Source organism: Balaenoptera borealis (assembly GCF_965194805.1).
Source record: "Balaenoptera borealis genome assembly, chromosome: 7".
Classification (NCBI taxonomy): domain Eukaryota; kingdom Metazoa; phylum Chordata; class Mammalia; order Artiodactyla; family Balaenopteridae; genus Balaenoptera; species Balaenoptera borealis.
Genome location: NC_138864.1, coordinates 87,349,039 through 87,637,396, shown reverse-complemented (window position 1 = coordinate 87,637,396; position 288,358 = coordinate 87,349,039). Strand labels below are relative to the sequence as shown.

At 37.7% G+C, this 288,358-nt stretch overlaps 2 protein-coding genes across 2 annotated transcripts; both read left to right on the top strand.

Moving 5' to 3' along the window:
• Positions 1-119,698: 119,698 nt before the first annotated feature.
• Positions 119,699-176,335, top strand: TBX20 (T-box transcription factor 20). The gene is made up of 9 exons (XM_082399528.1): positions 119,699-120,308; positions 123,683-123,941; positions 124,953-125,117; positions 129,512-129,620; positions 133,287-133,445; positions 140,933-141,009; positions 166,966-167,078; positions 169,412-175,105; positions 175,138-176,335. Exons 1-8 carry the CDS (start codon positions 120,182-120,184, stop codon positions 169,750-169,752), a joined length of 1,350 nt encoding a protein of 449 aa, XP_082255654.1. The 5' UTR covers positions 119,699-120,181; the 3' UTR covers positions 169,753-175,105; positions 175,138-176,335.
• A 9,638-nt stretch (positions 176,336-185,973) lies between these two features.
• On the top strand, positions 185,974-277,417 carry DPY19L2 (dpy-19 like 2). Its single transcript, XM_082399503.1, has 22 exons — positions 185,974-186,516; positions 189,777-189,801; positions 191,157-191,244; positions 195,217-195,354; positions 202,251-202,371; positions 205,030-205,123; positions 209,200-209,257; positions 210,507-210,598; positions 211,678-211,777; positions 224,954-225,031; positions 225,872-225,958; positions 231,255-231,314; positions 234,920-235,000; positions 237,043-237,144; positions 238,207-238,278; positions 240,760-240,806; positions 252,428-252,452; positions 258,895-259,014; positions 259,929-260,103; positions 263,505-263,604; positions 264,904-265,029; positions 270,092-277,417. Exons 1-22 carry the CDS (start codon positions 186,135-186,137, stop codon positions 270,246-270,248), a joined length of 2,328 nt encoding a protein of 775 aa, XP_082255629.1. The 5' UTR covers positions 185,974-186,134; the 3' UTR covers positions 270,249-277,417.
• The last annotated feature ends 10,941 nt before the right edge of the window (positions 277,418-288,358 follow it).

The following is a 288,358-nucleotide window of genomic DNA, read 5'->3' as shown; positions in this document are numbered from 1 at the left end:
TTACTACTCATTCTACAAACACTTATTAAACGTCAGGTTGTTCTATACCCTGTATGAGCTGGAAGGGATGTAAAGGTGAATATGACCTAGTCAGACCCTTGTGGAACTCAGGATTGACTAGAACCTGGTCCCACACTTCTGTGAAGGGAGGAATGTGTTTCCACCACTCTGGCCCCCACATCTCTTCTGACCCGGGAGAAGTAGAGGTCTCCAGCCTCTCACTGCAGTAGGATGCCTGCCTGGTTCTCTGGATGGGCCTGGAGGGGTTAAGCCCGTGAATGCTGTCCAATCTCTGTGCATCAAAATTCAGCTGCTATTGATTCCCAGTAAGCACTGATGCCCTTCCCAGGTCAGAAGAGAAGCCCAAACCATTGTTGAGTAAATACAGTATTCTGTTCACTACATCAATTAGGTTGACCCTAGGGGCTCTGGGAGCCCCCTCCTTCCCCATTTGCAATGACAGCTGCCATGCTAATGAATCCACATTGACATGATAATTAAACAATTACACAAAGTGGGGCTTGCCCAGTGCCCTAAGCTTTAGCGGGGGAGCCGGTGTGGCCACGGGCTGGACGAGGCCTGGGGGTTGTTCCAGGGCCATGAGGTGACATGCAGCGCCTGGGTCATTCCCAGACTGCAGCTGCTGCCTCTGGCGCTGATGGCTGGGGTGGGGCAGATGGGACCAGGGTGAGGATTGGGCCCCAAACTGCTCTTCCTCTCTCTTTATCCTCCGGAAATCCTTAATTGGGTAATACCTGAAAGGAATCCCCCATCCCTTTAAGCAGGTGGTGGGGTACCCCAACAACTCCTGATTGGCCTAGCTAGTCTTCTCTCTGGAAGACTTAGAGATATCCAGGGGCGATGGGCAAATAGGGATAGCAAAGGCCAGGGAGCCATGACTTCCTGGCATCAGAGGGAAGAGCTGGGTGATCATCCTCCTCACCAGCCCTGGGGAAAAATTACTCTTTCTGTAAGCAGATGATCACAAATGCAGAAATCCTTGACTTCTTGGTGCAACTGCCCGGTCTACCATGGCTTCTGTGACGCCAACCAGCCATAGCCCCCTTTGCAAAAGCACAGACTGTGAGTCAGGCAGACAAAGCTCACAGCCTACTCTGCAACTTAACCGTGTCATCCTGGGCAAATCAAATGAACTTTCTGAGCCTCCATTTCCTCCACTATAATATGGACTCATAATAACTGCCTTGTGCAACTGTGCTTGAGATTAAACAAGACAGTTTATGTAAAAGATCTAAGATAGCATTTTACATAAATAGTAAAAGACAGAACTTTACTGACAATAGTTAAGTTTCTCCATAAAGACCAGTTCCATCCACAGAAACAAGCTAGTTGATTGAATGGAGTCTAGAATGCACAGATTAAAACGCGCCTAGAAATGCCTTACAACCAAGTGAGTGCTGCCCTTGGGGACCCCTTGCAGATGAGGCTGTGTGCAGAGTGTGCTCAGTATAAACAAGGGAAGAAAGAGAAACAGAAAATGATCTATCTGGGGCTTAGAAAGAGGCAGAAGAAGAGTGTCCTTGCTAAGGACTACCAGGCATCACTCTATGAGAGGTGACTGATCAAGCATTTATCCTCCCATCCATCATTCATGCAAGAATAAACACATATATTAGGCCCTTATGATACAGAGGTGAACACAGGCCAAACCAATGCCTGGTCTTATAAATATTTGGTCAATAAATGAATGAATGAACAAGATGCAATCCCTCTTCTCATGATACTCTGCACAATGAAGTGTGAGCCTCTCTCATCCATGTGTGTGCTGCCTCTCTTACCTTGAACTCAAGACAGTTCAGCCTGAGCTGTGATTTGTAGGGGGCAAAGGGACACTGGGTTACAGTTTTACAAGAGAATTACAAAGCAGGTGATAACTTGGCAAGTACATGCTCAGATGGGCATGCGCAGAAGCATAAGGGTTCACCGGTGGGCAGGTGAAGAAACCCAATGTTGGATTTAAACCCTAGGTTTCTGAAGTCACATCTACATTTATCAGGGACAGTACCATGATTGATTAGTGCTGTCTGCCATGGGCACAGGAATGCAGAGAGATGACTCTCTTTTCCTGCCAGGTATTTGTCATTTTAGGATTAGGCAAGGTCTAAGATATCTTCTAGTTTTAGAATTTTGTGATTTTTAAAATAGGCTAATCCAATCCTGTTCACCTCACACTGTGAGCAACTAGTATTACAGTTTGTTCCAGAAACCACAGTTTTGGTTCTTTTCTTCTCCTTACCTTCAGTAAAACCACTCGAGCTCACAAAACCTGTGCTGTCATGCAAAAGAAATTTGACTGCCTTAAGAAAATCTAATTTGATTAGTCCAAGTAGTAAAAAAAATAGTCAAGCTTTTTGTTAATTAGTTCAACATTTACCAAGTACCTACTATGTTAAAAGCTTTGGGAATAAAGAAATAACGCAGTTTCCTCAGGTGCTCAATGTCTAGTGGTTATGGGTGTTGGGGTAAAGGAGGGTAGAAAGAGGCAGAAATACCTGCAGACATGCTCTTATATCACCTATCTAGAAGGGAGAATAGACAGTGAAATTAAATTCCATATGGCTTAAGCACTCTTTGAAGGAAGCCCAAGCATGACATTTTATGGCTGCCCTCATCTATGCTGCGGGAGCTGATGTGGTTCTGGGGATCAAGCTAGAGGTTTAAAATTGAGCTCTTGGAATTTCTAATCCCCCTTCAGCCTAGGCTGCCTGGAGGAGGCTGCCCCATGCCAGGGAGTGTCCAGGCAAAGGCTGTAAGATGAGAGGAGGTGGGGAGAGACCAGAGAATCCCTTTGGACACTAGGATGTTCAGAGCTCTTCAGTTTCTGTTAGGGTGGCCTGTTCACATCTTTTAAAAGATGAGATAGAACATGCTGGGAAGACTTTTCAGTGCTTTTTGCACTAAGCTCTTGGTATCCAGAGTGTGATTCCTGGACCAGCAGCACCAGCATCACCTGGGAGCTTGTTAGAAGTACAGCATCTCAGGCCCAACCCCAGATCTACCAAAGCAGAAGCTGAATTTTGACAAAATCCCCAGCTAACTCCTGTGCATGCTGCATCGAGAAGCACTGGTTTATCTGTCAGAAATGCTGTTCATCCTCTCTGCCTTGCTGGGTGGTCACAGCAGGCCCTCCATAGTAATACCTCTTCTCTCTCTTTTTAAACTTTCCTAAATGCTCTCTGTAAGTTGGCTCTACCCTTCGTTTCTAGGCTTGCATGTTCTTCTGTCCCACTCTGCTACTCTGTTTTGTTGGCATGAGGAAGGGCTATCCATTCCATAGCCAAATGGATCCGATTGGCCATGGCTCAGTGATAGGAGAACAGTGCATTTACCCTGCTGTGTTAACCATGTCCAGTGGATTCCATCCCTTTCACATTCCCTCTGTAGGTTTTCTAAGGGAAAGGAGACAAAGAGATATCCATTCTATCATGGGAAAGTGAGAGATGGGAGAGAGGCGGAGGAAAGAGACACGAAGGGTATGGTGGGAGGGAAGGGACAAGGTGAGGGAGCCAGGAAAGAAGATGTTGATCTGGATCTTAAAGAATAAGCAGCGGTTATTGTTGAAAAATGGGATTACTTTTTTCTCCCCTCATTGTTTTTCTATCATTCAGTCTTTGACCACTCATTCAGCAGACATTCACTGAGGTGCCCGTGTAATGCCAGGTCCTGTTCTTAGGTGCTGAGAATACCGAGTGAAGTGAACCACACCTGAAGCATAAGCGGGTGGGGAAGACATTCACGGACAAGCAGGCTGCAAAGGCCCTGGCCATATGCTGGCACGGCAGGCCTGCCATATGCCATGACTGAACTGGGCCTCCCTCCCCTGACTGTGCTATCTAAATTCTAAAGAGACCTAATACATAAAAACACTCTATATAAAGCAGATAAAGTGGCTGGAGGGTCCTCTGCTTTACCAGTTATTTTCGTTAGGATTAATTTAATGAGGTGCATGCATTCCTGGATGCTTTATGCACAATCTCATTTAATCATCACAAGCCTGTGAAATTGGTAGCAGAATGAAGAAAAAATGGGCTCAGAGCTGCTGAGTCAGCCTCTGAACACAGATCTTTGCTGGCTAAGCCTATGTTCCCAACCACTTAATGAACAGATGACTAAAGGGCAGCTGGTGGTTAGAGGGATACCAATGAGACATTTCCGTTTTGAGTTGAATTTCTGAAACTGGATTAAATTCATTTGAAGTGAAAATATTTTGCTGGCCTCAAAAGAGGAAAACCACCTGGACCCACCTCTCATGGTAGGTACTCTATAAACACTGGCTGAAATGAATGGTGAGCCTGGAGACAGCCAGGATACTGAAGGGTTACCCAAGCTTGGGGGCCCCCAGAACATCCAACTCCACACTTGAGGCTATCGGCAACATTCCGTTGGGGGCTTGGCTTTATTTGTCCCTCCCCCTGTGTGAAATCCTGGGGACTGTCAAATAAATGACAAGACTCATTTTACAAGTAGACCAGAAGTCTGCAGTGGCGAGTCCGAGCTGATTGCCTATCTTATCTGAAGTCATCAGTCTCATTCAGGCTTCCACAAACAATTCTCAGCCCTGTGCTTGGGAGCACGGGCCTGATGGAGTGGGCATTTCCCAGGGCCCTGTTCTATTGTGAGCCGTGTGCTGAGGGGAACTTGGCTAAGCAGAGGCTGTGTGGCCAGAGCAGCAAGAAGGCTTGGGAGTTGAGGTTCTGGGGATGGCTTCTAGGTTCTGAGAATGATGATGATGTGACCATGATGACAATGATGATGACGGGTAAAACATAATTTGGGTTTACCATATGCCAAATTCTGAGTCATGCACGATTCATGCATTACCTCATTTAACCCTGACAACCCTTTTTTGGGGATAAAGAAACTGAGGTCCAGAGATGCTGAATAACTTTCCTGAGTTCATACATCTACCAAATGGAAGAGATGAGACTTGAATCTCAGGGTGTTGGATTCTAGACTTTCTTACCCTCTTGTTTGGGGAAGGAAATCAGTTACAAAACCAAATCACAAAGCCTTCAAGGATTAGCTCCAGAAGCATTCCCTGTAGGAGGATGGAGCACCCACCTTTTACCTCTGTCTCATATTCCCCTTGAGATCCTTTCACTTGTTTCTTTCTGCCACCCCTATGCTGGTTAGCACCAAAGCCACTGTCTGCAACTTAAAAAAACTAGATGATGCAGAACAGAATATAAGAAACATTGAATCAGCCAAGTTTTCACAGAGCTGTACTGTTTTCCTATCTTAGCAGACACAGTTCTTTATTCCTAGGGAGCAAGGGGGTGTCAAGAGGCAGGGCTCCAGGACCCCACCCCACTTAAATGAGAGAGGTTTTACAGTGGGGTGGAGATCTTAGTTCTGGAGCCAGGCATTCCTGGGCTACAAACCTGACTCCAGGACTTCCTGGTTCTCTGATCCTGAACAGAGAACCTCAGTCTTGCATGGTGTTCTCATATGTAAAACAGGAATTCTGGTAATCCTTGCTTTGCTGGGTTATTAGAGGATTAACTGGGACAATGTGCATGAAGCGCTTTGCGGGGTGTCTGGCATAAATACGTGCTTGATAAATGGAGTCTGTTATCTGTTTGTGCAACAAATATTAGCATCTATTTTATATGTCAGGCTTCAGCCTGAGATTTCATTTTGACCATCTTCTTTTAAGCTCCTCAGTAGGTGTTCTGGTTTTCCTCATAGAGATCTTACACTTAGCTTATAAAGATTATTACTGGCTTTTGAAGTTTTGAGTTGTTATTTAAAATTGGAGCTTTTCTGTTATAGCTCCTTTAAAGCTTTTTCAATTTTGAAATGTTTCAAATATACTGAAAAACTTTAAAAATCAGCATTTTAGCCCCAACTAAATTGGTTCACTCCAGTCTTTTCTCCATGAAGAGCACCTCTCCTAGGCAAAAGGACCCCTCTGTCAAACCAAGGGAGTTGTTCTCTCTCTGCAACTGATTGAAGGGCAGTCCCTGCCACTTCCTTGTCTGGAGGACATAGGTGCCCCCTTCACTGTGCTGAGCCGACTGTTACATTTGTCACCCTAAAGTTCTTATCCTCCAGTGAAGACCCTACCCTACACACACAAACACAGGCACCCACCACAAGTACACAAACTGGCAATATACTGATTACTGTCTTGTATGCTTCCTTTTAAAAAATAGAAATAAATGTATTGAGAGCCATAAATATCAATACTGAATAGTTTTCCATTCTAGAATACACCAGTACTTATTTAGATAAAAATATACTAACCATTTAAAGTTGTTTCTGATTAGTTTGCATTGACAACTTCACGGTTATTATGAACATGGTTGATTAAATCTTTGAGTTATTTTATTATTTTAAGATATATTCATATTATAAGACAAAAATGTTTCCACATTTTAATAGTTTTTAATACTGTAAAACTGTCCTTCAAATAAGTTGATCTCACATTTCACTGGCATTGATTAATATCTAATCTTTGAATACTTAATATTTTTTTTTTTTGCCATCTTTTTTTTTTTTTTTTTTAATTTATTTTATTTATGGCTGTGTTGGGTCTTCGTTTCTGTGCGAGGGCTTTCTCCAGTTGTGGCAAGCGGGGGCCACTCTTCATCGCGGTGCGCGGGCCTCTCGCTATCGCGGCCTCTCTTGTTGCGGAGCACAGGCTCCAGACGCGCAGGCTCAGCAATTGTGGCTCACGGGCCCAGCCGCTCCGCGGCATGTGGGATCTTCCCAGACCAGGGCTCGAACCCGTGTCCCCTGCATTGGCAGGCGGATTCTCAACCACTGCGCCACCAGGGAAGCCCTGAATACTTAATATTTTGTAATACCCTATATGGGAAAAGAATCTGATGCGTATAAATGTATATATATATAACTAAATCACTTTCCTGTACACCTGAAACTAACACAACATTGTAAAACAACCATTCTTCAATAAAAAATAAATTAATTTAAAAAAAAATACAAAAAAATAAAGTTAATAGATCATTGCCATTTCAGTGAGCTATTTCTGGGCTATTTCTGCTTTATTCAGTGAATAAATATTTTTTAAGTGGTTTTTGTCAAAGTAATGCACATAGTTCAAGAAGTCAAACAGTATGCGACTACAAATGAGGCTTCTAAGAAAAGAAGCACTTCTTTGTTCTCCCTCTTTGCAATTTAGTGGCTTTTTCCCCACAGAAGTTTCAACTATATTAGTTGTTTCTCTTGGTATTTACTACAACCATATTTCTTGGCTCCTTGTTATGATAAATGACTTGACTTGGACTTCCTATTATGATAGATGTGGATTTAGCTCTATAAACCTTCCTTTTCACACCTTTGTAGTAAAAAGTTATTAAATTTCTATAAAGTTTTATAAAAAATCTAATCTTTGCAAAGTTATTTAAATCTTTTTGGTTTCTCATAAGATTGCATTTCTTTGTTCTTAGTGACACTGAATTTTTTTTCTACATTTATTTGTTATTTGCATTTTTCTTGAAAGCACTGCTGTGTCTTGTCCCTTTTGTATGGCAGTATTTATCTTTTTCTCATTGTTATAAGGCCTCTTTATAATATAAAGAATAAAAACTCGTTGCTGTCTTATTTCACAAATACTTTTTCTCAGTTTGTCACTTGTATTTTATTTTGTTTTAAAATTTTATTTAAAAATATGTTTGGATGTGAACTTTAAAAATTTTACTTATTTTAATCCCTGTTGAGATGTTACTAGTTCATCATTATTCTGAAGTAGAGTTTTCTACTGTGTTAATTCACTTTATGTACTTATTTTCTTATTGATGAATATTGATGAATATCCAATATTTCATTATTACAGTGCTTCATTCTTAAATGTAACTTCTGGTACACTCCTGTGAGAGTTTCTGTAGATATATACCTATACAGGGAATTGCTGAGTCATAGGTGGATTAGTTTGCTAGGGCTGTCATAAGTGAGTACTACACACTGGGTGGCTTAAACAACAGAAATTTATTGTCTCACAGTTCTGGAAGCTGGAATTCCAAAATTAAGGTGTTGGCAGAGTTGGTTCCTTCTGAGGGTTGTGAGGGAAGCATCTGTCCCAGGTCTTCTCCTTGCCTTGTAGATGGCTGTCTTCTCATTGTGTCTCTTCACGTCATCTCCCTCTATTCATGTCCATATTTGTGTCTAAATTTCCCCATTAGACACCAGCCAAGTGACTAATGGGGAAATTAGACACCAGTCACATTGGATTAGGGCCCACCCTAAAGACCTCATTTTAACTTAACTAGTCATTTCTGCCATGACTTTATTTTCAAACAAGCTTGCATTCTGAGGTACTGGGGCTTAGGACTTCTACATATGGATTTGGGGGGTGATTTAATAACAAGATTTATGTGTCAAGATGCCGCCAAATGGCCCTCCAAAGTAGTACACCAACCTATAATCCCACCTGAAGTACATGAAACTTTGGCTTTTTTTACTTTTTTCCCAACAATAGTATTCTATTTTAGGATGTTTTAATAAATAAATAATATTTATTTAAGTAATAATATACAAATAGACTTTTAGGTTTATTTCTGACTTTTGTTTTTGTTACTGTTGCTATTAAAAACTGCATTGCCATTCAAGTTTCATTTCAATCTCTTATTCCTGTCTACAGTAGTTGGGATATAAGTAAAACTGGTATAACAAAGACCTCCACATTCAGGGGCTCAAATAGCAAAGAAATTCATTCTTCTCTTGCATAATAACACAGAGGTAGGTGGGCAGACCAGGATGGGTAGGCAGCTCTGCTCCAGAAAGTAATCTAGGGATCCAAATTCCTTCTGCTTTGTTACCATGCCATCCGCTAGGGTATGGTCTTAGTCCACCAGCTGACTCATCGACTTCAATTAAGTTTGCATTCTAGCCTACAAAAAACAGAGATGGGGCAGAAGTGGACTGCAAACAATGGCTTTCCTAAAACATATGACTCGAATGGACACATTGCTTCCATTAACATCTGATTGGCCCAGATGTAGTCATCTGGACATACCTAGCTGCAAGGAAGCTAGAAAATGTAGCCCAGCCAATAGCAGCACAGCCAATTATATAGCTAAACTCCAGACATCCTATTATTATATGGAATAGGGGAAAAGGACACTAGGGGAAATTAATATTCTTTGCCTATTTTTCTATTGAGTTGTATGTCTTGCAATTATTAATTTTAGGAGTTCTTTATATGATTTATATACTAATCTTCTGAAGGTTGTATACATACAAGTATCATTTCTCATTCCTATTTCCCTATATAAATATAATATCTTTTAGTTATATTTATGGTGTATTTCTCCATACAGAAATATTTTAATCAGTGAAATTTAACAAACTTTAAAAAATAGTTTCTGCGGGCTTCCCTGGTGGCGCAGTGGTTGGGAGTCTGCCTGCCAATGCGGAGGACACGGGTTCGTGCCCCGGTCTGGGAAGATCCCACATGCCGCGGAGTGGCTGGGCCCGTGAGCCACAATTGCTGAGCCTGCGCGTCTGGAGCCTGTGCTCCGCAACAAGAGAGGCCGCAATAGTGAGAGGCCTGCGCACCGCGATGAAGAGTGGTCCCCACTTGCCACAACTAGAGAAAGCCCTTGCACAGAAATGAAGACCCAACACAACCAAAATAAATAAAATAAATTAATATTAAAAAAAAAATAGTTTCTGCTTATTGCATTTTAAGAAATTCTTTTCTATAACTATGTCAAAATTTTTTCTTCATTTTTCTAAATGTTTCACTATTTGCATTTAGTTCTTTAATACACCTAGAATCTATTTTTGTGTATTATTTAAGGTAAGGATCCAATTTCTTTTTGTATGGATAATTAACTGGCCCAGCAATATTCATTGAAAAGAATATCTTTTCTCCAGTGACTCATAATGCTACATCTTTCATAGACAATGTTTACAGGAATTTGTGGGTGTCTGTTTATGGCTTGCTAGTATAATCTATACAAATACCATGCTGTCTTAATTATGATAGCTTTATAATAAGCCTTGATATCTCTTTCGGGAAAATTCCCACATTTTCTTCTTCTTCAAAAATGCCTGGATATTCTAGGCCTTTATTTTTAATACTTTTAGGCTCTACTGGCATGTTATAGGAAAATATATATACACTGAGCGTTCTGTTCGGAATTTTGTTGAAGTAATATCAATACATTAACTTGAGGGAAAATTTACATTTTTATGATATTGTTTCTTCTTGCCCATAAAGACTGCATACATTTCCATTTATTTGAGTTATTTTTCATGCCATCCAATGTTTTATATTTTCTTTAAGATGTTCATATCTTTTGTTAGATTTACTTCTGGCCACCTTATAATTTTGTTGCTATAATATTACATTTTATAGTATATGTTCTAATTTGTTGTTTCCAGTATATAGGGATATTGTTGATTGTTACATGTTCATCTTGTATCAAGTGATTTTGTTGAAAGCTTAGTTGTAATTGTTTGTAACCCTCTTCTGTTTTCTTCTTCTTTTTTTTTTTAAACGTCTTATTGGAGTATAATTGCTTTACAATGGTGTGTTAGTTTCTGCTGTATAACAAAGTGAATCAGCTACACATATACATATATCCCCATATCTCCTCCCTCTTGCGTCTCCCTCCCACCCTCCCTATCCCACCCCTCTAGGTGGTCACAAAGCACCAAGGTGATCTCCCTGTGCTATGCGGCTGCTTCCCACTATCTATCTATTTTACATTTCGTAGTATATATTAGTCCATGACACTCTCTCACTTCATCCCATTCTTCTTTTTTTAAATTTTATTGAAGTATAGTTGATTTACAATGCTGTCTTAATTTCTGCTGAACAGCAAAGTGACTCAGTTATAGGTATATATATTCTTTTTCACATTCTTTTCCATTATGGTTTATCACAGGATACTGAATATAGCTCCCTGTGCTATACAGTAGGACCTTGTTGTTTATCCATCCTATATATACTAGTTTGCATCTTCTAATCCCAAACTCCCAATCCTTCCCTCCCCCACCCCCGTCACCCTTGGAAACCACAAGTCTGTTCTCTGTGTCTGTGAGTCTGTTTCTGTTTCGTAGATATATTCATTTGTGTCGTATTTCAGATTCCACATACAAGTGATATCATATGGTATTTGTCTTTCCTTTTCTGACTTACTTTGCTTAGTATGATAATCTGTAGGGCCATCCATGTTGCTGCAAACGGCCTTAGTTCATTCTTCCTTACGGCTGAGTAATACCCCATTGTATATATATATACACACCACATTTTCTCTACCCATTCATCTGTTGATGGACATTTAGGCTGTTTCCATGTCTTGGCTATTGTAAATAGCGCTGCTATGAACATAGGGGTGCATGTATCTTTTTGAATTATAGTTTTGTTTGGGTATAGGCCCAGGAGTGGGATTGCTGGATCATATGGCAACTCTATTTTTAGTTTTTTGAGTATCTCCATACTGTTTTCCATAGTGGCTGCCCCAATTTAAATTCCCACCAACAGTGTAGGAGGGTTCCCTTTTCTCCACACCCTCTCCAACATTTATTATTTGTAGACTTTTTAATGATGGCTATTCTGACTGGTGGAGGTGGTATGTCATTGTAATTTTGATTTGCATTTCTCTAATAATTAGCGATGATGAGCATCTTTTCATACGCCTATTGGCCATCTGTATGTCTTCTTTGGAGAAATGTCTGTTTAGATCTTCTGCCCATTTGTTTTCTATTTAATCTACAAATAACGGTAATTTGTCTCTTTCTTGCATTTCTTATATCTTTAATTTTTCCCCCTTGTCCTATTGCATTGGCTAGAACACCCAGTACAATGTGGACTAGGAGAGGTAATAATAAGGCCTCCTTGTTTGTGCTTGACTTTACATGAATATGTCTAATGTTTCACCATCAAGTATAATATTTCTCCTTGGTTTTTGACAGGTTAAAGAAGTTCTCTTTAATTCATGGTTTGCTAAGGGTTTCATAGCATTAGTGGCTGTTAAATTTTATCATACATTTTCCTGAATTTAGGGAGGAAATTATATGGTTTGTCTTCATGAGTTGGAAGAATATCAGTTTGTATAAAATAAGAGTTATTTGTTCCTTGTAAGTTTTGTAAAACTTTCCAGCCACACCATCTTATGTCCTTTTTGCCAAGGAGGTTTTTGTCTATTGATTTAGTTTTTTTAAGAGTTCATACTGTATCCAGATTTTCTATTTGTTTGTCCATGTTCTTAATTTACATTTTCTAGAAAGTTGAGGACTTCATTTAAGTTTCTCTTAAGATTTTTAAAGTCTTTACTTTTTCTGTAGTTATGGCCCCTTTTCATTCCTACAGCTGTTTAGTTGTCCATTACTTGTTTAAGCCTGTTTGAGTTGGGTTTTGTACAACTAGAAACTAAAGGCATTCTGAGTGACACAAAGAGAGAAATAGGAAAACTTAATGTACACTGGTACAGCAGCAGTTGACTCAAAATTATTTTCCATCCACATGACTTTGTTCCTGCTGCCCTTTGCTTTTCATCTATTGTCCTTCAAGACTCAACTAAGCTGTTAAATCCTCCAAGAAGCCTTCCTTGACTGTCGCCACCCCTGGTGAGCATGGATGTTTTCTTATGCTTTTTTCTCTATAAGAGCATTAATCAGTCTGAGCAAAAATTATCTGTTTCTCCCATTAAATTGAGTGCTCATCCAGGGCAAGGAAATCATATTCATCAATGCATCCCCAGAGGCAGGCAAGTGCCTTGCACGTAACAAGCACTCAACAAATACTTTCTGAATCAAGCTGCAAAGAGAGCAGTGTGGCATACATCAGGAAGAGTAAACTGAGACCAGAGGTGCTCCAGAGGCAGCACTTTGCCCAGAACGCATCAGCCTCAAGCTATGAAAATACAGCAGCTACTCACCCACTTGGCCAGGCAGCTTTCCCTCTGCCTATCCTTTGGCTCTTAACCTGTGAGTATCAGGCTGAGGCTGGGGACATGGCAGAGTGCCTCATGGCAACAAGTCCTTGGCTGGCACAGCAAGAATGACCTCTTCTTACTCTAGTTTCTACCCCAACACACTCCCCTCCCCCTTCTCCTCTCTACTCCTACCCCTGCCAAGAGGCAGAGAAATAAGGGAAACAGTGGAGAAGGCTGGGCTTTGGAGCCAAATAGTCTTCAGTTTAAGCCATGCTTTTATTCCTTCCAGGCCATGCAATCTGGGCAGTTTTCTTCTCCTCTCTGCACCTTGGTTTCTTCCTTTATAATAATAATACTCAGCTGCCAGATTTGTGAAATTCCTGCCACATAGTGAATGCTCAACAACTTTACTATGCAACACTTCAAGCCCTTCTGATGTTCTAAACTAAAAGTATTTCCCTCTCTGTTCCCCATGCTCAGTCCTCAGATGTGGACGTTTGAGTGCCCAGGAAGCTACATGCACCCATTCCTGCGTCTCCTGTAGTTGAATACAGTTCTGTATTCAGCAGTGGGATATAGGTCTCTGCTATTCAGGGCTTGTTATCTTTTCTGCTCTTTGCATCTCCCTCCACAATCTTACCTGCCATTCTCATTCTCTCTCTCTCTCTTCATTTTCTTTTGACTAGGTAGAGGAGGCCCTTGGTTAGGAACAGCCCAGAAGCAATTTCATGGTACCCTTAATCCTTTTGTTGTTTTCTAACCCTTAGAGGGCAAGAAAGCCAGGTGCTACCCTTGGTCTTCATGGGTAACTTGATTTTAAGAATTAAAAGGCTTTGGTTACATTATTTATTTTGAAGCTGTGTGCCTCTCATCCAGTAAGGATCCAAGAGAGCCTCGAATGCAGATGGTGTGTAGACACTCTACCTCCTGGACAATCACACATGAGATAATCTTTAGAACTCCTTGCCCATTTCCCTGGCACTTCCAGGACCCTCACAGGACTCTCAAGAAACTTTCACAACAACCTTGTGAAGTGAGAAGGGCAGGTTCCTTTTATGCTTTGGGTGCTCTCCCAGGGCACTGGGATCTCAGGGGCTCACTTAGGTAAGTGACTTGCCCAAGGTCACAGCCAGGTAGTTTAGTGGTACAGCAGAAACTAGAAAAGAGCCCTGCAGACATTTAGGCTGGGTTCTTTCCACTACACTATGCAGCATGAACAGCAACATTTGGGTTGGCACTACACTGCATGGGCCTGCTTTCCAAAAACGACCACAACATTCCATCCTTCTCCACATTCACGTCTCTTCTCCAATGTGCCCCACAGCAAGTGGTTAATTACCCTCCCCTTGCATCTGGGCTGCTCTTAGTGACTTGCTTATAACCAGGAGAAGGTGGCAGAGTAAAGCTGCATTACTCTTGAGGCTAGTCAGGGAAGGCCATGCAGTTTCTCCCTGGGTTCTCTTCATTCAATTGTTCTCCCCATGCCCTCTTGGAATGTTCTCTCTCTGTATCCAGCTGCCATGATGTGAGAATCCCAACCCACATGGAGTGTGATACCAGTTGACAGTCCCGGCTGAGCATAGTTTTCAACTCTGACCAGCCACCAGACATGTGCATGAAGAAGCCTCCAGATAATTCCAACCCCCCAGCCATGTCAAGTTTTCCCAGCTGAGGCCCTAGACACTTTGGAGCAGAAAAAAGCCATTGCCACATTGGGAGACAACTCTCCATGGGTCTTTCACATTTCTGCATGTCTTGTAAGGAAAAGCACAGACTGCCTTTGTTCCAGACCATCTTTTACCAAAGAAGAAAGAGATTGTACCTCCCTCTGAATCAAAGGGCAGATTTGCTTACAGCCTTGGAAAACAGAGTGGCCTGTATTATAAAGGTAATGTCTTCCTCTGGAGTTTAATGCAGGCATGCTTACTTCCCATTATAAAAGATTCAGCTTCCCTAAGCTTCAGGCTCCTCTCATATAATGTTACCCACTATGTGCAGGTGTCACCTGTTCTTGTCCCATCACCCCATGGCAACTAGGTTTCAGGGAACTGACACATGGAAATACTGATAGTCAAACTACTGTTATTGCTGTGAGCAATAAAGTCATTTGTCTCTGACCCAGGAGTCTCATGCTTTCTACACGCATCACAAAACTGTGGCAGGCTAGTTTGCTAGCTTGCAAGTAAGTAGGGTTCTTTTTTTTTTTTTTTTTTTTTTAACTAGGATTATTACTTATAACATTATACCAGAACATATAAGATTTTTAGAAATTTCATGTAATGTCTGAAACATTTATATTAACATATTTCCATACATATTTCCATACAAGTACAAATATAAGATTTTTAGAAATTTCATGTAATGTCTGAAACATTTATATTAACATATTTCTATACATATTTCCATACAAATACAAATATGATTTTTAGAAATATGTTAATATAATTGTTTCAGACATTACATGAAATTTGTAAGTAGGGTTCTTAATATCCTAGTGTGTCATTTGAATTCATGATCTCCAGAATCCATGAGCATAATAAAATGGTTTTTGTTTTCCACCACTTAGTTTGAGGTGGCTTGTCATGCAGCAAGAGATAACCAGACAGATGCAAACGTAATCAAGACCTATTTCTTTCCTTCAGGGAGCCTACAGTCTATGAGGAAGAATTAGACCAATGTATTGATATATAGAAACTATATGCAAGGCCACCACATACAGGGTGCCCTGGATGGGCCAGCACAGGCACTCAGATGCTCTCTCCATGTCCATTTGTGTCTACTGATTCTTAATGGCAGCTGAGGAGACTTCAGGGAAAAAGATCTTTGTGGTTTGACACGTATAACATGTCTGCAGAGTGGCGATGGCCCTGATGGAGGCTGAGAACATGGAACACAGCATGGAAGAAGTGACCCACCAGCTTGATGTGTCTGCATCTGGAGGAAGGAGTTGCATGCATGAATCCAAAGAGTTTTATCTCTAAATGCTATCATCCTTTGGTGCTCAAGAACTTCTGCTTCTGGGGCACAGTTAACTAAGGTAACGCAGAGACAGGGAGCATCGGTCCCACTTTACAGAAACACTGTTGACTGAGGTGAAAGGCCAAGAATGAGTACCCAGGGACTATAGCACAGCGGGCTCAGGATACCAGGGCTCAGTAAGAGCATGATCTACAGAGTTGCCAGGACTGTGGCTACCGATGATACCAAAAGCATCAGCAGATTTCCAGCTCCACTGATGATGAACAGGCAGCAATAATGGCCAAGGAGGAGACTTCCAGCATGGAGGAACAGCTTGCCAGACAATCAGGGCCTGGATCTGTAGCCTTGGTGGCCAGTGTAAGATCTTTGTCCCTTAATCAGTCAGAATAGGCTGGCCTATGTTTTAATCTCAAAGGACTGCAGTCACAGTGGCTTAAAACAACACAAATGCTCTTGTGAGTCAGTAGAGAACTAGGATCGTGGGGGGCTTTGCTGTATTACAGTGGTCACTCAGGGACCCAGGCTGATGGAGGCTCCACCACCTTATCTCTCTGCTGTCTCCACAAGAGGTCCCAGGATTCACTGCAGCAGAGGAAGAGAGAGTGTGCACCAGCTCTTAAATGCTTCCATCAGGAACTGACACACACCATTTCCTCCCACACTTCATTGGCCAAAGCAAGTCAAATGGCCATGGCTTTTGTCAAAGTGTGTGGGGTGGAGCATGGTCCTCCATGCGCCTGAAGGGAGAGGCAGGCTGGATGTGTGGTCACAAACTGCTACCACAAGACTACTTGGATGCTTTGGAGCTTGGACCACTTTGCTGGGGATCCCTCTGGACTGGATAAAGATGATGTCCTCGCCACCTCCCTTTGCAAGATCACCACATAGATCACCTAAGCTGAGGACCACCAGAGCCAAAGAAGCCTCACCACCCACCTAGGGCTCTTTAAGCTTCCGAGCTCCAGCATTCTACCGTGCTGTTTCAGTTTTGTGATGTAGGAGAAAGACCTGAGAAATGGGCAATGCAGCGGTTCCTGAAGTGCAATCATAAGCAAGGCATTTCCTGCTCTGTTCTCTTTCAATACTTCTGATTATGTCCAGGAGGAAAATTATGGACGGAGTCTAATAGGTCTCTAACATGCCTATAACACTCGTTAACCTTTCTTTTTAACAAGGAGAAATCAGGTCTATGCCTCAGACTCAGGTAATAATCTTTTCCTTATATTTATTTTTATCATTATCTTCTAGTTAAGAGATATTAGTTTTTGACCTACCTTCTGATATGTTTCCTTTTTAGACAGACTGATTTAAACCTCCAAAAAAAAAAATGTTGGTTCACAAAATGTTCTAAGAAAATAATAGTACTGATTGTATGAGAACTGGCCAAAAAGTTTGAAGGTGTTAAGAAAATGACTGAGGTTTGGCAAAGAGGAATCTAAGAGCACTCTCTCATTTTCCCAGTAAGAAAACCACGGCAGGGCAGGATTTCAGCTTAGGCAGTTTGGGTCCAGAATCTGCCTTCTACATGTTTAACTGTCACCTGCTAGCTGTGCAACTTTAAGCACAAATCATGTGAAGTTTCTGGGCCTCGGTTTTATCACCTATAAAATGGGGATAATAATGGTGCTTATCTCCATAGGGTTAAGGTGAACACTAAATGAGTTAGAACATGCACAATAACTTGACCAATATCAGCATCAATAACTTGATATTGGTTGTTACTGTTATCACTCTTGCTGTCACTCGTGCTCACCCAAGTCCACACTTCCCCAGCTGTCTCCCTTTTGCAAATCTGACCTGTGACTGAAGTTCCCTGAAAGGAGGCATTTCAGTCACATAGTTTATTCTGTTTTTATTTACTGGAGACAAACATTTTCTTTGAAAATTAAGTAATTGAGTTAGTGATCACCAAACTAGGCCAAACTGAGTCTGGCCTTTCCTGCAATCAATTATTCAACTGCAGTTGCTGTTTAAAAACAGACAACTTAGCTGGTGCCCCTCCCCCTCCTCAGCCCCCCAATTCTCTCTATTCATTTCTTTGCTCAATAATCTATTTTACTTGGTGACGTTCGGTGGGGGTGGCTGGCTGCCTGGCTGTGGCAGCTTCTTTCTATTAATCTGAAGGGTGGGGGAAATCCAGGGGGAAGATGAAGTATAGGAGACGGATTGTTGGGTGTGATGTACCAGACCCCAGAGCAGCCCCTGCAGGAGCGCAGGCAGACACCCGAAGCTGGTGCTGAGCACGTCAATCATGAGGGATTGGCAACCTGGAACAACAGCTCCCAGTTGGCTCCTGGCGCCGGCACCCTTTCCTCAGGACTCCAGGCTGAGATCAGACACAGTCCCCCAGAGGCCCAGGCTTCCCACTGTGTTTTCTGTGCCAAACTATGTAAAGGTTAAAGAGTCTGAGCTTCTGAGTCACCAAATGTGGTGTTGAAATCCTGCTCACCAGCTGTGTGACCCTTGGCAAATGTTCAAATATTTCTGAGCCTCAGTTTCTTCGCTTGTAAAATGGGATCCAATACGTACCTTACAGTGTTGTTGTAAACATTAAATGAGATCAGGTATGTGATACAAAATAGGCCCTGATCCCATTTCATAATGCTTCCCATTGTGTGGAAGGCTATGATGTAGAAAACTGCAATAATTTAATGAAACAAATATCTATGCTTTCATCCATTTTTCCCTTGGTCAAACATACCTGCCCACATCAACTTGCTACCCATTTTTTCTCACAGATGGCTCTTGTTTTCCCTTCCTTGAGTAACTTTTTTTTTTCTTTTCATTTTCCTATACTGGTGCCCTTAAAATGGTAGTGCTAGCATCACCTGAAGGTAATGTAAATAGTTGGTTACCAGATCAATCTTTGATGGCTATTTCTTTAAACTATTTTTTACTACACACATACAAGCAGTTATGGCTTTATCCAGACTTATTCTGTGGCAGCATGTCTCAAACTGTTTTGTTAAACGGTAAATCCATGGGATATTAATACATGTTACTCATACAAAGAGTCCATGAACAAACAGATTTGGAAAATACTGGGCTAAGCAAAGTTAAATAAATTTACTTTAGGACTTTCCTAAGCCTTTAGTAGGCTAATACATAAAAAGAACAGGATAGGATTCAGTGTTTCCCAAACTTTTTTTGCCTATAGAATCCTTTTTGCCATGGCAGAGCATTTGAAAGGACTAGTGTCTTGTAGAGCAGTGCTTCTCAAACTTTACTGTGCACATGAATAAGCTAGGGGTCTTGTTAAGAAGCAGATTCTGACTCAGGAGGTCTTGGGTAGGGCCAGCGATTCTGCATGTGCGATGAGCTCCCAGTAGATACTGGTATCACAAATCTGTACAACAGACTTGGAGAATCAAGACTCTAAAGGAATATCACCTGAAATATAGCTTGAGGAAAATTCTCTTTACTAGGGACCTCAGCAGAAGAATGTGGTCTCAAATCAAGTTATACTTTGGAACAGTAAAAAATACACTGACCAGCAGTCAGAATTGTCCAGTTCTAAGTGAAACAAGAGAGTTGGTCCCAGCTGGTTGAACTTGAAGATGACATTTTACATTTTCAGGTCTCAATTCTCTCATCTATAAAATTCATCGAGTTTGCACTAGCCCCATAGAGTTGCTATGAGGATGAAATTAAACTTTGTGAAAGACCCCTTTGTAAAATCCCCATCACCTCTACCTTCTACTGGTGAGAAGGTTAAGGCATCTTCACACTGAAGCTAGAACTCTGTGTTGGAGTCACGCTTATTATTGCCACAGCCCTTTTAGTTTTCCACAAAATGCATGAACCAGCCATGTTTGGCCCAGACTCACCTGCTTCCCCCTGCCAGCCATTGCCTACGTCAGGGTGACCAACACTGCTCATCATATGAACTAACGAATTGACAGGCTGTCTGGAGCTCTCCACTGATAAGGACTCTCTTGGCTCTATGAAAAATAGCTCCTTGGTCAATTAGCGATTTCTGCTATGGGTGTTAGTGGAATAGCACATGTAGCCCACTCTTGCCCTCCCTGTCCTGGGGCCTAGCTCTCCACTTTCCTTATAATCACTCAGCCTTTATAAACGGAAGGCAGCCCAGGGATGGCTAACAGCTCCTTGTTCTCCAAAGCACAAAGCCAACAGGTAGCATGTGAGTAGCCAGAGTAGCCATAGACCCTGCCCTGCCCAGACACTCCAGTCTGTTCTAGGCATCAGGCCTATGTTCTGGGGCCAAAGGGTCACTCTACTCTAGGAAGATCCTAGGAAGTCCCCTAAGCCTCAGGTTTTCCTTAATCTCACAGATGCCTGATTGCCCCCAAACTGTCCTTGTCTATATTCAAACTTCTACTTCACTGGGATTGAAAGGATCTCCAGATCACTTCAAACATGGGTGAAGTCATAAATGCCATGGTCAATGATAGCAATATTTGGCTGCTTCTCCTCAGCTCATATTGCTCTATATTAAAAATGTTCACAGTTCAGTAAGTTGTAGGAACCTTAACCTCCCATCCAGAGAAATGGTGCTACATTCTCTCAGTCACTTAGACCAGGAGCCGCACTGTCAACACTGACGGTCCCTCTGCCTTTCCAACTCACCCCTGGCCAGTCCACGTCCAGTGGCACCAAGTTTGGAGAGGACAGACACCCACTAGGCTAATGCACTTCACAATTCCCCTTCCCAGATCCAGAGGGGAACCTGGCACATGTGGACTCCCCCGATTTCCCTCCCCCTGGGGTCATGATTGATTGGCTCAGCGGTGAGCATACACCCCAGCTGGGCCAAGCAGAGTCCCCTCGATGGGAATTTAAAATGGGAGAGGAAGAGAGAGGGCCATATTAACTCAGAAGCTGTCAGTGGCCTTGTTTTCTTCCCTGGAACACAGGAATGCAGAGGAAGCCAATATTTAGATACAAAAGGAGGATGACGAATTTGAGGGGAAGGAAAGGAAGAGGAGAGACAGAGAGCACTGACTCTAATCTCTTCTGAGCCCCAGTTCCCTTGCCCTGGGTTCTGTCAGATACCACTGTGCCCTTATAATAAAGCCCCATTTTCCTTAAGTGAGAACCTGGGTATTTCTAAGTACAAGAATTCTAATCATAGGATTCCACCAATTCTTCCCTAGGAACATGTCTCAAGTGATAGTTTATTTCCATCTTAATTCATCCCCTTCCAGAATATCACCTCTCCATATGTGGATGGTTGCAATAATTGCCTAGCTGGATATTCATCTAGTTTGTCACTTTATTAGATGATTGTTTTCTAAAATAAATATAAAGAAAACAAATATAAGATATTCGTAATTCATCCTCCTACTCAAAGAGTGTCCTAATTCTCCACAGTTAAACTCTGAACTCCTTTACCTGATAATTCAGGCTCTTCAAGATTTCTAAAAAGTGATCAATATTCACTAATTGATGCATAAGTTTCAAGTAACATAAAACCCAATATAAACTGGCTTGAAAGTAGCACAAGTAATACAGCAGATGCTGAAAACTGACTCACTCAATACTCATTCCAATCTTCTTCTTGGTCTTTCCAATACTGGAGAGGCTGGAAAATCAAAGGCTGCATTTCCCAGTGTTCTGAGTGCTGGGAAGGAAAAGCATGGCCTTTCTGGAAGCACCTTATGCTTCAGCCTTTCCCTCTGTACCTCACCATTCACTTCCTTGGCCCTGCCTGCCCCCTCATACATATCTACCTCGGGCATCATCTCTTAGGCCGCATGGCCAAGGCCATAAATCTGTGCCCTTGTTTAGTGTGGCATGTCCTCTACCTCTAATCCAATCTCCCCTCTGTGCGTTCTCGGCGCTTGCTCATTCAGTTTGACAGCTATTTAATAAACCTATTTGCTTTCCTTTGACATGAGGCAGAAGTGGTGGGTGTTGAAGAGCCGTGAGGCCCTCGTGGACAATGAAACCCTTTCCCACTCAACACTCTTCCAGCTCAGTACAGATAAATTGTGGAGAACTTGAAATTAACCCAAGCTATCTTCTTTTCTTAAGAAAAAAAAAAAATCACTGGAGACTCAAGAAGCAGAGCAAGTGCAGTAAGTGAAAGGAATGGCAGAAGAAATCACATTTCCTGGCTCCAAGGGCAGGGGTGAGCCCAGATCATGGGCCTGTGAGTCTTCCCTCAATCTAGCTTTTATCACTTCAAAGCAGAAGGTCTTAAAAAAATGCCCTTTATGACTGATTCTGTCTTCAAAAACATGAAAGAAAAAGCATATTTTCTTAAGCCCACTAGCTGGGAGCCAAGTGATTTCTCCAAGGTGCTTGGGCCACAAATCTTTGCAACCAGGATACAATTTGGTGTGACAGAACCAGTACTGGTTCCACAGTCAGCAGACTAGGCTGGAATTCTGACTCCCCCTCTCACAAGATTCATGACGTTGGATCATTCATCTCATATCTCTGAGCCTTGGTTTCCTTCTCTATGAAATGGGCATGCCATTCACTTCACAGGGTTGTCATTAGGATTAAATGAGAGAGTAAAGGTGAACATTCTTGGTACATAGTAGTTGCTCAATGAATTGTAGCTAATATTATTATTTATTACTAGTAGTAATAACATGCAAATCTACTATCTAGTCCATCTTCGAATAACTGTGCATTCCTGCTTTTTATTGGTGTATTACATAGAACGTATTTGTTTGGTTTCCACTCGCATTGGTGGGTCCCAGGAACTATTTCCTCTATGTTTTCAGCCTTAACCCTTGGGTACAATATCATTTCTCATATTCTAGTATCTCTTTAAGCAAAGACAAAAGATATGTATGCTAGCTGTGGGTTGTCTTTGAATAGGAAGGTTGGACTATTGGGCTGAAGAGTGTACAGTCTCCCCTAGGGGCAGCTGAGTCCAGCTGGGTGGGCTAGGGTCAGGGTTAGGGTCTCAGGTCCACAGCCAGATGGGCTGAGCAATTACTCAAAACAGCTAAGGCTGGGAATAGTCAATGGGTTTGAATCCAAGCTGTTTTTCATGGAACAACAAAGATCCAAGTTGGGAAGTGAAGTTTGGGTGGCTACACCCAGGAGCAAGAGTTATGCCAACTACTAAGAATGATAATTCCAATTACACAGTCAGGGACTAGGGAAATAATAATGGTGGCTTTGTAGGACCAAGAAGCCCAGTGTTAGCTGGACTAGGTTCAGGGCTCCAATTATTACCTGGCCACTATATGCCCCAATTCTAACAGGTGAGCTATACTTGCTTTTGAGCCCTTGGGCATCAATGTCAACTCCTTTGTCAAGACTCTAGGGTGTCCAACAATTCCTGAAAAGTGTGTAAATATTCCCCTTTGCTCAATGCATGGTTATCTGAATAAATGGCCATAGGGAAGGACTAGGGAAATTGCTACTGAGTATACATGCTGTGGGCTTGCAAAATTGCTCCTCCTGGGGACCTGACTTGTACTTCAGTCAGTGGGTTAGAAGTCTGAGAACAGTCAGGAATCCTGAATTTTTCTGTGGCTGCTGTCCACAGGCTCCTGACCATGCATCCTTAATTTCTTTTGGTTGTGCATATTAAGCAATGCTTTTGTTGATTGCCCAACCTTCTTAGCCTAAGGAACAATGTATTCTATCAACCATCTCCATCTCTCTGTTGGTACATCCTCCTCGGTCAGGTTTCTGCTCTGACCTTGCTGCTTGTTGCAGTAATTGTGCCCACCTGGCATCCATTATTTCAGGTCTCTATCATACCTACCGCTATCAGAAGCCCAGTTCTGTAGTGGCATCTCCTGCCGGCAGCCCTGGTTTATGAAGACAGCCACCAGTGAGCTGCTAAATAATTCTAGTGCACGCTCACTAGCACATTCTCTGGGCCCTCCTGCAAAACTTGCCCAGTTGATGGGTTTCCTGGCCTTATGAAATATCTGCTCTAGCATGCCCACTTCTCAGAGCCTTTTGATTCCTTCCTTCTTGTTTGCCATGGCAGTTCTGCCATTTCTGCTTCACTTAGTGGAGGGCCATCACTTTTCTCAAGCTTCTAATAGCCATTCTTGCAGCATATTAGCCCCATCTCCAGGAACCCTGTCATGGTGTTAAATCCTAGATTACTAGAGAGTTTCTCATATCAATAGATGCTCCTTTATCCAACTTTATGTTCCTCTCTCTTGATCCTGCATGCTCAGGGCCCAGACCCATGCAGGTACTCTGGGATCTGTGGTACTTATTAGCTAGATCCTGTAGCTCCTTGATGTAGTAGATACTTGGCAAATAGTCCCTCTCAGACCTTAGCAGGCCCAGAACCTTTGCAGTCAGGCTGTGCTGGGCTTTCACCCTTATTATTGGTTTTGTTGACAGTAAGGGGTATGGTAAGGTGGGGGGAGATCCTGAGTGGGGACAAACATTGTCTTGTAAGGTACTTATTTCTCTTGTGATTTCTGCATAAGCTTCAAGCAAGGGAGAGGGCACTATTTTTGAAATAAGCAAGGGTTGGCCATTTATAGCCCAGCAGGTTTAGAGTGATTTAAGAGTTCAAGATTCTCAGTAGCATCTACTCAGGTATCCTAGACCCAATTCTCAGGGTCCCCTTGCTTCTGAACTAGAGTTCCAGACTCTGTGAAATCAACCTTCCTTGAAGCTCCACTATTCTTTGATTAAGTTCTGTTACCTGATCCTTCACACTGTTTTTGTTTTGACTATAGATTAGTGTTTCCTTAAATGTTGCCTAGGATGTCCTCTGAGCTTCATAGTTTGCCTTGAAATGGTGGCTAATCACCATGAGACAGTCGTTATCTTTGTTTAATGAATCTACGTGTTCAGTAACAGCCACTCAAGCCCACAATCCTTGTGGTTACTACTTCCTTCATTCCATCTCAGTGCACCACCTAACACTTCCCCTTCCATTGATAGCCCAACCATGTCCACGTTTTAACAACCACACCATACAGCATGCTAAGGACTCTTCATGGAGTTCTCATTGCCAGCCAGTTGGCCACTTATCCAGCCCCCAAATCCTATTTTAGAATCCATTCCTAGGACCATTTTTGGTTCCATTTTCTGGAAACAGATGCTGAAGTGGAAAATTGGTGCATAATGTTTACTGGTACATACTCTCAAATGATAAAGTAAGCAAGGCAGAGCTAGGAAGAGAGAGGAGCTGACCGACAATGTTGTTGCAACTGAAGCCTTGGCTAATGCTATGGGGAGGCTTGGAGAAGGAGTGGGCCTTTAGAGTGTCCCAAGGTGAGGCAAGGGGTCAGGCCTTTGAATCCCTGCATTGGACAGTCATTAGTCACATCCACTCCCAGCAAGGAAGATAACTGGGCAAGGCAGTTCTCTGCAGCCAAGGGCAATGCCCAGTAAGGAATGCAGATGTGGGTTATCCTGGCTGATATTCCCAGCACTAGGGCATGGGTCTGTCAGTCCTAAAGAGGGTATCTGGGTAGAGTACCACAGTATCCTCTACATCATGTAACCAACATCCCACTTAAGATATTAAAACATTTCCATCACCCCAGAAAGTTCCTAGTACCCTTTGCAATCAACCTCCTTACCCCACTCCCAAAAGAAAACCATTGCTCTGATTTCTATCACTACAGATTATTTTTGTGAGTTCTACAAATTCATATAAATGGAATCACAAAGAAAGTAGTCTGTTGTGTCTAGCACCCACAAGAGTTTTTAGATTTAATCACATTTTTGTGTATATCAGAAATGTTTTTATTGTTACTAATATTCCATTATATGAATATACCACAGATTGTTTATACATTAACCTACTGGTGGGCATTTTTGCTGTTTTCAGTTTCTCGCTATTAAGAATAAAACCGTTATGAACATTCTTTTTTTTGCTTTCATTTCTCTTCCATAAATACTTAGAAATGAAATGGTGGTCACGGGATAGGTGTACTCTTAACAGTAAAAGAATAAGTGCTAAACAGTTGCCCAAAGTGGTTATACCATTTGCCCTACAATCAGTAACATCTGTGAGTTCCATTTTTCCACGTCCAGTTGATACACTGTTGGTGCTGTCAGCCTTTTTAATTACAATTATTTGAGTGGCTATGAAGTGATAACACCTTGTGGTTCCTAAATTGCATTTTCCTGCTGAGTAATAATGTTGAGCACTCTGCATGCGTTTAAAGAGCATTTGTACATTTAGAAAGGGTCTGTTCAAGTCTTTAGCTTATTTTTTATTGGGTTATCTTTTTATTACTGATTTGTAGGTGTGCTTTATATATTCTAGATGCAAGTTAGATATACATATTGTAAATATTTCTCTCAGTCTTTGGCTTTCTTTTCATTTTCTTTATTTTTTAAATAAAATTATTTATTTATTTATTTATTTTTGGCTGCGTTGGGTTTTCGTTGCTGGGCACGGGCTTTCTCTAGTGGCGAGCGGGGGCTACTCTTCGTTGCGGTGCGTGGGCTTCTCATTGCAGTGGCTTCTCTTGTTGCGGAGCATGGGCTCTAGGTGCGTGGGCTTCAGCAGTTGTGGCACGGGCTTCAGTAGTTGTGGCTCCTGGGCTCTAGAGCGCAGGCTCAGTAGTTGTGGTGCACGGGCTTAGTTGCTCTGTGGCACGTGGGATCTTCCTGGACTAGGGCTCGAACCCGTGTCCCCTGCATTGGCAGGCAGATTCTTAACCACTGTGCCACAAGCGAAGCCCCTCATTTTCCTGATAGTGTCTTTTGATGAGCAGAAATTTTTAATTTTGACAAGCCCAATTTGCTTATTTTTTTATGGTTAGTGCTTTTTGTATACTAAGAAATCTTTTACCTATCCCCAGGTATGAAGGTGTGAAGGCATTCTTAATTTTCTTCCAGAAGCTTTATTGCATTATTTTAAAAGTCAAGTCACTTTTGATGCCACATTGTGCCGTTCAAACATAAGAAATCTTTAGTAACAGTGAGTAGTGCAGAAAGTGGGAAGGAGGTGGCAATGGAGCAGGGAGCTGAGGCCAGTAGAAACAAAGTGGACGCCCGACCCAGACAATCAAAGTCTCCTGAGTGCCAGGGAAACCTGCTCCTCTCTGGCTGTAATCTCGAGGCTGCTTCTCTCCATTAGAGCTGGGGAGGTCAGCTCTGCCTTTTAAAAAGGGGACCTGCAAATGGAATTAACACAGTGCCATGACCCCTGATGTGCAGCATGGTAGGCTCGGCCCGATTCGCCTCCAAGTGCACATCACACATTCACAGCTGAGAGCTTGCCTTTCCTGCCCTCTCACACCCATCACTTCCCGGCAATTCTGCAGCCTGCTCTCCCTGACAATGTTTTGATATGTTGGGCTCAACCTCTACAAGGGCTCTAGCTCACTTTTGGTTCCTGAACACACTTATTTCAAGAAGGTCAATTCTCGGTGACTTTGACTTCACCTCTTCTCGACTTTGAAGACTGAAACCAGGAGGTGCTGGTACTTACTATATTGCTGTGACCCCCCAGTCCCCTGAGTCTCCACACTGGCCTTTTATATCTAAAGCCCTTTCAGAGGAAGATAAGGGAAGCATGTACCCTGGAAACCAGGTCGTCGCTAGCCCTGCCCAAACCCTCTTCACAGCAAATCTGCCCGGCACCCAGTCCTCTGCTGCCTGGACCATGGTTTGTGTTCTGTGATACCTGAGCCACAGCCAATTTGGTCAATTCGAGTCACATGACCCAGGACCACATGATCTGGGAGCACCAATCAGAGGCTGGCCAACAATCTCACAGTGGCCTCATGAAAAGATAAGATCCTCCTATGATCAGATTCTTTCTCTTAAGAATTTGAACTCAAACACATGGGAAGAAATTTCCAATATGCAGTCAAAGGTGAAGCAAGATGCAGCAAGAAAAAGGTCACAGGGAGCAGTTATGTAGACAGAGCCAGAGGTACCACGAAAGGACACCAGGCCTAGACACACATCTGGTCCAGATTCCACAAACAGGTTCCTGCTCAGGAATCTGCCAACCTACCATCAACTCCCACAGCTATGAGGTATCTTGTGAGGGTCTTTACTTTCATCACCAAACAAGTTTGGCCAAAACAGTGAGGGGAAGAGAGGAGTGGTGAGGGAGTGAGGTCAAGCAAAAGGAATAGAAGGAAAGTAAGGAAGGTGGTTACCATTCACTCTTCAGTGTAAATATTTCCCATATAAATTGGGTGGGGGGCATGTTTAACAGTTACCTTACTCCATTTCCAGTGACACCCTCCCATCTCAACTTTCCTGTGAAGGTCAGTAAGGAGACATCTGCTACTCCTGGGATGAAGGTAAACACATTTTCGACAGGCTGGAGAATTTGTGCCAGTGAACAGCAGCTCCTGCCTTATCAGGCTTTTTTAAAGCCAACTCTTAAGTGCTTACTTCTAGAAGTGTGTTTGGGCAATAAGAACTCAGAGGAACTGAAATGTGACTTTTGAAAATGGCCGTCCTACTGGGATTATGGGACACCTATAGCATTTTTGCAAAATTCTACAGTGTCAATCCTAGGAGTAAAGTGCTTTTTGTAAAAACCACTTATTAAGGGAGTGACATCCTGATAAAGGCAGTGGACATTTATGCCCACAGAGCAACACCCACACAGAATGGGTATTTTCCAGATTGTGATAAGGGAACATAAATCACAGTTGCAGGCTTTGGACAGTCAGACTTCACACTCAGTTATGTGCACGAGCTGACCACAGGGACGTGGTCAGTGAAGTCTATTCACACACACACCCTCCCCTGAAAATGGAGGCTATATTAGAGAGGCTCAGCAACAATTCGTTCATGGGAATTAGCTCTTCAGAACATAGCTCAGAACTCACTGGGGATGGAAGTGGGGGAGCGAGGCGTCAGCTGATCAGTGAGAAAACCACAGCAGCAATGGGCAAAGGAGTGTTCTATCACTTTCCTTTACGTTGCAGAGAATTGGGACATTTTGTGCCCTGGTATAGGGCAGAATGAGGAGAAAGGCCAAACACTGAAAGTAAAGGTTGGTGTACGAAGGCCAAGGTAGACACTGGGACCCCACAGAGTCTTCTGTCTGTGTGGGGAAAGCATCCCATACTCACAGAAAGTTCGAGCTGGATAAAACTTGAGCAACACTAGCCCAAGTCCATCCTTTAATATGTGAGGAAGATGAGGCACAGAGACCTTTATGCAAAATGACTGATTCTAGGTTCACCGGACAGAGATCATGAATAATGACATTCTATATACAGCACTGAACACGTTAGGACAAATACGAATGACTTTTGTGGGTTCAGAGTGTGATGCGCAGACAGCAACATCTGTGTCACAGGAAGCATCTTAGAAATGCAGAATTTTGGGCCCCAGCCCCGCGGCTGTCTCACAGCCTGCCTCACAACAGGGTCTCCAGGTGGTGCATGTGCACATAGTGCGAGAAGTGAGAAGTGCTGCCAACGTGCCACTGACATGGCTCTTTCTCATGAAAACAAAGTGCCAATTCCACCAGCTACAATTCAGCAATGAAGGAGACCGCCATGCTGGTTTTAAGTGTTGGCATTTGTATTCATTTTCTAGAGATGCTGTAACAAATTTAATGGCTTAAAACAACAGGAATTTATTCTCTCATAGCTCTGGAGACCAGAAGTCTGAAATGAAGGTGCCATCAGGGCTGCACTCCCTCCAAAGGCTCTACAGGGAGAATCCTTCCTTGCCTCTTCCAGCAATTCCTTGGTTTGTGGCTGCATCCCTCCAATCTCTGTCTCTGTCTTCACATGGCCTCGCCTCTGTGTCTCAAATCTCCCTCTGCCTTTGTGTAATGACACTTGTCATTGGACTTAGGGCCCACATGGATAATCCAGGATGGTCTTTTCTCCAAATCCCTAATTACAACTTTGAAGACCCTTTTCCCAAATATGATGATATTCACAGGTTCTGGGTGAACATATGTTTGGGGGTCACCATTCAACTCATTACTGCATTATGGAGTTTAGTGAGGGGGGCAGTCTACAAGATGTGAGGGCCTGTCCCAGGGGAAGAGAAAGGGCAGGATGCCACATTGTTGGAGGTGACCTTCAGCTCTTAGGGTCCCCCGATTTGTTTTAAATCATTCATCAAGGGTCCTCGTGGGTTATAATTATCAGAGAGAAGCATAAAGAGAGAAGAGAGACACTCTTTTGCAGTCTCCCTGGGTCCTCATTTGAGGAAGAGCACAGAAGACACTAATTCAGGTTATCCTGAGAGCACTGTGCTCTGGCAATGAGAGTAGGCATCACTGGCATTAGAAGTCAGTCTAAAATATATCTCTTTTCTGTCAGCAAAACATTCCCCTCTTGCCCTCTCCATCTATGGGCCTCCTCTTCCTTCCAGCCCCTGCCTCTTGTCTGCTGGGTGCTCATCCACTCCCAAGTGGGTCGGCTCCAGCCTCCAAGCAGGTCCTGCAGACAGCCCTACTCCCCCCTCCCTCCCCAGCCCAGCAGCCAAGGGCCCAGCCTGTTAGGCTGTCCAGACCCGCAGGTCTCCTCGCTAATTAGGAGCATTATCACTTTGTCAAGAAAAAACACGGACCCAGGAAAAGGCCTCTGTTAAGTGTCCTAGACATCAGGGATCCTGACTGCAGGCAACTGAACTCTGGCATCTGCTAGACAGAACTGAAAGCTTCAGAGCTGTCCCCAGTGCTGTGGAGAGAGAGCTGCATCTTCACTCTCCATTCAAAACCTCCCAAACCATGGCCAAGGGATGGCAATACCCACAGGACACGATTTTTTAAAATTGTGGTAACATATACATAACATAAACTTTAACCATGTTTTATGGGACAGTTCAGTGGCATTAAGTACTTTCACATTATTGTGCAACACAATCCCCAACCATCTCCAGAACTCTTGTGACAGATAAAAGAGACTTTAATATAGAAAGGGAACAACTGATGCCTTTCATTTAAAAAAATAAAATTACATATTGTATTTATTTTTCCAATGGACAATTTCTTTTTTCTATTTTACCAGTAAAAATATGTGAGAAGGAAGACTCATAAATGTTGGGACATGTAGTAACTCAAGTAATAGGGATTCCCCAGGGGGCGATTCACGCATTCCTTCTTGGTGAGACAGAGACCTCTGGAGTAATGTTGCACCATAAGCAAGAGAGGTGTGACATCCACGTGGCCAGTGTTAGTGGTCAAGAGAGGGTATTGAGTCACAGACTTCGGGCCCTGGGGATACTAAAACCAGCTCCTTAGTGTCCCCATGAGGCAGACTTCCCAGATTAGAGCACAAAGCTGGAAAATACAGCCCCTCCTGCTAGTCTGTCATGCTGTGTTAAGTGCACAACCAGACAAACCCAGGCATTTTGCTCTCTGGGATCCAGAACCTTCCAGGAGTTAGATTCTCAGAGTCAGTGTAACCTTCTGCCTTCTTCTATTTCCTCATCTATAAAATAGACATACATGTGCTCACCACCCACCCTGTCCTGGCCTTGTTATTATTCCAAATGAATCCAGAACACTAAAGTTTCTAATCATTCTCCCAGCACTGTACTGAAAAGTAAAACCACTGACGTTATGAAATGATTCTTGAAGCACCTTTAGTGGCAGAGCCTGTCCCCAGAGTTCAAAAGGTAGAGAGACTCATGGGGTCTCCAAGCAATAGTGTGACCATTTCAGGCTGACTCCAAACTGTATCTTTAGAAGAGAGCTGCCTGCTTTGGGCAGCATCCAGTGGCCAACAGTGCTAACACCATGAGCTGTGGTTGCTGGCACCTACTTTACTCCTTCAAAGTAAACTCCAAATCCAAGTTCCAGTGTGGAATTTTACCTAGAGGGTGAGTAGTTGGTGGTCTCACTGGTGGTTGCCTTGAGTTATCAAGTTCCAGAAAAAAAAGGAAGCTGTGCAGGAAGGTCAATATTAGGCTTGGGAATCTCCTCTGCAAACCACTAATTAGTTCTTTCTTCCTGGGGGATCACAAAGGCATTTCCACCTGTCTGTCTCCCCAAGGCTCAGGTTTCTTCGGATAAACAGAAACCAGAAAGAAGAGGGTCCAAACTTTAGCCATGGAGGAATAAGACTGCTGCCCTGCAACTTTACTTAAAAAGTGGTCCCACAGGCTACGAGCACTTTTTCCTCTGTGACTGTTTGGGAGCCTTAAATGAAGTCCCATCATTTGTATTTTCCATTTGTACTGTGCTTATGCATTTCTCGTTGCAGTGAAGAACCCAGTCTGTTCTCACACCATTGCTGCTCACTGGAAAAAATAATGACCATAATGACAATTATGGCTATCACTTATTGTCCATTTTCTGTGCGGCCATCACTGTACTGCAGGCAGTACAGGCATCATCTCACCCAAGAACATGAGGCTGGACCCAAACTGCCTGCCCTGCACCGTGGTATCTGAGACAAAATTTGTGAGATTATGATGTGAGTTGACAGTGGGAAAAACTTAACAGTGTGTTTGAAAGCACTGATAATGGTCTGTGTGTTACCACTTGGAAAACCTGAATCAAGAAAGGGAGCAGTCTTTGGATGGCATGCTGTAAAATAACTCTACTCCAGGGATTCCCTGGTAGCGCAGTGGTTGAGAATCTGCCTGCCAATGCAGGGGACACGGGTTCGAGCCCTGGACCGGGAAGATCCCACATGCCGCGGAGCAACTGGGCCCGTGAGCCACACCTACTGAGCCTGCACGTCTGGAGCCTGTGCTCTGCAACAAGAGAGGCCACGACAGTGAGAGGCCCGCGCACCGCGATGAAGAGTGGCCCCCGCTCGCCGCAACTAGAGAAAAAGCCCTCGCACAGAAACGAAGACCCAACACAGCCAAAAATAAATAAATAAATACATAAATACATAAATAAATAAATAAAATAACTCTACTCCAGAGTAGCCAACCTTGTGTTATGGCCACCCACCTGCTCCCCTCCACATCGGCCAATACACACACTGCTGTACCATCACTAAACCTCATGTTTTACTCCTCAGTTGACCCTGGAAGGCTACATTCTGTTTTGGTTTGCGCTTTGGAGGAATGACCAGAACAAAACTAACCATTAAAAAACAGAAAGCAGCATGAAACGGAAGAAAGAGATAACTCATTGAAATCTCTCCCTGCCTCTGCTAGTTATGTGACTCTGGGCATGTGGCTTAACTCCCTGGACCTCAGGTCTTCATTGGAAAATAGTGATAAGAAAAATTAAATGAGACAATGCAATGGATAGGCACTTAACAAATAACTTAAAACACTCCATTTTAAAAATGGATTGTACTTCCATTTTCTTTGTAGAGCCTACAACACATACTTACTTGTCCAAACAAGAAAACAAGATGATGCATTTTCTAAACACGATGGGAAGCCCTCATTTAACTTTTCGTGAATACTGTGAATCAGCAGTACACCCATTCATTTCTACCTCCTAAGAAAGTCTCCAAAGAGAAGACAGATTTTCTGGATCCCAGGAAAATGAACATGTCTTGCTTTTCAGTCAAGCACGGGCTAATCTCTTCGTGCTTTCCTCTGGCCTTGCCCGAACACTTGGCAGGGAGACTGTCAAGGGGTTGGTTTGTGTAGATTCTATAAACATATCTCCTGTAACCTGACTGCTCTGAAATGCTGGGCTTCACATCAGGCTTTTCTGTGGCAACCGTGCTGCCCCTATGGCCACAGCCCTCCTGCCTGGCAGCTGCAGAAAGAACATTCCCCATAGTTAAGGCCCAACAAGATTCAACTTTTACCATCAGGGTCTGGGCCTACCCTGTCTGATTGCTTTGGAGCCAGCCTCAAAGGTTTGCTTGGCTGGCTAGGGAGGAATTTTTACAATTAAAAAGAAAAAAAGTTGTCCAAGACAAATTGTGTAGGGTCCTGAGGGAGTCCCGAGGGTAGCTAATTGGAAAAACCATTTGCCCCCTTCACTGTCCCTCCCCCCACGGCCTCCCCAGCCTTATCCAGAGCAGCCACCCTATCTGGAAATGGCGACCATGGAAAATGTACCCTGGCGACTTGGTGTGAAAGATAGGCAAGGCTCCTAAAAAATCTTCTCGGAGGCTTATCACCTTCTTCTGGCTCCACAGCAGGCTCAGGCTCTGGGGCTGGAGGAAACTGCCTGTCTGTGAGCCTAGACAGGGTCTCATCAACAACTGATAAGGCTCTCTGTGAACGAGCAGGCGCTGTGGGGCTCGCTCGCCTCTCAAATGCCAGAGACATTTGTAGGAAAATATACAGGGTCCAATGACCTCCCGTGAAGGAGGCTGGGCAAGCCTGCCATGTCAGCCGTGAAGCAGTGTTGCCCTACCCCCATCTGGGAAAGGAGAAAACCTAGAGGTCACTCCACAGGCCAGGGGACAAACGTTTGGTGGTCAGCTGGGACATCCGGGCACCGGCAACACTGATATACCTGATGAATTTATCACAAAATAAGCTCCAATCTAGTCAGAGTCTGAACAACCAAAGAGCTCCTATAATTAGAATTTCTGCAACCCTGTATATGAAGACAAAGAACATTAAAATGATGCCCTCTCATATTGTAAGACCTGAGGTCCCTTCCAAATGGAACCACTGAGTTCAACAAGGCACAGCACTGGAAAGGAAGAAATCAGATTTTACACCCCAACTCTGCCCTCTAACTATCCATGTAACACTAGATAAATCAGGTTCCCCAGGAAAATGCAAATATTTACTCAGACTGGTTCTCATTATGTGAAAGACATTTATAAATAAATGGTACAACACTATATAAATAAAGGGTTACTCCATTAAATATGAAATACTTAGACTATTTTCAGCGGTGAGTGCACTTGTACAATCGGATCCTTTGAAAACTGCCAATTCCTATGCAGCATGGTGAATTCAGTTAATCAAATGCATACTAAGTTCTTTGCACTGTGGAAAATAACACGGTAGAAGAAAAGACACAGCTCTCATACAAAGAACTGTAATGTCAGGCATATGCTATAATGAAAGAGTGAACATACTGTAATGGCAGAAAGATTACTGAAAAAGTCTTTCAGACAAAGTATAATCTGAGCAGAACCAAATGATGGCATGGCTTTGACCAGACACAGCAGTTGAGGAGAAATCAACAGCAAAAACCAAACAACAGGACAGACGCACTGGGAGAGGGTGATAGCAGGAAGCGGGCTGGTGGGGCTGCACTGAGAGGGGTAATGAAGATACTGGGGTGGGCGGCGGTGGGCAGGGGCTGTAGGGAGGGGTGTTCAACTCCAGGCTGAGGAGCTCCGATTGTATTATGTAGGCATGGAGAGCAACAGTAGGTATGTGAGGAGGAGAGTCATGCTGAGGAAGCGGACTGTGGCAGGAGACACAGGACAGACGGGAGGTGGGAAGAACCACAGGCGCTAGATGGAGAGTGGCAGCTGGGGGGAAGGCAGGGGCTGCTCAGAAGAGGCTTTTGCTGTGTGTTGAGTCTCTGATAATCCAAACATGTGCCATTCTCCTTCCTTTCTGGATAAGTAGGGGGTCACTCTACTGAATGGGCATTTTTTGCCTATGCACTTCCTCAGGCTCAGCTGCAGTGTTAGGTCTCTCTCTCCTGTTCCAGGTCAAATTGATTTCCTAGCCCCTGATTCCGCACCAAAGCTTCACACTGGGCAGAGGGGGGAAATAGGTCAAAGTATATACAAGGAAAAGAAGAATAAAAATGGAGAACGATAAACAACTGTTTATGATTTTTATTATCACAAACAAAGTTTAGAAAACAATTCAAGTAGAAAAATGAAAACCACATGTATCTAGAGATATCTACTCTGGTAGATAACCTTCCAGTACTTTCTATATGTGTGTGTGGAGGGGGGGGGAGGACCATTATAGTACTGTTTATATACTATTACCATTACAATTACTAATATAATTACTGTACTATTGCTTGTACTATTTAGCACTACCTAGAGAATGGCACGTATTGAGACTTAATATATATTAAAGTAATAAATGACCATGAATGACTTAAGACATTGTTTTATAAACTGATTTTTCATTATTTACATTGTATATTGTGAACACCTTCCCATGTATTAAAACAATCTTTTGATGACTACATGATATTCTTCAATATATATATAATGCTGTACTTCACCAAACCTCATATGGGTGGGCACTTATTTTAAACAAAGCTGCAATGAACATTCTTACAGTTAAAGATGGACATTCATCATAATACCTTAGGAAAAAATTGCTGGATCAAAGAGTGTGCTTATTTTCAAGACTTTTGATATACACTGCTGCCTTTGGATATCCCCTAATGAATTACCCTGTAAACACCTTATGTCAGTTCACGCCCCCGTCTGCAGTAGATGCAGATTCATTTCCCCAACCAGGTAGTCTGACCATTGATGTTATCTTTCCCTTCATGTTTGCCCATTTGATGGGGGAAAAGTTATCCCATCCTAACTTTCCATTTCTTTACTTAATGACTATGAATTTATTTTACTTTTTTTGCCTTTAGTTATACTTTGGGGTGGGGGAGGGATTTCTTGCTCATATCTTTTAACTCTTCTTCGAAGTTCGTCTTTATTTGTAAAGAATTATAGACATTAAGAATATTAACCCTTTGTGGGAAATACTGCAAATGCTTTCAGTTTGTCATTTTGTGTGTGTGTGTGTTTTCAGCTGTACCATTTAAAATACTTATAAAGTGAATCCATTATCTTTCCTTTATGATTTCTGTCCATAGCATCATGTTTTAAAAAGCCTTTGCTGGGCTTCCCTGGTGGTGCAGTGGTTAAGAATCCGCCTGACAATGCAGGGGACAAGGGTTTGAGTCCTGGTCCGGGAAGATCCCACATGCCGCAGAACAACTAAGCCCGTGCACCACAACTAATGAGCCTGCGCTCTAGAGCCCGCAAGCCACAACTACTGAGCCCACATGGCTGCAACTACTGAAGCCCGCGCGCCTAGAGCCCATGCTCTGCAACAAGAGAAGCCACTGCAATAAGCCTGTGCATCGCAACAAAGAGTAGCACCCGCCCGCCGCAACTACAACTAGAGAAAGCCCACGCGTAGCAACGAAGACCCAATGCAGACAAAAATAAATAAATAAATAAATTTTAAAAAAAGAAAAAAAGTCTTCTCCACTCCAAGATTAAATATACTCGTAATCATGATATTTGTCTATATTTTCTGATATTTCACAGCTCAAAGCCATCTGAAAATTATTTTGGTTAGATTTCTTTTGAGCTCCAGCTTCATTTTTTCCAGCTAGTTAGGTATTTGCCCCAATATCATTTATTAAATAATCTATCCTTTATCTCTTGATTTGAAATGTCATTTTTATCAAACCTCAGTATTTAATTCCAGTAATTGGTGTGACTGTCTCTTTAGGTACCAGTATTGTATTGTCTTATTTATTGTAACTTTACAACATTTCTTCACATCTCTTAAAGCAAGTCCTCCTTCGTTATTCTTCTTTTTCTAAATTTTCTTTGTTAGTCTCCCTTGTTTATTCTTCCACATGAATTTTAAAATAATTTTGATGTGTTCTCAAAAAATAATGCTATTGGAATTTTTACTGGAATTGTACCTCATTTACAAATTAAATAAAGAATTGACATCACTACAATACCGAGTTTCCGCGAGAGAACTTGGCTTACATTTCCATTTACCCAAATTTGCTTTTATGTTCCTGAGTAACGCAGTGAAATGTGTTACACACAGATACCACCCAGTTCTTGTTCATGTTATTCCTAAGTGTTTTATGTTTTCAGTTGCCAAATGGGACTTTTCCTACTATATTTTCCAACTCATTATCACTGTTATATAGGAAAGCCATTATTTTATCTCCCTGTTACCTGATAAATTCTATTATTAATTCGAATAACTTTTCAATAGATTCCTCTGGATTTCCTCAGTATGACAATTTGTACTGCATCAAGTTGGTTAAGCAGGAACCGTGTTGTCCACGAGCCTCTTCTCTGCATTGCTCTGAGTTAGAGTTAGTCAAAAGGGGAATATGGACAACGTTTGGACATGGAGGTGAAGCAGCAGCTGTTATTCTCTGAAGGTCGTTCACAGTGAGTGTCAGGCAGATACGGGATCACCACGAACCCCAAAGCCCCACAGACACTTAGCAGCAGGTGCTAAGAGGTAATAGCTACACAGAGACAGCTTTCCATAGACCTCCCTGTGCTTCACTTTGGTGGCTGGAAGTGCTCGGCCTCTTGGATTGACTGGTTTGTTGACTCTTTGATCCTTCAACTTCCCTCCTGAGCTTTCACTTCCCCAATTCCTTCCACAATTGTGTAAGGTGCAATTCTTGTAATAAATCTCTTCTATAACTCAGTGGTTCTGCTTTCCTGATTGAATCATAACTGATACAGCACAAAAATAATCTTGGAATCTTAGTGCTAAGAAGGATCTTGTAGTAGGGTTGCCTGACAGACTACAGGACACCCAGCTACATTTGAATTACAGAGAAAAAATTTTTAGCATAAGTATGTTCCAAATATTGAATGGGATGTACTTACACAAAAAATTGTTTGTTTCTCTGAAATTTAACACATGTACACTTCTTTCCCCTTTTAAATTTGTCAGTCTTACCTTAAAGTTTACCTAGTTCCGTCTCTTCAATTTACAGAGAGCAAAACTTCAACCCAAGGCTGGTAATAGAACTTGGCTAAGGTTACCCATCCTGTAGTGGCAGAACCTTGGAAGAGTCCAAGAGGCCTGACCTCTAGCCTGCGATGTTTTTTTGTTTGTTTTCCCCATTGCATTGATGAGAAAGCTGATATCAGAACTGGAAATTTGCTGTCCTCATCACAACTGCACAATTGGCAACAGAGAATTTGTTTAGTGGACTTAATAGCATATTTGGAGATGGTTCTCACATAGGCAATCTGTGTGGCAATCCAGAGTAAGTTTGTTGGACAAAGAGTTTGAACTTTGGTTTTATATGTGTATCAACTATATTTGCTTGGGACCTCAACTGCCAGAATCTCTGACTGAGACTAGAAGTTTGGCCACAAGCTCCTTGTCCTAACAAAGGGTCGCCAAAGGGAACTGTGAGAGTGCAGAGCAGCCCTCTCTTGAAGGCATGAGTGTTTTGATTAAGCCTTGTATTTCTGTTAGCATTGGTTACCTGCAGGAGAATGAGACTCTAGGATAAGGAAGGAAGGAAAGAGGGGAGGGGAAGAAGGGAAAAGTGGGTTACTAAATGGGATAGTAGATGAAGAGCTGAATTTACTAAGATGCAAATAACAAATGCAGGTTTCCCCAGCTATCCAAAAGTAGAGTGTTCCTAAGAAACTTTCGTAAAGCAGAAATGACATAAAGCGAAGAAGCACTTTTCTTTTTTATGAAAGAGAAAATTTCTTCCGGGTAGCAAAAACAGGTACTGATGAAGGTCTTTCATAAGAGCAAAGGGGCATATAGCTAACTTTCAAATAGCAGGGGATCCCTGTGTAAGGTTCTTTTTTTGATAGTAGCCTCTTAAGAGAAGTGAGATTTGCTGTCCTCATCACAACTGCACAATTGGTGACAGAGAATTAATTAAGGATCAAGCAACAGGGGTAAATAAAAATAAGGATTCTGGTGCTAAGACCCTCCTTGTGGAGCTGAGGCTGAGCAGGTCACTTTGCACGCTTCCCTCCCACACAGATGCACACATACATCCTACCCTTATATAGTTGAAACTATTTTATTTTTTTAACATCTTTATTGGAGTATAATTGCTTTACAATTGTGTGTTAGTTTCTGCTGAATAACAAAGTGAGTCAGCTATATGTATACGTATATCTCCATATCCACTCCCTTTTATGTCTCCCTCCCGCCCTCCCTATCCCACCCCTCTAGGTGGTCACAAAGCATCAAGCTGATCTCCCTGTGCTATGTGGCTGCTTCCCACTAGCATCTATTTTACATTTGGTAGTGTATATATGTCCATGCCACTCTCTCACTTCGTCCCAGCTTACCATTCCTCCTCCCCGTGTCCTCAAGTCCATTCTCTACATCTACGTCTTTATTCCTGTCCTGCCCCTAGGTTCTTCAGAAGCTTTTTTTTTTTTATTTTTAGATTCCATATATATGTGTTAGCATATGGTATTTGTTTTTCTCTTTCTGACTTACTTCACTCTGTATGACAGACTCTAGGTCCATCCACCTCACTACAAATAACTCAGTTTCCTTTCTTTTTATGGCTGAGTAATATTCCATTGTATATATGTGCCACATCTTTTTGAAACTATTTTAAAATAGTAAGAGTAATCATGAAAAGGAAGTATGAATTATAAGGTATATGTGGAAAAGAGGGTTGCTGTCTCATATCCCACTTTATGAAATACTAAGAATAATAACAACAATAATTATTATTAACTAGGCATCAGGAACTCTGACATACATCAACCCAGCTATGGAACACTGCCTTTGTTCCTTGATTTCTCCTAAATGAACACAATGGGAAGTGGTATAAAGTAAGCATTTACTGATACTAACACTTTGGGGGTCACCATGAGGAAAGGTTATATCAAAATAAAGTTGGTCCTCTTTTGATGTTTCCACATTTGTGAATTCACTTACTTGATAAAATTTTTTTGCAACCCCCCAAATCAATACTCACAGTGCTTTCATGGTTATTCATGGACATGAGCAGAGTTGAAAAATATTTGACTTACCCGACATGCACAGTGTCAGCTGAGGTGAGAACAAGGCAACACTCTGTCTTCTGGTTTCAACTCATACTGTAAACGAGAGTCCTTTGTGCAGACTATTTATTGCCACTTTTTCACATTTGTGTGCTTTTTGTTGGTGGTTTCACTGTTTAAAATGCCCCTCAAGCATAGTGTTGAAGTGCTGTCTAGTGTTCCTAAGTGCAAGAGACTCTGATGTGCCTTACAGAGGCAATGTGTGTGTTAGATGAGCTTCTTTCAACCACAAGTTATAGTGCTATTGGCCATGAGTTCAATGTTAATGAATCAAAAATATATTAAAAGGTGCCTTTAAACAGAAACACATGAAATAAGGTTATGTACTGACAGTTGATGAAAATGTTGTGGCCAGAGGCTCACAGGAACCTAACCTTGTACCTTCCCTAGGAACAATGAATGGTTCAGAATTCATTAATTCAAGGTTTGCAGCAAGACTAAGACAGAATCGACTGTATGAGAACTTAAGAGTAGCTTTTAAACAATTCAGTTGTTAAAAGTATCTCCATCATAACTACCATGGGAAACTTCTGCGTGACTGTCTTTTCTCTTGAGCTTTCAACCTCCAGCTATTTTCTTAGGCTGTCTTTCTCCAGTCTTTTGTCATCTTACCCCCCATTCCCTATTCTGGGACCTGCTATCCTCCTTCTGGAGATTGCTCTGGAAGCCCAACCCTGGACTTAGGAGGCAGAGCAGCTTGTTTCTCTCTGCCTAACTTCAACCTCAGGCCATGCTCTATGGGGTCTTTTTACAACAAGATGGTCCATTAAGGCATTGCACAGAACAAAAACAGATTTCCCCCTGACAAATTCTGCCAATTTTGAAATTAACTTTTTTTCCCTCCGAAACACACACACGCTTATGTATATTTTCTGATGCTTATTTGATGAGCCAATTGATGGTATTGTAGGCACAACTGTATCTGGGGTTTAGCTTGGAAATAAACTTTCAAGAGACACATTGGGCCACCTTTGTATTTCTGCCAGTGAGGAGAGTAAAGGCAGTGCTGGTGGTAAGAACCAGAGAGTCTTTTAATTTTCACATCAACACCTATTTTTAAAGGAGGCAGATGGAGGTGATTTAGACAAGTTTCAACTCCATTTTGCCCTGAGCAAGCCAGGGAGGAGCTGACTGGATAATTTTTTTGTTCTTCTGAACTAGTCTTGTCATCTAAGAAAAAGTTGACAGTCCCCTATCAGTGCCCCTTTATGTCATCACCAAATCACTCCTGCCTCCATAAGAAAAACTTAAGCAGGAGTCCAATCTGCTGTACAGACATGACCTCACAGGGTCTCAGATATAGGGCCTCATTTTATGTTAAGTGATATTTTTTTCCTTTTTTGTCTTGCCACATGAGAAATCTGCTTTTAGAATGCATGGGAGAGGACTGTCTGCTACTTCTTATTAGTGTAACTTCTAAGAGACCTGAGAAAACATGATTACAGCCATTGTTCAAACAAAGAAAAACATCAGACTTAAAAACAGTAAATGCAATGACTTAGACCATGTTAACTGCTTTAAAGAAAGGGTCAAAAGAGGGTGAGGAGAATTGATCGGTAAGCTGGCTGCTAAAACATTTTAAATGAAAAACGTACCTATTTATCTATCTAGCCTATGGCTTCCTGATTTTTATTTTAGTTGAGCATTTCTCTACCTTTGGTTCTGTAGCTTATGGAGTTTCCCCAACTATTTATTCTCAGTTATGAAGGGGAAAAGTTTGGGACTGGTTAAGGTCAATGTGTAAAACAGGATTAGTGTAGATGATAAATCAAAAGTCTGAGTTTTTCCAACATTTTGAAGTAATCTTTCTTGGGAAGAAAATACACATTTTTCTACAACTTGTTTATCAGTTTTTATTTTGAAAATAAATTCTCTGCCATTTAAGAATTGCAAAAAATTCCTACGGGAAGAACCAGACTAGAAATAGATTGTGCTGGACTTGGAGCTCAGCAAGCACTGTGAAAGATAGTGTAATAGGATACATAAGGGTTTGCTAATTGGACTGGGAATTCATGAGGGAGAGCAGTTGATAACTCTGAAGTGATCTGGGATAGAATAACATGTCAGCATTAGAATAAAATGAAAAAATGAGTCAGCATAAAATGATTTTGGAGATCATCTGTTGTGAATATACTTAGATGGGATGCTATTTTTGGCAACAGTTGCTATTATTTTACTTTAATAAATATTTATAAATTGTTTCAAAATCCTTTATCAACTGTCTGTAGTGAGTGCACAGTGTGAGTATTTAGTTTTGGCATATTTATGTATAAGAGTGTGTAGAAGGAGGTGAATATGATAAGAAAAAACAGCAATGTGTATTCATTCAAAATAAATGTCCTAGATTCTGGCTGGATTTTAAAATAAATTCTAATACTTTAAAAATATACTAGAAATGGAGTTCTAGCTCAAAATGGCATTGGCTGGTAGCTCTGTGTTTAATAGTGTCCAACTCCTCAATAAATTAAATAGGAATACCAAAAAAGTGATGAAATATAAAATGATACTGCATTTTTTACCACCACTGATTCAGACTCCAGTATGTACCACCCAGAAAATTGGGCATAAGTTTTTCCTTCAATGACTGAACACATCTGCCTACAAACCTCTCTGCTCTGTTTCACATCTTCGTACAGTCAAAGAGCAAAAGCCAGATATCAATTGGGTGGAAAATACAGGTAGGAAGCTTTCATTTGAGCATTGTACATGGGACAGGTAACCACCATGAGAAACCATTAAAGATATGCACAGACATAGGATGAAAGTTGACAGACATGGGAATGATGCCTGTTCACGCATTCCATCAGTACCAGACAAGTGAACGTCAGACACAGGGAAAGATGTCATCTGAATGGAAAAGAGACACATTAGTTTTAAGCTAGGAATTAGACTGGAAACTATGCACATCAATTAGCCTGCAGTTGTAGATCTGAAAAGGGACTTAGACCATCACATAAACAGGGTAAGAGCAGGGCCAAGGTTAAATTCACATACCCAATGTCTAGAAAGATTTCACTTTCCTCACGATTAATTCATTAAACAAATGTCCATTGAATCCCTATCGTATGCCAGGCCCTGTTCTAGACAGTGACTAAGAGAAGAAAACCAACAGAAGTTTACTTTTTTTAAAGTACCGCAAAACTGAGGAAAAAGAATAATGTAATAAAGATTCAGAACAAAAGCATAAACGTAGGAAATGTCTACTGTAAGATTCAGAATAAAATTTCAGAAAAAAAATTGGTATTTACAGAAGAGTACAACAGGAAATAACCTTAATAAATATGAGTAAATCTATTCAAAAAAATCTAAAATCAAGAGAATAAGAGGTAACAAAATAAGAAGGTATTACATTGCAGAGAAATAATTAAAAAACAATATCTTTTGGAAGTCAATAGAAATACAGAATAAGGAATGGCAAATCACCATTTGAATAACAAATAGTATTTACAATGGAGAGACCAGAATTATTACTTAACCAAAAAAGCTACATAAAGCAATAATCATCTAATAACTTTTCTGAGCTGAAGAAAGACCTGGAGGTTAAATGAACTGACTAAACTCCAGGTAAAAATTATTAGAAATTGGCCCACTTCTTGGAAAAATTTAAACTACAAAAATAAATTTAAAATGTCATTAGCAGGAGGGAAAATCCGTTTCTTATAACAGAACACAAACAAGGGTAGCCTCAGATACCTCTATATTTCTACTTCTAGATGACAGTGAAGCCACATCTATAGATTTTGAAGAGAAAATGTTATTACCTAAGAATTTTATACCTAGGTAAGCTGGCTTTCATGTATGACCAACAGAGAGAAATTTTCAGGGAGGCAGGGCTTTAAAAGTTTTATGACATATGTGTTATTTTCTTTGAAAATAATTGGTTGAAGACATACTACAACCATTTGAATTGAAACAAAATTAAGTGATTAAGTACTGAGATGTGCTAGTATAAAAATTAAAATACAGATGTCCGAGTAGAGGAAAGGAAACAATAAACACAAGAGCACAAATTAATAAAACTGAAAAGAGAAAAGCAATAGAGAACATTAATAAAACCAAAAGCTGATTCATTGTAAAAATAATTATAAAGGTAAAACTATGAACAGATTGACAGAAAGGAAAAAATACAGAAGACAATAATTACTAACATCAGAAATGAAAGAGGGAATATCAATACAGACTCCACAGACATTAAAAGAATAATATGGAAATATTACAAGAACCCTATGAATAAAAGTTCAACAGCTTAGATGAAATGGTCAAATTCCTTAAAAGCCACAAACTACCAAAATTCATCCACAAAGAAATAGAGAATCTTACTAGTCCTATGTCTCTTGAAGAAATTGAAAATTTAGTTTAAACCCTCCCCAAAAAGAAAGCTCCCAGTCCACATGGTTTCATTGGTAAATTCTAACAAACATTTAAATAAATAACAGCAGAAATTCTACACAATATCTTCTAGAAGATAGAAGAGGGGAAAGCACTTTCCAAGTCCTCTCATGCAGCCAGCATTAACCTGATACCAAACAAGACAAAGATAGCACAAGAAAAGAAAACTAAGGCCATACATATATCCTTACAAATAGAGATAAAAGTCCTTAAGAAAACATTATCAAATCAATTCCAGCAATCAATAAAAGAACCAATACATCACCAAAAAATGGGTTTTATTGCAGAAACACTAGGCTGTCTCAACATTTAAAAATAAATCAATATAATCTACCATATTAACTGACTAAAGCAAAAAACCACATGATCATATATTAACTGCTGCAGGAAAAGCATTTGACGAAGTTCAACGCAAAAAAGATCCTAGGACTAATAAGTGAGTTTATCAGCAAGATCACAGGATACAAGGTCAACGTACAAGAATCAATTGTATTTCTATATATTAGCAATCAACAACAATTGGAAACTGAAAAAAATTAAATACTATTTAAAGCTTGAAAAAAAGAGAAAACTTAGGCATAAAACCAAAACAAACAAACAAAAAAACCCAACTAAAACCATGTTTAGGATCTGTATCTTGAAAACTACAAAATCTGATGAAATATCAAGGAAGACCTAAATAAGTGAAGATACATTCTGTATTCATGAATTGGAACACTCAACACAGTTAAGATATAAATTTTCCCCAAATTGATCTATAGATTTAACTCAATTGCAATCAAAATCCCAGCAGGATTTTTGAAGATATAGACAGGCTGACTCTAAAATTTATATGGAAAAGCAAATGAACTAGAATAGCCAAAACAATTTTGAAAAAGAAGAGTAAAGTTGGAGGACTCAAACAGAAAGAGACCCACATAAATATGGTCAACCTATTTTTGATAACTAACAGTCCGTTAAAAAATGCTGTTGAAACAACTGAACAGTCATATGCAAAAAAAAAGAAGAGAAAAAAAAAAGAAACTCAAATTTTACCTCACATCTTATAACATTAACTCAACTAATCACAGCTCTAAATATAAAATTTTGTAAAACCATAGAACTTTTAGAAGAAAACACAGGGGGAAATTTTTGTGACTTTGGGTTAAGCAAAGAGTTCTTGCATATAATACCAACAGCATGATATGGAAAAAATATTTTAATGATAAACTGGACTTAATTAAGATTAAAAGATTTTCTTCTGCATAAAACACTCAATAGAATTAAAATAAATACTTGCAAAATATTTGCAAACCATATTTCTGACATAGGACTTGTATCCAGAATATATAAAGAACTCTCAGAACTCAACACTAAGAAAATAACAATTCAATTTTTAAAAAATGGTCCAAAGATTTGAACAGACATTTCACCGAAGATATTTGGATGGCAAATAAACACATTAAGATACTTAACATCATTAGCCATTAGAAACATGCAAATTAAAACCACAATGAGACACTTCTATACACCTATTAGAATAGCTAAAAAAAATTCTGACAATACCAAATGCTGACAGTCAGAGAGTAACAGGAACTCTCATTCTTTGCTGGTGGGTCATCCAACTTTTTCAGTAAAGAGCCAGATAGGAAATATTGTACACTTTGCCTGCCAAGAGGCAACACAGAGGATATTATGTAGGTACTTATAGATCAACCATTTAGAAATGTAAAAACCAGTTTTAGTTCATGGGTCATACAAAAATAGATGGTGGCCAGGTTAGGGCTATGGACCATAGTTTGCCAACCCCTGTTCTACAACATAGCCAGTGCAAGAAGAAAACACACACACACACACACACACACATTGAAAGAAGGAGGACAAATTATAATTATTTCTGATGATATAATTGTCTTTCAGGCAAACTCAAGGCGTTAACTATTCAACTTTGAGAATTCAGGAAAACGGATAATTACAAAATGCCCACAAATTATAAAATACCAATAAACATGGGCCTAGATCCATTTAAAGCCAGTGGTTCTCATCTGGTAAAGTAGATCTTCTGGGAGGATTTTTAAATGCAGATTTTGGGGCTCCCACCCCAGATTTTCTAATTCAAGAGTCCTGAGTCGAGGTCCAAGGATCTATATTAAAAACAAGCTCTCCAGTTGATCCTAACATAAGTCGTCCATGAACCATACTTTAAGTTCTGTTTTAATTCTTCACATTAATCTCTTCTAAATTGATGTTTGTTAACCTTTTGGGACTCTCAAATACCTGTGAGAATTTTATAAAGATTCATACAGGGTCTTCCCTGGTGGCACAGTGGTTAAGAATCCACCTGCCAATTCAGGGCACACGGGTTCGAGCCCTGGTCTGGGAAGATCCCACATGCCGCTGAGCAGCTAAGCCCGTGCGCCACAACTACTGAGCCTGTGCTCTAGAGCCCGCGAGCCACAACTACTGAAGCCCGCGTGCCTAGAGCCCGTGCTCCTCAACAAGAGAAGCCACCGCAATGAGAAGCCCGCGCACCGCAATGAAGAGTAGCCCCTGCTCGCCGCAACTAGAGAAAGCCCACATGCAGCAACAAACACCCAACACAGCCAAAAATAAATAAATAAATAAATAAATATTAAAAAAAAAAAGATTCATACAATATAAAATGGACACTGCCCCACCTCACCCCCACACTCCCCTTGCAAATCCACATATATACCAAGGAGTGAAAGAAAAGTCTCCTATTGCAATGGGACGGGGGACAGATAGGTTTTAGTATGGCTTCACTTGAATAAGGGACTTGGGCTACAATACTGGGTTACACTTGCTTGAATTTTGAGAAACAATTAGGAGAAATATTGGAGGGCAGTGAAGTGTAAACAGAGAACTAGCCCACAGGAGTAGATTTTAAGTCTTTTTGTGCAGACCATTTTGGGTCTTCAAAGGCAGCTTTCTCCACCTTCCCTCAATACCCATCCCCTCCTACCACCACTACCACCATTCACAACCACAGTATATCTGTACATCTCGTATCTCGCAGTTATTATCCCCAGCTTTATGTACCTAAGGGCATGTTCAGCCTTGAGCAGAAGGTCCAAGAAGAGGAGGAAGTGACAAATACAACTGGAAATCTTACTTGGGGGCAGAAAGTCAGGGAAAAGGTTTAGAACTTTATCCTAAAAATAATGGGTAACAGTTAAATGATGGGGAAATTGGGGAGAGTAAAATGACAAAAGGAGAGTTTTCATGTCAATATAATGTCTTTTTAAATGAGTAAAGGGACATTTGCATGTTTTTTATTATTATCACTTAAGACTTCATTCATATAATCTCACAGTTGACTGAACACTCCCCTCTGACCTCTTCCTCCTCAGGGACCAACTCAGGTTTAATAGAAGCTTTTGTCTCTATCTCTGCTTTTGACAGCTGGGAGATTAGCAGGGACTTGGCTAATTAGTATTTAACTGTTTGCTAATGTTCCAGTGGGTCTGTCGATCACAATCTAGTTTAAAATGGATTCAAAGTTTTCAAAATCTTGAAAAAGGATGCTGTGTCAGAACTGATTCAATTTCTTGAAAGGATTCAAGCAAGAATCAGATCTACATTTATGATCTTTTCAGTCACATTCCCTAACAAAACCATGTTTTGAATTGGAAATATGCCACAATCCTCTTTAGGTACAGGGGCTATGGAATGAGAGTAAAGAATGAATTGAAGGGTCTCCATGGAGACATGAGCTCTCATGGGTCTCCAGCGAAAGCAGTCCTGCAATGACATGCTCTCATATGCTTCCCAGGGGGCTTAGGAGACACATGAGGAGATAAGCCTCAGTATGTGATATTCAGCCCCTGAAGTTTACTAAAAGGTACCATTCAACTTGATGCCTACTTTTATTCATTCGGGCAGTCAGTCATTCAAAAAAAATTTCCTTCTTATGTGCTAGGCAGTGAACTAATGGTGAGGATACAGAGATGGAAAGATCTGACCTCTAAAGAAGCTGGCATTTTAGAAGGGAGACAGGCGTGTAGACAATTACCACGCTATATGCAACACGATGTCTTAATAAGGCATAACATGGAGCAATAGGGGCACAGAAGAAGGAAGACCTATGTCATGAGACAGCTGCTTAGGAAAGACTTCAGAGGAGGTAGCACTTTGACTAGGTCTTAAAGGATGAGTAGGAGATTCCCAGAGAAGAGTAGGGGCAGAGAATTCTAGGCAGAGGGAACAGCATTTTTAAAAGCATAAAACAAAATGTAAGACAAGAGAAAAGGCAATGGTTAGATCACGGGCATTTCATATGCCACGTTAAGGAATTTAGACTTTAGTCTTTAGAGCAATATGCTCTAAAGTCAAGACATGCCACTTGACTAGCTGTGTGAGCTTAAGTTAATTACTCTAACTTTCTGGAACCTAGGGTCTTCATCCGAAATGGGGGCAACCAAATGTCCAAGTGCCAACACAGTGTTTCACATATAGGAGGTGCTTGAATCGTACTGCATATAAAAGTAGCTCAAACAAAACAGGTGTTTATATCTCTTCACATAAGAGTGCAGAGGCAGGCATTTCAGAACTGATATGGCGGCACTGCTACCTTCAGGGACCCAGGCTCCCCTACCCTAGAATGTGGATTCCACCTTTAGGATCTCCTCATGTACAAGGTGGTTATCAGAGCTCCATTCTGAGCAAGAAGAAGAGCAAAGGGGAGAACCTCCCAGCTGGATCAACTTGAAGCTTTAAGCAGCCTTCCTAGAAGCTCCACACAACCCTTCGACTTTCATCATATCGGCTTTCACATGCCTATGCCTTGGCTGCAGGAAGCCTAGACTATAGAGTTTTTTAGGGGAGCATATTTCCATACCAAATAAAACCAGGGCTTTGCTATGAAGAAGGAAGCGGAGAATGGACGTTGGACGGTCATTAAAGGGTGCTACCAGAGTACTCGACTAAGACTCGTTTTATCCCCTCTTTGGCAAGTCAGCACAGTTTAAAAGGAAAACATGTTTTGAAGTCAAACACATTTGGGTTCACACCCCAGATCTGCCATTCATTCACTACATAAACTCATTCACCTTTAACACTCTGAGCTTCAGGTTTATCACGTATAGAACGAAGGCAGTAATGCTGACCGAACAGGCTGTATAATACCTGACACGTGTACTCAGTAGATAAAGATCACCCCCCGACCCCTTCCAGTCCTCTCTCACCAACCTGGCATAAGTGTAGAGCATCAGGTCTAAGTCCAGCTTGTCAGTCAGCTGTGCTCTTCCATCCTTGGGAGAGAGACATCAGAGTCAGGATCTTCTGAGTGAGTCAAAATCAAAGTCAGACAGAGTCCAGGTCTGGCATCTGAAGAAGGAAGGCAGAGAAGGGGGATCAAGGTGTAAGTCAAGAGAATGCAAGCCAGAGAAACAAGAACATAGCAAGAGGTTGTAAGAGACAGAGTCTAGAGACATTCCTGCCACTGGAGAAGCAGGATGTGACATCCTGGGTGGGGGAACTCTAATTTTGAAATATCAAGGGGGCACTATTAAGTAATAGATTATATTAAATAAAGCCTGGACTCTGTGTGAAATGGACCTGATGTTAAATACAATTCTTTGGTTCATGATCTGTCCAATACAAAAGCTCCCTGGTAGAGGGTTGAGGGGTCCAAACACAAAAGCATCTAATAGTGGTATCTAGGGGCTGGTAACCTTGAAGTCTGCAAACAGCATGAAAAATAAGCAATTAACTTCATGAATATCTTAGTCCCTGATATTTGATTGCAAGGAACAGAAACTCATACAAAGCAATTCAAATAAAAGAGAAGTTTATGGAAAGGATACAACTGGCAATTTCACGGCCACTTGAAACCAGAATGGACTTGAATGGTCTCTTTGGGAGCCCATGAGGCCTGGACCTTGTCAGCTAGGAAGGAGGCTGCTGCCTGGTCTTTCATTTCTGCTTCTCTCTGCCCCCCCTGCTTCATTTCCTGCCTCTATCGGCACATTGCCCTTTTCTGTTTACTCATAACTTGTGAACCCTTTCTTAACCTTAACGGTACACAGCATTTCATTGCAATGGTGATGACTCAGGCTCTTACTCCACAAGTCTCTTCCATTCAAGTGTCTACATCTGATAGCTACAATTTCCTAGTCTCTTAGTTAAACTCAACCTCTAGGTTGAAAATCATCTTAGCTCAACCAGCCTAAATTGTTTCCCGAGGCAGATGTCCAGTTCTAGTCTAAACAGCTGTGGCTAAAGGGTAGGGCAGGGTCACATAGCTCTGTGGACAACCAAGCCTTCTCCTGTTCTCCTAAATTCATGATGTGAGTAGACAAGAGTAAATTCAAGACTTAAAGTTATAGTTGCATAGCTAAGATGTGCCATCTACTACCACACCCTACCACAGTCACCAGGACATGACCTTTGCTGTTATTTCCACTGCTATGACTCCCTCCATCACTATAATAACCCACACCACAATCACTTCTACTATCACTCCATCCTCATCACCACCATTATCACCACCACCATCCTCACCACCACAGTCCCTACCATAATCACTTGCCATGACCACCATCATACCACCCCCTCCCCATCATTAAAGCCATCTGCACCTTCACCACTCTCATCACACAACCACTACTACCACTACTTCCATTACCACCATCACCACCACTTCTATCACCACCACCACCACCACTTCTATCACCACCACCATCACCATCCCCCTCCAAAATTCCCACCAGCACCATTCCATTACCACCATTATTGCTGCCACTAACACCACCTCCATCACTACTGTCACTACCACCTACACGATTGCACCCAACCCCTACCACAATTATCACCACTATCACATTACTACCACCACTACCACTGCCTTCAACATTGTCATCACCACCATCATCACTATTTCTGCCACTGCCTCCATCACCATCACTACTATCTCTACCATCATCACTACCACTACCACCACTGCTATCGCCATCTGTAAAAACCTAGGCTGGAAACAAGGATTATACTGTGGGTGACCTACTCTTAGCAGAGAGAGGAGGTGTAAATAGTCTAGGTGCCTATGACTTTTCCAACTACATCAATGCCAGTAGTTCTCCATAGTCATTAGTCCTGAAAACTGACAGGTGTCTTATCCTCCATAGCCAATCAGTCATTAAGTAATATAGATTCTTATTTCTAATTTGCCATCTCTTCCTTATTTTCCTTTCTGCTGCCATCATCCCTCATTTCACAAATGGATGATTACACCTGTTTCCTAACTGGCTCTCTGCCTACAGTCTATCTCCCTCCAAAGCATATTTCACATCCTGCCAAATAAATCTTTTTAAAATATTGATTTCATTGCTTTTCTGCTCTGCTCAAAAAGCCAAATTTTCCCATCTAGAACTAAAAACTCTAAATCCATATTACTTTTCAAGTCTTATTTCCCATGACTCTCCCCCTGGAACTCTGGGATCCTGCTAGGCTGACACACTCATTATTCTTCAAACCTAACGTGGTCAATGCACATCTCCACACTATTGTTCAAACCTGTCCTCTCTTTGGTCTGTCTTCTACAATCCTCTGTTTCTATGTAAATTCTACTTATTTCTCAAAACTGGGCTTAAACCAAACATCTTCCATGGAATTTAAGTGATTCCTCTTAAGTAGATTAAAGGATTCGGCTTCAGGATGACAGACTAAATTCCCATGATAGACTCTCCATCTCCTGAGTCCTCAGAAAAATGATGGTAAAGCAACAGAAAGGTATAAAACTATAACAGCAAGTGAATAGAAGGATACTCATCAACAGACAAGAGATTTTAACAAATTTCCAGATGATAGAAAGTAAATGCAGGGGCATCAGTGGCTTGAAGCAGAGCAGGGGAAATAGCAACCTTGAGGAAGCTGCAGGAATCCAAAAGCAGCAGAACCACAGAACCTCTGGACTCAGAGGGAACACACACGAGAGTGGAAATAAGAAGCAGAGCTGAAAACCAGGGAATGAGTGACGGACTATAAACAAAATAGCAAATACCTGCCTCCTTGCACAAATCTCAAGCAGGCAGGCATTTATCCATAGCCAAAAAAAGGAGGGGGTAATTTTCTTTAAAAATAAAAAATTACAGTATATCTGGAGTGAACTAAGGCAACTATTGGAGGTGTTAGTGCCTAAAAGTAAAGCAGTCATCATCCTGGCTTTTGGAAGCAGAATAATTAGCTTCCCAACTGCTCGCCTGAAAGACATGTCTGCCAGTAACAAGCCCATGCCCATGTACAGAGATTTGCCTGCCTAGTCCATACTCTTAAATATCAACAAACATTCAAAGGTATCCAGACATTTTAGGGGAAAAAAGCAGTTTGAAAGAGAAAGAGCAAGGGAAACTGAACATGAACATAATTCAAGTTCAGTGATTTTAAAAAATAAATCTAATCAGCAGGCTCAGTGAGATTTGAAAAGCTATTTAATCCACAAATCAAGAATCGGGGGGCTTCCCTGGTGGCGCAGTGGTTGAGAATCTGCCTGCCAATGCAGGGGACACAGGTTCGAGCCCTGGTCTGAGAAGATCCCACATGCCGCAGAGCAACTAGGCCCATGAGCCACAACTACTGAGCCTGCGTGTCTGGAGCCTGTGCTCCACAACAAGAGAGGCCGCGATAGTGAGAGGCCCGTGCACCGCGATGAAGAGTGGCCTCCGCTTGCTGCAACTAGAGAAAGCCCTCGCACAGAAACGAAGACCCAACACAGCCAAAAATAAAAAAATAAAATAAATAAATTAAAAAAAAAAAAGAATAGGGGAAGGAATGATCAGGGTATAAGTAGTTTTGGAAATTAAAAATATGATTTTGAAATAAAAATTCAATAAAAGCACTGGGGAAAAAGTCTAGAAAATCTCTCAGAGCATAAAAGTAAAAAGGCAAAGGGATGAAAAATATGAGCAATAAAGATTAGAGACACAGAGCATCAAACCAGGAGGTCTAACATCCACTAAGAGAAGAGTGAAATGAACAAGAATAAGTGCAGAGGAGATAATTATCAAAGAAATAACCAAAGAAATTTTCCAGACCTAAAGAGGAAAGTGAATTTCAAATTGAAAAGATCTACAAAATACAAAATGGAATGAATCAGAAAAAACTCACACTTAACCTATCATTGTCAAAAATAGCTATTTTTCATTTATAAAACCAGATAGGACCATATAACGTTTGGTAAAATCTATGTATACATACATATACAACACTTAATATTTGTAGTCAAATATATCTTTAATAAAAATGAAAATATACATAATACATGCCATTAATAAAAATAAAAACAAAGGTAATGGGGAAAGAAATGGAGGCTTAATATAATTTAATACTAATACAAATTATGCCTACAAATAACTCCATATTGGCTGTTCTGATATCTGGTAGAGTAAGTCCTCCAGCTTTGTTCTTCTTCAAGATTGTTTTGGCTATCTTTAGTTTTTTTCATTTTTTTATAAACTTTAAAATTAGCTTATAATTAAAGAAAGAATAAAAACACTGAGATTTTGCTTGGGATTGCACTGAATCTATAGATCGGTTTGGTAGGGAAAGAATACACATCTTCTAAAAATATTTAGTTTTCCAATCCATGAACATAGTACAGTTCCATTTACTTAGGTCTTCTCTAATTTCTTTCAATAATATTTTATAGTTTTCTGGGTAATAGCCTTGAATATCTCACATTAGACATACTTGTAGGTATTTGATGTTATTTTTATCCTATTGTAAATGATATATTTTTAAAATTTCATTTTCTAACAATCTATACAATTGATTTTCATAATAGTTTGAATATTGACATGTATATGCAGCCACCTTACTACGTTCACTGATTAATCCAAATCTATAGATTCTTTTGCATTTTCTATGCACAGCAGTACAGCATCTGCTACTAATGATGCTCAGAATTGGGATTACTGTGTCAAAGGGTATGAATACATTTAAGGCTTTTGATTAATATTGTCAACATACTGTCCAAAAATGTTGTTTATTATTCTTCAATCAGCAATAAATAAAAGTGCTGATTTCATCATTTTCCCATTAGTATCAAGAATTAACTTTAAAGGTTTTTTTTAATTAATTAATTTATTTATTTTTGGCTGAGTTGGGTCTTTGTTGCTGTGCACAGGTTTTCTCTAGTTACGGTGAGCGGAGGCTACTCTTCCTTGCAGTGCACGGGCTTCTCATTGTGGTGGCTTCTCTTGTTGTGCAGCACGGGCTCTAGACACGCGGGCTCAGCAGTTGTGGCTCACAGGCTCTAGAGCACAGGCTCAGTAGTTGTGGCACACAGGCTTAGTTGCTCCACGGCATGTGTGATCTTCCTGGACCAGGGCTTGAACCCGTGTCCCCTGCACTGGCAGGCGGATTCTTAACCACTGTGCCACCAGGGAAGTCCCGAGAATTATCTTTAAAAAACAATATAAAATCAGAGGATATTTTAAAATGAGACTTTTTCCTAGTGTGATCAGTGTTGGTCCTCAATTTTCGAAATTCCAAAGATCCAAGGGGTCAGATGTGTGTAACACACGAATATTTCCAAAGAGCTGGAAATTCAAAGACAATGTTATCAATTGGCTGTTTATATATACTGTTTATATAAGTTTTGTGCACTGCTATTTTCTGATAATATTAGTATATTAGCATTTTCCCAGATTATTATAGGCATTTTGTAAAGAAAAGTCATTGGCACTAATGGTATAATATTCCGACAGGTGAATATATCATATTGTACTTTGTCATTCCCATGTTGTTAGTCATTAAAGTTTACCCATTTTTTTTGTTATTATAAATAATGCTGCAATATACATCTTTGTGCATAAAGCTCTTCCATTAATCTAGTTAATTTTCTTAGACTAGATTGCCAAAAGGAGAATTACTGGGATAAAACGTGAATATTTTTAGGCTATTGATACATTGTCAAATTGTGCAAAAATCACTTGAAAAGCATTTTTAGAAACATAAAGTAATATGGTTTGGGGGACAAGAAGGATGTGTTTTCATTTTTTTAAGAGGAAAACATTCCTACAGAGGCAAGTTTACAATGAAGCTAATGAAGCATGGACTGCAGGCCTCCTCACTTGCACAGGCTCCTTCCTAGGCCTTGGATGACCACCCGTAATGTGCTCACATGGTCACATGTTGTTTGTTTTTTAAGTCGCTGAAGTAAGACATTTTAACCCGATTTGCAAGACTGCTGTCTCTTTCCACTCTATCTGCTACTTCACCACACCTCCCATCAGGTTGGTGGTTTCAAAATGTCATGTGCAAGCTTTCAAGCCTCACAAAACCTGCATCTACCCCTAAATTTCTACTTAAGATCGGCAAGTTGAAAAATGCCGGTATCCATGTACTAAACCCTATGGAGTTCATGTTCCCAAACAGAGCTGGTTTTGAGAAAAGCCAAGAGCTATGCTCTGGGCCAGCTCTTGGATGCAAGAGCAGGATAAAAGCTCTTAAAACTCTATTTGTTGAAAGATGGCTTTCCTGGACAGATGGAAAAGAAGACTGCCAGAGGCTCAGCCTTCGAGAGGAAGAAAAAGTCTCCATCAGGATCCTTGCTCTGGATTCCAGGAAAAGGATGCAGTTCCTTTCGTCTGTGTGACTGTGCTCACAGCCCTCGGCACCATTCCAATGATCAGCCTGAAGGAAGGGCTCTCCAAAGCACCACACCAGGGCCAGGCTTCAGAGGCACTGAGGGTGCCAAACAGAGATCAGAGAACTGCCCAAGAAGTGGCTGAGATACTCAAGACCAGGATATGGTCTCCTGGTGCCCACCAACTTCATCCTTAGGGCCTTCATTAGGGAAAGAATGAAGAGCGACAAAAAATTGTATTCTCGGGCTTCCCTGGTGGCGCAGTGGTTGAGAATCTGCCTGCCAATGCAGGTGACACGGGTTCGAGCCCTGGTCTGGGAAGATCCCACATGCCGCGGAGCAACTAGGCCCGTGAGCCACAATTACTGAGCCTGCGCGTCTGGAGCCTGTGCTCCGCAACAAGAGAGGCCGCGATAGTGAGAGGCCCATGCACCGCGATGAAGAGTGGCCCCCACTTGCCACAACTAGAGAAAGCCCTCGCACGGAAACGAAGACCCAACACAGCCATAAATAAATAAATAAATAAATAAAATTAAAAATCTTTAAAAAAAAAAAAAATTGTATTCTCACACACAAAACTCTATTCCCCCATCCAAAATCCTTTTGTTTTTCCCTTTACTCTTACAGGAAAGTAGGAATAGGGATTGAATGATCGAGGTTTCTTACAGGAAAGACTGACTGAGGAAGAAAAATAGATGATGGTAGGGACATTTAAGGCCCCTTAGAAGTGGAAGGCGGGGAGAGGCACTTCAAGCTGACCAAAGGGCAAGCATATGTCCTTGATTGGAGGGGGAGAGTCTCAGTTCTTAATATTCCCTTCTGTTGTTTTGGTTTGTCATCTGTATTGATGGGATAAGTCTCTCTCCTTCACAGAGTCCCATCTTTGCTATTGGAAATAAGGGCCATAAAAGAGAGAGGAAAGGGGACTTCCCTTGTGGTCCAGTGGTTAAGACTCCATGCTTCCAACACAGGGAGTCCAGGTTCAATCCCTGGTCAGGGAGCTAGATCCTGCATGCCATAACTAACAGCCCACATGCCGCAACTAAAGATACTGAACGTGGCAACGAAGATCCCGTGTGCCACAACTAAAACCCGGTGCAGCCAAATAAATAAATAAATAAATAAATAAATAAATAAATAAATAAATAAATATTTTAAAAAACAGAGAGGAGAGGATCTGAGTTTGAGAGGGAAGAGGAGTGAGGGGAAATAGAGGAGGCTTGGGAAAGAGATCAACAGGGTGCAGTGAGAAACTCACGACTTCTAGTTCTTGAATTTTGATTCATATATTAAAGCAAAAAGACACTTTGAGTCTTTTAAGTCAGAATTTTGCATATACAACAATAATCAATACACAAATTAAAGCTTTCCGGGGGCTGATTTCAAAACTCCATCTGAGCGCAGTCTCCCTTGTTTCCTGCAGTCCGCTCTGCCTGTGCTCCCAAGAGCTGGACTACAACACTCCAATGCCATGTCTGAGGGAGAATCTAACCCCAGACTTGAAGGATGCTAAATCTCTCCTAGTCCTTGGAATGTCATTACCATTACGGTTGAAAAACGAGGGCGATGAACAGTAGTGGCAGGTTTTTTCAAGTTTACATAAACACTGGCTGCAGGGAGAGGGCTGGAACATTGGAATCAAAGTATCCTTGTCACATCAGTGCTTTAAATCTCTAAGCAACTCCTTGAAGATCATCTGGCCTCTGTGAACACAGAAGCTGATAAAAGGCCCCTCTAAGCTCACTTATCTGCTCCCACAAGCACAGACTGTCCTAAAGTGGCATCCTGGGGAACCCAGCCACCCAGTGGTGCCTGGGAGGTGAGTTGGTCCCACAAGACAGAGGCGGGCTTCTGGGACGTTCCTGCAGGTGTACTGGGCTCAGAAAAGACTCCAGACCGTGGTGTTCTTCCAGGTAAATTACACTTTAATCCCCTCCTAAGCCATATTTGTTACATCTGGTCAAATGAACTCCCAGGGCTACCAAAGGGCTGCAGGCTGCCTGTGGAGAGCAAGGAGAACGAGGGGGAAACGGTCTGTGTCCTTTGGCTAAAAGATCAGGAATCTATGACTTGAACAAAAGAAAAAGCTGGACCAAAGAGGTCTTCCCCAGGTCTTGCCCACCAGGGCACTCCCTGAAGCACTTTCAGTTTTGAAAAGTAAATACTGATGTGAGCCCAGTATCCCCTGAGGGCCTTGCTTGGTCTCTAGCACTGCTCTTGAGCATGATGTTAAATCACGAAGACAAACGTTAAAGAGGAGAAAAAGTTCCTTAGCCTCAAATCAGCAAGCAGCCAATGACCAGTAGCCATGTAGACAGTTCAACTGAGTGATTTCAGCCAGCTAATCCAATTTCCCCTCCATTGGAGGCCACTTTAGACAAAAATAACCAATGTAAACTGCCTAGTACAGTGCCAAGCACATCATATTTCATCAAAAAATGTTGGTTCCTATTAAATGCATGCCCTGCGTTTCTTTGTGGGGCTGGCTCTTGAATCACGTAAGCTCAAAGGAAGTCATGACATACAGAGGATATGGGTCAAGATGCAAGGTTTTATTCCCACTACTGAGATGGGAATTGTTAGACCAGTTACTAAAATTAATCTAGGGAAAATTTCTAAAAATAGAAAAAGTAAACATCATACGCAACTTCTTTACAATGGTATGATGTGTGTTATTCTCAATGAAAAAACTGTGACTAATTTCTTTTTCTTTAATTTAATTTTTTTAATACAGCAGGTTATTAGTTATCTATTTTATACATATTAGTGTATATATGTCAATCCCAATCTCCCAGTTCATCCCACCACCACCCCCCCCAGCCCGCTTTCCCCCCCATGGTGTCCATAAGTTTGTTCTCTACATCTGTGTCTCTATTTCTGCCTTGCAAACTGGTTCATCTGTACCATTTTTCTAGATTCCACATGTATGCGTTAATATACGACATTTGTTTTTCTCTTTCTGACTGACTTCACTCTGTATGACAGTCTCTAGGTCCATCCATGTCTCTACAAATAACCCAATTTCGTTCCTTTTTATGGCTGAGTAATATTCCATTGTATATTTGTACCACAACTTCTTTATCCATTCGTCTGTCGATGGGCATTTAGGTTGCCTTCCATGATCTGGCTATTGTAAATAGTGCTGCAATGAACATTGGGGTGCATGTGTCTTTTTGAATTATGGTTTTCTCTGGGTATATGCCCAGGAGTGGGATTGCTGGGTCATATGGTAATTCTATTTTTAGTTTTCAAAGGAACCTCCATACTATTCTCCATAGTGGCTGTATCAATTTACATTCCCACCAACAGTGCAAGAGGCTTTCCTTTTCTCCACACCCTCTCCAGCATTTGTTGTTTGTAGATTTTCTGATGATGCCTATTCTAACCGGTGTGAGGTGATACCTCATTGTAGTTTTGATTTGCATTTCTCTAATAATTAGTGATGCTGAGCAGCTTTTCATGTCCCTCTTGGCCATCTGTATGTCTTCATTGGAGAAATGTCTGTTACGCTTTCTGCCCATTTTTTGATTGGGTTGTTTGTTTTCTTAATATTGAACTGCAGGAGCTGTTTATATACTTTGGAGATTAATCCTTTGTCCGTTGATTTGTTTGTAGATATTTTCTCCCATTCTGAGGGTTATCTTTTCGTCTTGTTTATAGCTTCCTTTGCTGTGCAAAAGCTTTTTTTTTTTTAAAGCACATTGGTTGGGAAGGCTTTTTTTTTTTTTAATAAATGTATTTATTTATTTATTTATTATTTTTAGCTGTGTTGGGTCTTCGTTTCTGTGCGAGGGCATTCTCTAGTTGCAGCGAGCGGGGGGCACTCTTCATTGCGGTGTGCGGGCCTCTCACTATCGCGGCCTCTCTTGTTGCAGAGCACAGGCTCCAGACGCGCAGGCTCAGTAGTTGTGGCTCACGGGCCCAGCTGCTCCGCGGCATGCGGGATCTTCCCAGACCAGGGCTCAAACCCGTGTCCCCTGAATTGGCAGGCAGATTCTCAAACACTGCACCACCAGGGAAGCCCCCTGTGCAAAAACTTTTAAGTTTCATTAGGTCCCATTTGTTTACTTTTGCTTTTATTTCCATTACTCTAGGAGGTGGGTCAAAAAAGATCTTGCTGTGATTTATGTCAAAGAGTGTTCTTCCTATGTTTTCCTCTAAGAGTTTTATAGTGTCTGGTCTTACATTTAGGTGTTTAATCCATTTTGAGTTTATTTTTGTGTATGGTGTTAGGGAGTGTTCTAATTTCATTCTTTTACATGTAGCTTTTACAGGTACCAGTTTTCCCAGTACTACTTATTGAAGACACTGTCTTTTCTCCATTGTATATCCTTGCCTCCTTTGTCATAGATTAGTTGACCATAGGTGCGTGGGTTTACCTCTGGGCTTTCTATCCTATTGATCTATATTTTCGTTTTTGTGCCAGTACCATATTGTCTTGATTACTGTAGCTTTGTAGTATAGTCTGAAGTCTGGGAGTCTGATTCCTCCAGATCCATTTTTTTCCCTCAAGATTGCTTTGGCTATTCAAGGTCTTTTGTGTCTCCATACAAATTTTAAGATTTTTTGTTCTAGTTCTGTAAAAAAATGCTATGGGTAATTTGATAGGGACTGCACTGAATCTGTAGATTGCTTTGGATAGTACAGTCATTTTCACAATATTAATTCTTCCAATCTAAGAACATGGTATATCTCTCGATCTGTTTGTGTCATCTTTGATTTCTTTCATCAGTGTCTTACAGTCTTCTGAGTATAGGTCTTTTACCTCCTTAGGTAGGTTTATTCCTAGGTGTTTTATTCTTTTTGTTGCAATGATGAATGGGATTGTTTCCTTAATTTCTCTTTCTGATCTTTCATTGTTAGTGTATAGGAATGCAAGACATTTCTGTGCATTAATTTTGTATCCTGCAATTTTACCACATTCATTGATTAGCTCTAGTAGTTTTCTGGAGGCATCTTTAGGATTCTCTATGTATAGTATCATGTCATCTACAATCAGCAACAGTTTTATTTTTTCTTTTCCAATTTGTGTTCCTTTTATTTCTTTTTCTTCTCTGATTGCCGTGGCTAGGACTTCCGAAACTATGCTGAATAATAGTGGTGAGAGTGGACATCCTTGTCTTGTTCCTGATCTTAGAGGAAATGCTTTCCATTTTTCACCATTGAGAATGATGTCTGCTGTGGGTTTGTCATATATGGCCTTTATTATGTTGAGGTAGTTTCCCTCTATGCCAACTTTCTGGAGAGTTTTTATCATAAATGGGTGTTGAATTTTGTCAAAAGCTTTTTCTGCATCTATTGAGATGATCATATGGTTTTTCTTCTTCAATTTGTTAATATGGTGTTTCACACTGATTGATTTGCATATATTGAAGAATCCTCGCATCCCTGGGATAAATCCCACTTGATCATGGTGTATGATCCTTTTAATGTGTTGTTGGATTCTGTTTGCTAGTATTTTGTTGAGGATTTTTGCATCTGTATTCATCATTGGTATTGGTCTGTAATTTTCTTTTTTTGTAGTATCTCTGTCGGGTTTTGGTATCAGGGTGATGGTGGCCTCATAGAATGAGTTGGGGAGTGTTCCTTCCTCTCCAGTTTTTTGGAGGAGTTTGAGAAGAATGGTTGTTAGCTCTTCTCTAAATGTTTGATAGGATTCACCTGTGAAACCATCTGGTCATGGACTTTTGTTTGTTGGAAGATTTTTAATCACAGTTTCAATGTCATTACTTGTGATTGGTCTGTTCATATCTTCTATTTTGCCCTGGTTCAGTCTCAGAAGGTTATACCTTTCTAAGAATTTGTCCATTTCTTCCAGGTTGTCCATTTATTGGCACAGAGTTACTTGTAGTAGTCTCTTAGGATGCTTTGTATTTCTGTGGTGTTTGTTGTAACTTCTCCTTTTTCATTTCTAATTTTATTGATTTGAGTCCTCGCCCTCTTTTTCTTGAAGAGTCTGGCTAAAGGTTTATCAATTTTGTTTATCTTCTCAAAGAACCAGCTTTTAGTTTTATTGATCTTTGCTATTGTTTTCTTTGTTTCTATTTCATTTATTTCTGCTCTGATCTTTATGATTTCCTTCCTTCTACTAACTTTGGGTTTTACTTGTTCTTCTTTCTCTAGTTCCTTTAGGTGTAAGGTTAGATTGTTTATTTGGGATTTTTCTTGTTTTTGAGGTAGGATTGTATTGCTATAAACTTCCCTCTTAGAACTGCTTTTGCTGCATCCCATAGGTTTTGGATCATCGTGTTTTCATTGTCATTTGTCTCTAGGTATTTTCTGATTTCCTCTTTGATTTCTTCAGTGATCTCTTGGTTATTTAGTAACGTATTGTTTAGCCTCCATGTGTTTGTGTTTTTTACGTTTTTTTCCCTGTAATTGATTTCTAATCTCATAGTGTTGTGGTCAGAAAAGATGCTTGATATGATTTCAATTTTCTTAAATTTACCAAGGCTTGATTTGTAACCCAAGATGTGATCTTTCCTGGAGAATGTTCCATGTGCACTTGAGAAGAAAGTGTAATCTGCTGTTTTTGGATGGAATGTCATATTAATATCAATTAAATCTATCTGGCCTATTGTGTCATTTAAGGCTAGTGTTTCCTTATTAACTTTCTGTTTGGGTGATCTGTCCATTGTTGTAAGTGAGGTGTTAAAGTCCCCTACTATTATTGTGTTACTGTCGATTTTCTCTTTTATAGCTGTTAGCAGTTGCCTTATGTATTGAGGTGCTCCTATGTTGGGTGCATTTATGTTTATAATTGTTATATCTTCTTCTTGGAGTGACCCCTTGATCATTATGTAGTGTCCTTCCTTGTCTCTTGTAACAGTCTTTATTTTAAGTCTATTTTATCTGATATGAGCATTGTTACTCCAGCTTTCTTTTGATTTCCATTTGCATGGAATATCTTTTTCCATCCCTTCACTTACAGTCTGTATGTGTCCCTAGGTCTGAAGTGGGTCTCTTGTAGACAGCTTATATATGGTTCTTGTTTTTGTATCCATTCAGCAAGCCTGTGTCTTTTGGTTGAAGCATTTAATCCATTCACATTTAAGGTAATTATCGATATGTATGTTCCTATTACCATTTTCTTAATTGTTTTGGGTTTGCTTTTGTAGGTCCTTTTCTTCTCTTGTGTTTCCCACTTAGAGAAGTTCCTTTAGCATTTGTTGTAGAGCTGGTTTGGTGGTACTGAATTCTCTTAGCTTTTTCTTGTCTGTAAAGCTTTTGATTTCTCCATCGAACCTGAATGAGATTCTTGCCGGGTAGAGCAGTCTTGGTTGTAGGTTCTTCCCTTTCATCACTTTAAATATATCATGCCACTCCCTTCTGGCTTGTAGAGTTTCTGCTGAGAAATCAGCTGTTAACCTTACGGGGGTTCCCTTGTATGTTATTTGTCGTTTTTCCCTTGTTGCTTTTAATAATTTTTCTTTCTCTTTAATTTTTGTCAGTTTGATGACTATGTGTCTTGGCATGTTTCTCCTTGGTTTTATCCTGTATGGGACTCTCTGTGCTTCCTGGACTTGGGTGGCTATTTCCTTTCCCATGTTAGGGAAGTTTTCAACTATAATCTCTTCAAATATTTTCTTGGGTCCTTTCTCTCTCTCTTCTTTCTGGGACCCCTAAAATGCAAATGTTGTTGCATTTAATGTTCTCCCAGAAGTCTCTTAGGCTGTCTTCATTTCATTTCATTCTTTTTTCTTTATTCTGTTCTGCAGCAGTGAATTCCACCATTCTGTCTTCCAGGTCACTTATCCGTTCTTCTGCCTCAGTTATTCTGCTATTGATTCCTTCTAGAGTATTTCTCATTTCAGGTACTGTATTGCTCATCTCTGTTTGTTTGTTCTTTAATTCTTCTAGGTGTTTGTTAAACATTTCTCGCATCTTCTCGAACTTTGCCTCCATTCCTTTTCTGAGGTCCTGGATCATCTTCACTATCATTATTCTTAATTCTTTTTCTGGAATGTTGCCTATCTCCACTTCATTTAGTTGTTTTTCTGGGTTTTTAGCTTGTTCCTTCATCTGGTACACAGTCCTCTTCCTTTTTATTTTGTCTGTCTTTCTGTGAATGTGGTTTTCGTTCCACAGGCTGCAGGATTGTAGTTCTTCTTGCTTCTGCTGTCTGCCCTCTGGTCTCATCTTTGTACATTTCTTGACCAAATCCAGAATCAGCCATTACTCAGAGAGCTTTGATTCCTGTCGAAGATCATCTGCAAATCCAAATGATAACTATAATGTGAGGTTAAGAGCTCAGGCTCTGGATTTGAATGCCAGGTCTACCATTTACTTGCTGTGTGATCTTGGGCAAGTGACTTCACCTCTCTGAGCGTGGTTTCTCATGTAGGACTTGACAAAACTGTAGCTGGTGTGATGAGCAGCGGTCAGAAGCACAGGCTTTGAGGACAGACAGATCTGGAGCCCCGTGTTCTGGTTTCTTTCCAGATCTCTGAGAAATTCCTCAGGTCAAAGAGCAATCAGGGCAGCACCGCCTGCTGGCGAGAAAACCCATGTGCGAGGATGCCCTGTGAGATGGCGCCATGGCATGCTATTGCACATGTGCACCACCCAGGGTCCACCCATGCCTGTGACGAGTTTCTGATGACACTAACAAAGCAGAATAAAGATGACATTAGGTTTGTCCAGGAATCGGAGATTATAACTTGACAGATTCCATTTTTGCACAGTGATACCTACTCTTGACTTTGAGTCTAGAACGATGTAAGGAGGCTTACTTTGACCATCTTCTCATCTACTTTAAGAACTACACCAAACCATATCGATCACGTGGATTGCAAATACTCTTAAGCAAAGCAATCATTCTCGTTTAACCTGATAAACTAATAAAAAAAGCAATGATCATAAAAACAATTTTGAACTGATTTGTCTAGTCAAAGTGGGCAAGCACTGACTCATTTGCTCACCAACTGATTTATTCATTTAGTATGTTCTAGGAACTGTTTCAACTCTTGAACAGAGATGAACAAGACCCAGTCTCTAACCCACTGTCCCCCACAACCATAAACACACACAGGCATACACATATAGGATCCTATAGTCAAGGGGGGAGACACTCATATAAAGGAAGAATCACAATACCAATCTGATAAATAGCAGAGACCTGCCAAAATGATCCAAGATCACAGGAGAACAGATTGTCAACCCATTCAATTAAAGAAGTCTTTGCAGAAAAGGTAAGCTTTCTGTTGGTCCTTAAAGCAGCCAATCTGGTTTGCATGTCTAAACACCCACCCGATTAGCCAACCAAGCAGACAAGAACATTACATACAGAGAGAAACTCACCTATTAGTGTCATGAGAATATGATGACAAAAAGAGAGAAAGGAAATGAGAGGAAGGACAATCAGGGAAAAATGTACTGTTATTTTAAAAGTACCTTTTAAAGTGCACTAATGGCTGCCACTTCCTTGGAGATTCATCAAAAAGGAAAGAAGAATTTACTGATGGATAGAGAAATGGATAGATCTGAGATAAAGCAAACAGAGTTAACTGTAATTGTCCAAACTAAGTGAGTATATAGGTGTTTCCTGTACAGTTCTTTCAACTTTTCTGTATGTTAAATTTTCTCATAATATAATGTTGGGGAAATGTTACCTTATATAAAGTTTTCCTGAAATGTGCAGTTTTAGATTTTATTTATCTTTCATTAATTGTCCATTGCCATTTTAAGTAGCCCATGAAAAAATATTTTCGAAGGGCTTTATTCTAGTTTTTTCTCCTATAATCCCCTAGAGATTATTTAGGAGCACAGGGGCTAATTGATCTCTAAGGATCCATGAATCCTAGGATAAAATTCCCGCTTGAGGGATTTCATTTAGAAACTAAAAGATAATTTAAACTAGCATCTACATACTGGTGACGGATTACATTTGATTAGCCTGTAGAACCTTAACTGTGGATCAAAAATAGGTGAAGACTTCCATTTTAATATGGCAGGCTAAGTACACACATGTACCTCCTCTCTCTGCCAAAGTCTATTTGAAATGACACAAAATATGTAATTGAAAAATAAATTTATAACAACCTGGGGAACAGGAAATGATATCACCAGTAGACCATACATTTCGGAGAATTTCTAGAAGTTAGAAAACTAATAAGATCAGATTGATAGAGAAAGCAGAGTACAATACACTATGCACAAAACAGGAAGGGGAAAAGGCTGCTGAGGAGAAGAGAGTTGTTCACCCCAAGAGTTTTAGAATCTTCAAATGCAGAGAATACAAATCAAAACTGGAGGAGATCCTGGCCATGGGGCAATGCTCAGGACAATTAAGGGACTGCTTGATGAGCAGCTTGGTCTGTAGTCCCCATCCACTCCTGGAGACAAGCACCAGGACAAAGCCTTGAGAATACTTTCCATGGTGGGAAGTCTGCCTTTAGGGGCTGTGGGAAGAGGGTGTCCTAACAGTTTTTGAGTTTGGAAAGAGAGAAAAGTAGAACAGAGCTCCGGGAAATTCTCATCCTAGATAATGATCATGCAGGGAAGGTAAGTAGGAAAAAAAGAGTTTTTCTAGGAATGAAAACACTAAAGTATTCTAGTATCAAGGTAAAAATCTTCCTTATTTTGATAACTGTGTGGAACCCCAACTTGCCTCCCTCATCCACTCTAAAAAGAAACATACCTGTCAGCAGGCCCATCTACTCCTCATTCCTTCCAATCAGGGGAGAAACCTATTATGAAAACAGATACGCACAAAAAAGGAAATCCATGCCAACCTCAAACACTCATCATCCAAGTCTTTCATTTATAAATTTAAATGAGCAATGAAAGATCACCAAACATCTGAGAAAAACCAAGGGTAGCAAAGAAAAAGCCAAGATGAACAGGCAGAAAGAACAATTCTGAAGAAAACGAAAGATATTATATTTGAAAGTGAAATTTAAAAATTCTAATTAGCAACCTCCAAAATTTTCAGGAGGATGTTTTGCTCCTGAAGAACAAGGTACTGTAAGGTGCTATTTTTAAAGAAGAAATCAAAGAATAAGGAAACAACTGCTCAAAAGAAATGCTTGAAATTGAAGTAATTAAAAAGGACCACCCAAAGGCCAAATTAGAGATATGGAATACAAAGCAAAGAAATTTTCCATAAAATAGAACAATAAACAAAGAAATAAAAATATGACAAAGAAAGACTTAGAGGATATATTTAGAAGATCCGTTTAATATAAAAAGAAGAAAGAGATAACAGACTGGAGAAGGGGAAACAATAAAAGAAACAATACAGGATAATTGAGATGAATAAAGACTTGGGACTTCACTATTGACTGCTGAGCAAAAATATTGAAAAAATATGTTTATCTAGACATATCCCCCCAAATTTCTTAACTCATCCTGAAAATAAAGGAATGAATTATTTACGAAGGAACTACCTTTTGAACACTGTCCAACTTTATTTCTTCAACACAGGATGCTAGAAGATAATGACATTGCCATTTAATGTGTATGGTAAAATAAATGTACCTTCAATTTTCAAAAAAAAAAATGCAAGGAAATTCTTCAGCAAAACAAACAAAATGAACAAAGAGGAAGACTTGAGATAAAAGGGTTGGTGATAAGCAAAGATAACTGAAAAACAAAGGCTGAAGGATTGTAATATGGTTGTGAACTTGAGGCAATTGTTAGGAAATATTGAGGCAAAATATGAAATCAAAAGTAAACAGTCAAACTAAAATTAAATATGATTTTAACTAAACAAAAATTTGTGGTGGTAGAGAGGAAAAGCAAAATAAACTTAAATATATTATTCCATATGTACAGTATAGTCCATATGTACAGTATAGTCATATTTGTACAGAAAATCACACTTATTTATGCATCAATAAATCTGAAAGTGTAATATTCATTAAGAACTTTTCCAGGGGTTGTAATGGACTTTCACTTTTACTGTTTAGACTTCCATGCTACTGTAACTTTATAACAATTTGTGTTGCTTTTATAATTTAAGAAATTAATACATTTCCACAGATGTTCATAAAAGTTTAAGAACAGTCATTAGAGTAATAAAATAGTGCTCACCAAAGAAGATATACAGATGACCAAAAAAAGCATATGAAAAGATAATCCATATCATATGTCATTAGGGAAATGCAAATTAAAACAATAATGAGATACCAATACACACCTATTAGATGGCCAAAATCCAAAACACTGACAACACCAAACGTTGGCAAAGATGTGGAGTATCAGGAACTCTCCTTCATTGCTGATAGGAATGCAAAATGGCACAGCCACTTTGGAAAACAGTCTGGCAGTTTCTTACAAAACTAGGCATACTCCTATATGATCCAGCAGTTGTGCTTATTGGTATCTAAGCAGATGATGAAAACTGTTCACACAAAAACCCACATAAGAATATATAGCAGCTTTATTCATAATTGCCTAAATGTGATAAAAACCAAGATGTCCTTCAGTAGGTGAATGGACGAATAAACTGGTACATCCAGACAATGGATTATTATTCAGTGCTAAGAAGAAATGAACTATCAAGTCATGAAAAGACATGGAGGAAGCTTAAATGCATATTACTAAGTAAAAGAAGCCAATCTGAAAAGGCTGCATACTGAACGATCTCAACTATATAACATTCTGGAAAAGGCGAAACTATGGAAACAGTACAAAGATCAGTGGTTGGCAGGGGTTAGAAGCAAGAAGAAAACAAAACTGAAATGATAGCTCTTCCCTCCGCCGTCACTGAACTGCCCTGGAGCCCAAGGGGAGGGCGGGCTCACTGAGGCTGCCGGCTCTGGAGGGGCCCCAGCAGCCAAAGCTGTGACAGTCCTGGGGACCGCAGGCCGGATCACTCATCCTGGGGTAAGCCAGCTGCCATGTCATGAGGATACTCAAGCAGCCCTAAGGAGAAATCCATGTGGCAAGGAACTGAGGCCTCCTAGCTACAGCCACATGACCAGGTGTCAGGGCTGTGCCTCTGAGGTTGGAGAGCCAAGTTCAGGACACTGGTCCACAAGAGACCTCCCAGCTCTACATAATATCAAATGGCGAAAATCTCCCACAGATCTCCATCTCAACACCAAGACCCAGCTCCACTCAACGACCAGCAAGCTACAGCGCTGGACACCCTATGCCAAACAACTAGCAAGACAGAAACACAACCCCATCCATTAGCAGAGAGGCTGTCTAAAATCATAAAAAGGCCACAGACACCCCAAAACACACCACCAGATGTGGACCTGCCCACCAGAAAGAGAAGATCCAGCCTCATCCACCAGAACACAGGCACTAGTCCCCTGCACCAGGAAGCCTACACAACCCACTGAACCAAACTTAGCCACTGGGGACAGACACCAAAAACAACGGAAACTACGAACCTGCAGCCTGCGAAAAGGAGACCCCAAACACAGTAAGATAAGCAAAATGAGAAGACAGAGAAACACACAGTGGATGAAGGAGCAAGGCAAAACCCACCAGACCTAACAAATGAAGAGGAAATAGGCAGTCTGCTGAAAAAAGAATTCAGATTAATGATAGTAAAGATATCCAAAATCTTGGAAATAGAATGGAGAAAATACAAGAAACGTTTAACAAGGACCTAGAAGAACTAAACAGCAAACAAACAGTGATAAACAACACAATAAATGAAATTAAAAATTCTCTAGAAGGGATCAAGAGCAGAATAACTGAGGCAGAAGAACGGATAAGTGACCTGGAAGATAAAATAGTGGAAATAACTACTGCAGAGCAGAATAAAGAAAAAAGAATGAAAAGAATTGAGGACAGTCTCAGAGACCTCTGGGACAACATTAAACACACCAACATTCAAATTATAGGGGTCCCAGAAGAAGAAGAGAAAAGGAAAGGGACTGAGAAAATATTTGAAGAGATTATAGTTGAAAACTTCCCTACTATGGGAAAGGAAATAGTTAATCAAGTCCTGCAAGCACAGAGAGTCCCATACAGGATAACTCCAAGGAGAAACACGCCAAGACACATATTAATCAAACTATCAAAAATTAAATACAAAGAAAAAATATTAAAAGCAGCAAGGGAAAAACAACAAATAACACACAAGGGAATCCCCATAAAGTTAACAGCTGATCTTTCAGCAGAAACTCTGCAAGCCAGAAAGGAGTGGCAGGACATATTTAAAGTGATGAAGGAGAAAAATCTACAACCAAGATTACTCTACCCAGCAAGGACCTCATTCACATTTGATGGAGAAACTAAAACCTTTACAGACAAACAAAAGCTAAGAGAATTCAGTACCACCAAACCAGCTTTACAACAAATGCTAAAGGAACTTCTCTAGGCAGGAAACACAAGAGAAGGAAAAGACCTACAATAACAAACCCAAAACAATTAAGAAAATGGGAATAGGAACATACATATCGATAATTACCTTAAATGTAAATGGATTAAATGCTCCAAACAAAAGACATAGACTGGCTGAATGGATGCAAAAACAAGACCTGTATATATGCTGTCTATAAGAGACCCACTTCAGACCTAGGGACACATACAGACTGAAAGTGAGGGGATGGAAAAAGATATTCCATGCAAATGGAAATCAAAAGAAAGCTGGAGGAGCAATTCTCATATCACACAAAATAGACGTTAAAACAAAGACTATTACAAGAGACAAAGAAGGACACTACATAATGATCAAGGGATCAATCCAAGAAGAAGATATAACAATTGTAAATATTTATGCACCCAACATAGGAGCACCTCAATACATAAGGCAAATACTAACAGCCATAAAAGGGGAAATCAGCAGTAACACAGTCAGAGCAGGGGACTTTAACACCCCACTTTCACCAATGGACAGATCATCCAAAATGAAAATAAATAAGGAAACACAAGCTTTAAATGATACATTAAACAAGATGGACTTAATTGATATTTATAGGACATTCCATCCAAAAACAACAGAATACACAATCTTCTCAAGTGCTCATGGAACATTCTCCAGGATAGATCATATCTTGGGTCACAAATCAAGCCTTGGTAAATTTAAGAAAACTGAAATCGTATCAAGTATCTTTTCCTACCACAACGCTATGAGATTAGATATCAATTACAGGAAAAAAATCTGTAAAAAATGCAAACACATGGAGGCTAAACAATACAGTACTTAATAAGAGATCACTGAAGAAATCAAAGAGGAAATCAAAAAATACCTAGAAACAAATGACAATGAAAACACGATGGCCCAAAACCTATGGGATGCAGCAAAAGCAGTTCTAAGAGGGAAGTTTATAAGCAATACAATCCTACCTCAAGAAACAAGAAACATCTCAAATAAACAACCTAACCTTACACCTAAAGCAATTAGAGAAAGAAGAACAAAAAAACCCCAAAGCTAGCAGAGGAAAGAAATCATAAAGATCAGATCAGAAATAAATGAAAAAGAAATGAAGGAAACTACAGCAAAGATCAATAAAACTAAAAGCTGGTTCTTTGAGAAGATAAATAAAATTGATAAACCATTAGCCAGACTCATCAAGAAAAAAAGGAAGAAGACTCAAATCAATAGAATTAGAAATGAAAAAGGAGAAGTAACAACTGACGCTGCAGAAATACAAAGGATCATGAGAGACTGCTACAAGCAATTATATGCCAACAAAATGGACAACCTGGAAGAAATGGACAAATTCTTAGAAATGCACAACCTTCCGAGAATGAACCAGGAAGAAATAGAAAATATGAACAGACCAATCACAAGCACTGAAATTGAAACTGTGATTAAAAATCATCCAACAAACAAAAGCCCAGGACCAGATGGCTTCACAGGCGAATTCTATCAAACATTTAGAGAAGAGCTAACACCTATCTTTCTCAAACTCTTCCAAAATATAGCAGAGGGAGGAACACTCCCAAACTCATTCTACGAGGCCACCGTCACCCTGATACCAAAACCAGACAAAGATGTCACAAAAAAAGAAAAGTATAGGCCAATATCACTGATGAACATAGATGCAAAAATCCTCAACAAAATACTAGCAAACAGAATCCAACAGCACATTAAAAGGATCATACACCATGATCAAGTGGGGTTTATCCCAGGAATGCAAGGATTCTTCAATATACGCAAATCAATCAATGGGATACACCAGATTAACAAACTGAAGGAGAAAAATCATATGATCATCTCAATAGATGCAGAGAAAGCTTTCGACAAATTCAACACCCATTTATGATAAAAAACCCTGCAGAAAGTAGGCATAGAGGGAACTTTCCTCAACATAATAAAGGTCATATATGACAAACCCACAGCCAACATCGTCCTCAATGGTGAAAAACTGAAACCATTCCCACTAAGATCAGGAACAAGACAAGGTTGCCCACTCTCACCACTATTATTCAACATAGTTTTGGAAGTTTTAGTCACAGCAATCAGAGAAGAAAAAGAAATAAAAGGAATCCAAATCGGAAAATAAGAAATAAAGCTGTCACTGTTTGCAGATGACATGATACTATACATAGAGAATCCTAAAGATGCTACCAGAAAACTACTAGAGCTAATCAATGAATTGGTAAAGTAGCAGGACACAAAATAATGCATAGAAATCTCTAGCATTCCTATACACTAATGATGAAAAATCTCAAAGTGAAATTGAGAAAACACTCCCATTTACCATTGCAACAAAAAGAATAAAATATCTAAGAATAAACCTACCTAAGGAGACAAAAGACCTGTATGCAGAAAACTGTAAGACACTGATGAAAGAAGAGGGAAGAGATATGGGGACATACGTATATGTATAACTGATTCACTTTGTTATAAAGCAGAAACTAACACACCATTGTAAAGCAATTATACTCTAATAAAGATGTTAAAAAAATTGAAATGATAAACTATTTAGCAATAAATGATAATGAAAACACTACATTTTGATATCTATGAAATGTGACCAAAGAGTACTCAAAAAAAATTAACAGCCTGAAAATAAATAAACCAAGTGTTCAATGAATGAAGCTAAAAAACAAAATAAGGAAGAGATTAATTAATAATAACATAAATTAATAAAATAGAAAACAAAATACCAAAAAGAGTAGATAATTATAAAATCAAAGGCTGTTATTCTAAAGGTCAACTTAAGAGTTAAGGTTCTCAAAGAAAGACAAATAGTGTGATATATAGACAAATACAAATGATTTAACTTAATGTGAAGTCTAAAAAATCCTGAACTTATAAATACAAGAACAGATTGGTGGTTGCCAGAGGTGGGAGTGGGAGGTATGCAAATGGGTGAAGGTGATCAAAAGGTACAAATTTGCAGTTATAAGATAAATAAGCCCTGGGGATGTAATGTACAGCATGGTGACTATAGTTAATGATAACGTATTGTATATTTGAAAGTTGCTAAGAGAATAAATTTTAAAAGTTCTCAACACAAGAAAAAAATTGTAACTATGTATGATGACAGATGTTAACTATTGTGGTAATCATTTCACAATATAGACATATATCAAATCATTATGTTATACATCTAAAACTAATATGATGTTATATGTCATCTATATCTCAATTTTAAAGAAAAGAATAAATGGAAAAAACGTTGAAGTTCTGATGTGTCTGATTAGTATGGAGAAAGAGAGAGAGGGAGAACATGTAAAAAATTAGGAATGAAAAAAGAAATATCACTACAGATAGGAAGGAGGTTAAATTTATTAGTAAATACTATGTACAGATACAATGTGAAATGTTATCTTTATAAAAATATAAATTACTAAAATTGTTGCAGGGGTTGCAGAGGCACTAGATAATGCACATATACAAGAACAACTGAAAACTATCAATTTGGGAGAGAGGGAGAGACCAAAGTGTTTTTTTAAATAGAAGTTACAATTGTCTACCTAGAATATAAAAGAAAAAAATTAAAAAGTTATTAGAATTGAAACAAAATTTCAAGTACATGGCTGGATATAACAACGAAGTGGAAAAATAAATAGCTTTCCCACATACCAGCTCAAAAATATAATATTAAAATTTTTATCTCTATAACAAAACCAGACAAAAACATTATGAGCAATATCTCCCATGACCATAGATGCAAAAATTGTCCACAAAATATTAACAAATCAAATCTAGTAATATATAAACAGAATGATACAGTATGACCAAGTGGAATTCTTCCCAGGAATGCAAGGCTGGTTCAACATTTAGATACCAATCATTATAATAACAGGCTAAATAAGAGAAAACATATTATCGTATCAATAAGGTAGAAAAAAGCACTGGAGAAAATTCAACATCCATTTATAATAAAAACTCTCAGCAAACTCCAAATAGAGGAGAATTTCCTCAACTTGATAAAAAGAGTCTATAAAACTCCTATAACTCACAGTAGACTTACTGATGAAAAACCGAACGTTTTCTCCCCAATATTTGAAACAAAGCATAATGTTGGCCATCACCACTTTTATTCAACATAATACTGGAAGTCTTAGCCAGTATAATAGGCAAGAAAAGGAAATTAAAAGGCATACAGGTTGGAAAGGGAAAAAATAAGACATTCCCTATTCACAGATAACATGATTGCCTACATAGAAAATCCTAAGGATTGTCTGAAGAAAAATAATAGAACTAATTGAGTTCAGCAACATTGCAGAATACAAATAAAAAAACAAAAATCAACCATATTTCTATAGCAGTGAACATGTGAGAAATGACATTAAAAACACAATACCATATACAATCACTCCCCAAAATGAAATACTTATATATAAATCTAACAAAACATGAACAGTCTCTGTATGCTGAAAATTACAAAAAGTTGATGAAAGAAATCAAACATCTAAATAAACAGATGTACAATTTTCATGGATTAGGAGACTCAGTATAGTAAATATGTCATTTCTCCCCAAATTGATTCATAGGTTTAATGCAATTCTTGCCAAAATCCCAGCAAGGTTTTTATAGGTATAGATAAGCTTATTCTAAAATTTATATGACAAGACAAAGGAATTAAAACAGCTAAAATAATTTTGAAAAAGAATAAAAAAGTAGAAGAAATTCCACTTTATAGACTTACTACGTAGCTACAGTAATCAACAATATCTCCCTATTAAGGCTATTTTGAGGATTATAAAAATAAAATATGTTAAGAATTTAGACAAGTATCTTGCACACAGTAAATGCTTAACATATGTGATCTATTAAATAAACATTTTACAGCTCAGGAAGTGACGTTTAAGAAGCGTAAAGTTAAATGCCCACATTCATATAGATAATAAGTTTAGGAATCAGAATTTGAGCAAAGTCCTGCTGGTTCCAAGTCCCAGGCAACTTACCACCATAATATAAACATAACTGAAAATAAGTTACCTTTCCAAGGCCACTCCAATTTTCTCATTCACAGAGTTTTATTTGCCTGTGGATGATAAACTCTGAGGTCTCTTCAAAATATCCCAGTTCACAAATGTCAGAATCATTTGTGGCCCCAATGGGTCTGCCTATTCAAGTTGTTTTATTTTTATTAGTATTTTTCCTTGCCAGGAGGTCAATCCAATGGTTATCCTTGACTCCTTCAGTAATGGGACTCTGATAGATATTTAAGGATCCAAAAGTCCCACTCTGTAAAACATAAGATGCCTTGTCCCCTTCCTATAAATGATTCATCACAAGTATTAACCCAACAAGCCTATGATCGATAGGAACATCTTCATTTGTGTGTAAATGACACCCGTCTTCAAGGGCCAGTGCTTTCTCTCACTCCTACACCTGCAGAGACTAAAAGAGATTAAGTGGGTCTTCTCAATACATCCCATGAAATATTGATTAAAGGTCTAGTTGAAATAAGTGTATTAATGTAGACTTAAAGCACTCAAGTGAGTAAGAACACCCCAAGGGGAAACGTCTCTACAGAGCAAGTGAGACAAAAAATGGATACTTTGTAAATAGTGAGAATGTTCCTGGGTACACAGATCCTTTTTGCAATGTCACACGGCAAAGTAGGACTTTTATCAAATGATCCCAGTGATAAAAGCCTAGCCCTTGGAGGAAGGGAAAAGGTGGGAGAGAGGAGGGGAAGTTAAAAATGAAATAAACAGGAGGCAAGCAATGACTTTATAAATTAGTATTTCTCATCAAATTCACTTAAAATCACGAAGCTTTTTACTCTCCTTTTTTATTTGATCTCCTTCCCATTTCCACCCAGTACAAGTAGAAATGAGCCACAGTTTTATGGGGAAAATGAATAAGAAGGAAGAAGATTCTCATCAGTCCTAGAAGACCTGCAATGCCTGCAATTCACTGCCTGTGTTTAGTTTCTTTGGGGAAAATTATCTCAGACTTAGCTTTTTCCTGTGGCTTCTGGGGTATACTTAGTCTCTTTTGTAGAATCCAAGGAGACCATTCATTCTTTTTTTTTTTAATGTAGAAATTACAGATTTCTAAGAACTGAAAGAGATCTAATAGAACTTCCAATCCTTTAAATTTTTCAGATGAGAAAACTAACTGGCTCTAACGTAGGTTAAAAGACTTGTCCAGAAACTCACATTATGATAGTAGCAAAGCCCAGTCTAGATCCTTGACTTCTGAACATCTACTAGTGACCCTCGATGGAGGACAATATCATCCCCCAAGGAGTATTCAGAAGTATGTAGGGGTATATTTGATTGTTACCCAATGACTAGGGGGTGCTACTGTACTGAGGGGTTGCTACTGTACCGAGGACTAGGGCATTGTTCAGGGCACTCCTCCCAAGAAGAGTTGTCCTTCCAAAGATGCCAACAGGGTTTGCATGGAGAGATACTGACATTAGTAACCTTCCCTCCACCACACCATTCTAATTTCTTATGACCATTTTCCCTGGGTACATCCCTGGGTACTACTGTTTATCAATATCTTTATCACCCTCCCGCTTCTCTGCCATTCTCTCCTAATATCTCAGTGTCCAAGATCAATCTCCCTTTGTCCTCCATCCCAAGAATGAATTCCCCTCCTCTAAGTGGCAGAAGAGGACCAACTCCAAAATAGTTCCTGTGGCTCAAATAGCCTCAAATTCATACCAGGTAGGAAGGCCTTGAGAGTATTCCCAAACTTTACTGAACAAATGGTAGTTTTTGTCCTACCTCCTTTGCCTTGCCTTAGAGCATAAAAGGACATTCCAGATTTATTTTTTACTTTAACCAGAAGATGTGACATAAGCATATATTATACTAGAACTGAGTCCCCAACATCTACCCGCCTCACATTAACTCAAAATTTAGAATGAGTCATTTTATATACCCAAAACAAAATCTCATGAGTCCCTTCAAGGCATTAGTTAGAAAGAGCCATCTGTGTCTGTCCATTCTGCTCCCAGTAGCCCTTCCTTCTTTGCCAAATGTCTGTCTTCATCTGGGCATAGGCCTCAAGGATTATGTGATGGTTTGGGTTGAGGGGTACACATCCCACTTTAGAATTTAAATGGTTGGGGGGGATATGTTGAGTTTTTTCATGTTCCAAGCAATGTTAGCCAATTGTTGGATAGCTTTCAGAGTTGTTGTAAATGAGATAGCCTTGCTTTAAAGCAGCTTATGTCTTAAAAGACATTTAGCTCTTCCCTGGCAGAAAGAACCAAGCCCCAAAGGCTCAGGGTCCTTGGTAACACATTCTTCTGTTGAAACCTGAACATCATGGAGAGGGCTGGATTCTACCAGATACAAACCAGGCAGCTGCCACATTGCATGATTATTGCCCCCCAACTCCTCTCAGAAGGAGCAACAACACTAAGAACTGCTAGAAGAATTTCATGAAAAATAAGGATTCCCATTATAAACTAGGAACAAAATGAAGACACCACTTTGAAGTTATATACAATAATTCAGCATGTCTTACCTCTTAACAGCAATAAGTTCCCAAAGAAAAGGAGGGTGGAGTCAAGATGGTATACTAGGAGGATGCAGAATTTGCATCTCCACACAACTAGGGCACCTACCAGGCACCGGTGGGGGACCATGGACACCTAAGGGGACGGGAGGAACCCCCAGCAACCGGTTGTTTCAATTAGTTTTATTTTTCCCAATATATTTTTTATATTTCTAATTTTACTTTGTTTTTTATTCTTTGATATTGTACTGCTCCTTTTTTTCTTTCTTTCTTTCTTTTTTTTACCATGCCATGAAGCTTGTGGGATCTTGGTTCCCAGGCTGTTGGTCAGGCCTGAGCACCTGTGGTGGGAGCTCTGAGTCCAAACCACTGGACTAACAGAGAACCTCAGACCCCAGGGAATATTAATCGGAGTAGGGTCTCCCAGAGGTCCTCATATCTCAGCACCAAGACCCAGCTCTATCCAACTGCCTGCAAACTCCAGTGCTGGATGTTTCAGGCCAAACAACCAGTAATACAGGAATACCCATCAAAAAAAAAAAAATGAAACGACAAAAAAATATGTTACTGATGAAGGAGCAAGGTAAAAACCTACGAGACCAAATAAATGAAGATAAAATAGGCAACTTACCTGAAAAAGTTCCCAAAGAAAAGACATGTAAATAGATGTGAAGGAACCTTTCTCTCATATCACTGACTTTCTCTAACTCTACCACACTCCCCAGTAAAACAGCTACTATACAGATTATTTATTCCCTTTTCATGTCCCCATCATTTTATAGAGTGCTTAATATATGCCAGGATACAAGGGAGATCAAATGTGAATAAAGAGGCAGGATTATTCATGGTGCTCATGCCCCATGCACGAGAGACAGATTCAGAGGTACAACTGGATATAAATAGTATAGTCAAGACTACACAGGGAGCTCTATTAGCTCTAACTATCATTTCTATCAGGCTATAGAATGAAGCGCGGGAATCATGCCATCATGATCTGCAATCTGGGATAGAGGGGAAAAAAATGTTGTCATCCTTCAGAAGGAAATTCTCCTTAGATAAGCACCAAAGGTGGAAATACTCCTCTCTTATACCACAGCCCCACATCTGCACAGAAGGCTGAGAATCTGCACATGGCCACTTTGCTTCCAGTCACTGGGGATCAGAGAAAGAACGGAACACCCCTCAGGGCATCCTGGATGTCAGGACAATCTGGCCCTGGCATTTGTCGTGTATAAGGAGCCAGGGTGGATGGGCCTGAGCTGGCTGGCCAGGCAGGTCACCCCTGCCTCCCATCTCATGTACTCTGTCAGATAACATGGCTCTCAAAAAAAAAAAAAAAAAAAAAAAAAAAGGAATGCCTCAGAGGACTCTGTCTGTCTTATGACTTGTTTGGGTACCATCCAGAGACACAGGAACAATTTTCTCAGCCAGTAGCTACAAACAAGTCTTACTGCTTACAGCTCCTAGGCCAAGCTGCTAAACTGGGTCTACATTTTTTTTTTCTTTACAAATTTAGGCCTACTACTCTATTATAATACTTCTCACTGCATAAAGGAATGAAATAAATATTAATTATAGATGAAGATAGGCTGAGTTAAGAAAGAAAAAACTATATATGGCTTATAAAATGCATACCTAAAACATGAGGAACAAGAAAGGGAGAACATAAAATAATTACATATATAATATTCATATATAGTCAATGAAAATGACAACCAAATGAAAGCTGGTGTGGCTATGTTAATATTAAACTAGTAGACTTTAGGTATACAAAAGTTACTGGAGATTAAAAATACACTATATAACAATAAAAGGTTTGTTCACCAATGTATATACACCTAAAAATATGGCCTCAAAATATATAAAGAGAAATTTTGACAGAGCTATGAGGAGAAAGAGACAAACCTACAATCATCTCTCTCAGAAACTGTTACAAGTAATCATGTTGGAATCTACTGTATCCTTATTGACAGAGAAAGGTCAGGAAGAACACAGAAGACATTAACAACCCGATTATATACTTTAACCAATTGACATATGTAGAACACAACCATACACATGTCCTTCAAGCACAAACAGAACGTTAAAAAAAAAAAAGGAATATATACTAGGTCATAAAGAAAATCTCATCAAAATTTTAAGTGATTGAAATTCTGTGGAGAATGACCTCTGACCACAATGAAATAAACATAAAAATTAGAAAGTATCCATATGTTTGGAAATTAAGAAATATACTCCTCAATAATCTGTGGGTCAAAGAAGAAATCACAGTGGAATTAGAAATCATCTGAATATAATGCTAACCAAAAAATCTACATTTAAAAACTTGTGGGCTATAGCCAAAAGAGTTTTTACGAAGGAAAATTATAGCCCTGAAATGAAAATATTAGAAAATTAGAGAGACCTCTCTTGTTTTTCTTGGTCAGTTTTGCCAGTTTATTTCTTGATCAATTTTAATAGTCTTTTCAAAGAATGAACTTTTGGTTTTGTTGATCCTCTCTACTGTATCTGTGTTTTCTATTTTATTAATTTCTGTTTTCATATTTATTTCTTTTCTTCTCCTTTATTTGAGTTTATTTTGCTGTTCTTCTTCTAACTTCTTCAAATAGATGTTGGCTTAGCTCAAACTGCTTCGTAATCCCCTTGAAAATTACGATGTAATCTCCAGAGGAAGCCAATTAGAACTCATCTATCTGGAAACTGAAAAACATGTCAGTTGGTCAACTCAAGTTAAAAGTGTTCATCAAGTTCATTTGTATCATTTTTTATTAGATTCCACATATAAGTGATATCATATGATATTCATCTTTCTCTGTCAAGATTTTTTTCTTTCCAAAAAGTTCTGTTTTTCTAAGAAAGTGGTATAAAATAAGTGATATGAAAAGACTAAAACCAAATTATCCTTTATCATAGTCCAAAAAAATTTACATCAGAAAAACATATCAGAAAAAAATAACAAGGACAGAAAAAAAAATTCCACAGGAAACATCACTAAAAAAGCTCAATATTCCCAAATAAGAATCAGAGTTCACCCTTTCCAGCACAATGGGGTATAACAGTGAGGCTACCACAGTGGCTAAAAGAAGCAAACATTCTCTCCATCTCTCCATGAACATGAAAGTAAGATGATTTTCAGGCTCATCTGTGAATTTATAGAGATAAAACATTCACAGCTTAATATGAGCTCCATGTTCAATCAACAAGCCAGAGAGTCAAGTGGAATATTCCCCACCTATGGCCTTCTTAATCATTTTCTAAGCAAATGATAAGAATAAAAGGAATCACTAAAAGCAGATGAGACCATCTTCCCCAAGCAGATTGAGTCATTTCCCTTGACTCCTGGGAAGTTTCCAGAGGTGCCTAAACATTGCTAAGTTCCTCCATGTCTTAAAAACTGAAAAAAAGCACAGTTCGTTTCACATTGGACAAGTGCCCAACTACCCATCAGCTATATCCGAAAGAAAAGAAAATACACGCTACTATGAGAAAACCTGAGAACTCTTAAGTATGATCACGTCCATAGCTTGTCACTTTAGCTTTGCAAAAGTTAAACTTCTCCTCTCCTGGAAGGTGTTCAAGAAGAAAAACATTCCTGTGGAGATAAATGATTTCTGCCTAAAGGATGATATGTAATTGAGAGCAAGGACAGGATATTAGAAATCCTGTTTACAGTTTTGTACCACCAAATTACACCATCAGTGTATTAGTCAGGATAATTTTACTAGCTGCTGTAACAAACAACTCCCCAAATTTTAGTAGCCTAACACAATAGTTCTCACCCATGTCATGGTCCAATTAGGTGTCCAGCTTTCAATGTGATATTTTAGGGGTATCAGTTCTTTTCGTCTTTTTTGTGCTTCCAATCTTCTAGGAGTTCCTGAGTCTACCACAGCATCCTTTGCATTCAAATAATGAGTGAGAGAAGAGGATTGTGCCAGGTTTAGAATGGCGCACATCACTCATGCCCACGTCGCATGGATAGTCATATAACTCTAATCTAACCACAAATTTGGTAAATGCAGTCAAAGTAATGAGACAGATGAGCACGTAGGCAGTCTGCCATAGTGAGGAAGCACATCACTCAAGCACTCTGGCACTCACTTTATAATGAGCTGGTGGAACAAAAGGATCTCTAAGTTCACTCCCAGTTCTGGCATTCTGTGATTCTCAAATAGGAGAATATACCTAGCTTGGGTTCACTGACACAGTTGCACATAAGAGAATACTACTCCACTGTTATCTGAGACTTTTCTTCAACTTCTTGATATGGTGTTTGTCTTTAGTGCTTCCAGTGATGTCCCCCCAAATAAGGGAATGCACGTGATAAAGCCGACTGAGCTATCAACAGCAAATCAGGGGCCCTTCTAACCCTAATATTCTTTGATCCATTGCATCATGCTCCTCATTTAGCAAAGAAGTTGTCCAAGAATTCCTGGGATTGTAAAAACCATGAAGGTGTTTTTTCATGGCTTCTGCAGCAGTGCTTTGGCACAGGCTGAGCTCCACGGTTACTGCTATGGTTGTAAGAGAAATTAAGAGGCTAATGATGTTAGGGGACTTAATGGGTGTTTTTCTGAAGATCTCCAAAGCCTGATTATCTCCATGGATGGGAAACATTGCTGACATAAGCATAAATTAATAATCTGTCATTGATGTGTATCTGAGTATTACTATCAAGATTTGAATAAGCATTTAAATCAATAATAAATTTGATGTAAACTGGTTAACTACCAAATAAATCAGCCTAATGCCATTTCCCTTGGTGTCTTATTTTCTTTGTTTTGTTTTACATTGTTAAGATAAGAGATATAGAATATCTGTTCTGGTGATGTTTTCCACTTTATGTTATCATAATAATTAGTCCAGATCTGTTGTTGTTGGGTTTTTTAGTATTTATTTTTTTTTATATTTATTTGTTTATTTACTTTTGGCTGTGTTGGGTCTTTGTTGAGATTCTGTATTTGTGGCACGCAGGCTTAGTTACCCTGCAGCACATGGGATCTTAGTTCCCTGACCAGGGATCGAACCCATGTCCCCTGCGTTGAAAAGTGGATTCTTAACCGCTGGACCATCAGGGAAGTCCCTACCCAGCTCTGTTTTTTACATATTCTAAAAGTCAATCAGAAAAAGTTTAGATAAGATACCACATTTTTTATCTAGGATCTTGTGACAAGAAACAGGTTAAGTGTATTTGTTAATTGAGATCAGATGTGGTGTTTTCACAACTAAAACTGAAACTATCAGAAAAAGAATTTTTTTATGTCAATATTTTATTAAGTGGGGTTAATAAGGAGAATTTTCAAAAGATAATTGCTAACATACCTTTAAAAAATCCCTTTTTCATGGCTTTATTTTATAATTTGACCTTAACAAACAACTCTTTCTGTAATATTTGTTGTTCCTACTACTAATGTATATAAATTGAGATTTGCATGACAGAATTTTCTTTAGAAGATCCTCTCTGAGATTGTCCATGTTTTGTCAAATTCTATTCATGTATTACTGAATATTCCAATAGATTAACAGTTGACTACTGCCATCACCTTGAACCAGAGCTGGGCAGTTTGATTATGTAAGGTAACTAAAGTATCCTGGTATAATTTGGTGAGATCCTCAATAGCACAAATCTGTTTTGTTTTAAATGTTCATGTAATATATATATCTGATTATAGTCAGCTGAATGTTAGTAATTATATTCAGCTGAAATTTTGAAATCAACACACTATACTATATCATGACCAACTTACCATTATCCTAAGAATATAAGGGTAATTTTATCAAATGCATAACTAATTGTTACACTAATAATTCAAAGGCTAAAAGATCGTATAATTATCACTATAAAAGCCAAAAAGGATTTTGTTAAAAGACAACAGAACTTCTGTTAAAAACTCTTTAAAAGCTATAAATAAAAAGGTATTTCCTTAACATAATACAGAAAAGCTTTTTCTGATCAACAGCCAACATCAAATTAATAGTGAAACACTGTAGTGTTTGCATTAAAGTCCAAAGCAAGCCAAGCATTTCCACTATCATCATTATTATTCAACATTGCTAAAGAAATAAGACAGTAAAAAAGAACTAGGTTTAAATATTAGAAATGAAGAGGAAAATATCAGGCAGGAGAACACAAACCCAATAAATGCCATCTCCTTTCCATTTGTTCCTGGTGTTAGAACTATCTCTTTGGATCAATGGTTTGCAAGTCACAGGTCTCACCCCTAGTCTCTGAAGATTCTGTATTTGGGATTTTTTTAATATTTTATTTTAAATATTTAAAGTCACTAAAGTATTGGAGTTGGAAAATAAAGAGATAAGGAACTTAGGCCTGTGTTGCTCAGTGTGGGTTCTTTGGAACCCATATTAGTATTAATGAATGTACTGTGGAAATGGAGTTTTGTGGCTAAATAAGTTAGGTGAATTCTACATAAAATAGGACTTCTCAGAAGCTACAATGCGCCACTCTGTGTTATAAACACCCAAGAGAGAGTATAGTGTACAGTGTTCCCAAATGTATCTTACCACAGACACCTTCCTATCTCCCTTTTTTCTGAGAAGTCTCTCAAGGGATCAGTGTTCCATGAAACATATTTTGGGCAACCCTCTTCTAGGCTTATCCTCTCATTTCACAGATGAGAAAGCTGATTCCCAGAGAAAGGAAGTGACCTGCTGAAGGCTATTCAGTGACACGATAGCCAGGCAGGGACTAAAAGTCATGTTTCCTCCTCTCAGTCCCATATTCACTCTATACACCCTGATGCTTCTCTCTTTGAGATCCTTCTGTAACTGTTTTCCCCCCAACCCACTCAGTATAATTAGGTGCTGTAGTCGTTTGCTAGGGCTGCCATAACAAAATACCACAGATTGGGTGGCTTAAACAACAGAGATTTGTTTTCTCACAGTTCCAGAGGCTAGAAGTCCAAGATCAAGGTGTCAGCAAGTTTGGTTTCTTCTGCGGCCTCTCTCCTTGCCTTGTAGATGGCTGTTATCTCCCTGTGTCTTCATATGGTCTCTCTTCTGTATGTACATGTCTGTGGCTAATCTCCTCTTCTTATAAGGACACCAGTCATATTGGATTAGTCATATGACCTTATTTCATCTTAACTACCTCTTTAAAGGCCCTGTCTCCAAATACAGTCACATCTGAGTACTGAGTTCAGACTTCAACATATGAATTTTGGGAGAACACAATTAGCCCACAACAAGTTCCATTTCTCAGTGTCTAAAGTGCCCTGTGCTTCTCTCAGTTATAGCATGCATCTCACTGAGGTACAGAAAAAGATGGTATATGCCTCACCTACTAATCTGTGGATGATTTAAGAACAGGAACTGTGTTTGTATTACTATCAAATAGTACAGCTCCTAGAATACTCTGGATGCTCAATGAATGATTGTTGAGTACATGAATTATGAAGTCAGAGGACCTAACTCCAAGCCTGTGCTCTTTCACTTACTAGCAATGTGATCACTGAGACAAACGGAGATGATAAGCACCTCCCATAGTTTAGGTGAGAATTCAAATAAAATATGTCCCTGGCAAAGTGCCTAGCAATAAAAGGAGCTCCATAAATGTTAATTGAATTTGAGGTTGTATCTTCTTCCCAGATATCTATAAAAAACTAATTAATAATAGTGATTACAAATGCTTAGTAATTAAATTGCTTTTATAAAAACAATAATAACGAGGCATGCTAATCTAGGCCACACAGATATGTAAAGGATTTGTCATCAACAACAATATTCCATAAATTTTATCTCACAGGTTGAAGCCAATTTCAAATCTAGGTAATTAAAAGCCTTTTAGCCAAGGACTGTTTCCTCCTCGCATGCCATGGAGAACACTGTGTGACACCTCCCTGGGCAAAATAACGAACAAAATAATGCCCTCTAGAGGAACGGAATGTTGAGTCTATTGCAGTTTTAACAGGACATTCTTGGTCTAGGAGCTACAGTTGGCCAAAACCTTTGAAAATCTTGATGTTATTCAGTGAAATGATTCTTCTCTACTTTTAGTCACAGAGACACGTTTAGGGCGAAGACAGGTTAAACTCAGGGTACAACAAAAATCTCTGGAGGAACGGAAACCTATTTGCCCCATGTATGAATTATCTGTTGCCCCAATAATACTGGGTAACAAACCAACTTAAGCCGCTCAGATTTCCTGCTGTGGGGAGTATAACTGATTAATGGCTCCAGCTGCTGCCCTTCTGGATCCATCCCCAAGTCAGTGAGGGTATGACTCACACTTCCAGTGACTGAACACAGAGGACCTGTTAATGCAGACCCACTCCTGTGAAACACGGGGTTCCTTTCACAGTGACTTTGGCTCAAGAACTCCTGGTCAGGCTGGCCAGAACTTTCTTAGCCCTGTGCGCTGCAGTCTGAGACTCAAACTACTCAATCCTTCCTTCCCTCTGTCTTCTACAGAGGTCAGACCTGTGTCTCAGTCTGAAGGCTCTCACCTTCTCTGTCTCCCTCCTCTTTATCCTTCAGCAGCATTTCATCTGGTAAATCTCTTGGACATCTAATTCCACCTTGGTATCTGCTTCTCAGAGTACTTGAACTAACACACACCTCAAAGTTAAATCACTTAAAACAATACGCATTTCTTTTTGCTCATAAGTCTACAGGTTGGCTGGGTGGTACTTATGGCCTGCGTCAAGCTGGGTTGATCTCGGCTGGGCTTGCTCATGCATGCGTCACAGTCAGGTGGTAGGTCAGCTGGGCACGGAATGGTCTAGGATGGACTCAGTTGGGAGGCTTCACCCTTGCTTTGTATGATCTCACATCCTTCCACTTGTGCACATAGCACTGTCTCAAGAGATAGAGCATAAGTGCTCAGGCCTCTCAAGATCTGGGCTTGAAGCTGACATAAACTCACTTCCACCTTATTCAATTGGTCAATGCAAATCAAAAGGCCAGCCCAGACTTAAGGGTGGGGAAATAGACCCCAACTTTTGATAGGAGGAACATTGCAAAGGGCACGGCTATAGGGAGGGGTAAAGAATTGCAGCCATTCTTGCAATCAATCTCTCACACTCCATTTCCCAATATTATCCCCAAACACATTGCCATGTCTGTGCCAGTAACTGCCTTGGCCTTTGAAGAACTATCCAAGCAGACTTGGCCAATAAGCATCTCTGGTCTCTTCACTTGGGCTTAGCTGCCCATCAGAGAGGCTTGTGCGAGCCTGGGCAGAACTCCCAGCTGGTGTGAGCCATGTTAATTGATAAGCATAGCCTGTAGAAGCTGCTGCTAGTGGTCCAGTCTTCCTAGTGGGGAACTTGAAAAGGTTTACTCTGAATACAGCGCGAAGTCTCTTTCCCGTCTGTTCCCTGTCACCCCGCATCAGTTTCAGGTCAGGAATGCTAAAAGAAAACAGGGCACATAAGCATTTGAACTCAACCTTACTTTCTGAGGAGCAAATTGACAATTAGGACCAGGACCTGCATCAAAAAAGAGCAACCCAGCATGAAGTCCGTCTAATTAGTCATATGAACGGAGAGCTTCCCCTCCGCTTCCTCTAGAACATACGCTTGTCAGATCTTATAAGGGAGGCTTTGTGCCCTGACATGCTATTGAAAGGGGACTGGGTATAGGTAGCTTCACATTAATACCATGAGTACCCCTCTCCAGGCCACAAAATGTTCCTCTGAACGTCACTTTTAGATTTCTTTTTGGTCTCTCAAGCTGCAAATGAATTTGCAAAGTGAGGCTTTTAATTATGCTGCAAAGATAGACCCATAAAGAAAACCAAGCACCCTGGTCTGGTTCAAAACCCCGACCTCTTTAATACCTTGTCTCATGTTAATGGGAAACTGAGCAAGATGAAGAATTCAAGGTGAAGGCTGGATATGGTCTGCTAATCCTGGGAACTGGATTGTTTAGGCTTCTGCACTTTATACTTTTTTTTCCCTTAAAGAGTTTGTGTGCCACCAAAGGTCACCAGGCCTGTCATCAGAAAAGATTAGAGAAGACGTCCACATAGCACCTTGCTCCGGGCATTGCAGAAATGACGCCTATTCTGAGGGGTTGTCCAGACCCAGACTTTGAGGTAGACAAGCCTCGACTGGATATGATATCTTGTTACTGCCTGGATTCTCACAGTGGGATGGCCTGGCTTTCCACTGTGCGTCTGTGTTTTATTCAAGTGTTAGCTTTTTGGGCAAGTCACTTCTCTCTCTGTAGGCAGCTCCTGGCCCAAGCACATTGTAACCACATGACTATTAATGTGATTTGAGTCATTTATTTTCCTGCTTGGAGTTCATGTCCATATGTGTAAAATGACTCTTTGCTGTAGCCACATGCACACAAGCATGCTTTTATTTTCTCCTTAAATTGTTAAGCAAAGATGTGGACGGCGTGTCTAATAGTACGCAAAGTGGAACATAAGCGCCGCTTCCTCTGGCCTCCCTTCGCTTTCCCAACTCTCTTTTTCCTATCTGAGAAAGAAACTCATGCTTCATCAATTCTAACCGGCCTTGTTAGTTAACTGGGTTATGAATTCCTACCCATCCTTCAAGATCTTCTCCAGGAAGCCTTCGCATACAACATTCCCACAAGACCTCCTGCACACCTCTTGTATGTGTTACCTTGTTGCGGCCATTTGCTCTCATGCCCAGTTCACCTGTGCCCCAGAAGACGGAGCTTCTGTTGTGCCAGCTGTGCAGCTCCAACACCTGGAGACCCTCACTCTATCTTTGCCCAAGGAAGGAAGAGAAGGAAATTGCTACACCTAGATGAGACTTAATTATACTACAAGGGAACAGAGATGCTATACCCTGAAGCTTTTTCATAGCACTGCCCAATATTTAGTAAATGGCAGGCCACATAGACTTGCCCAAGTCTGAAAGATTCTCATCATAAAGTAGCCTGGCTGCAGAAATCCCTCGGGACAGCATTAAAATGGAGCTCCAGGGTAAGAGGCGGCTTTCTATATTCAGACTCTGATGTCTCACCTGCCCCAGGAAAATGATCCATGGTTGGCATGGAACTTCTCAAAGAGGTGGCTCACACCTGCTGCTGCCATTTGCTGGCCACTCAGCCTCACACTTACCCCTGTGACCTGGCCTCAGCCCCAACTACTCTCGCAAACTGTTCTCCCAAAGATCCCCTATTACAAACCTAATCACCAATTCAATGACCCTTTTCTTTGATGCATTTCCTGTTGTTGGGCCCCCCCCCTTTTGTCTTGAAATGCTCTCATCCCATGTGTCTTTCCTCTAGTAACCCCTCTCCCATGGAGGGAGATGCTCATGTGGTTTCAGCTTTTGCCTCCTTGGACTGCCTCTCCGTGCAGTCATATACTTTAAAATACTTCTGTATGTGATGTATATGTGTGCGTGGGTTAACTTTAGTCTATGCCCTGGTGCTGGTTAGCTAGCAGGTGAAGAACCCTAATTAGGGATCCACACTTGTGTATGTGTGTGCGTGTGTGTGTGTGTGTGTGTATGTGTGTGTGTGAAAAGCACTTCTAATATTGTTATATAAATCTACATTAGAGGGTGGGAAATACATATGCACCCAACATAGGAGCATCTCAATACATAAGGCAAATGCTAAAAAAGAGGAAATCGACCGTAACACAATAATAGTGGGGGACTTTAACACCTCATTTACAACAATGGACAGATCATCCAGAGAGAAAATTAATAAGGAAACACTAGCTTTAAATGACACAACAGGCCAGATAGATTTAATTGATATTTACAGGACATTCCATCCAAAAACAGCAGATTACACTTTCTTCTAAAGTGCAACGGAACATTCTCCAGGACAGATCACATCTTGGGTCACAAATCAAGCCTTGGTAAATTTAAGAAAATTGAAATCATATCAAGCATCTTTTCTGAACACAACACTATGAGATTAGAAATGAATTACAGGGAAAAAAATGTAAAAAACACAAACACATGGAGGCTAAAAAATACATTAATAACCAAGAGATCACTGAAGAAATCAAAGAGGAAATCAGAAAATACCTAGAGACAAATGACAATGAAAACATGATGATCCAAAACCTATGGGATGCAGCAAAAAGCAGTTCTAAGAGGGCAGTTTATAGCAATACAATCCTACCTCAAGAAACAAGAAAAATCTCAAACAAACAATCTAAGCTTATACCTAAAGGAACTAGAGAAAGATGAATAAATAAAGCCCAAAGTTAGTAGAGGAAAAAAATCATCAGGATCAGAGTAGAAATAAATGAAATAGAAACAAAGAAAACAATAGCAAAGATCAATAAAACTAAAAGCTGGTTCTTTGAGAAGATAAACAAAATTGATAAACCTTTAGCCAGACTCTTCAAGAAAAAGAGGGAGAGGACTCAAATCAATAAAATTAGAAATGAAAAAGGAGAAGTTGCAACAAACACCACAGAAATACAAAGCATCCTAAGAGACTACTACAAGCAACTCTATGCCAATAAAATGGACAACCTGGAAGAAATGGACAAATTCTTAGAAAGGTATAACCTTCTGAGACTGAACCAGGATGAAATAGAAAATATGAACTGACCAATCACAAGTAATGAAATTGAAACTGTGATTAAAAATCTTCCAACAAACCAGGACCAGATGGTTTCACAGATGAATTCGATCACACATTTAGAGAAGAGCTAACAACCATCCTTCTCAAACTCTTCCAAAAAATTGCAGAGGAAGGAACCCTCCCAAACTCATTCTATGAGGCCACCATCACCCTGATACCAAAACCCGACAGAAATACTACAAAAAAAGAAAATTACAGACCAATACCACTGATGAATACAGAGGCAAAAATCCTCAACAAAATACTAGCAAACAGAATCCAACAACACATTAAAAGGATCATACACCATGATCAAGTGGGACTTATCCCAGGGATGCAAGGATTCTTCAATATACGCAAATCAATCAATGTGATACACCATATAAACAAATTGAAGAATAAAAACCATATGATCATCTCAATAGATGCAGAAGAAGCTTTTGATAAAATTCAACACCCATTTATGATAAAAACTCTCCAGAAAGTGGGCATAGAGGGACCCTACCTCAACATAATAAAGGCCATATACGACAAACCCACAGCAAACATCATTCTCAATGGTGAAAAACGGAAAGCATTTCCTCCAAGATCAGGAACAAGACAAGGATGTCCACTCTCGCCACTATTATTCAACATAGTTTTGGAACTCCTAGCCACAGAAATCAGAGAAGAAAAAGAAATAAAAGGAATCCAAATTGGAAAAGAAAAAGTAAAACTGTCACTGTTTGCAGATGACATGATACTATACATAGAGAATCCTAAAGATGCCTCCAGAAAACTACTAGAGCTAATCAATGAATTTGGTAAAATTGCAGGATACAAAATTAATGCACAGAAATGTCTTGCATTCCTATACACTAACAATGAAAGATCAGAAAGAGAAGTTAAGGAAACAATCCCATTCACCACTGCAACAAAAAGAATAAAACATCTAGGAATAAACTTACCTAAGGAGGTAAAAGACCTGTACTCAGAAAACTATAAGATACTGATGAAAGAAATCAAAGATGACACAAACAGATTGAGAGATATACCATGTTCTTGGATTGGAAGAATCAATATTGTGAAAATGACTATACTACCCAAAGCAATCTACAGATTCAATGCAATCCCTATCAAACTACCAATGGCATTTTTTTTACAGAACTAGAACAAAAAATCTTAAAATTTGTGTGGAGACACAAAAGACCCTGAATAGCCAAAGCAATCTTGAGGTAAAAAATGGAGCTGGAGGAATCAGACTCCCTGACTTCAGGCTATACTTCAAAGCTACAGTAATCAAGACAGTATGGTACTGGCACAAAAACAGAAATATAGATCAATAGGATAGAAAGCCCAGAGACAAACTCACACACCTATGGTCAACTAATCTATGACAAAGCAGGCAAGGATATACAATGGAGAAAAGACAGTCTCTTCAATAAGTGGTGCTGGGAAAACTGGACAGCTACATGTAAAAGAATGAAATTAGAACACTCCCTAACACCATACACAAAAGTAAACTCAAAATGGATTAAACACCTAAATGTAAGACTGGACACTATAAAACTCTTAGAGGAAAACATAGGAAGAACACTCTTTGACATAAATCACAGCAAGATCTTTTTTGACCCACCTCCTAGAGTAATAGAAATAAAAATAAAAATAAACAAATGGGACCTAATGAAACTTCAAAGCTTTTGCACAACAAAGGAAACTATAAACAAGACGAAAAGACAACCCTCAGAATGGGAGAAAATATTTGCAAACGAATCAATGGACAAAGGATTAATCTCTAAAATATATAAACAGCTCTTGCAGCTCAATATTAAAAAAACAAACAACCCAATCAAAAAATGGGCAGAAAGCCTAAATAGACATTTCTTCAATGAAGACATACAGATGGCCAAGAGGCACATGAAAAGCTGCTCAACATCACTAATTATTAGAGAAATGCAAATCAAAACTTCAATGAGATATCCCCTCACACCAGTTAGAATGGGCATCATCAGAAAATTTACAAGCAACAAATGCTGGAGAGGGTGTGGAGAAAAGGGAACCCTCTTGAATGTAAATTGATACAGCCACAATGGAGAACAGTATGGGGGTTCCTTAGAAAACTAAAAATCGAATTACCATATGACCCAGCAATCCCACTACTGGGCATATACCCAGAGAAAACCATAATTCAAAAAGACTCATGCACCCCAATGTTCACTGCAGCACTATTTACAATAACCACGTGATGGAAGCAACCTAAATGTCCATCAACAGATGAATGGATAAAGAAGATGTGGTACAAATATACAATGGAATATTACTCAGCCATAAAAAGGAACAAAATTGGGTCATTTGTTGAGACGTGGATGGACCTAGAGACTGTCACACAGAGTGAAGTCAGAAAGAGAAAAACAAATGTCATATATTAACACATACATGTGGAATCTAGAAAAATGGTAAAGATGAACCAGTTTGCAAGGCAGAAGTAGAGATGCAGATGTAGAGAACAAACGTATGGACCCCAAGGGGGGAAAGCAGGCTGGGGGTGGTGGTGGGATGAACTGGGAGATTGGGATTGATATATATACACTAATATGTATAAAATAGATAACAAATAAGAACCTGCTGTATAAAAAATAAATAAATAAAATAAAATTAGAGGGTGGGTTATTTTGCACAAGGCTGTTAAAATCATTTTAAATCAGTGAAAAGAGTGGCTTACATGATGTGTGGTTGGCTAGAGAGATTATATGGGCTCTGCTGCCCTTTCAGGAAGAGGTACAGTGAGCTCTGTGGCTGACCCTCAGTTTACCACTCTGCCTGCTCTGTGACCACCCTACCCCCCAACACCTAATGCGTGACTCTGTTGCCTGATTTGACCAGAAGGTTGGCTGCTCCTGGCATCAGAATATCATTCCATCCACCTCATAAAGAATCAGGCAAGGTGCTTGTTAAAAGGCCTAAGGACAGAACAGGACTTCTCCAAGCTTGCAGGAACAGGTTGTATAGCTGTTTTGCACCTGCTTGATACAAATGTTCATATGACTCTAACTGAGGCTTCACTTTCATTGTACCATGCCTTCTTATAAAGTTTGTGAGGAGGACAAGTGCTGAAAACCTTTACCTACCACAGACCCCTAGAGGTTACCCCGAAACACTAGCAACTGCCACCTCTATTCCTGTGTACATAGTCTTGTGCCATTCAAACTCTGGCCTGTGGGTCATTTGCTTGCAGGTGTTCTGATAATCACAAAATCACAAACTCTCAAACCAAACTCACCATCTATTCCCTTTCACGTTTCTATACAGAGTAAAGTCATTTTTCCATCCAACAAGGTATAAACACTGGGAACTGTCAGAGACTTCTACCTTTCCACCTTCGCTCTCCTTCTAAACCTCACCCACTTTCCAGAAAGACAGCTTTGTAACCAACATTTATCAAAGTCTGCTGGCTCTTCTTTAGAAAATTCTCTCTCATCCGTCCCTGTGTGGCCCGATCTAGACCATCAATGACTACAGTGTTTCCCATCCACTATGCCAGCTCCGTCTCTCCCTCCTTTCACTACTACTGCGTTGATTTAAAATCTGCAAAGTTTACAACTCTCCATTCCTACAGAATAAAATTTTCTATATGAAATATTCTCCTTTCTTGATTTGTTCTCAACCTGACCTTTTAGGCATTTAATGCTTTTATTTTCTCCTGTCCTTTCTTATGTCATTCTTCTCTGAAATTTCTCTTATTTTCTCTTCCCATATAAATCCTATTCATCCATCATTTCCAACTGGATCCCACTTAAGACCTCCCCAGCCTTCTTCTCTGAGCTCCTACAATTTAATCCCATTCTACTTTTATACTTCTTGGTGTTCAGTCATACACCCCAAAGGGCAGGAGTCAAGTCCTACCCTTCTTTGCATCCCCAGGTACCTAGCACATTCTAAGTTACTGATTATTTACTCAGTAAACATTTACTGAATACATACCATACTTGAGATTCAACATTCTGGGGTGGGATTTGATTTTATATAATTCATATAATTCCAGATTCATATAATTCCCCAAATGCTGCCACTGCACAACTTTGGATTATCTGGAGGGCATGTCTTATAGAGAAACAAGTTTCCTTTCTAAGGCTGCTATCATTTTCCTCACTTATTAATAAGTCACTGCTATTTCAATCTGACAAAAAAAGATGGGAGGGAGTCATCTCATTTGGCCAACCTGTCACCATGAACTCAAGAGATAAGTACATCCAGGAGAATTTCCTTAGCACCAATTAGCAGCATTTGTGGCATTACATTGACTGTTCTTAAAGAGCATTATCCTAGGGAATGTTAAATAAAAGGAAGGAAAAATCATGATGTCTGAAATTCATCCAGAAGCACTGCTTGTCTGCTTCAGTATAGATACTATAAATAGTATCTATAAAACCACAATAGATAGTAATAAAATATTTTGGATACTGGAAAAATATATGTGTAATAAAAATAGCATAAGCCATAATTATCTTATGAATGTTATTATAATAAGCGTTGTCATTATTAGTAGGTACCACTTATTGAGCATCTATTGGATGTCACATTCTTTACATATATTATATAATTTTATTCATTGCCATAACTCTCGGAGACAAGACTCATTACCCTCATTGTCCAGGTAAGACAACTGAAGTTCAGAGTAACTTAGTCACAAAGTTTCCACAGCCAGCAAGAAATAGAGACAGGATTTAAACTCCATTGTCTCTGTTCTTTTGACTGTGTCATTTATTATTGTTATTTATTATTGTAATTGTTAATTATTGTAATTTTAGATTATAATTCGAGGGTATAGTAAATGTGAGGGCGGTCTAGCTGAAGCATTTATTGCCTTATTGTTCAGTAAGGCTGATTCATATAAGTAAATTATGTTATCACCTAAAACAAGTTTGTTTTACAAAATACTTTTCTTGACCAAAAAAGATTTAAATTATTTATTTACCATGACCATGACATTAAACAAAAAATGTCAATCTGTCTTAGTTCAGTTTACAAGTTATATAAAAATAGGAATTCCTTTAATTCATAATTATATCTGTTTTTCAATTTATTAATATTTAGTGTTGGTTATAGAAGGGAGAGCTGGATCCAAATTGGTAGACTCACTATATTAGCAAGACTTGTCTTTAAATGATGTTTAAAAATATTTTTTAGAAGTATAATATACTTACCATGCATAAATCAGATGTGAATAGCTCAATTAATTTTACATGATTACACACTCATATAATTGCTACCCAGATCAACATACAGAACATTTCTATGCCTCAAAAGCATTCCCTGTGCCTTTTCCCAATCCATACACCCCCTCTCCTGCCCAAGAAACTCCTACTCAGACTTCTATTACCACAAGAACAACAGGAGACTTTTGCCTGACTTTTCATCAAAAACTATAGATACTAAAAGATAATGGAACAACATCTTGAAAGTGTTAAATTTTTTAAAAACCTACCAACCTTGTGAAAATAACCTTCAAAAATAACAGTGAAACTGTAACGACCACTATATGCCACATATCATCAGTATTCCATTCCCCACCAGCAATGTGGTCACCAAGGAGAATTATGACTAAATGAAATGTGGTATCCTGGATGGGGTCCTAAACAGAAAAGGGACACTAGGTAAAAACCAAGGAAATCTGAATAAGACTTCAGTTCATAATAACATATCAATAATAAGAATGATGATGGTAATGTACCAATACTGGTTAATTATTTGTAACAAATGTACCATACTAATATAAGATGTAAATAATAGAGGAAACTTTGTGTGGTATATTTGGGAACTCTGTACTATCTTTACAATATTTCTGTAAATCTAAAAACTGTTTAAAAACTGAAGTTTATTAAGAAAATTAAAGATGAATAATGACACTTTCAGACAAACAGAGCTAAGAAAATTTATTGTCAACAGACCTGAGCTATAAAAAAATGTCAAAACAAATTCTTCAGACTAAAGGAAAGTAACCTCAGATGAAAGTAGCGAACTTCAGAGAAGAATGAAAGCGTGGAAGCAACCTAAATGTCCATCAACAGAGGAATGGATAAAGATGTGGTATGTATATACAATGGAATATTACTCAGCCATAAAAAGGAACAAAATAATGCTATTTGCAGCAACATGGATGGATCTAGAGATTGTCACACTGAATGAAGTAAGTCAGACAGAGAAAGACAAATATCATATGATATTGCTTATGTGTGGAATCTAAAAAAATGGTACAAATGAACTTATTTACAAAACAGAAATAGAGTCACAGATATAGAAAACAAACTTATGGTTACCGGGGGGAAAGGGGGAAGAGATAAATTGGGAGATGGGGATTGACATATACATACACACTACTATATATAAAATAGGTAACTAATAAGGACCTACCGGAACTCTACTCAGTACTCTGTAATGACCTATATGGGAAAGGAATCTAAAAAAGAGTGGATATATGTATATGTATAACTGATTCACTTTGCTGTACAGCAGAAACTAACAACATTGTAAATCAACTATACTCCAGTAAAAACTTAAATAAATAAATATATAAATAAAAACATCAATTAAGAAAAAGAATGAAAGCACTGGAAAAAGGTAAATGTGTGGGTAAATTTTTAAAATACTGTTTAGAACAATAACAGCAATTGTGTCTGTGGAGTTCATAGAATATGTAAAGTAAAATATATGTTAACAATACCATAACAGATTGGAAGGGGATTGATGGAGTTAAATGTTAGGAAGTGTTTGCATTGTTCAGGGAGACCCATTGCTGGTGGGGAATGGAATACTGATGATATGTGGCATACACTGACATCAAGATTACTTCAGTTATTACATGTGGTTGCCTATGATGAACTGCTGGTTGAAGGCAAGGCTTTAAGAGATCAAATGGCTGCCGCATCCGACCATTATGGTATTAATAAATAAAGCAAAGATCATGGAATAGGCTGGATATTTCTAATAGTGCTGGGACACTAACAGAAATAAAATTATAAGTTCAGTGATTTAACTCTCAACTCAAGGCATGGTCAGAGAATCAGAGACATGCTATAGCAGCCTCAAAAAATTTAATTTCTTCTAGCCACAGGGCACACATAGCTAATGATCAGATTTGAACGGAATTATACTGGTTTACTGAAAGTTCAGTATACAGCATCAGCAGATCTCTTACGTGAAGGTTACCATCATGTTTTCCCTGTTTGAAATTGCTTCCAGGGGATATCTTTTCTTTGCAAAACCATTCCCCATTTCCCTCATTGCCTCCAGCTCTAGAGAAAACATCAGACCCTAGCACACCTCAGGAGCAGAACTGTAAAGTCTCTTCTGGGAAAATATAGCTTATATACTGAACATTTTCAATTTATTGGTAATTTATATTAGTAAGAACCTGGGGAACCTGTGTGGGAATCAATAATTATTAGACCAATATAGTATAGGCTAATTTATCAATATGGGTACACTTATCCAACTTTCTGAATTTAATATGCTAGCTTACCTGGCTGCAGATGGCTCTAACATTTTGTTTGTTTGAATAACTGAACCTATAGGCTGATGACTTATATCCAATGAGATCAAGATGCTGGAACTTCTTGTATAATGTGGAAGAAGGAATCCGAAAGCTTAGTGTGATGAATATATCACAGTGAATTTATTATGGGCAACCTACCACTGTGTACCTGGGAGGTGTTAGAGTATAGTCTATTACGGAATTTTAAAAAGATTGCGGAGGGAAGAACCAGCATCCAGTGGTAGTGGGAGATACTACCACTGAAATAGGCGTGCTGATTTCAGTGGGAATGATGGGATTTCAGACAAGCAGTGGCCAAGTGGCAGCAAGGTGGGTGTAATTATCATGATGGGCAGCACGGCTGAGTGGCAGAGTGTTTAAACACATAAGAATGTATGATGGTGGTTAACTGATCACGGTGCTTCTGGGAATGAAATAGACTGCCTGGCAAAATACTACTTGATTTATATCATCAGAAAAACTGTAGGTTTAATGAGCATAATTCAGACTTGTGTTTCCCATAACATGAGATAAAGAAAGACCTTTCATCTAGTTCCCAAGCTTAAGCCACTGGGCAGACCCAGAGCCTTTAATTTGAGCTGAGAGCAGGTCCCATTGCCATAAGTGTATATTGTAAATCTTCCTCCACATCTTCCCCAAAGTGGTTTGTGACCATGTTTTTTTAGCCAGTGCTTTCTTCATTCAGATTTATTTCCTTTCTGATCATTACAATTTCAACTAAGCAGGTTGCCAAAATACATTATTTCTGATTTTATATATACTCTAAAGTTAGGATACAAAAAGCATTTAAATACCTACAGGCAGCAGAACATTTATGACCTTATAATTTTATGGTATAAGAAAAGGGGCACAGATAAGGAATATAAATAAACTATAATCTAAAGAGTTACACACATTTCCTTTGATTATTTATTAAAACCCACCAGAAAAGTGAGAGGAATTCTCTAAAGGCTTTATAAACAGTTGTGAACATGGTCTGACAGTGTTTTCTTCAATTACCTGCTCACATCCCCACAATGTACCAGGAAGAGAAAAAAGCCAGTAATACCAACACTTCAGAAGTTATTAGACAGTGGCTTTGAGTCTACATTTCACTGTGATCCACTGGACATAGTTGGAGGTTTATGGAAGTCTAAGGTGATAAATGGAGTTTGGGTCCTAGTCAGTCTTAGAATAGGTCTAGAGGGCCTAATTCCCTATCCATGTGGTTATTTTCTCAGAGACAGCATAGTTGGAAAAGACATAATACTAGAGAGTTGGAAGAATATCTTCATTGGCTCCCTGACTTGATATGAGGACTACTATGGTAGGAACGGCCAAGTTGAAGACTCTGGAATTATCCCTTTCAACCAAATTATCCCCTTTCAACCAATTCTCCCCTTTCAACCAAAATAATAAACCAAAAACAAAAGAACAAAAAACCACATATCTGGAGAAATTGCAGCAGTTAATAGTAGCATCAAAGAGTTGAAAAATTCAGGGGTGATGATTCCTATACTTAACCATTTTAACCTATCTCTTTTTGGCCTGGGCAAAAGCCAGATAGAGATTGACTCCATTTGGAGAACAACAGAAATTACTGTTAAATTAATAAAGTGGTATATCAATTGTAATTGGTGTTTCAGATGTGCATACATTTACTGGAAAAATTTAACAGAGCTCCTGGTACTTATTATGCAACTCATGATTTGACAAATGCTCTTTCTTCTATATCAATTAGCAGATGCAATTAAAAGCAGTAGCTTGTAGGAACAGCAGTACACCTTCACTATCTTGCCTCAGGGCTATGTCAACTCTCCTGCTCTTTGTCATAGTATCATCCACTGGGACTTTGATCAGCTGACATTCCAGAGAACATCAGGTTGGTCCACCACATTGATAACATCATGTTGACTCGACCTGGTAAGCAGTAAGAGAAAGTATCTTAGATGCCTTTAGTAAGATACATACAGTCTAGCAAGCAGAAGAAAAATCCCATAAAAATTCATGGGCCCACTCGAAACATTTTTAGATGTTCAGAAACATGTTGGTGAGAGACAAGTGGAACATTTTGATGAAAATGAAAAACAAATTGATTCTCACTTGGTGGGACAATGCTTGGTGGGCCTCACAATTTGAAGGCAATAGGCTCCTCATTTCAAGTTGCTGCTTCAAGTCTTTTACTGAGTTACCTGTTAGATTGCTAGTTTTCAGAGGCTCTTTATTTTCTCCAAGGTATGATACAAACTGCTCTGTAACTCAGATCTTCTGATGTCACAGATGTATTAGTGCTGGGAGTACCTGTTGCAAATCGGGATGCTGTATGGGCTCTGAGGTAAGCCACAATAGAAAGATCCTGCACAGACCCCTAAACTTTGGAATAGCCATGTTTCACTCTGCTGATCTTTTCCTTTTGAGAAGAGCTTCTGACTTACTACCAGCCTTGGAAGAAACTGAACACCTAATACTACAGAGCCACTCATGTTGAACTAGGGTGTTACCTGAGCCATCAAGCCACAAATTAGGGTGGACATGAAAATAATCCATCATCAAGTGGGAATGGCATACATAAGCTTGAGCTTGAGCAGGCCTGGAAGGCTCAAGTAAAATGTTTGAACAGGTAGTTGACTTAGACTGTCTGGGCACTTTCTTCAATGCATCACCACTTCTCCCTCAGTCCAATTCTATGGAACGCACGAGGAGTCCCCTATGACTCCTTGTTGAAGGAAGTCGTGGTTGGAAGTTGCTGAAGGAAGAAAACACTTGGGCCTGGTTTACATATAAATCTGCATGACAAGCTGGGTCCAACTAGGAATTCCAGCTGTCACACCAAAAGTTACACTCTACGGTGGCTTTATAGGCAGTGGGGAAGGGAACTTTCTGTGAAAAAAATCTTTAAGCAGTACATCTGGTTGTCCACTTTGCCTGAAAGGAGAGATGTCCTGAGGTATGGATCTACCCTTATTCGTAGATAGTGGTTAAGTTGCCCAGCTGATCAAAGGCTTGGAAAGAATGAGGTTGACTACAAGAAAGTATATAGAATATGCAGCTGATTTGCCTAGAACAGCTATAGAGTGGGAAGATATCTGAGTCCCATGTGAATACTCTTCAAAGGGTGTCTACTACAGAGAAGACTCTTAATATTCAGGCGGACAAGATGGTCTGTTCAGTGGATGAAATTTGTCTTCTTTCCTTAGCCACTCCAGTGCTTGCTTGCTCAGTGGGGCCCATATGCAAAACTAACAGGGGCCCATGTATCAAATAGCCATGGTGGTACAGGGAGAGGGTAGTCATGGGCCTAACCTTATCTAATTTGACCTGGATACTCTGAATTTACATTCTCTGCCCACAGTGCCTCTGCCAACACCACCATCCGTGGGATTAATTCACCATTACATTTCTAACCAAGGAACTCATTTTATAGCAAGAAAAATCCAGCAATGAAATCACCCTCATAGAACTTACTGATCTTATAATATAGCCTATCACTCAGAAACATCTGGCCTGATGGTAAATGGCTTACTGCAGATTCAGCTACACAGCACTTGCTGAGAGATAAACACCCTGAAAGACTGAGGTACTGTATTAGTTTTTTGTTGCTGCTATAAAAAATTACCAGAAACTTAGTGGCTTAAACAATGCAAATTTATCATCTTACATTTCTGTAGCTCAGAAGTCTGACACAGGTCTCACCCGTGTTAAGTCTTTGGTAGGGTTGCGTTCCTTTCTGTAAGCTCTGGGTAGGATCAATTCCCTTGCCTTTCCCCAGCTTTTAGAAGCTATCTGCATTCCTTGGCTCTTGGTTCCCTTCCTCCTTCTTCAAAGCAACTGAAGGAGAGTTGAGTCTGTGTCATATCTCATTACTCTGACCTTGCTTCTATCATCACATCTGCTCTTCTGATTCTCTTCTGCCTCTCTCTTCTACTTTTAAGGACCCTTTTGATTACACTGGGCCCACGTGGATAGTTCAAGCTACTCTTCCTATCTTAAGATCAGCTTATTAGCAACTTCAGTTCCACTTGTAATGTTAATTCTCTTTTGCTATGTAGGCTGACATATTCACAGATTCCTGGGACTGGGGTGTGGGCATCTTGGTGGGGGCTGAGGTGGGGGGTGGCATTATTCTACCTACTGCAGACGCTGTCCTTCAGGATGTAATACATACTCTGAACCACAACCAATATATGGTGCTATTTCTCCAATAGCCATAATATAGAAGTCTAGATATAAAGGAATGGAAGGAGGCGATATAAAGGAATGACCCCTCTGTACTTAGTGACTCCTTGAAGAGTGTTAGCTTCCCAACCCCAAGACCTTGGGGTATGATTATTTAGAGGTCTTGGTTCCTAGGGGAGAAATGCTTCCCTTGGGAGACAGAGCAATGATTCTACTAAATCTGGCTCTGAATCTGTGCTCCTTATGGCACTGAACAAACAGGAAGAGAAGGGGGTACAATGCTGGTTGAGGCATCAGATCCTAATTACCAAGGAGAAACTGGGTTGCTGCTACATAATGGGAGCATGGAGAACTCTCAAGAACCAGAATTCACTGGGACACCTCTTATGTCTTCTATATAAGTTTAATGAAAGACTACAGCAATTCAGTAAAGGCAATAGCACTACGACCTCAGAAAATTCAAGAATGAAACTTTAGATCTTCTCACCAAATAAAAATCCTTGACTAGCTGAGATGCAAGCTGGGGACAAAGGGAACATGAAATGGGTGGTAGAAAAAGAAAGTGATAAATATTAACATGGCCTGATAATCAGTTACAGAAATGAGGACTACAGTGATAACGCCTATTTTGTCATCCTCCATATACACAACATATTATAATATAATATGATATGATATAATATGTACACACACATACACACACACACAATAACTTCTTTTCCTTCTACTCTATTATGTGTAAGGAATTTTGGTGGCTGCTTATTTATAAATTACCAGACCAGAGGAGTCACATGTGATCCTAAAGGGAAGAATTTTATCACCTGGTGATTCTAGACCTTGAAATGGATAGAAGTGGACTCTGAAATGACTGATTTGACTTTGTGTCTCCCCTTCCTAAGAGAGTGAGAGTCTTCATTTGTATGAATAATAGAAGCATGAGGTTGACGTTGTTTGGGAAATAAAAATGGGTGGGAATGTAGAACAGCTGTTGAGTGGCAGAAGAGGTGGACTGCGCCAGCTGGATGCCTGTTTGCTCTCAGATCCATTCCTCACACTTCCCCTGCTCTGTTTCACAAGGTGACGACCCTGGCAAATTGTATTTCCAAGGTTCTGTTTCTAAATGGATTCTGGTCCGGCCAGCCAGTGGTGGGGCTGGTGGGCAATTAAGGCCTGCCGAGGGGGCAGGGCCCTAGCACTTCCCCCCATCTCTCTGTACTTAGGGCAGTATCTCTGTCATTGCAGCTTCTTCTCTATGGTTTCAGCTCTGGCTGTGTAGCCTGCACTGTCATTCCAGTCCCTGGCACATGACAGCTCCTGGTTTCTCCAATCACAGGGGTGGTAGCAACTTCTTGTTATTGCTAATTTGAGTTGCCTCCCCATTTTCTGTTTGGCTTTTTAGCCTTTTCAATCTCTGTGCCTGTGCCCCATCTCAAATTCCCTCTACTGAGCTACCTGGCGTGGGCTGTTTTCCTGACTAAAGCCTGACTAAACCACGTTGGTCTTGGTGAACTCCTCTTCTCCTCATGCTGCACCGTTGTCTCAACTGTGTGCTATGATCTGTCAAGGGCAACATCAACGTCAAAACACACTTCATTAGATTAAATTACTACATCTTGACATTTTGCCTCTCAAATTCTTATCAGAGCTAAACTGATGAGTAAGGAAATGTGTGCCCAACAGGCTTTCTTGGTTAAATTCTCTAGTTAAAAGAATTCATCAACTGCATCTCTGACATTTTCTCTTCCTGTTAAAACCTGTATCAGTTATTCACTGCTGCACAACAAATTACCCCAAAACTTAACATCTTAAAATAACAAACGTTTATTATTTCACATTATGTCCAAGGGTGGGGAATATGGGAGCAGCTTGCCTGGGTATTCTAAGTCACGATTTCTCATGGGGTTGCAGTCAAGCTGTTGGGCAATATTGAATCATCTAGAAACTTGACTTGGGTTGGAGGATCTGTTTCTAAGCTTGGCTGTTGGCAGGAGACTTCCGTTCCTAAGTACATGGGCTTCTATATAGGGCTGCTCATAACATGGCAGCTTGCTCCCCCCTAGAGAGACAGCTCAGAGAGATAGACAGAGACAGAAACAGAGAAAAGAAACCTTCAGTATTTTATGACCTCATCTTGGAAGTGATACACCATCACTTCTGTTGTATCCTATTGGTCACACAGGCCAACCCTGGAACAACATAGGAGGGGACAGCCCAAGGATGTGATGCCAGGAGGTGGGTTCACTGGGGGCCATCGTGGAGGCTGGCTACCACAGAACCTATGATCAGTCATCAAGAAATACCAAGGGAATTCCCTGGGGATCCAGTGGTTAAAGACTCCACACTTTCACTGCCAATGGCGTGGATTGGGGAACTAAGATCCCACAAGCCACGTGGCATGGCCAAAAAAACAAAAAACAAAACAAAACAAAAAGGACCGGTTTCCTTCCCTTTCTGATTATTTTATATATAATTTTTACTTTGAGAAAGCTGAGGCTAGGAAAGAGGAAAATGGAACATAATTGGATATTAAATAGTCATGTAAATGTTTTTACAGTCTCAATAAACCTGTTTCAACCTTCCAAAATATCTTTTGCTAGAATTCATAATTTTCAAAGGGAAATTTCATATTTTTTAAAATTTCACTTGTGCCTCACAAAAGTACCACAACTTTTACCACAATTAGCTAATAGGAAAAAAAATACCATGAAGAATGCGGGGCAGACATTTTTCTCTATCTCTCATAGATGGAAAAGTCTGAGGTTCACAGCCTGCTGGGGTTACTCAGAAGGAGTGAGGAGAATGCTGTTTTCTGACCCCTGGTCTAGCAGGCTCTTTACTACACTTCGCTGCTTTATCTTTGAAATGTAAACAGACTCCAAATTCATTTGGTTTTTGTTTTAAAACAACACCTTGTGAAGGACCTAAGGTGGTTATTTTTACTGGTGTAAAATCACTAATGTAAAATAAGACTCATAATCGGTCTTATGGATTCTCTTTCCAAAGCAATAGTTAAAGTGGTTATCTCCCTTTTAAGAGGGCCAGTCTGTGTACTTAGCAAATCCGCATAATTTATTCTAAGAGGTCTAAGGGGATTTTCATTTTCAGGTTTCTTTTACTCTGCAGCCTTTTAAGCTAGAAGGCTAATCATTCTGCATTATGGTAAGCATCAAGTCAAGAATGGAAGCCTCTCTGTACCCAACCCTGAGAAGTTAGTTTTTTTGTTTTTGTTTTTAGTAGGAGAATATTGCTTTTCTCCAACACCATGGTTTGGTTAAATAAGAGTTTAACTATTTAAGAACATTCAAGATAGCTTTTCTAAAAATTATCATTATTAACTTTCATCTACTTGGTTTTCTCTTTTACTAAGAAATTCTGCTAATTTATATGAAAATAAAAATACCCATCAGGGTCCAATATGAAGCAACTATAACTTAAATTAATAATAGATTAGTAGTTCCCCAACCTGCCCAACACTTCTCTGCAGACTTTAAATGGAATGTTTGCTTCCACCCACCTCTCCATCCCCCAGTGTCCTATCGCGCTCCCGCAAGAAGCAGACAGTACTGACAGGCCTGGCTTATATGACCAAGTGCACAGATTGAATTAGAAAGCTGGCTTTGAGTCATTAGCAAGTATAAAAAAGAAGAAAACGAATGGTGCTTTTCCACTCATGTGACCCACAGTGTCGTGAATGCTGCTTGAACAGTGTGTCTGACACATCACACATCACAACACAGATTCCCCACTCAATTAGGGGTGAGTGTTCTATTTCCACAGCTGCTCAGTCTCCACCCTTTTGGGCTCTCAGGTTGGCTGTTTCTTGCTGTCCTTACATTCTGTAAGCCCCAAATCCCATGTGTGCTAAAGATTCTCCATTCCCCCTTTTTTTTCTTAGCTCTAATATAAAAGCTTCATGTTTTGGAACATTAATGCTTGAGAAGTTTGCTAAAGTTGGAAATAAAGACAACGAACTGAAGATGGATGGCCATCGAGAAAAGGAAAGAATGGAGGGAGAAAGGAAAGAGGAAGTCAACAAAGAAAGGATTTAATGGGGTTTTATAGAAAATTTACCTTGCTACTACAAAGAACAGATAAAAACCCAATCCTTACTCTTTAAACCTATCTGTACATTAATAGATCTGGCAGATCATAAATGCATAACTACTTTGTTATAAAGCAGAAGCTAACACACCATTGTAAGGCAATTATACTTCAATAAAGATGTTTAAAAAAATAAATAAATAAATAAATGCATAACTGAAATGGGAAAAATGGAGGGCGAGGGCCAGTACGCCAGCAATCATTATGCCTAAATCACTGTCTTCATGTGAAATCAAGATGCTCTAATCAGTGTTCACTCCTTGGAGATTAACCAACAAATAAATAATCTGTATGCTACAATCAATAGATTTTTTTAAAATACAGAATTAATCCTTTGTTGAACAAAAAGCCACCAGAATCTCACTAGCTCTGAGGTCAACTGTTAGGCTAATCCCTGTCCTCAATGTATTTGTCCCTGAACTTTTGTATCTACATTAATGGTTCTCAAAAAAAACCACAGAGTTAGAATCTGTTTATGTAATATGCAGATCCTTAGACCCTTGAAAACATGGTTCTAATTCAACAAGTGGGCGTGGGGAGAGAGAGGAGTTCCTCTCAGCTTTCTGTTATAGGATGTCCCAAGAAGGACTGAAAACTCCTCCAAATGTGGTCCATCTCAGAACTTGTTGAAATGCAGGGTGACCCAAACTTACAGAATCAGAATCCATATTTTAACAAGATCCCCAAATGCTTTGTATGCAAATTAAAGCATGAGAAGTACCATTCTAGAGTAAGCAGCAGCAAACTTTTTTTTATAAAAGACCAACTGGTGAATATTTTAGGCTTCCTAGGCCATGTGGTCTCTGTCACAGCTACTCTGCTCTGCCCCTGTCCTGCAAAGGCAGCCAATAGAACGGTTCTGTAAAGTATGGCCCGTGGGCCAAATCTGACCAGTCACTTGTTTTTATACAGCCTGCTAGCCAAGAATGGTCTTTACATTTTAAAATGGTTTAAAAATATCTATAGAAGAATAATACGTTGTGACATGTGAAAATTATAGACATTCAAATTTCAGTATCCATAAATAAAATTTTATCAGAACACAGCCACATTTATTTGTTTACATATTGCCTATGGCTGCTATTATTTTACAATGGCAGAGATGAATAATTGTGACAGAGTCCATATGGCCTGCAAGCCTAAATATTTACTATATGGCCCTTTACAGAAAACGTTTGCTAACCCCTGCAATAAAACTTTATTTGTGGACACTGAAATTTGAATTTCATATAATTTTCACATGTCACAAAATAATATTCTTTTGATTTTTAAAACCATTTGAAAATGTTAAAAAAAACATTTTTAGTTGGAAGGATGTACAAAAGCCAGTAACATTTGAAGCAACCTGGTTCTCAAAGCTTCCTTTGGGAAACACAACCCAGGTTTCCTGAAAAGAAAAAAATCTTCTTAAGCAATGTTTCCCAAGCTCAAATGTGGCCAATAGTAATTTCATTTCTCCTTAATGAAGTCACCCCTTCCCTGGTCTCAGTCACATGGTTTGGGAGGACTTCCACTACCCCCAAATTCCAGGGGTTACAAACTCCCAAACAAGCCAATCAGTGAACCCCTATCCCTTGGATCATGGTTTGGGGTTCAAGGCACATGATCTTAAACGAGGGCCAATGAGGTATTAATGACATTTTCTGGACTCTTTTCTCTGCAGATGCTACTGATGACTATTTCCTAATAGATGCAGACAAGGAAGAACATAGCCATGAGACCAGGGGACAGTCATCTTGTGACGCCCACCAAAAAAGCCTGCCAAAAATTAGCACCAACACCAAGAAGCCAGAGATGAGAAAAAGAGGTTTCCTTTGTGCCTTGAATCACACTTCACCTGAAACTACACCAAAACTATTTAAATGGGTAGGCAAACAAATTCCCTTTATTGTTAAACTAAGCTGAAAAGAATCTCCCACTATTAGCAACATAGAATCCTAACTGATGCATACATTATCTCCACCCCCCTTCCTTAATATTTTATTTCAAATACTTGCATTTTATCTGGTCATACGTAAATCCTCCTCCTCCAACCCCACACCCCCAAAAATGAGCAAATCAACCCTGTCGGCCTGTCAACCTTAAAATCCAAAGATCACTGTTGTACAACCCAAATGACAAGGAACTCCTCTGGAAGTCAAACCCTTGATGCCAAGGGCAGGACTCCAAGTTTTCTTCTATGCTCATGACCAAATGAGGCCTTGCTGCAGAATTCAGGTTCGGTTCTTAGAGCAGTTATGTGGGCTTCATGAGCATCACCAAAGCCTAATATGTGTGAGCCATGACTGAGAGAGTGTAGCTGCATAAATTAGGAAACCAATGATAGATAATGAGAAGGCTTTCCTACCCCTCAGCAAAGCTCCTGTCAGAGGGTCAGCAGAAGTCAGGCAACCTGGTTCAAGGACATGACCAACAGTGTAGGTGATTTTGGGCATGTCACTTCCTGATCTAGGCTTCAATTTTCCATTTCCTCATCCACAAGATGGGGGGGGGGCTGAATTTTAGTGACCCTGTTGGTCTTCTCACACATTCTGCAATGTCTTGGTCCCTGCTGCAGTAATCCAAGCTAAGGACCTCACCTCTCACAGTGCCCTCTATGTAATGTGTTTGTGTGTGGTGGGGTGGGATGGGGGGGAACTTGTTGGTGGCTCTTTTTTTCTCAACTTGCATAGAGTCAGTCATGCTTTTCTAGTATTCACCCTTGACAGAAACAACAGACATATCAGAAGTCACCCCCTCCTGTTAAAGGTGTGGTGGGAAATGATGAAAGTTATAGGTTTCAGTGTGGGACTTTCTAATTAATCACAGATGGATTCTCAGAAGAGGTGGACATTCTTGTTTCTCGCTAGCTCTGGTCAAATCCAAAGCTAAACGTAGCCAATGGGAAGACTGCAGTGCCATGAGAAAGACTAGGAATTCAGGAGCCTTTTGGGGTGCTTGGTTCAAATGTGTGTTCCTTCACCCACCTCTGCCCTGTTAGGCACCAGGGGACCTGAGTCTAGTCACTCAGGGTAGAACCAAGAAATACACAAAATTCTTAGGTGCTTTGGATTCAGGTAGACTTTGAACCACACATTGAAAAATCACTGTCCAAAAAAGTACTTTTTTCAGAATGTTTAAAATAAACAATAGCCATTTATAATAACGTCTTATTTTTTAAATGTTTCCAAATGATGTGACCCACTGGATCATTACAAAAGCCCTGTGACATAGACAATATTTATTATCAAATAAAATTTATGAGATTTGTTTTACAACGAAATGATGTATATAAAAGCACCTGCCACAGATTTTGATATACCTTAGGCCTAGGTAAATGTTAGTTATCATTATAACTAGCAGTTATACAATATAAGAAGCATCCAATCATTTTCCAAAAGAGTGAATTGTGGCACAAAGGACAAGTGACTAACAAGAAGTCATCCTGACTAGTAAAGGTCTTCAGAATCCTGTCACATATGGTAGCCTCCACCCCTAGGTGCCTCCTTAGAAGAAGAGAACTTTCTGAGGTTTGTTGTTTGCTTGATTTCTTCCAGACACATTGGTTTCAAAGTGCTTTTGGAGTTGCAGAAGAGTAGGGGCTAAAAGTGCTGGGAGATGGGAACACAGGAGAAAGGAAAACAAGAATTCTAACCTATGCTCCACCAACTATTAGCTGTGTGATTTATAGTAAGTTACATAACCTCTCTGTGCCGTAGTTTCCTCATCTGTAAAATGGGGAAGATCAAATGAGATAGTATAGGTAAGGTCCTTAGAATATTGCCAGGCACATACAAGCCCTTGAAACAATTTAACCATTATATGGGCCGTTTGCTTCATGTCAGAGGAAGAAAAGCAGCACTAGGCTTTTGGGGTAGCTGATGAGCTGAGTCTAGTGCTGGCTGAAGCTGAGAGCAGTCCTTAAGTATTGGGCTGTGTGCCCAGCACATCCCACTTAAGGACCATTCACAAACATTCACTACTTAGAAGGTCACTTTAATAATTAGTCTTACTTTGCTAATTATATTTTACTGATTAGAAACTACTGCTGACAATACTGGGGTTGCTGAGAGTGCTAATTTTTTAGCTGCCATCTGAAAATAATAGTGACCGATTTTGCTGTCCAGACATTTACCTTTAAACGGACCGTGTCAATAGCGCATTGTGATGGGAATACAAAGAGGGAATTCTGAAAAAAAAAAAAAGAGGGAATTCTGGAGGCTAGAAGACGCTGTTGTATGATTCCCTCCCTGGCATTTCCAGACCTGACATTCAGCCCTAAACCTGACACCCCAACCCCGACGTAAATATTCCTTAACATCAGGAGACAGTTGTTTGCTTGTAGGAAGATTAAAAACAAACCTAAAGAATGTGGTTTGTAAAAACACTTTGCTAATAACTAATAACAACCTGTGCTTAAGGAGACCCTACCCTGTGCTCAGCATTCTACATGCATCATCTCATTTAATGTGCCCAACAGTCCAATAACGCAGGTCCTAGTATTCCATCCATTTTACAGCTAAGGCAAAGAGGCACAAAGAGACGACGTGAAGTGCCCAAAGTCACACAGATAGCAAGTGGCAGAGAAGAAACTTGAACCCAGCAAGTCACGAATAAAACCAGCAAGTCTATAAGTAATCTTTGGATTTCTTTGGTCCCTCTCCACCCCCTCTTTTTTTTAATGAAAGGGGAGAGGGCTTTTTTTAAAAAAAAAAAAAAAAAAGCAGATATAATTCTAGTGTAATAATAGTATTAACACCATTTGTGCGCGCCAGGTGGTCCGCCTAACACTTAAGATGCATCATCTCAGTTTATCTTCAGGAAGACATAGAGTTAAGTATCTATCCAGATCCATTTTACAGATGAGAAACTGAGGCTCTGACTTCGAAGTTCAGTGATTTGCCCCAACGCCAAAGAGCTAGAAAGGGTCGAGTTGGGAGGTAGGAAATAAAAGTCCAATAAACTGTCAGCCGGAGAAGGGCTGTGTTGAGACGGCCCAAGCCGCCGCCAGACCCCGAGCCTCGGCCTTTCTCAAAGCGCTCCAGAAGCGCTGCAGCTGAGCCGGGACAGGCGGCAGTCTGGGGACCCAGCCCCCACCCAGCCCTGCGCTAATGGGGGTAAAGCTCGGCCGGCGCCATCCTGCAAGCCGAGTCTGATAATAGCCCTGATTAAATGGCGGGGCAGCCAAGGGAAGGCCCCCGCCGCCGCCAGCGCCACCGTCACCGCGCCGACTAAGCAGGGACCGGCAGCGGCGGGGCCTCTAACTTGGACGTCTGCGTCCCAGGCGCAGGGACTGCCTCGGTCGGAGCCGAGGGCACCGTCTCTGGCCCCGGGTCCTGGGTTGGAGCCGCGTGTGCGGGACGGTGGCCCGAGCGCCTCGAGCAGAGAAGCGGGTCGGGGTCTGCTTCTCCACCATTCGGTCGTTCGCAGGGACCCCTTACAGCGTCACTTCAGGAAGCATCTTTAGGAATCTGAGTCCACCTCTAGAGTCACCAAGTGATGGAACTTAGTGGAGTCGAGCATACATTGCTGTTGTCCCCTTTACTCTGGGCTGTCGTGGCCCCTCCAAGGTGGAGGTCTGGACCGATGACAGCCGCAAAGGGGATGGGTTGGTGGGAGAGAACCAGCGGATCCCAGAGTCAAGAGGCGAGAGTGAGCCTTGCAAACCCCTGGGCTCGGTGAGTCTGCGCCTCTCCGTTGAGGAAAGCGTCCGCTTCCTGCCATCGCATCTCCGTAACTGGGGCCGCCGCTCCTAGTGTGCTCAGCTGGCGCCGGGCGCTGTGCGAGCCGACCGCTTCACGCTAGGGAAACTAAGGCTCAGAGCAGCCAGATAGCCCACGGTCGCTTGGCCAATAAAGGACAAAGCTGGCTTCAAACCTCCAAAACTTGAAAGTCTGCCTCCCATACTTGGGGGTACGCAGACTCCAGCCAAGCTCTGCATGATCTCCAGGGCCTGCCCCGCCTCCATCCCCCTCGCCGCCTCCGCTGCCTCCGCGGAACCTGCAGATTAGTCGGTAATTACCCCCAGGAAAGAAGAAATAATGACAAAGGCCGCCTGGGCTCGCGGTCTATGTGCGACACCGAAAGACCTTTACTTGGCCCGCCTTCTGTTTGGCACGCCGGGCGGGTGGACCGTGGGCATGCGAGTTACATCTGCCCACATTTGAAGGAACAATGTTCTCTGGCCCGGTGAGCATACAACAAAGACAGGCAGGTGTTTACGGGTTTCTGGGGCTGCTATATACAAACAGAGAATTCAGCCCTTTCCTCCGAACTGCCTCTGCTTCCAGAACCGGAAACTAGCCAAGTTAGTGATAGCATTCGATATGGGTTGGAGGTTAAGACTGCGGAGCTAAAAGACTTGGGTCACACAGTCCAAGATTGCCTCCCGCTCCACCATGAAACTATCCGTGTGCCCTAGATCAAGTGAGTTACTTCACGTTCCAAGCCTCATTTTCTGCAACTTTAAAATGCAGATGATAATGCTACCCGACAGATATTATTATCAACATTATGTATGTCTTGGGAAGCCTAGTGCAGCGCCCGGCACATATTAAGTGCGCAATAGAAGCTCTTTGCAATGCACTGAAAAACTAGCATCCAGGACTTGAAATGTACGCAAAATGCCTTCAAACTACGTGAGTTAATGGAAGAAGATGCAGCCCAAAGGCCATCTGTGGACCTCCAGTCTTTCCAGCGAGGGCGTTCACAACAGAGAGGCCGCGTGCCTGAGCATCCCTGGGGACCTGGCCCCCTTCCTAGTGGTGAAGTATGAATTTCTCTTACACCATAGAAATCGAGTGAGACCCAGAGCCTTTCACAGACTCCAGAGAGAAAGCTGTTTCTTACATTCCTTACAATTCCAGGGTGGAAACTGGGGCTCTTGGACACAGTTCTCCATCAGATCTAATTTGTATCAATTACAAATTTGTAATTTGTATTAAATTGAAAAGGGGCCTCGCCAAAGTTCCAGAGTTGGCCAATAGTAAAATCTGTTAAGTCCTTTACCCTCACACGGACATTAACCTTCACAACAAACTTGATGTAGGTATTATCATCAGAAAACCATATTTTACAGATATGGAAACAGAGGCACTTGCCCAAACTGGTGTTTCTAATGCCAGGCTCCACACCTTCCTCTGCAAGCTTTTTTATTAAGGTTGTTTAGTCTGCCTTTATGCCCTTATATCCTAAGAGTTCTTTTAGCTCAATGTTGAGAAAACTGTAATGTATACTTTTCATATCGATGTTCTTTTATACATCTCCAGCTACGTTTTGAATCCTTGATAGGCAGGGATCATGTGCAAATTATCCAGCCCCATCCCCACCCCAATAAGCCAATGCCTTGTCCACAATGAATGAATGCCATAAACAGGTTGAATGGGGTATCTCTGCTCCTTGTTTCCTCAAATCTTTATCACAATTTCTATTTATTTGTGTGTGTATGGTTTCATGTGTTTATTATTGGTGTCTCCCACCAGACTGTGAGTTGCATGAGGCAGAAATTTTAGGGTTCTGATCACTGGTCTATTCATGGAACCTAGCACAATACCCAGCCCAAAGTAAGTACAAGGTAATATTAGATAAATGAACAAATACTCTGCATTCTTTATCTTTTACTAGATGCATAAATCTTTGTTCCCTTACATAATACATGCTTCAAGTCGTCTGGAACATGCTGACATTTGGGAATAGGCACCCAAGCCCTTACTGGGTGTATTTTGCCCTCTGCGGGTAAGGGAATAAAATGAGCTTCAATCAAATTGCTTCTGGGGAGACTTGCAATGGGGGCTGGCAGCAGATACCTTGTAGGACTACTTCCTGCCTGGGTCTTCCCCGCCTTGATCTCCCAAACCTCTTGATAAGGACCCGGACAAGTTGTCACCAAACAACTGGCTCCAGCTCCTGAAAATCGAAGGCAGGACGTGCTCCAGCAATCACCCAGGGGACAGGGTGCAGTTGGTTGTTGGAAGGCTGGATCACCTTCCAAAATGTGGTAATCGCTATAAGTTTAATTAGGTGACATCTGCAAAACCGACGCTACTTTGCGAGAGGAGGGGCGCTGACAAGACAGCTGTGGTTGCTCTTCTACGGAAATTGCCTCATTTAGTTTTCAGTTTGTTTTTAAACACCTAAGAAATCACAACTCAGGAAGGACGCTTGGGCCGCCTGTCTGGCTGTGGTGTGCCCTATCCACGCAGGCACCACGCCTCCCCACCGGTGGGCCAGGGCACCCGGCCATGATGACCTTCATCCTGATGCAGGGGACCATCCTCTGTCCGCTTTCCTCCTCCTAGTGGGGGTTCCCGCTTAAACAGTCCAGTGTGCGCGATAATGGCAGGGGTGATGCTTTCAAAGCTAGAGATTTGAGTGGAAATCATCGCTCTACTGATTATTATCAGTATAATTTCGATCAAATTCTTAACCTTCCTGACCCGGCCAAGACTAGGATGAGAGCCTAAAATTTAAGGGGGTGCCAAAAAAACTAATAAAGAAATAACATTTCAATGCAGTAATTTAAAAGATCAAAATTCATGCAAAAATTCATGATGTACGAAATATCTAAGTGTTAAACACAGGATTGGTCAGCAGCCAGGCGGTTGAGAGAGGGAAGGCGACGACGTCCCAAGAGGAGGATTGGAAAAGGAGGGCAGGAGCCCGTATGGAGAAGGAAGGAAGGTGGAGGAGGGGTGGGAGAGAGCAGGTCTGGATTCCTCGCCCACAGGGTCAGAAGAGATTTCTCTGCTGTTCTTGGGATCACGATGCGAGTTTTGCACCCAATTCTAATGTACGAGTTCTGCCCTGGTCAGGAGGAGGCCTGGGGCGCCTAGGGTCGGTCCCTGCAGTCTAGACCTCCTGCGGAACAAACCTGCATGCGAGTGGTCGAGAGAAGGAGCAGGAGGGTCGCGACCCTAAGGGATCAGCCTGTGAGGAGCTCTGAGGCCCCGCGCCTGATCTCGGCCCGGTGGCTCCACGCGACAGGAACCGGAGAAGGCCCCGGGCGTGCAAGTTCCCGCAGCCGGGCGGTGGCGCGCACCCACAGACGCAGACCTCCTCGAGCTTGAGGCCCGGCCGGCAACGTCGCAGTGCCGGGGGCTCTGGCCCGGAAAGATTTTTCCCTTCACTATCTGAGGGCGTAGGCCCTGGAGATGGGCGCAACCTGCCTTAGGCCCACAAGACATCCCTTTCCTGGGTTCCACAGCCGGGCGCCAGTGTGAAGTCCCGGGCCGCTCGGGCGCGCGCGCGCTCTCACACACACACACACACACACACACACACACACACACACACACACACACACACACACACACACACACACACACACACACACACACACACACACACACACACACACACACACACACACACACACACACACACACCCGCCGGATGACACTCTGGCCGCGCCCCTCGAGGAGCTGATCTATGCTTCGCCCTTAGAACCGGAATTGGGCGAAGGCGCCTCGAGTCGCCCGGCCCTGGGGCCTCCGGGGTGGACCCGAGCTCCGGACGTTCCGGGCCCGTTCTTGCGGCCGGGACTGGAGGGGGCGCTTCTCGGGGACCACTTGGGTTCAAAAAAACTTAACTCCGTCAGGATGTGCATTTGAGCCTTGGTCCGGGTTCCTCCGAGGAAAGGCTCAGACCACTCCCCTCGCCGCACAGTGAAATCAGAGGCTGCGCCGCGCGCTCCCTACTCAGCCCAGGGATGCGCGCTGCTCACGGCGCGCCCCCGGGACGTGTAGCACCGGCTTCCAGGGGGCTGCGGCCGCGCTCCCTACGCTGCTTCGGGTGTCTTTCTTGTTCGGTACACCGAATTTAGGAATCCAAAAGCACCGAAGCCCTTTTCTTTTGCTTTTAAGGAGTTTACCAAAAAGAGCAGAAAACAGGATGCAGACGAGATCTCGGGAGTAGAGCTGCCCTTGCGTTGAGAAGCGGGTCTCCTTTCTCGCCCTCGGGTACCAGGCGGTGCTCTTGGTGTGGCACCGGGTCGTGCCGCTCCGGGAGCAGTCGTCCCACGCGGGTGGAGGGTCCCTACCGTTGTCAGCGGAGGGTTCTGCGTTAGTGCTAACGTCCATTAAGCGAGGGGCTATTGGCCAAAATCGTGAAACCGTTTCTTCCTGCACAGTTCTGGGGTCGACCAACTTTTGAGTTCCGGAGACTACAAATGACAATTTGAAACGGTAGTGTGTATAAAGAAACATCTTCCAGTCCTCCATATAATCAAACTCCGTATAACCAGACTCAGACATATAACCCCAAATTTTAATTCCTAGGCTCCAAAGTTTAGCAAGATGTAAATAATGGTCCATTACCACAATGTGACCCCAATCCGTACATTCCAAAACTGTCTACACAGCTACCAGTACGTGAGCACGCGAAGGAAAGAGCTCTGAGATCGCGAAATTGCAGCTCAAAATTAAATATAATAAAATGCTGTACTCATGGTTTACTTATATTGGGGTAACTGTTTAGGCGCTTTACGCACCTTATCTCGTTTAATCCACAGAACGATATTCTAGGTAGGAATAAATTATTGGTCTGTTTTAATGTAGATGATGAAACTAAGGCTGTGAGAAATTTAGGTAACCTGTACCGAGTCTCAGGGAGGGCTAAAGTGGGCTAAAGTCAAGATTCAAAGCCTTCTCCAAGTGCAAGGCACTTTCCGGTGTCCAAGAGTCGCCTCCGCCCTCCTGAAGTCAGCCAGAGAAGGGCCTGCAGGGAAGTGTTAATGTGATTGCTTTGTTCCAACCCCCTAGGTGGCTTTACCTGTTAACCCACGCTAACACCTGGGTTTTGAAGGGACCTCAGAACTGGGCGATCTCCTCTTCGGGTGGGCTTTGAATCACCCTGTGACGGCACCTCTCTGCCAAGTACTGGATCCCCGTTTTTATAGCACGGTATTGATTTGCAGAGGCAATAAATCTAAGAGAAGGGACAGTGTGCCCCTGGTAATTATGTTGTAGTATACATTTTATTGCCGCGGTTTCAACACCAACGAGATGCATCACTTTTTAGGGATCCTCAAACGGCTCACCTCTAGAGCCCGAATTTGTTTAAAGTGGCCCTTTTAATTCCTGTGGTGTGCCGCCTGCCTCCGCACACGTTAGCTTAGCTTCCTATTTTGCCTGCAGTAGGATGAACAGTCAAAGTTCGCTGCCCACCAGAGACCCAGAATTTGGGCTAAGGCCGCGTGGGCAATTGGAAAAGTGGAAACTGATTGGGGGCAAATCATTTTTCCCCGTGTTCCACCAATTTTTCTAAAAATGTCCCTGTCATGAAATTATTCAAATTCCAGCCTGAACCGTTAAGATAAAAGATATGTTTCCTCATATGAAAACTGAAACCAGCAAATAAGATCTTCGATGCCCAGTTGAAGCATAAAGTTCTAGACTATGACATCACTCACCCAAAACAAACAACCCCCCACCTCGTGCCCCCAAAAAACTTCATGACAGAAATCTCCCTTCCTGGCCAAACAGTGAGCAGTTGAGACGGGAGAGGGACAAGCTTGCGCCTTACATTCAAACAAGGGAAATGTCACTGTTGCATTGACTGAGATAGGGTGTGTGCTGGGGGGGAAGCTTTATTAACCCAAGGGTCTGGGCTGCCCAAAAACAGCAAAGGACCAAAGACTCAAGAATAGGAAAGAATCTGTAGGCGCATGCAGTGGTTTAGCCTCTATTCTTACCAAAGTTTAATCTGAAAGCATTCTCAGCCTGCGTTACTCTACTGTGGATCGCCCGTGAATAGCCCAGGCACAGCTGCAGGGCCCGGGTGTGATCAAAAATCTTCGCCTGGAGTGCAGGTCTGCGCCTCTAGCCGGCTGGGCCGATTTTAGGGGAGATGCACCACCCTGCCAGCCAGACCCGGTTTCTCACTCTCAAAGCAAATGGACATGGGCTGGAAGACGGCATAAATCCCTTCCAGCACAAAAGTCTATAGTTTTACAAATTTCCCCCTAATTTACATACACTCTCTGTACATCGAGACTAATATCAGAAATCTCATGCAGTACATTGTTAGAAACTATTGATATACAGTGACAAGACAGGCTTAAATCACGAGTCTCCCAGCTGTCATCTTGTTACTTACATGGACGATTTCAACTTTTGACTTTCAGGTTTTTTTCCCCCATAAGTTTATTTCAGGGGATGGGGAATGGGTGTGCCGTGGAGAGAGAAAAACATTGGTGGGAAATGGGAGCTGCTTTCCTTTCTTTCTTTTTCTTTTTTCTTTTTTCCTTTCAAGACCCACCAAGAGGCTCCTAATCGCCAAACCGACTGACTGGAAAGGAGCGCAAATATTTACATGTACAGCTTGAGTGTGTGTGTCAGCCTAAGTTTACACGGCTCCGAGTGAGGCGGATTACCCTACGAATTCGGAGAATTTAAGTTATTCAAGCTGAACAAGGCCAACAAGACGACCCCCATAAGGCCGTGGGAAGTCCAGGTCGCAACTGAGTTTGTGAAGGCTGAAGGTTCCGTGTCCCCCAAGCCCGGGCGCTGTGAGGCTCGCACTCTCCAACTGCGCGTCGCGTGGTCCCAGCAGGGTGCCGCGCCCCCCCGGCACGGCGTCTGCCCCTCGCCTTCCCCTCGGTCAAGGCCCGATTTTCGAGAGTCCCTCTCGAGAACAGAAACCCTGAATGAGAGGCGCACCGGTGTGCAGAAGAAGCCGTGGTTCTGAGATCATCCTTTGCCAAATGCTCACAGCCCTCACTTAGCGTATCTTTTGCAGGGCTGCATCTCTCCAGCCCCACTGTCTAGCAGCCAGATTTTGGAGCCCAACGAGTGCAGGGACCCAGCCCTGGGTGCTGCCCGGCGAATGGGCTCTGGCCCACTGGCGCCAGCTCTACGGCGTCGGTTTCTGTCCTACTTAGCGCTAACTTTCTTTTGCAACTTTGAGCACCAGTAAGAAAAAGAATGGAAGGAGCAAAAACTCCCCGAGGCTTCCTCTGGTCTACGTTCCCGAGATCCCAGATCTTAGGACGCGACCAAAATGTCCCCTCCCGACAGCGATCACCTCCTTCTCACTCCTGGACTGCGAGACCAGGCCGGCTGAGTCCGCGGCCGCTGCGCCAGCCTGGTGGTGTCACCCCATTCCCCGAACGGGTGCCATGCTCCAGCCGGCTGCTGAGCGAGGCCACGCGGGCGCCGCGCCCCGGGCGCGCCCTCCCCACCCGGCCCCGCGGCCCCGCCCCCGGCGGCGGAATCAGGAAGCGGTGACGTGTGGCGGCGCTGACTGGCTGCGGGCCGCCGGGATCGCAGCTGCCAGCAAATTAAGGCGCAGGGCGGCGAACGCCCGGGCGCAGTGTCCTCCGCGCCCCGCCGCGCTCGCACGGCTACGCTCCCGCTCCCAGGCAACCGCCCCATTTTAGCTGCGCTCGGCCGCTCTGACTGTCCCCAGAGTGGGGAGGGAGGAAAGACGTGGAGCGGGTGCTGCAGGACCCCTGGGCTTTGCGCAGCTGATGCCCGTCTCTAGCTTCCGGAGGCACAGCCTGTGGTCCTACGGAGCGTCCCGGTGCTTGCACACCTAGCTGAGACCGTGGTTGGTCCTCTCCGACTAGTTTGAAGTCTCTGCGGCTCGAGGCTCTTGCGGTGGGGGAAAGGAGAGGCCGGTGTGGAGCTCTCGGGAGGTTAGGGCTGACTCATCTAGAGTCCCCGACTCCCCTGTGATTGCACTTGGAAACTTTCCGCTGTGTTTCAGTCTCTGTCTCTCTTGGGGAAGCTGGACGGCAGTTCGGCAGGCCAGGTCCCTGGCCAGGACCGCGCACTAGGGGCCATGGAGTTCACGGCGTCGCCCAAGCCCCAGCTTTCCTCCAGGGCCAACGCCTTCTCCATCGCCGCGCTGATGTCGAGCGGCGGCTCCAAAGAGAAGGAAGCTACGGAGAACACTATCAAACCACTGGGTAAGTCGGGTGCTAGACCGTCGGGGTGCGCAGGCATGGGAGTGCTGCACATTTGTCTGTCCCTCTGTTCCCTAGCTTCAGGAGGCTCTCGAGGGTGGCCACCTTTCCCGGCTCGCGGCAGCTCTGACCCTCAGACCATAGACTATACGTTGCGGGTCGGAGATTTTTTTTTCTCTTAGGCCCGAATTCTTTGGGGACTTCACAGTCTGTTAAATGCAACCGGTTTCCTATCTCGTACGTATATCGCTAGTCGCTTTCCCTATTTGTCTAGAATCCTTATGTCAAGTCGGACATCCGGTGTGTGTAACTTTGTTGGGATAAAAACATTTAGGGGATAAATAATAATAAAACCCCTTTTAAAGACTCAACAGGATTTACGATGCGTGTAACACCTGCTTGTGCATTTGAAACCAAGGAGACTCTGACTTCACAAGAAACTAGTTTAATTTTGTTTTTCCCCCGACTTGAATAGACTACACAAAGTCAGCTCCTTAAGACAACTGTCAAGTGCCGTAGAATAAGCCAGTTGTCCCCGCATGAACCATTTTCTTCACAGAAGCTCTAGACTTATCTGTAAGACATCAGTGGAGGTTGGCAAAAACATTAGCCAGTTACCATTTCCCAGATTCCTCAACTTTTAGCTATACTGTTTATTTAACAACCTTTACCATTTATAGAAGACACTACTCTCAGAGTAAAGGGAAAAAAGGGACTATATTCCCCTTACCACGAGTGAATTGTGTGGGAAAGAAACTGCTGGAGATAAGTGTTTTAAGTCCCTTTACAACTGAGGGAGAAAGAAGTGTTCTCATCATCACTTCTTGGGTCCCCAGGTAACACTATTCCACATCCTGATCATCTGGTAGCCCTAAAACTGTGGAAAGCATCAAACAGCGAACTTAGGGTAATATTTTAAATAACTTTTAAACTCTCATCAATTTTTTTCTTCCTTCTCCCTGTCCTTCTCAACATTTTAACATCTCACACTTTGAAACAACAATAATAATATAAAAGATGAAATGTTAGAGATGAAAAATAAGGGGCCTGGGCAGAGAGAGAAGAGAGAACTAAAATCCCTGCAGCAACTTAGAACCAAGGAAAAGGAAACCGGATGATCTCCAGAAAACATGTCAAAAAGTCTCTCTTCCAAGGTTTTCACTCCCTTTCCCTGGTTCTTCCCACCTATCCTCCTGGGTAAATCTAAACCTGCCAAAGAAATGGAAACAACCAATCAGACAAACTCCAACTGTTTAGAAAAAAATTCACCACCAATTTCAAAGTTACGTTTATGGCACTTCCCAACATTATCCGCTCCTATTTAGGGGGCCTCTGAATTCTTTATAAATGCCCCCATTACAGCTTGGTAGCTAGCAGGAAAAGAGGATTTCAGGTTAAAATTCCTGACAGAAGTACAGACAGTAGACTGGGAAACATGCCAGCTTCAGCTCCACTGTCATTGCAACATTGCTTCCTTCTCTACTTTCCTGAGAAAAAACCCACCTTCCTCTGAATTCTAAACTATAAAACCATTCACAGCTCTCGGCACCTCCACCCTTACCCCAGTCTGTAAAATGAGCATCCTCCCTCCCCTGGGGCTTTTGAGACCGCTCCAAAAACAACCAGAAGGCATTCTAGTCCCTTTCAGGGGCCAGTTCAACAGAGCACAATTAGCAGCTGTAAGCCAAGGACTCCGGCATGTGAAATACCTGTTAAGAGAGAATGAAACACTAGCGAGATGCTGAAGAAACTGTAGGGTGGGGGTCACAAGTGTCTCATTACTGCTCATTTAAACACGTTAAATCTACTCAGAAGAACCACCTCAGACGACTAGATCATTAATCTTTTTAAAAATTGAGATATAATTGACATATAACATTGTGTTAGAGCATTTCTGTATCATTTTCTTCTTCCTCCACTTCCCAACCCTGACCCACTGGTTAGTCTGGAGCTTACAGCATTTGTGTTTTTCAATTGTCAGAAAATTTCTAAGGCTACTTGTTAATTCCCTATACAGATGTTATGTGAATGTGTTTCTGAAAACATTAGTAAAAAATATGATTTTGCCATGGCATGGTTCTCTTTGAATTTGAAAACAGAAGAATAATTAATTTGGTTATTCTTAATTTAAAATGCTTCCATGAATTGGATTATTATTTTAAGAGAAAAGAAGGTAAAAATTTTCTACTTCCTGCTTGCCTGCCCCAAGTCAAAAGAGAAATATGAGAAATAAAACATTATATGTGTGCGTGTGTATGTATGTGTGTGTGTATATATATATATATATATATATATATATATATATATATATATATATATAACTTGTTTCAATTCCTTGAGGGCACTTAGAACAGAGCTGTTTGAAGTTCAGTTTCACATTGCGGATTCAAGTAGTTTCTTTTTTAAAGGATGCAAGATAATTGGGACAATTACAGAGCTCCCCCTGTATTCCATCAAAGTGACTGGTGTAGTCCCAGGCCCTTATCATCTGTGGGGGAGAATGTTTGGTTCGTATGCAGTGGTGTTTCAGCTTGATGGTAGATGGCAAACTGTTCTTCCTACTTTAATACTCTGCTCTTCTGGGTTTGGGGTTCTTTTGCTCACTTCCAAAACGTTCTTGAGAGAGAGAGAGAAATACACATATCATCCCTCAAGTACTTGTTTCAAGCCCAGTCCAAAAAATTGGCCCAGAGATTGTACTCCTGTGATTTAACAAGCAATAAATATGCTAGTCTTTCATAAGCTCTCAGGCTGGGAGGGAAATTATAAAAATGCCCTAATGTAACATCTGAAAGCCTAGGAAACTGGGAGCCAGGCAGAGAAGCGAAGTGACTTAATTTTTTTAACCCCCCCAACACCCCTTTTTCACTTTCTCTTATGGGGAGGGGACTCCAGGAGGGAAGGGAAGTTTCTCTCAAAGTGAGGAAGGTGCTGATTTCTTCACTCCCTTGATCTCCCTGCAGAAAAGTGTCCCCTTTGTCAATGAGGGAGAACTGGCACTAGAGCCCACAAGCTGTGAAGTCTAGAACATGGGAGGGATAACAACAGGACTACTTGCTTTTAATTCTTTATGATCATGCCTTTCCCTTTATCCACTCCTCGCATTTCTATTCTCCAGAGTGGGTTTCAGTAATGGTGGTAACAAACCATGGTTCTAAAACTCACTCATTTGGTTCCGTAAGCAAGCAGGAGCCATGTCACTTCACAGGAATTTCAGGCTTAATTTATACAGTGATGGGTTATTGCTGCCCTCCCGGAGATTCTGTGCGTAACTTTTCCAAAGTCAAATCCAGGAACCTATTTCAGTTGCGCTGTTCTCCTTCCTGTATCTTTTCTTGACAGAATTAGCTGTCATTCTCAATTCTCTTTGCCTGCAGAACAATTTGTCGAGAAGTCGTCCTGCGCTCAGCCCCTGGGCGAGCTGACCAGCCTAGATGCTCACGGGGAGTTTGGTGGCAGCGTCACGGGCAACAGCAGCCCATCCTCCTCCTCTCTGTGCACTGAGCCGCTGATCCCCACCACCCCTATCATCCCCAGCGAGGAAATGGCCAAAATTGCCTGCAGCCTGGAGACCAAGGAGCTCTGGGACAAATTCCACGAGCTGGGCACGGAGATGATCATCACCAAGTCTGGCAGGTTGTAGGGGGCTTGTTGGGTGAGGAGTGGGGAGAAGGGAATAGTGCCCTGGGTGGCAGAGGGAGTTTCCAGGAACTGGGTGAAACTCTACTGGTCCTGAGCTCCAAGAGGAAGCTTCGCTCAAGGAGGGTTTCTTTCGGCAGACTTGCTTTTGGAAAGAGCTGCTGAGACAGATATCCAGGCATTTGCTTTCTTGGGATCTGGCAGTGGGAAGCCCCACCCCTGCCCTAAGGGCATGGGACTGGGATCTCTGGCCCGCTGCAGCCTGGGATGGCTTCTGGGTGCAGGGTCGGCATCTGGAGGGAAGCAGGAACTCAGCTCGTGCTGGGGTACAGGGCGGGCTGCTGGGTGCTGTGAGGGAGGCAGGCGGCTTCCCTTTTATCAGCCTCAATTTGCAGAAGCTCCCATTAAAAACTAAAATGAAAACCTGGGAGGAAGAATGAAATTTGAAACGACCACACTCCCGGTAGGAAGGAGCTCTGGTGCAGGGGGCCCCTTGGCGCCGCAGTGGGCTGACTCAGGGCAGGCAGGAAGTCCCAGGTGCAGGCTGCTCCTGGGACTGGGGCTGAGGCTCTGGGGGTCGGTGGCCCCTTGGCGCCTGACTGCTCCAGCTGTCAGGACTCTGGGACACACCGCCCAGAGTCTTCCGAAACGAAACTCAACTTGAGAACCCTGCTCTGGCTTTCTACTAAGGCAAGAGTAAGTTTTCTCACTGCAAGGCAAGGAGGTTATAGGACTCCGTCTGCTCTGGAGATTTTGGTCTGGGAGCCTAATGGGCTTGATGATTTAGCACAGGATTTTCCCTAATTGCAGACCTTTGGGTATTAATGAGGACTCCTACAGAGATGACACTTAAGATTATCTAGGCTCGGGAGAAGGTCAGTCTCCGTATTCACATCCCTGAATGGCTTTACAGGAAACACAAAGAGTTTGGGGGCTGGGTAGGGAGGGAAGGCGGACCCTTTTCCTCCCTCTCTAATTCGGGTGATTCTCTTTGTCTCACTGTGTCAGGAGGATGTTTCCTACCATCCGTGTGTCCTTTTCCGGCGTGGATTCTGAGGCCAAGTACATAGTACTGATGGACATCGTCCCTGTGGACAACAAGAGGTACCGCTATGCCTACCACCGGTCCTCCTGGCTGGTGGCTGGCAAGGCGGACCCTCCGCTGCCAGCCAGGTTTGTTCCTCCAGATTTTCCAGCCAAGCAAAATTTGTATTAACCTTGCTGGCAGAATGTCTCCTGCCCTGGTTGTTTGAATTTTAAGCAGGTCTGTTTTTAAAGCCGTGAGTTCTGGTAAGAGAGCTTTCCAAGCCCAGACACTCCAGGATTAACTACACAAAATATGGGTTAGTCTCTGAGAAAGGCAAGAGTTTGTATGCAGAACATTGCCTTTCATTTTATCTTCGTCATAATTCATTTCAAAGTTTTTCTTAAATTTCAATTGGAATATTTATTAGAAATCTGGATCCATTTCATATGGCATCCATCATTTCTATTTGGCTAACACCAAACATAATAAACCTACTGATGAAGTGGCTGCCCTAAAATCCTTTTCAGAAGTCTTCATTTTAGTAAAGTAGTTGCTTATAGTAAATATTTGTTATAACGTAGTTATAACTTCACATAGTAAATATCATATTGGTAAAATGTGGTTGTTTTTGACCAGTAAAAGGCTCAGAGATTTTTAAGTAAGAAAAACAAACTCTTTTTTTACCTCATTATAATTAGTGGATAAATGTAATTCGACATCAAGTTAATATTCTTCCACTGAATTTGTTTTTCTCTTTCTGACTTATTTCACTCTGTATGACAGTCTCTAGGTCCATCCACCTCACTACAAATAACTCAATTTCATTTCTTTTTATGGCTGAGTAATATTCCATTGTATACCGTATGCTAACACATATATATGGAATCTAAAAAAAAAAAAAAGGTTCTGAGAAACCTAGGGGCAGGACAGGAATAAAGACGCAGATGTAGAGAATGGACTTGAGGACACAGGGAGGGGGAAGGGTAAGCTGGGACAAAGTGAGAGAGTGGCATGGACTTATAAACACTACCAAATGTAAAATAGATAGCTAGTGGGAAGCAGCCACATAGCACAGGGAGATCAGTTCGGTGCTTTGTGACCACCTAAAGGGGTGGGATAGGGAGAGTAGGAGGGAGACACAAGAGGGAGGGGATATGGGGATATATGTGTGTATATATATAGCTGATTCACTTTGTTATAAAACACAAACTAACATACCATTGTAAAGCAATTATACTCCAATAAAGATGTTAAAAAATATTCTTTTACTGAGAAATTACTCAATATATTACGTAATGACCCAAACAAAACATGTTCATTTTTGTGCTGTTCATTGGTAATGTTTTTCCAGGAGAACTCCGTTTTAAAAATCACATGCAAACCTTTATTGCTACTGCCCAAATGAGCATTCTGGGGGAAAAAAACCAGCAAGTTCTTACTTATGTGAATACTAATAGTTTAAGAACAGGACTCTTAACTGCATACTTTAATACAAACAATGAATCTTAGCTGACTTTACATTTAGGGTTCTAAAACCAAGCCTTACAGCTTTAAAGTTGTTTTATGACTAATTTTTATAATTGATTGGAAGTTCATATCAGAGCTAAGAATTTATTTAAATGTACAGGTTTAGGAACTCTGAAGTTATGGTTCAAAGTATGGTTCTTTGTTAGTATCTAGTCTGGAGTCTAAGTCAAGGCACAGAATCAACACAATTTACACATACAGTTCAAATGGAATATTAAGCTTACTTAGTGGTTGATCATATTATTGAGCTTACAGTATATTAAATACACTGGAGAAGAGATTAAAAGAAGCCTCTCCAAGTTTTCCATTCCCACAAGAGACTAGGAAGGAGATCTTCCCAGCCCTTCCAAACTGATATATTAAATAACATATTAAATAATTTTTAGGACTAAAAATTTTTTTTAAATGTCACTGATTTTTTTTAAAAAAAAGGAGCAAGATTTACAAATTTACAATAGATATTTAAATGAATATAATTAGTGTTCTCTACTATTTACTATTAACTAGCCAGTTCACATTACTCTAGAGCTTCTTTCCAAAATTTAGTTTTTTTTTAAAGGGGGAGAGAGAGGAAGAAAGAAGAGAGAATGAGAGAAGTATTTTAGCAGATTCCTAACCATTTTTACAAGCAAACCCCTTTTCTTTTTTTTTCTCTTAAGTCTTTCCTCTAAGAAGTTAATCACTCTTATTTAACATACATTTTTCCTCCTATCTGAAGGTATGGGGAACTGGTGCAGGCCAGTTGGAAATATGACATGCCTTGTTTATGTTACTAATCTGTTCTGGCTGGAAAAGGAAAGCATGTACCAATACACTATCTTAACTGAAGCATGTTTAAGCTATTGCTGGAATTTTAAGTCCCAGAGGACTTGAGAGAAGCAGGGCTTCCTGTATGTTTTTTCATTCATACTAGTTCAGCTTACTTATATTGATATTAGATTGAAATGTTTTGTGCATTATAGGATAGAAATATTCTAGATCATATAAGCAACTGTTATTATTATTAAAAGACATAGTGCTATATTTACTAGCTCCATATGGGAAAGGTAAAGAACTTGGGAGGTGATCATATTTGAACTGATGGTAGAAATTCCTTGCAGTTCCAGTTCTTTGAAGCACTTTATTTTAGACTGAAGTTCATCAGTCAGCTGTTCCTTATCAGAAGAAATGATGCTTGACAATATCATTTGATCATAATAATGGACAAGACATTATACATGACCTAAGTAATGTTATATTTTCATATAGGACATTTCCTTTTTTTAAAAAGTAGTTGATATTTAAATAAATTAATCTTTATTAATGTTATCATATGTGGTGAATTGATACTTAAAGAGGGACCATCTCATCAACTTCTAGGACTTTAAATATTTTTGAACCTTTTTGGAGGAGTGGGTAGGATGTGGTGCTGATTAGTAAAACAACTGCACCTATAAAGTTATAGCCTTGGAGGGGTGACACTTGAAAAGCTATTATGGTTGTGTCATCAAAGAATACTTCAATTGGAAGGCAATTTTGAGCACTCCTTAAAAAAAAAAATCAAACAAACAGGCAGACAAACACCTAAGTTCTTATACGGGTCTGGTAAGAATCTTACCAGTGCTGTCAGCCTGTTTTGTGCTTTGCTTCTTGTGGGCTTTGTGAGTTGCAGCACGTGCACCCAATTCTTCTATTCTTAGTCCTCTGTGTGACAAACCACGGCATAGACTTCTTGTTCTTTACATGAATATGTTTTTAAACTTTTTTCCTTGCCTTTGCCCCAACCATAATATTTGTTTAATGATAGTTATAAAGATTCTACACAAAATATAGATATAAATAACCCATTGCATGGATAAAGGAATTTATCCCATTAAATCAAGGATATTTCCTTTCCCTATCATTAGTTCTATGATATCCCTGACTTCAGAAACGCTTATGTTGAGTGCATACTAGGATAGTGATTTACAAAGAGTTGTACTTAGTGTGAAGCTTGCAGGCATTTAACTGTCAGTGAGTAAAAGATTGCCTTGAACATCGCAGCTGATCAATAAATGATAAATACTTGATAAGTATATTTTTTCCCATCAAAGCCTTTTTTTTTTTGCTTAGGCTGTTTACAGATAAATACATTGAATAATCTGAAGCTTACCCAACTTGTTTTCACTCTCCTTAGTAAGCACTTAACTAGGTGATGATGAAAGTAGTAATATTTAAAGTACCGGGAGAAGCAAACAGACTATGTGATCTGTGGACTATTAAAAGTTCCCCAGGTCACTGTATTAAAATTATTCTGTCTTGTTTATAAAGAACACAAACTTTAATTTGAATCACCTTCAAGTTTAAATGAATAGATTCTCTAGAATTGTTTCCTCTTTTAAATTCTTTGTCTTCACTGCTTTTTAGCAGTGCTTATACTAGGAATTCATTTTGCAATTAGTTATAACCTAGTCTTTCTTTTGAAAATATCTACAACAATAGGATTTTATATTTGACAGAAGCAGACCAGTAGTTGACTAGGTCGATGGGAAAAACCCACCTTTAAAAAAATGGCTTGTTCAGCAAATAACAGAAAATGTATTAAGTATATTTTATTTATTTATTTTTAATTGGACTATAATTGCTTTATAATGTTGGCATTAGCTTCTGCTGTACAATGAAGGGAATCAGCTATATGTATACATATATCCCCTCCCTCTTGGACCTCCCTCCCACCTGCCCCCATCCCACCCATCTAGGTCGTCACAGAGCACTAAGCTGAGCTTCCTGTGGGACAAATGGGGATATTAGGATTAACATATATATACTACCATTAGTATAACCCCTTTTAAGTCATTGGTACACAAAGAAACACATTTAGATGTTTCAGCATTATTTTGGTATTGCTGTATTATAAATTTGAGATTATACGAGGCAAATAAAATTCACTTTATATGATATTTTTGTGTTCCTTTAGAATCAGAATATTTTATAACCCAAAGAGAGATTTTTATTTTTTTTAAATCTCAATAAAATTCTCTCATAATTTTCTTAGGCTGTATGTACATCCAGACTCTCCTTTTACTGGTGAGCAGCTACTTAAACAGATGGTGTCGTTTGAAAAGGTGAAACTCACCAACAATGAACTGGATCAACATGGCCATGTAAGTACAGTGCTTGGACTATGCGGATTCCCTGGGATGGAATGGAGAAACCACATAAAACTTCCTCTCTCAATGTCTCTTCCTCTCTCCCTTTCCCCCTCCCACCCTCCAGCTCTGAGTCATTCTATGAGAACATTTATTTGTCTACAGGGAACCTTGACTGCTATTGTCAAGAGGTCATTTACAGAGATGCTGTATGCCATTTCTATGCAAGAGGGTCAGGGACCTCTGGCACCATGGATTCCTACTTCTGCAACTGCTTTACCACCTGCACCAACTAAACAAAGGGAATGTGCATTTTGGAGGTTACTACAGCCCATTTCTTGGATTAAACATCTAATTTCTATCAGTGGTATATCAGATAACACAGCATAAAGGGAATGGGGCTGAGACCTCCTATGGGGGTTTCCCAAAGTGTGTTGTATAGAATACATTCTTGTGAGATGCAATGGGACAAAAGGATTTTATGTACAAATAAATTTGGGAAAGTGCTGTTAGCTCATTATATATCCCCTCTGTAGAGAGAGAGCCTTATGAATATTAAAACACAATGAAGTCTTGCAGTTAAAAACAAAACAATCTGATTTTACATCAGTAAGGAGTTCATTAAAATGTTGAAGAAAAGAGAAATTGGAATTCTCAGCTCTTATCAACAATTAATAGAACAAATAGCTGTTGACACAGGCTTTTCCATGTTTGCTAAGACTGCTTTTTAAGGAACTATCTGTGCTGTTATTTCATGCTCTTAAATAAAGATTCACATTTTTAAAAATCTGTGTTAGATTTTATGCTAAGAAAACTTTAGACAGACACGTATGCTTCTTTTTGATGAGGAGAATACTGTTTCTTTTTTTGCCTCGTTTGCCAGAAAGCACATTGGGATTTTCATAGTTGCTTTCCTTGGCTTAGATATTCTGATATAATTATTCTCTCTCTTATCCCCTTTATTAAGGCTCCTGTTACCTAAGGTTTTAGTTTTTACTGGATTTATGCAATTTAAAGGAAGAGTTTCAAAACTTTTCTCAAAAAAGACAGTTACACATAGATAAGAGAGAGCTCTAGACGTGGTTTCTAATGGTTGGATTGAACCTGGAACCAAGTAAATCACTTCAGGCACTGCCACCATCCATATGCCCACAGGAGATCTTGTTTATCTTGACCAAGTCAGAGTAACCAGGTTAACTCACAAGTCTGCTGGTGGCACTGCTGGGATGTTGGAAGTAGGTTAACAGGCTTCTGTTACTTGATGTATTGGAAAAGATAACTGACTTTTTTTACCTTCAAGGACGTTGGCAGAATTGTCCTTTCTTTCAGATGTTTTCATTGACAGATTTTTTTTTTTCAGGTTAAAATTTATGAAGTATCTGAGAGACATTTTCTGTAGGCCCATGATCATTCTTAATGTCATTCATATTAAAATTTCTTGGGCTCCACTGAAATCTTTGCAGAGAGAAATGAAATTTTTTTATGGTTCTAGTATTTTCCAATGTGAAACTTTTGTAAGAACTGTTTGAGTTTTTCCAGAAAGACCTGAGAATTCATTTTGAGATCAGTTGTCCAGAATTGATATGTTTTCCTTTTAGCATCAGCTTCATGGATGGGAATAGCACTAAGCTATATTTCAGGAGCTCTGGGTTCTAGTCTGATTATGCTAAGATTAGACCTTGACAAATTGTTTAAGTCTTACATGGTTGCTAATATCCATTTTAGCTTTAAAATTTTATTATTTAATATAACTCTTTGTCACCAGAAATAGTGTATTCTGAAAAGTACCAGGAAATATTTTTAGATCCTGTGTTGTTTAGCCAAGTTCTTTGAATCAGTCCTAAAGAAGCCCCCTTTGTAGATGCATTCCAGGAAAATTTCTTATTTCCAGGAATTTATTTCTTCGATGTAACAAAGTCTGCATTTCTATCAGTGTTTCTTAGCCCCATGAAAGCTTGAGCAGAGGTTCAAGGAGCCCTGGGATCTGAGACTCAGTCTGGGGTCTGAGTCTGTCCAGCACCCTTTCCTAAAGGAAATTAACGTGGGGGTGGTATAAGGAAGAGGGGACCTTATTTAAAGCTTAGGTTTTTTCCCATTGTGTGTGTTTGAGTGTGTGTGTGTGTGTGTGTATGATTTGAAAACTCTATCTTCTTAGTAGAACATATAATGAATGCTCAGGTTTTTCTTATATCAGGATTAGAAGGCAAATGTTTACTTCTGTCACTTCAAGTTTATCCCAGTTTTATGACTGAGCACAGATATCTTGGAACTCCTTGGAATAAACGCATTACACAAAGAGATAACTTTTTTTTTTAAGTTTATTTTGATTCATTTGAACGTCTCATTTGTTTCAGTAATTCCTATTCAGGTCTGGGATCATAAAAAGATGGCATGTTCAAAAATTCAATGCCAGTTAATGCCCTGTAACTTTGTTGGCTTATATCTCAGCATGGAAAGAGACTGATTCTGTATCAGTTATCTCACAGTGACTAGTATTTAACTCTGCTCAAGTCAACCAGTGTTAACACTCACCCACCACACCCAAGTTAGCCAAAGAACAAGAGAGCAACAACACTGCATGCCATTGACCCTAGTCCTGCCACAGCATGTGTCAGACACCTCCCCTGAGAGCCAAGCTCTCTGCTAGGCCCTTGGGGTGAAGGGCGTACATTGTGAGCCCTGTTATCCCAGGAAAGACATACCCGATTTTGTAGATTTAGGTAGCTGTCTGGGTTGCGGGGCGGGGGGAGATGTGGAAAATCTTTAATATCTGAAAGTAAATTTTGTTGCTCAAATTTCATAACGGTAAATTATTGTATTTTATTTAAATGATACATGAAAAATACTGCCTTGTTAACAGGGTATATTTCTGATCTCTAAGTACCGGGCAACTTTTAGCAGCTATGGAATGGAAGACGTCCATCACTAACATTCTTATTTAGTTTGTAACTGTAAGTCAGGAATCAATGAAGTTGTCAGAAATGATGACGATGATAATAATAATACAGTTTACTAAGCACTTCCTATTTGCTATGTGATTTACAAGGGTTACAGCGTCTGATCCTCACCACAACCCCTGTGAAGTTAATACTGTTCTTGCATTTAAGAAAATGAGGTAAGAGAGGTGAGATCACTTGGCCCAAGATTAAAAAGCTAGAAAGTAGCAGATTCAGTATTCCAACCAAGGTCTACCTTATAAAATTGTTTTAAAACAATTTTTAAAATTGCCTTTTAAAATTGTTTTATTCCCTCTGCCCCATCTGCCACCCACCCCTCACCCCCCACTGCCCCAAATAACAATCTAGCCTCCTCAAATATGTAATTTCTTACTTTAGAAAATTTAGAGACATACTGCCTTTGGTCTAACCAGACTAAAAAACAAAAAGCGTTTTTAAAAAAATAAACATCCTCCAGATGACTTTTTCCTCTATCATTTTAGAAAGGACACTTGAAACAACCTGTATTATTTGCAGTTGGTTTCGTAAAACGTGACTCACAATACTCTGCAGTATCTTGTGAAAATTACTTGCCTGAAGAATGGAAAGGGTAGATCCTAATCTTAAAACTGCGTTTGACACTGTAGATTTTATGGTTCTTTCTTTGCCTCATTGTAATTTGGCCTGTTTATTAGCACTATAAGTACTTAAAATCCAGTACTGTACTTCCCACTCTTTGCTACAGATAATTTTGAACTCAATGCATAAGTACCAGCCACGGGTGCACATCATTAAGAAGAAAGACCACACAGCATCATTACTCAATCTGAAGTCTGAAGAATTCAGAACATTCATCTTTCCAGAAACAGTTTTTACGGCGGTCACTGCCTACCAGAATCAACTGGTGAGTATACCCTTCACAATTTATTTCCCAAATAAGATAAGGCTTTAGGAGAGTTATCTTCTTGGAGAGAAGGGCTATCCCAGTACTCAAAACAGAAATTCACTTTGGAGAAAGCTATGGAGAATCAGCCCCAGGACTTCCAAGTATGTTGAGTATCTGTGGCTCAAGGTTATGAAGGTCTGTGTTACACCATCTTTCTTAGAACCTTTATACTCGTGGTCAGGCTGTTCACTGCTCCCATGTCCCACCCAAACCTGACCCAATCTGCCTTCTCAAATTTTCTCAAGAACATTACCTGCTTCCTTCTCTTTCTGGTAGAGCCTCATGACATGCATAACAATAACTCATTGCTTCATAAAATTTAGAAGTTCAGTTTTTCTGCTAAATTAGCACATGTAGTGTGCTAGCCAACTATCCAAGCTACTGATACGTTAGATATTTTGTGAGATTTATTCAGCTGTATTTCAGGGTAAGATAATTCTAGTAGAATGATCTTAAATGCCTCTTTAGATAATAAACTGTAGTATGTAAGCAGTTGTGTATTTAATTAACGTCAAGATATCTAATTTATAATATTGAGTTATATATTTTCTACTCTCTGTTGTAAATCATATTTAAAATTTATGCATTTCTTCATCCATAAGGCTTAGTCCAACTCTACTGTAAATATTTATCAAAGTGTTGCTAAGGACTGAGTGCTGTTAGATACTTCCCCATGTATTCTTCTTTCATGGTCAGCGTAATCTTGAAGGCCGGGGGTAACGGTAACGTTCTTTAGTGAGGAATCTGAAGCTAAGAGAGGACAAGTAACTTTTCCACAGTCCGAATGGACCAGAAGTAGAATTCCTTTTGATATACTGTACTTTAGTGACAGGAACTCACATTGTCCGTTTACTCTGGGTTTTGTGTCTTGCTTTTATTTGACTGGTTATAGGTAGCCAGGACTCTTGCTCTCCTCATGTCTTGATGTTATATTTTGGTTCTGAGTGAATAACTGTTAGGTGCTGCCTGACAGATGGCTCAGAGTGGGATGGTCAACCAAGGAAATATGGTGTTGAGTCTCTCAGGAAGAGCAAGAAGATGAAACTGAAAGCCCAGGTAGCCCTACACAAATGAGGAAACAGGAAGTCAGAGAAGGGATGTGGAAAAATGGCCAGAGTGGGTATGTGTCTGTAAGGCATAAGCACCTATAATTTCCATATGACTTTGAGTAGATTTCACTTCACCACTGTGGCTGCCATCTTCTTTGCCTGTAAACTGGGACTAAGAACCAGACCATCTTAGGGAACAACTGTAAGGATCAAATGAGATGCTGTGCATAAACATGCCTTTGGAAATTGTAAGGCACTCTATAAATAAAGCACGTGGTGACTATTGGACTGTCTCTGGAATGTCCAAAGAGGATTTGCCACCATTTGGATTTTTAAATGTTAGTGGCAACTTTTCAGTGAGATAAATGAATGCACAAATGTTATACTATTTATCTTTAAGTAAAAGCAAAGTACTATAACTTTTTAATTATCCCTAAGATAACAACACAAGAGTGGCAACTTTCAGAGAATGCCCAAGCTAAAAATTTGTGTATAGAGTGAAGCCCACAAAGGCCTAAAACATAATGCTCCTTCTCTTAGAATCTGGAACACTGACATCAACAATCCCATTTTTAATTTATTTGAGGATACATGTAATACAGGTATCACAGGTTCAGAAAAGATTCCTGAAACATTTAATTCAAATTACACTAACTGAATTAGTAGCTTTTATATTATGAAACATCAGATTTATACTAATACAAGAAAACCTGCTGATGTTTGAGAATGAAATAAAAACTTGTCATATGGAAACTTCATTGCTTTTATCAGAATTACCTGTAAAGGGAACCAAAGCAAGAATAGGTAATTTGGGATTGTTTAGTGAAAATTACACACAGAACAAAATTAAGGAAAGTTCTAAGTGTAACACCTTAGATTTGGTTTAATTGGTGAAGAAGCAATCCTGAATAAATATTGGCAGGACCTCTCATATCACGGAACATGGGATAGGAGGTTATTATCTACATAATTATAATAACAGCTAATATTTGGGTACACAAGGCACCATTTAAAGTGCACTGTCTTATTTAATCCTCACAATGATATTATGAGATAGGAACAACAGTATTTTTATGTTGCATTTTACAACATAATTCAGTACTGCTTTTTTCAATAGATCCTGCCATGTCTGAGTTTATTTCTGTGCACCCACCTTTAAAGCCATAATCCCTAGCACAATGCCGTATGTGTGTGTGTATGTGTGTGTGCTTTTACTTAAAGATAAATAGTATAACATTTGTGCATTCATTTATCTCACTGAAAAGTTGCCACTAACATTTAAAAATCCAAATGGTGGCAAATCCTCTTTGGACATTCCAGAGACAGTCCAACAGTCACCACGTGCTTTATTTATAGAGTGCCTTACAATTTCCAAAGGCATGTTTATGCACAGCATCTCATTTGATCCTTACAGTTGTTCCCTAAGATGGTCTGGTTCTTAGTCCCAGTTTACAGGCAAAGAAGATGGCAGCCACAGGGGTGACGTGAAATCTACTCACATATATATTTGAAATTCAATTAATAGTCAAAAATTTGATTTGGTATAGTAATGAGCCATTTTTGCAAATGGTTTATAGACCTCATAAGACCAATCGAAATTCACGTGGGGTGAATAAATCATTTTGGGGGTTAGTATTTTCATTAGTCTTATACAGTTTTCTGAAGTTATCCTTGATTCTTTCTAGGCCTCCTCACATTTACTGCCTTTTCACTGCTATACCATGCTTGTCTACTGATTTACCCATAATAAACATAAAATAAATATATAGGAAATAAATTAAATGTGTACTAAGTACAGTATAAATATTAGAATATTTTCATGCACAAAGAACAGGGAGAAAAGAGAGAAAGAAGATTTAAAAGTTCACACTTAGGACTGCCTTTATATCTCTTAAACTTTGGATAGGACATTATTTACATACATATTAAAAGCCAAATCAAATTTTCCATTAGAATTTGTGAAAAAGCTTCTCATTTATTGTGTCTGGTAGTTTTATTTGTAAGTAATGAAAACGGGACCTTTTTTCTATTTTTTCCTCTGGTTTTTGTGAGGAAATGATTGCATTTCTTAACATTATTAGATTAAAGCTAAATACATTATACTTCCAACAAACTATTTTATAATTTAAGATTTAAAGGTCATACATTGTTTTTGAGCAGGCATGCCATTGCTGTAGAGTTGAAGTGTAGGTCAGGTTTCATTTTTAAATGCCTTTGGACAGATCTTTTCCTGATAATTGGAGAAATGGTCTCTGAGGGCCAATTTCACCTTGTGGCTGGGAACTCCAGCTATATTCAGAGTCCAGTGATATCACATGGAATAATAACTACTAGAAAAAGTCCCTTTCTCTTTGGTGCAGCTGGCAGTGTCAAAATCTGCCTTCCATTTATACATATATTTATCTATAAAGGAGATGTTGAAAGAATGAATTTGTTTGGTTAGGAAATGCATTATGTTCCACATTATTAAGATAATACATGAAAAAACGGGTGTATTTTGACCAGAATTAGTCAGTGATTTGCATATATGTAGATACACTTGAAACAGGATTTCTTAAGCACATACTGCTGTCCTTACTTGTTAATTCTTCTTCCTCACAAAATGAAAAATACTGCTGCTTTTAAAATTTGTTGTTGAATCATAAAGACATACTTGTAGTTTCACATGGGTTCTCTACATATGTTTTTGGTAGTTGACTATTTTTGGATCTTCCTTTTAATTTAACCTTTGACATGGGTGATGCTGGTTCAACAGCTTTACAAGCTGCAGGTATTCTATATTAGGAAAATGATGTCCAACTGACATCACTGTATATAACTCAGGTCTTTCTCTCATCAGTTCTCAAATACGTAACTTTTTCATTCTCCCAAATTTCATAAAGGGATATAAAACTATATCTGCAGAAATGAATTTCTTTCTATTAACTACTGGTTTTTATTTAAATATCCATGGAATAAAATCTGTGCCTGACCTTTTAAAAGTGCATGATTAACTAGAATGTTAAAACTTTGCTATTTAAAAATTACTTTATCTTAAAATAGAAAACAAAATGCTTTTTATGTAGACTCAAGAATTTCACCTAGTCTATGACTGGTAAACATATGAAATCATATTTCTGACTGCTTGTCCTTGAAGCAAAGTTCAAACAAACATTTCTGGGGTGCTTATTGTTGGCACCCCAGTAGATTCAGAGTCTAGTGATACCACAGTGAGCACAGTGGGCTCATTAAGAAGTCTACCCACAGTCCCTGTACTGCTAATCGGTACTCCATAAAGCCTGTTCAAGACTGTAGTGGTTAGTTCAGGGCCCCCATACAATTTTAGTAGTAAGAAATCCATTCAGCTTTTTTTCTCTAACTTCCAAAAGCAATTTTTTTCCCTGGAATTAGATAAAATAGTCCGTAGAGAAAGTAAGTACCTGGTTACTCTCCTGAGCTCCTTTTCTACTTAACACACTAAAGTTAAATCACTGCTGAACCAACTGGTAAATCTAGCTGTATGAGTACACGTTGTACTATTCTTGAAACTTTCCTACAGTTTGAAATTATATCAAATGTAAAGTAAAAAAGTTACCATTGATACTCTTGGGGATGATGAAAGAAGGACCAAAAAGATACTGGAAAGAGAAAGTTCCAATAAATGAAAAAATTCCAAAGAAATCTGAAAACTTGTGTTGAATTTGATTCACTTCCTCATTCAAAGTTATGGCAGTAATACTAGATATGGTGACACATCAATTGAGCAACTAACACACACACACACTGAGAATATTTATTTTCTATGACAACTCCACAATCATCACATTCTGAGCCAACAGTCTACCTCCTGGAAATATAAATAACAACAAATACAATTCTCAAAATCCTTTTCAGGGACAAAGTGGATCAAAGGTGGTTCTTTAACTATTATAACAGACAGATAATATTTTCTGTTCTTTTAGTTTATAAAGACTCAAACAAAGCTTGATATGGTTCACATTTTTTTTGTTATATTTATTTAAAAATTTTTTTTTGGCTGCACTGCGTGGCTTTCAGGATGTTTCCCGACCAGGGATTGAACCCGGGACTCGGCAGTGAAAGCACCAAGTCCTAACCACTGGACCACCAGGGAATTCCTGATATGGTTCACATTTTAGAGGGATGGCTGCAAAAGGACTTCGTTCAAAATTAGTTTCTCCATCAGATATTATTTGCCTTTGTCTCCAGAAAGTTTTATCCATTGGCAAATCCATTCACTTTTTATAAATGAGCTTATAAGAATTGAACTTGAAGACTTAACTTTATTGCTGTATTTTACAGTTTCAGTTTGAAGCTTTTATCTGGGTTTGGTTCACACTTAATGTCACCTAACACTGCAGGGGATGTGGTGCCAGCTTCTTTAGTGGCACTTAAACCACTTCCAGTTCTATGTATGCCTCTGCCTGCTCCATGGAATTTTAGGGACCATGTGATCTCATTTCTGTTGATAAATTATTGTGAAAGTGTTTTCATGAACTATAAAGCACTTTAGAAATCTAAAGTATTTTCATTTATAATTATTCAGTAGAAAAAGATAATCAAAGAAATCCCGTTTCTGAGGATTTAAAAATCTTGTTGGTGTTTTATAATCCTAGAATATGTTGACTGCTTGGGCTTTAGAAGGTGTTTATAATTTATTTCAAACAAATAAAAATTTTTGCCTTTGCCCTGAAAACTGACCTTTAATACTAAATCCTAGTCTGAAAGAATGGCTAAAATAGACTTCACCCTTTAGAAATCCATGCCCTTGATTAAAGGGGTGGCTGACTTTGAGAGAAGGTTCTCTACAAACTCTTGATGGCCACACTTTAGGGGCAACGTCAGTGGTTCCTGTATATTTCTTTCTATGCACACTTTCCTTCACTGTTTACCATTTTCCATTAACTAAGCTGAAAAGGAAATTAGCAATTTTATTTTTGGCTACTCTAGAGTGAATGTGCATGGGACAAAAATGAGCATTTCTGAGGCACTGTCAAGTGCCCTTAAAAACTAATATCAAAGAATCAATCTTAAAACTTGCCAGTGTTAATGATAGAGAAGTGCAGTCTCTCTGGTAAGGACAGTGTGGGAAGTTCTATTTTAAGTGAGGTAAATAGCTTTTTGCAGCTTGTACATTGGTTAGCTCACATTAAGAAAACTTGAAAAGTAAAAAAAAAGACTTTCTTTTGTAATGAAAAAAGCAATTCTTTAGATGTTAATAGTTTAAAATGAAAAGTAGATACACTCTGATCAAAGGAAAAGTTGCTTATTGGCAAAATAAGTCTTTCAAACTATTATATATATATATATCTCAAAATAGATATATTTTTGATTGTGTTTACTCCTTACTTTGAAAGAGGAAGGCATGCCTCCCTCAACCTATAACTTTTTTTCCAGGTTAAGACTATTCTGTGTGTGTCTCTCTTTCCAAAGATGAATGTGGGTTCTCATTTTGACACAAATGAGCTATGACTCTCTTTAAAGGTGTCTGTGGCTCTAATTCCAATAATCCTCCTCCATTCCTTTTAGCTCTTAACACTCAGGAATTTTGCAAGTAGAGCATCTTTTAATCAGTGTTTTATTTATTTATTTATTTTCTTTGTAACCTAACGTATTTTTCTGTCAAGGTGCAGTGCATATATTTTAATGGATCTTTCTACATTAATATTGTGTGAATTATGACTAGCACAACATAGACACTTAATACTTCAGACTATGATTCTTATTAGGAAATACTTTTTTTCCATATAAGCATAGAGTCTGTAAGTAACATTATATGGGAGGATAATAAGAGACCCACCAATTTGATTCTTATTTAGTCAGATGGAAAGGGGAACAGGGGTAAATTTATATGCTGAAAGCTTTACATCATATATTTATGTCAGGTATTTCATATAGTATTGAACATGAAGTTACTACTGTGGTATCCATTATGGTATATATAGGTACCCATGGTATTAACAAATGAGGCTGCCAAGTCAGCATGAGGTAATGTTCTTGTTTTTATTCCCCATTACCCACCAATGCTGGCCTCCTAGACAGCTTCCCCATTCCCCAGTCGAGCTCTAGCCTTTCACTACTCTCTTAAATACTTCACACGGCAGCCACACTGTTTGTAAAAGGCCCCCATTTCGAACTGTCTCTATCCATTGACTTCCAGCCTGTTTTAGGACCAGTCTGTCCTCAACTACTTCCTTCTCTGAGGCCTTCTCTGACCATTCCACCCAATTTAGGCCTCTTGTGAACTTCCTTAGCAATTTTAACCTTTATCACAATACTGAGAGACATTAAGATATTCTTGGGGTGCCATGATGGAAAATGAACAAAGTTTTTATTTCTGATTTTATTTCCTTGACCATGGAAATGATACTGTTTTGTTACCCTTTCTTCCCTTTCCAGATAACCAAGCTGAAAATAGATAGTAACCCTTTTGCCAAAGGATTCCGGGACTCCTCCAGGCTCACTGACATTGAGAGGTAATGAGAATTTTCTGTTTACTTTTTTGCCCAGATAAGATAAAGAGAAGCACTAGTTTGTAAGAGCACACTCCTTTCAACACCAAAGAGCCATAACCTGACTGTATAGAGTCTCCAGTACTCTGTATAGTCTCCAGTTCTCTGCCCCACCTTCCCTTCCAGTTATAAACCCTGTAGATATGCAACTGCTTAAGCTTTGACAGCTGCTGCAGCTGGATCTATTCTATGCTCAATTTCTGAGTGAAGTGGTTTCTTTGGACAGGACAGTTTTTCAACGGGGCTTCTTTGTTATCAAAGACACAGTCCTCTCGATGGTATTAAGCTTCATGTCTTGAGTGGCAATCCACAGAGAAATAGAATCTTAATAGCCTTTGCCTTCTGAAGTGGATATATTTGTTAACATAAAGACTTAATAAAGGTAGTTTGGAATTTTGAAACAAGGAGAGGCAATTTAAATCAAGGTGTATATTTTACCTACAGCATAGACTGCTTATACTTAATAGGAAAGCTATCAGATCTCAGGACCTTTAAGAAGGCAAGTGACAATCATGTGCCATAATTTACCCCACTTTTTATTTAATTAAAATGGTTCACACAGTGTGAGACTGTCTAAGTGATGAGTAATGACTATATTGAGATGCATAGTTTGCCCAAAATGAATGTCAAAAAATGGTTTTGTCAAGGAGAAGATTATTTGTATCCCTTAAACATACTATGTAACTTTCTGTACTTATTCTGTTTTGTTTTTGGTGAGCACATTTAAGTTCCACTCTCTTTACAAATTTGAATTATATAATACAATGTTATCAACTATAGTCACCATTTCACACATTAGGTCATCAGATCTTACTCATCTTCTGTATCTAATCTTTTATGTGGCCTGGAATCTTTATTGACAGGTGGGGTACCCTAGCTACCAGCCCTCTGGTTTACTTTATCTCCAAATCTTTGTGTGATTTCCCTACCAACTGCTATGTGTTTCTGCCACACTCTTTGTTACCTACCACATGGTCACATCTGACCTCAGCACTTCTCTCTAACCCGTCCTGGAAACTCAAATTAAAAGATAATTACATGTTTTAGCAACATCTGTCTTATCCTTCCCTCATCCTTCCCAAATGGCAGAGCATAGGCATGTGGTTTTGACTGGTGGGAACAGATATAGAAGCTCGGTGGGGAGACAAAGTATCCAGCAGGAGAGACTGAAAGTTGGGTAGAACTATGGCATCTGAGTAGAAAAGATTAATTAGTTGGAGTGCTTGACAAGTGATTGTGGGGTATTGAGAGATCAGGGAAAGAAACTTGAGCTTGTTGAAAATCCATTGCAAAATGCAGAGAGATGGCAAGGAGATAACTCTCCAATTAGGTGGGACATAGGTGTGCAAATAGGTCATAAGACCCAAGTCAGTGAGAAAGTGGTATCAGCAGCGTGGGTGACAAAGGAGTCCATTTACAAAGGCTACTTGCATTTAGGTGTGGCCTTTTTTATCTCCTATTTTTGGAGTGCCAGAGGTACTGATTCAGACTGGGTTTATGCAAGTGGGATTTTAATATGTGAACTTTTTCTCCGTTCTAGTCAGGGGTCAGGCAAAAATGAAAACAGTGGCTCAGTTGGGAAGTAAGTGATGTGTTTTTACAGTGGGCATCATATCTTCCGTCTCAAATCAGTGGGTGAGCATGGTATATAGAGACAAAGTCATGGGTTAGAGTCCCAGCTCTGCCTTTTCCTGCCTGAGTGATCCTAGAGAAGTCACCTAACCCCTGAGTCTGCTTCCTCATCTAGAAAATGGGAGAAAATAACCCTGCTTACTTCAAAGGTTTATTATGAGAACCATGTAAGATGACATTTATGAAAGCATTTCTAAATCTCAAAATGTAAAATAATTATATTTTATTAGATGAGCATAGTTTTACCCCATCTAAGCTACTTTTAACAGTCTTAATAAACTACTCCTAGAGTAAAAATAGCCCCTTTTGTTGCACTTGTGCTTATGAGAGACAAGTACCCAGACTCACTACCCTTTAGAGCGACGGATTTGATAACACATGCAGCCACATTTTTCACTTATTTTATAAACATCCTGATGTGGGGAACACTCACATGTACATGAAGCTAAGAAGCTTTCAATGGTCTGAGGGCCAAGAGAGCATCTTATGTGACTAGCTGCAAGTTTGCAAGATGACCTAAGTAGTGTGAAATTGGACAAGGTTTTGGATTTCATTTCCAGGTATTTCAGTCTGAATTTTTTCTAAGCAGCCTTTGGGGATGGGACAAATCAGATCAATTGATCTTTGGAGACCTAAAGAAATTAAATTAGTCTGGAGTCAGTTACTGCACTAAACCATCTAGTAATTGAATTGCTCCTTGTAACTGACTGAAAACAGCCCTATTTGTAACAATATAGAGAGCTTTTTTTAATAAGAGATCTGAGAGAAAAACACATCTTTTTAGGACATGATGACAGAAATTGCACTTTTCTAACCTAATTGAATATGATGTTATAAATATGTGACCTTAATGATTTCAAGTTTCCTGTTCCAGATGATTTACAGCTACTGTGTGGGACACCCAAACAAAAATGCCTTTAGGATTGGATCTGTTTGCCTTATACCTCTAAACTCACAGTATTATTCTTTCTACATCTGCACAAGCTTTGAGGATACTCTAAAGGGCATTCTGGTTTTCTTGCTCTCATTTTATGAGGTTCCATTCAGATACCTGAATGTCTTACATACTTCATGTGCAGCCTTCTCCCAGGGACAGCATCTCCCTCATTTATAAAAGGCAACTCATCTCATTACCAAAAGTAGAAAGTGTTTTCATTAGATGCTTTGCACATATACCTACAATGGACAGCCAAGAAGCAAATCAAAAGCTCAAAGGGATTTCTTAATATAATCTAATTTATAGTTATTTAGTTCAGGGAAAGAATTATCTGCTGGTGCCATATAATAAATAACTTACAGATACTCTATCAGTTGGTTTTTCTTTTGTGGGGAGGGAAGGGGCACTTTGTATAGTAAGTGAAGGCATGGTATTACTTCTGAGAAAGGAGAAATTACTGTGAAGATATTTAAATGTTCAAAATTAAGTTTCTTCTGTTAGGTTTTTTTGTTTGTTTGTTTGCTTTGTTTTTTACAATTAGAGTTCATGCTTATTGCAGAAAAATACTGACAAGCAAGAAAAAGAGCATAAAAAAAGTAACAAAATCCCATTCACTCAGAGATAACCACTGGCAAAAACATATATTCTTCCAGATACTTTCCTATGCACATATGAACATTAACTTCCTTTGAAGTTTACCACACACACTATTTTTAATCATTTTCCCTTAATATCAATAGGTATGTCTGTAGTATACTTTTTAATGGCTGTCTAATTTTCCATTGTGTACAATAATTTGACCAATCCTATAATGTTAGTTACTTAGGTTTCCCACTCTTTGTTATTACAAACAGTGCCAGGAAGTAAAATGTATATCTTTACACATATTACTCATTATTACTATAGGATAAATACTAACAAATAAAAATGCTGTGTAAAAGGATACACATTATTTTAACCATAATGTTATTTTTAATTGTTAGGTTATAGGGAAAACCTGAATGTTCAACAATAGGAGAATGGTTTAATAAATTTTTATAGTCACGCAATGGAATTTTTTTAAATTGTGGTAAAATATGCATTTTGAACATTTTTAAGTGTATAATTCAGTGGCATTAAGTACACTCACAATGTTATACAACCATCACCATATCCATTTCCAGAACGTTTCCAACATCCCAAACAAAATATCTGTACCCATTAAACAGTAACTCTCTACTCCTCCTCTCCACAGCCCCTGGTAATGTCTATTCTACCTTCTGTCTCAATGAATTTGTCTAGTTTAGGTACCTCATATAAATGGAAAGATACGCATGTTTTAAAGGCTTTTCATATATACTGCCAGGTTTCCTTCAAGAAAGATTGTCCATGTCATGATCAAGAGTGTCCATTTCTTTGCACCCTTGTGAAACATGATCATCATCTTGTTATCTTTGCCAATTTGATAGGTGAAACTCTGTATTTCTCTTTTATAAATTGACCTATTTATGTCCTTCGCCCATTGTTTTATTCTTTTGGATTGTTCATCTTTTCTCTTATTCATCTATAAAAGCTATTTTTATGTATTAATATTTTTATTGTTCATATATGTTGGAATTATTTTATCTGTTTGAAATTAGCTTTTTACTTATGTTTTTGATAAATAGAATATTTTATCGCCAAATGTATTGTTCTCTTTATGATTTCTATCTTAAAAAGATTCTCTAGTCCAAAAAAACATAACTAGGTAAATATTCAACTACAGATTTTCTATCATTTTATTGCTTTCTAGGTTTTTATTTAAATACTTAACTCATGCAGTATTGATTTTGTATAAAATATAAAATAGATGTCATTGTATATTCTTTATAAGTGGCCCCAAAACTATGTATTTACTAATATATTCCTTCCCACTTTTAAAAAATTTCCCCTTTATCATATACTAAATTCTTACTTATAGTTGTTTTTAGTCTCTTTATTGATCTGCCAGTATTATATTATTATAATTTTGGTAAATTGGTATAATATATAAATATTTGATGATAGGTAGATATCTGATATGACAACTCCAGATCTTTTTTCTTGTCATTTTCAAATTTTCTTGACATTCTTTGACATTTATGCTTCCAGTCTCTGGAATTTTGTCCAGTCTTCCCAAAAAATGTCATTGGAATTTTGATTGGGCTTGTGTTAAATTTATATAATAATTTGGGGGAGAAAAATGATATCTTTACAGTAATGAGACTTCTAGGAGTATGTCATATGTTTGTCTTTTTACTGAAACCTCTTCTTATGTTCTTTAGAAGTTTTGGTATTTTCAAGTTTATAAGTCCTACACAATTTCTTAGGCACATAGCTACATTGTCCAGTTCAATAGCCACTGGCCACAGATGGCTAGTGAGGACTTGAAATGTGGCTATTCCATATTAAGAAATACCACAGGCACCAAAAAAACAAAACAAAAACAAAAAAACAAACAACAAAAAACCAAACACTGATTTTTAGGGTTTAGTATGAAAAAAAGACTGAAAGTATCTCAACAATAGTTTTAGGATATTGATTACATGTTGAAATAATATTTTAGAGACATACTAGGTTAAATAAAATACTAAAATTAATTTCACTTTTTTAAAATGTGACAACTAGACTATTAAAAATTACATATGTGGCTCACGTTACCTTTTGTCTAGAATGTACTAGAAGGTTTTTTTTTTTTGGTGGGAGAGGGCTTGCTTTTGAAAATAGAATTTTTAATTAGAAATCTGTCTAGTCTGTAAAAAGCTATTGATTCCTATATGTCTTTGGCATCCTGCCATTTTACTGAACTTAAAAAAATTAGTTTTAACAATTTTTCCTTTTAGTCTCTTGACTTAACCACTTAGATTTCTATATCATTTGCAAAACTGATCATTTTGTTGTTTTCGTTCTAGGATTTACGCCTTTAACAATGTCTTTTTCTTGTTTTATTACACTGACTAAAATTTCCGGAATACTATTAAAAAGTGATGATAGTTAGCATTTTCTCTTGTTCTTGACTTATTTAGTAATGCCTCGTGTTTTATCATTATGTATGGTTTTCATTGGCTGTTGGTTTCAGATTGATATGCTTTATCATATTGAGGTATGCCTAAATTAAGAATTTTTTGCTATCCTGAATGTTAACTGAATTTATATTAAATGTTCTTTTAACATCCACTGAGACAATTTTAATTATTTTTCTACTTTTAAATAACAATATGATTAATTCTAGTCATACTGTCTATGTTGAGCCATCCTTGTATTTCTGGAATATATCCTATCTGGATTTTATCTGTTTTTCTTGTAATATATTGCTGGATTTAACTTACTCATATTTTATTTAAGACTTTTTGTATCAGTCTTCATAACACAGATATACTTTGTTTCTTCTTTCCTTCTCTGTCAGTTTTTGGTATCAGGTTTCTGCTAGTTTGTTTGAATAAACTGAAATATCTTCCTTCTTTTTATTGTTTGATCAGTTTAAATCCAAAGAAGTGATACCTTACAGTCTTGCCCATAAATTCATCTGGTTGCACTATTCTTTTGAGGAATACTTCTTTAACTACTTTCTTAGTTTGTTCCATAATTTATCAGTCAAATGATCATTTACTTCTATCCCATTTAATGCCTGTCTTGAGTTCTACTTTGTCTCATCTTATATTGGTATACCTTAACATTTTTTGCTTTTATTTGCCTTTCAATTTTTAAAAATCTTTGTCCCTACAGCAATAGGCACCTCTTTCTCTTGCATAATCAAACAAATATCTTGACATTTCTTTCATTAAGTAAAAAACAACCTTCTCTTGATGCCATGTGTCTCTTGAGTTACTGATTTTCCCAGTTTTCTACTCCTTCTAATAGTAAAGCTCCTTAAAAAGAGTTGTGTGTATTCTCTTCTCAGTTCCTCTCTTCCCTTTGTCTCTTCTACCCTGTCATTTAGAGTTTCACCCGCACTACCCCACCAGTCCTCCTCTGTCCAGGTCACCAGTGAACTCCCCATTGCTAACCACAATGGTCAATTCTCAGTCCTATCTTAACTTCACCTATTACCAGGGTTTGACACTGTTGTTTATTCTCTCCCTTTTTCCTCTTTGCTTCCAAGATCTCTCACAATCTCTGGTTTTTATTCTACTCCATTGGCCATTCTTTCTCCATCCCCTTGTTGGTTCTTCCCCTTGTCCTCCATCTGTAAACAGTAATGTGTTCCAGGCCTTAGTCCTTGGACCTCTTCTCTTCTCAGTTCGCATCCCCTTCCTGGGTGATATCACCAGTTTCATGCCTTTAAATGCCATTATATGCTGACTACTATCAAATTTACATCTCTGGTTCTGGCCTCTCTAGAGTCAAAGCTCTGGCTGGCTATTACTTTTACTTTTCCATCTCTGCTAAGGGTACCTCACATCTACAACAGGACGCCCAACCACACTCTTCTACACCTGCTCTCCTCTTACAGTTCCCTTCTCAGCTGCATCCCTCCCATTGCTCCAGCCAAAAGACTGGGTGTCACCCTTGCTGGCCCCTCTTTCTCTTTCCACATGCAGGCAACTAATCATTCTAACTATATCCAGAGGAGTCCAACTACTTCTTACCATTCCCACTGCTACCACTCTTATCTAGGACAATATCATCTCTTTCCTGAATTATTACATTAATTTTCTAATTGATCTTTCTACTCCCACTCTTACTGTTCTTAAGTCCATTTTCAGTTCACCAATCAGAATGATCTTATCAAAGAAAGGAAGTCAGATCACATCACTCTTGCTCAGAGTGACTCATCTTCCCATTCACAGTAAAATCCAAAGTCCAGACAAGGCCTGAAAGGTCCCACCGAATCTGATTCCAGCCCTCCCAGTTATCTCTCTGAACTCACCTACCTTTGTCTTGCTCACTTTCCTTTGAACATGCCCAGGCCCATCTTAGCCCCAGTTAGGGCCTTTATACTTACTTACCCTCTGCCTAGATTATGCAGCCCCCAATATCTGATTGGTCCAATGCCTTGTCTTTTTGCTTCCTACTATATCCCCAGAACCTAGAATAGTGCCTGGTACATAGTAAACACTCAAATATTTGTTGCGTAAATAATGCTGTGTCTTTAAAAATGTCATACAGAGTATCTGTATTTTTAAAAATTTGTCTGAAGGTCTTTGTGTTTTAGTCGAAAAATTTAATCTATCTCCAAGTATTATGACCACTGATATGTTTGGTATTGCTTCTTTCTAACTATTTCTGCTTTCTGTTTAATTCAGCTATTTGTTTTACCCCTTATTTTCTCTTCCTGTCTTTTGTTAAATTTATCAAGTCCCGGCACCACCCCCCACCCCACCCCACCCTGCTTTTATTACAGTTAACATTCCACAGCCACCACGTGTCAGCCAGTGAGCTATGCAGTTGACACATTTTATTTCAGCTACACTTCAAAATAATTCTATAATAAAGAATGATTATCATCCCTATAAATCTATAATAAAGAATGACTATCATCCCTATTAAGCTGAAGCTTAAAGAGATTAATACTTTATTCAAATTCACATATGGTAATTTGTGACAGCTGAGCCTCACACCCAGGTTAGTTTGTCTGAAACCAAAGTCCTTTCTTTAATGTTCATTATATTTCTTTTTAATATAATTATGCTTTTAAATTCTGAAAGACATAATTGTAAAATTGATATTTCTCTGTTATTGTTAGGAATGAAACTATACATTTTCTTTTCTTATAAAATAGGAGATACTTAGTATGTGATTTTTTCCTTGTACTGCCCCTCCCTCAACCTATAGTTTTGGTTTAAAAAATCTGGGATTTAAAATCCAGCTTTTTACTCATGTATCTTATCTTCTTTTTCAATTCTTTTTCTTAATGTTTATGTAAGGATCACAAATACATCAACCACAATCATTTAAATTTAATTCTAGTCATACTCATTTCATTGTTTAATGCTCATTTCTTCTGTTATACTCTGATTACTGGAATTGTGTTCTGACTTTATTCTCAGTTGTTGATAAATGTTGAGTAATTGGTTGAGGAAGGATATATGGGTGACCCTCTTTATCAGTTCATACATATCTGAGAGGATCTGTTGCCATTATTATAACCTGACTAGCATCACTGTCTTTCTCCTCAGAACTCTTTCAACCTTCCTTTGTCATCTAGTTTTTAAATACTGTAGATAGAGTAAAAGCTGATGCTAAACTCACTGTCTTTCCTTTGTTGGAAAATTACCTTTTTTTCCTATCTGATAAAAATGCTTTTAGAAAGTTTCCTTTGAAATTCAGAAATTGTACCAGTATATTTGTTCAGTTGTAAATTTTTTTCATTTGTATTCACAATATAACTGAGCGCTTCCAATTGAAAACTCAAGTCGTTACTCATCTCAGGAAAGTTTTCTTCTTGTTTTTTTTTCCTCCTCTTCCTCATTCTTTTTGCTTCTAATTGTTCTGCTCTATTCAGACCTACTAAAATTCCTATTATATAAATGTTACAATTCCTGAATCTATTCCCTATTTCTTTCATCTTTTGTTTAATAATTTTTACTTCTTTAACTGTTTACTCTGATATTGGAAGAATTTCCTATATGAGTCTTCTAATTTGTTGATGCTGTTTTCTACAGCATCCGGTATGCTGTTTGCTGTCCTTATTGAGTTCTTTTAAAATGTGGTAATTATTATTTTGTCACTTTCAAGTATCCTTTTACATTTCCAGATTGTTTCCTTTTCATGCCTGCTAGTCCCTGCTTTATTAGTGTAGGGTCTTCTTAAATCTCACTAAAAACTTGAAACTACAAATTAGAGACAAAATATTTGTTTCTTGGAACAAGTCTGTTTCAAAAGAGAACACTTGTTCTGTTTTTAAAAATTAGTTTTCTTCTTTTGAATTGCTGAGTGTTTTGTAATTCCAATTTCCTTTCTCTAGCTCATGTATAGAATGGGATGTCTGTTTGTTTAGCGTTAGGAGCTGAGATTAATTGTGAATAAAATCATGTGGCTCTTTGTTTAATCTTGCAGGTGCAGACTGAAGAAGGGGTAATAATTTAAACTTACTGTGAGTGTGCCAATTTGGAAATAAAATTATTCTGTTTGGGTTAGGAAGTTGTTGCAGGTAGGTGGAGATAGCCTTGGAAAAGGGAGTTTTAACTTTGCATTGATTATATTACCCTGTCTGCCTCAGCAGCTGGAAATCAGCTGTCCCCTCTCCATGCCCAGCAAAGCAACCTCATGGCCCTCCTCCAGAGCCGGTGGTGGTCATTAGCCCCACACCCTTCAGTGTACCAAGACCACAGTGTGCTAGCTGAGAGCGTGCTGCTGTGGGATCCCTTCCTCATGGCCTCCAGCAGTGTAAGAATCTGCTTCTCATCAACTGCTCAAAGATCTGCCTTTATCATTAATCTCTGCTGCTCCAAGGTGGGGTTTAGGTGAAGCTCTGACAGAGGGCTTTTCGTTTCTTCCCCATCCCCCTAAGTAGCTTTCCTCCCTGTACAGCGATGAACCGCACGCTGTTTGATGCTTCCCTCACTCCTTTCCTGTGGCTAAAATGTCAGACTATGCAGTTGGCACTCTCTCTTCACACTGAGAGTCTCTATAAAATATGTTTAAAACTCCCTGGGACTGAACAAAACTTTCAAACACATGAAATTTGGACACAAGCCCAGAGGGAATCAGGCCTTCTTGCTCAGAGCTCAAACACTATTAGTTTAGATGAAGAAAACTTCAGGAAACAAAGTTGCAAATCTGCTATTCTGGAAATTTATAGTTTTATCTGCATCAAGCCATGGAGCAACAAGCATTTTGGCAGGTTTGCTAAAGAGGTTCACAGTTTATGGATAATTCCTAGGTCTTACATAATGACTTCTGGTGCTAGAAAGAAAGCAGTGTTGGTTCTAACATAGCTCTAAGCTGGCTTGTGGAGTTTCTGAGGCAGTAAGGTTTTCATGAAGAGCAGTGTGGGGTGAGTGGGGCCCACCTCTAATCAGGTAAATAGCTTGGAGCAGGGGTTGGCAAACCCTGCTGTCTGCCACCTGTTTGGTATAGCCCACAGGCGAAGAATGGTCTTCACATTTTAAATGGTTGAAAAAATTATAAAAAATAACATTTCGTGACATGCAAAAATAATATAAAATTAAAATTTATTGTCTATAAAGTTTTATTGCAGGACAGTCACATTTTTCAATTTATGTATTGTATGTGGCTGCTTTCATGCTACAGTGACAGAGCTGAGTATATCTGACAGAGATCCTAAGGCCTGCAAAGCTTAAGCTATTTTCTACCAGGCCTTTACAGAGTAAGTTTGCTGATCAGAGGCTTAGCGCTTTAAGGGGCTGTGGAAATGTTGGCAGCAAGGAAAACTCCTACCCAGAAATTTTACCTCCTTAGGATGGTATTTAAAATGAAGAAACTCAGAATTTCATTTTGAGGCCCATATGGTGATGCTAATTGACAAAGCTGGCGAGATCTGACCTCTGCCAACACCTTATCCTTCCTCTCTTTACAATGGTAGTTTTTGAGACATGCCTTAGGGTCATTTTAGCACCTGTAGTTTAAGCCAGAAGAAAGATGACAGAGTAGGATGACAGAGTAATAACTTCAGAGATGCATACTTTTTAAGATTCTCTGTAAATTTCAATTATCTATGTTATTTTTATCCATTGTCTAATCTTGTGCCTCAACTATAATGAATAACTGAAAAATAGGTTGTAATTTTTTTTCCTCTTTCAGAGAAAACTTGCAGGGCCTTTAGAGAACAGTATAAAAGGCATTTGGGAAAGCTGGTGTTAGAGAGACTCCTAAAACATCATCCAGTTTATTGTTAAGGAATTAGAAAATACTTTTACTAATATTTCCCAAATTTGCATTTTAAAATGGAAAAATGTGATATTTAAAATGTGTAAGAATCCAGTACTCAAACTTTAAATAAGTCAAATGTGAGCCTCCACTTCTCAGAATCCCCCTCCCCAGAGATAGTCTCTGTCCTCAGTTTGAAGGATATGTGTGTGCACACTCACATGTACTTTAGAGGTAAAATCCTACTTGAGTTCATACTAATACTTTCTATTTCAATTCAGGATGATAAAGTTTTTACTTAACCTCTCTGACCTTTTCTCTGTACTTCTTTTCTCTCATGCTGAGCCTCTAGTTCTCAGTAACACCAGGAATGACAATATTCTGTCATTGCTCCTTTGCTTTATCTCACAGCATAGAGAAAGAAGCATAGCAATCTCAGAATATGTATGTCAGCATATCTCCAACAGTGTGCCAACTAAAAATAGTTAAAAATCTTTTTGTGGTTCTTTTTGTCCTTAGTGTAGATTCTGTTGATACTAGAGTGTTGTGTTTTTTTTAAGTTTTGTTTTGTTTTGTTTTGTTTTTTGGTCATACCACCAACCTAATGATACACATTTAGGTTCATTTGTTTTATTGTATTTTTTATTTTTTGGAATTTAAAAAAGTATAATTTTCTTATATGGTTATTTAATACATGATTTACAAGGTTTCAAGATAAATCTACAGAACATGGCTTATTCAAAGGCGGTCAAAATTCTGTATCTCCTCCATCCTATTTCTTCCCTGTCCTATCGGTAACTATTAAAAAGAAAAAGCATTGTTTATCCTTCCATTATGTTTTTTAATATAAGCAGATACATGTTTATATATGCTTCTTTTTCTTAAATTTTAACTCTATACATTTTCACCTTGTTTTTTATGTAACACTGTACATTAGTATTATATTACATATATGTATATCTGTAAGTATATAATATACATGTAATGTATATAGTAATATGTTTGGGCTCAGTTGTGTCATATTGTTTTGTTATATTTAAATAGATATACAAGTATTTTATATAAATAATCTTTTACTATGTGGTCTATTTTATTAGCAACCTTTTTTTTTATACTTTTTTTTTGGTAACTAGCAAGATTCATACTCTTGTTCTGTTTTCCTTTACACTAATATCTGTTAAGAAATCCTACTCTCCCTCTTTCTAATTTTCTTTAAGTCCCCTCCTAGAAGCAATATTGAAATTAACTAGTAACTTCTTTTTTTCTTCCCCTCTACTTTCCTTCTTTTTCAGCATCTGATTTGAAGTAACATCCTTTTAATCCCAGTTAATAAACATATATAATCAACAACTTTATTCTACTTATCATGTTCTTTCCCCATTCTCCCCCCCCCCATTTTTGAGAACTGTTTCTCATCTACCTTGTCAGAGAACAGTCATTACATACTATATCCTTTCTTATAACCATAGTTTAGTCTTAGTTCTATAAGTAAATATATATTTAATGCCCCTGATGCATCTTATGTCAGTGTCTCTCCAGTGTTTTGGTTGTCTGAAGTTCATTTTCTACTTGGTTCCTCAAGAAAGGCTATAGTGGGACCAAAATTCCTTGTCTTTTGCATGAACATAACAGTCTGTGGCCTTCATTTGTGAAAGTCAGTTTGACTTGGTATACACAATCCTTGCATCACATTTTCTTTCCTGCCATATTTTAGATATGTTGTTACTTCACTGTCTCCTGGAATAAACTATGACTGTCAAACTCTGATGACAATCTGATATTCTTTCCCATATAAGTGACAGCCTGTTTTCTGGAATGATCAAAAGATTTCGTTCTTTTTCTTTTGTTCTTATTGTCCTTGATCAAAGGGCAGAAGGGGATGCCCAGTTCCCAGAGGATTATCTGGACATGTTGCCTTCTTATTTCTTTCACTCATAGATGATGTGAAGGGACAGAAAGAAGGTGGCATCAGTCTTCTGAAACATTATTCATTTGTTCCTCTTGTACCTCATGCTTCCTTAGAATGAGGAGTCCTTGGAGTACAATCCAAGACCCTCCCTATACTAACTTCTAGTGAGCTTGCCAATGGAATAAATTTTAAATTGTCAGAAGCTCTGCTGATGACCTTAGAGGCAGAGAAGAGGAAATTCATGGTGAAATGAAATGTAAGGATTATATGGATTTTCCTTCTCTACATCATGGGTCCCATCCAGACAGCTGGCACTTGCATCATTTTGGTGGACTCAATGGGAAGCTGAATGGATGTCCTGCTCAGTGCTCTCTCCAGATGTCCTATAGTAGAGGCATTTCTTTAAAAACTTCTCCTCTACCTTTGAATTTTGGACATATTAGTCACTTTTTTTCTTAAAGTGTGGTCCAGAATAAGACTTTCTGCAGTATACTTTTGTGTACTTAGTTCATCTCTCCTCCTCATCTTCACCTTCCCCTGTTTAGGATACCTGCTGGTATCTGGGCTTTCTTCTAAGCATTCTAGCTAGCTTTGGAAAAAAGAAAATTCTGACAATCAGGGCTCCTGAAGAAGTCATGCATGTCATGAACTGATTAGTCCAACCTAATAGTTGTTACCCAAATAGCTGACAACATAAGTTCACATATCACTCTTATATTCTATCTTTAGAAGAAAACCAGTATAACTGATTTATGCAAAGCAGAGGAATATATATATGGGGGGGGGAGCACTGTATTGCCTGAGAAAATAAATGGATTAAACTTCAGCCTAGTGAATAGTGAAATGGTTATGGCTCATAACTTAGTTTGCTAATTCCCTTAATCTTTCATAAATACAACTATACTTGAGTATTATAGAGACTCTTACAAAGTAGATTATGCAGTGTCTGTAATAAAGTAAAAGTGAAACATAATTTCAATGAAGTCAGCTAAAACAAACAAACAAACAAAAAACCCTGGATGTTAAAGGCAGCCACCATGTGAGAGGCAGGCTATTCGAAAGTAAAAATACTAAAGAAAGCAAATGGCAAAAGGTAGTAACAATGGTCTCTGCTTTATTTATTTTAAGGCTGGAGTGATTTGGGGAGCCAACCAGTTTCTCTGTCATTATACCAATGAGGCAAGTAGGGCCCAGAGAGTGATCTGCCAGATCACACAATTAGTAGAAGATTTGGGGTTAGAACTCAGGGTTCTTTGCAACTAGTACTGGACTTTTTCAAAATGGCTCTTTTTAATTTTAATTCTGTTTATATATTTATAGACTCATAAATTGTTAGAGCCATAATGGATCTTAGAGCTCATCTAATCCAGCCCACCATTTCCCTACCACACCCTCATTTTATAGGAGAAAGCAAAGCCCAGACACAGATAAGGAATCTGATCGCACAGCTTCTTAGTAAAGAAACATCTTTTTATCATCTCCAGTGAAGACAGAGTTAGTATAAAAGACTGTATGCATAAAATGAAAGTTATTTTGTTTGGCAACCAGATTAAAGTCTGCTTTTAAATACAATCTATTAATTTAATAAATTAAAATAGTCTGGTGACAACAACCACAGAAAGGAAGGGATGACTTTCAACAGAACTAAATTATTTTTTTTCAAATTATATAAGTAGTTACCACAAAATTCTTTTAACTAGCAAGCTATGTTCCTGCATTTAAAACGTTACTCATTTATTCACAGCTTCTAAGAGGAAACATTTATATTACAAAACAGTGTCAAACAAATCAGCAGGTTTGATAGAGTAGCAGAGTTATTCACAATTGACTTAGGGTCACAATTTGTCCTCCTTTTTTTCTTGCTTGTTTCTTTCTTTCTATCTGTGTCTAAAGGATATTTGTTCCCTGCCTCACAATTTACTAAAGTTTATTTTTAGAGGCTGAATAATCTGTACTTTGCATGAGACCTTTGTTCTAGTCACAACAGTTAGACTTAAGAAACTAGTTTTTTTTTTCCACAGTGGTACAGTTTACTTATTTAAGTTGCTAATAATGATATAAAACCAGAAATGTGTATTACTATTGAAAAGAAAAATTAGTAGGATTAAGTCACATAAATAAAAATAAGCTAAAATCTAAAAGCTTTTAAAAAGATTATTTTGATTTTCCAAAATGTATTGCATAATATATTTCTGTTCTCAAATTAAAATTAATGATTTATAATACATCTCCAATTATATTATCTAAAGTTTTCATTTATTAAGTACTTTGTGGAAGCAACAAATATTGATATATTGTCTTCCAGTAATTTATAACATTATCTGCATAAATCTTTAGAAAAATTTTGTGACAAGGAGTTGTTTACAAAGGCCTAGTAAGATATGATGTAAACATGAGCAAACTGATGAGCAAGGACAACTTTAAATATTTTGTTTCCTGTAAATTAGATTTGATTTTAATGGATCTGACATTTTCTCCCTGAATGCAGCTTTTTACCAGGTCTGTATAGAAAGAGAGAAAGTTAGAATGTAAATCGAAATAATATTTACTTTTTATTTAATTTTCTCTCTGACATGTATATTGTAGGATGGTTTAAATGAAGCATAGCAAGTTATAGCAACTGGAAGTCTCAATTTCATCTAAAATGATTATGATTATGTAACCAGCTTTAGGAACACATGATTTTGATACTCAATAACAGTGATATAATTTTGTTACCTATAAACATTTATTGAGCACTTATTATATGCCAAGTACAAATATAAGCTCTCTATGTGTATTTAACTCATTAAATCTTAATAATAACCCTAAGAGCGAGGTCATATTAATATCCCTCATTTTGCAGATGAGAAAACTGAGGCAAAGAGTAGTGAAGTAATTTGACCAAAGACACACAACTGGCAAGTGGCAGGGCTAGGATTCGAGCTAAGCAGGTTCCAGTAACCACTACACTAGGGCAGTGGTTCTCCGAGTGTGGCCTCCATGTCAGTAGCATCAGCGTTACCTGGAAACACGCTGGAAATAATATTCTCGAGCCATACTTCAGACTTACTAAATTAGAAACTCTAGGGTGGGGTCCAAAAATCTGTGTTTTGACCAGCCCTCCAGGTAATTCTGATGAACACTTAGTCTGTTGGGCTGCTATAACAAAAATGCCATAGACTGTGAGTAGCTTAAACAACAGACATTTATTTCTCACAGTTTTGGAAGCTGGCGAGTCTAAGATCAAGGTGCTGGCAGATTCAGTTTTTGGTGAGGACCTGCTTGTGGTTCATAGACAGCTATCTTCTCACTGTGTCCTCACATGGCTGAAGAACAGAAAGCTACAGCAAGCTCTCCTTTCTCTTCTTATAAGGGTACTAATCCCATTTATGAGGGCTCCACACTTAAGACCTAACGGTCTACCAAAGGCCCCACATCCTAAAATCATCACATTGGGGATTAAGATTTCAACATGAATTTGGGGGACACAAACACTCAGTCTATAATACACTAAAGTTTGAGAACCACTGCCTAGATAAAGTAAGCATTGTTCTCTCCCTTGTTCAAAGGCCAACAGTGTAGTGGTAACGGTGGTCATGCAAACACATGATTGCCATCCATCTAGTAAGTGCATTTAAAGAGGAATATATTGGGTAAAGCGATGGTGCAAAGGAGAATGTGAAGGAAAAGGGTTTTGCTTTTTTGAGCATTAAGAAATTTGTACTCTAGTTTCAGAGATAGAGGAAGGGTAATCAGTTCAATACTGATAGAGTATGTTGGTTTTGCTTATCTAGAGTTTGAACAAATAGTTCAGATGACTTCCAATAGTTCTGAACATTTTTGCAGAATCAACATAATCATTGCAGCTACCCTGTATCTTGCCCACCTTCTGGCTATGATTGTGTCTCTCACATGTATATTAGTCTTGGAATTGATGGTTACACATTAGTCAGAAGAGATCTCTTAAAGATACCTAATGATGTATGCTTTTTGCCTAGAAAAATAATTTAGTGTTAGATATTAGAAAGGCCAACCTTCAATAATGGTACCCATTTTACTTATCTATTAAAATCCAAAGTAACTATTGTCTCTTGCTTTGGGATATAACAGAACTGAGCATTACAAGGTACTGTCCTAGCTTATAATACCTAAGTCACTTAACCCATTAGGTGAGTCATCCCATATTTTTCAGAGCACAGTATTCCAGAAATCCTCACAGTAGTCTTCCAGGCTAAATAAATTCTTTGCACTTTTCATTCTGCTGGAAACAGGGATTAGACATAAAGTAAACAACATGAGCTGTCTATTCTTTGTAACATCTTCGAAGAGACGGCCCTGATTTGCACCACTGTTTTCAATCACTTAAAAGGCAATAATTTAATTATGCCATCCTTTATATAAGAACTGCCATTGCTTTCAGTTCCCTTCCAGGCCTGACAAAAATAAATCACTTCAATAAATCCCTTTTTTCTCCCTCTTAGAGACAAGAATAAGTAATGATACCAGTGATCTTCCAAGGACAAAATAAATATAATGTACTTTGTATAGAAAAGCAAAATATTTCACAAGGCAGTGATTCATTGTGTTATTTAAACAATTTTTCTTGTGTATATGTGAAAAATGTTTAAATGATTTTATATAAGGGCATTTTTAGAGAGGCAGATACTATACTCTGCTTTTGAACTTAAATGCTTGGATAGAGCAGTCTACGTGCCTAGGATGGGCAACAGAATACACCTTAGAAATACACCATCCATAATTTCAGCCCATTGATGGTCATTCCTTTATGACTTTACAAAGAGAAAATATTTTCTAGGGTATCTGAAACAAGTTCTTTCCTCATGTGAAAATGACCACCTAATTCTTTTCTAAGTTCATTTTAAATATTAACAGTATGACACATGGCTTAGACTGAAAGGACATCAGCTTGAATGTATGCTATAGTTGTCATTTTATTATGGGTTACTCATCTCAATTGACGCTCTTCTTAATGACCCAAGTTACCCAAAAAGACAGTCATGCTCTAATATTACAGTGAATTAAGTCCTTGAGTAAGTGACTCAGCTGTTAAGGCTACAGGGGTCCAACATTACCAGAGTGTGGGCATATAAAGCTTAAAATATATGGCAGTTGGCAAATTGATTAGTTAGGGTCCATGTCATGCCAAGTTACCCTTTCTGTTAATTTCTGCATTTACTGGTGCCTCTTAGTAAATGATAAAATATTTTCATGTCAACAAGTCCAACTCAAGGGATTCAACAAGTTCACGGGATCTTTAAAAACAGGTTACACTTTTAAACAGGTGATATGGACTCATTAAAGCTTAATGTTATATTTTATGATAGGTATAATTTTATAATAGAACTGCAAATAACGTACTTTTCAAGTTTTCTGCTGACTTTTACATTCAATCACTGAGAAAAATCCTCCTGTTTGGATCACGTTATTCTGAATTAGGATTATTCATATGGGTGAAATAAATTGGAAAAAAATATAATCTAAAAGAATAGAATTTTTACCTGCTTTAGATATACTTTTATAGGGCACTAATATTTACTGAGTACCTCCTATGTGCCAGACACTTTGAGCAATTCCAATGCCTTATCTCATTTAATTCTCATAGTTATAGTTCTTATCACTATTATTTGCTTTACTTTTATTTTTCCATAGCACTATCATCATCATCTAATATGCTACACATTTTTCTACATATTTTTCTTATCATCTTTCTCCCTCTCCCCCAGCCCTCTCCCCCATTAGGCAGGGATTTTTATATTTTGCTTACTGCTGTCTCCATAATTCCTAGAATAGTGCCTTGTTCATAAAAGGTGCTAAATAATTTTTGGGGGGATGAATGAATGACTTCCCAATTTATAGATGAAGAGAGATTAACGAAGTAACAAAACTAGAATGTGAAAATGGTTTTAGGTGGTCCATAAACTCATCTATCCATTCATCCATTTGATGAGTGACTTTAAAGCACATGAAATTTCCCATATACCACATTGCCTCCAATGCATTTACTATATTGATATAAAAATCAGCATGATAATGAGTTTTATCAATTCATTATAAGTTCCCCAAGTATCAGCGTTAGACCAGCAGTTCTTCTCTTTTTGTCCATTGGTACGTTACCATTTCTTTTTTTTAATTTTATTTATTTATTTATTTATTTATTTATTTATGGCTGTGTTCGGTCTTCGTTTCTGTGCGAGGGCTTTCTCTAGTTGCGGCAAGTGGGGGCCACTCTTCATCGCGGTGCGCGGGCCTCTCAGTATCGCGGCCTCTCTTGTTGTGGAGCACAGGCTCCAGACGCGCAGGCTCAGTAATTGTGGCTCACGGGCCTAGTTGCTCCGCGGCATGTGGGATCTTCCCAGACCAGGGCTCGAACCCGTGTCGCCTGCATTGGCAGGCAGATTCTCAACCACTGTGCCACCAGGGAAGCCCTACCATTTCTTATGATAGTTTATGATTTGTAATTAATTTTGAATAAACATGTCCAAAGTTCAAATGGTACAGAGGCATATATGGAGAAAAGTATCCATCACACACCTTCTCCTCCACTAGAACCACCTGGGGAGATTTACCAATTACTGAAGCCTGTGTCCCACCCCATAGATTCTTATTTACTTGATCTGTGGGTATGACCTGGTTTTGGAATTTTTAGAAGAGCCTCAGGACAGACTTTGCTTCAGGTAAAGGTAAAGCAACAAGGACCAAATATAACCTCTTGCCTTAAATAACTAAGAAACACACAAAATATATGAAACAATGCTTTTTTAAATGATACTGGACACAAGGCAACAAAAGACAGTAATCCCTGAAAGATGGGAAACAAATGAGGTGAGCCCTATGATGGACCCAGCTTAGAGTCTGAGAGAGTATCTAGGCCATGGCACAGGGAGGGAGAATACAGGCTGAGCCTGGCAGACTCCCTGAGTTGAGCAGTCAGAGCTGAGAGTTCAATGAGAGCAAACAGTGAGAATCCACAGGACACACCACAGGAGAAGAGAATACCAAAGTCCTACAGGGGGTCCCTCTTGAGTGTTCAGCTGGGAGCTGACTAGCACATGTGTGAGGAAACTACCAGAGGTTGGGGGGAGGGGAGCACCTGAAAAGATTGGCGGAAACAGTACCTAGTGTCCATACAGGGATAAAAATAATGCCTGTTCTAACTAGATGGACTGGAAAATCTTGCAATTTGCAGGGCATTTGATAGAATACTCAGAAGGGTTTTGCTTTAATAGTGAGAAAAAAATTAGTCCTAGACTAAACAGTATTCCAGTTCTACCTAACATATCTTGAAAGCAAGACCCCAAACGATCACTTATTTCCAAATAACTTAACTATATCCTAGAACAAAGCTCAAGAATATTTATAAGAATACAGAAATATCCAGCAACCACCAAGATAAAATTCACGTCTGACATCCAATTAAAAATTACCAGAAATGCAAAGAAGTAGAAAAATATAACCCATAAATTAACCAATTGAAAATAACCCAGAACTGACACAAATATTACAATTAGCAGACAAGGACATTGAAACAGTTATTATAACTGTATTCCAAATAGCCAAAAATTAAGTAGAGACATGGAAGAGGCCCAAGTGATCCAAATCAAAATTCTATTATGGTTTAATCACAGGATATTGAATCTAGTTCCCTGTGCTATACATTAGGACCTTGTTGTCAAAATTCTAAAGATGAAAACTATAATGTATAAAATGAAAGATACACTGGATGGGACTAATGGCAGATTAGATGTTGCAGATGAAATATTAGAGAACTTTAAGACACAGCAATAGAAACTATCCAAAATAAAACAGAGCAAAGAGAAATTTTTAAAAATGAAGAGTATCAGTGAGTTGTGGGGAAACTTTAAACAGTCTAATATATGTGTAACTGGAGAATTGGAGCCCCTAAAAGGTGGATGGGGAGATGAAGGAAGAATTATATTTGAAGAAATAATGTTCAAAAATTTTCCAAATTTAATGACAACTAAACACACACAATCCAAAGAGGGCCAACAAACCCAAGCTCAAGAAGCATTAAGAAATAACACAGGGCTTCCCTGGTGGCGCAGTGGTTGAGAATCTGCCTGCTAATGCAGGGGACACGGGTTCGAGCCCTGGTCTGGGAAGATCCCACATGCCGAGGAGCGACTAGGCCCATGAGCCACAATTACTGAGCCTGCGCGTCTGGAGCCTGTGCTCCGCAACAAGAGAGGCCGCGATACTGAGAGGCCCACGCACCGCGATGAAGAGTGGCGCCCACTCGCCGCAACTGGAGAAAGCCCTCGCACAGCAATGAAGACCCAACACAGCCATAAATAAATAAAATTTAAAAAAAATAAAATAAAATAAAATAAAATAAAGAAATAACACCAAGGCACATCATAATCAAATTGCTCCAAACCAGTGTAGAAAATATTGAAAGCAACCAGGGAATTAAAGACATAGTACATAAGATAAGGATGACAGCAGGTTTCTAAGTCAGAAACAAAGTAAATGAGGAGACAGTGGAGCAACATTTCTAAAAGTACAGAAAGAAAAAAGTCTGCTCACCTAGAAATTTATACCCAGCAAAAATGTTAAAAAAAAAAAAAAAAGCAAAATGAAGACTTTCAGACACACAAAATTGCACTACAGATATGTTAAAGGAAGTCCTTCAGGTAGAAGGAGAATTATATCAGATGTCAACCTAGATCTACTCAAAGGAATGAAGGACAGTGGGAATGGTAACTACAAGAATAAGTAGATCAATCTTTTTCATATTATTCAAATCTTTTAAAATATAATTAACTGTTTAGACAAAAAAATAACAGTGTAGTGTGGGGTTTCTGTAAAAGTAAAATGTTTGACAAGAATGGTACAAAGGTTAGAAGAGAGAAATAAAAGTAATATTATTGTGAGTCTTATACTTAAAGTGGTAACTATCACTTGCCCAGCAGATTGTGATGTGTTAAAGATATTTACTGTGAACACTAAATCAACCACTAAAAAACCAAAAGTTATAAATAATAAACCCAACAAAGGAGATGAAATGGAATTATAAAATATAACCTAAAAGAAGGCAAAAAGAGGAAGAAGATTTTTTTTGACAAAGAAGCAGTGGTAATTCAGTGGTAGACGGGCTCATCTTTTCAACTAATAGTGCTGGAATAGTTGGCTATCAATAAGCAAAAAATGAACATCCATCCATACCTCATGCTTATACAAAATCAACTCAAGGCAAATTATATATCATTATGTGAAACCTAAAACTATAAGAACTTCTAGAAAAGAAAATTAAGAGAAACTTTTATGGTCTTGGTTTAGGCAAAGATTCTGGGATAGTATAGCAAAAGCATCCATAAAATTGCAAACAATAAATTGGACTTCATAAAAATTAAAAACTTCTGCTGTTTAAAAGACACTGTTAAAGATGAAAAGACAAGCCACAGCCTGGGAGAAAATATTTGCAAGTCATACATCCTATAAGGACAAGCATCCCGAATATATAAAGAAATCTCAAAACTCAATAATAAGGAAACAACCTAATTTTTAAAATGAACAAAATATTTGAACAGTTTTACCAAAGTTAATATATAGAAGCAAATAAGCACATAAAAAGATGTGCAACATCTTAGTCATTACGGAAACGCAAATTAAAACTATGATGACATACCAGTACATGTGTATTAGAATAGCTAAAATTAAAAAGACTGATCACACCAAGTGTTGGTGAGAATGTGGAGGAATGGAACTCTCATACACTGCTGAGTGGGAATACTAAAATAAATGATACAACTGCTTTGGAAAATAGGTTGGCAGTTTCTTAAAAAATTACACATATACCGACCATACAATCCAGCCATTCCACTCCTAGGCATTTTCCCAAAAGAATGGAAATCATATGTATATTTAAAAATATTCATTAATATATGCAGCAGCGGCATGTGTAACAGTTAAAAACTAGAAACAATGCAAATGTCCATCAGCAGATAAACAGATAGACTATAGTACGTCCATACAATAGAATGCTACTCAGAATAAGAAAGAATGAACTATTGATATGTGAATCTCAAAGTAATTTAGCCAGATAAAAAGATACACATAAGGCACGATTTCATCTTTAAAAAATTTTAGAAGACACAAACTAATGGGTAGGAACAGAAATCATACTAGTGTTTTCCTTGGAAAAGTATGTTGGGGTGGAGACCAGGGAGCATGATGGGCATGAGGAAACTTTTGGAGGTGTTACATACATTTATTATCTAACTTGTGGTGGTGGTGTCACTGGTCACATAAACCCAAATCGATCAAATTGTACAATTTAAATATATGCCACTTACTGTACATTAATTTTACCTCAATATAGTTGTTGTTTTTTTAAGAGCTTTAGGTAACTCAAGTGTATTTGGGACAAATTTGGGAATCATTGCTCCAGTAGGCCCCTAGTTCCACACTATAGAGAAAACCTATTCTAGGCCACTTCCTGTTCTGGGAACTGGAACATTCTGGAAATATTGTGCATATACAAACATACATATTTCTTGTTTTAAATTCACAAATGGTAGCAAACTTTATACACTGTTCTGTACTTAACTTTTTTCACTTAATATGTCTTGGTGATCATTCCATATCAATAAATATGGAATGGCCTCATTTTTTTAAACACCTACATGTTAATCCACTGGATCTGGATTTTGCCTGATCCCAGTGATTTTGGCTGCATGAGGTGGTACTGTATGCTTATTTTAAAACCTTTTGGGAGTAAAGATATAACTTGAGTAGTTGTTAGAATTAATTTTTCTTTTAGGCATACCTTTAAGTCTTCACTTGCATGCTATATAATATGACACAATGCTTTAATCTGTGTGAGTATACAAGCTTTCTAGAACACCAAATTCACTATTAGTATTTTTTCACAGGTAAAGTCTGTATATCTCTGTGAAATGTTGACAAGTATTACATTTTGAAAAGTTATTATGACATTTTATTTGCTTTCCTTATCCCCTCAAGATGAAATTTGGTGTTCGGTTTGTCCTTTATTCAACACACTTTTTAAAAATCCTTTTCTTGTCCTTTGGTGGTTAATTTGATGTTGGTCTTTAGGCCACAGCTATTCTTGGAGATGTATACTATATAAGCTAACCTGTTACCAACTTCCATTTTTGGCAAAGAAATCATTTGGCTAAACTCTAGCTGGGGGCTTCCCAGGTGGCACAGTGGTTAAGAATCCACCTGCCAATGCAGGGGACACGGGTTCAAGCCCTGGTCTGGGAAGATCCCACATGCCGTGGAGCAACTAAGCCTGTGCGCCACAGCTACTGAGCCTGCGCTCTAGAGCCGGTGAGCCACAACTACTGAGCCCATGTTCCGCAACTACTGAAGCCCGCATGCCACAACTACTGAAGCCTGCGTGCCTACAGCCCGTGCTCCACAACAAGAGAAGCCACCGCAATGAGAAGCCCATGTACCACAATGAAGAGTAGCCACTGTTCACCGCAACTAGAGAAAGCCTGTGCACAGCAACGAAGACCCAATGCAGCCAAAATAATTAATTAATTTAAAAAAAAACCTCTTATCTGGTGTTTTTCTCGCTTAATGGCAGCAGGTTGAACTGGCAAATACCAAAATAATTTTTGTTCTGAAAGTTAACAACACTCTTTAGTTTTTAGACTATATTGCAAGAGAAAGACCATCTACAAAGACAATGCACCAATTTATTTGGGGGCTTAAATTCCCTAGTGGCCCTTTATGTGTCCTTCATAGGTTTTCCATAATTTTCAGTCTTAAAGCAACAAGAATCTCAAAGTGGCCACTATCCATACTACCCATATTGTCATATACTCTATGCACTTACTAGGTTTATTAGTGAACATAGAGTCTTTTTTATGACTAATGATATTCTGAACTTTGGGCCAGTATTTCATCAGATGAACTCAATCAGTGCAGTTCGTATCAGGTGAGTGTTTTGTGTTCATTAGCTGATGAAGTCACAGGATTGCAGCTCCTTGTAGTAAATTCACCAGTCATTTTTTCACATCATTAAACTCCATATTCCTATGGTCAGGTTTTATAGCTCCTTGTTCACCTTTGACCCTAATTTTGTAGAATTTCAGGGAATTGTCCTTATCCTGTCCAGTTAGGTTTCTTGTATTTATATGCCTGAGGTCATGTTTCTGAGGCATCTACAATGAAATAAACATGCATGTTTTGAAAGTTATCTTTCCCTGAAGTGGTGGCATTTTTTTAAAATATATTTTATTTATTTATTTATTGGGCTGCGGCGGGTCTTAGTTGCGATGTGCAGGCTCTTCGTTGTGGTGCTCGGGCTTCTCTCTAGTTTTCTAGAACACTAGAAACGTGTGGCCTGTGGGTTTTCTCTTCTCTAGTTGTGGCACACAGGCTCCAGAGCGCATGGGCTCTGTAGTTTGTGGCACGCGGGCTCTCTAGTTGAGACACGTGAGTGAGCTCAGTAGTAGTGGCATATGGGCTTAGTTGCCCTGCGGAACGTGGGATCTTAGTTCCCTGACCAGGGATAGAAACTGCGTCCCCTGCATCGGAAGGCGGATTCCTTACTGAAGTCGTGGTCTTTTGGCTGAGAAAATGGTTTTACTGACTGGTAAATCATCTTTAAGACTCCTCTCCTTCTCTGAGTACTTAACTTTTTAGTTTACTCAGGATGTGTCACTCTCTAATCTAGGGAAAGTGTGGAGAGCCTGATTCAGAAACATTCCTATGCCCGCTCACCCATCCGTACCTACGGAGGAGAAGAGGATGTGCTGGGTGATGAGGTTCAGACGACACAGAATCGAGGTAAGACCGCTTCTGGGCTATGCAACTGCCGGGCAGGGAGGTGATGGGACTTCTAGCCCTCAGGGGAGAGACTGCCCCAAAGTATTTCAGAAGCCTCTTCAGGAAGGGACAGCCTGAGGCTGATCATTATTTTGCCTTTGCATCTTAAGTGATGATGCTGCCTAAAGCTTTCCTGTAGTTTGTTTTCCAGTAAAAGGACATTGAGCCTCTGAGTCAGGGCCCAGGAGTTATTTGTCTGTGATCTACTACCAAAGAGCTATTGGACTTTGGGGGTGGCCCCTTAGTCTTCCTCAACCTCAGTTTTACAATCTGAAAATCAGGGAATATATCTATTTTACTTATATCAGGAATATCTTATTAGGATCAATGACTAGAATGGAAAACACTTTTAAAAAGAAGATTCTCCTAGTGAACACACTGTGTAGAGGTGGTGCCCCAGGTGGTGAGAATAGCGGAGTACTAAAAAGTTCCTCTGCTGCAGATGTTCAAAGAGGAGCCCTCTGCATCTGGGAGGCCAGAGAAAAGAAACCAGAGGGGGGTGCCCAGGCACAGGGATGTTCACATGGGGAGAGTCCTCTGTCATATTTTTATGTTCATGATATAGAATAGCATAAACAGTCAGAACATATGACATCTCTTATAGGTAAATCCAGATGAGCTACTAGTAATTATACAACTGGAAAATTCAGTGTCAACTTTTGTTTCAACTTCTGGATACTGTGATATAAGAAAAACTTACTCTTGCAACTTGTCAAATATCTAATAAAAAATTATGGACACTAAGCTGTCATTCCTGATAGTTTGTAATGATGTATATTACCATTATTACTTAGTATATTATTATATACTAAATATATGATAAATACAATATACATATATATTTTATCTTATATTGTGACAATTTGTTCTTTTCTATTGATGTGGCTTCTCATCTTGCTCAGTACTATGCTATTTTCATAAATGCATTATTTTGTTTTTATAACATGATAACATATTTTTGTATCTGGTAGGGAAAATCTATCCTTGTTATAATTTTAAAAAATTTAAAATTCTGTCATTATTTGTCCTGATAATTTTGAGAATCGAGTTGAAGAGGGAAAAAACATTGGCATTTCATTGGCTTTACACTCAACCCGTAAATTAATTTGGGAATAAATGACTTTTAAAAAATTTTTATTTTTCATCCAAGAATATGGCATGTGTCTCCAATTATTAAAATCTTTCCTTACATCTCTATTTCAATAGAGTCGTGTGAAAAACTTCAAATAAGTATCATGCATTTCTTTTTAGAGTAATTTCTAAGTATTTATGCTTTATTTTTGACAGTGCTTATTGTTTCCACATGACTCAGCTATGCTGAGTAGAACTGGCATATTAAAATGTGTTTGGATTTTGTGTATCTGTCTTAAATGTAATCAACATAGTAAATGTTCTCATCATTTCCAAAAGAAAAGAGTTACAGAAGCTAAAGAAAAAAAAAAGAAAAAAAACAGTCTTGTGGGTTTTCATAGTGGCTTTGGAAACCAGGTAGCTTCGTTGAGGCTTGTCTGTCCAGCCTTACTTATAGGGATGCTACAGAGGTTAAGACAGATATCAGCTATTTGGAAGTCCTTTAAAGGGAATCAGGTCATTACCTTCAGGCAGGGTGCTAGTGTTTTGGCCACTCTCAGGGAGTATGCAGGCCATCTATTGAGTTAAGTCAGTAAATTCTCTTTTCCATATATGGTATAAATGATATCTTTTTGTGTGGAAAGCTAGATATGCCTCATGATTTAACCTGTCTCTCTTTTAAATTATAGATCTATTACATATTTTTAAAAATAAAATTGACCCTTGGCAGATAATGTAATTCTTTTTTTTTTAACATCTTTATTGGAGTATAATTGCTTTACAATGGTGTGTTAGTTTCTGCTGTATAACAAAGTGAATCAGCTTTACATATACATATATCCGCATATCTCCTCCCTCTTGCGTCTCCCTCCCAACCTCCCTATCCCACCCCTCTAGGGGGTCACAAAGCACCAAGCTGATCTCCCTGTGCTATGCAGCTGCTTCCCACTAGCTATCTATTTTACATTTGGTAGTGTATATATGTTCACGCCACTCTCTCACTTTGTCCCAGTTTACCCTTCCCCCTCCCTGTGTCCTCAAGTCCATTCTCTATGTCTGCATCTTTATTCCTGTCCTGCCCCTAGGTTCTTCAGAACCTTTTTTTTTTTTTTAAGATTCCATATATATGTGTTAGCATACAGTATTTGTTCAGATAATGTAATTCTTGATTTGCACACTGAAGTAGAGTTTCCAGTCTAATGAGATTTTTTTTTTCCTTTCAGGATCAGCCTTTACAACATCTGATAATTTGTCTCTCAGTTCCTGGGTATCATCTTCATCCAGTTTTCCTGGATTTCAGCACCCACAGTCCCTGACTGCTCTTGGCACCAGCACAGCATCCATAGCGACACCCATTCCTCACCCTATACAGGGCTCTCTGCCACCATATAGCCGACTTGGGATGCCTCTAACCCCATCGGCCATTGCCAGCTCCATGCAGGGAAGTGGCCCGACATTCCCCTCATTCCACATGCCCCGGTATCATCACTACTTTCAGCAGGGGCCCTATGCTGCTATCCAAGGACTGCGCCATTCCTCTGCTGTGATGACGCCATTTGTATGACTCTTCTAAAAACAGGAGAATCCAGATCCAGAATGTGCAAATAAATGGGTATGGAAATATAAGACAGGGTTGGGTGGGTGGGATGTGGGGTGTTGGAGCCGGGGCTCTCCAGGAGACATGGGACCTATTAAAGAGGAGAGCTGGACTCACAATAAAACCTACCACTGAGGGAAAGCACCATGGACCAGGATTCATCTGTAGTGGGGGACAGCTTTTGGCTTTGAGAGAGAATCAGTGTAAAGTTCTTAGCCAGCCTAAGTCCCGCCACTATTGGATATCAATGTACCAAGAAAGTTTAATAATACAAGGCAGATGAATCTTAAGATGCATTATTCCTAGTGGTTAAAAATGCTGTGTCATTGCAGTAATGTATAAAGTCAACATGTATAGGTTTTCTTTCTACTTTCCACAGGTTAAAAGAATCTTCAAAGAGGCAATACTATATAACATACCATAATGCATAATGACTAACTGAAGTCCATTTCTCCCTATAGAAATGAGAGCCAATAGAGAAGTATTTGTAGTGCTGTAGCTTAAGCATGTTTAGTTTTCCTTTGTGTTAGTTTGCTGGGGAAGGAGCTGAGATAATGCTAATGCATCCTATTTTGTGGATGAATAGGTGGTAATGACTTCACAAAGTTCTTTCTGTAATATTGAAGGGCCAGTACCTGACAAGTTCTTTTTCACAGTCTTTTCTTTCTTTCTAAATCTCTTTCTTGCAATTACTTGCCATTTATGTAGGAAAAATCTTCCATATACAAATAAAACTGAGGTTTTATTTTCCTGGGCTGCATTCTAAATACACTGCTGATTTATTCACTGAGGGACACTTTAAAGTCTCTACACCTTGACGCATGAGACTTTCTTTCACTACAATAAACAGATGGTTGCCCTATTCTAAAAGGAATTTTTCTGCCGTGGATACCAAAGCTCCCTTCATTTTTACTTCAGCTTTGGGAGACCTTATGGATGTTAAAATGCACCAGGCCAAATTCTCATTTTCAGTAAATCTGCTTCGTTGTTTGATTAGCTGCTGCCACTGATTGACAAGGATTTATGAATGACCATTCTAAATGCCCATATAGCCACCACTTAACCTTTGGTCATGAATAGGTATGTGTCCATCTATCTGATTGGCCCTTTTTTCTCACTGTATTACATTCAGTAATTCTACCATTTTTCTAGGTCCATAATATGAAATTGCATGTTAACTCAGTGACACCCTGACTGAAACATTGGAAATGCTTATAAGTAAATCTAAAGGATTTATCCACTTTATTTTCAACTCTTGCTATCTTCTTAAGCCTTCTTTTAATATTTATAATAGTAATTAACTATATTGTAGTTATATATAACATCTGTATTATTTTTGAGCCATATATATCTAAGCATTTACAATCAGGGTAGTACATTTGGCATTTTGCAACAGTTCTTTTCCCTAATAACAGAGGTTTAATGAAGTTTGTAGTCCTTCAATTTTAGATATAATGCATTCTAGCTATAGAATTTAACCTGTCTTCTTCACAAAGCTCCCGAATATTCTTAGTTTTTAATGTAATACTCATTCTACTTCGTTCTGACTACAAAAGTATTGAATCTGTTCAAAGAGATAGGAAATCTTGCTGCTGAGAGTAGACGTGTATTTGGAAGTCAAATGTAATATACTTATCACATCAAACTCAAGTAGGATTTTATTTGGTTGTTTTAATGTTAGGCTTTTCCATATCAAATGACTTTCTTGGGCATTTCCAGCCTATGAAACAAGGTGTATAATTGGCACAGCCTGTCTAAGTGATGCTATTGTTGGAACTTGCAATTGACTTTCTCCACTGTATTCCAAGGTTTGGTTATGGAGAAGCACCAGCTTCTGCATATGTTAACCAAACATCTCAAAGTCCTATGGCAGACACTGTAGGCTTATTTCTAACTTCTTGCATGTTATGCTATAGTATCCACAGGTAGTTTGTTTTCAAACACAGCACAGATGTGCGTTTCTTTAAAAAAGTAGTTACACATAATGTTTAAAGTAAATATCCACAGAGCTTAGGATAGGGATTTAATGTTTAATAGTTGGCCTGTTGTCAGTGCTTTTAATACAGAGTACTGCTACTTAAAGCAGGAATAACAAAAGTAAATACTATTTTACATGATACTACTTAATACCCTAATAAATGACTGGTCTACTAAAGCAAATCCATATCTGAATTTTCTTTTCAACGAGCATGAAAGGATCATTTTAATACTATTTTGACATTTTTCCCAATTGGTGTGTCTCAAAGTAGGTTTATATATTTTTGTTAAATATGGTTTTATGCTAGTACGTCCTGAATTCATAAATTTATTTTGTAATTAATCAATATAAGAATAAAAATAGCACACTTAGAGAAGAGCAAAGACTAAGACACCAAAGCATGCTCTTGGAAAATCACACCTGAAATTCTTGGATACACTTTTTAAGTATCTGGTATTATTTGAACAAGAAAGAAGAAACACAGGTGAAATGGAGCTTAACCTGATCAGTCACTCTAGTCATGGAAACCAGGGGTAGATATATGACCCCACCAGGGTTCTTCTGAGCTCTTCTGCTTGTTGATTATTACTTAACTCCTTGGGTATTTAACATTTAAAACTCTAAAGTCTATTTTACCAAAATCAATTGCAAGAACTAGATAATTAGGGACAAAGCCAACTGAATAATAAAGAGCATGAGCTATGGTATATTTGGAATAAATTCAGGGTCCCCCCCCCAGGTATATTACAGTATTAAAAAGCTTGGCTAACGTATAGTGCTGCTTAAAAGCGGCCCTGCCAGAATGGCTTTATCTAACCCAAAAGAATTAATTCATAACTTAGTAGATTCTACATATGTGATATGTTTTTAAAACGTTTATCAATAATTCTGAGTAAGCTCATTTATTTCTTTTACTTAGTAAATCTTCCCCCCTCCTCTGTCCACCCTTGGCAGTATAAAGGATAAACATATCCAGTTTGTGTCCAACATATCACAGATTATTAGGTAACAAGGTCTACATTAATGAATTTATATTACATTACTGGTCCTTTTGAGTTTATAACAATGGTATGTTGTCTTAAAGGTCTACCACCATTTCTAGTAGGTGGGCACAGAGTAGGAGATATTAAGACACTTCCTGATTATGATGCATCATCTAGTAAACACCCTGTGTAAGAGTCACATTGACTTTGTGGGATATTCCAAAACCTCCTCTCTCCACCCTTATCTGCATCTCTGTAATTGCACTTCTCCAGCCACAATGCCCCACCCTGGGGGATAAAAAGGAAACCCTCTAAAAGCCCAAGAATAAGTATTCTTAGAAGCAAAGCATCTTCATCCCATACTGCCTATGAATTTTTCATAGAGATAGTAGGATATTTATCCCAATTCTGAATTTCACATTAGCTTTTCAGGCTGTCCTGCTTATACTTAAGTTGAATTATACAGAGAAAAATGAGCTTCAAATAAGGTAAATGGAGTGATTTTACCACCTCATTAAAAACACAGTCAAACTCAAGCCATGACTCAGTAACTAAAGTTCAAAAAGTCAGTTATGTAATGTGCAGGATAAAATATGGCAAGAAAAACAGTATTTTTACTCAATCTTCCATTGACCAAGTAAGGAAAACTGTTTTCATTATTAAATGTGTATGGAATTGATAATTACTACAAACAAAACAATATTATACTATAAATTTAGACTAGACAGAAAAAATTTTCAGCTGGCTCCTTTAGAGAGCTAGGCTTGGGTGGAGGATGGATTTTATAAATTTTTATATTATTTCAGAATGTAAGGATTTTATGTAAACAAGCAAAGGGAAGGTTAAAAACTCTTAAAATTTTAGAAAATCATAACATTCTTTCTTCACTACTATTCCATGCCAGTAATAAAATATTCCAGTACTTAGCTTTCTTCAGCATGCCTAAATACGCAAAGGTTCATTTATAAATATCTGATAGACAAATAATCCATAAGTATTCTCTGGCCCTTATTTCTCTGTCTCTCCCTTAGGTAATTCCAATCTCCTCCCCTGATAATAAGAAAATAAAAACATTTTGGTGAAATAGTACATCTGGACAAAAAATACAACTTGTTGTATTTTACTTCTGGTACATTAAAATACTGTATTTAGTTGTTGTTTTTCTTAGTTTCAGAAACCTAAAAGAAGGTCTTCTATTTCCTAAAGGATAAAATTGGATCTAGCCTCTTTAGTAGACTCTATCACAGTTCTATTGTTTGCTGTGTTCATTTGCTTAACGAATTGCGTGAGAACAGTCACTGTAATGAAGTGTGTGTGCTGGGGGTGGTGGGAAGGGCATGGGAAATGTTTTATGAAAAAAGAAGTTATAAGCCTAATACTATAAAGTAACATCTAATGAAGTTCTTTTTAAGTGCAATATATTTATTTCTGCTAGAAATGTATTATCAACATTATGTAATATTTGAAGCATTACATGTTATTTGTAAACAGCTTAAAATTATATATTACCCAAAATTGTACAAAAGTACAAATGTGTGGATGTTAATTTCTTTCATTAAATATGATGTGTTTCGATATACATGCACACATTTACACCTTTCATTATCTCACACACTTTGTGACTTTTGGTACCCATTTCCTCACCTGAAAAAAAAAAAAAGAGGAGGATTAGGTAAGATCAGGGGATCATAACTGGCCACTCCCAGGCCAGACACAACGCACAGCAGTACTATGCAGGGTTATGGTTTTGTCTTTAATCGCACTTGAAAGTCTTTAGAGAGGACATTGCTCTCAAGTTGCCACCAGTTCCCATTTTCCTACACCCAGTCCCTTTCACTCATTCACTCTACCGGAAGAAGCTTTAGAAGCACCAGTCTTCGCACTTTTCTGTTCTGAATGATATAGAAGACTCCATAAAGCTTAAAGAATTCCTACCTCTCATTCTAGTCATGAGCTCTTGGATGTGCTGTAATATTACACAAAGCAGACTGACACAAAATAAGATTAGCCAAATTCAAAGTCTTAATCCTTCTTCCACGTAACAGTCCTTCAAAATGCTTGACGTTATCAAACCTTCTGCTTTCAGAAGTCTGCTCTATTACCCTTAATATTTTGTGCATGCCAAACACCAACCTTTAAAAATCTTCTATTTGGAATAATTCCCAGCTTATAGAAAAGTTGCAAGAACTGTACAAAGAAACTCTGTATACTCTCTACCCAGATTCACCAATTGTTAACTTTTTGCCCCATTTATCATTTGCATTCATACTGAGTAGTCAACGCATACACACACACACACAAATTGTTTTTCTGAACATTTGATAGTAAGCTTCACACATCATGCCCTATTATCCCTATAGTAAGCTTCACATATGCCGCATTATCCCTAAGTAATTCAAACTCTATTTCCTAAAATCAAGACGATTCCAGTAAATATCTACAGTAGAATTAGCAAGTTCAGGAAATTTAACAATGGTACAATACCGTGACCTACTATCTGTACTCCAATTTTGTGAAATGATGCCAATGATGTCCTTTGTAGCATATATTTTCCTTCAGTAAGAAGTATCAGATCCAGTTCAGAATCACTTATTGCATTTAGCTGTCAAATTTCTTTAGTCTCCTTTAATCTGGTACTTATCCTTCCTCAGCCTTTGTCTTTTATGGCAAAAGAATTCCTATTTTTCAATGGCTTATAATTTATTACTACCCTTAGTTATCTTGATACTCAAATCATCCCAGATTTGGTCACTGGGAGCCCCTTAAGTTGGCTCCTGTGTCCTCTTGACATGCCCTAATTTACTTTTTTTTTTTAAGTTCTTCAATTTCTGGCATAACACACTGTTCCAGGCTCATCTTGTACCTTCCTGCCTCAGCCCTGGAATCAACAGTTTCTACCAGGAGCTCAGATTCCTTTTAGTTGGGAAACTGTATTAGTAACCAATATCTGCATGCCAGATGTGCTCATTGTCTTATGTTTCTAGGCCTTTTCAGCTGACAATGTTAGGAGTATATATATATGTATGTAAGCACACATGTTCAAATATACATATGTGTGTGTGTATATAAAATGTATTAGAAATCATGAGTGTATGCTGGTATCTCCAATTCCAATGTACTCCCATAGGATCTTTTTTTCCATGCTTTGCCCCATTCCGTATCTGTATTTGCCTTCTTCCACAATGAGAACCCTGGCTCCCAACAACATCAATATATTTATTTACTCAATTCTACTATACACCCCAAATAATTTCATACTACTTCTTTCATACAACTACAACAAACCTTCTAAAAAGAGTTCAGCATTTGTTTGCAGTTGTTTACCCTGCTACTCAACTAAGTGTATATAGTCAAATGACATGTTTAGCAGTTACTTAGTTTTTTTCTCCTATATGGTCATGTTATTCACTTGCAATACAACTGGGTTCATTTGTTCAGTTTGCTTATAGTTTTAAGGTTTTTTCCTCTCCTTCTTACTGATTTTTAAAATATATATATAATATTAACGTACTTCCAACAACAAAAAAAAACTCATAAAACTAATAAGCAATTATAACAAGGTCATAGGACACAAGGTTAATAAAAATAAGTCAAATGCTTTCTAATATATCAGCAATGAACAATTGGAATTTGAAATTAAAACACCATTTATATCAGCACCAAAAATAAAGAAGAAATACTTAGGTATCAATAAAATATGTGCAAGATCTATATGAAGAACACTACAAAACTCTGATGAAAGAAGTCAAAGATCTAAATAAGTGGAGAGATATTCCATATTTGCAGATAGGTAGACTCAATAGTGACAACCAATTTGATTTATAGATTCACAACAATCCCAAACAAAATCCCACCAAGTTTTGTGGCTATCAACAAACTGATCCCAAAGTTTATATGCAAAAGACCCAGAACAGCCAACAAAATATTGAAGAAGAACAAAGTTGGAGGACTGACAGTACTCGACTTCAAAACTTACTATAAAACTACGTTAATAAAGACAGTATGGTATTGGTGCAAGAACGGACAAGTAGATCCACAAAACACAATAGAGAGCCCAGATAATAAACCCATATGAATACAGTCGACTGATCTCTGACAAAGGAGCAAAGGCAATTCAGTGGAGAAACTATAACCTTTTTTGAAAAAAATTATGCCAGAACAACTGAATATCCACATGTAAAATAATGGATCTAGATACAGACCTTGCACCTTTCACAAAAATTAACCCCAAATGGATCACAGGCCTAAATGTAAAATGCAAAACTATAAAACTTCTAGACGATAACAGGAGAAAATCTAGATAACGTTGGCTTTTTAGATACAACGTCAAAAGCAGATCTATTAAAGAGAAAGTTAATATGATGGACTACATTAAAATTTTAAAAAGTCTGTTCTATGAAAGACACTATTAGGAGAATGAAAGGATTGGCCACAACTGGGAGAGTATATTTGCAAAACACGTATCTGATAATGGGTTTGTATTCAAATATACAAAGACCTGTTAAAACTCATCAATCAGAAAACAATCTAAGTTTTTAATAGGCAAAAGATCTATGTGAAAGACAACATACCAAAAAATATGTAAAGGTGGCAAATAAACATGAAAAGATGCTCAGCATCACATGTCATTTGGGAAACGCAAATTAAAACAACAATGAGATACCATTACACACCTGTTAGAATGGCTAAAATCCAAAACACCAACAATACCAAATGCTGACAAAGAGAAAGAGCAACAGAAACTCTCATTTATTGCTGGTGAGAATGCAAAATGGTACAGCCACTCTGTATGACAATCTGGAAAAGGCAAAACTATGGAGATAGTAAAAAGATCAGTGGTTTCCAGGGGTTTGGGAAGAGGGAGGGAGGAATGAATAGGTGAAACACATAGGCATTTTAGGGTGATGAAACAATTCTGTATGAGATATTATAATGGTGAATACATGACATGATGCATTTGTCAAAGGACAAAGAACTGTACAGCTCAAAGAGTGAACCATAATGCAAAGTATAGTTACATTAGTTAATAATAATGTATCATTATTAGTTCAATTGTAACAAACGTACCACACTAATAAAAAATGTTAATAACAGGAGAAAACTGTGTGCAGCAGTGGAGGGGAAGGGATACATGGGAATTCTGTACTTTCTGCTCAGTTTTTCTGTAATCCTAAAACTATCCTAAGAAATAAAGTCTATTAATTTAAAAAAGCCAATGAGATACCACTTCACACCACTATAATGGCTATAATCAAAATGATGGACAATAACAAGTGTTGGCAAGGATGTGAAGAAATTGGACCCCTTGTACATTGGTGGTGAGAATATAAAATGATGCGGCTGCTTCGGAAAACAGTCTGGCCGTTTATAAAGTTGTTAAACAAAGTTACCATATGACCCAGGAATTCCACTCCTAGGTATACACCTAGGAGAAATGAAAACATATGTTGGGCTTCCCTGGTGGCGCAGTGGTTGAGAATCTGCCTGCCAATGCAGGGCACACGGGTTCGAGCCCTGGTCTGGGAGGATCCCACATGCCGCAGAGCAACTGGGCCCGTGAGCCACGATTGCTAAGCCTGCGCATCTGGAGCCTGTGCTCCGCAACAAGAGAGGCCGCGATGGTGAGAGGCCTGCGCACCGCGATGAAGAGTGGCCCCCGCTTGCTGCAACTGGAGAAAGCCCTCGCACAGAAACGAAGACCCAACACAGCCAAAAATAAAATAAAAATAAAATAAAATTTAAAAAAAAAAAAAAAAAAAGAAAACATATGTCCACGTAAAAACTTGTACATGAATATTCATAGCAGCATTATTCATAATGGCCATAAAAATGGAAACAACCCAAATGTCCAGCAACTGGTAAACAGATAAAATTTGGTATATCTATACCATGAAATATTAGTTAGCTATAAAAAGAACTGAAGTACTGATAAATGCTACAACATGGATGAACCTTCAAAACACTATGCTAAGTGAATGAAGCCAGACACAAAGACCACATGTTGTATGATTCCATTTATATGAAATGTCCAGCAGAGGCATATTCAGAAAGACAGAAAGCAGATTGCTAGGGGCTGGAAGGAAGGAGGAATGGGAATGACTGCTAATGAGTATGGGGTTTCTTTTTGGGGTAGTGAAAATGTGGACTTAGATAGTGGTGATAGTTCCACAACATTGTGAATATACTAAAGTCACTGAATCTTACACTTTAAAAGAATATATTCTATGGTATGTGAATCATATCTCACTAAAGCTGTTACTTTAAAACACAGAAAAAGCTATCCAGAAAATATTTTATTTCCATTTCGTAGGGCCCAACTTGTCAACTTTGAGGACTTCCAGGGGAGTTAAATCTTGTGTACTTGTGAGTTAAGAGTGAGCAGTCTAGAATCTTCTGCCTGCCTCAAAATTCTGTGAAAAGAAGATAATACTGCCTATTATCTGTGAAAAGAAGATAATACTGCCTATTAGATAGCATTGTATGGTTTTAGGCTCTCAATTTAAATTGGCTTATTTTTAGCTCCATTTTTTTTTTTTTCCCCTAGGAGGAATTGTAGCTGGTTCTTTGGACTCCCCGAAAAGAAAAAGATGATATAAATAATTTCTTCTCCATCTTGAGCCTTGCTATGATAATAATTGCTACCTTTTGTAAAACATTTACTATATATCTATGTACTTTATATACATTATCTTACTTAATCTTTGCAACAACTCTATGAGGTAGGAGCTATTATTATTCCCATTTGAGGTATGAGAAAATTGAGGTTTAGAGAAATTAAATGCTCAGAGATCTACAGTAAGTGAGATAGCCAGGACTCAAATCCTGTCTGTACTCATAACTAAGACACTGTGCTAACCCCTATAACAAAAATTTCTAGATTTTAAGAAAAAAAATTTAAGGTCTACATTGCCTTTACGGAATCCAGGTACGCAACCTTAAATAAGAAACATAAAAGCAAAACTCAACAATTTTTCTCCTAATGAATTTTACATTGTCACTGGTAAGTGTGTCTCAAGAAGAGTTTCAGATTGTAGCAAAAACAAGAAGGAAATTTTAAACTTCCACATTTACCTTTTAAGGATGGGTCAATATTTATGTGAAAGCAGGACTCTGCTGCCCAAAGCAAGAGCCTGGTGGTCTTCATATAAATACTTATTACTTATTTAGGGGCATTTCCCCTTCCCTTTATACTCCAGTCGCCATTTTGGCTCCTAAAGGACAGATGTAATTAGAGAATAGGAACAATGAAGCCCACTGTACTTAAGAGACTGGAAAGCAAGTGGAATCAGGGAGGAACCAGAACAGAGATCAGGTGGAGGCCGGGCTGGGGCTGCCTGAATAGGTAGAGAGAGATAGGCTTAATTCATCTGAGTTGGCAGTGAGAGGTGTAGCAACTAAAGGACAGGATGGGGAAAAATTGTGGGGTAGATTGCAGAGAGTAAGACCATAAAGGTGGAATCAGAACACATAGCTGGAGATAGATGAGGAGAGAAGAGAAGCACTGTTAAGAAGGGAGTTTGGTACAGGGCACTGATGACCCATTAGGTATATTTTTCCAGCTACCTAAACATACGTTCAAATACTAACTACAATCAAATAAGTTTAAAAGACTTTAATAAGGCCATGTAGTCCGAAGTCTTTATTTCATAGTTGAAGAAATCAGAGCTAGAGAAGTAAACTGCCCAAAACATATTGGCTCATACCCTAATGTGGTATTTCTTGACCACTATGTCATGATCAAAGTTAAATCTTAAGTCAATCTAAAATATTATGTGATATAAAACATAGCACACAGGTGCCTTATGTTTCATTTCTGTTTTTGCTATATATTGTATTTAACCTGCCCATACATATAATACAGTTCATTCTTTAATATAGTCTAAGACTTTTGCTTATTTATATTGAATGTAGTAATTCTTGTATTAGTTACTTTGGTGGTAAATTTTTAAAAATCTCAATATGTTGGAGTTTGTTCATGGAACTATCACCACTGGGTTCAAGGAAAAATTGACTTTTGGGGTCTGGTATAAATATTCATGTATGTGCTGGTGTATATACTGGTTAAGTCATTTAAAAATGATTACTGAGTACCCTTCTGCTCAAATCAGTGTGCATATCTTATGCAATTAGGCAGTCTCTCCATGTGGGAGGGGAAGGAAGTCTCCCAATTAATTAATGGATTACCTTCCTTCCTCTGAATGACACATGCCTATATAAGGCTGTTCAAGGTCAAGGGGATCTCATTTCATCTGATACACATCTGGGGAACTAAACAGTATGGGTGGCTGAGAGAGCTACAGTTTTAAAAGGAGAATAGGACCCTCATGGACACAGAAAGTAGACTAGAACTCTTAGAAATTCCAACTTATTACAGATACCTTTTCTCCCGTGGATGAAAAGGCAGTTTTATGCAAACTGTCATATACAGATGCATTTACATTCCAACTGTATGCTTCACTGCAACTCGGTGACTTTCCATTTTCTTCTATGAAAAAGCACCTGCATCCAACTAGAATTTAAACAGGCTGTATAAAGTAATTCAATAGCAGCAAATGCACTATTTAAAAATGAATCAATCTGAGATATGTAATGGTTTTAGACTGAAGCAGCTGTTTTATAAAATATACATATGCAAAGACTTTTCTTTTAGTGGAAGCAACTTGCTGAAGAAGAATTTGAAAGAATCTTTTAACATATAAAACAGACCAATTAGAAAACAAATAGCCACCAAGAAGCCTATATCTATGGTTATTCTATTTTTGAGACAAGAATAGAGATACATGAATAGACAGAAATTTTTTCATCTTTGTGAATTTATAGGAATTCTTGCAAAAGTATTAAAAAAATGAATCCCATTCAGTTCATCTTTTTAAAACTTCTTAATTGAAATGAATAAAATTACTAAATCAAAATGCTCAGAAAAAATCTTGGATATGTGGTTCACTTATAGTTAGCATAATCATGAGATTCTAAGAATTTTGCTACCATTTTTGGGACTGATGATGACAGACTAGAGATAAACACTTTGATGCCAATTCCAACTCTTTGTACCATAATAGAGAAAAAAAGTACTTTAATGTATAAGAAACTGTAAAACAGCACAAATAAAACCCCATCTTGTATGCAGATTATCTGTTAAAGTGAAATTAGTACTTTAAATTATCAACTTACAAGTGGAAAATTAAACATTTTCAAAATGATATTCACTGAATTACCTCTATCTTTCCTGATCCATATAACCAAGCTAGTTATAGATGTAACTCAGCTATCCACTTAAATTTATGTCTATGTATTTGCGCAAAGTTAAAACACTTAAATTTGATTAAAAAGTTTCTGAATCAATGAAAGCAAAGTCATTATTATTTGGAAAACCAACCACTGACCACAATGAATATCTTAATTATTTTGATACATGAAATATGCAATGTAATTATTTTTATGATGGATTATATTTGGAATTTCCCTACACTTCATATTTAGTTAACTGATATATTACAAGAACAGTGATATTTTTCTTTTTAAAAATGAACTTAAAAACTTCCGTAAATTTTTAAAATTCTGATTTACAAGTCGTTATTGCCATCTGCTGGTTATACAGTTTCATTGCATTTTGGGGTAAAAATTAGCAATTGTTTTACTAAAAGAGAAAAACAGAGACAACTTTTCGATATAGATGACTGGAAAATCTCTATGTAAGAGAAACAATTTACTAAATCACAAGGTATCTTCATCTCAAAGAGGAAAAAATAATTTGAGAATACATTGCATTATATCAAATTATAATGCACTATTTTAATTGTCAGTTCACCGTAGAATAAGTATCAGGCATACTGATTTAAGTCACTGTCATTAATAAGCATAAAGCTAAAATATGACTTAAATAACTGTTCAAAATAACTAGCTCAAAATAAGTGAACACTGTTAGAGAAGTTATAAAAGATGAAAACTTGCCATGATTCTATTCAAGCGAATAAAACTGAGCGCCATGTTTTCCCTCACATACACAATCTATCCCTCTCCTTACTGAGAGAATGCAAAATTATTTAGGCAACTGTCTCTCAGTTTTCTGAGTTAACTAGTGAACCTTCAACTCGTATTACTGTTTAATAATAGAACTAACATATAACTTAATGACAAAAATCCAGGTGAGCAAAACATTAATTGGAAATAATACTCATCAGTATACTCTGAATATGGTCACTCTAGAGCAAGATATAGTAATTACTTTATTTTATTTTATTTTTTGGCCACTCTGTGTGGCCTGTGGGAGCTCAGTTCCCCCACCAGGGATTGAACCTGTGCCCCCTGCAGTGGGAGCGCAGAGTCTAAACCACTGGACTGCCAGGGAAGTCCCCAATATATAGTAATAATTTTAAAATTAAGCATATACTCTTTTAGATGCTTTACTATGTTTTACTAGGTACTTCAGCATTTTTCAGATCGGGAGATAAATATTAGAGCAGTTAAGTTACTGGCTAAAGGTCACGCACTGGTAATCTTGCATATATGAGTCCTCTATGTAAAAGATTTAGAATGCAGTATGGAACACAGTTAATTCTATGTGTTTACTATATATCTGAATCATATATATCCTGCTTATTTTACCTTTAACACTATATCATGAGTATTTTCCTATGTTGTTAAATATTCATTCAAAACGACTTTAGTCAATTTAGTAATGCATCACTGTTATCAGTGTTCTGTAATTCATTGTTTGACATGGAGGTTACTTCTAATTTTCAATTATATAAATAATAGTACAATGAACATTATTATAAAAATTATTTTTTAAATGCCAAAAATGACCAGATTTGTACTTTCAAGGGCTAGACCAATGGAAAGAATATGCTTTATTCTGTTAGGACATGGAGTGATCCAAAAGACAACTGGAAACTCCAAGAAACAAACAAATTCACAAAAAAGGGAAACATAAGAAATAGGCAAAATAGATTGAAAAGAAGGAGACCAAAATCAGAAAGTCCAGTTCAAAGTTGTACAAGAAAATGTCACTAAAAATGACATCTGGCCAACATTCCAGTAGCAGCCACTCCTTACTTCCCACAAAAATACCCACTCCTCATGAAAAACAAAGACATAAAACTTATAAAATCACTTAAATGAATAATTTATCAACAAGGACCCTCAGATTACCTTTTAAAATATTCAACAAGATATAACTTAAAATAAATACATCTATTAAAATCACAGAGAGTTGAAGGATAAACAGATTAACTGGGAAAACACTGATTTTTAGAAAAGGCACAGATGGCCATATCAATTTCAGGTAAAAGTAGGGTGTATAATTCAGCTGACTTGAAACGTCTATTGGAAAATATAAATTGCCCAAATTGATACCAGAAGTAGTAGACAATGTAAACACACCATTAATAATGAAGGAAACGTAAAGACTAAAGAAAAATAAAAAGGCTCCAGAACCAGATGTTCTAATACATACAAAAAGGTGCAAATCCACCCAATTCACTTTATGAATCTAACATAATTCTACAATTCCCTTTTTATTAAAGGGAAACAAAATCATTGCACTCCAAAAACAATATTAAAATACTCATATGAAAAATAAGGTATTTTTTTGAATTTGCATATTTACTCAATAATACATTTTTATCAACCACCCATAAGTACCTTGTATTTTAAACTCAGGATTGGACGATTTATTAGCTGTTAAAAGTTGGGTAAATCACTACATCCTTGATCCGCGGTTTCCTAATTCGTACAAAGTTATCGTGTGAATTAAATGCGAAAACTTTTTTTTTTTTGGCCCCGCCGCTGGGGCCCCTGGCCTTCGCAGCGAAACCGCGGAGTACTAACCACTTGACCGCCAGGGAATTCCCTAGATGCGAAAACATTTTAAGCACCAAACATAGTGCCAGGAATGTAGAAACGCTCCTTGAAGAAAATCTTACAAACCAACAATATCAGCACTTATCGAATTTAAATAAGTGACAAGGTGAATAATACTGTCAGTAACTGCTTTAGACCTTCAGAGTAGGGAAATTAATGTGGGCTGGGGCTTGGAAGGTGATAGAATTGAGATGGGCAGGCAGAAATGGATGAAAAAGCTACAGGAGGGCTTTTTCATGTAAGTAAACGGATAGTTATGGAGTCACACTGCGGACCTCACTTGTAATGACTGGAAAGGAAGATTTGTGTCCGCGGACGTGGGAAACTAAAGTTGAAAAGGCAGACTGGGGCAGCTTGCTGAAGGTACCGACGAACAAGCCAAGGAGTTTACGTTTTATTTGTGGGCTAATGGGAGCCACGAGCATTTCTGAACGGTGTGGCATGCGGAAAATTAACCTGGCCACAGTGAGCCTAGATTAGATGGGGGAGAAGGGGCTTAGGGAGTTCGATCCATGATAAAACAGATGGGACATGAAGCGGCGCGGGCTCCAGCGGCCTGGACTGTAGCAGAGGACATGAAAAAAGCCAATGGCCCCTGTCCATCTTTGCCAGCCGCCCTAGCATCACGTGTGGCTGTGCAGTGACTATGGGGCTCCCCTCTCGCGTGGTCCTGGGTGCTCCCTGGTTCAGAAGGGGGAGACTGCTGAGCGCAACTCCGCGCTCAACTGCTGACGAATTCTGAGCAACCTTGTTGGGGACACAATTTCACTTTAGAATAGATTAATAAGCGCTGTCCTCAAAGGGGACATCACCGAATTCGCGTCAACCAGAGGCTCTGGGGTTAGACTCACCGGGCTGACGCCTGCTCTGCCACCTGCTGCCTGCGGCCTCGGGCCACTGCCTCGGCGTAGGAGACGAACTGAGTGCTCAATGCTAAGTGTTCCAAGGAGGCGAGGAGAGACGCTCCTAATAAGTGCCAGGTGCATCACAGGCGCCCACTTCCTTCCCTCGCTCTCTTTCTACGGCTCTTTCTTTCAATTGAGATCTCCTTTCCCTTTAATAACCTCGAGACAGACAACCTTTTGGTAAAAATAACAAAGCTAAGCCTAAAGTCGAAGAAAGTTCCTCAGACTTGTCCACCAGCAGCGTAGGGCAGCGGTGAGCTGGGCGGCGCACGTGAGAGGATACGCCTGGGGAGACGCGCGTGGGACGCTGCGCGGAGTCCGCTTACTTGGGGCTGTACACGTGGAGGCGCACGTGGGAGGATGCGCGCCGGGCTGCGCGCAGGGCCTGCGCACGTGGGGCTGCACGCGTGGGCGGCTCACCGGCCGCGCGGGGCAGCCTGGGCCTCACGCCTCCCTCCTTCCAGGTTTCGCGGTCGCCTTGACTACCCGGTGGCCGGCAACGGCGGCGGGGACTAGTCGTTGAGGCTGCGAGCCGAGCCAGACTTCTGCGGACCTCGCCCGAGTCGGCCGGGCCTGCGCCGGAGAGAGTACCAGCTCCATCCGAACAGGGACTATGAGAAAATGGTCGGGCAAACGAGGAATAAGCTCAAAGAAGCGGCCTCAGAGCCGTCGCACTCTCCCCGCTCCACGCAGTCTAGGCGGCGGCGGCGCCGGGCCACCGGAGCCGGGGAGCCGGAGTTGGACGAGGAGCCGAAGGAGGAGGTGAAAAAGCCGGAGCGGCCTTTGCCCGCATGCGGGGTGAACCTGCCAGGGGGCGCCCGGGAGTACTCGCCGCGGAGGACCCGAAACCTGAACGCGCAGAATTGCCTGCAAATGGAGGTGGTCGCAAGGACCGTTCTTCTCGGCCGCTTTCAATTCCTCAGCTGTTTCATGGAGCAGCTCCGCAACAAGATGCATGTATTGCGGAGATGTCAGTTCACGGGCAGGATGACCCTCGGCATAGGTGAGCAGAGTCGACCGGGGAAAGCCCTCGGCAGGAGCCCCGACGGCCCGAGGCCCAGCACTCCCGCGCGGTAGGCTCGCATCCGAGGAACTCGCGGGCCCTCTGAGCCTCGGGTTGGAAGTGGTTTTGGTGAATCTTGCAGATCAGTTTAACAAGCAAGTCTAGCAGCAATAATGGCGAGGTCCAATCTCTGGAAAATCGCTGACAAGAATTTCCAGCCCCCTTCTTTTAAAGTTCTTTTTAAGTTCTTTTAAAACATTTTCAAGGGTTTTCAGGAACAGTGATCACTTCATGTGTCACCAACAAAATGTCATCTTAAGGCAGCCATTTATCACAAGTTGTGAAAATGATACGGTAGCTTTTTCGGGGGGAGAGGTCAGACATCTTTTTCTGCACCTTGAATAAAGCAAAATAAACTGTTGGTTATTTTAATGAGTTGAGAATCTTTAATAGCGGAAATAGAGTCACATTAGGCAATATATTTCCCCATGTTTTCCATTTATTTTCATCTTGCTGAGGAGCTTTGATGCTTAAATTTTCTTATTTAAGCACTTGGAAGATGTTTATTTGTATTTCTCATTTTCTATAGCTGAAGACGTAACTTAAATATTGCTGTTTCATTAAAATCAGTTTTGAGCCTAGTCTTTGGTCAGACTGGCTGCTGATGTGTATTGAAACATAGATAAATGTCTCTTAATGTAAGTTACTGTGATTTCTTTTCTATCATAAGTTGACTGCTGATGTTAATTAAAGTAGAATGAATGTCCACATTTGGGGTGTGTTGAAAATACTTGAGAAATAATAGATGGGGGTTCATATTTAGATTTTGTCAGATGTCTAATTATGGAAACAGATACATTCCACATCCAGAATCAACATGGTCTTGAATACAGAGGTGTTTTGCCCAAACACAAGCCCTGGTGCACCCATGACTGGCACATTGAAGGCACTCAGTCAATGTTGGGTGAAATGATGACTGAGTATATTAAGTGCTATGAGAGTTCAAAAGAGTGAACTAATACTGGAGGATGAGAAGTGGGAAATGAGATCAGATAAGACTTTTAGGAAAAGGTGGGATTTGAATTGTGACCAAAAGGCTGATATTTGGATGCATGAAGCAGAGAACAAGTTTAGAGGCCTATAGAACAGCATAATCAGAGTCACGGAAGTAAGAAAATATTAAAGCAGAGTAAGGGTACAAAAAGAAGAGAAAGTAGGAAGTTCAAAAGGTTGGTTGGGACCAGCCATGGAGAGTCAATTCAAGCCTAGGTTTAAGGCATTTGGACTTCATTCTGTAGGGAGGCACCGATTGATTCTTTTCTTTAGGAAAATAATTTTTTAATGAGGTGAAATGCATATAACATATAATTAACCATTTTTAAAGTGAATTTTGTGACATTTAGTACATTAACGATGTTGTCATTGAATGATTTTTAAATAGAGTGACATGCTCAGAAGCGTGCTTCAGAGAGTAATTTGACAGCATTGTGTAAAATGGACTGGATATGGACTGAGAAAAGAAGCATAAAAAATAATTGGATGCTGGAATCCAGGCAATAGTGGTCTTAATGAGGGTAGCAACAGTAGGAATGGAGAAGAGAGGACAGAGGTGTAAGTTGATGGCAACAAATTGAGAGGAACTGGGTAGGTAGTGAGGTAGAAGAGGAAAAGAGTGTGAGGAGAGGGAGAGAGAACATTTGTTCAGGCATGAGGAGTGTAGATTTGGGAATTATCCATGTGGAAGTGAGTTGAAACGTTAAGATTGAGTGAGATTTCCAAGAGAGAAAAGAGGGCAAAGTAAAGCTATTTGAGAAAACACGTTATACTTAGTTTTAAGAGGTGAGAGGAGAAGGAAAACCAGATAGATAAGCATATAAAAACAAAATGGTCAGAAAGAGTTGGTATGATGGAAGATAACAGAGGAAGAAATCTAAGAATCTGGTCAAATGCTACAGAGAGATTGAAAAGCAGGAGAAGTGAAAGAGGCCATTGATGTTGATAACTAACTGATCATTGGTCATTTAAAAGAGTTATAGGAACTTAGAAGAAAGAAGTTGGCTAAGCATCTTGTCAGATAATGGCAGGGGGTGGAGGAGAGAATATTTCGTAGTTGGAAGGGCTACTACATCAAGAGAAGTGTTTTAAGGCCTAGGAAAATTAAAGGCTGAAGGGAAGAACCAAGGGGAGAGGGTGAGATTAAGGTTCCAAGAGACGGAATACTTGATAGTGCAGTCTTGGAGTAATTGGGAAGGATGAAATTAAAGGCACAAATTTGAGGTGCTAACTGTTGAAAAGAAGAGATGCTTCCTCTTCTGAGATGGTAGAGAATAGAAAAGCAAAGATTACTATGTAGAGAAATGTTGAAGTGGATATAAGAGACTTTGGGAGTGCTTGCATTAAATGATCTTTGTTTCAGTAAAGTATAAGGTTGGGTCACTATCAGAGGTGAGATTGACAGAGACAGGATACGGGGGCCCAGGAGACAGGCTTTTTATCACAACTTTGAAAGGAACTGTGATAAGCACTTATTTGCATTTACAGTATTGGCGTCATTACACCTTACCATTTTATCAGGTGTGGAATGTGGAGTATGAGGAGGGAGAGGCGCACAAATATTTTGAGGGTTTTTGGAAAGCTAGATGGACTTAGTAGGATATTTGATCTTTTCCTTAAATATCATTTTTAAGAGTAATTGTCTGGAGAATAAGAAAGAGGATACAAGTATAGTTGAATAGGGCATTCTCTGTGTATCTTAAGAGTTAATGAAACCTTATCAGAGGGGCATCTGTTTTGAGCTGAGAGGGAAGATATAGGTTTAATTTTAAAGTGGTTCAGAGTATATTATGTATGTATTAGATAGAAAGTTAACATATGTAGCGAGTATATACTTTTTCTATAAAGACCCAAGTGGTAAATATTTTAAGCTTCACAGGCCACATATGGTCTCTGTTACCTGTTCTTCTTCCTTATTTTTATAACCCTTAAAAAATTTAACAAATATTTTTAGCTTGCAGACAATACAAAAACAGACCATGGGCCATAGCTTGCTGATCGTGGCATAAAACTAGTAAATCTGAGAAATACTGAAGAGTGGTAGGAATGAGCTCAGGATAGTAAGAATTTGGAAAAAGAGCTGGAGAAGCATGATTGGGAACTTTCAACAGTGCAATGTTTGTTTTAAAAATTATTAAATAGTTGTTTTAAAGGTATATTATAATGAAGCAGCTTTTAATGACTTTTTTCTTTTCTTCTTTTTCCAGCTGCCTTTGTGGCAATTTTGCACTGGTAAGATTAGTTTCAGTTTGAAATAAATGAAAACATTTGGATTAAAAATTGCCATTGCTGTTTGCATATAATAAAACAGTAACTGCTTGTTATGTGTATAGAACATCTGTATGTGCACCAGTTTACATATATATATATGTATATATATTACCTTTTAAAACCTCATGTGAAGCAACATTTATAAATGGATGCATTAGGGGAATAGTAACTTATGAATTAAAATATTTTTGCTTTATCAAAGGATTCACCACTATATTTCTTAAATATCTAGCTTTTATAGTGTACTTCTCATGTTTATTTCATGTAAAAAGCTTCCTCATTTTATAGTAATTGAGTGTTGTTAGTGACAAACTTAGAGATAAAGTTTTAGTAACACCTGTCAATTGGAAATCAGGTAGAAATGAAGATAAACACTCTGTGATGGTAATACAAATTAAATGAGCCTTTCAGTATGCACACACCTGCACATAATTTTACACAAATGATATATTTGTAAAAACTATATGTAAAATAATAATATTTTTCCTCTGACATATCTTCATTTCTACCTGAGCTCAAGGATTTCTACTATTGGGAAGAATGGGATCTGCCCCACATCCTGTTGGGACAGTGCTCTTCTGATCATTATTCTGCAGGGAGATTTCGATGTTAGAACTAAGGCTGTAATGGTAAGAAACATTTCCTACAGCTGTTGGTACCGTGGCATGTGTCCTATGTGTAAATGAAGGTGAGTGAAAGATAGGGTTGCTATATGGAATTTTGATTTATTTTGTACTTCATTCGAAAGCATCTACTATGTAAATTAAGGATAGCATAATTGCTGACTATAACTTACTTGTCACATATGCTCATGTTTTCAGTACCTACAGCTGTTTTTTTAAGTTGCATTAATAAACTATCTCAAAGTACAGTCTTGTGTTCTTTGGCACTTTATGTAGTATTATTCTTATTTAAAAATTGCTTTAACCTGAAATAATTTTATTTAAAATTATATTCCAAAGCTTTTCAACAGTTAGAGGCATTCCCCAAACCTGGTACATTGGAAACACTTGTGAAACCTAACAGACAAAAACATGCTTCTGTTCTGATTTAGAGGCCTGGAGTGGGAGGAAGGGTGATGAGATCTGCAGGAGTTTTAGATATACAATTAAGATTAGGAACCAGGGAGTTAAGGAATTTCAGCTGTGTGCTAATAATGCTAGCTTATAAATGCCTAAAAATATACAAATTAGCAAGTTAAAAAATTATCTCAATATTTACTATAAAAATTTATTCTTTGTCTTTTTATGGCTTTCATACTTTGTTTATAATAGTTATTTTAGTGCTATTTTTGAAACATGTTATTTTTCTTCTAGGATACATTTAATAACGCTTTTTGAAAATGATCGTCATTTTTCTCACCTCTCATCCTTGGAACGGGAGATGACTTTTCGCACTGAAATGGTTAGGTTCTTTCTTCTAATGAATTCATTTGTAGTTTAAGAATAGTGAGACTATAAGGTGGAAATTTATTAGGAACTGAAATGAATTTTTGGTGAATTGCACTGTTTCTCAAGCTATAGCCTATAGGTTTATTTTGTTTTATTTTTGCTGTTTTTAAAAAAAATTTTATCGGAATATAGTTGATTTACAATGTTGTGTTAGTTTCAGGTGTACAGCAAACTGATTCAGTTATATGTATACATATATTCATTCTTTTTGAGATTCTTTACCCATGTAGATTATTACAGAATATGAGTAGAGTTCTCTGTGCTATACAGTAGGTCCTTGTTGGTTATCTATTTTATGTATAGTAATGTGTGTATGTTAATCCCAGGTTCCTAGTTTATCTCTCCCCACCCACGTTTCCCCTTAGGTAACCAAAGGTTTGTTTTTGAAATCTGGCCTGTAGGTTTATTATTTAAATAAAAAAGTGTTTTAGTCCTCACACCATAAACAAAAATAAACTCAAAATGGATTAAAGACCTAAATGTAAGACCTGAAACCATAAAACTAGAAGAGAACATAGGCAGAACACTCTTTGACATAAATTGTAGCAATATGTTTTTTGGATCTGTCTCCTAAGGCAAAAGAAATAAAAGTAAAAATAAATAGAGTCTAGTTAAATCTAAAATCTTTTTCAAAGCAAAGGAAACCATCCACAAAATTTAAAGACAAGCTACTGAATGGGAGAAAATACTTGCAAATGCTATGACTGATAAGGGGTTAATATCCAAAATACATAAACAACTCATACAACTTAATATAAAAGAAAAAGTTAAAAAAATTGACAGAAGACCTGAATAGACATTTTCCAAAGAAGACATACAGATGGCTAACAGGTGCATGAAAAGATGCTCAACATCACTAATTATTAGAGAAGTGCAAATCAAAACCACAATGAGATATCACCTCACACCTGTCAGAATGGCTGCCATCAAAAAGTCTACAAATAACAAGTGTTGCTGAAGATGTGGAGAAAATGGAACACTGTTGGTGGGAATGTAAATCAGTGCAGCCATTATGGAGATCCCTCAAAAACTAAAAATAGAACTACCATATGATCCAGCAATTCCACTCCTGGGCACATATCCAAAAAAAAACAAAAATACTGATTTGAAAAGATACATGCACCCCAATGTTCGTGGCAGCATTATTTACAATAGCCAAGATATGGAAGCAACCCAAGTGTCCATCAACAGATGAATAGATAAAGAAGATGTAATATATATATATATATATATATATATATATACAATGGGATATTAACCATAAAAATAATGAAATTCTGCCATTTGCAACAACGTGGGTAGTCCTAGAGAGTATTACGCTTAGTGAAATAAGTCAGAGAAAGACAAATACTCTATTTTATCACTTATGTATGAAATCTAAAAAATAAAACATATATAACAAAAAAAGTGTTTCAGGATTCTTTTTCTTTTACCTCATTCTCCTCCTCTCCTAAGGCAGACTCCTTTTGAAGATAATAAAGATCAATTATAATAGCTGAGGAAGAAGGAAAACAAAGACAAGGTTTAAGAAGTGATACAGGGCTACCAAAATGATCAGAAATTGCTTTCTCTTATGGTGGAGTTGGGAGATCCCATGTTTTATCTGGCTCTTTAAATTTTTTTTTAGCTCTCTTGATTTCAAGATAATTTCTTTTAAGAGACAACTTTTGATATAATGCTTTCTGTTTTTTTGACACCTAACCTATAAAATGGAGATAATACTATCTACCATATGTATTTCACATAATTGTTATGGGGGTTAAATGGGAAAAAGAATGCCAGAATTGCAGAAATTTACAATTAAGAGAGACCAGGACTGTCTTCCAGATCAGCTAGTTAGGGGCCAAGAGAAGAATTGAAACTGGCTCTCCTGACTGTTTAGCCACTACTTTTGTTTTTTGGTTTTAATTGTGGCTAAATTAAAGTAAAAAATTTTAATTAAAAAAATTAGAAAAATTTACCATTTCAACTATTTTAAAGTATACAGTTCTGTGGCATTAACACTTACGTTGTTGTGCAACCATCACCACCATCCATCTCCAGAACTTTATTATCCCAAACAGACTGTACCTGCTGAACACTTAACTCCGCACTCACACTCACTCCTTACCTAGCTGCTTGGTGACCTCTATTCTACTTCCTGTCTCTATAAATTTGCCTACTCTAGGTATCTCAGCCATTGCTTTTTAAGTCTCACCGTATAGCCACTTAAAGCTTTGAAGAATTGAGTGTGTTAGCATTTGTATGGCATTTGAATTTTTATTATAGGTATTTCCAAAGACAGGATATAAAATATTATTAAATAAAGAGCATAGCTGTGGCAGAGTCTGGGCTTTGATGACAGATCACTAGATTCAGATAGCAGTTCTGTGCTTTCTTGCGTAATGGCTAGTAAGTTGACTTTGATTCTCAGTCTCATCTGTTAACTGGAAATAATGCCAGCCTTACAAGGTTTTATTGAAAATGAAGGAAGACGAAAATGAATGAAGCACATAGCACAGTACCTGGCCCCAAAATAAAACTGTTATTAATAAAAATTTATGTTTTCTATTTATCTAAGTATAGACATGCATATTAAATATCTTTTCATTGTAGTATTGCCTTGTTTCTCTCATAAGCAAAAGGGAAAATCCTTATATGAACTTATTTTACTAATCAAAATTATGAGTAAATGCTTTTTCAGACATCAGCTAAAACAGATCTTTAATTTTTTTAATACTTTTTTAAAAAATAAATTTATTTTATTTATTTTTATTTTTGGCTGTGTTGGGTCTTCATTGCTGCGCGCGGGCTTTCTCTAGTTGCAGCGAACGGGTGCTACTCTTCGTTACAGTGCATGGGCTTCTCATTGCGGTGGCTTCTCTTGTTGTGGAACACGGGCTCTAGGCGCCCAGGCTTCAGTAGTTGTGGCTCATGGGCTCTAGAGCGCAGGCTCAGTAGTTGTGGCGCACGGGCTTAGTTGCTCCGTGGCATGTAGGATCTTCCCGGACCAGGGTTCGAACCCGTGTCCCCTGCATTGGCAGGCAGATTCTTAACCACTGCGCCACCAGGGAAGCCCCCTAGATCTTTAATTTTAATAGTCACTATTGTTGCTTAGTCTATCAAAAATAAAGTACCTATAGTTGTATGAAGCAGGAATGAGTGTAGGGTTGAAAATTGCTTTTAATGTTTTTTGAGGGAGCGTGTATTACCAACTATGTGGCCCTTTATTTTTTAGGAAGGAAAGCAGGAAATTGATGAAGTAATGTGAAACAACATGCTTTTGTTAATCTTTGGAATTTAACTAAACAGCACTTTTAGTAGTCTAATAAAATCATTATTCCACATGCTGGAATACACTAAAGTAATCCTTTTTTCAGGACACAGCATTTGTGTCATGAACAATAGTCAGTTCACATTTAGTTAGCTTTCACTTTGTGCAGAGCCAATAGATGGAACTAGGAAGTAAGATGAAAGCACAAAGTTCCATCTAATGCTCTTGTGGTCACTTATTTCTTAAGAGTTGGAGAAAAAGAAGTAATTTTCTCTATGCAAAGTTCTACATGTACAAGGACATGAAGTCATCTCTGTGCCAAAATCATCAGATCTCAACCTCCAGGCATCTCATAATGTGGGGGTAAAATCAGGCTTGGTAAAATTAAAAATATATTGTTTACATATTTTAAGGTGTGGTTGGAAAAGCTCCTTAAAATGTTTAACCATCCCTTTAACTCTTTTTCAAACCTACAGAAAATATGAAAGAATAGTATAGTGATAACCTGAAAATGTATGCCTTTTTTGCATCCAAGAATGCACTAGCGAGGAGAAATTAGGTAGTCTTGTTATCTATCCTTTTCTTTTTTTCAGAGTAAATTGTTCTAAAAAGAGTTATAAAAATAAATATTTTCAAATTTTACTTACATTGACAATTTGTACTTTTTTAAAGGGACTTTATTATTCCTACTTCAAAACCATTATTGAAGCACCTTCATTTTTGGAAGGACTGTGGATGATTATGAATGACAGGCTCACTGAATATCCCCTTGTAATTAATACAGTGAAACGCTTCCATCTTTATCCAGAGGTAAGCAATATTTGGGGACAAATATTTGTAGAGGGATTCTTCTTTATCAGATAAAAATAGTAAGCACAATGATATTATAGGAAGGAGGGGATTTTAGAGTTTATTGACTGTATGTGTCCTTACAGTTGAGCAGTGTATCAAAAGTTCCTCTCCTAAATTTAAAAACCCCAGAAATTATGCTCACATGAACTTAAAGAATAGAACCTTGGTATGGAATTAATGACCAGCGTAATAGGCCAAATGGGAAGGAGCCAAGAAGGATTCTCGATGGAGATGGTCTGTTGGCTTTATTTTTTTTTTAAACCTCTATCTATTATTTTCTAATTCTAGCATAAATATATCCTGTTAAATTCCTCTTCTTTTCCCCAAGCAAGTCTTGGTGAAAAGCAGTACATGGCTACTGCAATATTTACAAAGACCATATATTACAAAACATCAGCAGAGAAAACGTTATGGGAAGATATTATTGAAGCATTCTTTAATCAGTGTTCATCAAATTATCTCCTTGTTTTTATAAAATGCAATAAATGAATGATTTGATGAAAAGTAATGTCAGGGCAAAAGCAAAATAGATACAAATATAAGTACAATATCTTCTTTTTAAAAAATTTTTATTGGAGTATAGTTGCTTTATAATGTTGTATTAGTTACTGTACAGCAAAGTGAATCAGCTATATGTATACATGTATCCCTTCTTTTTCGGATTTCCTTCCCATTTAGGTCACCACATAGCACTGAGTAGAGTTCCCTGTGCTATACAGTAGGTTCTCATTAGTTATCTATTTTATACATAGTATCAATAGTATATATGTCAGTCCCAATCTCCCAATTCATCCCACCCACCCTTTCCCCCCTTGGTCTCCATACATTTGTTCTCTACATCTGTGTCTCTTTTTCTGCTTTGTAAATAAGATTGTCTATACCAATATTTTCAGATTCCACATATATGCATTAATATACAATATTCGTTTTTCTCTCTCTGACTTGCTTCACTCTGTATGACAGTCTCTAGGTCCATCCATGTCTCTACAAATGACCCAATTTCGTTCCTTTTTATGGCTGAGTAATATTCCATTGTACATATGTACAACATCTTCTTTATCCATTCATCTGTCGATGGACACCTAGGTTGCTTCCATGTCCTGGCTATTGTAAATAGTGCTGCAGTGAACATCGTGGTGCATGACTCTTTTTGAATTACAGTTTTCTCAGGGTATATGCCCAGTAGTGGGATTGCTGGGTCATATGGTAGTTCTATTTTTAGTTCTTTAAGGAACCTCCACACTGTTCTCCATAGTGGCTGTATCAATTTACATTCCCACCAACTGTGCGAGAGGGTTCCCTTTTCTCCACACCTTCTCCAGCATTTATGGTTTGTAGATTTTTTCATGATGGCCATTCTGACCAGTGTGAGGTGATATCTCATTGTAGTTTTGATTTGCATTTTCTAATAATGAGTGATGTTGAGCATTTTTTCATATGTTTGTTGGCCATCTGTATGTCTTCTTTGGAGAAATGTCTATTTAGGCCTCCAGCCCATTTTTTTGATTGGGTTGTTTGTTTTTTAATATTGAGTTGCATGAGCTGTTTGTGTATTTTGGAGATCAGTCCTTTGTCAGTTGCATCTGTTGGCTTTAGAGACCGTGTGGATGGGCATACTGATCACATGAAGGGACAGTGACAGTGACGAGTAGAATAGTGACCTTGGGGATACATTAATAAGGCAAGATTTATTTAGTTATATAGCTAGAAATCTATGAATACTTCCCAATACTAAAAAAAGTATGAATTTTATGATAGTCTTCAAATTCTAGAAATCGGAAAAAGGAAGAAAAAATATAGTAGATTCAATTTGTGAAATCTGAAGGTAAATGCTGACTTGACAGCATGGTAAGAACTACTTTTGAGTTATCTCAGAATCCAGCAGATTAGTTAAAAAGTATTTTTATTTCTTTCTTCATATTTTATAGCTTTTAAAAATTATTATTATTTTGATTTTAAAATGTTTAAAATTGCAGAAGCTAGAGAATAATGTGCAAATATGTGTGGTCAACCACCTACAATAAATGCTATTCTTTTATCGTTTTTGCTTCTGATATTTTAAAATAAATAAAGCATTATAAATACAGTTAAAGTCATCTTTGTTCTGCTTCCCAGTTAAGTTTGTTCCTTTCCCATTCTCACAAGCATCATTTGATGTGTATATCCATCCAGTTCTTTTTTCAAGGATTATTTTATGTGTTTTTGTAATTTCACATAAGTGTTCTCATACTGAACATATCACTCTACAACTTTTTCCTCAATATTTTATTTTGGAATTTTTGAAAATGTATGTACATGTTTATTTTTCTCTAATTTTAACCATTTTATGAATTCCAAAATTAATTGTATATTTCCCTATTATGGATATTAAATTATTTCCAGTTTTTAAATTACAGATGTAAACCATATAATCCAGCAATTGTACTCCAGGACATTTATCCCAGAGAAATTAAAATTTATGTTCACACAAAAACCTATACACGTTTATTGTAGCTTTATACATTGTAGCACAAAACTGCAAACAACACAGATGTCCTTTGACATGTGAATGGTTAAAGAAACTGTGGTACATTCATACCAGGAATACAATTCAGCAATAAAAAAGGAATAAACCATAAGAAACTGCCAAACTATTTTCCAGAGTGGTTACGCAATTTTACATTTCTACCAGGAATGTATAAGTGATTCACTTTCTCCACAAGGTCTCCAGCATTTGGTGTTGTCACTACGTTTTATTTTAACCATTCTGATTTATCAGAATGTAGTGATTTATCATCATAGTTTTAATGTGCATTTCCCTAATGACTAATGTTGTTGAACACCCCTTTTTTTTTTGTTTATTTGCTATCTGTATACCCTCTTCAGTGAAATGTGTCTTCATGTCTTTTGCTAATTTTCTAATTGGGTTTTGTTTTTTTAATGTTGAATCTTAGGATGTTCTTTATATATTCTAGGTACTACTTCTTTGCCAGGTATGTGGTTTGCAAATATTTTCTCCCAGTCTATACCTTGTTTTTTCATCCTCTTAAGTAGAGTCTTTTGCATAAGAAAATTTTAAAATTTTAATGGAGTCCAGTTTAGCAATTTTTCTTCTTGTGGATTGTGCTTTTGGTGTCAAGTCTAAGAATTCTTTGCCTAGCCCTAGATGCTAAATATTTTGTTTTTTTCTAAAAGCAATTAGAATTCTACCTGTGATCCATTTCATTTTGAATTAATTTCTTTATGTGACGTGAGACGTGAGACTTGGGTAAAGGTTATGTTGTTGTTGTTTTTTACCTATAGATGTCCAATAGTTTCCACACCAGTTGTTGAAAGGGCTATCTTTTCTTCATTGAATTGCTTTTGCACCTATGTGACAATAAATTAGGCATATTTCTATGGGTTTATTTCTGTGTTCCCTGCTCTCTTCCATTGATTTATGTGTCTGTCCCTCTGTCAGTACCATATAGTCTTGATTAATGTACCTATACAGTAAGTCTTGGATTAGGTAAACTGATTTCTGTCACTTCATTCTTTTTCAAAATTGGTTTAGCTAGTTCATGTGCCTTTTAATGTGTATTTAACAAGAATGTTTTCTATATCTAATTCTATTGATACTTTGATAAGAATTACATTAAACATGTAAATAAATTTGAGGAGAATTGACCTCTTTGCTATTGAGTCCTCTAATTCATGAACATGGTATGTCGCTTGTTTATTTAGGTATTCTTTGGTTTCTTTCAAAAGCATTGTGTAGTTTTCAGCATACAAGTCCTGTATGTGTTTTGATAAATATACACCTAAATATTTCATGTTTTTTTAAATGATGATAAAGGAGATTGTATTTTTAATATTGATGCCCACATGTTCATTGCTACATGGAAATACAGTTGATTTTTTTGGTATGTTTATCTTTTACCCTGCAATCTTGCTGAATTCACTTATTAGTTCTAGGAGTATTTTTTTTTTATGCATATGTTGGGATTTTCTACATAGTGAGTCATTTAATATGCAAATAGAGTATTATTTTTTTCTTTTAATCTGTATGTCTATTATTTCTCTTATTTACCTTATTGCAGTGGCTAGAACTTTCAGTACTATGTTTATTAAGACTGGTGAATGTGGACATCCAGGCCTCATTCTTGGTCTTAGGGAGAAAGCATTCAGTCTCTAACCATTAAGTATAAAGTTAGCTGTAAGTTTTTTTGCACATGACCTTTATAAGATTGAGGTAGTTCCTCTCTTATTCCTAGTTTTTTTCTGTAAGTTCTTATCAGAATGGGTATTGAATTTTTTCTAATGCTTTTTCTGCACCAATTGATATGATCATGGAATTTATCTTCTTTGTACCATTAATATGATGGAGTACATTCATTTTTTCATACTGAAATAGTCTTGCATCCTGGAATAAACCCCATCTGATCATGTCATATAATTATTTTTATATATTGCTGAAATCCATTTGCTAATATTTTGTTAGGGCTTGTTACGTCTGTCTTTATAAGGGATATTAGTATGTGGTTTAATTTTTTGGTACTTTCTTCGTTGGTTTCAGTATCAAGTATCAAAGTATCTTTAACTCCAAACCTGAGAAAATAAGGCAAAGGGTAAGTCCAGGGAACCTATTACCATGTCATTCCTTGGGCCCTGACATTCCTATCTAGTTTGCCTTCTTTCCTCTACCTTTCAGGGTCTTCTTGTGTTTGATTTATATTATTCTCAGGAGTTCTAGTTGTACTTGTAGGAATAGAAAATTTACATTATTTAAATATTGACCTTTTTTTCATTTTCATTTAGTTTAAGTGATTTTCTAATTTCCCATGTGATTTCTCCTTTGATCCATTGGATACTTAAATATTGTTACTTAATTACAAAGTACTTATGGGTTTCCCAAATTTCTTTCTTTTTTTTTTTTTAATTTCTATAAGTACTTTTCAATGTAATTTGTAGTAGTAACAATTGTATAGTATAGACCTACCTAAGATCTAAGATGAAAGAAGCAGTTTTCTGCAGCAGCTTTCTCTATATCCCAACTTACTTTTCAAAAGCAGTCTGACCTTATTCCCTCTAATGATTATCTGTCTAATTCTAGTGTAAATGGAAAAATCAAAAAGAAAAAAAAAACCTATTTGTTGAATCTTCAACTTTAGTTAACGTTGACTTACTCTGTGTATATAAGATAAGGACTTAGCTTATTAGACTAGGCCCATTTTTTCCAGTGTTTGATAAGTATTATTTTTAGTTTTGGGTTATTTTTGGAACTTTATGTCATTACATCTCTGTTTCTTGTTCCACTAGTTTCCAACAGTATGGTCTCTAAAACATTAGCTAATTTTTTTCTTTTTACTTATTAAAAATATTTATTGAATAATTTGCACAGTTTTCAGCTTCTTTGATGCTTTGAACAAGTAATCATGGTAATGTAGTTCATTTGTTTTTAAAACTTGAAAGCATGTAAATGACAGGCAACAAGGACTCGTCCAGTCTTATTTTCATATTGCATAGATACAATATGCAGATTTACATTTGCTTGCGACCTTATATAGTACTTAAGTTTTGAAGTAAATGTCCATACTTTGTGTTCACAAGGAGATTAATTTCTCTTCTAAAGATGAGATTAATTTCTCATCTAAAAGTGTAAGTTTGAAACAATGTATTTTGAAAAGACAAAAGCATTTAAAGCTTACTATATGCCAATACTTACATATATAAGCTCTAATCTCCCATCACTCTTGTAAGATGGTTATTATTGATATTAACCTCATTTTACAGATGAGGTGGCTGAGGTTCAGAGGCTGAAGGATTACTTCACACCATAGAAACCATACCTTGCAGAGTCAGAATCATTTGTTCTATTTTGACTTCAAAGTCATGCTTTTCTACCATATTAAACGACATCTCAGAAAGGAGTATAATTCTAGAATTTGCACATACATTTAATGTGGAAATTTTTTGTACATGTATGAAAAATACACAAGAATAGAAGTTATAAATTTAAGCAGAATGTCAGTCTTATAAAATTAAGTGATAAAATAGTAAATAATATTATATATGAAAAGATGTTTATGACATTGCTTAGTGATGTATATTACATTAACATCTTATAATATATAATATTACATAATGAATAACTCTAGCTACATGTTTTTTATGCCTAGGGAGAGACTGGAAGGATGATCACCAAAATAGTAAAAGTAGTTCTAGGTTATTTTTAGTTTCCCTTTGAACTCCTCTTTACTTTTTTTAACTTCTTTCCCCAATGATTTTGCATTATTTTTCCCAAATCTATAAAATTATTTATTAAAAAATCTCCCAGGCATGAGCATTTTGTCTGTAATTTTTTTGTTGCTATTTTCCCTTGTCTTTAAACTTTTTAAAGTAGATTTCAGGTTGGGAAGTACTGGTTAATTAAATCTGCTTGGTCAGAGTTTTAATGGGCACAGGAGCTATTGTTCCATGTGCAGTTGGTTTTATAGACTATGAGTTGGTTTTTAGACTATGAAGAAAATAAGTTCAAGGACCTAAGGGAAATGTTATGAAATACTTCTGTAAATCTTTGTATTTTGCTATTAATTATCATAATTATGTACTTCATGCTTGATTTTACAGCTACTATTAATTATGTTAGAGTTGATTACAAGAGTATATTACAGAGATGTCGATCACAACATAAATTTTGTAGATGTGCATTACTCAGTAATACACAACTTTAGTTGATAGTGTGTGTGTATAAAATTTTAAATGAAATGATTTAAATAAATTCATCAAAGTTTATAATGTTAAAGGCAACCATCATAAAATGGTATTTTGGAAAAATTATGATTAAGAAGATATTGAATTTTTCTTTATTATCTTTTTGATTTTATCTTTTGTAGGTGATTATAGCCTTCTGGTATCGCATATTTGTGGGAATAATGAATTTATTTGGGCTGGAAACAAAGACCTGCTGGAATGTGACCAGAGTAGAACCTCTAAATGAAGTTCAAAGCTGTGAAGGCATGTTTCTTCCTAAAATGCTGTTGTATTGTCATTAATGTTTACATAAACATTTTATAATGTTATGACTCACTTTAAGAATTATTATAAACTACTGTGATTTTTTTTCTTTAAAAACAGTCTAGAACTGATTCACCTAAAAGTGTATTTACCCTTTAATTTTCTGAGAAGGCAATGTACTTGCTAATAAGAGTATTAATTTGGAATTTAATTTGAGTATTAATATACTCCAGTGTAAGGCCATATTGATTATAAGTCATTCCTCCATTTCAGAAGGTACAAAAAAAGCTTTGGGGTGGCTTGAATATATAAATTTGGAGGATGTAGATTAAATAGTCACAGTTCTACCTGTAATAGTTAACATAAATAGTTAATGTAAAAATTTAGTTATGCATAAATATTTAAAAATCAGATATATAATAGATTACTTTAGAAATTCTGCTGTTTTTGTGCTCTCACAGTCCATGAATAGTTCTAATCAAACTCTTCATATACATCTTCTACGTCAGTATCTTTGTCAAAGAACTGCTTTTCGAATCATCTAACAGTTTTCCAGGATCTGTAATTGTCACTTCCATTTAAGATGTTTGCAATTTAGCACTGTTACAATCTTAGCATGATGCTGTTCCTTGAAACTCTTATTTGAAATCACATGTATCTACTTGCATAACACAGTTGTTTTTTCTTTATTTCTTCATATTCTCTAGAACATTACGTTTTATAAATATATTTTTGTTGACTTGTGTACAGTAACATTCAGTTCTCAGAATATATCCTAAATTTGTATTTCCATGTTTCCCTTACATTTTTACTGATTCCCCCAGATGGTCTTTATAACCATGGTCTAAAACAGCATTGGTAGAAGATATTTGAGGGCAATTAGACTTTTTTTTTTTTTTTTGTACAAACTAAAGGAATTGAGAGACTGCCTCAACCAGCTTAGAAGGTATAAACTTTTCTGAGGGATGGGAAAAAATCACTTTATATATGTACATATATGGTATTTATTAAGTTGCCACTAAGTGATAGGTTAGTGTTGGCACTTGGGACCCCAAGATAAACTGGGTAAACATGGGGCCTTACCCTCATAGAGTTTGCAACATAAGAGGGATGTTAGCGGTTACAACTGTGGTGGATGTTACAAATAGGAAAATAAGATTGCTGGGGTTAGAAGAAGTGTTTCAAGAATAGGAACCAGCATTTTCCAAAGTCCTGAGGCAAGGGAGAACTGAAAGAGAGCTAGACTTCCTAGAGCAGAGAGATAGAGAAGAAAACATGGTGTGAAATGATGCTTAGAATGTAAGCAAGGGTCCGACAGTGAAGGACCATTTACTAGTTAAGGATTTTATGTGTATTCATTGAAGAATTTTGACAGATTTTTATTTTCAAAACACAATTTCGGCAGTTACATGGAAAAGACACTAGTAAAGGACAAAAGTGAATTCAGTGAGGCCAGGTAGGAAACTGTTTTGCTTTCAGCAAGTGATTGCAGGAAAGGTAACTGGAAAATGAATGGATTTGAGAGATAGCTGGAAGGAGAAACGACAAGATTTGGTAATTGTTTGATAGGAAAGGGGAAGGAGAATGAATTTATGTAACACTGTTGGGTTTCTGGCTTGAGTCCCTCCATTCAAAGTGGTAAGAAACATTTTTAAAAAGTAGCGGGTTTGAATTGCTATTAATTCGAGGTACCTGAGAGACCCCAAAGTGTAGATGTCAAGTGGCTACCTGCATATACATATCTACAGGAATAAGAAGAAAGTTCTCATCTGAAGGTAGACTTGGAGTCATCTGTATATAGATGATAATTGGAACCATGGAAGTGGAAGAATTTCCTTAAGGAGAATATGCAGACTGAGAAAAGAAGAAGGTATATGACAGAGCCTAAGGTGGTCCAACATTGAAGGGGGTTGTGTAAAAGGATGAGAAGTTACTAGGACAGACTGAAAAGGAATGATCAGAGAAGAAGAAATCAGAAAGGCCAGCCTTTAGATCCTGGCTCCACCAGTTATAGCTAAATAACTTTTGGCAAGTTACTTAAGTTTTCTGTGTTGTTTTCTCAACCATTAAAAAACGTATTTTCATACCAAGTAATTTCAAAGATTTGTTCTGAGTATTATGTGAGATGATGATTACAAAGTACCTAGTAGATTATGTGTGTGTGTTAATATATTATATATATATGTATTGTCTTATACCCAGGATATATTAAGTATTAAGGTCCTGGCTATACATGATAATGGATCAATTTATCCCATACAGACTAAAGCTGCTCCTTGAAGTCAGGGGCCGTATTTTGCTCACCCTAGAGCCTAGCAAAAGATAAAATTAATGCAATGGATTTTCGCTTGTAATTTATCAAATGGCTCTACAGACAGTTCTAGATACGGAACAATAGCAGCATCACCTAAATAAAATGAAGCACCAACTAATCATTACACTATAACAACACTTCAATAGGGAAAAGTATAAATGTAACTAATAATGCCTCATGGATGGGGAAAGTACTAATGTAACTATTAAATAGAGCAGCAGTCTGAGCAGCAAAGCTTTCAGCAAATTCATGAGCTCTTGATTACAAAGCACTGAGATAATTATGCCCAATTGCTGTATAGTAATTTATTCATTAAATACCGAATAATCTGTGTCTTTTTAAAGGATTGGGAGACCCTGCTTGCTTTTATGTTGGTGTGATTTTTATTTTAAATGGAATAATGATGGGATTGTTCTTCATATATGGTGCATACTTGAGGTAAGACTACTGTATTAAAAGATCTTTCAGTGGAATAATAAGGACTTTCTGACGTTTGTTGATTAAATTAAAAGGATAAATAACAAGATTAATGGACTAATAGTAGGAAACTTTTAGATTTTATTTTTTCAGAAGCTGAGCCAAATATGCAGCCAAAAAGTAGAGCTGTTGCTAAAACAATATCTTAAAGGCCCCTCTTTTATCCTTATGGGGATATTTTTTAAGCTAATTAAGATTCCTTAACAAAGATTTTAATGAAAATACCTCTAGATCATGTGTAAAATTATTATAACATTAGAGGGGATCATTGGTTGGCATTAGTAGCAAAGTATTAATATTTCTAATTTTCATCTCTGTTCATGTGAAATTAAGAAAGCAATAAAAGAAATTGTATATCACTTGTAGCAGACACTTACATTTGATAGCCTGTCTTTCTTGATAACAGCACCACAATTTTGTTTGGGGTAGCAGGGTGCCCAATTTCAGGTGATAGGTTGAAGTTAACTATGACAATCATGTATTCTGCTTCCCACTCTCCATTGCATGTTGGGAGAGCCATATGAGCTAGCTTTTCTGGTGAAAAAGAAGGTGAAATCAGACTTGGTTACACCAGGAAAGCATTTGCCTTTCTAACAAAAGGTTAGATTCAGCTGCCCCTTTTCTGTTATCTTCCTGCTTTTACCTGGATGTGATACCTGGAGCTATTGCAGTCATTTTGTGATCATGAGGGAAAGGCCATAAACATAGCACATATGTCTGCCTTAACATCCTTTTGCTGTTGAACCAATGCCAACAGACACTTATCTTTTATTTTCTTGTTGAATGATACAATAAGCATCCATATTATTTAAGACACTTTTGTCAGATTTTGTTTCTGACAACAGAATACATTTTTAACTGAATCATCAGATTTCTTTACAATGTTATTCTTGAACTGCACAACATTAAAAGTGAAAAATCTAGATTTAATCTTTCAACAATTACTGAGTTTTCATAAGGTTTATGTTTCTATAGAGATTAATATATATATACCCCTTGTGTTTGGAAGTTTTCAGCATAAAAATCCTAGCACAGAATCAGTGAAAAATTGTGATCTTGATAAAATTTGTTGACCTTGATAAGCTGATTTTAAAATTATTCAGAAATGCACAGGGCCTAAAATAGTTGAGACAATCCTGAAGAAAATGTGAGAACTTACTTCATTAATTATTTCTGTATTATAAAGTTAATGTAAATAAGACAATGTGATATTGGCATAGAGATAGACAAATAGATCACTGGAATAAAGTAGAACCCAGAAGCAGAAATGTACATTTGATATACACTTGGTATATGACAAAGTGGATATTACAGATCAGTGGGTAAGGATAGGCTTCTCAATAAATGGTGCTGAAATAATGGGGAGATCATATGGAACACAGCAGAGTCAGAACTTATGAAAAACAAATCCTAGTTGGATTAAAAACTCAAATGTGATAGACAAAATTATAAAATGTTTAAAATGTTATATAGAAGATTATCATCAGTAACTTGGGGGTAAGAAAGGATTTCTTAAACAAGGTACAAAAGTCCAGCCATGAAGAAAAAAACTGATAAATTTGATGAAAAGAATTTAAGTTCCTCAAGATATAATAGAATGAAAAGATAAGCCACAAGCTGGGAAAAGATACTGCAAAGCACGTACGCAATGTGGTATCCAGACTTGCATTCATTAATTTGACAAATATTTTTTGAATGCCTACTGTGACTGGGAGCACTATTCTAGGTGCTAGGAAAACAAAACAAAGCAAACAATCCCTGTCCTCATGGAATTTGTATTCTAGGGGATAGACAAAGACTAAGAAGACAGACCACCCAATTGAAAATTGGACAAAATATTTATGAATAGACATTTCCCAGAAGAATTCCAGATTGCCAATAAACATATGTAAAATTGACCACCATCATTAATTATGGGGAAAATACTAATTTAAACCACAATGAGATACCATTTCACACCTACTAGATTGACAAAGGCAACTTTTAACCCTGGTGGGTGGATATATAAGTTAGTACAGCTGTTTTGGAAAAACAGTGTGCATTATCTAGTAATAGTAGATACCTTATAACTCAGCAATTCCAATTTAAAGTAAATATGCCCTAAGAAGCTCTTTTATGTACACCAGAAAATATATACAAGAACATAGCAGCATTGTTTGTAGTAGCTCCAAACTAGAAACAACTTAAATGTCCTTCAGCAGAGAAGTGTACACATTGTAGGTTTATTAATACAGTGAAATACTGTACAACAATGATAATGAACTAAAGCTGCAAACATCAACATGGACAAATCTTACAAATATAATGTTGAATGGATCAAGGCATGCACAAAATTAAAAAATGCTGCATACTTATATTTGTATAAAGTTTAAACACAGATTAAATGATAGTATGATATGTATATAGAAGCAGTTATATTGGTAATCACAAAACTCAGGATAGTGGCTGTCTTAAGGGGTGGCAAGTGAGGTCTCAGGGTGTGATCAATTTTCTGTTTCAATGATATATGGTAGATACAAGAATATCCACTTTATAAGTGTTCTATAAGCTATCTAGAAATTTTTATGCACTTTTCTATATGTGTGCCAGATAGGAAAAATACATAAGCTCATCAGTATTTTGAGGGAAAGGATTACTTTTAGATTATGTTAACAGGCTTTAAAATGTTCTAGTTTAAAAAATAGTTTGTATTTATTATGCTTTTTTCAAATATGGAAAATGTTACACGAGACTAAGACATTTTAAAAGTTAGTATTTTTCATTGGGAGAGCTACCCAAAAGGTGATAGTCTTCTCTAAATTGGTTACACAGTTCTAGAATATCAAATAAATTATTAGGCTCCAGTCTTTAAGAAGGATATGTAGATATAACATATGTTGGCTATAAAAGTGTCACCAAAACTGTGAGGAGATTAGAAACTATGGCATATGAGAATATGAGAAACAAAAGAAATAGGGATTTGGGGAAAATTTTCTATTTCTTACCTTGGCCACCCTCCCGCACTGGCACTAACTTGGAAGGTGGATATTCCATTTCTATTCTTTTGGTGGTTAATGATAAAATGTTAACATACATATCTAACTTGATCAAGTCTAAAATTAATTGATATCTTTCCTCTCCTTTTTGATCAGTACAAGGAATTTCAGAACACTTTACTTCAAAGCAGCCCCTAGCATCTTGTAATTATTACCATAATTTAGTACTTCTAGTACCCCTCCACAGCAGTCATCACTGTTATTTTTTGTTGTCAAATCTTCCTTAGATTTATCCTCATGTTCCTAGTTTCTATATGCAGCATTTGTTCTTGCTCCTCACACCTTCCTCCTTTCGATTTCTTCTTTTCTGATGTGCGTCCTTTGAATTTCCCTTAGTGAAAATCAGTTAAAGGTATATTACTTCCCATTGGCTTTCCTCTGCTTGTTTTGTTAAACTCATTCCTTCCTTTTTTCAATCATTCAACCGGTATTTATTGTCTTCAGAGTCTGAAGCTGTGTATATAATGATGAACAATACTTTAAAGAAAAGGCAACTTTAAGAAGTGGTTTTTAATCTTTGATAATAATCAGCCATCCTTGATCTCAGTTTTGTATTCTACATTGTTGTTTCTTGGGACTCAACAAAAGAATATTTGCAGTACTTTAGATGGTTCAGTTACCGCTAAATGAAACTGTTAGACTCTTCATCTCTCAGTCACTGAAATCCAATTTGGAATGACAAAAATTTGCCTCCACTCAGAATATTCAAAGGATGCAATATAGACTCTGAAGTGCTGGCCTGTTTGTTAAAAATTATTTTATGTTCACATATAATATTTTACATAGAAAATATTTTACATATAAATTAATAACATTCAGATTACTTTGTACACTTTGTATGCTTGTACGTTCAAGAGTAAAACATCAACTACATGGGTACTTTTGAAATTTTTACTGTTATTTTATATGGTTTAGTACTATGACATTTTAAAATCTAAGATAAGTTTGTGAAAAACTCACTATATTTTACATGAATTTTGATTGTACACATTTTTTTTACAGTGGGACTCAACTTGGAGGTCTAATTACAGTATTATGCTACTTTTTCAACCATGGAGAGGTTTGTTTTCTAGAAAATAATTTGTAGAAATAGAAGGGGTGGTATAGGAACAAGGAAATGTATTCATCAAAACAGTATTTAATTGTATATTACTTAGGACTTGACAGTATTTTAAAGAACCTTGTGTTGTAAGTTGATGTTTTAATCATGTTGGTCCACATTTTTATATAATAATTAGAATTTATGATGTGAGCTATCTTGCCTGGTTTTAGCATGTATATATGTTACATATATTTTGTAGAAAAAGGAAGTACTGTATTTGTTGAGTTCAGGCACTTTATGTACATTATCTCACTCCCACCAAACTTTTTAGGGAGGTGGCTGTTATCCTCACAGTAGAAGATATGAAATTGAAATTTGGAGAGGTTAAGTTATGTACTCAAGAGTCCACATTCACGCCATGATGAAGCTGGGTTTCCTCTTCTACATCTTTCTGGCTCTAAAACCTCACTTCTTTCTATTACATCATGCTGCCTTTTCAATTACACAAAATGCTGAATTCAAAATACAAATTAACTTACTAACTCAGCCCAATAAGACATGGTCCACCTAAAAAGAGTTCATGGAAACTTTTTTAGAATATGATAGATTCATTCAACAAAATATCAAGTACAAAACGTGTGCCAGAGTCCGTGTTAGATGTTTTGGAAGCAGTTTTAAAGTCTATATGAAAATTTAATACTTTCATTGCATACATCATATCAGTGAATCCCAAATACTTCTGGTTGTTTTTAGAAATTTATAGTTATCTCTTTCAAAGGTATATTTCACAAATTCAGAAACAGTCTTAATTACTTGTAATGGGTGTCTATACATATTAAACTTGTCATGTGTAAACATTTGGTGTTTGTGAATGCCCTAGGTGACATTTGTTTAGATATTTTTCTGAGCATGTATAAATCCCAAAGCCCTGGGATGCCCAGGGTCATCACTGAAGAGCTGGAATGTGGATCTGGTTTGTCTTTCCCAGAATCCTCACTGCTCCTAACCCTATCAACTTGTTTGTCCTTCGAGTGTCCGTATGTTTGGCCTGGTCTATCTTTCACTTGTTTCTGGACTTGCTAGTTAATGGCTCTCTACCTAATGGCTATGTGCTGGAAGAGAACTCCAAAAACTGAGGAGCTATACCAGGTATCCAGAAATAAATGAGCCTAGTATTAAAATTACTAAAACCAGCCCACCCATGATTTTTTAAATTAATTGTGTTTATTGCAATGGAACATTGAGGTAAGCATTTTATTGATTTCAGGCTACTCGGGTGATGTGGACACCACCTCTCCGGGAAAGTTTTTCATATCCATTTCTTGTACTTCAGATGTACATCTTAACTGTGATTCTCAGGTAATTTTTATTTATAAAACGAAACTAGCTGAATTGTAAGTTTCTCAAAATTACTTCAACTTATCGTTATAATTACTAAATCTAGGCTCTATTTTTAAAAATTACTTCAAAAATAAATTACTTCTATTTATTTTGTGATAAATATTATGATAAATATTTATGTGATAAATTTTGTGATATTATTAAATAATATCATTAAAAATTTTGCTTTTGAAAATTTATATACCATAGTACAAGAATTTATGGAAATCCAATACAACCTTTATAAAAAGAAGAGTTACAGTTTTATAATTTACACAAAATGTGTGCATTTCTTTTTTTCATATTCTAAAAGGTACTAAAGTCTATGTGGTAAAAGGTATTGGTTACTGATAAATCTCATGATTGCAGAATGGACAGTTTAAACTTCAATATGCATTAGTTTAATTGTATTCCAGAATTATTTCTTTAAAGTCATTGTTTAAAATCTCTTTCTTTAAGTTTTTCTCATAGTCGTTAGCTAATTATTTCACCAGTACTTACACTTTTCTTCATTGCTTTTTGAAACATAAAAGTGGTGGTATATGAAAGTTATTTCTGCTCATGTAGTGTAAATATCTCGAGGTATGCAAGGTCAGTTCAGATTCTATTTTCTGACATTCTTGCTGGAGTATTAAATTTCTAATGTCATGCATAGTTAAAGAAAAATAAATTTTTAGTTGAATATAGTTGATTTACAATATTTTATTAGTTTCAGGTATACAGAATAGTGATTCATTATTTTTACAGATTATATACTCCATTAAAAGTTTACAACATAATGACTCGAATTCCCTGTGCTATATGTTTAAGATACCTACTGATAAACTAGATACAATGCTTTATTTAAAGCTCTAATTTTGTTTGTTTTATTATAAGCATTTTTATAACCCAAATATTTTAAGTTCTTCTTAATGAGCTTTTAAAAGTTAACTATATTTTGTTGTCTAACATCAAAGGTAAGGGGATCAATAGATTTCAGCATTTTGCAACTAGTCATTCAGTTTAATGATAGGCTACTTTTATAGTAAAACTTACTTTTGTCAATTCTCTCCATTAAGGACCTCGAACAATAGTAAAAAGCATTTTATTGCACTCTGCCTATCCAATGTTGCTTTTATGCTTCCCTGGCAATTTGCTCAGTTTATACTTTTTACACAGGTAAGATGATTTTAAACTAATTTAAGTTGAATGCAAGATGTGCTTGGTTGTTTCCATAGGAAAAATTTTTTTTATTGAAGTATAGTTGATTTACAATATTGTGCTAACTTCTGCTGTACAGCAAAGTGACTCAGTTATACACATATATACATTCTTTTTTTATATTCTTTTTCATTACAGAGAAATTTTAAATGTGATTATATTTGTGCCCTAATAGATTTTCAAAATATGGAATAATTATAAAGTTTATATACATGTGTGATTTTTTTTAATCATATAAATCTACCTTCTGTTAATGTGTTGGTTAGTTAGGCAGATATTAAACCTGCAAAAGACTTTTTCCTCTTATTTTAATCCATAATTTTTCCTGTTGGTATTTGAGATGATCTGTGTAAACCTGCCTGTAGATTTTCCTTTTGTCTGAGGAATCATTTTAGTTGCCAAGGTGCGCAACATGGTAAGGGCCACTTTGATTCTTCATGGTAGGGGATTTCTGCTTCTAATCCAGCTAAATGTTGGCTGTTCTGTCTGAAGAGCAGAATCTTACTGGACACCATTTCTCAGAGCTTTAATCATGGTATTATTCAGTGAATTGAGGCCATATCCTGTTTCTTCAAACAACTAAGTAACTAATGGCAAGAAACTGAGCTGGGGAAGCAGAGAGTAAAAGGTCAATTTTGATGAAATTTCCTACTATGATTTTTCATTAGAACTCCTTTCCACCTAACTAACGAACACTGATGATATGTAATGATGTTCTTTATTGGCAGTGAGAAATTCTGCCAAGAATCCTTGTCCTGCCAGTTGTCTACAAAGAATGAAGTTATAACCACAATTTAATTGATGCTGCATGTTTAAAGCATGTTAAGAGTATTCCCTCTGCCTTACTTCCTTATATTTGGTCTATAACTAACACAGAATTTCTGTGGTTTTCATTATTTGCATATGCCAACATAGTAGAATAGATTTCTAGTGTGCATCATTTCCTTGCAAGGAGATGTATTAATTTAGCTCCTTGGGTAATTTTGATATTGCCTTAATGATTTTCTATCCATTCAAAAGATATACTAGACTTTTAGTTTTTTTTTTTTTTTGAGATGTAATTAACATTTTGTAAGCTTAAGATATACAACGTATTGATTTGATATATTGCAATATGATTATCCCCTGATTAACACCATAGTGTTAGTTAACACCTCTATCAAGTCACATGATTATTATTTCATTCTTGTGGTGAGAACGTTTAAGATCTAGTCTCTTAGCAACTTTGAATTATATGATACGGTATTGACTGTAATAACTATGCTATGCGTTAGATCTCCAGAACTTATTCATCTTCTAGTTGCAAGTTTGTATACTTTGTCCAACGTCTCTCTAATTCCCCCACCCCCAAGCCCCTCGTAATCACCATTCTACTCTCTGTTTTTACAAGTTTGGCTTTTTTAGATTCCACATACAAGTAATATAATAAAGTATTTGTCTTTGACTTATCTCACTTAGCATAATGCCTTCAAGGTCCATCTGTGTTGTCACAGATGGCAGGATATATATATATATATATATATATATATATATATATATATATATATATATAGCACATCTTCTTTATCTATTCATCTGTTGACGGACACTTAGGTTGTTTCCATACCTTGGCTATTGTGCATAATGCTGCAGTAAACATAGATGTGTAGATATCTCTTCAATATTCTGTTTTCATTTCCTTTGGAATATGTACCCAGAAGTGGGATTGCTGGATCATATAGTAGTGGTATTTCAAATTTTTTGAGAAACCTCCATAGTGTTTTTCACAGTGGCTCCACCAATTTATTTACATTCCTACTAACAGTGCACAAGGGTTCCCTTTCCTCCACATCCTCACCAACATTTGTTTTCTTTTGTCTTCTTGATGATAACCATTCTAATAGGTATGGAGGGATATCTTACTGTGGATTTGTTTTTATTTCCCTGATGATTAGTGATGTTGGGTGTCTTTTCACGTACCTGTTGGCCATTTGGATGTATTCTTTAGAAAAATATTTATTGTTCCTCCACCCATTTTTTAATCAGTTTTTTTTTCATTATTGAGTTGTATGAGTTCTTTATACATTTTGGATATTAATATTTCACCTAATATATGATCTGAAAATATTTTCTCCCATTGCATAGGTTGCCTTTTCATTTTGTTGATTGTTTCCTATGCTGTGCAGAAGCTTTTTATCAATAGTTTGATGTAGTCTCACTTGTTGATTTTTTCTTTTGTTGCTTTTGCTTTTGGTGTTACAATCCAAAAAATCATTGCCAAGATGAGGGTCAAGGAGCATATTCCCTAAGTTTTCTTCTAGGGGTTTTATGGCATCAGGTCTTATATTTAAGTCTTTAATCCATTTTAAGTTAATTTTTGTGAGTGGTGTAATATAGAAGTCCAATTTCATGTAAATATCCAGTTTTCCTGACACCATTTATTGAAGACATTATTTTTCCCCCTAAGTATTCTTGGCTTCCTTGTCAAATATTAATTGACGGTATATGCATGGGTTTACTTATGGTCACTCAATCTGTTCCATTGCTGTGTATATTAGTCTTTATTCCTGTACCATACTATTTTGATTACTATAGTTGATAGAGTAATGGGGGTTCCTTATATGTTACAGTCCTTTTTTTTTTTGCTGCTTTTAGGATTCTCTCTTTGATTTTTGAGTTTCATTATAGTGTGTCTTAGGGAAGGTATTTTTCAATTACAATAATGGGGTGATTTATTAGCTTTGTGAACTTGCATGTCCAAATCTCTTCATAGGTTTGGAAGTTCTCAGCTATTATTTCTTTAAATAAACTTTCTGCCCCTTCTCCCTCTCTTTTCATAGAACTCCGATGATTCTCTTATTTGATCATTTGATATTTTCATATAAATCACATAGACTTTCTTCACTCTTTTTCATTCTTTTTTCTTCGTTATCCTCTGACAGCGTATTTCAAAGTTCCTATCTAACTCACTGTTCCGTCTTCTGTTTGGTCTATTCTGATGTTGATACTCTATTGCAGTTTTCATTTCATTCATTGAATTCTTCAGTTCCAGAATTTGTTTTCTTCTTTTAATCATTTTTATCTCTTTGTTAATCTTCTCACGTTGTTCATGTGTTGTTATCCTGATTTCATTGAATTGTATTTCTGTGTCTTCTTGTATCTCATCAAGTTTCCACAAAACAGCTATTTTGAATTCTTTATCAGGTAAATCATAGAATTCTGTTAGAGTTTGGTTACTGGAGGACTATTAAGATTTTTTGGTGATGTCATGTTTCCTTGATTCTTCATGTTCCTTGAAGTTTTATGTTGCAGTTTTTGCATTTCAGGTTGCCTTCAGGTGGGATATATTCTTCATTCATCCTGTTTATATTATATCTGGGCTTTTCTCTGACCTCATATGGATACACCTGCTTCATGCTTCTTGCTCCCTCTGTGGCAGAATTATTAGGCTTGTATGTCTTTTCTAGACAGGCCCACAGACCCCTGGCCTCTTTTTCACATGAGCTCCTTATCTACTAGAACTCACTCTTACTGCCACACTAAGGAACATGAAAAAGGAGCCAGCTGCAGAGTCGGGAGAGGCCTGAGTTTAACACTCAGGAGGTGTCAAGAGTGCCTGCAGGCCAAGTGGAGGGATCCTTGGGTGGTTTTCTCAGCAGCTGGTAGGCAGGTTTCCTGCCAGAGTCCTGAGCACAACCAGAAGGAACTGCATCCTTTTAATGCCCTCTGATATTCTTATTTGCCTCTTGCTCAATCTCCTGCCTGCCCCAGTCAAGGAGGTCGCGCCACACAGCTCTGAGTGCTGTGGGGAAGAAATTGTTTTTTCCAGCAATGTCCTGCATAGCTAGGGATGCCAGCCACACACTCATCATTCTCCCTTTCCCCCATGGGAGAGGTTGCCACTGGCTAGTTCAGGCTCTCACTGTGCCACCTTGGGGATAGGGTGGTGTTGGCAAAGTTCCTCTTACTCTCTCTAGTGCATCCAAACTCATATATATTTTTGCTCCAATGAAGTGCTTGAGCCTCTCCTCAGGAAGACTGGATTCTACAGGGCTCTCTTGTCTGTGGGTGTCTGCCCAAGTCAGCAGTATCCAGATTTTCTTCAACCATAGCTGAGAAGAGCTGAGACTAGTTCACTGGCTCCTGCTTATTCCACAGCCTGTGCTGAGGTCTGTCTGCCTATTCTCAGATACATAGGTGGGCAAGACTCCTCCCGGAACCCTTGGCATATGGTGCAACTTCCACAGAGGCACTTTTGTTCATGGATGGATGCCAAATTTTAGTTGTTAAAAGGAGGAGGCAGAAAAGCGGGACATCTTATGCTGCCATGATGCTGATGTAACTCCCAGCTTTTAGTTTTCTGAATTAACGTATAAAGTTTTGTTTGCTTGTGTTTTTGTTTTTTAATACTAACGTGAAGATAATTCAAAGTTATTTTTCTGGGAGTGTTCTAAGACTTTTATTCTTGATTACATTTTTCACAGATTAAAGTTAAAATTAGTTCATGTCTCCTGCACATATTGTCTGAGAAATGGGGCTGAAGAACTCAAGGATTAGCTATATTTTAAAGGAAAAAAATTACAAGCAACAGTTGTAGAAACCTAGAATATTTGGAGTGAGAAGACCTTAAAGCATTATCATTCTTAAGAAATTGAGAAATTGTGACTTATTCAGTAACTGGATTTTAATTTATAATATGCTCTATTTTCTTATATTTTATTAGAGAATTCACATTCATGTAGGAGAGATTGTTATGACCAAGGACAGTAAAAGGGATAGTTGCAGGAAGGAGGTTATAAAATCAGAAGTGATAGAGATGCAGATTATTTCCGGAAGAGATAGTATCAATATATCTATACAAAACTGGTTGTCAATTTCATATTCTTTCTTTATATAACTGATTCTTTGCTTGGGGTATGTATAAAGCCACATCTCTTTTAATATTTAATGTGACTCCATGCCCTCATCCTGCTTATAAGAAGATTATTTTCTTCCCTCCCTGGAGTTTCTCTTCCACTGATAAGCCCATCGGCCATTTATTTGGGCCAAATATCAGGACTAGATGTTTTTGCCTCACTGTTGAAGCCAGAAATGAGACTACTTGTATCTGGAGGATTCAGAAATCTGGGTACACAGTCAATGCCACCACACTGCTGTTTAGCAAAACTTACCCCTTCTGCATGGAATTTGACCCTCAGTTAACCTTCTAGCTCTCTTCCCTTAGAAATTTGCTTGTGTTGTGTGACCATGATGTTACTAGGCACGTTGCTTGGTGATTGCCTAATTGCATCCGAGAGGAAGACACTGTAAGTGAGCTAAGTTCTTCCTGAGGGGGATGCCTTGACTTCGGGCTTCCTTAAGTGAGGTGGCTCTTTTAAGTGTCATTTCCCTTGCAGAAGTTTCCATGGGTTATGGATCTTCTAAGCCAGAGTGGCTTCTGCATTTATGTGATGTGCATCTTCTTTCTTTGCTCCTGAGCTGTCACCTGGGGTGAGGCTACCATGAAGACTTCTTTGAGAGCTCCCACTGAAGAGAAATATCTGAATCTGTCCTGCTGACAAGTCCTGTTTCCTGTCCTACAGCTTTCTGAATGAACCAGAGGCCAAGTTGTGAACTTAAAACCCCCTGGTTTGCATTGATGTCGAGAACTCAAATTCACCTTCTTGAAGATAGAAAACTCCTAACAGCCATAGATGCCAAGTGCTTCACACTAAAATTGGCCTGGACTCCGTGCTTTTACTTATGAGTGGCACCATTTTCTTTCTTGTAAATGTCTCATAGCGTGCCTGCAGTGCTGAGATAGCTGAGTTGAAACATAAGGAATTTCAGCATCAGCTAAATGCTGTCTGTAGAACTAGGCTTCTCCTAAAAAAAGACTGTGCAGTTCTGGTGTACAGTTCTTGTGAGTGAGCTCACAAGTTCAGAATTCTATCATCTACACAATGTGTTTGTTTTTCAAGTTCCTTGGGGTTCTGTCTTGCCAAATTAGGATTATATTAATGTTTTGGAGATGTTCAAGTATTGGTGAGTCTCATAAATGTTTTCCACCAGGAGACTCATAGCTCCTTATGAAACTTTTTTCCAGTTCCTTTGTCTTTACTGAACATCAAATTTCACACACCAAGGGTCTGAGAAAGGACAATTTTTTTTGTCAAGTCAAATAAACCTTTTGTTCAAGAAGAGTGAGTGCTTGCTTGCCTTTGATCTACAAAACTAAAAGAGGTCACCAAAATGGTTTTTTCCAAGGGGAGTTGATGTTTCTTCCACTGGATGTAGAAGCAGCTACTCTTACTATAAATGTCAGCTTCTCTTTCTGAAAGCTTTGTCTGACCTTGCATCTTGTTGTTAAACTCAGTCTACAGGTTGATTTCTCTCTATTAGTTTGACAATGTTTCTTGTGGCCACAGTGGTTAAAATATAGTTTATTCTATATGTGTAAACTAACAGGGAATCAAAAATTAGCTTACAGAAGGGATTTATAGTTTCATTCCTTATACACAGTTTTATTTAAAGTTTATTTTAAATGCCTGTACTCATTTCTGATTTCAGGAACAAAATTGGTCCAAGCATTTGAACAGATTAAAAACTCTTTATTGTTTCATGGAAACAAATTTTGCCCTACCCTCAGAACTACTTATCTTGAGAAGTATGATGAAAGGAGGCAAGAATAGAAGTCAGTTTTCTACATTTTCACAACAGAATGTTGATTCTGCTGCTTGTATCTAAATGAGAGAGCTTACTTTTCAACCAGCAATTCAAATAGCAACAGTCCAGCTATTAAGCACAATTTTCCCTGTGAAGTGTTTTTTTTTTTAGCCAAAGTGTAAATATGATGTTTAAGAAGGGGGGTCTAGATCTGCATATCCTAACAGTATTGGTCTATGAGAGGAGGGAAAGGGAGACTAACATATACCAGACTTCAGTATTATAGTTTATTTTATTTAATCCTCAAGGAGTCCAGGCACATGGGTATTATTAACTTATGATTACAGATGAAGACACTGAGGCTCAGAGATTAAGTTAAAATCAAGTCGGCCTACTTCAGAGCACCAACACTTTCCAATTTATTTTTGTTGCATCTCTAGGGTCTTTCAACTCTTTTCTATAGAAGGCCACACGCTTGGCTGTGTTGTCTTATTTCCTTACTAAAATGCCTTCAGTTTTCATGAAGCATTAATAAAAGAAATATGCATTTAAAGAGTACTTCCGTACCTTTTGTAAAACCATAATTAATTGTCTACTGTATTACCTAATTGCTTTTCTACATAAGAATCTGTATGATACATTTTTCATAATTAGTGTCAAGATTAATTTTCTTCACAAAGTAAATTTATGAACTTCCTTTTAACAATTATAGTTATTTTATTAAATGAGCTGGACACACTTTCTCACAGTGTCTCTTAAAAACCTATATTTAAGCTTGTCCCCATCCCCAAATTTATATACATACTGTATTCCTTTCCTTTTCAGTTTGACAATAAGTGTGATTGCAGTAAATAAAAATTTTTAAGATCTTTAAAATATTGTCTTCTGATCAAAGAACATGATATATATCTACTTATTTAGTTCTTAATTTCTATCAATAATGTTAATATAGATTTTTAGAGGTCTTACAGATCTTTCATTAGATTTGTTCCCAGGTATTTTCTATTTTTGTTGCATTTTAAAAGATTGATTATATTTGTTAGATATGGGGTTCTACGTATGTTAAGCAAAGTTTGTTAATTGTATTCTAATCTTTTAGATTTCTACTATTTTTGTTTGCTTTCAGTTACTAGAGGAGGAATGTGTTGAAGTCTTCCATTATAACAGTGATTTGTCTGTATAGCTGTGTAAATTCTTGCTTTAAACATTTTGATGGAACATCATTATGTGCACAGTTGTTATATAGTCCTTTTATTTTTATGTAATGAGCCTTAAATTTTTTTAAAGTGTATTTGTGTGTATGTGTGTGGTAAGAACACTGAACATGAGATACACCCTCTTAATAGATTTTTAAGTGTACAGTATAGGTATTGTTATCTATAGACACATGTTGTATAATAGATCTCTAGAAGTTATTGATCTTGAATAACTGAAATCTTATGTGTGTTGATTAGCGACTTCCCATTTCCTCTTCCCCTCAGCCCTTGGCAATCACTATTCTGTTATCTATTTCTGTGAGTTTGACTATTCTAAATACCTCTGATAAATGGAATCATGCAGTATTTGTCCTTCTGTGACTGGCTTAATTTACTCAGCATAATATTCTCATCCATATTGTTGCATGTTATAGGATTTCCTTCTCTTTTAAGGCTGATACTATTCTGTTGTATGTGTATAACATTTTAAAATCCATTCGACCGTTGATTGTCATTTAGGCTATTTCCATATCTCGGATATTGTGAATAGGGCTGCAGTGAACATGAGAGTGCTAATATCTCTTCAAGATCCTGTTTTCAATTCCTTTGGATAAATACTTAGAAGTGGAAATGCTGGATCATATGCTATTTCTATTTTTAATTTTTGAGGAACCTCCATACTGTTTTCCTTAGCAGCTGCATAATTTTGCATTCCCATTAACAATGTGAAAGGATTCCCTTTTTTTCACATCCTCACTAATACTTGTCATTTGTTTTTTTGAAAATAGCCATCCTAACAGGTGTGAGATAATATATCATTGTGGTTTTGATTTGCGTTTCACTGATGATTAATGATATTGAGTGTTTTTTCATATATCTATTGACCATTTGTATACCTTCTTAGGATAAATAGCTGTTCATTTCTTTGGCCATTTTTTAATTGTTATCAGTTTTTTGCTAGAGTAATATGAGTTCGTTATATATTTTGGGTATAACCCCTTATCGGATATATGGGGTATTTTCTCCCGTTCCATAGGTTGCTGTTTACCCTTTTGGTGTTTCCTTTGCTATGCAGAAGCTTTTTACTTTGATGTAATCTCACTTGTCTTATATCTGATAAGAGATTAATATCATCAAAATAAGAGATAACAAGTGTTGGTGAGGATGTGGAGGAAAGGGAACCCTTGTGCACTGTTGGTGGAAATGTAAATTGGTGCAGCCACTATCGAAAACAGTATGGAGGCTCCTCAAAAAATTTAAAATTGAACTACCATATGCTCTAGTAATCCCACTTCTGGGTATATATCCAAAGGAAATGAAAACAGAATATTCAAGAGATTACCTGCCTTTCTATGTTTATTGCAGGATTATTCATAATAGCCAAGGTATGGAAATAACCTAAGTGTCTGTCAACAGATGAATGGATAAAGAAGATGCGCTACATGTATATACAATGGAGTATTACTCAGCCATGAGAAAAAGGAAATTCTGCCATAGGACATAGATGGACCTTGAGGGCATTATGCTAAGTGACATAAGTCAGACAGAGACAAATACTGTATTATATCACGGGATATAATATTAGTATCACGTATTAGTATTTAGTTTGGAATCTAAAAAAACCAAACTTATAGAAACAGAGAGTTGAATGGTGGCTACCAGGGCCAGAGGGGTATGGGAAGTAGGAAGATATTGGACAAAGGGTACAAACTTGCAACTGGAAGATGAATAAGTTCTGGCGATCTATCACATAGATTGTAGTTAACGTTATTGTTTTATATACTTGAACCTTGGTAAGAATGTAGATCTTAAATGTTCTCACCACAAAAATGAAATGAGAATTTCATGACGTGATGAAGGTATTAGCTCACACTGCAGTGGTAATAATACTGTAATATATGTGTATCAAATCAACAGGTTGTACACCTTAAACTTGCACAATGTTTTCAGTCAAGTATATCTCAATAAAGCTGAAAATAAATAGCAGAGGGATCCTTGGTAGAGACTCTAAGCTTAATAAAAGGGACAAATTTCTTAAATCCAGTAAAGTTCTGATTATCTGTTAGCTGGAATTTTAGTTGGAACCACTTTATGCCTTCCCCATCCATTTTGGGGGAGGAGGTAGGTAGTACCTGGGAGAAGAAAAAATGACAGGAAGTTTGAGAGTAAGATATTAGCACCAAACTCCCAAATTCTGGGTAGTTGATCTATAGAATATACTTATAACAATTTATGCATTCTTTGACTCTGAGATTCTATGGCCTTGCTTGAGCTTGCTTTATGAGGCACTTGATAATGTGTTGAAACGAAGTTTGCAGAGATATTTGTGTCCTTGCGTTTTTTTCCACACCACCAGCAAATAAGTTTCTTTAGGGTGGAGATAGCATTGGCCCTCTAGTATCCATTGAATGGATTTGAATTTATAGCATCGTTTCTAAGAAAACTATACTTTAAGCTCCAAGCAATTAAGTTATAAGTAAAGTTCTGGGAAACTATATTCCGGTAAATTGGTTATTACTTGAAAGTATTACCATCTTCAACTGGCACCTCTTGAAATAAAAATCTCTTTGGAATTCTTGAATGAATTATCCATTGTTGTTTTACTTATACAACAAATTCATAATCTGGTTACCACTAAATGTTAAATTGCATGAGACTTTTCAAAGGCCCAAAGAAAAGAATTCCTGGGTCCAGTCATTATTATTGTGAATGCAGTCCCCTAAAATAAATGTTAATACTGTAATTCACAGTAGAGCTGTACAATTTTTAATGAAATAAAGTACCACCAAAATAAAATGTCATATAGTTAGAATCATAGGTTGTGTCACATTTTCAGACTGACTTCTTTCACTTAGCCATATGTATTTTAGGTTCCTCCATGTCTTTTCATGACTTGGTAGCTCATTTCTTTTTATTGATGGATAATATTCCGTTGTCTGGATGTACCACAGTTTGTTTATCCATTTAACTCTTGAAGGACATCATGGCGGCTTCCAGTCTTTGGTGATTCCCTAAACATTCATGTGAAGGTTTTGAGTGGGCATAAGATTTCAGCTTAATTGGGTAAATACCCAGGAGTGTGATTGTTGGATTGTATGGTAAGACTATGTTTAGTTTTGTAAGAAATTGCCGATTTTGTCAGGTTTTGGGATTTCAGCCATTCTATTAAGTGTGTAGCAGTATCTCCTTGTTCCAATTTACAGTTCCTAATGTAGTATTGGATTTAACATCTTTACATGTGCTTATTTGCCCTCTGTAGATCTTCTTTGGTTAGGTTATTTGTTCACATCTTTTGACCATTTTTAAATTGGGTTATTTGTTTTCTTATTTTTGAGTTTTAAGAGTTCTTAGTACATTTTACATACCAGACCTTTATCAGATATGGGTTATGCAAAGATTTTCTCACAGTCCCTGGCTTGTCTTTAGTTTTCTTAATAGTGTCTTTTGTGGAGCTGGGGTTTTTAATTTTAAGGAAGTTCAGTTTATCAGTTTTTTTCTTTCATGGATCATGCTTTTGATGTCATAGCTAAAAACTCATCCTCAAATAAGATCACCTTGATTTTCTCCTATATTATATTTTAGAAGTTTTTTAGTCTGTGTTCTACATTTAGCTCTAAGATACACTTGAGTCAGTTTTTTGAAAGGTGTAAGATCTAGGTCTAGATTTATTTATTTTTTAATGTGTGCATGTCCAAGTCTTCCAGCACTATTTGTTGAAAAGACTGTCATTTCTCCATTTTGCACCGTTGTCAAAGCTCAGTTGCCTATAATTGTGTGGATCCGTTTCTAGACCCTCTATTTTATTCCTTTGATCAATTTGTCTATTTTTTCTCCATTACCATGCTGTCTTGATTACTGCAGCTTTGTAGTAAGTCTTAAAGTCAGTTAGTCTCAGACCCTTTTTAAGAGTTTTCTCTTTGCCTTTGGTTATAAGCCGTTTTTACTATGACATGCCTATGTGTGGTTGGGTTTTGTTTGTTTTAATTTATCCCTTGCTAGGGGCTACTAATACTTTTATAAGTCAGTGCTTGATTCTTTTTCTATAGATTTTGGGGGCTTCTCAGGTATAATGTCTTTAAGTATAGATTTTACTTAATTCCCTCAGCCCTTTCTGACATGTAAAGTATGACCTTTATACTATACGCTCTACATCTCTTATGTTCTTTCATATGTTGTTCATCCCTTTGTCATTTTATACTTTCTTCTGACCTATCTTCCAATTTATCACTTCTTTGTTTGGCTGTGTTCAACCTGCTTAAACCCATCTTTGACTTCTTATTATTGATTATTGTAATATTTAGTTGTATATTTTTAATTTGGTTCTTTTTTTTATGGCTTTCAGTCCCCTCCTGGAATTTTCAATCTTATCTGTTATTTCCGTGCATATGTCAAACATAAAGTCTTTGTCTGATGATGCCAGACATGTTTTTGCATGGTTTGTGAGCTAAGAGTAGTTTTTACATTTTTATAGTATTGTTTAAAAAAATGTAGAAGAAGAAGAAGAGTATACAATTGAGACTGTACGTGGCCTACAAGTCTTAACATATTTACCATCTGGCTTTTTACATAAAAAGTTTGCTGACCCCTGAACTAGATTTAGATTCTTCATAGATCTGTTTCTTTTGTCTTAGTGATAATGTCTTATCTCCTCCTGTATCTGATTAGTTTTGATGTGGTATTAGACATTGTACATGAACAATTGTACAGTTAATTTGAGACTAAGATATTAACTTATTCCAGAGAAAATTAAATTTGTTTCCAGCAGGCAAATACAGGGACTAACAATCTTTAATCTCCTTCATGCCATCAGAGAATGAGATAATTCAAAGGTGGGCTTCAGTATTTTGGAGCACTGCTTTGATTTCTGGTTCTCTCTTATAGTATAACCCTTTGAAGTCCCAAACCAAAGCTTGGGGACTTAGCAGAGATCTCATTCTTGGGGTTACCTGACTGCTAAGTGTGTGGAAATCTCTCAACTGCCTCTCAGCTGGCAGTCATCTGCTTCTATTAGAATTGGCAGATGCCTCTGGAAGAAAAGTGACCCAAAATGTCATGCTCATCTCTGTAGATTTCCGCTTTTCCTCTGGTCTTAGCTTCCTAATTCTTTTTTTGCTGTATTAGTAAGCTGTGACTTTCATACAGGTACTTTTATTATTTTTTCGAGCTATTCTATTCTCAGTGAGAAGGTTGGTTCACATTACTTTGACAATCATTATTGGAAATATAACTCTCCTCTTATATTTACTTTGCATATGAATAGTGAAATGCTTTTCTACATTTTTTCACTTCTGCTTTTTTTATATTTTTATTTCAGATAGCCTCATTATTTCCCATGTATGTTGTGGGGTACATTGAGCCAAAAAAATTTCAGAAGATCATCTATGTGAACATGGTGACAGTTTTTTGAATATCTTTATTGGAGTATAATTGCTTTACAATGTTTTATTAGTTTCTGTTGTACACCTGGTAACATTTTTAATATTTATAAGTCATATATTAAAATAAGATCTCAGGGTTGACTGTTTTATATACCTCCTCCCAAGTAATATTTAATACATATGATGTTGATAATATTTAGAAGGATAACTGAATGCCATATTATAGCAACTATACTTTCAACTAGACTGTAGATGTTTTGTATTCTCTGAAACTTAAAAAAATTTTTTGTTTTTTTATTATTATTGTCACTACTTTTGTAACTGCCTTTTCTCCCTGAGTCCTGAGATTTTTAACACTTTCCATGAATATGACACTCTGTGAAATTTATGTTTTTGCATTATTTTTTTTATATTAGTTTCCAAACACATATCCCTTAAGAAAATAAAAAATAAAAATCTTTTAGGTAAGAACATAAAATAAAGCTTCCTTAGTGAGGGAAATCCTCAAGTAGTTCAACAAAAATCAGATTAGAAAACTAATAGTTATAAGTAAGTCTTACTTATTATATCCCTCCATTATTGAGTTAATAGAAACAATAAGATTTTTCCTGTTTTCTTTGTACCAAGTTGAAAATAGGGGGAAAAAATTCTGCTATATAGTATTTATGGTGTTGAAAATACTTGGAACCTATCAGTGTGTTGAAATTCTGTTATCACTTGGTCAGGATCTATTTATTAATCTTTTTTATGCAAATAAAGTTTGTATTGGAAATGACTATATCCCTGTAGACAAAGTATGCATTATGCTATCTATCTAATAACTATAAAATGTATTTATTTTCTTCAATTTTCAGGTTTCGGTTCTCCTTTGTTTTGTGTTGATGTTTGGAAATCCAATGTATTTATCTTCTTATTATTCTTCGTCTCTATTGATGACATTGGTAAGTGTTTGTTAAGCTCGTGAAGATTTTTTTTAACCTGTCAAATAGCAAGTTTACCCATTTAATATAGGTTAAGGAGAATAAATAAGGCCCTTTCTGGATTACTGCTCACATGAAAAATTTTTCCCAGATAATGCCTTTTGTCTATCTCATCCTTGAAAAATAATATAAGGAAAGTACCTTTTTAAGGCAATGCCCAAGTAAAATTTTTTTTAAATAATAAGGTAATAAGACTTACTTTTTAAAATATGCCATAATTTATGATAAAAATTAGTTATTTCCTTCTAAGTCACTTCAGTAGGCTAAATACTTATTGCAGTGACACTGCCATTGCCCAAAACGTTTTTGGAACTCCTCTGAATTGCCTTCACAGGCTGTGGCACATTCTTTTGAATATCCTCAGTGGTGGCAAATCTTCGTCTTTTAAGGGTGGATTTGATTTTTGGAAACGACCAAAGTCTTGTGAATAAGGTGGGTGATTGGGCTGGGTAATACAGATCTTGATCAAAATATAGTGTGACAACAAAGTAATAAGACCTATTTTCTTGCACCCATAAGGAAATAATCTCTAAAGATAGTTTATAAAGAGGAGTTCCAAACTGTTTTGAGCAGTGGCAACATAATTATAGTAAGTGTGTAGTTTCTTCATGTGACTTACTTTCATGGAATAACACTCAGAGTTGTATTTGGAATGGTGGTTCCGTAAATCAGTTTTATTACCTTATAGTCACACTTCCGATATTCATAAGCCAGAACCTGGAATGTTCTCCTCCACTGGAATGTTCCTAGGATGTTCTCTTTCCACAATGACCAGAAATGATAACTTACTACAGAAATACCAAAATATAGCACTTTTCCATGTATCGTGCATTGACTGGATCTTTTGAGATTTAGGTTTTTAACATTTTTTCTCCCCATACCTTTTTTTTTTTTTGCCTCCCAGTAAGTAATTTCTCCTCTTTCTCTCTCCCAAAAGACATAGGCCCTTTCTTTTCAACATTTTGTCAAACTTTTTCAGTATTACAAAGTAGAGGACTTATAACAGTGTGCTCATCCACCTCTTTTTATGAAAACATTTTTTATTTTAAAATATAGCACAGACGTAGAAAACCTCATAAAACCAATGTTTTATGTACTTAGTTCTGACTAGTACTGATAAGTACTGATTAGTGGACTGTTATTTGGCAAACATCCTTAAACTACCATCAAGTCAAAACCAGAACTTTTCTAACCATTCTAGAAGCCTTCCATGTAACCTGCCTCAATCATAACTCCCTTGAGCTGCTCTAAAACAGTAGTGACTATCATGACTATGGGGATCACTCCAGGCTTTTCTTTATAGTTTCATCACTTAAGTTTCTATTTTTATCTATAGGTTTCCAATATGTCTCCCTGTTTTTTTCCCCGGGATATTTTTTTTTACCTGGGTCACTGAACATGTGAAGGGTCCTGTGGTCTAGATTTTGCTCCTGAATCCTCATGGTGCCGCTTTACATCTTCTTTTGTCTTCTGTATTTATATTAATACTTGGGCCTAATACCTGGACATGTTCAGATTTAATTCCTTCGGCAAGTATATAGTATTGTTCTTCAGTCAGGAGGCACATATTATCTGGTGCTTCTCTTTTTATGATCAGCGCTTAGTACCAGATCCATTAATTCAGTAGGGATTGCAAAATGATGATATTCCAATCCCTCCTTTACAGTTCACAGTTCATATAGGAAAAGTACAGTACATTTCTAAATGAGGGGAGTTGGGAGGAAGTAGAAAAATATTTGAAGAAATAATGACCAAAAATTTTCCAGATTTGCTGAAAATTATAATCTCAGAGATGAAGAATATCAGTGAATCTCAAATACAAAAATCATAGAGCTAGAGTAAGCATATTATCAAATTGTTCAAGATCAGCAATAAAGAAAAAATCTTGGGAGTAGCAAGAGAATTAAGACATGTTAAATACAGAAGAACAAAGAGTAAGGATGTCAGATTTTTCATAAGAAAAAAGTGCAAGCAACAAAACAGTCAAGCAGCATCTTTAAAATATTTTAAAATACTATCTATAATTCTATATCCAGCAAACATATCTTTCAAAAATTCAGGCAAAATAAAGACTTTATGACTTTTATGTTAAAGGAGGTCCTTCAGATGAAAGGAATATAATATTAGATCTCAGTCTGGCTCACACAAATGAAGGGCCCTGGAAATGGTAGCTAAAGGTTTTCCTACCATCTGTGACAGCATGGATAGAACTTGAGGGCATGATTATGTGACATAAGTCAGACAGAGAAAGACAAATACTGTCTTTTCATTTGTGTCTTCTTTAATTTCTTTCAGCAATGTATTCAGTGTATAAGTCTTTCACCTCTTTGGTTATGTTTATTCTTAATATTTTATTCTTTTTGAGGCTATTGTAAGTGGGATTGTTTTCTTAATTTCCTTTTTAGATAGTTCATTGTTAGTGTATAGAAATGCAACATAGTTTCTTTGTTGAGTTTGTATCCTGCTACTTTGCAGAACTTGTTTATTCTAACAGTTTATGTGTGTGTGTGTGTATGTAGAATCTTTAGTGTTTTCTACGTAGAAGATCATGCCATCTGTGAACAGAGATAATTTTACATTTTCCTTTTCAATTTTTATACCTTTTATTTCTTTTTCTTGCTTAATTGCTCTAACTAGGACTTCAGTACTGTATTGGATAGAAATGGTGGGAGTTGACATCCTTGCCTTGTTCCTGATCTTAGAGGAAAAGCGTTCAGTTTTTCACCACTGAGTGTATTCAGATATAGCCTTTATTATATTGAGATACTTTCCCTTTATTTTTAGTTTGTTGAGAGTTTTTATCATGAAAGGATGTCAAATTTTGTCAAATTCTTTTCTGCATTGATTGAAATGATCGTGTGATTTTTATCCCTTATTCTGTTAACATAGTGTATCACATTAATTGATTTACATATGTTGAACCATCCTAGCATGGCAAAGATAAATATCACTTGATCATGGTGTATGATTCATTTAATGTGATGTTAAATTTAGTTTGATAGTATTTTAATGAGAATTTTTGCATCTGTGTTCACCTGGGATATTTGTCTATGGTTTAGTTTTCTTGTAGTGTCCTTGTCTGGCTTTGATATCAGAGTCATGCTGGCTTCATGAAATATGTTTGGAATTGTTTCTTTCTCTTTAATTTTTTGGAAGAGTTTGAGAAGGACTGACATTAATTCTTCTATAAATGTTTGGTAGAATTCACCAGTGAAGCCAACTGGTCCTGGTTTTTCTTTGTTGAGAGATTTTTGATTACTGATTCAATATCCTTACTAGTCATAGATGTGTTCAGAGTTTTTGTTTCTTCATGATTCTGTCTTGGTAGATTATATGCATCTAGGAATGAATCCATTTTTTTCTTGCTATATAATTTGTTGGCATCTAATTTTTCATAGTAGTCTCTTATAATCTATTTTGCTAGTGCTTAGTTGTTTCAGATGAGAAAGTAAATGTGTTTCCTGTTATACCAATTTGACCAGAAGCAGGAGTTCCATCCTGATTGATTTTAATTAATTTATTTTTATAGTGAAATATTACCATGTTTCTAACAATAAGAAATATACAAATCTTATACTCAGAAAATGTCACTCCCTCTCATTCCTTCCACCCCATTCTGTCCACCTTTCTTTTTACCTTGGTCCTACCTATTTCTTATAAGTGAGATATCTCATTGGTTTTCTGGTTTACCCATTTAGTTGTTTTTTTTTTCTTTTTTGCACTAAAAAATATTACATGTATATTTTATTATCCCTCCTCCTACTTACATAAAAGGTAGCATACTATAGTCTTTTGCATTTTGATTTATCAACCTATTCTGGGTATCACTTAGCAACCTTTCCTAGATATCACTACATATCAGTTCACGGAGATCTTCATTCTTTCTTATAATTTCATAGTAAGTATTCCCTTCTGCATATTCCATAGATAATTCAACCACTCTCCTAAGTCTGGGCATTTTGTTTATTTCTTGTATTTTGCATTTACAAACAATTTTGCATTGTGTAATCTGGTACATTTATATTTTCCTATTGTTGGAAGTTCAGGAATCCTGGCTCATCTTGGGCCAATTAGATGATGCAAAATTCTCCTCCAGATCTTAGTAATACACAGGCCTAAGATTTGTTTTTCATTGGAGCCTTTTGTTTTTCCAACACAAACTTGGGAATAAACAAATACCTTACCAACTTGTAGAGATAATAGGAGGAGTATTCCTAGTCCCTGCATGTCTTTGTCAGTTCAAGCTGCTATAACAAAAATACCAGAATGGGTGGCTTACACAGAAATCTATTTCTTACAGTTCTAGATGCTGGGAAGTCCGAGATCAAGGTGTCAGCTGATTTAGTTTTTGATGAGGACTCTCTTCTTGATTTGCAGACAGATATCTTCATTGTATCCTCCCATGATGGAGAGAGGGATCATCTCTCTCATGTCTGTCCTTAGAAAGGCACTAATCCCATTTATGAGGTTCCCACCTTCATGATCTAATTACCTCACAAAGTTTCCACCTCTAAATATGTCACATTGGGGCTTAGGGTTTCAACACAGGATCGGTGGAGGGACGTACACATTCAGTCGATAGCACCAAGGGTATAGTTTTTGAGGACCCCAGCTGTATGCATGAGTCTTAATTCCAGTTTCTTACCTTTCATAGTCCCAAGTCTTCTTCTGCTGCCCTCCCTTTTAATACAAGCCCATAGTTGTAACCCTGTTCTACAGACCTCCTTAAAAACTGCCAACTCCTTAAAAACTCTCCTAATTAATGTTTTACTTTTTTAAAATCACCTTCTTTTCTCTGGAACTTGGAAAGTTCCTTTTCTTTTATATAAATTCAGTTAGATATATATTTTTTAAACATTTTAAAATATTTGGGAGTTTGGAGAGGAAGGATTTTCATGTTAATTTAGACCACTAATTTTGCTGGGTAACTTACATGTACGCTTGCATGGACATACCTTCCACACACCATCTCTCTCCTCAGAGGAGATGCCCTGCATAAAACGTCCCAAGTAACTCAGTGAGGAATTAACTTGATTCTAGGGTCAACTTTTTGGTACACAAAGCATTTGGCTTTCACCCCAAAGAAATTTTCCATATCCAAATTCAGAAAAATCAACAATTAAGAAGGAAAATGGCTGGTTATAGCCAAGATGGAAGGAGGTGGCTGTGTAATTTTTGAAATGTGTAATTTTTGAAATGTAATTTAAAAAAAGTTAATTTAATTTAATTGTGTTATTTTATGTCATGTGCATTTTAGGTGATAATTTTAAAGAGAAATAAAATTCAAAGATTGGGTGCATCTGGACTCCACTTTTGGGTAAGCTTCAACATTTTTAACACAATTTCTTCAAATCCTTTTTTATTTCTATAAACTGAGTACAGATAATATGCTTTAAAAATGAATGATTTATAGTTAGTAAATATTATGAATAGCTACTTACATAAGGTGGGAAACACTCCTTAGTGACATCTACAAGTCATTTTCAAGAAGTTAGTTCATTTATTTCAGCACTACCCTCAGGCCTTTCTTCTTTACTTTTCCTTCTGCTATACCCTACTACCTTGCTTTTAATTTTTTTTCTATTTGCTTTGAGTTTCTTTCTTTAGGTTTACTAACCTTCTCTTCAAAATAACTCAGTCTGTAGTTCTGTCCCCACTTTCCCTTTTTCTTTTCTCTACATTTATCCATCATCTATCTTTCCTTTGGCTTCCAACTTTAGACTCTTATTATTTTTGTCCTTTTAACATTTTCCCTACAATCTCCCAGTCCCTTTTTATTTCAACTCAGCCACTACCTGATCTTTGTTTGACTTCTTTGCAAATGTACAAATGGATGACCCATATTACCTCTATATTTGTATGTTATGTTACAAAGTAAAATAAGTACCTTATTAAGTAGGCACTGCAATGACTAATTCTCATAATATCAGACAGATGACATTCTTTTTCTCTAGGTCTTTAATGTACTCCTACTAAAAAATAAAATCTACCATATTGAAGAACTCTATGATTACATATTTTATATTGGTACAGTAAAACTGGAAATGATAAGAGGGTAGATAGCCACTCAGAATACAAACAAACAAAATGGAATGAGTTGCCAGTTTCTTATTGCTGGAAGCATTCTCCCATCCCCTATGGTGAAAATACACTTGTTATTGAATATGACCCTTCTAATATTTGATTTTTTTTTACTTCAGAAAAATTGGCAAAGCTTGTTTTTTTAAAGATTAAACCAAGAAATCAACAGAAAATTTAAAGATTTTTATTTAATAATTTAACTCAAAAGGAAGTCAAAATTTTAATTACAAATTACTGAAAAATGACAACAAATAGAGCAGTATCTGTGGATGTTTAGGGAATTCTGCCAAAGTTGTGTTCAGAGGAAAATTTATTGTCTTAAATATTTTCAGTTTTAGACTGCAAAGAATAAAATGCTTTCAAGTCAAGAATTTCAAAGAAAGAAAAATCTAAGGAGAGAACAGTTAAGATATAATGAATGTTCAGCTTATATTTATGTTTTAAAACTGATATAATTAATACCATCAATCTCTTGCAAAAGGGAGAAATTAGTCATGGTAGTCATCTGAACAACGCAGAAGACATTCTGACTTTTTATGTCTTTTTTATGTCTTTTTTCTTATGTCTTTTTTATGGAAGACCATCAGAAAGAAATAGCAAAGCTATTTTGTGAAATAACACTTTTTCTTACAAAAACACCTGTTTTTGTAAAAAAAAGGGATAATCCATTCTTGTCAAATTGGGTTCATCCCAGGAGTGCAAAGATGTTTCTGTAAAATTTATAAATGTAAATTATCACACTAGCAAATTAAAGGAGAAAAATACTTTATGATCATCTCATTAGATGCAGAAAATAAATTTCATAAAATTAAACACCCATTTATGATAAAAACTCTTAGCACAGAAGAAGTAGCAGGGAGTTTACTTAACCCAATAAAATTCTTCAGCAGTCATTGGTTTTGCAGGAGAGATATTTGGAGTATTCCATTTATGAAGATCAAGATAAATATGTTTTTTCACATTTTATTAAAGGTTCAAACATGTAAAAGCAAGAAAGTAAATAACAGGATTAGAAAAGAAATGGAAAGAAAAATCAAAATTTATTATATCATTATTTACATATAAAACAAAATAATTATTAGAAATTATAAAAATTCAATAACATGGCTAGATATAAGATTAATATTCAAAAGTTAATTGCATTTCTACTCTTTGGCAACAAACAAAAACCATATTTTTGAAAATATGCCATATATATTAGGGAGAAAAAAATGCATAGTATCTGAATAAATCTAATATTTTTGAAATTTAAATTTTTTTAAAAAAATGTGTAAAACCACTTATCATGTAATAAGGATAAGGAAAATTACAACTTGAATGAGAAAAGGCAATAAAGAGATGTTAACACTCAGATGAGTAAGATGTTGGGATTATTTGGCAAGAATTTTAAACCAGTCATCATAAAAATACTTCAGTGAGCAATTATAAGTACTCTAGAAGCAAACAAAATATCACCAAAGAAATAGAAATTTTTTTTTTAAAAAAAGGAATAACTTGGGAATTTTTTAAAAAAAAGAATAACTTGAAAAATACTGTAACTGAAATAAAAAACAGTGAATGAGCTTCATAGAAGAATGAATATAACAAAGAAAGCAATTAGTGTACTTGAAGATAGAACAATAGAAATTACCCAATCTAAACAACAGAGGAAAAGTAACTGGAAAAAAATGATAGAGGCTTAGGGAAGTGTGGGACAATAACAGAAGATTTAATATTTGTATCATGGAAGTTCCACAGGAGAGGAAAAAGAGAGTGGGCCTGAAAAAGTATTTGAAGAAGTAATGGCATAAAATAGATAGCTAGTGGGAAGCAGCCGCATAGCACAGGGAGATCAGCTCGGTGCTTTGTGACCACCTAGAGGGGTGGGATAGGGAGGGTGGGAGGGAGGGAGACGCAAGAGGGAAGAGATATGGGGACATATGTATATGTATAACTGATTCACTTTGTTATAAAGCAGAAACTAACATACCATTGTAACGCAATTATACTCCAATAAAGATGTTAAAAAAAAAAAGAAGTAATGGCTGAGAACTTTCCAAATTTGGTAAAAGACGTAACTCTACAGAGTCAAGAAACTGAGTTAATCTCAAGCAGGATAAAGCCAACAAAATCCATGCCAAGACACATCATAATTCAACTTCTGCAAACTAAAGGCAAAGAAAGTCTTGAAAGCAGACAGGGAAATGATGCATTACCTTTAGGGCAAAACTGATTCGAATTTACAGCAGACTTCTCATCTGAAACTATGGGAGCCAGAAGGAGGTGGCACAACATTTGTAAATGCTGGAAAGAATTGTCAACCACAAGTTATATATCCAGTGAAAGTGTCTTTTAGGAATGAAGGGGAAAGTAAAACATATTCTCAGATGAAGGAAAACTAAGAATTTGTTGCTAGCAGAACAACCCTTAAATAATGATTAATAAAAGTCCTTGAAACAGGAAGTAAATGATGAGAGAAGGAATGTTAGAACATCCAGAAGAAGTAAAGGACAACAAAATGGATGCACATAAGTCTAAATATAATAGACTATTCTTCCCTTGAATATTTCTTTTCATGTGTTTTATTTTGTTGTTCTTTATCTAGATATTTGAGTCAAGCTTTTCATTTATTTACTTTCATTTTTATTGATAAAAGTTTATGAGGCCATGAATTTTCTTCTGATCATTGATTTACATGCATCCCTTAGTTTCTAATATGTAGTTTTCATTACCATATTTAAAAAAAATTTTTTTTTGAGTTTGTGTTTCCCTTTCACTTAAGCCTTATTAATAGGAGGTTTAATTTCCAGGAAGAAGGACCTTTTGGTCTTCTGACTTCTATCTATTTTGTTTATTTTCTAGATAATTCAAGGTAGTGCTTGGTTTTGTGGGACAATCATTTTGAAATTTCTGACATCTAAAATTTTAGGTGTTTCAGACCATGTAAGTACTTTCTAGTTAAAACATTAGAATTTCTATAAATATTTAGTTGGATGAAGACTTTGAAACCATCTATTTTTAAATGAAACCTCTTCATTTTATAGAGGTTAAGTGCCTTCTTCAAGGTCCCAAACTAGTTATTGGCAGAGTCAGTACTAATACCCTGCAGATCTTTTCAACCCACTAAGAAGAAAGTATATCAATGAATGGTGACTTAGCCTTCTAGGAAAAAAATACGTTAAGTAGTTGTTTATATTTTGGTTAAAATACAAATTGTTTGTTTAATAAGTTATTAATTCATTGTAAATGTTAACATATGAACAGTCTGTACTCAGCTTTGCAATATAGAACTCAAGATTTCAATATAGTTTTTTTTAATTTTATTTATTCAGTATAGTTTTATTTATAATTATAGACTAAAATTAAGATGTGATTTGATATTTTTAAAGTTCTTCTTGTATAAAGAGAATGATAAAAATTCTCTGTCTTTTCAACTTCTAGAAAATATATGGACCACATCCCTCATGCATGTTGTTTCTGTCTGTTTTAAGGCTAATACCTCAAATAATGGCCCTTTTCAAAGCAAAAGTTCCTATTAACTAGTTTGTTTTGGGAATAGAAAACAATGCATGATTTTAACTTTTGACTTTTCAGCACTTTCTGTTTGGATATGAGGATAGATGAGTGTATCATACAATAATCTACTCTGAAATTTACCTTATATAGTACTCTCCAATTAGGACTCTGTCTAATGCTGAAATTGCTTCAACTTTAACAAGGGATTATAGATAGTGGTTACTCTCTTAAAATGTCAAGTACTGTCACTATCCAGGAGAATTGAGCCTGCATACATGTTCATGTTAAATAAAATTTCAAAATGTAAGGATTTATTTGCCATTTATTGTTAGATCTGCAGAGTGGTTTACTAGGTTTATTTGTTGTTCTTAAATTTTTATTCTGTAGGGGGTATACATTTTATGGTAAACTTTATTTAGGCCTCCTAAGTTATTTATTAAGTTGGTCTGTTATTTTCTTTCTTGCCTTGCTCCACATTGTCACCCAACTCTTTACAAATCCTAAAACACACACACACACACACACACAAACACACCCCTTGGTATTCTTAAGTGACTTCTGTGTGACAGCTGTGAGAAAGACTTGAAACTAAAGTGGCTTGGTTAAATTATAATTAGTCACCAGGCCTATTCTAAATTAGAAAAATAAAGTTAACTGTAAATTATCCTTGGTACTGGTAGATAAGGGGAATCATGAATAAATGAAAACCATAGATAATCATCAAAGTTGATATATAATAATTTATGTCCTTGTAAAGTAGTTTGAGTTAATGTTTTGCATGCCAAATATTTTTCTTTATCTGGCCTTCTAAGAATGCAGTGTAAAAATAATTGTCTCACCGAAGTAGGTAATAAATAATCGGTAGAAAATAGTTCTACATTGGATTTGGTTGGTGGTGTTTATGTTAAAGTCCTTTGAGATCGAGTAACTAAATCAAAGTAGTATGTATAGTTGTTGTAATTCTCTTGAAGAATAGCTCTCATAGTTAATGGCTTGAATGTATGTCTGAAAAATTCAAGAAGCACCAAAAATTGTGCTCAATGTATGAGACTTTGTGAAAATGACAGTGCATGGAAAATTTGTTCATGATTTACAATGTGTGGTGAAAGGAGTTAACTGAAATTGTTTTTTTCTTGATAAATGATCTGATTATAAAATCTCATGATCAACTGCATGGTGGTTTGTGCCCAGCAGATGTTGATTTTAGCTCATTCTTTACATTATCACCTTCTCTGCTTGCTTTTTCTAAACTTCTTTTTCCTTTTCATTTCTCTTGCTATTTCTGTTTGTTTTCAATTTTCTTCATAATTCAGCACATAATGTGGTTCACTGTATTTTTTGTTTTTTTGGAGAGGCATCCATGTACCTTGGATTTATCTTCTCTGTAGAATTTGTTACTATTACATCAAACCAATTATTATTAACTATAATTATTTGTGTAATTTTAATTTGTTTTTATTTTCTTCCAGATTCGCCTGAGTGACCTTATTGCAGCCAGAATCTTAAGATATACAGATTTTGATACTTTAATTTACACCTGTGCTCCTGAATTTGACTTCATGGAAAAAGCGGTATGAATGTTTCTTTTTTTCTCTTCTACAGGTATGATGGGTTCTTGCTCTTAAGTTTTCCCTTTAATCAGAAACTCAAAAATTTTATTCAGAAACACCCAATTTACTTACTGTATCATTTTTTTATGGTAACTTTTGCTAATTATATGGCCTTCCTCACCTGGTTTATGTGTAAAATCAGTAAACAATGGCCCCTACCAGGGCGAGTGCATAATATACTGTATGACCCATAGTCAATTACTGTTACTACAGTTCACTTACTTTTAATAATCTAGGTCAGTTGGAGGTATGAGACCACTCAGGAAATATAAACCCGAATTCTTGTTTTTGTTTTTTAAAAATTCAGTTTTTTTCACTTAACATCCCAAATATTACAAACTTTTAAAATAAGACATTGCCAAGAAAGATATACTACTAATCATCTATTATTCTCTTATCTATCCAATCAGTCATACATTTATTCAGAAACAATTATTGACCACTAATTATCTGTGAGGCAGTTTGTAGTCGGACTATGAAGAGTAAAATGACTTGATTCCTGCCTTCAAGAAATATATAATTTTGTTACATGGTAAATCACTCTCTATCACGATTCACGAGAACTATTTAGCTGCTGCTATTATTTTAGTACTTACTCATACTTACAGTAATTACTTAGTGTAACTTCATTGTTAGTTCTATAGTTTCACAAATGAAAATAATAGAATTTGCAGCCCAGGAAATGATAATCTAGGGCCCAGGGATCAGTAAACACACATTTTAAACTTACTATTATATAATAGAAATAAAGAAAAGATAAAACCAAAAGAAAGGAAAAAATAATATCCATAGCTAATTTTAATAGTTTTTATCGTTAAAACTATTTGATATATTTGTGTAACTATTTTATAATTTTGATTCTTGTATTAGAACATGAAACTCAATAAATATATAGTCTGTTAATGACAAAGGTATCTTTTACCTTTACAAAATCTTATTGTGACACTCAATTTGACATACATTTTCATTCATTTAATGTAAAATTTAATAAATAATTATTTTGAATAATTTGCTATATTTCAGACACCACTGAGATACACAGAGACATTGTTGCTTCCAATCGTTATGGTGATTACTTATTTTATCTTTAAAAAGGTATTTAAAAATTTTTTCACTTGCTTTTGGGTTCAAGACAAGGACTTAGATTAATGCTGATAGCTCAGAATTCTGTCTTACTTTTAGGATGAACTCTTCCCTCCCTAAAAAACTTTTTTTATTCAGATTTTTCTTTATCTAGTATTATGTGGGTTTTTTTCTGAAAGCCACATTAGAAAAGATATTTTTACTTATTCTTTCGAAAGAAATTTGTCAGTTACCCACTATGTTCTAAGAACTACGTTAACAAAGTAGGTACACTGAGATAAATAAGACAAGCCCAGCCCTATCTTGAAACTCACAGTCTGAGCCAGGGGGAACATTCAGCAAATAATTTCCCAAATGATTAAATAATTGCAATTGTTACAGGTACTAAAAAAGAAAAGTACAATGACCACTTTGGTATCTTTCAAATATAAAGCACATTCAAAAAAGTCTTGATCCATTTTGAGACATGAATAGGAGAAATTTGTATAGCCATTAAAATATCATTCTCTACTGTTCACTGTTTTCACAAAAAAACAAAATGTTATCACAGTAGAAGAAATAATGTTTAAAATACCACTGGAAGATTTTCTTGGTCTGGGAGTAGTTTATCCGAAAGTCTGGTTAAAGACAGTGGATCCTCAGTTTTTAGCAATTTTGAACCATCTTTATTTTTATTGTTTAAAAGTTGTCCTGCCTTAAGTCAGTATGTATTTTATGCTTTTAAGCAGATAACAGTAACATGATTTCTCTACTGTCATACGAAGTGTGGTTCTGTTGAAGCCAGTGTTCTAAATTTAAAGTCAAATTGCCTATCTTCCCTATGTAGTTCCAGTTCCCACGTTTCTCATTCCTTTGTTTTCACATAGAAGATGAATAATTTATGAGTGAGAAAGGCATCTCCCTGTACATCTGTGTTGTTTCACCCTTGATCCAGTTCCCCAGGGACAACGTGCAAAGAGTCAGGATAGATACGAATGGGTAAACTACACACAGGTTTGCTGCTTTCCATTGCTTTGGCCCTACTTAGCTCAAGCTGCAGATTTTCTCCACTAGCATATTTCTCTATTCCATCATGGCAATTTGTGTTATTCTTACAAGGCTCCACTTGGGGGGGACTAATGCAAGAATTAACTGTTCCGTGGGGAGATATCTAGCACAGGAGAAAATGATAACTAGATCTACTATTAACTATTTTAAAAATAAAGATACAAGATCTAAGACTCATAAACATAATACTAGCCCCCAAACATACCACAGCTCAAACCGTGCACGTGCAGTAGCAGGCGCATGCGTGCATACACACACACACACACACACCCCCACCCCCATCCCTGCAGCCATTAAAGCTTAACTCCTTTCTGCATCCACATAAACACCTCAGTCTTTATTTTTCCTGTTATGGCTTATTTTCCACCTCAGGGATACTTCTGATGTTCATTTAACTTTTCACTTGTGTGAAATCACTTCTGAGAAGGAAAGGAGGAAGGCATGTCTAGTATGATTTCCTGTAACACTATTGAATCTTAGACTCCTATAAATGCCTATATTCTATTACCTATACCTTTGAATAGGCTTTTGCTTGCCAAAAAGACTGATAATCTCATTTTCATTACTTGAAACATTCGTCCATGCAGGATGCCCTTGAATCAATGAGAGAAGTTAAAAATTCTGAACTTAGATTTAATTTAACATTAGAGTAGAAATTTTGTTACGTATTTTTTTCAATGTTTATCTGTGAGTTACAAGCCACATATCATGCAGAGTGCAAAATTTTAAGTTCCCCGTAAATTTCTTAAGTTGTGTGTAATTGCTGCTAAAGCTTCTTTGGCCAAAGTTAGCTTCCACTTTTTTTGCCTTCACTCCTCCCTCTCTCATCATCATCTGGTACACTTTATTATTATTATTTTTTTTGGCTGAGCCACGCAGAGTCTTAACCACTGGACCACCAGGGAAGTCCCATTTTGATAAGTGCTCTTAAGCCTTCTGTAGCAGTCACTTCAGGCTGAGGTAGATCAGGCAAGCAGATACGCCATAGCTAATTTTATAATAATCAGGAGTTTGAGTGAAGCAGGCATATAGACTGTGTAGATAGAGAGAAATTCCTAATTCGCTTAGAAGGTCAAGATAAAATAGTCTCTGAAAGTACCTGGAGGAAGCTGCCTCCTTTGTGGAAACCAATCCCCCACCTACAACCCACCTGCCTCCCAGTAAAATATAAACTTAAACACTGTTAAGAAGTTATCCACATATAAAAAGCTTAGAATTTTAGAGCTGAAAGATTTGCTCCAATACTTTTTTTTTTTAAATAGAAAAGGAGGTTACAACTTCAAGAAATTATTTGCCTGAGGTAGAGCTGGAACTAAACTGTTTCTGAGGACTCATTTTAACAATAAAAATACTTCTTTCTAGTGGGGGTATTTTTGTTAATGAATCAGGCCATTTTAAACGTCACTTAATTCCTTAGAAATTTCATCGATTTGATTTTATTCACAGGCTTTTCGTGATATTTTATGTGTCTTATCTGCAAACACTTATCTGAGGTAATTATTTCATAGTTGTTTTTAAACCATACTATATTCAGTTATTAAATAACTTACTGTAATATCAGTTTTCCAAATGAATATACAATAAACTTCAGCATTATGATTACAAAAGGAAACATGAACCAAACTTAGATGTCTTCTTAAAAAAAAAAAGACTGAATGTATTATTCTTATGGCTGTCTCTCTTTTATGCATTTGGACTTGTTTTGAAGGATTTATATTTGTGAATTAACTCAAAGTTTAAATTGATTTAGTTTAATTTTGATATACCACTACAATTTAAAGTCAGTAAACAGAAGTAAGCTAGTTTTATTTTGGCTATTCTTTTTTTTTTTTAAACTTTCAGAGAAAGCATACTTGTTTTTCTGAATATTCATGAAATAACTTTTCCTACATTATTGTTAAAACTGCTTGTTTTATTGCATTTCTTTGTGGTTTTATTAGTCACTAGAATTATGGGATAAACAAATATGAGCAAAATATAACTCAAATCACACATTGCTATAGGACATGAGAATTGTGAAGAAAACTTCCTTCTGAGGAAAATTTTACCTCAGATTACATTTAATATTTGTAGATATGTTCATTAGATGGATTATTTTTAATAAAATTTATTTTAGGACAGTTTTAGATTTACAGAAAAATTCTGAAGATAGAATAGAGAGTTTCCATGAACCCTGTACCCCATGCTTATATTTTCAGTAAACAGTTTTGTATGGTAGCCAGAAGAGCTAATTAGAATCTTATGGTTGAAATGGTAACATCTTGTTTGTTGAAACTGTTTCCAAATCAAGAAGGTTAGTAGATCCACTCTACTTTGTTCTGGTCAGATGGAGCCCGGGGGAACATGTCTTGACATTCTAAAAAGAATGTTTTTAGAGCCCTGAAAACTGTTCACTTAAGGAATGCATGAAGAGACCTGGGATATTTAATTGGATAATAGAAGGTTGAGAGGTACATGGCAGCTGTCTTCAAACATTTGAGAGAGTATAAGGTGGAAGATGACAGACTTGAGGGAGCCAATTGGTGGAAGGAAGATACTTAGCTCAAAGTTAGGAGGTCTTTCTTGGCGATTACATTCCTGAAAGTGATGGCTATGGGCAGAGTGGCCTTTAAATCACAAAAATAATACAGTTGACTGTTGAACAACATGGATTTGAACTGCATGGGTCCACTTATTTGCAGATTTTTTTCCAAGAATAAATACTACACTATTACTAGATCTGTGGTTGTTTGAATCCCGGGATACGGAGGGACCAAGTATATGGAGGGCCAACTATAATTTACACTCGGACTTTCAGCTGCGCCCCTCACCTCCATGTTGTTCAGGAGTCAACTATATGCTTATAGTAATACAATCAGAAAAAATAGTATATCAAGAAAAGAGGAAATGTTTGCCTCTCTTACATGTACTCCTCAATTTGTGCTGATTGTAAGTGGCTTTGTATGTATCATTCCAGAAAACATTTCTGAAAACCCAATGTACTGTTTAAATGGTATTATTCTGTAACTTTTATGTAACAGCGTGTCTTGGGCATCTGCCTAGATCTTCCTCATACTTTGTACTACAAAGTCTCCAGGTTTTATTGTTCAGCATCACGAGTGACTATCATGTAATTAGCCATTCCCACATCAGTGGACATTTAGATTATATTTATCTTTTTGTCATAACAACCAGTGCTATGAGTAATTAACATCCTTGTACACATTCATTTGGACACTTATTTCAGTATTTAGAATATTTAATATTTGAAGTATTTGATATGGGACTGCTAGACCATAAGGTATGAATTTTTATAATTTGATGGATACTGAGAACTTATAATGGTGAGAGTGTCCATTTCTCTGCATCTCCATGAACACCACTGTTATTAAACTTTTAACATTTTCTAACTGATAGTTTTTTTTTGTTTGTTTTGTTTTTTTTGTTTATTTATTTATGGCTGTGTTGGGTCTTCGTTTCTGTGCGAGGGCTCTCTCCAGTTGCGGCAAGTGGGGGCCACTACTCATCGCGGTGCGCGGGCCTCTCACCATCGCGGCCTCTCTTGTTGCAGAGCACAGGCTCCAGACGCGCAGGCTCAGTAATTGTGGCTCACGGGCCTAGTTGCTCCGTGGCATGTGGGATCTTCCCAGACCAGGGCTTGAACCCGTGTCCCCTGCATTGGCAGGCAGACTCTCAACCACTGCGCCACCAGGGAAGCCCTGATAGTTTTTTAAAAAGTAACTCACCTTACAAGTCTTTGCCAGTGAAGTTTTACATCTTTCCATATGTCTGTTGGCTATTTGTGTTTCTTTTTGACCATTTGAAAATTGATTTGTGATGTCTTTTTATATTATAGACAATAATCTTTTGTCTGTTATGTGTATAACATAGTTTATTCTAGGATATCAGTATATAGTTTATTAATGGTCATTGCTTTATAGAAGTTTAAAATTTGTATACAATCACAACTGTACACTTGCTGTGTTTTCTGTGTTAATTTGTGTGCTTAGAAATACTTCACATCAAAATCATAAAAGTATTTCCCCGTATTCTCTTTCATAGTTTTCATTTTTGCCAAATAAATATGTGTATATATAAAGTATACAATACAATGATTTGATATACATATATGTCGTAAAGTGATCACCACAACCAAGTGAATTAACACATCCAGCACCTCACAGAGTTACCTTGTGTGTGTGTGAGAACACTTAAGGGCTACACTTTTAGCGAATGTCAAGTATATAATGCAGTATTATTAAGTATAGTCACTATGCTATACATTGCTTCCTCAGACTTTCATCTTATAACTAAAAGTTTGTACCCTTTAAAGAACATCACGTCATTACCCCCAGTCCCCAGACCCTGGCAACCACCAGTCTACTCTCAGAGTTTGACTTTTTTTTGGTCTTTTTTAGATTCCACATGTGAGTGATACCATAAAATATTTGTCTTTCCCTGTCTTCCCTGTTTCACATAGTGTAATGCCTTCCAGGTTCATCCATGTTGTTGCAAATGACAGGATTTCCTTGTTTTTTATGGGTGAATAATAATCCATTGCACATATGTGCCATATTTTCTTTATTCATTGTTTGCCCTAAAACAAATGGACTGCCAGATATTTCTCCAACAAAGATGGGTTTATTGGGGGTCACCAGAGGATTGCACTTTGAGGTTTACAACCATGGTGAGCCACATGCAAGTCCCTGCACAGCAAGGAGAAGAGAACACTTTCATAGAGGGGAAAACGAAGTTGGGAGAGCTATAGTAAACCAAAAGTCCATGGCTTTTCATTGGCTGAATCCTTGCCAGGAAAGAAGAGGAATCCTTCTTCTTCCTGTTGGACTCTGCTGTTGTTACAGGGCATGAAAGTTCCCCCTTCTTGTCTCCAACTCTATTTAATTGAGATTTCTATTTATTAATTTATTTTACTTTCCCCCTTTTGATCAAGACCTTTCTCTGAAAGCATCATTGATCAAGAGTCAGGTTTTCTAGTTTCAGCAGCTTTTTGTCCCTCAGTGCCAGGAAGGACCTTTCCTGAGCGTAGTGTCTCACATCAGAGGAAAAGCGCACAGATTGGAAACCTATTGAGGTCACATGCGAGTAACAAGGAGGGTGGGAGGGAGTACTCGCAGGTGTTTTTTTATCTAAAGTTCATATGTTATCAAGATCCTAGATATTTGTGATCATCTGAAGTGTTATGTCATCCTTAAAAGTTTGATGACAAACTTCCAACAGTCCTGGCCTGGATATCCTGGGAAAGCTGTCTCATCAGATGTCATCTACGTCAGTTCTGGGAAATCTTTACTTTCAAGTCACCAGATGATGTGCAGGTCCAGTCAGGGTTCTGTACTTTCTTTAGGTGTGTCACATGAATCCAAGAGTCTGTTCCTTGGATTCTGGTGGCATAAGGGTTGGTTAGCAGTACCTGATAGGAGCCCTTCCAGCAAGGTTGAAGAGAGTTCTTCTAGAGGTGTCTCTTCCAATACGTAAAATCTCCAGGTTGCAAGGTGTGATGGTTAAGGTTTTTGTCTCCCAAGAATGCACTGTGAAAAGATTGCTCTAATAAAACATGGTTATTTTATTTTATTTTTTTAATGCTAATGTTACAGTTTAATGAACTGTGTTTAGTGCTTTACATAATTGATCTTGTCTAATCTTTGTAAAAAAAGTCAGCAAAGTAGACATTATTAGACAACACTGAGAATGGGATTCTTCTGCTCAACTGGCAGGTGGAGATCGAGTTTGATGCCAGATCTGACTACTGAGCCAGTGATCTTAACTCTTCACTCTGCTGCCTTTCACAGCCATGTGCTTGGGACTTCAGTTCCTACTTCTTATCTTCACTTCTCTAAAGCAGTCCCTGGGTTTTCAGCTAAATCCCACAGCCAAACCTCTGGTTGACTGAAAAAACAAATCAACCAACAACCAATGGGAAATCATCTTGCAATAGGCCAACGGAGATCTTGACAGGCATTTCATCCAAGATTGAAAAATAACCAAGGGTTGTAAGAATTGGGTGTCAGCAACAGAATGACATTTTGAATTGAGACAGTGATTTTAGTTTCTTCATGGCATAATGGTAGAAATTATTCTTAAATAGAACACCTCCTGAGATAATATAGGTCAGTAGTTGTTTGTATTCAGGTTTAAGTGCTTCAGGGAAGGTGCCAGGTGACCATCAAGCATGTGACCTGAAGCCATCTCCCCACATCCCTTCACAATAACACTCTTAATACTTGGTGGCTATAAGGCACTTTTAATTTGGAATCTAAACAATGTCCTTAACAGAACCCTGTCTTATTTGCAAGGCTCCCTGAAGAAGACAGTGGGTGAACTGCATGCTGCCAATTCTGCTTCTGTGGTCACAGCCCAGACCTTGCCATTGCCTGAAACTGCTCCTTTTAAGAAATCCCACCTGGTACCCACATGCTTGCATTCCTCTTCTCCCCGCTCACTAAATCTGTTTGTTCTTCAGCTGCCTCAAGGCGCCAAGATCTCAACTGCTCTAATCTAATCGTCATTCCTGGTTTGCTTTCTGACACAGCCTGGAATCCATGGTCAATGTCTATTATGGTTTCTTATCAAGAATTCTCAACTCCCTGGTCTTTCCTCTGCGTATGCTCTATGGTTCACACCTCTCTGTTGGTCTAGCAGTCTCCACTCTCTTCTGCACAGTAGAGATGATTACATATTAACGAATGACAGTGACTCCACCAAAAGAGCTGGTTCCTGGCAACTTCTAAGGCTACCAGTGCTACTCTTTAGGTCTATTATTTTAGGTACCTTTCTTTCCTGCTTCCCTTTGTTGGCTGTTTCTGACCTCACATCTCTCCTTTAAGCCCATTCCCCAAAACATGGTTATTTTTAATAGAAACAATTATGCCTTTGTGATATTGGAGTATCTCTCCCTTTGTAAGCTGTAAGTCAGAAGAAGCAGGAGCCAAGTGCCTTGAGAATCCTGTGACTCTCTCAAAGGGTAAGAGTTCCAAAAGTGGTGGATCTAAGATTTAGAAGGACCAACAGCAGTGCTTTTAGAAATACACCATTCATCCATCAGCAGACACTTAGGGTGTTTCCGTGTCTTGGCTATGATGAATAATGCTGCAATGGACTAGAAAGTGCAGATATCTCTTCAGGATATGGATTTTTATTCCTTTGGATGTGTTCCCAGCAGTGGGATGGCTTGATCATATGGTAGTTCTATTTTATTTTTTTGCGGAACCTACATACTGTTTTACACAATGTTATACCAATTTACATTCCCATCAACAGTCCACAAAGGTTCCCTTTTCTCCACATCTTCACCAACATTTGTTATCTCTTTTCTTTTTGATAATAGCCATTCTAATAGACATGAGGTGATATCTCATTGTGGTTTTGAATTGCATTTCCCTGGTAATTAATGATGTTGAGCACATTTTCATGTACCTGTTGACAATTTATTGACAATTTATGTATATTCTTTGGAAAAATGTTCAGGTTTTTTGCCATTTTAAAATCAGATTTTTTTTTTTGCCATTTAGTTGTATGAGTTCCTTCTATATAGATACTTCAGATATTAACCCCTTATCAGGTACACAGTTTGCAAATATTTTCCCCCATTCTGTAGGTTTCTTTTTCATTCTGTTGATTGTTTCCTTTTTGTGCAAAAGCTTTTAAGTTGATATTGTCACCCTTTTTTATTTTTGCTTTTGTTGCCTGTGCTTTTGGTGTCAAGTCCAAAAAAGTCATTACCAAGACCACTGTCAAGAAGCTTTTCCCCTTTGTTTTCTCATAGTAGTTTTATGGTTTAAAGTATTAAATTTAAGCCTTTCATCCATTTCCACTCAATCTTGGTGAGTTGTGTAAGACAAGAGTTAATTTCATTCTTTTGCATGTGCTTGTCCAGTTTTCCCAACATTATTTATTGAAAATGCTGTCCTTTCTCTGTGCATGTTCTTAGTGCCTTTGTCAAAGATAAATTGGCAATTTATGCATGGGTTTAATACTGGGTTCTCTATTCTGTTCCATTGGTCTATGTGTCTTTTTTATGCCAGTCTCACACTGTTTTGATTCCTATAGCTTTGTAATATAGTTTGAAATCAGGGAATGTAATACCTCTAGCTTTGTTCTGCTTTTCTCAAGATTATTTTGGAAATTCAGGGTCTTTTGTGGTTTCATATGAATTTTAAGATTGTTCTTTCTATATCTGTGACAAATGTCATTGGAATTTTGTTAGGGATTGAATTGAATCTGTAGATCACTTGGGGTAGTATGGACATTTTAACAACATTAATTTTTCCAAACCAAACGCATAGAGTATCTCTCCATTTAATTGCGTCGTCTTCAATTTCTTTCATCACTGTCTTACAGTTTCAGTATACAAGTCTGTCTCCTCCTCAGTTAAATTTATTTCTAGGTACTGCAAACATGGACAATTTTATTTCTTCCTTTCTGATTTTGATGCCTTTTGTTTCCTTTTCTTGCCTTATTGCCCTGTCTAGGACTTTTAGTACTATGTTGAAGATAAATGGCAAGAGTGGGCATCCTTGTTTTGCTCCCGATCTTAGAGGAAAAACTTTGAGCTTTTCACCATTGAGTGTGACGTTAGCTGTGAGCTTGTCATATATTGCCTATATTATATTGTCTATACCTAATTTGTTGAGAGTTTTTTTTGTTTTTATCATGAAGGGGTTTTGGATTTTGTCAAATGCTTTTCCTGTCTCTATTGCGATGAGCACATGATTTTTATCTTTCATTCTGTTAATGTAGTGTATCACATTTATTGATTTGTATATGTTGAACCATCCTAGCATTGCAAAGATAAATCCCACTTGATCATGGTTTATGATCCTTTTAATGTTATGTTGAATTTGGTTTCTACTATTTGTTAACTCTTGTTGGAAGAGTTTGAGAATGATTGGCATTAATTATTGTCTAAATGTTTGACAGAATTCTCCAGTGAAGCCATCTGGTCTTGCAGGGTTTTTTTGTTGGGAGACTTTTGATTACTAATTCAATCTCCTTACTAGTTTTAAGTCTGTTCAGAGTTTCTATTTCTTCCAGTTCAGTCCTGGTAGATTGTATGTTTCTAGGAAAGTATCCATTTCTTCCAGGTTGTCCCATATGCTGGTTTATAATTGTTTATACAGTTTCTTATGATTCTTTGTATTTAGTTGTAATGTCCTCTCTTGCATTTATGATTTTCTTTATTTGAGTCTTTTTTTCTCAGTTCAACTAAAGGCTTGTCAATTTTGTTTATCTTTTCCAAAAAAAAAAAACACCTCTTAATTTCATTGATTTTTTTCTATTATTTCGTCTCTCTATTTCAGTTATTTCTCCTCTGATGTTTATTTTCTTCCTTCTAATTCTGGGCTTAGTTTTTTCTTCTTCTAGTTCCTTGAGGTGTATAGTTAAGTTGTTTATTTGAACTCTTTCTTTTTTCTTAATGTAAGCATTTATTGCTATAAACTTCCCTCTTAGAATTGCTTTTGCTGCATCTCATAAATTTTGGTATGTTGTATTTCTATTTTCATTTGTTTCAGGATACTTTCTGATTTCCTTTTGATTTCATCTTTAACCCATTGATTGTTCAGGATTATATTTGTGAATTTTCCAGCTCTCCTACTTCTAATTTCATACTGTTGTGGGCAGAAAAGATACTTGATATGATTTCAATCTTAAATTTGTTAAGACTTGTTTTGTGACCTAACATATGATTTATCCTGGAAAATGTTCCATGTGTGCTTGAGGAGAATGTGTGCTCTGCTGCTGTTGAATATAGTGCACTGTGTGTATGCTTAGGTCCAGTTAGTCTAAAGTGTAGTTCAAGTCCAATATTTCCTCAATGATTTTTTGTCTGGATGATCTATCCAATGTTAAATTGGGTATTTAAGTCCCCTGGAATTATTGTGCTGCTGTCTATTTCTCCTCTCCTATCTATTAATATTTGCTTAATATAGTTAAGTGTCTTAATGCTGGGTGCATATAGATTTAGAATTGCTATATCCTTTTGATGAAGTGACCCCTTTATCATTCATTATATAGTGACTTTCTCCTTTGTGTCGTTACATTTTTCAACTTAGTCTGTTTCACCTGATTTTATATATACATATAATATATTATATATATATATATATATTTACCCCTGCTTTCTTTTCATTTCCATTTGTGTGGAATACCTTTTGTCATCCCTTCACTTTTTTTTTTTTTTTTTTAATTAATTAATTAATTAATTTATTTATGGCTGTGTTGGGTCTTCGTTTCTGTGCAAGGGCTTTCTCTAGTTGTGGCAAGCGGGGGCCACTCTTCATCGCGGTGCGCGGACCTCTCACCATCGCGGCCTCTCTTGTTGCGGAGCACAGGCTCCAGACGCGCAGGCTCAGTAATTGTGGCTAAGGGGCCCAGCTGCTCTGCGGCATGTGGGATCTTCCCAGACCAGGGCTCGAACTCGTGTCCCCTGCATTAGCAGGCAGATTCTCAACCACTGCGCCACCAGGGAAGCCCCATCCCTTCACTTCTACTTCATGTGTATCCTTCAAGGTAAAATAAGACTCTTATAGGCAGCATAATTGGGTCTTTTTTTTTTATTCATTTAGCCACTCTGTATCTTTAGATTAGAGAATTTAATCAATTTATACTTAAAGTAATTATTGATAGATGAGGACTTATTTTTGCCATCTTGTTTTCTTTCTGTTTTGTAGTTTCTTTCTTCCTCTCATACTATCTTCCTTTATCACTTGATGATTTTTCATAGTGGTATGCTTTGATTCCTCTATCTTCTGTGTATCTACTATAGGTTTTTACTTTGTGGTTATCGTGAGGCTTACATAATACATCTTATAGTTTTGAGTCTATTTTAAGCTGATAACAACTTAACTTCAACTGCATATAAAAATTCTGCCTTTTTACTTCCCTTGTCCCCATTTTATGCTTTTGATGTCACAATGTGGATCTTCTTATATTGTGTATCCATTAATAAATTATTGTAGCTATATTTATTTTTTAATGCTTTGGTCTTTTTATACTAGAGTTAGGTGATTTACACACCACTACTACAGTATTAGCGTATTCTGAATTTGACTGTATAGTTACTTTTACTAGCAAGTTTTATACTTTCATGTGTGTTCATGTTACTAATTAGCATTCTTTCGTTTCAGCTTGAAGGACTCCCTTTAGCATTTCTTATAAGGCAGGTCTAGTGATGATGAACTCCCTCAGCTTTTGTTTGTCTGGGGGAGTCTTTCTCACCTTCATCTGAAGGACAGCTTTGCTAGGTAAAGTATTCTTAGATGGCAGATTTTTTATTTGAGCAGTTTGAATATCCCATTCTCTCCTGGCCTCCAAGGTTTCTGTTGAGAAATCTGCTGATAGCCTTACAGGGGTTCCCTTATATGAGATGATTTGCTGTTTTCCAAGTTCATTTTTTATCTTTGATTTTGACAGTTTTATTATAATATATCTAGTGAATTTGGGAAAGGTCACGTATGAGCCTCCTCTACTTGGATGTCCATATCTCTCCCCAGAGTTAGCAAGTTTTCAACCATTATTCCCTAAATAAGATCTCTACCCTGTTATTTATATGTTTATTCATGGACATTTTAATCTGAACACTCAAATCTTTCTTTAGCTCAGGGGATAGTTATTCTCTCTCTCTCTCTTTTTTTTTTTTGCTTTAGCCTCTCTTTTTTGAACATATATTATTAATTTTATCATATTTTTTATTTCTTTTTTTCTTATGTTCTCAGATTATTCTATGACTGGGTCTTCAAAATGACCAATTTCAGCTGTGTAAATTCTGCTATTCAACCTTCTTTGGAGGTTTTAAATTAGGCAAATATGTTTTTTTCATAATTTCTGAAAGCTCTTCTTTACTGCAGCTTGTTTTAATTGAATGGATGCAGGATCCTCTTAGACTTCTGTGAAGATAATAATTGGAATTTTCATTTAATACTATCTATTATTCCTTATATTAACTCTTTCTTGAGAGTTCAGTTCACTTGCTCATTTATCTTGATGTTTTTCTTTCATCCTATTTGTGTCTCATGATTTGGTTGTATATTGATATTCTAAATTAGTTACTAGATTTATTTGTATCCGTACTTATTGTTGGGGTCATTGGTGATTATAATACTTACCTACCAGGCCTCTCCCTTACATGCAATAGCTCACTACAGGAGTCTTTTGTGACTGGCAGACTTCAGGACATGTGGGAACCCATCCATTCACCCCCACCTCCACCTTTGACTGCATAAAGTCAGGAAGGACTTGCAAGGTTGGCAAAATAATTTGGTGATTTCACTACTATTCTAAGAGGCCTTCCCTCCACTACTCTTCTTAAAAAATCTCTGGATCTGTGTGTGCCCCTGAACTTCCTTATACTTCTTACTTTCTTATTTATACTGTCTTAATTCTCTCTCCAACCCCAAAATCCGTATGAGAAGTCCTCTTATCCTGCAAAGACTGAAATATTCAGTCTTTACAATGGGCAATAAAATAAGCAGTCTTGTACCTCTCGTCTGGATCTAACATAAATTTTATGAGGATAAGAACAGTATCTATTCTGTTCACACTGTTCACTGCACAGTGCCTGGAACACAGTAGGTATGCCATAAAAATTTAGTAAATTTTTAGACATAAATATTTAGAAAATTTGTTAGACAACTTTTGTGGAACTAAAAATATTTATAAGCTTTACCTAGTAACTTTTATTCTAGAAATTTATCCTAAGGAAATACTCAGAGATGCTCACAGAGTTTTAAGTACAAGGATGTTCACGTTAGTAATTGTGAAAAATAAAAACAACTCCAAAGTCACAGCAGTACTTATATAAAGTATTATATATACTGTATATGGTTGAATATTTAATAGATATTCTTTTTATTCATTTATCTCTCCAGAGATACAGTCTTCAGCAATCAGTAAAACCCATTTTATCTTAACCAAAGAACAGCATTTTGATATACTTTAAATAGAATGACTATAAATCATGCCTTTTAAATTGCCATAATTTTTAGTAATATTATCTGATAGCTTTATTTACTTATATATTTATTTATTTAAAATATAAGAACAAATAAATGGAAGTTCATTTTGATGTAATCATAGTATAATGGACAGTCAGTAAATAGAGAATATTTTTGTTTTATTCCAGAAGACAGCTCCTTGAACATGGTGAGGTAAAACTTTCATTTTAATCTCTGCTAGATTTGTGTATTATATTTTAGTTCAAGGATAATTCACAAAGGTATAACTCTGCTGTTGATACACCATCATCAGTGCTTAAGTGCTTCAGCACTGGTAATAAATTTCTGCTCATCCTTCCCACTTTTTAATCTCTTCTCAGTTTTGAACAGTAATAAGGACTTGACAGCCAGAAGGCTGATTTATGACTACAGAGTATAATTAAATTAAATTACCTTCCTTCATTCATTCAACAATAACAAACATTAATTTCTAACCCACTGAGCTAATCAGCTACAGGCCATCAGGGTAGGTACCCATGGCCCTGTGACTGGTGGCTTTTTGCCACACACAGACCTGATGGTCAACCAGTTACAAGCTTAGCTGTGTTATAGGATACAACAGATGGTATAGCGATGTTCCTGCCCTCAAATATGTCTAATTTTTCAACGGAGAGCAAAACAAGATAGCCTTTCTTATGGTGCTAAATTATTTTGTGACATACAAGAGAAAGATCTTCATGGGCTAGAAATACAATTTCCTAAGTAATAGAACTTTGAGTCTTAAGTGGCAGGTCAAATTTACAAGAGAGGGCAACTGAATTTGAACTTAATAGGAATAGCTTATGATGATAACTAATATTTTTTAAATAGTTACTATGTGCCATGTACTGTACTGTTTTGATTCTCATAATAATATTATTCCCACTTTGCAAATAAGAAAATTATGTTAATTAAATGATATTAGCTGTTACAGAGATAAACACTAACATTGAAATGACTTAAATCAGTAGAAATTTAATTCTTTGCTCACATAAGGTTAAAACCGGAGTTCCTGATTAGCAGGTAGTTCTCCAACAAGCAGTATTTGAGGGACCCAGACTCCTTCCATCTATGGCTCTGCCATCTTCAACATATGGTTTTCAGGCTTGATGTGTACAAGGCAGCAAAGGAGAAAGAACAATGAAGATTGTGCACCGGAGGCTTTGTAAGGCTGGAAAAGATAGATGCACATCACTTCCTTCTCACAGCCAGAGCTCAGGCACATGGCCACACCTGACTGCCAGGGAGGCTGGGAAATGGAGTCTTGCTGTGTGTTTAGGAAAAAGAGCAAAGGGATCTCTGCCAAGGACTAGAGACCTAGAGAAATTAAGTAGCTTACCTAAGGTCTCACAGCTAATTTGCAGTAAATCTTGCATTTAACCACTAGCAATCCATTTCCAGTGCTCTCAGAGGAGTAGTCAGCACTTACTGCTTCCTATGTGCAGGGCATTTTGGGGGAAGTTATTTGATAATTTCATTCTCACAGCAACCCATTGATGTAAGTACTATTATTTTTTTATTTTACAGATGAAAAAAAACTATAGCATAGAGAGATTAAGTATTGATAACTTGCCTAAGGTCACAAAGCTAAAGTGGCCTTAGCTTTGTAGAGCCAAGGACTATGAACCCAGGCAGTGTAGCAGCAAAATCCATGCTGCTGGCCATTCACTCTGATACCACCTAATGTGAACTGCTTTTATGTAAATCAGACATGTCACATTATCCAGCTTTACTTACTAGTACACATTCGTACTTCATATTTTATCATACATATTTAAAACCCACCTCTGTTTAGAAATATAGTATTCCTTAAGTTTCTGCCTCTCTTTCTCACATAGTTTGCTACCTTCTCATTGTCTTTCATTTCTCCATTTGTCCTTGTTTTGCCCATTTTTCTTTTTTCTATTAATTCTGCATATTTATCAGTTCAGTCTTTATTATGTGCCTACTATACACCAGGTTTCTGCTTGTATGGAATTTAAGGTATCGTAGAGGGAAAAAAATGTGACCACATAATTATATGTGCAATGACAAAGGAAGATACAAAAGTAGTACAGAAGAAGAAGTGATTAACTCTGTGTTTGGAAGGGATGGGGTAGTTAGGGAAAGGCTTTTCAAATGACTATAGAGGAAGAGCTTACCAAAGTCAAAGGATGTACACGTGCAAAGAAGGCAGAAGGTAATAAATTTATCCAGAGCTACAGGCAAATCAGTGTTGCTGATGCATAAAAAAGGCAAGAAGATGGGAAAAGAAAGCAGCATTCAGACTATGATGCCTTTGTATGCAAAGAAGCTGGACTTCATTCTGGACTTTGTTGTTAAGTTGGAGATGGTATGGTCAGATCTGAGTTTTAAATACTTTGTCTGTTGGCAGTAAAGAAGATGGCTTTTTAAAAGGCAATAAGAAGTCAAGCTGACCAAAAAAAGGACAGTGATAGCAAATCTCTTAATTTTTTCAAACTAAAGAGGGTATGCTAAACTCCTGATGTATAGGCAGATTAGAGATTTAAATTTCTAAAAATAGCAGGTCTTATGGAAGGAGATGATAGATTTCTGGGCAGTAGCAATGAAGTGGCTCCTAACCCCACTTCCACTTGTGACTCACACTTGATAAATATCTGTTTGGTTTGGGATGGGACTGTTTTCACCTTAGGGATGATAGGGTGTGAGAGGCACAAACCCTGATTCACTCTAAATGTGATATGATAGCAAAAGATTGTACATTCCAGCTTGTTTCAAAATTAGGTGAGGATCCCTTAGGATAATTTTTTCACCAGGGGTAAGTTCTAAATTCCTTGCTTTGTGCTAACCCTCTGAATCAGGGATAGTCTGCAAACCTCAACTCACTAAATTAACCCCTGGCTTACCTCCCTACTGGCATGATATTGATTATTAAAGTTTGTTAGATTAATGGATACTGTTGTGATTTTTCCTCATAATTTAATGTATTTGTGTTTTATTTATTCCATCAAATTTATTTCTTTTAGCCAACTTTTCTATGTTATGGGCTAAGAAATTAGTGAAGGAGTACCTAGTAATTCACAGGGAAGAAAAGAAAGGAAAGAGATTTAGGAACAATATTTAGTCCCAGAATGTCCTAATATTATGAAGAACTGGTGAGAACATTGGCTAGGGAGAGAGAACATTCAGAGTATTCACTCCTGAATATTCTTTTGACCCACTCATATCTCATTTTGTCCATGACAAAAAGTCCTGCATCAGCCTTCACATTTTTCTAATCCCTAGTTTATTATATTATGTGATTAGTTTATATTAGATCCTTTATATTTGAAGTCTGTTTAGTTTGTGTTTTCTATTATAAACAAGGTTTTTCTGTTACTTACAGCCAAAGAGCTTTCTGTGACATACAGCAGAAGGCATCTGAACTTATATAGAGCTATTCAGTTGAAGAAGTGAAATGATACAGAATTTGGGGGAAGAATTACTTCTTTTGAGAAACTGATATTGAGTGACATATTTTGGGAATCTGTACACTTCTGTATTCACAGACTAATAGAACTATGTTGTTGAATAGTTTATTGTTTGGAGAGAAAGTATAGGGTAGTAGTTAAAGACAATGACTCAGAAGCTAGACTGGACTCAGATCTTTGTTCTTCCACTTACTCAGCATGTGATATTGGCTAAGTTATTTTACATCTTTTGGGGAACAACAAAAACAACAGCAATCATAATAGTACTTATCTTCATATGGTTGCTATGGGATCATATGAGTTACATGTAAGGTCCTTACAATAATGCCTAGTATAAGTTAAGCATTGTGTAAATATCCACTTTTACAGTTAGTGTGCCTTCTGGATCAGAATTTCAGATCTAATATTCTGCTCCCTGTTAACTGTGCCAGTGAAGGACATCTCTTCAGCATGCTCTCAAGATATCTTCACACTGTCATGGGAGGTAGTTTGGACAGACAACTCGCCATTTGGACTGGCTTTAGTTAGACCTTGCTTTCATTCTGCTTGGTAGCTGCTACCTCACATTTTACCCAGTTGGGCTCACTTATTCCAAAGATGAGTAGTAAACAGTTTCCTGAGCTTCTCTTCCTTCCTTCCAGCCTCTAAAAAATGTTGTGAGAGTTTTCCTAGTAATTTTTATATGGCAAGAGGTACCAGATTGACAATGGCATACATACAATAGTGATTTTTGTACTATACTTTTTGACTGTAGCCTTCTGTCCTCCACTTGGTAGTTAAAAAGAAGGCTGTCTTATAGAATGGAAGATAAAATAACTATGGCAAGAGAGCTTTATGGAAAGTCAGTAGCCTGAGAGTAAGTGAATGCTTAGGAGCATTTGGGTGAGAACAGAAAACAAACATAAGTGATAGAGGAAAGTCAAGGAGTATTACTACCTTGGATTTGATTTTGGTCATATGAGAAATTGTTGCTAAAATAGAAGTAACAGAAGTTAGGGGAGGAAATGATAGTGTCATCCTGTGGCTCAAGATAACCAAAGGAAGGAATACTGGGAGAATTCAGATGTGTATTTGTATTGATTATCCGTATCTATTATGGTCTGTTTCTAGATGACACATTTTAAGAAGACGATGGACAATGTGTACCACATTCAGAGCAGGGCAACCAGAATTATGACAACACACAACTAATAATTGAATTTTTCTGAATATTTAAAGATAGAAAGCTTTCTAAGGTTGAAGGTGGGAATAATGCAAAGTCATAATACAGTATTTAGGTAATCGAGAACTGTCATGCACAAATGGGTTTACACCAATTTTGTGCAGTTCCAGAGGTGTGGAAGTTGCAGGAAAACATTAGTTCAGTTTTAGAAAAGATTTTCTAACATATACAGCTATCCGTCTTTGTAATAGGTACTCCTATGGCATATTCCTTTTCAGGAAATAGTGAATATTCAGTTGATAGATTCATAGAAGTGATCCCTGTTTTGGATACATGATTAAAGTAGATGGCTCACATAATCTACCAATCTGTGATTTAGTGGTCCTAAACAAAAGGACCTATTTGAGGATGAAGTGTGTTGATGTCTTGTCTTCTCTCCAAAACATGTTCCTGATTTTGTCCAAAGGTGAGTTTGACTAAAGAACAATGAAGGATTGATTTTGAAATAAATGTTCCACATTCCAACTCTAGGTTCAAGAATTATTTAAAAAATTAACAAATTTTCCATTTTCAAACATCATTTAGAAAAGGAAAAAAGATAGCTTTAGGTACAGTTTTTGCCATTCTGTTTTAAATATAAATTATGTATTTCTGATTATAAGAATAGCACGTGTCTTTAAAATTTGAAAAATGCAGAAAAATCACCATTCAGAAATAATTTCTTTTAACTTCTTAGGTATATTCTCTTACAGCCTTTTCCCCCTGTGCATATATATACACACATAGATGGTTTTCACAGAATTAATATTATTCTGTAAGTATAGAGTTTTATATTCTGAAAACTTTTCCATGCCATTAAATAATCTTCCAGTATGTAATCTTTTAATGGTTGTATACATGTGAAAATGCAGTAATTTACTTAGTCCTCTATATTGGTCACTTAGGTTGTTTCTATTTTTGCTGAGAAAAATTCACTTCAGCGATCATCTTTGTAGAAGCATTTTTGTGTTTTGATTATTCCCTTAAGTTAAATTCCTAGAACCAAAATTTAAGTCAAAGGAGTTGGCTCTTTTCTAGGGTCTTGATAAATATTGCTAAATTACAGAAATATACCAGTTATTTCAGTGTGTTTCATGGCATACTCTCTAACACTCTATTAATTTAATATTTGTCAATTTTATACATGAAAATATTATCTTTACTATTTAATTTGTTTGAATATTAGTGAATTAGAGCATGAATATTTAGTTGTGCTTACTTTTGGTTGTATTAATTCTTTGTCCATTTTTCTAGTGAGGAGTTTGTTGATGTTTTATGAATATGTCTGTTAGAAAAGTTTTGTTTGAAACCTTTGCTCAGTGGAACCCCATCTTAATCAAAATGGGGTGTCCTACTAATTAGTACAAGTATTTATACAATTCCACTACTTCTAAAATAATCTAGTTTGTGTTATGATTTTTGTTGCTGACTGAATGACACAAATTTGTGAAGCATCCCATATTTTTATGTCTCTGTGACTCCCTTTCTCACCTGGTGTAGGTCCTTGCTCAAATACCACCTCTTTGAAGAGGCCCACTCTGATGATCCTAATTACACTTGCAACTTCTCCTGCCTGTGGTCTCACACCACACCCTGCACTTCAGTCTCCTTTCCTGGCTCTGCTTCCCTTTCCATTGCACTTACCACTTTCTGATAGACTGTATGATAGATTTTGTTATTTGCTATGTCTATTTATTTTTTGTCTCTCCTTAGTAAATGTACTAAAATGTGAGCCTCATAGGACAGGAATTGCTCAGTGTTGTTTTGTTCACTTCTATATCCAAAGCACCCAGAACAGTACCTGGCATATAGCAGGCATTTGATAAATCTTTGTTGAATGAATGAATAAATATTAATAGACTTATTACTAACTTAAAATATCCTTGTCCTAGTGAATAATAATAGTTTTAATATACTTTATTTTACATATATTAATTTAAAAATATATAAAGTGAAAATTTAATTTTGTTTTGTGTTTTCATAGCTAATTTTTCACACATTGCAGTTGTTTGCATTTTCTTCCCTTGCCATTTTAATTATGAGGCTGAAGCTCTTTTTGACACCTCACATGTGTGTTATGGCTTCCCTGATATGCTCTCGGCGGGTAAGGTATTCATTCTTGTATAACTAGACTATAACACTACAGCAACTACGGTGTAGTTACCATGGCTTTGCTGAGTAATCCAAAACATAAAAACACTAGGTGTTTTTATCTTAAATGATTTAAAATGTTAGTTCATGATTCATTATAGAGTAAGAAAAGCAAATTCAGGTAGCTTTGAAAATTATTCCTAGATTTTAGCTGTTAATTCTTTGACTTTCCCCTCTATTAGTATCCTCTCCACAAATATAGTTTTTTTAAGTTCAGGTCAGTGTAAGAGATTCTTGGCCTGTCAAAACTATCCTCAAGTGCTCTTGTAATACTAGAGAAGATGCAGTGTAATTGCTCTAGTATTGTCTTGTTGGGCTCGGATAATTCGTGGGGAAAATTGTCAATTCTGGGGTTCTGTTACTGTATGCAAAAGAGCTAGACAAAGTAGCTAGAATTTTGGGACCAAGTTACTTCTAGAGACACCTTATTTAGTCTTGATTGTAAGTGTCTTGCCTTAGAATATCATAATGCTTATATTCCTGAGAGGAATATACTTGTCAATACTAGTGAGGTTTCCCTAGTTATTCAAGATGTCCATAAAAGGCAGCCAGATGTTACGGATTTAGTTCCAGGATGTTTCAGAATTGTGATTTGCTAATCTTAATTCCTGGTAGTAAATCAGTACTAGAAGGATCAGGTATTCCTTCTTTACTTCTTTTAAGAGGAAAGAAAACTCCATTTTTAACTGGACTCCAATTCCAAAATATTTGCTGTTTTTAAACAATAGGTGATGATTATTATATTCTGTATATTGTTAGTATCAAATGGTAATCCACCTTGGTTTAGGTAGAAGGTTGAGAATTTATTATTGGCCTAATAGCACTCTTCATATAAGAATTATAAATAATTGGTTTCTTTCATTTCAGCTCTTTGGCTGGCTTTTTTGGAGAGTTCGTTTTGAGAATGTTATCTTTGGCATTCTAACAGTGATGTCAATACAAGGTTGTGCAAACCTCCATAATCAATGGAGCATAATAGGAGAATTTAATAATTTGCCCCAGGAAGAACTGATACAGTGGATCCAATACAATACCAGACCGGGTATGTAGCTGTTTGGTTATATGTATAGCTAGCACACACTCATGCGCACACATTATTATTATATGTTATTATACATTTGCATATATTGTACAGTTATTTCATATATATGTGTATGTGTATATATATATATATATATAAAATTTTAAAATACATATGCATTCATACCTTCACAGATTTTGAGCATGGTAATTGCAGTGTTCACCAAATCAAACCTTTTTAAAAGGTGATTTTGTGTCATCTTTAAACCCCTCCTAGGTACCTGTCAAAAAGAATTTTACTTGACTTTAAGAGTTAATGATTATTCACAAGTTATGTGCTATAACTCTGAGATTATTGTATTTTAACCATAACAGTGACACCTCAAAGAAAAAAAAAACCTTTAATGACAACTTTCACACCTTGTGACAGGCCACTGGAGAAGATAGTTTTGACTGTGGGGAGGTTAACAACACCCCTCCCATCACTTCCATCAGTGCCTACTCTCTGCTCCATGTCTGTAAAACCAGTCACATGCAGAAGAGTTAAAATCTTGGATATTCTGTTTTCTTCACTAATTCATATCAAAAAGATGAGTATACATGCTATTTTTAAATACTTTAAAATATTCTTTTAGCTTATCTTCTTTTCTTGCTATCTTTATCCAAAACCATATCAAGCAGATTGATATTTATTTCACTTTTAAATACCTTTCCAGAGGATAAATATATTCTACATTATTTTCTGTAAGTAATCTATAGTCTTGTCCTAGACAATTTTTGACGTTTCATAATTTTTTTCTGGCACAAGTTCTTCACTATGGTTTATTTAAATTTATCCTGTGACTCCTTGAGCCAGTTTCTTCTTATCTCTTATTTGGTAGTCATCATTTTACTAACTCGCTATCATTAAGGTAAACTCTTATGAACATCAACTCAGATATTTGGCCTATAGCTTTCAAAGGGTGTAGGTGACAGTGCCTCATCACTTAGAGCTTCCAGGTTAGTTTAATCAGAATTTTTGAATTAACACTTTACTGACTTTTTCCCTGTAGTACAATAGTACAAGGTAGCTAGTCCCTTTACTCTCCTTGCCCCTCCCCACTTACAGCTGTTTTTCCAAAGCTTTAAAAGATACCTGCTCTTTTCATGTTTGCTTGTGTCTTTCTTTGTTCCAGTGTTTGTCTTGGGTTCTTGGCAGAGAGAGCCTATGTTTGGCAACTTACCCTTCTGAGATAACTCCTACAAACTCCTACCTCATTTTTGCCTCTTCTTTGATCTTACCAGTCTTTCTCATCACTGTATTATGAGTTCTGTCATGTTTACCACATGTTTTATTAAATTTTATAGTAAAGGTGGGACTAGAGCTTACATTCAGGTCTACCATGTAAGGTTGTATAGTTTGTACACAGCACAAAGGTGCTCAGTTGGGAGGACAAGTGGGAACTGATATCCAGCCTGTGGTCCACTTACCAAGTCATGTATGTATTAGTGAGGCTCTGTCAAGTCAAAAGGGATAATTTCTTTCTAATACATGCAGTAAGCTAAGTGGAGATTTAAATATATTATAGAAAAGACCCTATTGTTTCCCTGTCATGCTCATGTTTACTTTGCCCCCAAGAGGAAAGAAGCATTTGGGGAGTATTCTCCCCTTCTCTCTGTTTCATAGATGGTTTCTTCTCAGTGGTTCCAGTTCTTGCTGGACAGGCTTACCTAGTTTCTTCTGGATGACCCTGGCCCTGAGCTTTGGGTCCCTCTAGCCCAGAGTTTCTCAAGCTTGGCACTGTTGTTATTTGGGGCTACCCTGTGCATTGGCAGCATATTGAGCAGCATTCCTTCCTTCTACCCGTAGATGTCAGTAGCCCCTCTCCCCCCACAGTGTGCTAACCAGAAATGTCTCCAGAAGTTGTCAGTGTCTCTAGGAAACAATATCACTTCTGGTTGAGAACCCCTGCTCTAGTCTAAGAGCTTTTCATCATTAATTATTGAATCTTACAATAATAAATACACGTCTACTTCAATTTATTTATGTATTTTCAAATTTAAGGCATATAAAGAGATATTCATGCAAAGTTACATTTATTTACTTATTTATTTTTTAATTTATCCATTTATTTATTTATTTTTGGCTGCATTGGGTCTTTGTTGCTGCACGTGGGCTTTTTCTAGTTGCAGTGAGCTGGGGCTACTCTTCGTCGCAGTGCACGGGCTTCTCATTGCAGTGGCTTCCGTTGTTGCGGAGCATGGACTCTAGGCGCGTGGGCTTCAGCAGCTGTGGCACGCGGGCTCAGCAGCTGTGGCTCGCAGGCTCAGCAGTCGTGGCGCACGGGCTTAGTTGCTCTGTGGCATGTGGGATCTTCCCGGACCAGGGCTCGAACCCATGTCCCCCGCATTGGCAGGCAGACTCCTAACCACTGCGCCACCAGGGAAGTCTCCAAAGTTACATTTAGAATGCTTAATTGTATTTGAAAGTAAACATTCAATTATTTACAGTAGATCTGAATAATATGCCTTGTTCTTATTAGTGATTTTACTGTGCTGATTAAAAATGACAATAACCTTCCTAATCATGTAATCATTTATTGTACAGGAGTGCCAGGAAGTAAGCATTTGGTCTTTTTGTCTCCCAAGAGACAGAACTAAAACTGAAGCCAGACAGTAGATTTTGGTGTAAGACTAGTTATAACCAAAAGGCAATACATTTATACAAGCTATTATTCCAGAAAGTACTACTAACAAGTAATGAAGTGGTTTGATGAAATGTATATATTTATAAAGTCAAACAGAAACTAAGAAAACTTAGTTATGAATATTTAAAGATGATCTGAGGGAAGAAAACAATGCTTTTATCTGGAAAGTTCTCAGGATTACAGTTCACAACCCACAAAAGTCACTTTAAAACATGTTCCATGAGACTTGCCCTTTATAATAGTCTCCCAGTTTCTAGAACTTTAAACTACTGGAACAAGATATCAAATTTTACAATTCTTTCCAGTCCTGTGTGTCTTTGTAGTGCTGTCTCTTAGTATAGCACTTGAACATGGTAGTATGCTGTAGTGAAGTGGTTAAGAGGGTGGGCCCTGATACTTTCTAGCTGTGCAGTCTTGGGCAAATCACTTAACTTTGCTGTGTCTCAGCTTCCTGATCTACAAAATAAGAATACATAGAACCCACCTCAAAGCTGTACAAATTAAATTCTATAATCCTAGTAAAAGTATTTAGCAGTTCCTGGCACCAAGATAACATTTAACGAAAGTTGGCTATTGTGTAGACCATCAGTAAATATTAAGTGAAGAAAAAGAATGCTGCCAATGATTATTATTTAAATGTACTTCATCTTTCTTAATCTGGGTTCAAATATTACAGATAGGTAACTTTTGGTTTTCTTTAAAACATGTTGTTAAGGAATATAATCTTGTTTTCCAGATGCTGTTTTCGCAGGTGCCATGCCTACAATGGCAAGTGTCAAGCTCTCCACTCTTCACCCCATTGTGAATCACCCACATTATGAGGATGCAGACTTGAGGTGGGCAACTGATAGAATACTTCAACCAGACACACTAACGACTTCTACTGACTCATAGGAATAGGGAAATTTTTATACACACGCACACACACACACACACAATCACTCTTATCCTCATATTTGTGCTAGAAGTTAATAATAACCATTCAGAAATTACAATACGTACCTGTTGATTTAAAGTAACCTTAATAAACCTCTGAAAACTGAAAATAGCAACACCCAGTTTTTCTCAAAGTGAAAAATATGTCACATTAATGACTAGCCTCTGTGTGTTTATGTGGGTGTGTGTTCCAGTGAAACTCCTAAGTAATAGTAATAAGAGTGGGGATAGATTTGGCTCATGGCCATAGTTTGCCAACCCCTGTTCTAGATTCCACAGCCCCTCTGCCTGGTTTAAGAAACCATTCTTCATCTTACTGGTGGCCCATGATTAGCCTTTTTTAACAGAAAAGCTACATGAAATTTGCTATATTAAATGCTTTTATGAAACTTTGGGGTGGTCTTTTGCTAGCTGATTATGGGAACTCTAGTTTCCACTGAGGTCTGAAAGTTTTGTTTTCCTTAAATGACTGACTTTTAAAAATTATTTTAATCATTCTAGTAATTGGGTAATCATTTCCTTTTAATGTATTTTTGGCTTATTTTTAGAGGTAATATTTTAAATTATTTAAAGTTTTATGTTTGGTTGTGGAGATTGGGCATTCTGTATGCTTGAAATCCTAAGAAAAGTCTAATGCATAATTGATAATTTGTTCAGGATTTTATAAAATCCCCCATTTAGGGCTAAACCATCTGTTGTACCATATTTTGGTAACCATCCCTGTCTCTTAAGCTTCTGTTAAGTTGCTTACTCTACATGACTACTACCCTAGATGCCCACTGTCTAATTGTTCTATTTGCTACATTCAGCTTCAACTCATATGCTTTTCAGAGTATCTGTGAATGAAATTATCTACTGAAATCTATATTTTCACTATATTTAGCCTCTATCTGAATTTGTTCCAGATTAATTATTTTATGAATTATGCAAAGCAAATTTTATATTCTGAACTGCTACCTACCTCTAGACTCTAAACTGGTTTATACACTAATAAGCAGTACCTGAAAAATTCAAATTGCTGTAAGTTTAAGCACATGCAAAATATAAGTAGAAATGTGGCAACTGCTATCCCCAGAATAATTCGTGCTATTTGGGGTCATATATAATCAATGCTCCATCCAGTAAGCATTGAGGTTTTAATTTGGTAATAAATCTATTGTCATTTATTTTAAAAAATTTTAACTTGTTTGAATTTAAAGAGCTCGGACAAAAATAGTTTATTCTGCATATAGTCGAAAATCTGCAAAAGAAGTGAGAGATAAGTTGGTGGAGTTACATGTGAATTACTACATTTTAGAAGAGGCGTGGTGTGTTGTAAGAACTAAGTGAGTATAAGCCCTATGGTATATGATATGGTATATTTTAAAACAACAAATGTTTTACTTTATTACAGCAGTCCTGATTCTTTAAAAATTTTTATTTTAAATTAGTTCCATTAAATTGTTGCCCTGGTATTTTATTTAAAATTATTTCATGTAGGAAATTAAAATTATACTATTATTTAAGCATAATGTAATTTTTTAAAAGTATAGTATATTTTGCTATCCTAATTTTTTCATTTTAATTTAACATCTTAAATGTAGCTTTTTCCATAATCTTCAAGTTTTTATGATAACTTTTATTAGATGTCTGAAATACAGATTTGAATTTACAGCCAAGTGAGATATTAGCATTCTGCTACTACAGCTGATTTACATTGGATTTATAAGACTCATAAGAAAAGTTTCATGTAACTCAAAAGGACATAATAAGAAAACGTTTCTAATTAACATTTTTTCGTTTCTAAATTTTGAATCTCTAAAAATACATAAAATTCTAAGATGTGTAATGGATATCTTGAGACCTTTGTTTAGTGTCCTTGATTTAAGAAGTCCTTAGTTATATTAATTTTAGCATTAAGAATTTTCATTTCTCCTATGGATAATTAAGAATTGGCTATAACAGATTTTGAAGAGCTAAGTTCGGAAATTTTAGTAGCTAATTTTTGTATCTAATTTTAAGATCTAATAAATATGTATAGGAAGAAACGGCATCTTGCAAGAGAAGAAACAGAAATATAATGTGTATGCTTATCATATTAATTTAATTTAAAGCTTAAGACAAAACATACTTCAAAACAGGGCATATTATCACAAATAAAGGTGGACATTTTATGATGACAAAAGGATTAATTCATCAAAAATATCTAACAGTTTTAAATATGCATACCTCTAAACAGAGGTTCAAAGCACACAAAATAAAAACGTGTAGAACTAAAAGAAAAAATAAGCAAGGCTTTAATCATAGTTGGAAAAGTTGACATTTTTTTCTCTACTAGGAACAGTAGATAAAAAGTCAGTAAGCATATAAAAGAGATGAACAACAAATAGTATCAAATGACCTGATCCAATTGACATTTATTGAACACTGCAGGAAACAGCTGCAGAGTACACATTCTTTTAAAGGGCATGTGGAATGTTCACCAAGAGAGAACATATGCTAGGCTGTAAAAATGGTCTCAATATGTTTAAAAGGTTTTAAATCATACAGAATTAAAATAGAAAACAATAATAAATAGATATCTAGTAAATCCATGCATATTTGGAAATTAGGCCGTAAACTTACGGGTAATTTATGGGTCAAAGAAAAAAACCACAAAGAAAATTTTAAAACACTATTTTTCACTTGAATGGAAAAAGGGGTCTTTTAACAATATTGCTGATCTAACTGGATATAATGTACAGGAAAAAATTAAACCATGACCCATACTACACCATACACAAAAATTAACTTTACATGGATAGAACTAAATGTAAGAGCTAAAATTGTAAAGATTTCTTAGAACACAGAGTACTAACCATTTAAAAAATCAATAAATTGGTTATATCAAAATTGAAATATTTTCCTCAAAAAGATATTAAGAAAATAAGGCAAGCCACAGACTAGAAGAAAATATTGGAAAGCATATATCTGATAAAGGACTTATAAATATAGTTCATATAAAGAAATTCTATAAATTAATAATAAAATGACTGTACAATTGAAAATGGGCAAAAGACTTGGAAAGACGTAATTCCCCAAAGAAAATGTGTGACTGACCAATAAATACAATTTTTAAAACTAAAATACCATACATTGGAGAGGATACAGAATAATTGTAAATCTCTTACATTGCTAAGGGGAGTGAAAATGATACAACCACTTTGGAGAACTATTTGGAGGAATCTTAAAAAAATTTAAGCACACATCTACCCTATTACTCAGCAGTTCCATTCCAAAGAATTTAAATAAGAGAAATTAAAACATCTCTCTAGAAAGGGTGTCACAGCAGTTTTATTCATAATAGCTCAAAACCTGTAGGTAACTTGTTGCTTTTCCCTTGCTGCTTTTAAGAATCTCTCTTTATGTTTTATTTTTGTCATTCTAATTACAATGTGTCTTGGTGTGGACCTCTTTGGGTTGATCCTGTTTGGGACTCTCTGTGCTTCCTGTACCTGGAAGTCTGTTTCCTTTCACAGGTTAGGGAAATTTTTAGCTATTGTGTCTTCACATATGTTCTCTGCCCCTTTTTCTCTCTCTCCTCCTTCTGGGACCCCTAAAATGAGAATGCTAGTATGCTTGATGTTGTTTCAAAGGTCTCTTAAACTGTCCTCGTTCATTTTTTTTTTCTTTTTTCTGTTCAGCATCAGTGACATCCATAACTCTGTCTTCTAGTTCGCTGTTCCATTCCTCTGTATCATCTAATCTACTGTTGATTCCTTGTAGTGTATTTTTTTAATTTCACTTATTGTATTATTCAGCTGTTTGGTTCTTCTTTATATTTTCTATCTTGTTGTTAAACTTCTCACTGTGTTCATCCATTCTTCTCCCACGTTCTTTGAGCATCTTTGTGATCATTACCTTGAACTTTTTATTGGGTAGATTGCTTATCTCTACTGCATTTAATTCTTCTTCCAGGGTTTTTATCTTTTTCCTTTGATTGGAACATATTTCTCTGTCACCTCATTTTGCCTAATTTGCCATTATTATTTCTATGTATTTGGTAGTTTGGTTACACTTCCCAATCTTGGTGAAGTGGCCTTCTGTAGGAGACATCCTATGGGTCCCAGAAGTGCACTCCCCTCTGGTCACCAGAGCTACATGCTCTAGGGTTGCCCCCTGTGTCAGCTGCGTGGGCCCTTCTGTTGTGGCAGGCTGAGAACTATGGATGGTCTGGTAGATGTGGCTGGCCCCCGGTCCTGTTGGTTGCCAGGCCCTACCTTGTGCGGAGGCTACTGGCCAGTGGTGGGTGGGGCCAGATCACGAGGCACCTGGTTATAGGTTCCAGGGTGTGGCAAAGCTGATGTTGGCCTGCTGGTGGGTGGGGCTGTGTCAGGCTAGCTGCTTGACCTGAGTCTTCTCAGTACTGGTACCCACAGGATGGTGGGTCGGGACAGGTCCGATGCTAATAAGCTAAAGGAAGAATTCCACAATGGCGCTTACCAGCACCAGTGTCCACGTGGTAGAACAAGCTCCCCAAAATAACTGCTGCCAGCATCTACGTCCCCAGGGTGAGCTCCAGTTGCCTCCTGCCTCTCTGGGTGACTCTCCAAAATCAGCAGGAAGGTCTGACCCAAGCTCCTTTCAGATTGCTGCTTCTACCCTGGGTCCTGTAGTGTGTGAGATTTTGTGTGTACCCTTTAAGAGTGGATTCTCTTTCCCACAGCCCTCTGTCTTTCCCAAAAGTAAACCCTGCTTGCCTTCAAAGCTGAATATCCTGGGGGCTCATCTTCCTGATATAGGACCCCGAGCCCAAAGTGGGGCTCTGATCCTTCACTCTTTGGGGAGAACCTCTGCAATTGTAATTATCCTCCCATCTATGGGTCACCCACCTGGGTATATGATGAGTCTTGACTATACCACACCTCTGCCCCACTTACCTATCTCATTGTGGTTCTTTCTTTATATCTTTAGTTGTATAAGATCTTTTCTGCTAGATTCTGGTCTTTCTCATCAATAGTTACTCTGTAAATAGTTGTAATTTTAGTGTGCCCATGGGAGGGGGTGAGCTCAGGGCCTTCCTACACCACCCTCTTGGCACACCTCCTTGGAAATAATCCAATTTTAATGTAATTTTAATGTAAAGTAAATTGTGATACATTGAAGAAGTCTGTTGTAATCCCTAGAGCAAACCACTTGAAAAATGCAAAAGCAAAAAACGAAACAAAAAAACCCGAATAAGCCAGTAGATGAATTGAATGGTATAATAAAACCTTTTTGCTTTACATAAAAGAAATCAAGAAAGAAACAGATGATCAAAAAGATACGAAACAAATAGAAGAAAAAAAGGAAAGTGGCAACCCTAAATCAAACCATATCAGTACTTGCAAATGTGAATGGGGACTAAACACTCCAATCAAATGTCGGAGATTGACAGACTGAATACAAAAGCAAAACCCAACTATGGCCTTTCTCTAAGAGATGCATTGTAAATACAAATACATGAAGGAAAGGTTGAAGGAGAAATTATAGCAATGTTACCATGTGAGTAACCATGTATGTAACATATGCTAGATATGCATTATCTAGCATATTCTAAAAAAGGCAAAACTATAGTGCAGAAGGGGGATCAGTGCTTGCCTAGGTTTATATTTGGGGGAGAGGACTGACTCTAAAAGGCTACAAGGGAACTCGTTGGGGTGATGGAAATTCTCTGTGTTATGATTATGATGGTGCTCACACACCTATATACATTTGCCCATACTTATCAAACCTTACACATAAAATGGGTGAATTTTATCATACATAAATTATACCTCAATATAGCTGTTAAAAAATTAGAAACCAATTTTGCCTGACTTCTTCCCTTTAATGACTCTCATGCCGGGTTGTTGCCTAGTGAGAAGTATTATTTCATTCAATCCATTCAAAAGGGAAAGAGTTGAGGAGAATAAAGTTGGCAGAAAAGCTTCTCTGCCCTGCTTTGGACTATATATGTTTTCATGCTAATCCAAGTCAATTTAAGCTCAAAAATATGAAATATGAAATTCATCAGGAATTAGATTAACTTTCCTTTGTCTCATTCTGCTATAAATGGGCCTTATGTTTGGATGGCAATACCACTTAGAAAATATATTCATTTATATTTTAGTTTGAAAGTGGATTTTTAAATATATATTTCTGAATGTGCATTGAGCCCTTATTATTTGATTCAATAGTATATTGGTTATTTGGTTAAGTGGAACACGAAAATGCAGCGTACTTTCATTTTATTATCTCTAAATTATAAACTTACGTTTTTTGAAATGATGCTTTAAAATCTTTAATTTATTAAATTAGTCTCTAAAAATCTAGGAGATATTTTATAATTATACTTCTTCTAGATATGAATGCATTTTTAATACAGATATATGTGCCTGTTTTTTTCAGGCCTGGTTGCAGTATGCTTGAAATTTGGGATGTGGAAGACCCTTCCAACTCAGCTAACCCTCCCTTATGTAGCGTCTTGCTCAAGGATGAGAGGCCGTACTTCACCACAGTGTTTCAGAATAGTATGTACAGAGTGTTAAAGGTTAACTGGGAATGAGACTACCCTTTACACTGTGGTGCATAAAAAACAATCACTTTAGTTTATTTACACTAATAAAAATCACAAGCTTTAATAAGGGACCCTTAAAAAGAAGATAATAAAAATGCTTTAAATTTTTCTAATTGATAAAAGGTCAATTATTTCATTGTTTTCCATTGAATGTCAGCCTTATTAAGCTTGTCATATAAATGAGTAAATCATCTTAAAGCTTTAAAGAAGAAAAATATATATAAAAGAACAGCGAAATTTAATAAATCAAGGATATGTAAGTCCTTTTGTATCCCACTAGGTGAATTGCTTCGGATTCTCTCTAGTTCCAGGATGTACCAGCTCAGAATCTTTAAACCACTTAGAAGAGACTAATGCAGTCTCTGAAATGACACTTCCTTAAGATCCTGTTACTGATCACAACCTCTTTACCTCTGTGAGGAAATTTGTTTGTAACCATGTGTCTATTAAGGTTGTTTTGCTTTTAGTAGCCCTCAGGAAAGATCTTTAATAGCTTTTAAAAACTTTTTTTATCATTTCAGGTTAAGTATTTTTAACAACAGCTTATTTTGTAATGTTTTCAATCTCTTTAAATTTATTTACCCAGCCAGATAAGTATTTTTCACTGATTAGTTCTCAGTTTGAGTTCAACAGATGATTAATCTGTCTTCAGAATTCAGTGGTTTTTCTTTTACTATCCAAGTAAAATAAAAGTTGTTACAGTATACAGCCAAATGTAGGGGTTAAACATAATCAGAAAAGAAAATCCAGTTAAATTTATCAAATGAAATTTGAAGATTCTAGATCTTGAATGAAGCAAAGGCATTCTCATCTTGAAGCCCTATAGCTCATTGGACATAGTCATTTTTTCTGGTCACCATCTTTCATAATTAATGTATTTTAAAGTCCTTTATTTATTTTTGGTTTTGGATGAGGACAGCAATGTTTTATAGATCCTCTCTTCCAGTATAAAACCTACCCGATAGTAGTGCTTTGAAAAGTGGTAAATAGTTATCTTGAAGATATTGTTGCCAAATGGAAAGATAAACACTCTCTTTCTCTGATTGAGAGATGTTAAATATGCCATAGCTGTAGTATTTTAATATGTATCTGCTTTAATCATCTTGAAATTTTTGTAATTCCCTTATTTTTTGGACCTCTACATTTGAGATAACAAAATGACTAAATTCTGTAGATTAGTTCACTTACAGTAGGTAGAAGATTACATATATATATAATATATACAGGAAAACCAATAAAATTTTTAACTTTTATACTTGTAAAATATTTTAATACAAGATACAAAACAGCTAAGAAAGCATACCAAATTTTATTTATATTTGCATTTTCAGATAATTTGTTTTGGCATAAGTATGGGGCAAAGAGAGAAAGGAGATACAACACCTAACATTCATAAAAATTGAAATAGATTTTGGATGATGTTTTCATAGGAAGTATTTTAAAGAAGTTGGTAGAATATTTTTAAAAACTGTATTAGCTAATAAAATATGCAATACAAATATATTTATGTGGATATAGGGAAACCAATATAATTATTTTCAACTTTTTATAGTTGTAAAATATTTTAATACAAATACAAAGCCACTAAGCCACTAAGAAAGCCTTATTTTAGCATTTTCAAATAATTCATTTTGGTGTAAGTGTGGGGCAAAGAAGGAAAAGAGCTATAACACCTAACATTCATGAAATTAAAGTGCCACATTTTCGATGGTCTTTTCATAGGCAACATTTTAAAGAAGTTGGTAGAATTTAACAACAAAAATGGATGAGCTGTATTAACTGAAACAAGTTTCATATAAATATAATGTATTAATATGAATTTTTGTTATTTTCATGTACTATATATATTTTAAATTAAAAAAGCCCTTGAAGATTCTTTTGTGTGTTTTCTATCTTTCCTCATTCTTTACTAAACATACATTTTAAAATTGAAATCATTCTGATATGAAGGTAGAAATCATAGTTTCCTGGATGTATTGACCATGTTTACATTGGCAGTGATCTTTTTTGGCCATTTTAAAACAATTCTGTGGGGCTTCCCTGGTGGCGCAGTGGTTAAGAATCCGCCTGCCAATGCAGGGGACACGGGTTCAAGCCCTGGTCCGGGAAGATCCCTCATGCCGTGGAGCAAATAAGCCCATGCACCACAACCACTGAGCCCCCGCGTGCCACAGCTACTGAAGCCCGCATGCCTAGAGCCTGTGCTCCACAACAAAGAGAATAGCCCCCACTCACCACAACTAGAGAAAGCCTGTGTGCAGCAACGAAGACCCAGTGCAGCCAAAAATAAATTAATTAATTTAAAAAAAATAAGCATACCAGACTACTGCTTACTCTTATATAAATTATGCTATTAGATTCTTACCTGCATACATTTTATTGTTTATTCTTTTGAAATCTGAAAAACTATGCACAAATGCTGTGGGTTGAGTGATGGGTAGATTTTTCCTCAGTGCAAGGAAGCATTTTCCTTAGTTTCCTGTGGTCATATTTTTGCACATTTATTTGAAACCATGGTAGAAGTGAGTTGTGCACAAGCTCAGCAATTCCCTCCATCATCAAGTTGTCAGAAGTTGATGTACAGCTTCAGTGAATAATATGTGTGTTGTACTCTTTTGCTGCTAATAGGCACTGCATCAAAAATCATTGAGTACTTTTCATTTTAATTTTAATAATAAAACTATGCTTATATTTTATATGTTTCTATTATACAAGCAATACAAACTCATTATAGAAAATTAGTTTTGAAAAAAACAGGAAATTTAAAAGAAGGGAAAAATATTCACCAGGCATCATTAATATCTCTTTGTTTTCTTCCAACCTTTAGGCATAATTTTTTTCCTTGGTTTCCTCTTTTAACATAAACAGTTTTATGTTTTGTTCTTCATGTAGTAAATGTGGAAGTGTTACATATAGACTGTTTTTACTGGCTACATAATATCCTATTTTGTATATAAATATATGCATAGATATCTGTATCTTAGCCATTGTTTAGCTGTTTCCATTTTTGCTACTACATGGATGTATATATAGAACACTGCCATGAATATGTTAGTACATTAAGTTTTTTCATTTTCAGATTGTTTGTGTAGGGTATATTCCACAAAGTTAAATTTCAATAAGAGAATGTGGATACCTTTAAAGCCTTCAATGCAGTTCGCCTCAGATTACCTCTGCAAAAGGATTGTATGCACCACCAAAAATCAGTGTATGATAATGCTCATCTCACAACACTCATTAGCATTGGTTAGCCTTATTAAAAATATTTTTTGCTAATTTGTGACACCCAAAATGGTATTATTATTTTAAGTTGCATTTATTCCATAGTTTGTGTGATTGGATACCTATTCATGTTTGTAAACGGTTGCATTTCCTCTTATGTATTGCCTCTTTACATTCATCCACATTTATGTAAGCCCAGTCTAGCCCTGAGACCATCTGTGTTACAGATACTCACTGTTGGTGAGTCTCTCTTGTCATTAAGTATTCCATAAAGTTGATAAAAATGCCGTATATATTCTTACTACTCAATAGGCTGGACATTATGTTTCAGGCTATCTAAAATAGTTTATAACTTATACTATATACTTTATACTGTATGCAGTATGTCACATTTAATATTAAATGCCAAGTTTAAAAATCTCAATGCTGCCACTGCTTAGATAAGGATTCAGTAATCATAATTTCATGGTTGGACACCATCAACTTTGTAAATTGTGTCTTATGTATGAAACTTCTTAAACCATTATTATTGATCTAATCTGAACTGCTTTTTATAGGATACAGAAAGCAGAATTATTAAATTTTCAACAGTTTTGGGCCTCATGTGAACTAGTAAAGCTTTATACCTTCCATTATTGTCCAGTAAAAACTCACTGTATTCTTATTAGAAAGTATGTTCTCTGGAGCTCTGTTTATATTCTTTGGTAAATCTGTTGAGTCTCCTCAAAAGGAGTGGGGTTACAGATAAGGGAAAAGAGAAAAATCTCTATTTGAAAATTCCTGTTAACCATGATACATAAAAGGAAAATCTGAAAAGAATGGGTAGGAATATAACTTCAGGCACAAAAGTCAAATTAAGATGGGTCAAGGACTTAAATGAAAAAGGTAGAACTTTAAAACTTTTAGAAGAAAATAGGGAAATGCAAATTAATACCACATGACAAAATGTACAAGTCTGGTAATAATAAGAATTCATGAGAACAAGGGGCAACAAGAACTGTCACTAAACTGTAGTAGGAGTATATATTGATACAGCCATCTTGGAAAATAATTTATTACCTAATACATTTTAAAGTATATAGACCCTGCAACCAATAACTTCCCCTAAAGAAATGCCTGTGCAAATATGCCAGGGAAAACGAATACAAGAATGTTCATGGAAGCATTATTTGTACCTGGTGGAGGGAGCTGAAAACAACCTAAAGGACCACGAATAGAATGAATTAAAACAAAGTAATTCCATACAATGGAATATTGTACAGGAATGAAAATGATCTGTTCACGCATCAATAGGAATGAATCTCAAATATAAGGTTAAGAATAAAAAACTAAGTTATCAAAGGTGGTGTGTGTATGTATGTGTAAATATATATGGTATTTGTATATAGCCTAAAAGCAAACAAAACAATAATATTAGGAGATATATGTGTAGCAAAACAATAAAAGCATAGGCATAATTCATACAAGAGTTAGGCTGGCAATCACTTCTAAGAGAGAATGCAATCCAGGAGGAGCCCTGGGTGCTTTAATGCTCCTGTTCCAGTTCTTAACTGGGTGTTAAGTACATAAGTTTTCATTTTGTAATTAAGATGTACATATACTTTATAATGTGATATATTTTATACCCTTCAAAGTAGGGCTTTGATCATCAGCGGTTCTTAAACCGCGATTCTCTTTCAGTAGCTCTAGGGTGCTTCAACAAGCATCATCAGACTGGGGTCCTGCTAGTCAAACAAATTCTCTAATTGTAGATGATCTTCCATTTGTGCAATGTGTTACTTAGTTTCTTCAAGTGGCAGATGATATGACAGTACCTTTATTGAACAGCACAAACTGGATAGAAAGCAGTTATTTTTTATTTTTTCTTATTTAAAATTTTTTTCTATAAAAATAGTTCATATTCATTAAGGGAAAGTTGGAAAATTCAGGATAGTAATGAGAAGAAAATACATGGTCTTTCAAGAGTGGTATAGCTTCTTTAAAATTACATTATGGTATCTTCTAAAAAGTTGGTGTATGAAAAGCCTTAATCATTACTTTTACTGTTATTAATTCAAACAACTAAAATTTATAACTCTTGCTTCTTTATAATAAGACATTAGAGCATATCACTGCTAAGTAATCATATGTTAGTTGATTGTTACCCAATCCTTGAATATATAAACTGAGGTTCCCAATTTACTGTCTGTTGCTAAGTCCTTTCCATTAGAAAATGGGAATGCTAATACCTTCCTCACAGTTACTGTTAATATTAAATTCTTGGTACGTTGATGTCAATATCATTTTTTTTACTTGCTGAAGTATGAGTATACCATTTATAACTTGTAGTATTTATGAGTGTTTATTCTATTCTTTGAATATGACCCTAAAATATCAAGTCAAATGACTGAATATAATTTCCTATAAACTATATGAATCTACAAGTTTCACAATCTCTATTCTTGGCATCATTTTGAAATTTATTCACAAAACTTATTTGAGTTGTCTGCAGAGAGTCTGAAACTGCTTACCCAGGATGAGGTTTGTGATGTTGGTAGTGGAGAATCAGTAATTTTTTATGTAAAACATAAGTTTATGCATAATAAAAAGCCAAAGCAATATAGAGAAAATAGACAAGTAATTAAACAAGAATGGAGATAAAAACATGAACAGTTTAGAGGTGAGGGAGGGAAACCAGGCTGTCAAGATCTAAAATTCACTTATTAATACTTAAAAAGCATTTTACCACATGGAGGAAGCTTTTATTACACAGAGCATTAGAGTGTAAAATAGGGATTTGAAAAGAATGTAGGACACGTGGGTGTGTGTACATGTGGTGCTTCCTTTAAGTACCCCCAACAGCAGCAACAAAAAAGCAAGCCCTGTGAACACATCCCTTTCATAGAAAGCACTAATCTTTTTTTTTCAGTTCTCACGGTTTCCTTCCCTGGCAGGTATAGTATCAACAAAGTTTGCCTACATTTTGTGGTTGGTGGTGAAAGAAATTGTGTTAATGTATTTTATTTGTTTGATAGTGTTTGGGGGAAACATTGAATTAACATGCCTTCAAGCAATTTGTACACCTTCTAGTACCCAAAGCCCTCATCATTCAGAAGATTTGCAAACTTACATCCTTGGTTTCAGAACTCATTTCACTTTGGTCTCTTCTTTAGTGCTTTAAGTGGATGTACTATTCTACCAAATATTGCTAAATCCTTGAAAATAGTTCACGCATACAGAAAATAACTAAGCTTATCTTAATAACTTACAATTTCTTGGGTCTCTGTTTGCTTGTTCTGGCTATGTTTTGGGAATCAGCTTTCATGTGGAAATTGGTTTATATATATTCCTGAAAGCTGTTTAATTCTCTGGGCTTAGTAATAGTAATATGAAAAATTACAGAGGTTAGAATGGCCAAAATCCTGAACACTAACAACACCAAATGCTGACAAGAATATGGAGCAACAGAAACTCTTATTCATTACCAGGAGGAATGCCAAATGGTACAGCCACTTTAGAAGAGAGTTTGGTAAGCATACTCTTACCATATTATACAGAAATTGCACTCTGTAGTATTTACCTAGAGGAGTTGAAAACCTATGTCCACAAAACACCTGCACATGGATGTTTATAGTAGCTTTATTCATAATTGCCAGAACATGGAAGCAACCAAGATGTCCTTCAGCACATAAATGGATAAACTTTGGTACATCCAGAAATGGAATATTATTCAGCACCGAAAATAACTGAGCTATCGATTATTATGAAAAGACATGGAGGAACCTTAAATGCATATTATTAAGTGAAAGAAGCCAATCTGAAAAGGCTATATACTGGGTAAGTCCAACTATTGATACATGACATTCTGGAAAAGGCAAAATTTTGGAGATAATTAAAAAGTCAGTGGTTGCCAGGGGTTAGGGAGGAGGGAAGAATGAATACACAGAGCATAGAGGATTTTTAGGGCAGTAAAACTATTCTGTATGATACTGTAGTGGTGGATATGTGTTATTATATATTTGTTAAAACCCATAAAATGTAAAACACCAAGAGTGTACCCTAGTATAAACTATGGACTTTGGGTGATAATGATGCATCAATGTAGAGTCATCAATTGTAACGAATCTACCACTTTGGTGGGAGATGTTGATAATGGGGGAAGTAGTGTGTGTGTTGGGGCAGGTGGTATATGGGAGGTCTCTGTACTTTCCATTCAATTTTGCTGTGAACCAAAAACTGCTGTAAAACAAACTCTATTTAAAAAATAAGTAACAAATGTCATTGAATAAATTTTGGCATGAAAATTTGTGATGTTAGTGTTAGTAAAGCTAAGGCAGCAATTCTTAAATATATGTGAAGTCTTGAGAAGATATTAAATCCTTCTGGAAAACTGCTGTATGTCAGATTAAACACAACTCTTGTCTGATTATTCTCTCCATCATTAGAAATGTTAATAAATACCAGTCTCTGCAATTCCCAAGATTTTATCACCATTTTCCCCTCTGCTGTCTGCCCTTCTCTAGTCAAAATTACATCTTATTTGTTTTTTTGTTTTGTTTTGTTTTTTAACAAGCAACATTTGAAATTTTTATTGCAAGGAACTAATGGGATGAAGAACAACACAAGTAATCAAATCAAATAAAGGCATCTGCTGGAGTGGGATCCCAGGGTCCCACCCCACAGCTTTTTTTTTTTTTTTTTTAAACATCTTTATTGAAGTATAATTGCCTTACAATGGTGTGTTAGCTTCTGCTTTATAACAAAGTGAATCAGTTATACATATACAATATGTTCCCATTTCTCTTCCCTCTTGCATCTCCCTCCCTCCCACCCTCCCCATCCCACCCCTCTAGGTGGTCACAAAGCACCGAGCTGATCTCCCTGTGCTATGCGGCTGCTTCCCACTAGCTATCTATTTTACATTTGGTAGTGTATATATGTCCATGACACTCTCTTACCCTGTCACATCTCACCCCACCCCCTCCCCATATCCTCAAGTCCATTCTCTAGTAGGTCTGTGTCTTTATTCCCGTCTTGCCACTAGGTTCTTCATGGCCTTTTTTTTTTTTTTTTCCTCAGATTCCGTATATATGTGTTAGCATACTGTATTTGTTTTTCTCTTTCTGACTTACTTCACTCTGTATGACAGACTCTAACTCCATCCACCTCATTACAAATACCCCCATTTCATTTCTTTTTATGGCTGAGTAATATTCCATTGTATATATGTGCCACATCTTCTTTATCCATTCATCTGTCGATGGACATTTAGGTTGCTTCCATGTCCTGGCTATTGTAAATAGAGCTGCAATGAACATTGTGGTACATGACACTTTTTGACCTATGGTTTTCTCAGGGTATATGCCCAGTAGTGGGATTGCTGGGTCGTATGGTAGTTCTATTTGTCGTTTTTTAAGGAACCTCCATACTGTTCTCCATAGTGGCTGTATCAATTTACATTCCCACCAACAGTGCAAGAGTGTTCCCTTTCCTCCACACCCTCTCCAGCATTTATTGTTTCTAGATTTTTTGATGATGGCCATTCTGACCAGTGTGAGATGATATCTCATTGTAGTTTTGATTTGCATTTCTCTAATGATTAATGATGTTGAGCATTCTTTCATGTGTCTGTAGGCCATCTGTATATCTTCTTTGGAGAAATGTCTATTTAGGTCTTCTGCCCATTTTTGGATTGGGTTGTTCGTTTTTTTGTTATTGAGCTGCATGAGCTGCTTGTAAATTTTGGAGATTAATCCTTTGTCAGTTGCTTCATTTGCAAATATTTTCTCCCATTCTGAGGGTTGTCTTTTGGTCTTGTTTATGGTTTCCTTTGCTGTGCAAAAGCTTTTAAGTTTCATTAGGTCCCATTTGTTTATTTGTGTTCTTATTTCCATTTCTCTGGGAGCTGGGTCAAAAAGAATCTTGCTGTGATGTATGTCATAGAGTGTTCTGCCTATGTTTTCCTCTAAGAGTTTGATAGTGTCTGCCCTTACACTTAGGTCTTTAATCCATTTTGAGTTTATTTTTGTGCATGGTGTCAGGGAGTGTTCTAATTTCATACTTTTACATGTACCTGTCCAATTTTCCCAGCTCCACTTATTGAAGAGGCTGTCTTTTCTCCACTGTATATGCTTGCCTCCTTTATCAAAGATAAGGTGACCATATGTGTGTGGGTTTATCTCTGGGCTTTCTATCCTGTTCCATTGATCTATATTTCTGTTTTTGTGCCAGTACCAAACTGTCTTGATTACTGAAGCTTTGTAATATAGTCTGAAGTCAGGGAGCCTGATTCCCCCAGCTCCATTTTTCGTTCTCAAGATTGCTTTGGCTATTCGGGGTCTTTTGTGTTTCCATACAAATTGTGAAATTTTTTGTTCTAGTTCTGTGAAAAATGCCAGTGGTAGTTTGATAGGGATTGCATTGAATCTGTAGATTGCTTTGGGTAGTAGAGTCATTTTCACAATGTTGATTCTTCCAATCCAGGAACATGGTATATCTTTCCATCTATTTGTATCATCTTTAATTTCTTTCATCAGTGTCTTATAATTTTCTGCATACAGGTCTTTTGTCTCCTTAGGTAGGTTTATTCCTAGATATTTTATTCTTTTTGTTGCAGTGGTAAACGGGAGTGTTTTCTTAATTTCACTTTCAGATTTTTCGTCATTAGTGTATAGAAATGCAAGAGATTTCTGTGCATTAATTTTGTATCCTGCTACTTTACCAAATTCATTGATTAGCTCTAGGAGTTTTCTGGTAGCATCTTTAGGATTCTCTATGTATAGTATCATGTCATCTGCAAACAGTGACAGCTTTACTTCTTCTTTTCCGATTTGGATTCCTTTTATTTCTTTGTCTTCTCTGATTGCTGTGGCTAACACTTCCAAAACTATGTTGAATAATAGTGGTGAGAGTGGGCAACCTTGTCTTGTTCCTGATCTTAGTGGAAATGGTTTCAGTTTTTCACCATTGAGGACAATGTTGGCTGTGGGTTTGTCATATATGGCCTTTATTATGTTGAGGAAAGTTCCCTCTATGCCTACTTTCTGCAGGGCTTTTATCATAAATGGGTGTTGAATTTTGTCGAAAGCTTTCTCTGCATCTATTGAGATGATCATATGGTTTTTCTCCTTCAATTTGTTAATATGGTGTATCACATTGATTGATTTGCGTATATTGAAGAATCCTTGCATTCCTGGGATAAACCCCACTTGATCATGGTGTATGATCCTTTTAATGTGCTGTTGGATTCTGTTTGCTAGTATTTTGTTGAGGATTTTTGCATCTATGTTCATCAGTGATATTGACCTGTAGTTTTCTTTCTTTGTGACATCTTTGTCTGGTTTTGGTATCAGGGTGATGGTGGCCTCGTAGAATGAGTTTGGGAGTGTTCCTCCCTCTGCAATATTTTGGAAGAGTTTGAGAAGGATAGGTGTTAGCTCTTCTCTAAATGTTTGATAGAATTCACCTGTGAAGCCATCTGGTCCTGGGCTTTTGTTTGTTGGAAGGTTTTTAATCACAGTTTCAATTTCAGTGCTTGTGATTGGTCTGTTCATATTTTCTATTTCTTCCTGGTTCAGTCTCGGCAGTTTGTGCATTTCTAAGAATCTGTCCATTTCTTCCAGGTTGTCCATTTTATTGGCATAGAGTTGCTTGTAGTAATCTCTCATGATGTTTTGTATTTCTGCAGTGTCAGTGGTTACTTCTCCTTTTTCATTTCTAATTCTATTGATTTGAGTCTTCTCCCTTTTTCTCTTGATGAGTCTGGCTAATGCTTTATCAATTTTGTTTATCTTCTCAAAGAACCAGCTTTTAGTTTCATTGATTTTTGCTATTGTTTCCTTCATTTCTTATTCATTTATTTCTGACCTGATCTTTATGATTTCTTTCCTTCTGCTAGCTTTGGGGTTTTTTTGTTCTTCTTTCTCTAATTGCTTTAGGTGCAAGGTTAGGTTGTTTATTCGAGATGTTTCCTGTTTCTTGAGGTAGGCTTGTATTGCTATAAACTTCCCTCTTAGCACTGCTTTTGCTGCGTCCCATAGGTTTTGGGTCGTCGTATCTCCATTGTCATTTGTTTCTAGGTATTTTTTGATTTCCCCTTTGATTTCTTCAGTGATCACTTCGTTATTAAGTAGTGTATTGTGTAGCCTCCATGTGTTTGTATTTTTTACAGATCTTTTCCTGTAATTGATATCTAGTCTCATAGCGTTGTGGTCGGAAAAGGTACTTGATACGATTTCAATTTTCTTAAATTTACCAAGGCTTGATTTGTGACCCAAGATATGATCTATCCTGGAGAATGTTCCATGCGCACTTGAGAAAAATGTGTATTCTGTTGTTTTTGGGTGGAATGTCCTATAAATATCAATTAAGTCCATCTTGTTTAATGTATCATTTAAAGCTTGTGTTTCCTTATTTATTTTCATTTTGGATGATCTGTCCATTGGTGAAAGTGGGGTGTTAAAGTCCCCTACTATGATTGTGTTGCTGTCGATTTCCCCTTTTATGGCTGTTAGTATTTGCCTTATGTATTGAGGTGCTCCTATGTTGGGTGCATAAATATTTACAACTGTTATACCTTCTTCTTGGATCGATCCCTTGATCATTATATAGTGTCCTTCTTTGTCTCTTGTAATAGTCTTTATTTTAAAGTCTATTTTGTCTGATATGAGAATTGCTACTCCAGCTTTCTTTTGATTTCCATTTGCATGGAATATCTTTTTCCATCCCCTCACTTTCAGTCTGTATGTGTCTCTAGGTCTGAAGTGGGTCTCCTGTAGACAGCATATATATGGGTCTTGTTTTTGTATCCATTCAGCCAGCCTGTGTCTTTTGGTGGGAGCATTTAATCCATTTACATTCAAGGTAATTATCGACATGTATGTTCCTATTCCCATTTTCTTAAATGTTTTGGGTTTGTTATTGTAGGTGTTATCCTTCTCTTGTGTTTCTTGCCTAGAGAAGTTCCTTTAGCATTTGTTGTAAAGCTGGTTTGGTGGTGCTGAACTCTCTCAGCTTTTGCTTGTCTGTAAAGGTTTTAATTTCTCCATCGAATCTGAATGAGATCCTTGCTGGGTAGAGTAATCTTGGTTGTAGGTTCTTCTCCTTCATCACTTTAAGTATATCCTGCCACTCCCTTCTGGCTTGCAGAGTTTCTGCTGAAAGATCAGATGTTAACCTTATGGGGATTCCCTTGTGTGTTTGTTTTTTTTTCCCTTGCTGCCTTTAATATGTTTTCCTTATATTTAATTTTTGACAGTTTGATTAATATGTGTCTTGGCGTGTTTCTCCTTGGGTTTATCCTGTATGGGACTCTCTGTGCTTCCAGGACTTGATTAACTATTTCCTTTCCCATATTAGGGAAGTTTTCAACTATAATCTCTTCAAATATTTTCTCAGTCCCTTTCTTTTTCTCTTCTTCTTCTGGGACCCCTATAATTCGAATGTTGGTGCGTTTAATGTTGTCCCAGAGGTCTCTGAGACTATCCTCAGTTCTTTTCATTCTTTTTTCTTTATCCTGCTCTGCAGTAGTTATTTCCACCATTTTATCTTCCAGGTCACTTATCCTTTCTTCTGCCTCAGTTATTCTGCTATTGATCCCATCTAGAGTATTTTTAATTTCATTTATTGTGTTTTTCATCATTGCTTGGTTCCTCTTTAGTTCTTCTACGTCCTTGTTAAATGTTTCTTGCATTTTGTCTATTCTATTTCCAAGATTTTGGATCATCCTTACTATCATTATTCTGAATTCTTTTTCAGGTAGACTACCTATTTCCTCTTCATTTGTTAAGTCTAGTGTGTTTTGACCCTGCTCCTTCATCTGCTGTGTGTTTTTCTGTCGTCTCATTTTGCTTATCTTACTGTGTTTGGGTTCTCCTTATCACAGGTTGCAGGTTTGTAGTTCCCGTTGTTTTTGGTATCTGTCCCCAGTGGCTAAGGTTGGTTCAGTGGGTTGTGTAGGCTTCCTGGTGGAGGGAACTAGTGCCTGAGCTCTGGTGGATGAGGCTGGATCTTGTCTTTCTGGTGGGCACGTCCACGTCTGGTGGTGTATTTTGGGGTGTCTGTGGCCTTATTATGATTTTAGGCAGCCTCTCTGCTAATGGATGGGGCTGTGTTCCTGTCTTGCTAGTTGTTTGGCATAGGGTGTTCAGCACTGTAGCTTGCTGGTCATTGAGTGATGCTGGGTCTTGATGTTGAGATGGAGATCTCTGAGAGATTTTTGCCGTTTGGTATTACGTGGAGCTGGGAGGTCTCTTGTGGACCAGTGTCCTGAAGTTGGCTCTCCCACCTCCGAGGTACGGCCCTGATGCCTGGCTGAAGCACCAAGAGCCTTTCGTCCACACGGCTCAGAGTAAAAGGGAGAAAAAATAGAAAGAAAGAAAGAAAGAAAGAAAGAAAGAAAGAAAGAAAGAAAGAAAGAAAGAAAGGAAGAAAGAGGCTATAATATAGTGAAGTAAAATAAAGCTATTATAAAGCAAAGCTATACAGACAAAATCTCCCCCAGAAGCATATACATATACACTCACAAAAAAAAAGGAAAAGGGGAAAAATTAATATATCCTGCTCCCAAAGTCCACCTCCTGAATTTGGGATGATTCATTGTCTATTCAGGTATTCAACAGATGCAGGCACATCAAGTTGTTTGTGGAGTTTTAATCCGCTGCTTCTGAGGCTGCTGGGAGAGATTTCCCCTCCTCGTCTCTGTTCGCACAGCTCCTGGGGATCAGCTTTGGATTTGGACCCGCCTCTGCGTGTAGGTCGCCTGAGGGCGTCTGTTCCCCGCCCAGACAGGACGGGGTTAAAGGAGCAGCTGCTTTGGGGGCTCTGGCTCACCCAGGCCGCGGGGAGGGAGGGGTACAGAGGAGGCGGGGCGAGCCTGCGGCGTCAGAGGCCGGCATGACGTTGCAGCAGCCTGAGGCGCGCAGTGCGTTCTCCCGGGGATGTTGTCCCCGGATCACGGGACGCTGGCAGTGGCGGGCTGCACGGGCTCCCGGGAGGGGCGGTGTGGAGAGTGACCTGTGCTCGCACACAGGCTTTTTGGAGGCGGCAGCAGCAGCCCCAGCATCTCACGCCCGTCTCTGGGGTCCGCGCTGATAGCCGCGGCTCGCGCCAGTCTCTGGAGTTCGTTTAGGCGGCGCTCTGAATCCCCTCTCCTTGAGCGCCGCGAAACAAAGAGGCAAGAAAAAGTCTCTTGCCTCTTCGGCAGCTGCAGACTTTTTCCCGGACTCCCTCACGGCTAGCTGTGGTGCGCTAACCCCTTCAGGCTGTGTTCACGCCGCCAACCCCAGTCCTCTCCCTGCGATCCGACCGAAGCCCGAGCCTCAGCTCCCAGCCCCCGCCCGTCCCGGCCGGTGAGCAGACAAGCCTCTCGGGCTGGTGAGTGCTGGTCGGCGCCGAGCCTCTGTGCAGGAGTCTCTCCGCTTTGCCCTCCACACCCCTTTGGCTGCGCTCTCCTCCGTGGCTCCGAAGCTTCCCCCCTCTGCTACCCGCAGTCTCTGCCCGCGAAGGGGCTTCCTAGTGCGTGGAAATCTTTCCTCCTTCACGGCTCCCTCCCACTGGTGCAGGTCCCGTCCCTATTCTTTTGTCTCTGTTATTTCTTTTTTCTTTTGCCCTACCCAAGTACGTGGGGATTTTCTTGCCTTTTGGGAGGTCTGACGTTTTCTGCCAGCGTTCAGTGGGTGTTCTGTAGGAGCAGTTCCACGTGTAGATGTATTTCTACTGTATCTGTGGGAAGGAAGGTGATCTCCGCGTCTTACTCTTCTGCCATCTTGCCCCTACTCCACAAGATGTTATTCTTTAAATTATTTGTAAATGGTTCTTTAGCTATATCAACACATTGCTTCACATATTGCAAACTTTTCCTCCAGTTATCTTAAATGAACAGTTGGGCTTTATTAGACACTCTCTACAATATTATGAAAAGCAAAGTTATCTTAAGTTGAAATATAGTTCATGTTTATTCCCCATATTTAACAAAATGATTTGCTGCAGTATAAAAAAATTTTCTTTTGGAATAAGTAGGAGGGAATGTCCACTAAAAAATTACTGTGCACAAAATGTTTATATATGCCTAGTGCCATCTGCTGGCTATGAAATATTGTAACATTTGTCATGAAACAGGTACAAAAAGTGTTAAGGAGCTAGTCTGCATGTGTTTTAATAGAAAATGGGAGAAATCCAGGGAGAAATGAACAGAACTCAAGGACACGAACTATACTTTTTTAGTTGTGATTATCTCGCAGATAGTGATAGAAGAATAATTCCTGGCTTCTCTCCCTTAGCCACCACATCTCTGCTATTTCTTCCACCCAACTCCCACCTCTGACGCCTTAGAAGGTTCTGTCCAATTTTGTCCCTGCGTCCCTGTTCAGGACCATTGATACTCCCAACACGGCACTTTCACTTCAGCAACAATGAACTGCTTGAAATCCCCAGCGTCTCTTTTTCCTGCTCACACTCTCCTCTCAGTCTAGTAGGGTCTTACCTGTTCTCCCACTTCCTCTTCTTGCTCATCCTTCACATCTCTGCTCAGAAGCCCCCTCCTCCTGGAAGCCGGTCCTGACCAGCTCCTCCATGGTCTGCTAATGACACCCCACTTGCCATGTTTTTTGATAATTTATCTGATTACCCTTGGGAGTCTTTCATTGAGTTGGGAGCTACTTACATGCAGGATTTGTGTCATTTATTTCTGTTTTCCACCCAGCACAGTACCTGGCACATAGTAAAAGCTCAGTAAATATTGCATGAAGGAATAATGTGGAAAATAACCAGAAAAATTTAAAGATAGAATGATGAGTGATCCCTTTAGGTCACTTTTCCTGTTTGCTGTCCCTACTATACAGCTAAATTATCCCCAAAATAGATCAACATATTCTTAATTATTTTTAAGTATCCAACACTGTATTAGGTGCTCTGGGGATCAAGTTCAAAATATTAGTATCTAAATTAAGACGGGGTTTGAATCCCTGCTCTATCACTTACTAGCTGGGCAATTTATTTAACATTTTAAAGTTTTATCATCTACAAAATGGAGATAATAAAGGTATATCTTTTGAAGAAAAAAGTGAGGTAATACATGTAAAGCATATAAAACAGAGTAAGTGTCCAGTTAAACTGTTTGTTGTTCTTTTTGTTGTTCTTGCTAAAGTCCAGGAACTGATTGAAGATCAGTACAGCACAGAGCAACTGCTGCCTGGGTGGGGTTTCTATTCTCCACTCAACATTTTCCTTATTCCTAGGGACTGTCTGTCCCCTCTGGAGTCTGTTATCAATATTTTGCTATGTCAACTTGGGGAATCTTTGCTACTGCGTTGTTTCTTTGGTCAGGGCTAATTCCGTGTCTTTAATTTTAAAAAGCCATTATGCTGGAAACAGAACATGTGCACAGCCTAAATATATGACCGTATGGCTTATACTGCAAAATAGCTGGTAACTATAGTGTAGTGGTATCATGTTGCTTTAAGTTTTAAAATAACTTAGAATTTACTCAGTGGGCTTTCCCTTCAGGTGTAAAATAAGAAACCCAACAATCTCAGGCCTCCAGAGTTTGGCTTCTGATTAACTTCTCACCAGTAAAGGCAAAGCAAATTGAAAAAGAAAAATAACTGCTTTTCAGATGGAAATGAATACCATCAAGGGAGTTGATGTCCTGTGTACAAATTTTACCTAATGTCACAGGCTAGTTGGGTGGAGAATGGCAAAGGTGGCTGTTTCGGTTTACTTCTAGATGGAGGTTGCAAATATTTTTCTAAATTCCTGTTCTTGTAGATGACTTTACCTTGAGAGAGTCAGATATAAAAAACGTAAACAGAGGCAAAGGTTTTTGGCTTGGGTCTTTAGTAAGTAGTTCTCGCTCTTCTTCCTACCTCTCACTCCTGCTGCTGGAAACAAGGTGAGGAGAAGGGAAGGGATGGTGGAAGAGGGGAAGATGTGGAGGGAAAGGTAGGAGGTGGCTGGTGGTTGAGGCAGACGAAAGACAGTATTTGTCTGGGTTGCCTCCTGTTGGAACAGCTTCCCAGAAGCTCTTTTTCACTTAATTGGGTAAAGCCATGACGTGGACAGTCAGAGTATAAAACTTGGCTTGTGAGACCAATCTCTCAGATTATCTGCTTAGGCTGGGGATTCAATCTCAACCTACCCAGGTTTTCAACACTGCTCACTGTATTGACCATGGCTGTACTTACCACAACAGGTGATTTTTTTTCTGGGCATTATTTTCCTACTATTACCACCACCCAAGAGAAAAGAAACTTAAACTTCAACTTTAAAATATTTTAGCTAATGCCGCTTTCTCATCTTAGGTGGTTTGTAATTATGGATTCACACACACTCACGTGAAATGATATTCTTTGTTAGATAATTTCATACTTACAAATCTTCTGACACACACACAAATCCATCCTCATACTGGGTGTGTCCACAGCCCTCCTGAGCCAGAAGTAAGGTCATAGAGAAGTAGAAAGAGACCCTCAATGAAGAGACATTGTTTTGTCTAGAACCACCCCCTCCTGCAGGAAAATGAACATTATTGTTAAGGCAAGAAATTTGGCATTATAACAATTTTTTAAACTGAGTCTATGGTAGCATCAGACATTAGAAGATAAATATGAGGGCTTCCCTCCCTTCTTTTCTGTTTGCAGCTACTTCTCTCTTACCTGACCAGCAGAAGCCTCTTTTGCAGGCAACTCACTCTAGTTCAGATCATCTCTAAGGCCTTTTGGCTCTTAAATGCCCATGATTTGTGAATGACTCGTTGCTACCGACACCTTTACTTCAGGGGGAGGAGAAAAGTGAAGCAGTTTAAAATACGCAAAAATGTCAAAATGGCAGAAAATCTTAGATTCAGGTGGGAAGTACATAAGTGCTGGAGTTCTAGAGAAGTCTATCTTCACAAGAAATTT

Bases quoted from the DNA above. Each gene is read 5' to 3' on its own strand.
- DPY19L2 (XM_082399503.1), top strand. From the start codon at position 186,135: ATGGTCGGGCAAACGAGGAATAAGCTCAAAGAAGCGGCCTCAGAGCCG. The intron at 202,372-205,029 runs GCATGTTTCTTC...GTCTTTTTAAAG, and splicing joins TGAAGTTCAAAGCTGTGAAG to GATTGGGAGACCCTGCTTGC. The intron at 211,778-224,953 runs GTAAGATGATTT...TTTTTATTTCAG, and splicing joins AGTTTATACTTTTTACACAG to ATAGCCTCATTATTTCCCAT.
- TBX20 (XM_082399528.1), top strand. From the start codon at position 120,182: ATGGAGTTCACGGCGTCGCCCAAGCCCCAGCTTTCCTCCAGGGCCAAC. The intron at 141,010-166,965 runs GTAATGAGAATT...TCTCTAATCTAG, and splicing joins AGGCTCACTGACATTGAGAG to GGAAAGTGTGGAGAGCCTGA. The intron at 167,079-169,411 runs GTAAGACCGCTT...TTTTCCTTTCAG, and splicing joins TCAGACGACACAGAATCGAG to GATCAGCCTTTACAACATCT.